The 204413-nt window shown below is 40.9% G+C and overlaps 1 protein-coding gene across 1 annotated transcript; it reads left to right on the forward strand.

Moving 5' to 3' along the window:
- Positions 1-262: 262 nt before the first annotated feature.
- MYO3A (myosin IIIA) lies at positions 263-159765 on the forward strand. The gene is made up of 34 exons (XM_089693783.1): positions 263-441; positions 7471-7608; positions 11692-11796; positions 15825-15924; positions 22103-22179; positions 25906-26051; positions 30917-30982; positions 40050-40205; positions 43569-43668; positions 45068-45184; positions 52469-52573; positions 62112-62195; positions 65620-65822; positions 67889-67987; positions 68090-68204; positions 70545-70671; positions 76603-76813; positions 80589-80736; positions 85347-85500; positions 87183-87271; positions 91517-91646; positions 92970-93049; positions 96125-96199; positions 97953-98158; positions 99460-99571; positions 104388-104550; positions 110062-110139; positions 110222-110345; positions 113164-114061; positions 116940-117084; positions 133719-133822; positions 143575-143615; positions 147779-147910; positions 159342-159765. The coding sequence occupies exons 1-34, from the start codon at positions 274-276 to the stop codon at positions 159454-159456; spliced, it is 4911 nt and encodes a 1636-aa protein (XP_089549909.1). The 5' UTR covers positions 263-273; the 3' UTR covers positions 159457-159765.
- The last annotated feature ends 44648 nt before the right edge of the window (positions 159766-204413 follow it).

Genomic DNA, 204413 nt, shown 5'->3' on the forward strand with positions numbered 1-204413 from the left:
GTAAATACTCTCCTTGACTCATATTGTGTATGTTGTTATGTATGTTAACAAACCCTTTGAATAAAAACTTATTGAAACGGAAAAAAAATGAATTTTGCTTTGCACATGACTGTATGATAGAAGTGAACCTAGCTCAATCTTATTCTGTACTTTCTTAGTAAGTCAAAGCCAATGAGTCATAAATCATAGACACCAATTGACCTGATGACAACAGAACCTTAGTCAGCCTGTGAGTTTACAGCATATTCTCTTTTTCAGGGTGATGCGCCAAAAATGTTTTCATTACGCGGAAAGACATTTGCATTTGATGGATTTCCTGACCCATCTGACACTTGGGAAATTGTAGAAACTATTGGAAAGGGAACATATGGTAAAGTGTTTAAAGTGATGAACAAGAAAAATGGGAGCAAGGCTGCTGTGAAAATTCTGGATCCATTTCATGTAAGTTATCACTTTTATACATGTAGTATACTACTTGTTACTTCCAGAACATATTGGTATACAATAATATAATTCACTAGCAACAAACCAGAATTCAGCTTTTTATCGTTTAGTTATCTAGACATAGAAAAACGCATTTGTTGTTTAATATATTTAGGTTGTTTGAGTTCATAAGTAGGTTCTTTCAAAAATGTATTTTAGACAACTACATCACTATTTATCCCACATTGACGTGGAGGTCATCAGCTATACCATTTTACTGAATCAGTTAATTCTTTTTAAGAGCAAAACGTTATTTTTTTTCCCCATTTTATTTACCACCATATAAAGCAAAAAAGCAAAAAGTAAGTACAGTCATCGCCTATTGCTCGATGTAGCGGTGGCAGGCAAAAGAATGCAAGAACAATACATATAATCACATTCAACAATATGACACCAAATGAATGTCAGGTATATGACATAATATGGAATATGTCAACTGGGTCTGTGTAAAGATAAGATGATGCCACATAATGCACTTCAAATTTTCTGTCAGGGGTAAATAGGGATAAATAGCGAATCTGAGTAGAACAGTTGGGATAAAATAAATTAGGAAAAGTCAACAAAGATAAAAAAACAAGGTAAAAAAGTTTCATGGGCACCCCAGTATTCATAAGGGATCTGAGGCCAAAAGACACAGGGGGCCAACCCCACTGGAACTGGAGTGCTCTGGTAGCAATCAGGAAGGGGCCCCCCACAGTAGCTGGGACTTTCAGGCTATCTGGCTCTGAACCCTCTTCCTGCCCACTGGTTCTGAAAGTGGAGGGCCTTTCACCTGGCTGCAGATTACTTGCCTTTCATCTTCTGCCTCATCAAGTGTGGCCTCTCTGTGGTGAAAAATACATTTTCCCTTTCCAATTATTGACTGTATCCTTCAGGTATATCTTTATTTGGGAAGAAGTAGAAAGTGCAATAATGTATAAAGCTCACAATAACCAATCAGATTTCAGTTTGTTGGGGTCAACTTAATGAAATAAAAAACATAAGCTTCTATGGATTTTTAGATTTCATTTATTTTTTATTTGTGCATAAACTCACCGGACTGAACTGAGCTTCTCATACCTTTGTGGAGTTTATGGAGTTCTTCACATTCTGGATTAATGCACCATGTAAAACGTATTTTTAAAGATTGTTCTGTCAGCAGTAAATGTTTGAAAAATGTCAGTTTAATTGTGCAAAATACAGTGTGCTCTCAGAACAGGCAACGTCCAAGAGAGCCAAGCAGACCTTTATGTATCTGGGACATTTCCAGCAGATAAAACTGGAACATATTGATCTCGGCAATGAAAAGCATTTACTGACAAAGTATTTTTCATTGTGAAAGGTAATTGAAAAATTCATTTTATTTATTTATGTTTTCCTGCCATATTCGGAACACAAGCCCCAAAAGAGTGAAGCCTAACAAAAGGGAGAATTTGATGGACATTTGCCCTTTAAACTTCATCTAACGGTTTGCTAGTTCAAGCGGTACACAAATATTAGCTGATTCGTAGCCTCAGGGGAAACTGGGATTGGTTGTAAAATATTCTGCCATTCATTGTATTGTAATTAGGTTGAAATTGTATGAAATGTTTTGGGAATATGATTTAGCTGCTGAGAGGAGAGGTTGGTGTTTATTGAATGAATATGTAGATTAAAAATTAACCCATTTCAGAGATTAGGAGGCCTCTCTGCCTATCCCAATGCCGTTAGGTACAGGGAGCCGAGTGCTTTTTACCGGAGGTAAAGTCTACCGCTTTTTTTTAAAGTGCAGTCTTATGCCGTAATCTGCTAGTATGCTAGTAGTACATTATGGCAGACTTACCTTTAACATGAAGCCCACCAGCTTCATTTTTTTATTTTTTTGCTAAACAAACTATAAAAGACTGAAATTTTTGAAAAAAAAAAGCTTTTTCTTAGTTTCTGTAATAAAAGTTTGTAAATAAGTAATTTTTCTACATCACTGATGTGTGCTAACGGGGCTGCAGTGATGGGCATTGATAGGCTGCACTGATGGGCACTGATAGGCGGCACTGATGAGGAGGCATTGATGGGCATTGACAGGCATCACTTGTGGGCATTGACAGGCATCACTGGTGGGCACTGAAAGGAAGCACTCATATATGGCACTGATGGGCACTGATAGGTGGCACTGAATGGAACTGTTAGGCGGCACGGATGGGCACTGATAGGTGGCACTGATGAACACTGATAGGTGGCACTGACTAGCACTAATTGGTGGCACTGATGGGCACTGATAGCCGGCACTGATAGGTGGAACTGACTGGCACTGATAGGCAGCACTGACTGGCATGGATAGTTGGCACTGAAAGGCAGCTCTGATGGGCACTGATATGTGGCATTGATGTGCACTGATATGTGGCATTGATGTGCACTGATGGGCACTGATACGTGGCATTGATGAGCACTGACAGGTGGAAAATATGGGCACTGACAGGTGGCACTGATGGGGCTACACTGATCATCAGGGCACTGATGATCAGTGCGCTGATGATCAGTGTACATGTCCCCTCTGAGGAATGCTGATTACCGGCTCTCCTCTCCTCACGTGCTGTCAGCATGAGGAGAGGTCTGCTGATAATGGGCATTTCTTATTTACATGCGATCAGCTGTGATTGGACGCAGCTGATCACACGATAGAGCCTACGTCATCGACTCTTTACTGCGATCGGTGATCTGCTGTGTCCCAGGGACTTTTTTTGGTGCTAAGCAATTTGTATGAATTTTGTTAGTTAATAACAAGAAACGCAGTAAATTAGATCCCCCGCAGTCAAAGGCCCTCCCCAGCAACAGCAGACCCCCCTCCCCAGCAACAATGGACCCCTGGCAGCAACAACAGATTTCCCAGCAGCCAGCATCAATAGACTCTTCAGCAGCCAGCAACAGTAGACCCCTCCCTCAACAGTGGATCCCTTTCAGCAACAATTGACCCCCCCCCACACCTATATAAGCCCTACAGCAACATTAGACCCCCCACCAGCAACAATAAACCCCCCTAACAACAATAGACTGCCATGCAAGAATAGTTGCCCTCCAGCAACAATAGATCTCACAACAGCCAGCAACAATAGACCCCCCTCTCATCAGTAGATCCCATTCAGCAACAATTGACCCCACAGCAACATAACACCCCACAGCAAACAATAAACCTCCCCAGCAACAATAGAAAACCATGCAAGAATAGACCCCCTCTAACAACAATAGCTCCCCCAGCAGCAGGCACCAATATACCCTCCAGCACATGCCAGCAATCCTTGCCATCACATACATTCAGTACTGGAATTGCATTTCCACCTGTTCACCTCTACCCCTCCTCAAACTCACATACAATGCAGCCACCCACCCCCTCCTTCAAGTACACCTACCCTGTCCTCTTCACACACTCATGTCAAATGCAGCTTCCCTGCCCCCTGAAAAATGCATAAAATGCAGCCCCATCTCCCCACACATTTATATTGTGCAGCCCTCCCTTCCCGGTCTTAAAGGGAAAACTGCTTGCTATTTAGCTTTGGCCCTACTTCCCGCATATCAGTTCAGACAGTGGAGGGCTGTTTACCTGGCCGCAGATCACTTGCCCATCTACTTCTGCCTCATCAGGTGTAGCCTTTCTGAATTGCTAAGGGAAGCAGAGAAAAGTTTCTTCCCTGGGTGTGTCCAGGAACCCAGAGCTTTTTGGGAAATTTAAAGGGACCTGTGCCTGGACTTCAGCACCCTGGATACAAGCCTGAGCACCGCAGTTCTTTTTTCCATAAGGGATGTGTGCCATGATGGTTTAGTTATAACGCAGACCTGGACTGTTTTTAATTCATGAGCAACCCTCCAATTGAACTGAATCATACATAAGGGTCAGTGTACACAAACATTTGTATGTTGATTCTGACATGGATTTTCAAAGCATTTCTGCAGGATTTTGGATTTTCTGTTTGAATTTCATCTTATGCACCAGTGTACTGTTTGAAAATTGTTCATTGTAATGCATGGTACTTATATATCGTTGACAATTTATGCTGTTTACATATATTTTGGTCATTCACATCAGTCCCTGCACTCAAGGAGCTTAGAATCCAAGGTCCCTAAATGCACATTTATACATACACATACTAGGGCCAAATTAGACAGGAGCCAATTAACCTACCAGCATGTCTTTAGAGTGTGAGAGGAAACTGGAGTAGCCGGAGGAAAGCCATACAGGCACACGGAGAACATGTAGGTAGTATCGGTATTTGGATTTGAAACAACAACTCTAGTATTGTCAGGCAGAGGTGCTGACCACTAAGCTATAGTGCTGTGCACAACATGAGGGCAGATATTACTGAACAATTCTTCCAGGTACAGAGTGTGCCATATTGCACATAACCTATATAAAGAGTAATACAAAGTTTATGTTTGCTGAACACCTTCTAAAAAAAAGTCTTTCATATGATCTTACTATGAAGAACATTGAAGTATAGAACATTTTTAACATCCTAATGGGCCCTCCATGAGTCAGGGGACCCAAGTAACTTTGCATTTTCCCCCTAAAGTAGCTGTCTGTGCCCCCATTTGGGAGATTCTCCCTGTCTATTTGTCCTGTTTACAAATATTGTTGAAAGTAAAAGAAAATCCCAAATTTTGGGTTGTCCCTAGAAAAGTAATAGAGGGAAAATATTCCTTTCGGAACACTAGTTGTGGCGGCCTGTGGAGCCCCAAGAGCTTCCCTTCATTTGCAGGGATTTCCTTTCGCTTTCTGTTTTGGCTATGGGGCAGGAAGTGAAAGGAAATCTCTCCAAAAGGACACAGATGGCAAAAAAAACTGACGGGCTATAATCTTCCCTTACTCTATCCCAAATGAAAAAAAAAGTTTTGCTTATAGTTCTACTTTAATATAATGCTTAACTGTATGTGTGTATCATAAGGCAGAATTGCATCATCATTAAGGGCTCATTCACACCAGAAAGTGGACATGTTCAAAATGCACTGGGTGTGCGATCTGCTGCGTGTGTCAATGTATTCCTAATGTAGCACTACCCCTTTAGGAGTCGCTAAGTTTTTGGGTCCCCCTACAGTCCTGCACAGCCAGGCAACACGCATCTTCTTCTTCCATGCTTGCTAACTGAGACAGTAACTAGTCCTTAGGCTTGTTTTTGTGATTTCATTAAAGGGTATTGAACTTGGATGGAGTTGAGGGATGCATGAGATGTCCAAGGAACTGTGAAGTCTATGGACAAGAAGCAAAAAATTGGTCTCTTCTTTGAGAGTACTCCTGCTCTAAAATGTACCTCTTAAGACCTCAGATGAATCCTCTTCTTTACCTAGCAGTACTAAGGGTATTCCCTGGGCAAGGGGATCCAGAAGCTGCCAAAGATTAAACAGTTCTGGCCAAGGAACTAGTTGGGTTCTCCACCTGACTGCCCTCTCCCCTTATTCGGCCCAGGCTGTATAAGGTTACTCACATTGTCTTACCTGATAGACTTTATGCGTTGGTGGCTGCCTTCAGGCCTTCCACTGGGCTGGCTCCTTCCCTGCTGCCCAGGCTGTCCTTCCTAATAGATGGTGGCACAATGGAGGTCCCCTCTTCCAGCACCTGCCTGTAGGTAGGCCTCATCCCCAAGTCCACTCCCAGGCTCCACACTCAAGCCTCCCATTCTATCTTCCACCTGACACACACCACCCACTTCCTGCTGATCAGGCTCTATCATATCTGAGGACTGTCTTGACCCCATGCCAAGCCTCCTGCTTGGGGATTGGTTAAGATCCCTCAAACATGCAGATCAGTTCTCCTCACCCCCACCCACTGCCTTCTAGAAATGTCTCAAGCTTCTAGAGTAGGGGGAGGTATCAGTGAACTGACCTGCAGGGTCCTCAGCCCTGACTTAGAGTAATCTAGCTGACGCACACCCAGGCTGACTAAGCCCAGGCTGCTATTCAGCTTTTCTCACTAAAAAAAACTAGCTTTCTACCTAGAGGGGCACTAAACTAATGACACTAATGCAGATTGCAAGAGCACTGCACTGCATGGTTCCGCAGTGCAATCCAGTACAGTGTGTTTTTGAAAAGTAGTATATGCACTACTAGTATGTGATCCAGTGCAATTTCAGCATATTCAAATGAGAAATTGCTCAGGATCACGGTCCGTGTTTCTGTGCGATTCAGGTGTGAACCAGCCCTAAGAGAAGATAAAAGCAGTAATCTATCTAGGGGGGCAGGAGTTGTATTCTTTGTACATGATGTGCCCTTCCCTCCAACCAATACTTTGAATACATATTGTCTGTAGTTCCACCTTCTTTGAATCCTATTTTTTTTTGCTTTCATAACCGTAATTTCAGAATACAATTTCTGCTGTGAAATTATAATTTAAGTTCAAAGTGCTTGGATATTTGGTTTTATTTTTTTTTTTTGCTTCATAATATGTATTTTTAATTTGTAGTTAGAGAGACATAACGCTTTAGCTAAACCCAAGACATGTACTATATTGCCAGCGCTTAGATGTGGTGGTTGAATTAGTTTGCTTTCTTTTTCAGGCTTTACTCTCACCTGGTGATCCTGCCAGTAATACTTTTCCTGTCCTAGGGTGACAACACTTCATCATTCTACTCTATCTGTAAAGAAGCAGCATTGTCATCTTAGGAAAGAAAGTGTGTTAGGAATACAGAACATCTCTTCCTCTCCTCGTTTCCTTGTGGTAAAAGGGGTATATATTCCAGAGAGGTGTACAGGAAGGCAGGAGGAATAGACTTTTTGTGTTAAATTGAGTGCACAGGACAGCCCTTAATTTATGGATCAACAGGGATTTTTTACAAGTATCAAACTATTATAACAAAACACTTTCAATGCTATATTTAACAGATTGCAGGGTAGAAAATAAGAGAACATTACTATGGTTCACATACCTTTAAAAAAGGTCACTCTTATTACATGGAATTATCCAATAAAATGATTTTAGACATGTTAGGAAGTAAAATATTGAAAATCAGGTTAAAAATTTTGATTGTTTTTCATTTGCGTTCACAGGAAGATATTGACGAAGAAATTGAAGCAGAATATAACATACTAAAGGCTCTGTCTGATCATCCAAATGTTGTCAAGTTCTTTGGAATGTATTTCAAGAAAGATGTAAAAACGGGAGATCAGTTGTGGCTAGTTTTGGAGGTTTGTATCACCCACATTTTTTCTTTTTTTGCTGTAAATTTGTTATAACATGAAGCCCAAACTCCAGTGCCATCTGAGGGACAGTTATTATTATTTATTATTATTACATCGAGTTTATAAAGCGCCAAAGGGTTTGCTCAGCGCTGTACAATAGAGGGGGGGACAATACATGAAACATTACAGCAACTACAAACAGCACACGAGGGGTTATAGGGCCCTACTCTTTCGAGCTTACAATCTAGGAGGGAGGGGGTAGTGGTACAGGAGGAAGTGGCTGTGGGGGAAGGAGTGGTAGAAGGAATGAAGAAGAGCAGCAGTTAGGTGAGGGTGGGGTAGGCTTCCCTGAAGAGGTGGGTTTTCAGGGAGCGCCTGAAGGTGAGGAGGGAAGGTGACAGTCTGATGGATTGGGGTAGTGAGTTCCAGAGGATGGGGGAGGACCTGGAGAAGTCTTGCAGACGTGCGTGTGAGGAGGAGACCAGGGAGCAAGATAGGAGGTCCTGTGAAGAGCGAAGGGTACGGGTAGGGTAGTACTTGGGAATCAGGTTGGTGAGGTGGTTAGGGGCAGTGTTGTGAACGGCTTTGTAGGTCAGAGTGAGTAGTTTGAATTTGATGCGTTGGGCGATAGGGAGCCAGTGGAGGGATAGGCAGAGGGGGGTGGCAGAGGTGGAGCGGGTGGTGAGGTGGATGAGTCTAGCCGCTGAGTTCAGGATGGTCTGAAGCGGGGAGAGCCTGCACTGGGGTAGGCCGGTGAGGAGGGAGTTGCAGTAGTCAAGGCATGAGATGATGAGGGAGTGTACGAGTAGTTTAGTGGTGTCTGGGGTAAGGAAGGTGCGTATTTTGGCGATATTGCGGAGGTGGAGCCTGCATGTGTTTGTAAGTGATTTGACATGAGGATGGAAGGAGAGGTTAGAGTCCAAAATGACTCCAAGGACTTTGGCTTGCGGAGCGGGATTGATGGTGGTGATGTTAGTAGTGATGGATAGGATGGGGGGGGGGGCGCGGGCAGGAGGGAAGACGAGAAGCTCGGTTTTGGAGAGGTTAAGCTTGAGGAAATGGAGCGACATCCAGTCAGAGATGTCGTTTAGGAGGTGAGTGATGCGGGCGGGGAATGTGGGGGTGAGGTGGGGGGTGGAGAGGTAAATTTGAGTGTCATCAGCGTAGAGGTGGTAGTTGAAGCCGTGGGAGTGTATGAGTTTGCCAAGGGAGGAGGTGTAGATGGAGAAGAGAAGGGGTCCAAGGACAGAGCCCTGGGGGACCCCAACAGAGAGGGGGAGGGAAGGGGAGGTGGCACCATTGTAGGAAACGCTGAAGGAGCGTCGGGATAGGTAAGAGGAGAACCAGGAGAGAGCGGTGTCTCTGATGCCAAGGGAGAGTAGTTTATTAAGGAGGAGGGGGTGGTCAACTGTGTCGAAGGCCGCGGAGAGGTCCAGGAGGAGGAGGACAGAGTAGTCGCCTTTGGCTTTGGCGGTTAGTAGGTCGTTGGTGATTTTGAGGAGGGCGGTTTCGGTGGAGTGTAGGGGACGGAAGCCGGACTGTAGTGGATCAAGGAGGTTGTTGTCAGTTAGGTGGGCGCTTAGGCGGTCTAGACTAAGCGCTCCAGGAGTTTGGAAGTGAGTGGCAACAGGGAGATGGGTCTGAGGTTGTTTGGGTCAGAGGGGTCCAGGGATGGCTTTTTGAGTATGGGGGTGATGTGCGCATGCTTTAGGGGGGAGGGGAATACGCCGGTAGAGAGGGAGAGATTGAAGATGTGGGTGAGGGAGCAGATGAGGGAACAGGGGGGTGACTGGAGGAGTCGAGAAGGGATAGGGTCCAGGGGGCAGGTAGTGAGGCGGGCTTCTGAGAAGACCCTGGTGACTTCCTCAGTGGTAGCGGGGCTGAAGGAGTGCAGAGCTGGGGGGGTTACGGTAAGCGGGGTCTTGGGTGTGGAGGGCAGTGAGGTTGCGAGGTCAGAGGAGGGAAGAGATGAGGGGGAGATAGGGGGGGGGGGGGGCTAGGTGGGGAGGTAGATTGCGAGTTGACTATGTCCTGACGGATTGCATCAATCTTGTTGTGGAAATGAGTGGCAATTTCGTGGCGGTGAGTGAGGTACTGAGTGGAGGAGGGGGGGAGAGAGTAGGGAGTTGAAGGTGGAGAAGAGTCGGTGAGGGCAGGAGGAGAGGGTGTTGATCAGGTTTACGAAGTAAGCCTGCTTGGCGGCGTGGAGGGAGGAGGTGTAAGTGAGGAAGGCAGATTTGTAGAGGGAGAATGAACGGGGGGACCTGGTTTTGCGCCATAGTCTCTCCAGTTTGGCTCCCTCATGCACTTGGCATCATAAATTTTCAAGCCTTCACCCAAATACAACCTCCAATATGCATGTAACTTTCTCTTCCCTCTGTTCAGGTGTTCATACTCCTGCCTTCATAAAACCTTGCAAACTTCTACACTCTGGAAATCTCCTTCCCAAAACATCTCAGGACACTTCAGTCCATCAAACCTTCAAATGTCTCCTCTAAGAACAACAACTTTATTTTAACTTAATCCCAACAGTCTTGCTCACCCTTCCTACGCTACCTATAATTCCAGCTGCAGACCTAAGGTCAGTCGTTGATATAGACAGGGAGCAGATACCGTGGTACTGGGCATTCATAGATCCTAACGAAGAAGTCTTCTACTTGTAAGTCTGGAGGGAAATTACTTTTCATTATGGCCTGTGAAGAAAATAATATCCATGAGTAGAACTGCTGGCCAGAAGCATTGCCCGGCATAGGCTCCCTGTTTGGCACCTCCTATACTGATCTAAGGTCTGTTATGGGGTATACGTAGCATGGAGGAGGGTTGGGGACCATGAGAATTTAAGTATATCTAAGCAAAAACTTTTTTTTAGTTATGGAAAGGGTAGAGAATTGTTAAAACCTATCATGTGAAGATTTCCACTGCTTCCTTTTCCAGCTGCAACTGAAAATATTGAATTTTTCCTCACTTTTAGCCTTGGTGATATTGGCGTCCAGAACAAATAGAGTAGGTGAATCTTTCCTGGGGACAGGAGCAGCATTAAAAACGTGACAAGAGTTCTAACCTTTCCCTACATTATGCAAACTGCAAACAAAGCTATGACTTTAGATATACTTCAAAGCTGAAATTTAGTGATTTTTTTTAAAAACAGCACCAGGGATGGAACTGTGTCTTCTGTGGTGGTAGCTGTCGTGCAACCAACCCAAAATCCCACAGCACATGGAACACTTTCATTTGTTGTAAGTACTGTTCCTGCTGCTGTTAAAAAATCGATAAACTTTAGCTTTAATTCAGATAACGGTATTGTTATCATTTAAAACATCTCTGCACATAAGAATTTGGGACCTAATAATGTAATATATTCTGCACAATTATCCATTTACCGTGGCTTCCTAAACCACTATAGTTTCCATTATCTCTTCGTTTCCACCCTTATTTCTCTAAAAGTGGTTATAAAGGCTGAAGGTTTTTTACCTTGATGTATCCTATGCATCCAGGTAAAAAAAACTTCTGTGCACAAGATTCCCTCCCCCTACCCAGCACCCATTATACTTACCTGAGCCCAATCACAATTCACCAATGTGCACGAGAGCTGCCATTGGCTCCCATGGCTGTCAGTCATAGCCAGTGAGGAGGGAGTGTGGGGGGGGGGGAGGAGGGCCGAACGGTGCTCTGTGTGGTTTATGGACACACAGGGGTGGCACAGGAGCGAGCATGCATGAGTACCCCCAGAGCAAGCAGCTTGCTCTGGGGGCACTCAACAGGGGGAGGAGCCAGGCAGGGGACCCGAGAAAAGGGGCTTCTCTGTGCAAAACCATTACACAGAGCAGGTAAGTATATTATGTTTATTATTAAAAAAAACAAAAACAAAAAACTGAACCTTTAGTATCCCCAAAACTGACCCTTTTATTTAGGAGGGAGTGCTGTTGACTGGTGTGCTTTTGGACACGTATATACATCTCTGTTCAATAATATGTACTTGTGTTTTTTATGCGTGATGTTTCTGTATTATTTACCTTTATTTGTCCAGTGCCGCAGGAGGTCATATTGGTGTTACAGAAATCAATAATACTATTTAAATGATCTTTGCAGTTGTGCAATGGCGGCTCTGTCACTGATTTAGCAAAAGGGCTCCTGAAAAGAGGTGAACGAATGAATGAAACCATCATTGCATACATCCTACATGAAGCTCTTATGGTGAGACTCTTCTCTTGGGATAACTTTCCTCCCCTTTTATGCCTCTTTCCACAACTACTTACTGCTGTGATTTTGTTACACTTTCTATGGTTCCAATCAGGGGCGGACTGACAACTCATGGGGCCCCCGGGCAATAGGGGATCATGGGGCCCCTGTGTCCTTGCCCAAACTCAAAAAAGCCTATGGAAAAGGTACCAGGGGCATCTCATATGGCCCCCTACTGACCCGGGGCCCTCAGGCAGTGCCCGCATTTCCAAATGGTCAGTCCGCCCCTGGTTCCCATTGTGACATCCTAAATATGCATACTTATTGTCAAATACTTTTTCACCAGAAGCCATAATGAAATCAGCTTAATTGCTAACATGTTTAATTACACACTGGCTTCATCTCATATCTCTTGGTGGTGAGATGTGTTTGTTAGAATATCCAACTCTGCCTACATGCCATGGCACACACCATTCTTTATTCAAAATAAACAAATTGTTGATGAGCAACCTTATTACACACATTGTAGACCATGTTTAATGAAGCTTTTGTACAGAAATCTCAATACTGGATTTCCTAAGAAGTATGAAAAGTCACCAGGTAGTTTAACCCAACACTGCCCACTTGCCTGCTAGGCAGGGAAATAAGACCATCTTTCCTTGCTTTTTCTGTTGGTGTTCTATAAAGTTGAAAAGTAGATCTACATATAAAGTAGATGGTACATTGCCTCAAAAACTACATCCTAGCATTCATTTCTTTCCTGCATGTGCTTGTTTCCCTTCTCTTGCATTCCTTTACAGCAAGGTGTGTGAGCTATGCATTACATAGATGCCTCACTGAGAATTATTTCCCCGAACATGGACTAGGACTTTGAAGTCAACCTATGCTAGGCTACAGGGCAGTAACTATAGGTAATAGTGACACATAGCAAAACCAGATGCCTCCTACTTAAGTTCCATCTCAAAGCAATTCTTCTAGTGTTTTAGAATACTAATTGTTTTCATAACAACTGTGTAGAGCAGCTATTCTCAGCCAGGGTTCCATGGAACCATAGGGTTCCTCCAGAGGTTGCTTGAGGTTCCTTGAACTGTGGCTATTTGATCTAGCTTCTGATGGTGTTTTTTAGTTCCAGGGACAACATCACTTGCCAGAGCCAGCATGATGAAACCAATGATATTTTAAGCTGGCTATAAGGGTGGTATTGTGATCACCACTGTAAGAGGGGAGTTCTTCCCACTGGCCACTATTGTAAGGGGCCTTTTTCCAATGACCCCTGGTGGACAAATCTTTGCAGGGTTACTCTGAGACCTGAGAGTTATTTCAAACGTTCCTCTGGGGTAAAAAAGTTGAAAAAGGCTGGTATAGAGATTCTCAAAGTGTATTTACATATATTTCATCCAAATGTATCTGCCATGTTCTATTGCTATCTGCATAAATCACTGTGCAGCCAGACAGCTCTGAACCCTATAGTAGTAACATGGTTTGCTATGGCAATAGTTGCTTGCTAGGCTACAAAATTACTTCTCTCATATGTCAGCTCCATGTTCTAAAAAGTGAACTTACTTACAGTACGTGGCTAGTAATAGTTCCTTACATTCAATAGAACTTGTTGAGTAATGTTGAAGACATTTTGTTGCTTGTTCGCTGTTTCCTAAACTCTAATGAATTTCAGGAACATGCCCCATAATTTATATCCACATGAGTAACTCAGTCACCCTAAAGTATAAGTTCAGTCAAAAAAGTTTTGAAAAAAAAAACAGCACAAGGGACATTATGTATAGTCATTATGATGTGTCTCTTGTGCTGATGGCTGCAGAATTAGTTGAAATCTTGCATTCTTCAATCCCCCTGCCTCCTCCATTCATAGAGTGCTTATGCTAATTTTTAAAAAACCTTATTTAACTAAACTTAGGCTTTAATCCAGATGCCATGACATGTGTAAAGGTAGTTGTCGATTGTCAAAGAGCAGGATGGGGGTGTGTGAAAGTTTGGCAAACCACCCTGTTTTTTTATTTCCCTCACTTCACAACAAGTCCAGTTGAATGTGACTAACCATCCATACCTTGAGTTTAATAAGTGAGAACCTTCAAAGGCACTCACTGTACTTATTTACTGTACATTCAGATAAAAATCCCTTATATTTAATAGCATACACTATTCTGGTCTCCGAATCAAAGAAATAGTTCCCTGAATTTAAAAGTAAACATCATGTGATCTCAAGTGCTGCACTTATTCAGGGCTGTCTTAAGGATAAGTGCACATTAGGTAAGACCCCTCAAATGCCCTTTGCCTGACATCAACAACACTAATCTCCAAGTGATCTTATTTGCTGGACTTACTCTATGAATTCTTACAGTGTATTCCCACTTTTGCAGCCAAATTGGAATAACACCTGCTTTGTTTTTTTCCCATCCACTTATCATTATTTAAAAATTGCTAAAAAAAATTTTATTTTCTGAAAAATCTTATAAAATTCTACTTAGCTTTCCCCCTCTTTGGGGTTGATTTACTAAAGGCAAGTAGACTTTGCAAGTGCAGTTGTGCCAAAGCTTAGTAAATGAAAGGACGCTCTGCTGACTTCCAGTATCCAATTATGTGCAAGCAACAATGCTGTGTTTTATTTTCGCTTCATGTGATTGGGTATTCTTTTACAAAGTGAAGCTTTATCTCATTTACTAAGCTCTGGCGCTATTGCACTTGCACTTGCTTATTTGCCTTTAGTGAATCAGCCCCTAAGCATTTTGCAAGTGCAGTTGTATGCTGCAAGGGCATTTGCTCCAGAGCTTAGTAAATGAGGGAAAGCTCTGCTGACTTCTATCATCCAATTATGTGCAAGAAAAAATGCAATTTTTTTATTTTCCTTGTATGTGATTGGATATTCTTTGCAAATTTAAGCTTCACCTCATTTACTAAGCAATACATTTACTAAACATTATTATTTAAAAGTGGTTGCAACAGGGGTGGACTGACCATTCGGGCACTCGGGCACTCGGGCACTGCCCGAGGGCCCGGGGTCAGTTGGGGGCCCCATGAGATGCCCCTGATACCTTTCATAGGCTTTTTTGGGTGTGATGTGAGTGTGGGCAAGGACATAGGGGCCCCATGATACCCTATTGCCCGGAGGCCCCATGAGCTCTCAGTCCACCCCTGGGTTGTAAAGGCAGCTGCTCTTGTAGCCCTGCCTAAATACATACCTGAGCCCAATCCCAATTGAGTGATGTTTACAAGAGACGAGGCTCTCTTGCTCCTCATTGGCTCAGATGCAACAGCGGAATCAGGGATGAGAAACTAAGAGATCATTAGTAAAAAGCAGCACAATTTACACATAGTGAGCATTGTTGGGCACACATTTAACCCCTTGATTACCCTAGATGTTAACCCCTTTCCAGCCAGTGTCATTAGTACAGTGACAGTGTATAATATTATCACTGATCACTGTATTAATGTCACTGGTCATGTCAGTGGCAGTTAGTCATCTCCCCCCAGCGTTAATCAGTGTCAGATTGCTAACCGCACTATCACAGTCCCATTATAAGTCGCTGATCACTGCCATTAGTATTATTTAAAAAAAATCCAGTATATATACCATAGTTTGTAGGTGCTATAACGTTCGTGAAAACCAATAAATATACACTTATTACACATATTTTTTTTAATCAAAGGTATGTAACAGAATACATTCTGGCCAAAATTTATGAAGAATTTAGATTTTTTTACATTTTTTCATTGGATATGTTTTGTAGCAGAAAGTAAAAAATATTGTTTTATTTTTTAATTTTTCGGTCTTTTTTTGTTTATATTGCAAAAAAATTAAAAAAACCCAGTGGTGATCAAATACCAGGAAAAAGAAGCTCTATTTGTGTGAAAAAAGTTTTTTGTTTGGGTACAACGTTGCATGACCAGACAAAGTAAGTTAGTGCTAAGTCGCAAAAAATGGCCTGGTCATGTAGGGGGTAAAATTCCGGAGCTTAAGTGGTTACGCATAAAAAAAAAAAAATCATAAAAAATATATTTTCTCTTCTAATAAAGTGAATGTTCTGCAGGGACTACAACACTTACACAGCCATAAGACCATTCACCGTGATGTTAAGGGAAACAATATTCTACTGACTACAGATGGAGGTGTCAAACTGGTGGACTTTGGTATGACAATTTTTTTTTTATACAATAGTCTTAAAATTAGTAATAAAGAGTGGGTTTTTAATAGTAAAAAAAAGAAAAAACAGTTTCAGCATTTATATACAATGAGATACAACAATGAATTTTGAAGATGGAAAACACATAAGGCTCCATGCACACTAGCGTTTCTTTTAAGCTCCTAGAAGCTATTATCAGCATATGTGTTCTGCTCCTAGAAGCTATAGTGTTATCCTATGTGTCCATGCACACTACTTTAGGCTATTAGCATTTTCTGAGCTTCAGCTTCTAGGAGCAGAAAAAATAAATTTGAGTTTTTTGGAGAATTTTCCCAGCAGAATAAAAAATACTAAACACTCCTAAACGCTGCTAAACACTACTAAAGTGCTCATAACAGCTTTTTTGCTAGCTTTTTTTTTTTTTTGCTCTACACGGAAAAACACAAAATGCTAAATGCTCCTAAACACTCCTAAAAGCTCCTAAAACGCTACTAAAAACCGCTATTACCAGCATTTTTTTATCCAGTGTTTATGTATCTTAACCCCTTCACACCTAAGGGTAAAACAAATCTTAACGCCTAAGTACAATTTTGCAACTTTGACGCGTGTTAGTATAACCCAGTGGTCGGCAACCCGCGGCTCGCGAGCCACATGCGGCTCTTTACACGCTTTAATGCGGCTCTTGTGTGCCGGGCGCCCGCTCCCCTCCCTCCTCTCGGGCGGCAGGGACTCTGCAGCGTGATCAAAAAAAAAACAGCCAGGGAAGCGCGCTCAAATGCAATGATTGGCCAGTCTTGCTGCCACTCACATCCTGATAGCCAGTGATTGGCTGTCAGGATGTGTGTAGGCGGGGCAGCATGACGAACGTGAGAGGAGCTAGGCTCCTCTCACAGTCCGCCCTGAAGACCGGAACGGCGCGGGAACACAGCGAGAGGAACGCGCGGAGCAAAGGTAAGTGAATTGACACAGGGGGGACTTGGCTTACTACTTGCTACTTACTTACTACTACTATATGGGGGATGAATTACTATAGGGGGGATGAATTACTATAGGGGGGATGAATTACTATGGGGGATGAATTACTATATGGGGGATGAATTACTATATGGGGGATGAATTACTATGGGGAATGAATTACTATATGGGGGATGAATTACTATGGGGGATGAATTACTATATGGGGGATGAATTACTATAGGGGGGATGAATTACTATAGGGGGGATGAATTACTATGGGGGATGAATTACTATATGGGGGATGAATTACTATATGGGGGATGAATTACTATCGGGGATGAATTACTATATGGGGGATGAATTACTATATGGGGGATGAATTACTATGGGGGATGAATTACTATATGGGGGATGAATTACTATGGGGGATGAATTACTATATGGGGGATGAATTACTATAGGGGGGATGAATTACTATGGGGGATGAATTACTATATGGGGGATGAATTACTATAGGGGGGAAGAATTACTATAGGGGGGATGAATTACTATGGGGGATGAATTACTATATGGGGGATGAATTACTATATGGGGGATGAATTACTATCGGGGATGAATTACTATATGGGGGATGAATTACTATGGGGGATGAATTACTATGGGGGATGAATTACTATGGAGGATGAATTACTATATGGGGGATGAATTACTATATGGGGGATGAATTACTATGGGGGATGAATTACTATATGGGGGATGAATTACTATGGGGGATGAATTACTATGGGGGATGAATTACTATGGGGGATGAATTACTATATGGGGGATGAATTACTATGGGGGATGAATTACTATATGGGGGATGAATTACTATGGGGGATGAATTACTATGGGGGATGAATTACTATATGGGGGATGAATTACTAAAGGGGGATGAATTACTATGGGGGATGAATTACTATATGGGGGATGAATTACTATGGGGGATGAATTACTATGGGGGATGAATTACTATATGGGGGATGAATTACTATGGGGGATGAATTACTATATGGGGGATGAATTACTATGGGGGATGAATTACTATATGGGGGATGAATTACTATGGGGGATGAATTACTATGGGGGATGAATTACTATATGGGGGATGAATTACTATGGGGGATGAATTACTATGGGGGATGAATTACTATATGGGGGATGAATTACTATGGGGGATGAATTACTATATGGGGGATGAATTACTATGGGGGATGAATTACTATATGGGGGATGAATTACTATGGGGGATGAATTACTATGGGGGATGAATTACTATATGGGGGATGAATTACTATGGGGGATGAATTACTATATGGAGGATGAATTACTATGGGGGATGAATTACTATGGGGGATGAATTACTATATGGGGGATGAATTACTATGGGGGATGAATTACTATGGGGGATGAATTACTATATGGGGGATGAATTACTATGGGGGATGAATTACTATATGGAGGATGAATTACTATGGGGGATGAATTACTATGGGGGATGAATTACTATATGGGGGATGAATTACTATGGGGGATGAATTACTATATGGGGGATGAATTACTATGGGGGATGAATTACTATGGGGGATGAATTACTATGGGGGATGAATTACTATATGGGGGATGAATTACTATGGGGGATGAATTACTATGGGGGATGAATTACTATATGGGGGATGAATTACTATGGGGGATGAATTACTATATGGAGGATGAATTACTATGGGGGATGAATTACTATGGGGGATGAATTACTATGGGGGATGAATTACTATATGGGGGATGAATTACTATGGGGGATGAATTACTATATGGGGGATGAATTACTATGGGGGATGAATTACTATGGGGGATGAATTACTATATGGGGGATGAATTACTATATGGGGGATGAATTACTATGGGGGATGAATTACTATATGGGGGATGAATTACTATATGGGGGATGAATTACTATATGGGGGATGAATTACTATGGGGGATGAATTACTATGGGGGATGAATTACTATATGGGGGATGAATTACTATATAGGGGATGAATTACTATGGGGGATGAATTACTATATGGGGGATGAATTACTATATGGGGGATGAATTACTATATGGGGGATGAATTACTATGGGGATGAATTACTATATGGGGGATTAATTACTATGGGGGATGAATTACTATGGGGGATGAATTACTATGGGGGATGAATTACTATATGGGGGATGAATTACTATGGGGGATGAATTACTATATGGGGGATGAATTACTATGGGGGATTAATTACTATATGGGGGATTAATTACTATATGGGGGATTAATTACTATATGGGGGATGAATTACTATGGGGGATGAATTACTATAGGGGGGATGAATTACTATAGGGGGGATGAATTACTATGGGGGATGAATTACTATATGGGGGATGAATTACTATGGGGGATGAATTACTATATGGGGGATGAATTACTATGGGGGATGAATTACTATATGGGGGATGAATTACTATATGGGGGATGAATTACTATGGGGGATGAATTACTATGGGGGATGAATTACTATGGGGGATTAATTACTATATGGGGGATGAATTACTATGGGGGATGAATTACTATGGGGGATGAATTACTATATGGGGGATTAATTACTATGGGGGATGAATTACTAAGGGGGATGAATTACTATGGGGGATGAATTACTATATGGGGGATGAATTACTATGGGGGATGAATTACTATATGGGGGATGAATTACTATATGGGGGATGAATTACTATGGGGGATGAATTACTATATGGGGGATGAATTACTATGGGGGATGAACTACTATAGGGGGGATGAATTACTATAGGGGGGATGAATTACTATGGGGGATGAATTACTATATGGGGGATGAATTACTATGGGGGGATGAATTACTATATGGGGGATGAATTACTATAGGGGGGATGAATTATTATAAAAACTTATTGAAACTAAAAACAGTGTACCATCCTATGTATTTTCAGTTTTAAAAATGTGGCTCTCAAAATAAATTTCAATCGTGGTTTTGGCGAGATTTGGCTCAGTTGAAAAAAAAGGGTGCCCACCACTGGTATAACCGTACATATCATCACAACCACTTTGTACATCCAGGTGAATTATGCCTTGTTTTATATAGAACAAATTGGGCTTTCATTTGGTGGTAAAAGGTAATGGATATCTTCTGATTTTTTTTTAAAAACTGGCGCAAAATAGTAAAAAAAAAAATATTTTTTTAAATTTAGTTGTGTGTTTCTTGTTACAACCATAACCTACCACCAAAGAACAACCCAAAATAAATGTGGCTCTTGATGATCACAGCAATACCATATATGTGTATGTTATTTGTTGTTTGTACCCACAGTACAGCCCAGAAACAACAGTGCGCATTTTTTTTTTTTTTTTTTTTTTTTTACCTAAAACACACTGACACTGATACAAATAAAAAAAATCCTGACCTTGACCTTTGACCCTGACCTTGACCCAAACACTAACCCTGGTGCTGAACTAGATAAAACCTTGATCTAGGTATTATTTCTTTCTTTCTTTCTTTATATTTTGAAATATTTATTTATTCTTTTGTTGTTGATTTTTGGTTGTTGTTTTTTTCTCTGTGCAAGGAGAGAGAGAGAAACAATGTATCTCTCCCCTCCATTCAGAGAGAAAAAAAACCAAGGGGGGTGGGCTGTACAGTGACTGATCACTGTGATTGCCAATCAGAGGCTATCACAGCGATCATGTGACCCGGAATCGGGAGTCCCAGGTCCCAATCGTTACAATGGGACATGGGGCTCTCAGTGACACCCTAATTTTTGTGCTGGGAGCGCGCTGTGCGGCGTGCTCCCAGCACAAAGACAGGTATGCAAATATGCGGCCCCATGGAAAAAAGCCCAGTTCTGTGAGGCCCAATATTTGTGTTACATCGGCGTGAAGAGTTTAAGGTGTTTTAAGCTTTTAGAAGGTGTTAGAAGCTATTATCAGCATATTTTTTTCTGTTCCTAGAAGCTAAATAGTGTTATCCTATGTGTCCATGCACACTATTTTAGGCTAATAGCATTTTCTGAGCTTCAGCTTATAAGAACAGGATAAAAAAAAAATTGTTTGGAACATTTTTCCAGCAGAAGAAAATGCTAAACGCTCCTAAACGCTGCTAAATGCTACTAAAACCCTACAAAAATGCTACTAACAGCTTTTTTTCCCCAACATGTACTGTAAAAAAGCTGATAAAACGTTAACACTCCTATACGCTTCTGAACTCTACTAAAACTTGACTAAAATGCTAGTAAGACTCTACTATTACCAGCGGTTTTTGTTTTTTTGAGCTTAAAAAAATAGTTATCGTGCTTGGAGCCTAAGATGTATTTTACATGCTCAAAGGCTGATAAATGCTGTTGTTACAGTAATAAAGGTTCAGCAGTATAGCCTCTTGTTTGCTGAAAGCAAATCTGTCTGGAAATCAAGATTAGAGTGTTGCATAGTAAACCCAGATAATGTGGAAATCACATTTGCTTTTAAATGTACACACTGTGATCTGCAGTGGAAAATTGGTAGTTTTGGTACCTTGTATTTTAATCTCAAAAGAAAGCTGCATGGGGCTCCTGATGCTTCTTTGTGCCTAAGATCTGTAGATGTACTGACAACAAAAAAGTTTCTTTATGTAATTAGAGAACTGCTGCACGTCCAAGTATTTTCTTGGGGACAGACTCTCTGTGAGAACATATTGTTGTATGTATATTAAAGATTAATATTATAGATTAATAAAGATTGGCATTAATTATATTCCTTTGATATGTCTGCCTAAAGATAATGGTCAAAATGTACCTTTAGCTGCACATACAGAATTTTCTCTATGAATGTATCTTTATTTACATATATAGAATATTTCTTTAAATGTAAATATATTTGCGCATTCTCAATAAAAACGAGTTTTAAAAAAAAAAGATAATGGTCCAGATACATTACATTGTGATGCCAAGGCCAAAAGGAAAGAAAATCTGCTGTAAGGCAGAGCTATATAATCTCAGCATTTTGCCTAAAGTTTAGCTTTAAATCAATGGAACATTATGAAGAATATCAAGTTAACCTCTTACATACCCATTGATACACTGCAGTATGACAGTTTTTGTGTTTAAACCATTCAAAACTGATCCTAATATGAATATGCTTTAAATAATACAGGTGTATCAGCCCAACTGACAAACACTCGTCTCCATCGGAACACGTCTGTAGGAACTCCATTCTGGATGGCACCAGAGGTTGGCCTTTTTGTTGTGTTTCAGACTGAACCAAAATATTATAGTTTGTTGTTGTTTTATAATTTGAAGGGAAACTCTAGAGTATTTTAATGAGAACACATATTTTTGCACCAAAGACCTGAAAGTAATTTGTAACTGTTTTACTCAATTGCTGTTTAATAATTGACCTACTCACTTGCATAGACATAATGACTTGAATGCAAGTAGGGTGTATTTGGGACATTATGTCTGTGCGCATGTGCTACTCTAAGCAAGTAGCATAGTTGTGGACAGCCGTCTTCACCCATTCATGTCTATGGGAGTCTGTACATAGCTCCAGGACATATAATGGACCTTTAAAGCTCTATATAATATTGAAGATTCTCATTTGCAGTGGAGCTGTGCCCATTGTAGCCCTACAGTGGAGGTGATCACACCAAGGGACAGTCCACTGCTAGAGCATGGGGGAGCACCATCTTGAGGATTGGAAAGGTAAAAGTGCTTTCACTCTGCCGGAGAATACCTGAGCAGTTAAAATTGTTCTAAAGGCAGAAGGCATTCTCTGCATTAAGGTAAAAAAGAAAACTTTCTGTGCACAGGATCCCCCTCAGGCCCCCTTATACATACCTGAGCCCAATCTTGATCGAGCTGTGCCCAAGAGCAGAGGCTCTCTCCACTCTCTTCCTCCTCACTTGGCATGGAGGTTGCAGGGGAAGCCATTAGTTCCTGCTGCTGTCAATCACAGCTTGTGAGGAAGGAGTGGGGAGATGGGGCCGAGCCAAGCTGTGTGTTTAGGTGGACACACACAGTGCAGCATGGGATGGAGCCGTATGAGTGCCCCCATAGCAGGCAACTTGCTGTGGGGCACTCAGAAAGGGGGAGAAGCCTGAAGTGCTGCCGGGGGATCTGAGAAGAGGAAGATCAGGGCTGCTTGTGTACAAAGCAGGTAAGTATACCACATTTGCACATTTGTGTGTGGGGCAGCTCCACTTCAAGGGAAATTTTTCAAATTTCCCAGAGATGGGATTTTTATTTATTTATTTAATTATTTTGTTTGTTTGTTTTTTTTAAACAAATTTTTTATTTAGTTAAATGTCAGTACAAGAATGGCAAGAATGGTAAAGCTACATACACTGCTCAAAAAAATTAAAGTTAAGTAGCAGAGGGGGTTGTTAACCAGTTTCAGCTGCTTTGGTGTTAATGAAATTAACAACAGGTGCGCTAGATAGGCAACAATGAGATGAATGGAGGCCACTGACCTTTTTTTCCCTACTAATCTTTCCTGAGTTTTTTTCACTAGTTTTGCATTTGGCTAGGGTCAGTGTCACTACTGGTAGCATGAGGCGATATATGGACCCTACAGAGGTTGCACAGGCAATCCAATTCCTCCAGGATGGCACATCAATACGTGCCATTGCCAGAAGGTTTGCTGTGTCTCCCAGCACAGTCTCAAAAGCATGGAAGAGATTCCAGGAGACAGGCAGTTTCTCTAGGAGAGCTGGACATGGCCATAGAACATCCTTAACCCATCAACAGGACCTGTATCTGCTCCTTTGTGCAAGAAGGAACAGGATGAGCACTGATAAAGCCCTAAAAAATTACCTCAAGCAAGCCACTGGTCTGAATGTCTCTGACCAAACAATAAGAAACAGACTTCATGAGGGTTACCGATGTGCTCTAGTGGCCCTGTGCTCACTGCCCGGCACCATAGAGCTTGACTGGCATTTGCCATTGAACACCAGAATTGGCAGGTCCGCCACTGGTACCCTGTGCTTTTCACAGATAAGAGCAGGTTAATCCTGAGCACATGTGACAGACGTGAAAGGGTCTGGAAAAACCGCGGAGAACGTTATGCTGCCTGCAACATTGTTCAGCATGACCGTTTGGGGGTTGGTCAGTGATAGTCTGGGGAGGCATATTTATGGCGGGATGCACAGACCTATACAGGCTAGACAATGGCACCCTGACTGCCACTAGGCATCGGGATGAAATCCTTGGACCCATTGTCAGACCCTACGCTCGTGCAGTGGGTCCTAGGTTCCTCCTGGTGCACGACAATGCCGGCCTCATGTTGCGAGAGTATGCAGGCAGTTCCTGGAGGATGAAGAAATTGATACCAATGAATGGTCCCCACGCTCGCCTGACCAAAATCCACTAGAACACCTCTGGGATGTCATGTTTTGGTGCATCCAACACCGCCAGGTTGCACCTCAGACTGTCCAGGAGCTCATTGATGCCCTGGTCCAGATTTGGTAGGAAATACCCTAGGATACCATTCGTCATCTCATTAGGAGCATGCCATGCATGCCAGTTATGCATTCAAGCACGTGGGGGCCATACAAACTACTGAGGACCATTTTGAGTTGCAGCAATGAAATTTCAGCAAAATGGACTAGCCTGCTGCATCATTTTTTCACTTTGATTTTCGGGGTGTCTTTGAATTCAGTCCTCTATAGGTTGATAATTTTCATTTACATCAAACGATGGGGTATCCTTACATTCCCAACACATTACCCAGTCCATATCAGTATAGATATCCAGCATGATATTTTTCACCATTAAGATCTGGTGTGTTTTCAAAGTGTTCCTTTCATTTTTTTGAGCAGTGTATTATCATGAAGTACCAATTGTATTAAGCACACATATAGTATAGTAGTCTCGAAGCAAGTAAACCGCTGGGGCTGGTAAAGTGGTTCTAAATCTAAAACGTATTTTACCATAATGTATTCCCTGCATTAAGGCAAAAAAACATTTTACAACTTGCTATGCTCCTCTACCTCCCTAAATACTTACCTCAGTCGATCAAGTGCTGTATCTCTTCTCCCTCTACTCGCAGGGACCAAGGCAGCAGCAGGAGCCATTGGCTCTTGCTACTGTCAATCAAATGCTGTGAGAAGGGAGCAGGGACAGGGTCAAGCTGCACTCTATGTGTTTATGGACACACACAGCCTGGCTCGGGATCGAGTCCACACATCTGCCCTCTTAACAATCCATTTGCTATGGGAGCAGACACAGAACAAGAGGCATAGAGAGTGCCAGTGGGAGATCCAAAAAAGGAGGTTCGGAGCAAGTAAGCATAACACTTTGTTATTTTAATTTTGAAAGTTGCCTTTAGAAATGCTTGAATGCTTAAAGTACGTATTTCAGAAATATGAAACCTGGTCATGGTAACTTCAGTCACTGAAATAAAAAAACAGTGACCATCGCTTCTCAGATACCTTTTTATGTTTATTGTTAAATCTACAAACCAGGTGGAGACCAGAGTTGGGCTTTAAGGTCCTTTTCAGACAAGGTAGACCTGTCAGTGGATCTGCTTGCTCAGTGGGGAATCTCTCTGCTGATCTCCACTGAGCAAGTGGATGACAGATCTGTGCCTTCCACTGCAGAGCAGACACAGACACAGCCCACTGTTTTCTATGTGGTGGCTGGATGCAAACTGACCACCTGTCCGGACCACCTGTCCGTTTCCACCCAAATGTCATTTGATCCACCGGATGGATGAAGAACAGGTCACCATCCGTCTGTTTTTAGCATACAGGATCAGATTGGATTCCGGCTGATGTCAGCGGACACATGTCCGCTGGCACCCACCTCTCCATAGAGCGCTATGGATGGTCTGATTGGGTCCACCTGAAAAACTGACCCAATCAGACCATCAGTGTGAACCTAAGTGTTAATTGTAAGGCATTCACTAATGTGTCCAAAAGACCCCACATAATACTTTCCATTTTTGTCTTGTTTCGCTAGGTGATTGCATGTGAGCAGCAAGTAGATACAACATATGATGCACGCTGTGATGTCTGGTCTTTAGGTATCACAGCCATTGAGCTCAGTGATGGTGATCCTCCATTGGCTGACTTACATCCAATGAGAGCCCTTTTTAAAATTCCTAGGTATGTTTTATTTATTATTTGTTTTTAAAAGTATTTTAACACCTGTTAGAGAACAGTACTAAGAGCAGATGCATTAAAGGAGCCTTGTAATGACAGAATACGGAGGCGGCAGTTTCTGAGCTCTTGCTGAAAATGCTAATTGTCTGGCTTTAATACTTTGAGTTACTGAGCTGGAATGACCCTGCAGCTTCTACATTTAGACTGAGTACTCAAAGTATTAAAGGGTCAGCCAGGCATCTAACACTTAGAGGTCAGCAAAGGCAGCCTCTATATTTCCTCCTTTAAAAGTGGATTTCCGTTTACTTGCATTGAATTACTTCCCTTTGCATATCATTGTTGCATTTTTACTGCTTTCTTTAACATTTTCATGTCCTGCGTTATGAAAACCTTTGTGACCAGACCAAATTCTGAAGTTTTGGTATGCAGTAATTTATATAACAATTACTTTTTTATTGCTTTTCATACAAAATTATTTTTACGCAATTATTTAAGAGTTTAACTATTTTTAATTTGTTCATTTGTTTTTATATACCCTGAATATACACTGATCAGCCATAACATTATGATGACCCACCTAATATTAAATAGGTCCCCCTTTTGCTGCCAATACAGCCTTGACCCTTCAAGGCATTGACACCACTAGATCTTTGAAGGTATCTGGCACCCAGACGTCAGTAGCAGATCCTTTAGGACCTGTAAGTTGTGAGGTGGGGCATCCATGGATCATATTTGATTTTCCAGAACTTCCCACAAATGCTCATTTGGATTGAGATCTGGAGAATTTGGCAGCCAAGCAGGGGCGGATTGACAACTCATGGGGCCCTTGGGCAATAGGGGATCATGGGGCCCCTGTGTCCTTGCCCAAACTCAAAAAAAAGCCTATGAAAAAGGTACCAGGGGCATCTCATGGGGCCCCCTACTGACCCTGGGCCCTCGGGCAGTGCCCGAGTTTCCAAATGGTCAGTCCGCCCCTGCAGCCAAGTCAACACCTCAAACTCATTGTTGTGTTCCTCAAACCATTCTTGATCCATTTTTGCAGTGTGGCAGGGAATTATCCTGCTGAAAGAGGCCACTGCCATGAGGTAATACCATTTCCATGAAGGGGTGTACTTGGTCAGCAATGATGGTTAGATAGGTGGTACGTATCAAGTAACACCCACATAAATGGCAGTTCCCAAGCAGGACATTGTCCAAAACATTACAATGCCTCTGCTGGCTTGCCTTGTTCCCATCCTTCATCTTGGTGCTATCTCTTCCCCCGGCAATCAACGTACATGGAGCTGTGTTGTGTCTGTATGTTTCATCTTTAAATAAAGATTTCAAGATTTTTTACTGCTGAGTAGGAATGCCACTATTTCTTCTCATTCAAGCTACATATATGCACCAGTCCATTCACATGATGTAAAGGAAAATGTGATTCATCAGGTCCGGCCACTCTTTTATTGGTCTGTGGTCCAGTTCTGATGCTCACGTGTCCATTGTAGGCATTTTTGGCTTCGGACACAGGTCAACATGAGCACCCTGACCGGTCTGCAGCTGTGCAGCCCCATGCACTGCGGTGCCCATTTTTTTACACAGTTATCATTTATACAGTATACCACTGAATTTCAGATGCCATTGTAACAAGATAATCATATTTATTGACTTTACCTGTTACTGACTTTAGTGCTTTAGTGTTATGGCTGATTGGTGTATTTTTATCATAAGCAGGGAAATGGACTTAGGGCCGGTTCACACCACAAAAATTCACTCCAGATCCATTCCGGATAGATTTCTGCATGTGTGCTTTTAATGCATTTTTGATGCCTTCTGGTACATTTTTTTCACTGTTCTGGGGACTGGTGTGATTTTGATGTGTGTAGGTGCATTTCGGTGCGTTTTTGCATTTTACCCCGTTCCAGTACAGTTCTCTGTAGGAAAAATGCAGCATGTTCTACTTTTTTTTCTGGTACTGGAATGCACTGGAACTGCAAGAACTAGTGTGAACTATACCATTAAAAACCATGTAACCTACATGCATTATGGATGCCGAAAAAAACACTGGAATGCATGTAGTGTAAACTAGCCCTAAATGCGAAACTAATGCCATTCTAATTTAATGTCTAATCTATTCTGTATAAATAATACTATTCCAAAGATGCTTACTAAATTATTTCCTTTTATCTACGCTGAATACAGGGGCCTCAGATTTGTGTAGGTCTTAATACATATGTCAGTGCTGTATGGTCCATAAACAAGTGTGTTTATATTAGATTTATAGATATTAGGCATTTTCCAGTACCGTGTTTTGAGTTCAGTGGCTGTAATTCACCTTTTATTAAAAAAAATTATAATTAATTGACCTAACACTAATAAACTTATTATTATCCCTCAATTAAAATACTAACCCATTACCTAGCCATTTAGCTAACTAACTGATTAACTAACTAACTAGTTAACTAACCAACTAACATTATTATAATTTGAATACATTTATTATTTTACATTTTCTTTTTTTGAATACTTTTTTTTATTCTGATAGTTTGTCACACAGATCTAATTCTGTTCTCACAGCTGTGTAATGTGGAACAAGATACAGTTGCAAGAAAAAGTATGTGAACCCCTTGGGATTACGTGGAGTTTTGCATGAATTGGGCATAAAATGTGCTCTGAACGTCATCTAAGTCACAACAATAGAAGAACACAGTCTGCTGAACATAATACTACACAAACATTAGATGTTGCCATGGTTTAATTGCACATAGCATGTAAACATTCACAGTGCAGGGAGGAAAAAGTATGTGAACCTTTGGACTTAATAACTGGTTGACCCTCCTTTGGCAGCAATAACCTCAACCAAACGTTTCCTGTAGTTGCAGATCAGACCTGCACAACGATCTGGAGTAATTTTGGACCACTCCTCTTCACAAAACTGTTTCAGTGTAGCAATATTCTTGGAATGTCTGGTGTGAATCGCTCTCTTAAGGTCATGCCACAGCATTTCAATGGGGTTGAGGTCAGGACTCTGACTGGGCCACTCCAGAAGGCGTATTCTGTGCTGTTGCAGCCATTATTTTGTTGAATTACTTGTATGCTTTGGGTCATTGTCCTGTTGCATCACCCATCCTCTGCAGAGCTTCAGTTGGCGGACAGATGGTCGTACGTTTTCCTGCAAAATGTCTTGATAAACTCTGGAATTCATTTTCCCATCAATGACAACAATCCGTCCAGGCCCTGAGGCAGCAAAGCAGCCCCAAACCATGATGCTCCCTCTGCCATGTTTTACAGTGGGGATGAGGTTTTGATGTTGGTGTGCTGTGTCTTTTTTTCTCCACACATAGTGTTGTGTGTTCTTCCCAAACAACTCAATCCTGGTTTCATCTGTCCACAGTATATTTTGCCAGTAGTGCTGTGGAACACCCAGGTGCTCTTTTGCAAACTTCAAACGTGCTGCAATATTCTTTTTGGACAGCAATGGCTTCCTCCGTGGTTGGTCTCATGTACTCCATTCTTGTTTAATGTTTTCTTTATTGCAGATGTGTCAACAAAAATGTTAGCATGTGCCAGAGATTTCTGTAGGTCTTTAGCTGACACTCTGGGATTCTTCTTTACCTCATGCAGCATTCTTGCAGTCATTTTTACAGGACGACCACGTCTAGGGAGAGTAGCAACAGTGCTAAACTTTCTCCATCTGTAGACAGTCTGTCTTACCGTGGACACATGAACATCAAGGCTTTTGGAGATACTTTTGTAACCCTTTCCAGCTTCATGCGAGTCAACAATTCTTGATCATAGGTCTTCTGAGAGCTCTTTTCTGCGAGGCATGGTTCACATCAGACAGTGCTTCTTAAAACCAGTAAACCCAAAACAGGTGTGTGTTTTTTAAGGGCAGGACAGCTGTCAGCAACACATCCAATATCATCACACTGATTGGAGTCAAGGTTGGCTCACTCCTGGCTCCAATTAGCTCTGGGAGAAGTCATTAAGCTAGGGCCTCACATACTTTTTCCTCCCTGCACTGTGAATGTTTACGTGTTATGTGCAATTAAGCCAAGGCAACATCTAATGTTTGTGTAGTATTATGTTCAGCAGACTGTGTTCTTCTATTGTGACTTAGATGACGTTCAGAGCACATTTTATGCCCAATTCATGCAAAACTCCACGTAATCCCAAGGGGTTCACATACTTTTTCTTGTAACTGTACAACGTAGAAATCAGCCAAAAAGATGTATTTTTTACATTATCCCTGTTCTCTGTGAGCACCTTGATTGGTTAATCATGAATGGTTACCGATCAAGCCTTTGGGTTCCCAAGCAGAACAAGAGTTATCTTCCAAACATGCAGCACCTAGGGGGAAAAGGACTTTAAGTTTTGTTCTCCAAGCAGGGGAAGCTGGTTATCAAGATGGTAAGTTCTAACTGAAGGGTTGGTAAGGAGCAAAAAACCTCTTAGCAATGTCTTATTACATGAAATGAAAATCAATTCTCCATTTGTGATGTTGTAGGACATTTGGATTTTTACCACAGCAGAAGATCTCCCACAACTTTAGGCATGTCAGGGAAATGCTGAACTTTCCTTCCCAGACAAGCGTCTGGTCTCCCATCCCTGGTGTGCCTCTGAAAAACAGTCTAGGGGATTCAAGCTTTGAAATGCTGTACCAGGTGCCCTGTACCTGATTACAAATGTATGGGGTACTGACTTATGTTAGTGACAGTGGTAAATCAGCTGAAAAGTCAGCGTTGTCATGAAGCTGGGGAGCTTTTTGATGGAGTTGCTTTATAAAATACAACACAAACAATTATTCTTTTTTTTTGGAAGTGTGAATTCAATTTTATTTACAAGAGATATCCAGCTTCTATGATAATAATTTTTATATGTTTTTGTAGGAACCCACCACCAACCCTACGTCAGCCAGAACTGTGGTCAGCAGAACTTAATGACTTTATCAAAATGTGAGTAGAATCTTTCCTTACTAGATTTACATGCAGAGATCCTCCTCTGGCAATATTCTTAGGCAGTCTTGGAGATCAAAAGGTAGGAGGTATTGTGGCCCGATTACCTTATACAGACAAATGCCTTTTTCCTGACTTGCAGAGGAAATTTTCTGGATTCTGGGAAGTGTAGTAAAAAGCCATTCATACATGTCAGGTGCCTACATTGTATTTAAACAGTCTCTTGGACTGTCAAGGTAGCAGAAAACCTTTACCACTGTATTAAACTAGCTATGACTTTTATTCCATTGACTATGCAAGGACACCCACATGTGACAACTGGGTGGCCAGACCTCATTTGGTTTTGATGCATTGAGAAGGGAATCTGGATCAGTTTTTTTGAATTGCACCAGGGACTAGGGATGATCAGAGTGGTTTTGCCAAAAATGACTTCACAGTGAAATGTATTCAAAATTAGCATCAAATTTAATTAGGCTTGGGCAAAACATGCATTAACAAGCTTGCAAATCTTTCACTGGCAACTGAATCACTATGCATGACATGGCAGGGCAGAAAAATACTGACAAAGTCTGCGGTGATTGGTGGATGAAATGCGTCAATGTAGTGACACCATTGCATCTGGATGCGATGTCTGCAAGCATCACTACATGTGATTGAATATGCAAGGCCGGCTTGGAACTATGTGTGTAACACCCGGAGCACTGGAAAACTTGGTCAGTCCTTTCCATGCAAGAGGCAAACCATGAGCGGTGATTTGACCACATTTATGAGGGTGAATCAGTAGCTCTATGCATGCAGTGTTTAAAGAAGGACTTTCGAGAGATTGATCATTGTCCTGAGTTCCCATGAAGTGGCAGTAAGTGTGTGGTATACTCCTGGTGAGTGATCTACATGTGACCTTTCTCATCGACAACACAATTTCTCTCTCCCTCTATCGTTGGACTTGCTCTAAGTACCACCTTAATGCTGAGCTGCTAAACTTCTTGTTCTGTGCTTATTATTTTGCAAACAGGACTTATACTAGCTTCACATAGCCTGGTCACTAAATCGCAAGTTTTCTAACTTCCACTGTAGGATATGATGTGGACACCTCTTGGAAGTTACCTGCTAGAACTAGGATGGTGACCATTTCCATGCACATGACCATGCTTCTTGGCTTAAGCTTGTGAATGATATTGCTACCTATGCCTGTTCCATACTTTATCCCACAGTTATGCACACTTGTTTCTTCATTGCCTGATGGATTGACCTATTGATTCTACCATTGGAACTGTTGGAGTCTTTTTACTATCTGTTAATTAATTACATTGAGCTTAACCATGTTACCTTCTGGTCAAGTCGAACACCTTCATTCATCCATTTATTGCATGAGGCAGCTTTAAATTGAATCAAAAGGGGTAGCTACATTATAATGACTGTTGATTTGGAGACTCATACTTTTAGTATGTGCATGCCTAAGTTCTTTGGTCTTATGGGATGCCGGAGTCCTCATTCTGTGGCATTTATTTGAGCACCTTTTGGTCCTCAGCTGCTATAATTGATGTCACTGATTATCGTATGTACTCTCCAGCGCCTCAGGATATGCACAGCCAAAAGAGAAGCCAAGGGTATCAGGACAGCAAAAACCAAAGGAAATGCTTCAGGGGTGCAGCCCTCCTCAGACGGGGAAATCAGCCACTGGATAAAGAGAAAACAGGTGGCGCACACACCTAGTGCATTATCCAAGGTTTGTTGTAAAGAGTAAAAAATAATAAAAACATACTCACAAACGAAGCATGTATCTAAAAAGCATAGAAAAATGACGATGGCCACAACGGCAGGCAAGGTGTCCTCACTGTCAGTGCGGTCAAAAAACTGACGCGTTTCGGGGATGAATCCCTTTCCTCAGAGCTAATGACCAGCCTCTGATGCAGATGTGTAATGGATGAAAAGTGGGAGCCTTGCTGGTGATGCCCTAGCAAAGGCTCCCACTTTTCATCCATTACACATCTGCATCAGAGGCTGGTCATTAGCTCTGATGAAATGGATTAGTCCCCGAAACGCGTCAGACATTTCACCGCACTGACAGTGAGGACACCTTGCCTGCCGTTGTGACCATCGTCATTTTTCTATGCTTTTTAGATACATGCTTTGTTTGTGAGTATGTTTTTATTATTTTTTACTCTTTACAATAAACCTTGGATAATGCACTAGGTGTGTGCGCCACCTGTTTTCGCTTGATGTCACCGATTGCTTGCTGACGTTGCAGTCCCGACTGCTTATTTTTATGACTATTGTGTTTGTGTCTGTCCACCTTTGAAAGGTTCCCTTTAAATATTTTTGATTAAGTTTTGTAATAAAGTTTTGTACTCATTTCCTTAAACACTGCTCTGGCTTAGCACAGTCTGTTCTTTGCAGCTGTTTTTTGTTTTTGCCTTATGTTTGGTCATAACCCACACCCATACATGTGATGAGACAGAGAGTGGCTATTTAGGCTTTCCTGTCTAATTTTGTGGCTTTATATTTTTGTATGCGGAAAATACTCGCCTGTTTGTATAGGTTGCTTTTTCACTGCAAAGTGCCATTTTCTTGCTGGCTAGTGACATTCTGCATCATATCCATCAGGGTGGGAAAGACCTGTGGAAACAGGTAAGACTGCTTTTACACTGATCCATTTTTTCCACTTTTGCGATAAAAAAAGTGGAAGAAAAATGTGTGACCATGTAATCCTCATGAAAGTCTTCAAACTGCTCCATTGCGGGTCCGCTGCATTTTTCAAGACTCTGCTTGCTGCATTTTAAGTACAGGTTTGATGCGCACTTCCACATTGAAATGAATGGAGAGCATGGCTAAAACACCTACAGTGGGGATCGAAAGTTTGGGCACCCCAGCTAAAAATTTGTATTAATGTGCATAAAGAAGCCAAGGAAAGATGGAAAAATCTCCAAAAGCCATCAAATTACAGATTAGACGTTTTTATAATATGTCAACAAAAGTTAGATTTTATTTCCATCATTTACACTTTCAAAATAACAGAAAACAAAACAATGGCGTCTGCAAAAGTTTGGGCACCCTGCAGACTTTATAGCATGCACTGCCCCCTTTGCAAAGCTGAGACCTGCCAGTGTCATGGATTGTTCTCAATCATCGTCTGGGAAAACCAGGTGATGTCAATCTTAAAGGTTTTAAATGCCCAGACTCATCTGACCTTGCCCCAACAATCAGCACCATGGGTTCTTCTAAGCAGTTGTCTAGAAAACTGAAACTGAAAATAGTTGACGGTCACAAAGCTGGAGAAGGCTATAAGAAGATAGCAAAGCGTTTTCAGATGTCAATATCCTCTGTTCGGAATGTAATTAAGAAATGGCAGTCATAAGGAACAGTGGAAGTAAAAGCAAGATCTGGAAGACCAAGAAAAATATCAGACAGAACAGCTTGCAGGATTGTGAGAAAACCAATTCAAAACCCACGTTTGACTGCACGATCCCTCCAGAAAGATCTGGCAGACACTGGAGTTGTGGTACACTATTCCACTATAAAGAGATACTTGTACAAATATGGTTTTCATGGAAGAGTCATCAGAAGAAAACCTCTTCTACGTCCTCACCACAAAAATCATCGTTTGAACTTTGCAAATGAACATATAGACAAGCCTGATGCATTTTGGAAACAAGTTCTGTGGACCGATGAGGTTAAAATTGAACTTTTTGGCCGAAATGAGCAAAGGTACGTTTGGAGAAGAAGGGGCACAGAATTTAATGAAAAGAACCTCTGTCCAACTGTTAAGCATGGGGTTGGATCAATCATGCTTTGGAGTTGTGTTGCAGCCAGTGGCACAGGGAACATCTCACGAGTAGAAGGAAAAATGGATTCAATAAAATTTCAGCAAATTTTGGATGGTAACTTGATGCCATCTGTGAAAAAGCTGAAGTTAAAGAGAGGATGGCTTCTACAAATGGATAATGATCCTAAACACACCTCGAAATCCACGGGGGATTACATCAAGAGGCGTAAACTGAAGGTTTTGCCATGGCCTTTACAATCTCCTGACCTCAACATAATTGAAAATCTATGGATAGACCTTAAAAGAGCAGTGCGTGACAGACAGCCCAGAAATCTCAAAGAACTGGAAGACTTTTGTAAGGAAGAATGGGCAAAGATACCTCAAACAAGAATTGAAAGACTCTTGGCTGTCTGTGATACTTGCCAAAGGGGGCAGTACAAGATATTAACTCTGCAGGGTGCCCAAACTTTTGCAGACGCCATTTTTTGTTTTCTGTTATTTTGAAAGTGTAAATGATGGCTTCTTGGCTTCTTTATGCACACTAATACAAATTTTTAGCTGGGGTGCCCAAACTTTCGATCCCCACTGTATAAAATGCATCACAAATGAACCCGCATTGCATGTTTAGTGTGGTTTTTGAATCACATGTCCTATAAAAAATGTACTGCGAACTAGGTAAAAATCCTGCAAAAACGTGATATGCTACAGATCAGTGTGAAAGTAGCTGAAGTATTTTCACAGTACTTTTTAATTATCCTGCTGCTGATGAGTTATCACCAGCAATAAGATCATGGGTGTGACATTGTCCTAATGCTAACCCAGTCTTAACTTTAATTTTCACCTCAACGTTTTGTTTATAAACAATGTCATGTGATTATGATGTCAGCACTGAAATGGTGATCACATGTGTTTGTCAAAACTTTTAGTGTTAGCATTAAGCTGTTTTAGCATTAGAATTAGCAATGTGCATAAAAAATGTGTTTCGTTTCCTTTAGGATTCATTCGATAAGTTAATATTTTCATTTCATCATATTAGTTATGTTAGAATGATTAGTTTTCAGAATTTTTGTATATATAGATTCATTTCTTATGTGTATTTGTTATTTTAGAATTGATTCCAAATTCTAATTTCAGAAGAGGGCTATATTCGTTCTATTTTATTCTATTCCATTCCTTTCCATTCAGTTCTATTCTATTCACTTCTATTTTATTCTATTATTTTATTTTCTATTCTATTCTGTTCTATTCTATTTCTTTATTTTTTATTCTATTTTGTTTTATTCTGTTCTAGTCTATTCTTTTCTATTCTTTCTTATTCTGTTTATTCTATTCTTTTCTTCTATTTTCTATTCTTTTCTGTTCTGTTCTATTCTATTCTATAAAGAAGCCTATCTAGGAATCATCATCTTATTTCACTTTTATACCTTACTGTATTTATTGCAATATGTTGCCATATATTTTCAAATTCAAATTAATTTTCAAATTTGGATATTTTGTTTCTTTATCATTTATTTTGTATTCATTGAAATTTGTTTCTATTGTGATTCAGAAATTCGGATACAACCGAATCTCCAAATAACAAAAATTTTGAATGAATTTCAATTCGTAACAACAAATTGCACACATTTACTTAGAATTATTAGGGTTCCTCAGTGTCAAATGTATCAGCTAATGATGCTGCTATTGTGGTTCAAGAAAAAAGATTCAGAATAATTTAAAAGAGTCTCATTGACCCTTTAGAAGCCATATAAGGCCCATTATACACTTACAAACCACAGAAGACCATCTTCTTTTAGCCTTCCTTATTTACTTCAGGGCATTTTACCAAAAAAAGCTAAATTATGCCCAAATCACCTGATTTATACCAAAGTGCAGTGAAAACTCTTGATTTCACTCTTCTCTACTAATAACAAAAGAAAAAACTATGCTGTTACATGGGCAATGTAGCCATCATATGATTGAATTCACTCTCCAGGCAATTGATATCCCAGGGAATATCTGTTGGTTTCAGAAATAATCTGCTTTCTGTACATGGCCTGATTATTGGCATATACGGTTTAAAATGGTTTATAAGTCAATATGTGGGCACCTTACTCTTTACTATGATTGGTAATTTGAATGTAGTTATTGTGTATGTATAGGCAAAACTTTTTTTTTTTAGTTTTTTTTTTAGTTTTTGGTAGAGTAGGGAAAAATTAACCCCCTGCCAGTTTTTTCTTTTGCTGTCTGTGTCATATTGGAGAGATTTCCCTTCACTTCCTGTACCATAGACACAATAGGTACTTACAGAAAATATCCCAAAGTAATGGGAATCCCTTCTTAGCTGTCCACTTACCTATTTTTCTGGGACAACTTAGTAGCAACCCTAAGTGGGGTTTAATATCAGTTTATTATCAGCTTGGAGAGAATTCAATGCCCCATGTACTGTTTGGTTCTAGAATCCAAGGGACACCACAGGGTGAAAAGTAGTAATATGAGGATCCATTCAGACACTTACAGAACCACAACGTATCTGCATTTCAGAATTTTTGTTTTAGGCTACATTTTTTTTACTTTAAGATGAACTAGAAGGTGAAGATCAACTAAATCCTATTTCTAGACATATTACAAAGCATAGTTTCCTCATATGAAAACATGAATGAAGACTGAATGCATAGTATACAATGTAATAGAAAGTGGCAAAGTATCCTAATAATGTATAGCTGTTAATCCCATTTGGTATTTCTCACAATTATGAGAGGAGTTGTTAACCCAATTATCAATGAAGTTCTCATTTAAAAGATAAACTATGCAGCTTATAGCTAGAGTTACAGAAAAATGTGACATCAAAAGTTTGAAGCATGACATAACACAGCCTTTCTAAACATGTAGAAAACCTGTATAAGCAAGAGACTAGCATTGTGGCCGCTGTGGCAGTTGGCATTCTGAGTCCTGGAAACGAGAGGTCATGATCCGCAGAGCTTCAGAAGGCCAAACTGAAGAAGCAGAACGAGGACCCATAGTATGGTTCAGAGAAAAACAGAATAACACACCCCTAGTGAGGTTGTGGTCACCCCATGGGGTAAGGCACACATCACAGGTAGAGAAAACCCTTGTCCTCATGCTGAGTATAAAAGGTCACTATTGTTGCCTCAGGGATCAAATCCTGAATCCTCCAGGTGGCTGTCAGGTGGGTCATTGTGTATGATGACATAAAACTTCATGTTCTGAGTTCTGTTCCCATCAAGGCACTCTTTCAATAGAACTTATGTTCTCCCCTTGTTTGCTTCTTCCAGGTGCTTTTTCTCACAGCTAAGAACATATTGCATATATAATTGTCAAATTATGCAAAAAACATATGTATGTTTGCATTGCTACTCATAAAAAAGCCAATTTGAAAATATCAGCTATGAATCACCAAAATGACCAAATAGATTAAGATAATCTACTACCAAGATTCTTGACTGTGAAAAGTAAAAGTGGAGTAGGTCTTGAGTACCCTATGTATTCTGTAAAGACTAAGAATATTATTTATGAAGGCAAATGGATATCAAAATCAGCTCTCCATTATACTACACTTCTCTGTGCATACCATGACCCACCCATTCATAAACATTTTCCTGCAATGTGTAGCTGGTGAAATCCAACATCATTAGGCAAATGAGCTCCATGATTGAAGCAGAGCCGGTCATGTAGTTTGACAGGTCGCATGACTGGGCTCTTCTGGCTTTTTTTTCTTTTGAATACTCATTTATTTTTATTGCCTTCAGAGTCCTGAAACTGGCAAACCACAGAACTCATATTACAAAACACATTGCTTTACTTTATAAATGTGTAACACTCTGCTATTATTTGGACTGCAGGATGTTAAAAGACATACAAGGTGTTCTGCAACTCAGTGGTACAAACTCTGGTGAAAAGCTTTATGGATTTTGTAGGTTGAACCGCCAGACTTTTTTAGAAGGCTGGGAATTGGGGGACTACATTTCCCAAAGGAGCTGACATGTGGGGCCGAGGCATATAAATGGAGAAGCCCAGGAACAGGGGCAGGAAGTGAGGCAGGAGAGAGTTGGAAGGAAAATGTGAGGAGAAAGCTGTGCAGAACGCTGGAGGACCAGACCAGGCCACATACAGAGAGAGAGTGGAGAAAGAGGGAAGAACAGCCAACCACTGATATTGTCAATGAATTTGGAGAACTACCCAGTCAGCCGGTGACCTGGAGTGCTGCACATTAGTGAACTCTACAGAGGGAACCGCAGGACCGCTGGGGGCCCCCATCTACAGCGAGACCACCAGTGATGAGCCGATGCCACAGATCATGTGAGAGAGTCTCAATTTCCAGCCAATTAAGTTGTCACTGACATTCTACTGAATCAGCCATCCTCTGTCTAGGTACTGACATTGTTCACAAGTTGCACAAGCTGAGGCCTAGTTCTTCTGGCCTATTTGTAAACACTTTTTGTTTTGAATAAATAATGAATTAGTTGAAATTCAATCCTTAACTATTATTGAGGGCTCCAGCAACCTACCTAAGAAGTTCCGTTTATTTTTACTTCTAGAAGCAATAGTTAGTCATGGGACTATAGCAGTGATGATCATGCTGGGTATACTCAGTCCCTGTACAGTTAGCATGATACACATTGTTTTTCCAGTGGAAATACTTTCATCTCGTATAAACATATTTACACATTGTCACAATATGGTAAGCCAAGTTAGGACCAGTTAAACAAGAAAATATTATGTGTATAAGAGATGATTCTATCAGTGGGTTGCTGCTTTGGGTGCCACAAATACAGCCCAAGTGATGGAAATATGGCCCTGGATGCAGATTTTTAGTATGAGGATGCAAATGTTTCAATGCAAATTCTAGGAAAAAAGTGGTGTTTCCATGCAAGCAAAATAACAGGTGCAGATTCAGGCAAAATGATGCAAATCAGAACCTTGTGGATGGCTAAAACCTATATTTAGGTCACCTTTGTGGAGTGATTTCAACTTGTAAATGAATGATTGATATCTCTAATATTATCATTAAATGCTAAGTCTATCCAAAATTGTTTTGTAACCTATGGGTGCCTTTTCTTTCTAGTTATATTTCCAGGAAATAATCAAATTATGGAAGAAATCAACGTTTTTTCTTGTTACCTGCATTGTTTACCCTTCTGTCTATATATACTGATAGTTGTAACCTATGTTCCCCTATGTAAAAGTCTTGCCAGGTCACCTGATGGTGGCCCAGAATTTAGATCTTCATATCATGTAAAGGTGTCAGGAGAAAAGCGAACTGAATTTTTTATTCTGATTTTTCCCATTTCTTTGATCATTCAGGTGCCTCATAAAAGACTTTGAGAAACGCCCCACAGTGTGTGATCTTTTGGAACATGCATTTATTAGGCAAATTAGACATAATGAAAGAGTGCTTCAAAAGCAGCTAATGGAATTCATAGACATCCACCAGCAAATGGGGATAATGGAGAAAAAGAGGTAAAAAACAGTTTTTATTGTGACTGCCGAATTACAAAGACATTATAAAGAGTATTGTCTAAAGAAGAGAACATATTTAATTAAAACATACAAATATATATAGGAAATAAATTTCACCTGTCTGGGGCCCTTCCCCACTCAAAGGGCCCAATTACACTTTCCTTAGGTCATGGGTTAATGTTTGTTGTGTTAAGGCAGCCCTTTTATTATAAATGGGTTATCAACACACCTTAATGGAACAGATAAAACACATGTTCCTGAGTTTTTGATGCACCACGCATACCACATTTGATGGCATATGCATTGTGTTGCACTGTTCTGTTGTAAATTGACTAGATTTGGGTTTAAAGCTGACTTTAAATTAAAACACTGTAAAAACATTGAAGTGGTTCTAAAGGCAGAAGGTATTTTTTACCTTCATGTATTCTATACATGAAGGTAAAAAACCTTCTGGGTACAGCTTCCCCCCAGCTCCCCACTATACTTACCTGAGCCTGATCCCAATCCAGCGATGTGCATGAGAACCGAATCTCTCCCAGGTCTCTCTCTCCTCATTGGCCCACACAGCTGCAGGAGCCATTGGCTCCTGTTGCTGTCAATCACAGTCAGTGAGCCAATAAGGAGAAAATGGGGGGCAAGGCTGAACCACATGAATGGACAATGTCCATTCACAGGAGCATGGCTCAGGGGTGAGCCTACATGAATGCCCCCCATAGCAAGAGGCTTGCTACTGGGGGCACTCAGCAAGGGGGAGCAGCCAGAACCGCTGGGGGGGTACTCAAATAGAAGAGAATCACAGAGCAGGTAAGTATAACATGTTTGTTATTTTTTTTCAACCTATTTTAATATAAAAAAATAAAGTTTTAATTCAAAATGTTTCTGTACAGAGCTTTAGTTAATTTACTTACCTGAAATGAAGATGAAGTAAGTCCTGGCAGGCTGCTAGACTTTATAGAATTCTACTCTGTAGGGCTGACATGGTCTCTTCCTGCTGCTGAACATATTGCTGTGTGGGTGTTACTAGCTTCGGGTCTCTGGACTAAGCTGCACTAAGGATGAACCAATGGGGACATGCCCCTCCTGCTCAGTGGTGTATTTAAGTTTTGTGCTGCCCTAGGCAACACAAAAATTGGCCGCCCAACCCCCCTGCAGAGAGAGCCTGACACCAACCAACACCCCCCCCTCCACCCCGTCCCCCGACCAACCCACCACCCCCACCCGAGAAAGCCTTCCACTACCACCACCCTCCATACACTGGTCACCCCCCCGCCCAGTGAGAAAGGGAAAGACACTCATCTTTACAGCTCCAGAAATCCCCTGGAATGAGAGTCAGGTTCTGCATACACTGTCAAGCAGCCCGTAAACTCTCTCAGAGCCCACCTGGTCAGCAACTCAGCCATGAAGTGGTAGGCCAGAGTAAAATGACAGAGTGGGGTCAGCACATGCTGAAGCGCACAGTGCGCAGAAGTCGCCAACTGTATGCAGAGTCGATAGCTAAATACCTCCAAACTTCGTGTGGCCTTCAGATTAGCACAACAATAGTGTGTAGAGAGCTTCATGGAATGGGTTTCCATGACCGAGCAGCTGCATCCAAGCCTTACATCACCAAGTGCAATGCAAAGTATCGGATGCCATGGTGTAAAGCACTCTGCCACTAGACTCTAGAGCAGTGGAGAGGTGTTCTCTGGAGTGACCTATCACGCTTCTCTGTCTGGCAATCTGATGGACGTGTCTGGCTTTGGCATTTGCCAGAGAGCGGTACTTGCCTGACTGCATTGTGCCAAGTGTAAAGTTTGGAGGGGGGACTTTGGCGTTTGTTTTTCAGGAGTTGGGCTGGGAACTCTTAAAGGGAACTCTTAAAGCAGAGTTCCAGTTTAAAAAAAAAGTCAGCAGCTACAAAAACTGTAGCTGCTGACTTTTAAACTACAGATACTTACCTGTTCCTCGATGTTCAGCGGTGTCATCACCATGGCTGTTTTCACCGGCTGTCTTCCCTCCCTGGCGCTAGCAACTTCAGTGTGGGCACCTGGCTGTGACAGCTTGCAGCTTCACAACCAAGTGCCCACTGTGTATGCGCGAGAAGCAGTGGGCTTTGTGAATGGCCCCGTAATCTTCTGGGACCTGTCACGTGTCCCAGAAGACTATGGGAGGGAGGACAACTTCCACTTCTGATCACCTTAGGTGATCGAAGCAGAAGAGGGAGCGGGTACCTGTCAGATTCGGCTACCGGCTCCCTCCCAAAGGTGCTAATCCTTAATGGGGAGCGGGGGGAAAAGCCTTAAAGTAGAACTTCCCCTTTTGGGTGGATCTCTGTTTTAAGGTGTCAGCCTACCAAAACATTTTGGACAGTTGCATGTTCCAACATGACTGCGCACCAGTGCACAAAGCAAGGTCCATAACGACATGGATGATCATGTTTGGGGTGGAGGAACTTGACTGGCCTGCACAGAGTCCTGACCTTAAGCAGATAGAACACCTCTGAGATGAATTAGTGCCTGACCTCACAAATGTGCTTCTGAAAGAATGGTCAAACATTCCCATAGACACACTCCTACAACTTGTGGACAGCCTTCCCAGAAGCTGTTTTTCTTGCAAATGGTGGGCCAACTCAATATTGAACCCTACAGACTAGAACTGGGATGCCAGTTCATGTGCGTGTAAAGGCAGACGTCCCAATACATCTGGCAATATAGTGTGTATATATACTATATATATATATATATATATATATATATATGTTATATATATAATTTTTTTTAATGGAGCAGACTCAATTGACCACTTTTTACTGCTGTCACTTGTCTATGGTTTTCTATTTCACATAATTTGCTAGATTGTTTTTCGGTGCTTTATAAGTAGCAGATGAGTCAAATTATTTGACTTCAACTTTTCTTGATGAACAGGCTCCGAAATTTTATATCCCATTCCCGTAAAGGTTTTTCCATTCACGAATGACATTTTATGGGATGGAACAGTAAGAGTTTCTGACTGATGTTAGCCATGACTGAGGTTTATTGCACATTGAAGCCTGATATGTTTCAATACAATTTGTATTTATTCAAAACATATTCTGTTACCAGGACTCAAGCACCTGAGCTATATTCTGCTAAGTATATTATTTGACTGTAAATGAGCCTCTTTTACGTAGAGCCTCACAGGATGTTCTAGATGAGAAAACAGACTGGGTTTGTGCAAAGAATTCCTCTGAAAATTGAATTCCCACATTTATTTGTCTCCTAATGCGGAATCAATTTTTTCTGAGTGTCACAACGGAGTATTTATCCCTTTTTTCCCCTGTTGTCTGAAGTTGATTCCTGTTCTATTTCTTGAATCCCTGAGGAAAGTTTATTGCTTGCTCTTTAGGCATGAGCGGATTCATACGAAAAAGGGGGTTTTCAGAGAGTCTATGACACCCAACCAGAATGATGTGGATGATCTGGCAGCCTTGGAAGTTTTAGATGAGGTAGGATTGCATTTCATTTAATATGTTATCAAATGTCATAGGCGTAAGAGTTTTTTTTAATGTGCGTTGTGGAGATTTACGTTCTCTGTTTGTCCTAGTGACCTTTATCACTTTATCACAAAGGTGATGGTAAATCCAAAAGTTAAAAGTAGTCACTAGAAAAAGAGGTGACTCTAAGCATGGATCTGGTAAATGGACCTTTCATTATACTGCAAGGTCTGATTTTACCAATACAGGGTCAAGAGTGTTTTACACTAATAGTTCTCATTTTGAGCCCTGATAAAAGGGATATGTAACTAAACCCCAAAACACCCTAGCTATGATTGCAATAATCAAATAAAGCATCTATTAAGAAAAAACATTCTTTGTATCTGGATTCCTTTCTTTTTCTACTCTAACACCGAAATCCTGAGAGAGCTTCAAGCACTTCTAACTTTTTGGTTGGAGTCCCAACCAAATATCTGTTTTTGTCAGATTATAGATGACTGGTAATTTACAGCACACAATGCTGTGCTTGAAAAGATTATACAGTATCATTATATCATGTTCAAAATTAGTTTGTAGAATGACTTCACGTTTAGTGAAGTTGTTCTTTAAAGCTTTTCGAACTCCCTGAATGTAGATTGAATGTAGATATAGTGGAGAACCCATGATAAAATGTCCCATAGTCTCATTCTTTTTATTGACTGGGCCTACCTGCATGATGCACTTCACTTTGAACTCCTTTGAATGACTATGTCCACCATTAATAAAGCCAGCCATGCACAGTTAGTTGGCTGAATGAAAAAAATAAATTTTTTCTACCCATACAGACAAGGTGGATGGAGGAATCCTGCCCAGTGGGAATTTGTATTCTGACAGCGGCACCTGGCTGCAGCTATTAATCGATGGAAAGTTTTCCAACTTTTCTCTTCAACAGAAGTCAATTAAACAATCGACTTCTGTCAAGCCCACACACTGATCAAAATTTGCCTGGCCCCTGCTGAACTGGCACATTTTTGATTATTTTGTGACCAACTTAAGGACCAGATATAGGAATGAATGAGGCTGTAAAATTGTTCTTTAAGAATTTATTTTTTTCATAGCTTTGTGCCTTGTTTTCTTAAAGTAGTGCTGATGTAAATTTGCATTAAAGATGGAAGAAATGCTTTCAAAATTCAGAGGTTTAATATTTTTTAACATAACCCCCCTTCTTCACTGTTGCACTCCTGATTTTGACAGACTGAAATCAAGGGGCACAAAGCTGGCTATCTGAAATAATGAGGTCAATTCCTTTTTGTATTTAGACAATTGCAAATAGCGCTGCGTGTTGGGAAAGCGTCTGACTGTATTTAACTCATTGAAATGTTTGCTCCTCTTAACATTGGATTTAAATATTGCTATTTATTTTGTATCATAGAATTCTGTGACAGACCAGCTACAAAACCGCTACAACAGGGATCAGATATATACTTATGTTGGGGACATTCTTGTCGCCGTTAACCCATTCCGAAGTTTAGATCTGTATTCATCCCAGGTATGATCTTGTTTTTGATTTACAAAAGAAAAAGGTTTAACAAAAGAATTTCCAGCTGGGGAGCTTTAGAAGGATTAGAATTTTTAAGAATTTAGAAGAATTAAGATTTTAATACATTTCAGTTTCCTACTACTTCGCAGTAAAGACTTTTCACTACGGTGATTTTATATAGGACATTCCTACAAGTGCCTAAAAAGTGGATTTGCGTGTAGGACAAGGATCAATTAATTTTTTTACTGACTGATTTTAGTTACATGCATCCATTTATAATGATAAGTAATTATGCAAGACTTTTATTTAACCTTTTTGCCTCTCGCACTTGTTTATCCCCTATGGACCAGAGCAATTTTTATAATTCTGCTGTGGACCTGGTTATTTGGCAATAATTTTGTCATTACTTAAGATAACAAGGTAATACATATATTTTTTTAAAGAAAAAACAAGGCTTTTTTTCATAATCATTCTTTTGCAACAATTTTTTTTTTAATCCTTAGACAATTAAACGTAACAAAACTAAGCAAAACACACTTTTTTTTACCAGTGTTAGTGTAAAAATAAATAGTGTTGCTGCAATAAAAAAGTGTGCATTTTATTCTGTAATGTGTCCTGTTTAAATAAAATTATGATTCTGGTACAAAGTATTACAAAGTTATTTACAAATGAAATAAAGTGTTTGTTTTTATAATTTTGCACTTATTAAAATGTGGAATGTCTAAATATATGTTAAAAGTGTAAAAATAAATAACAGACAAAACAAACAGAAAAAGTTTAAATATCAATGGATAATAAAATAGAAATAAACAAAAAAATCATAAGGAAAATAATAATTGAATTGATAAGAAGAATGAGTTAATTGGGGTAGAGTAAAGTAAGGGTTAATAAGGGGTTAAACAGAGAAACATTTTATTAAAAAAAATATTTTTTTACTTGTCAGATTGCTTTAGGCTCCATGAACACTGGCTTGAAAAAAAAAACAACGCTGCTCCTAGAGGAGTTTAGCATTTTGCCTGTAGAAGCAACTAATGTTATCCTATGTGTTCATGCACATTAGGTAGTCTAGAGGTGTTTTTTAAGCTCAGCGTTTAGAGGCAGAAAAAAAAACCCTTCTGTTTTGCGTTTTTGTTACAATACAATGTTACATTGTATCTTTCTGTAGCATCTGAGCTAGTGTTATTTATATACATTTATATACATTACTGCCTTTTTAACAGCCAAAGCAGGACACAGCAACGTGGCTTTCATTATTCACAGATGAATTGCTATGTACTGGGAGAGGGGAGCAAGCAGGGGCAGACTGAAAACTCATGGGGCCACCGGGCAATAGGGGATCATGGGGCCCCTGTGTTCTTCGCCCACACTCAAACCACATCCAAAAAAGCCTATGAAAGGTACCAGGGGCATCTCATGGGGCCCCCTACTGACCACGGGCCCTCAGGCAGTGCCCGAATTTCCAAATGATCAGTCCGCCCCTGGGAGCAAGGCAGAAGAACTGGGCGTGCTGCACACGTCATGTGTGCAATGATGAAGTTTTCTTTGGGTATGTGTAGCATACCCAAAGTCTGGAACTACTTGGCCACTTCAAGTCCGGACACTTTTACCCCCTTCCTGTCCAGGCCAATTTTCAGCTTTCAGTGCTATCACACTTTGAATGACAATTGTGCGGTCATACAACACTGTAGCCATATGAATTCTTTAGCATTTTTTGAGACAGATAAAACTTTATTTTGGTGGCATTTATTCACCACTGGGATTTTTATTATTTTTTTGCTATATAAATGTGTTTTTCTTTTTAGTAAAAAAAATAACCCAAATTAGTTTATAACCAAAATGTATAATTTTTCAAAAAAAAATTTTACATTATTTTATTTTCTTTATATTATCATTTATGTTTTTCTTTTACATACTGTCACCCTAGCAAAATAAAAAACAAATCTTCATCACCCCCCACAAGTAGTATAGTGTCACTATGGTGACACTGTACTACTTGTGGGGGGTGATGAAGATTTGTTTTTTATTTTTTTACACTGATTGCTTTTACACCCATAAAGTCTGTAAAAGCAACAATTTCTCCTTCTCTCTGGCTGCATTCTTGCAGCCATTGAGAAATACTTTGTGAGCTGTGATTGATCACAGGTTGTCACATGGTAGAAGGCTGTTGTGAATAGCCTTGTACCATGTGATCTCTGTGATCATTCACCAATTTCACACGTAGTAAGCAATGATGTCAGAAGTGACATTTTGCTTACTACTCTTCATGTGATCACTGATTGGCCAATCAGTGATCACATGATCGGGACCTCACACAGAGGTCCCGTATAACGATCGGTTTCCTCTGTGTCCGGAGGACACAGCGGGCACCGGAACGCATTGCTGCGCGCTCCCAGGGGGCGCGCACAAGCAGGGAGTGGGGAGGCTGTTTATAAACGGCCACCCGGCCCTGCACTGCTCCCGTCTGGCCATTTATATACATGGGCCAGACGGGAAGTGGTTAAAGTATATCTATGGTCAAAACGTAAAATCATATATTTATTTCCATATTATATTGACTTATTTCTACTCTGCTCCTATTAATCTGAAAACTTTGTGAAGATCATCACACATCTACTTCCTTGAGGTTAAGATACGGTTTATCTATCCCTTCTTCCCAAGATAGCATTTGCTTATGTCTAAAGCAGCTATAGCAATATAGAGTTTATATATTTTATTGCTATTGGAGCCATGCAAATCAGAAGAATAGTATGTAAAAACCGGTGTAGTCTAGTTTATTGATAAAAGACTATATTGTTCTGTAAAGGCTAGGCAACACCCATGTATCATATCCATTATTTTCTAAGTGGGAACCACAATGTGATATTTATGACCCCCTAACCAAATAAGCCCTAGATAGTACAAGACAGGGTGAACATTCACTATTACTCTGTACACAAATATTGCACAAGCACGTGAGCTGTTTGATGAAAAAGATGCTCACTGTTTATGGTCCACCACCACACCAGCTATCTATAAAACTAGCAACAGGCAAGTGGCCTTTTTTTTATGGCCTTTGATCCCTTAAAAAAGAAATTCATGCATGGTATATTTTTTAAGTATTACATTGGTCCATCTTGAAAAGTGAAATTTTATACACAGAAACACTTCTATATGCACAGATAGAGAAAGAAACACGGGTTGCAGTGATTTTTTTGTATTGCTCAAACATCACAAACAACAGCAACACCTTTGGGCATCCCTGGTCTTGCTCAAGCTAAACATTATCATGTATCAACATACAATAAATTACCCTGAGCCCTGGTTCACACAGCTGCGACTTGTCATGTAACTTGCAACACATAAAGTCGCACGACAAGTCAGTACACATTTTTTTCAATTACAGCTGTTCCAATCAATGCAACTAAAGTTTCAGCAACTTCAAAGAAGGTTCCTGCACTGCTTTAATGCAACTTCAATACAACTTAAATGAAAATGTAATTGGCGCAAGAGAAATTGTGGTGGATATAAAATTCACTCAGAAAATCTTAAGCATCATAAAAATAGTCCAGTTTTAGAATGAACAAAACACGGAAAATGAGGTATATAATTATATATGGTAGTAATGGGAGTACAAGAAGTAAATAATGCAGCTTCAGTGATAAGGAAGGGGGGGGGAGGGGGGGGGGAAGAGGGGGAGAAAAAAAAACTTGTAGTGCAAACAGTACTGGATTGGGATGGATGGTGTATGTATATATATATACATATATATATATATATATATATATACAAAGCTGCAATGTAGACACCGTCGTGAGGCTTGAGGCTTGCACTCTCTAGAGTAAACCAGACTCTGTAGTAGAAAAATAGAGAAGAGAGAGAGGTGCGCCAGACTAAGTGCAGTAGGATTATAACAATTTATTGCACACAAGATATTAAAAACTCACAAACGTGGGTAGATATCAGGCATCAAGAGGTCTGAAGAAAAGGCTGGTTGCCTTGAAACGCATCACCGCCCCCTTGGACGATTCCCAGCAACATCTTGACGTCACTTCCGCTCGGACGTGCCTCAAGCTGGCTCCGTTACTCACGCTGATTTGAGAGATCAGCAGCGCCCGCCCTGGATCTCGGTTCCTCTCTGTGCCGCGACTCCCGGTTACTGCGCTTGCCGTCCTCGCTTCCTCCTGTGGGACCTGCCTAGAGCGCCAGCCATTTAATACCCTGGCACAGCAGCCATCCACCTGTGAGGTGCAGCACAGATGACGTCCTTCTCCTCCTTATATTTGATGCCTGATATCTACCCACGTTTGTGAGTTTTTAATATCTTGTGTGCAATAAATTGTTATAATCCTACTGCACTTAGTCTGGCGCACCTCTCTCTCTTCTCTATTCAATACAACTTAGCATCCCATGAACTCTAATGTTGCACTGCAAAGTCGCATGACAATGGGGTCCCTGCAGTGTAAACGGAGTCTGAAGTAACCATAAGAAGCGCTAATAGTAACACTATAATAATAGAAAAATACTGTACATGCCTCAGCAAATATGAAGATGGAACAAAGGTCCCTCCTAGTCGGTGTGACTATATAAAGGTAAAATATTGCAAAAGTAGCTATAGATCAAAATCAAGATTCACGCCTTGTGAATGCAGTTTACCTAGTTGTAAAATCCTAAACGCATATTTTGTACTTTAAAACCATGATCTCCAGTCCTTTTAGATTTGGAGATGTGGCTAATTTCCGCTCTGAGTCTCCAAGTGACCAGCTTCTATACAATATCTTACCACAAGGAGTTACTTATGGTTGGAATTCAGAGTCCCTGTGTTGTGACACCCATTTTTTACATTTCTGAGTAGTTTCACGCATGTAGAACAAGCCAGATGGGAACCTCAACAAATACACACCATAAATACACCAGCAGCTGAAATATTGGCGTATCATGTATTAATCAGTACATCTCAAAAGGAGTCAATGTTGATGATACGACAGGATTCAAAATATGATAGGCATGGACAAGATAGCCAATATGTCTGCTCAACCAGAGGAAGCTATACATTCACCATCCTCAGTTCTGCTTGTGTGATCTTATTCCAAAAAAGATTGCAGCAAAGCACCTGTAACGGTACATTTCTAAAATTCATAAAAGCAGGTTGTTGATGGCGCAATAGTAAAACCATGATACAGCATTGGTAAAGAAATGGAGTCTCTTCCCCTTTCACTCTTCCTCCTCCATTGCTCCCCTCCCACGGGTATAAACCTTTGCTTCTGAGTCCTATGGTCAGGATGATGTTTTTCTCTGTGACTGGTGTGCCTTCAAATAATTGAACAATGTGGAAAAGTCCTTGATAATAAATGTTGTGGCTGAATTTGTCACCTTCAAATTATCTATTGAATCATTTGCGGTCCATTTACTGTGTGATGAACATATTGGTATTGAACAACAATAAAGAAATTCATTGTCTAAAGAAGCCTTTGTCAACCAGGGTTCCATCATTCCAGGGGTTGCCAGTGGTTCCTTGAACATTGAGCGATTTCTGACTCTCAGATAGGTAACCAGAGACTGCATTTATCGTTTTTACTTTTTTAGCTACTGTATCTGTAAGGGGGACATTCTCCCACTGGCCACCAACGTAAAGGCACATTTTGCCCACTGACCAGTGTCTCACTGACTAACTATTTTTATGATTTTTTTTGTTGAAAAATCACCCCCCGAGCATTTCTGGCCATGGCCACCTTGAGTAAGGGCAGATGATTCATGCAGTATTTGCTTCCTGGAATCCATTGCCCTTAGCTCAGGCAGAAGGGGTGCTTAGCTGAGAAAGCCCTCTTCCCCTCCTCCAGATAAAAGTAAAAAAAAAAAGGCCCATGATGACTCCCGGGATGTTGCCTAGGCCAAAAACCAGGAAGCAACTAATTCTAACAGCAGAAGGATTAAAAATAGTTCATGTTGCCTGAGAAAGATTAGTGCCGTTTTAAAAGGTCCCTCCTTTCACTGACCTCCAGTGTAAGCTAACTCTTTTCCTAATGACCATAAATCTAAGGAGACCATTTTCCACTGGTCACCAATGTAAGGAGGCAATTTTATGTTCACCTATTTTTAATGTATTCATTTCTTTTCATCCGACTACTAAAGTATAACTAAAATAAAAAAACTTCTTTCTAGTTTTGGATAGAGTGTAGAGGGATTAGGACCTAGGCCAGATAAAAGTTGGTGCTAGGGTGGGCTATGCCCCCCAGATTTTAGTTGCGCCCCCCAAAGCCAATCCTAACCCTCCACTATACTACCATAATCTGCCACTATACTGCCCTAACCTGCCACTATACCACCCTAATCTGATACTTTCCTACCCTAGTTTGACACTTTACTGCCCTAGCCTGACACTATACTGTCCTTGACTGACACTATACTGATCTCAGTTATGCGTTGTGTGGGGAGGAAAAGCTCTGCTGACTGTGCCCAGGCTGTGTGCAGTGCAGGGATGGGAGAAGGACCACTGCCCCTGTCCTCTGCCCTGCCAGCAGTGACCCCTATCTTCTGCCCTACCAGCATTGACCCCTGTCCTCTGCCCTGCTGACCTCCGATCCTCTGCCCCGTCATATTTGTGTACTGCAACCCCACATCAGACAAACTAGATCTGCCCCTGATTAGAACACCTGTCAGATTTTAATTTCCGTCTGTGCCTCGCATTAGGAAGATTCAGCCTTTCTATTTGTCCTGTTTACTAATATCATCAAAAGTTAAACACTTTATAAATTTTGGGTTGTCACCAGAACAGGAATACAGGTGAAAACTTCCAATAGGGGCAATAGTTCTGGTGATTCTGGGTACAATAAGGGATTCCCTCACTTTGGAGGAATTTTCCTTTATTTCCTTTTGTGGCTATGGGACAGGAATTAAAGCGAAATCTTCCAATAGGAGGCAACTGAAAAAGAAACTGACAGGGGTTATAACCCTCTCTTACGCTATCCTAAAGGAAAAAATTGCCTTTAGTTCTGCTTTAATTGTTTCATTTCATTATATCTGAAAATAATTTTGTCATATAGTGCATCCTTGGGTGTCAAATACACTCAGTATTCTGCGGTCCTTATTCTTTTATCTATTCTTACATCTTACCCTACTGTTCATGCTAATGTCCTGAGATCTCTAGATATAGCAATTATAGGCAGAGGTCCTCTGAGATTTGAAAGTTATTTCCACATTTAAAACGTTGAAAAAGGCTGGTGAAGAGATACCATAATAATCCAATGCTGTAATATACATAATATGCAATCCTGTGATTGTTACCAACACCAGATAATGTCACTTGTCTTCTTGCAGCATGAACAGACATACATAGCAGGAAAGAGGACAGCCAACCCTCCACACATATATGCTGTAGCTGATGTAGCTTATCAATCTATGGTCACTTATAATTCAGATCAGGTAAGTTATTTCTTGTCTAGATTTTATTGACTACAAATGTCTGTTCTACATGTTTCCTATATTCCAGACATCTTGTACATTAAATGGAAAGAACTGACAAGTTTCTGTATATATTCAAACCAGTGGCTAAGGAATTTAAATACAGATAGAATTATGATTTTATTATGATTATATACCTGTCTAGGTCCAGAGCAGCCTTTTTCAACCAGGGTGCCTTGAGGTTTCTTCAGGGGTCCCTTGGCAAAATGACAAAAAATTGCCCAAAACCTGTATATAAGCCAGCGGGTGGAAGAAGCCTGCCTTTTAGTTACACAATGCCACAGATTTTCATTGTGCACCATTGTGACCATCTAGCCGCCGGGGTCCTGACAACCAATGACTAGTGAGGGGCCGAACACCCCCCTGTTCAGTTCGTGTTTGAACATTCAAACATAACTAAAGTTTGACTGCGAACTTCAAACAGAGGGGACAATTCACTAAGCAGTACCTTAAGGCATCTGAGTGTAAAAAGAGTTGCCAGCAAATATTTTTAAAAAGCGCGTGGGGTCCCCCTCCCCATCCATACCAAGCCCTTCGGGTCGGGACCCGGGAACCTCCACACACCCCCTCCTGAACCATACCAAACCACATGCCCTGAACATGGGGGGGTGCTTTGGGGCAGGAGGGCTTCCCCCACCAAAGCACCTTAACAAGGTACCGCATGGTACCACTACTCATTCACAAAATAAAAGTGTTGTGTAAAAAATGACAGTAGACAGTCTTTGACAAGTCCTTTATTAAAAACAAAAATTTAAAAAATGTCCCCCAAAGTAGATCCAACATCAGTCACAATGCCCCCACCACTGCCGACCCACAAAAAGAAAAAAAAACAAAACCTCTCCGCTCTTGACGCTGGCTCCCACCATCTGACAGCTGCGCTGAGATGACAGTTCCTAAATACTGTGATGATGTCACAAGGGGGCGGGGTTGCCCCAAAACACTGGTCGAGAGAATAAATCCCTCCAATGGGACAGAGATGACAATAGAAATAGGGACTTCAGCACTTCCAAATGCTTTTACCTGAAGCACTTTTTGACTTTCAGGGGGGGCTAATGTCAGTAGGAACTGCAACCCTGGTGATTAAGTCACAATGAGGATCAAAGTAAAAAAAAAAAAAAAAATTCTAGAGAGAGAGAGAGAGGTTTGTGATTACATTTGGATATTGCATGGACATACTTTTTTATATTTGTGTCAGGCTTTTATATTTAACATGCTTCTTATTTTTGTCTATGTCCTTGTTGGAGAGATTTCCCATTATTTCTAGTTCAGATAGAAATAAAGAGGAAATCTGACCAGTTGGGTGACACTATTAAAAACCTGACAGTGGCTCTAACCCTTCCCTGCTCTCTTTAAAACAAAAATAAAAATGTATTTCTGGTTTGGATTGAGCTTTAAAGGATTTATTCAGTCCAAAGGTAACAGTTCAATTTAAGTGAATTCTTTTACTCCTCTGTCACATTAACAAATACTACACCGCGTTCCAAATTATTATGCAAATTCTATTTAAGTGTCACAAAGATGAAATATTTTGTTTTTCAGTTTAACTCATGGATAGCATTGTGTGTCAGGGTTCTTTTGATCACTGAAAACAATCTCGGACACCTGTGATAATTAGATTGGCCAGTGAGCCCAATTTAAGGAGAAACTACTAAAGGAGGGTGTTCCACATTATTAAGCAGAGCACCATTTTCAAGCAATATGGGGAAGAAAAAGGATCTCTCTGCTGCAGAAAAGAGTGAAATAGTTCAATGCCTTGGACGAGGTATGAAAACATTAGATATTTCACGAAAACTTAAGCGTGATCATCGCACTATTAAGAGATTTGCAGCTGATTCAGAGCACAGACGGGTTCGTGCAGATAAAGGCACATTGAGGAAGATTTCTGCCAGATCCATGCATCGGATCAAGAGAGCAGCTGCTAAAATACCATTACATAGCAGCAAACAGATATTTGAAGCTGCTGGTGCCTCTGGAGTCCCACGGACATCAAGGTGTAGAGTCCTCCAGAGTCTTGCAACTGTGCATAAACCTTCTATTCGGCCACCACTAACCAATGCTCACAAGCAGAAACGGCTGCATTGGGCAGAAAAATGAAGACTAATTTTCAAACAGTCTTGTTCACTGATGAGTGCCGTGCAACCCTGGATGGTCCAGATGAATAGAGTAGTGGATGGTTGGTGGACAGCCACCCTGTTCCAACAAGGCTGCGACATCAGCAAGGCGGTGGTGGAGTCATGTTTTGGGCCGGAATCATGGGAACAGAGTGGGTCGGCCCCTTTAGAGCCCCCGAAGGTGTAAAGATGACCTCTGCAAAGTATGTGGAGTTTATGACTGACCACTTTCTTCCCTGGTACAGAAGGAAGAACTATGCTTTCCATAATAAAATCATCTTCATGCATGACAATGCACCATCTCATGCTGCAAAGAATACCTCTGCATCAATGGCTGCTATGGGGATAAAAGGAGAGAAAGTCATGGTGTGGCCTCCATCCTCCCCTGACCTCAATCTTATTGAGAACCTTTGGAGCATCTGCAAGCAAAAGATCTATGAGGGTGGGAGGTAGTTTACATCCAAACAGCAGCTCTGGGAGGCTATTCTGACATCTTGCAAACAAATTCAAGCAGAAACTGTCCAAAAACTCACAAGTTCAATGGATGCAAGACTTGTGAAGTTGCTATCAAATAAGGGGTCAGGTTACAATGTAACCTGACCTGTTAAAATGTTTAAAAAGTTAAAATGTTGTTAAAAGTTTGATTGAAATAGCTTTTGATTTCAGTAAATATGCTGCAAACACAACAAATTACAATTTTCAGTTCTTTACAACCTATAAAGTGTTTTGAAACTTCCTGTGCGGAATAATTTGGAACAGTGCATTGGAAGTGTTTTATGTTTAACAAAAATACTGTTATCATTAGGAGGTTTGTTCAATAAAATTTGAATTGTACTCTTAATAGTTGATAACATGAGAATTATGCTGACTGTTATTTACATCAATTATTTAGGTAAATGAGAAAAATATCATTTGCATAATAATTTGGAACACGGTGTATATACAGTATATCTGATGCCAGGATTGTGTGGATGAGCACCAAATCCCTAGGATCAATAGATATCTTCTAGTTATGGGACCTTAAAATGGAACTATGGGCAAAACTTTTTTTTACATTTTGGATAGAGTAAGGGAGGGTTATAACCTGTCAGATTTTTTTTTTCTTTCGCCATCTGTGGCCCATTGCAGAGATTTCCCCTCATTTCCCGCCCCATAGTTAAACAGGAAGTGAGAGGACATCCCTGCAAATTAAGAGAATTCCTTGGGGACCCCAGGTCACCAGAACTAGTGTCCCCATTGGAAGATTTCCCCTCTATTACTTTTCTAGGGACAACCTAAAATTTGGGATTTTCTTTTACTTTCAGGGCAAATAGAGAGGGTGAATCTCCTTAACGGAGGCAATAAAACTGACAGGTGTTCTAATCTCTCTGCACTCTATCCAAAATTTTTTAAAAAGTTTTGCCTTTAGTTGTACTTTAACCACTTGACCTGGCATTTTTTTTGCTTTTCAGCACTGTGCTACTTTAACTGGCAATTGTTTGGTCAAAACTGTACATAAATTAAATTTTTATCATTTTTTTCACACAAATAGAGCTTTCTTTTGGTAGTATTTAATCACCACTGAGTTTTTTTTTTAATGTAAACAAAAAAAACAAACGTTTTGAAAGAAAATACATTTTCTACTTTCTGTTATGAAACCTATAAAAAAATAAATAAATAAAAACATTATATTTCTTTATAAATTTAGACCAAAATGTATTCTGCTACACGTCTTTGGTAAATAAAAAAAAAAAGGATATTAATTTGTTTGCGTGAAAGTTATAGTGTCTACAACAATGGGCTGAAATTTATGCAGCTATGAGCCTATACTGGTAGAGGCAGTGATCAGTGACTTATAGTGGGACTGTGATAGTGTTGCAATCTGACACTAACTGATGATGGCTGAGAAGGACACTAACTGACACTGACGTTGCCCTGAAACTAATACAGTGACCAGTGATAATACTGTACACTGTATAGCTGGGTGATAAGGTGATCAGAAAGGCAACAAATTGAATGTGTGTAATGTGTGCTGCTTTTACTAACAGATCTTGTTGTTTTTTTCTCCCTGAACTCAGGGAGAAAAAACAGCCAGATCACGTTCTATGTACAGAGTCCAGTGTGTTTGTAAACACAGGACCCTGTTCTGTGATTGGCTACAGACGATCAGCTGCTATAAAACCCAAATCATTGGCTGTAACCTGTTAATCAACTTGTGCTGTGGCCAGTCACAGCACAGAGCAGCAGGGGGCACGGGTGCACATCCCCCAACCTGGAAGAAGCCCACCAACGAACATGTATGTTTCTATAACAAGTACCAAAAACCAGCGCTCAAATCTTCATGCTGCACAGAATACATGGAATCTAGCACTCACTGGGGTGCCACCCTTGGTAGAACGGGGAATCTTGACACTGGCAAAAAAGAATAAAACAGGGCTAACTCTCCTCGTGCATTACCATGATATAAACTAAATTTATTGTAAAATTACAAATGCATACTCACAAACCAAAACAGGTCATAAACACAGAGAAAAGGAGCCAAAGATGACAATCGCAGACAGTGAAGGTCCTTGAGTGAAAAGTGCTGACGCATTTCGGGAGTTGAACTCCCTCCTCAGTGCCTGCACTTGCTGCCCACTCGCAGTAGATTTACTGTGAGCGGATCGGCAAGTGAACCCTAATTTCCATCTAGAGCCTCACTGTTTAATGAAGGGGAATACATAGCAGTTGACTATGAAAGACATGGAAATACATTTTATGTATCCATATTATAGGATATACCTGTAAAATGTATGGTACTAAGCTCCAATAGGACTTATTTTAACTTTTTTGTAATAAAAGTTGAATCCTTACAGTAGAACATATTTTGATACAGTATTTGGCACCAATCTTATAACCTGAAGAAACTGCTTATATTAAAAATAATAATTATCATGTAAAAAGCCTAGAACCCCCTGAAGTATCTGAGTGAAGGAGCAGGGAGCAGAGTAGTGTAAGGAGCTGGGGGTGATTCCTAATGCTTGCTTCTACATCCCTCTCTGACGTTTCCATTGTGGCCAGGCTGACCTTGTCATGCTGTTAGTACATACTGGGAATGTTGCCCTTCAAATGGGGCTTCCAGAACTTTGTGCTTATTTGCATGTTAATGAAATATTACTGATGCGTTTTGTGAGGCTATGTTTTTTTTCCTTATGACTCAGCGCGTCCCTCAGTGACTCAGTTAATCCTTCCTCTAATCTGTGTCAGCTCAGTCCCAAGAATTATGATAATGGTGACGTGACTGAAGCCATAGGCAATAAGACAGAAGCTGGGGCTGCGTTCTCAATCCTCTTTTTGCAGTGGATATGGTACAACTGTCGTCTTAAAAGGGAACTGTAAGGGTGTTTTGTCAATTTTTTTAAATTTGACTTTAAAGCGGCGCTCAAGTCACCATAATCAGTTTTTTTTCTAAAAGCACCCTCATGATTGGTACAGATTGTAAGAGAGGCCATTCAAGTCAAACCGAGACTGTTGAGTTTTTATAATAAAAGAACAAATTTTAAGGAGTGGAAACTGCATTTATTTTTCTACATACTCCCCTGCTACATTTATACACTTATCCCAGCGTTTAACTAATTCTTGGAAAACTTCATTATAGAAAGATTCCAACCGCTCCGTTTCCGCCACCCCCCTCTTCCAATCCCTCCACTGGCTTCCGATTGCGCAACGGATCAAATTCAAAATCCTAACACTGACGTACAAAGCTGTCCACCATACTGCCCCGAACTACATCATTGACCTAATATCCAAGTACCGCCCAGCACGCACACTCCGCTCCTCACAAGACCTCCTTCTCTCTAGTTCCCTGGTCTCCTCCTCCCATGCCCGCCTCCAGGACTTCTCCAGGGTGTCACCCATCCTCTGGAACTCCCTGCCCCAACCCATCAGATTATCACCTACTCTCCTCTCCTTTAGGTGCACCCTGAAAACCCATCTCTTCAGGGAAGCCTACCCCACCCCCTGCTAACCTGCCGACCTCCTCCACTCTTCCTACCACTCCATCCCCCACAGCTATCTCCTCCTGTGCCACCATCCCCTCTCTCCTAGATTGTAAGCTCGAAAGAGCAGGGCCCTCAATCCCCTCATGTTTTGCATTGTATTGGTATTGTTCTGTCACATGTTCTGTCCCTCTTTGTAATGTACAGCGCTGAGCGAACTATTGGTGCTTTATAAATACTGTATAATAATAATAATTACATCAGAACCATGCTAGGACAGCCTGCTTTACTTTGTCATCATTGTGTTCACCATTCCCATAGGAAGATTCATCGACAGGTTATGTGCCAATTATCCAGGATCAGCTGTTCCACAGGCTGACTGCTGTAGGCTGGGAACCAGCATGGCCAGGATCTTCACTGATGGACGTACGGCCATCTTTGAAACGTTAACACCATTCAAATGTCTTATGGCGGCTGAGCGTCTCACCACCGTACTGTGCTTGAAGTCTTCTGTAGATATCTGCGGGTTTTACATCTTCGTTCACAAGAAACTTAATCACCACACTTCATCATCATGCATGCACTAACAATGTTATCTACCATCTTAATTAACAGTCTCTGGACTGGCCCACAACATGTGCACCGCCTCCCAGTAATAGTAGAAATTCTGAAAGGCCCTCTGCACACTGGTATATTCCCTTTCCGGCAAACTTTGCAATAAAAAATGGAGATATTTGGTTCATACATATTGCAATACATGTTTAAGTTGGCCAACTGTGGCAAAGTAATCCCTCTCTGGCCAGTCCTACTCTGCTTTGCCTACACAAATGCTACCGTGGACACAATGCCAATATAGGGGAAAACAGACAAAGTGGGGGAGAGCTACTAGGTTTAGGTCTGGCTACTGACCCACAATACAGCAAACAAGATATACCTGCGCTCAAATCCCAATAGCTTGTACATGAATTTATCTATCAGGTGCTAAAGGGGTGTAACTTCTCAGTAATAGGACACACTTGCCACTTTCTACTGCATGTAGTACCGCCAGGCTAGCATCCCTTTTTATACCTGTAAAATGAGTAGTCATGGTTTGACTTGAACGCCCCTCGTGCATTACTATTAGGATACTGCCCCAACTGTAATTATGTGTCTTTTTTTAATCTGTAAAAAAATTACTTGATCTTAGAGGTAGGCAGTAACCATTGTGGTTCTTGGTATCTGAAGTCTGCTCATGTATATTTCCAGGATTAGGTGCAGCTGGCTACCCAGCATGCACTTCCCGATCTCCCGCCTGAACAGTAATAGCACTGCGCGGCGCAGTTTGTTGATTGCAAGTTGCCATAGCAATGGCGGCGGCGTTGGAAGTTCAAGCCCCATTATTATGGAAACCTGTCAATCAAAAGAGAATCAGACGATGCCATTGGACTCCTGGGATAGATGAGGCCAATATTCCAGGAGTCCAAAGGAATCGGCTGATGACAACATCCCCCAGGCAGCCGGGACTGGCAGTGCTGCCGACACATTTAACATTAGGTTATTCAGACATCATTTAAAAAAGTAATATCCATTCAGGACTGCACTGCAGGTGGGCATGCGCATGAAAGCAACTTTCAAAAAATGAGTGGATCTCCCCTTTAAATTGACTTTTTAGGTTATGTTTTCATTACTTGTATAAAATATATATTTCATAAATGTACCAATACAGAGCAATATGACAGGGTGTTCATGTCTGCTGATTGGTCGTTTAGGTCAGAGTACTGTATTCTGGGAGGTTTTCACATGTTCCTTCATAGCTGTAAGGACCAGGCATCGAGAGAGGGTACCGAAAGGGGAATCGGAGCACAGGGGGAGCTTGGCAAATGTGAATGGGGGTTGTTTTTTAATTAATTGTTTTCAAATTAATTTTTAAGGCTGCATTCACATTTAGCATTTTCAGAATGCATGACAAAATATACAGAAGCCATGCATTTTGCAATTGTGCTGCAAAGACACATTGCGCTTGTAGTACCATTAATTGTTAATGGCACACCAAGCAAGGTTAGCAGATATGCTTTTTGCCGCATGGCAAACATACTACAAACATGTCAAAACTGGCGCTGAAGCTTTTTTGGCATGTCTGTCATGCATAGGGCAGCCTTTGCAAGTGAATGGGATGTCCTATGCGTGACGCATGGAAACGCGTGAAAAACATGAGTACAAACGCACGTTCCTGCCACACAAAGTGTGAATAGGGCTTTAATACCCAGTAAATGCTTGACATTATGTGTTTGCTCACCGACTGCCTCAATGTAACTAAAACTCCAACCAGCTCTATATAAACTGGCAGACGAAGGGGATGTCTTACATCTCATGTGTGCACATCTCATTCAGCTGTGTGTGTATAGTGGATTGAACCGCATAGTTGGATATCAAATTAACAGGCTATTCACAGCATAGTAATTAAATACTCATGGGATGTGGTAGAAAATTGCCCTGAGGGCACCACCTGCTGTCTGTGAGCACTGCATATTAAATACTTATATACAATATTTTAAATGTAAAGAGTATCTCTCCTTTCTAGGTGATCAATGAACATTGGAAGGATTTAAAAAAAAACTTTGTTGCAGATTCCTACCTGTTTCTGTTCTGAAAAAAAAGCTGTTTGTTTTGTTTTGTCAACGTGCAGAGTGAATCTGAAGGGGAGTGACATTGCTATTATTAATCAGATGATGCACTTGCAAGTGAAGTAATGAGGAACGTTGCAGGGTCTTTAGAAGTAATTAAGCCTTTGGGAGTATTTCACCAAAAATGATGTTTTTGTTGCAGAGGATGCCTAAAATATGTCGTGTACCTTAATGCATACTCCTGGGAAAATCAGTGAGCAAATCACACAAGCAGGGAATTACATATTTGGGGGCATTCTGTACATCAACTGTGTACAGAACGCCTTCAGGTTGCCATATTGCATTGAATTTTACAGAAAATTACAGTGCTGCAGAACGGTAATGTTTATTAACATTCATTTATAATATGGCTTGTGTAGCAAGTGTATATGCTATATTATTTTTTATTTGCTATTTTTCCCCATGAAAGTGGAATTGCCATTTAATCAATTAAAAAAAAATTGCAAAAAAAGTTGGTATTTTTATTTTTAGTTCGGAACATGACAAAGAAAATACAATCGAATCATATATTCACTGTAAATCAGAAGTCCTTTGAAACAAATGTTCATTTTGTGCTTGCTAAGGGGTAATATAGTATTCTTTGAATATTGGTAGTCACTTATATATACATATTTTTTTTTATATATTGTTTGTACTTTTCAGCCTAATAAACTCTCTTCCGTTTAACAAACGGAGAACTGGAACAGTTGAATATTTCTAACATTGATGTATTTCATTTTGAATTCCTTGATAGAAAAATACACTTTAATTTGTTTTCTTTTGATAACAGTGCATAGTTATTTCTGGAGAAAGCGGGGCTGGAAAGACAGAAGGGGCTCATCTCTTAGTCCAGCAACTCACTGTGCTTGGAAGGGTAAACTACTTTTTTACATGTTTTTATCTTTGTTCTCTGTTTGCTTGTAATTTTTTAGACTCAACTACAGGAATCTAGCCACTTTGCAATATGGGTATACATACTATGAGTTAAGTCCAAAGAGGTGCCTGCCATCTCTTTAATTTACATCTGACACTTTTTTGGAGCTCTGGGAAATAATATTGCCACATTTCTGGAGCACCAACGCTGGGCCTCCTGGTCTGAGCTCTTTCAGCTGCAGCTTCAGAGTCGTATTCAGCTGCTGAGCCCGCCCCTCGCCTCCTGCTACTCATTCAAAGAGGGCTGTGTATTTTGTAAACTCATCACAAAATACAAAGCCTTTTGTGAATGGACAGCAGAATGGAGGGGCAAGCAGAGCTGCTGTGTGTGAGCAGACATCATCTCTCCTCTCAGAGACCTGGAGTGTAGACAGCTAGCTTTTTGGCATACTAATATAACAATCTTTTTATAAAACATTTATTTGACAATCAAATTGCAGCTCCAATTCTGACCACCGACTAATGTCTGTCATATGTTTTATGTATAAGGCCTCATTCTCATGGGCGCTAAGACCCTCAGAGCATGAATGGGCTGTGTGTTTATGAGGCATGACCCACCAGGTGACCCATATTTAATAAGCTTGGAGCACCTCTCCAAGTACTGCAAATCTTGCCTGTAGTCCAAAGCGCAGATCGGGTGCTGATATTCAAACAAGCTCATCCAGGCTAGAAGAAACAGATCAGAAAAGAGAAGGTGGAAACCCTCTCATCTCTATGATTAAGCCCTTAGGTGAGGCGAAACACACCAGAGTAGCATAGTCAAGAGGAGTTCAGACTGAATCTGCCTCTACCTCTCTATATAGTGGCTGGGTTCTTTTGTGCATCGTTTGCACCTTCTGTTTTCCACTCTGTTTGAGCCACCAGGTTCTGCATGCAGGCAGCCTACGCAACTTACATAGTTACATAGTTAGTCTGGCTGAAAAAAGACAAACGTCCATCCAGTTCAACCATAGAAAAAAAAAAGTTATAATCCTATACCCACAGTTGATCCAGAGGACGACAAAAAAAAAACCCCATCAAAGCATGATCCAATTTGCTCCTGCTGGGGAAAAAATTCCTTCCTGATCCCCCGAGAGGCAATCAGATATTCCCTGGATCAACTTTACCTATAAATGTTAGTATCCAGTTATATTCTGTGTATCTAAGAAGCAATCCAGACCTTTTTTGAAGCAATCCACTGAGCTGGCCAGAACCAACTCCGACGGAGTCTATTCCACATTTTCACAGCTCTCACTGTGAAGAAACTTTTGTGTGTTTGGAGATTACATTTCTTTTCCTCCAAATGTAAAGAGTGCCCCCTTGTCCTCTGTGATGACCTCAGGGTGAGTAACTCTACATCGAGTTCACTATATGAAATACTGATGTATTTATACATGTTGCTCATATCCCCCCTTAATCTCCTCTTCTCAAGAGAGAATAAATTTAATTTCTCAAATCTTTCCTCAAAGCTGAGCTCCTCCATGCCTCTTATCAGTTTAGTTGCCCTTCTCTGTACTTTCTCCAGTTCCCCAATGTTCTTTTTGTGAATTGGTGCCCAAAACTGAACTGCATATTCCAGACGAGGTCTTATTAATGATTTGTAGCGGGGTAATATGATATCTCTCAATCTGGAGTCTATACCTCTGTTAATACAAGAGAGGATTTTGCTTGCTTTAGAAACCGCAGCTTGGCATTGCATGCTATTATTAAGCTTGTGATCTACCAGAACTCCCAGATCCTTCTCCCCCACTGTCAGTGGACTCAGTGACTGCATGGCCACTTGTCCTAATTTGACAGGTGTGCGAGTGCAGATGAGCAGCCCCCAGTGCACATTGTCCACTGCATCCCTATACAGTTACATGGGCTGCCTGTATGCAGCACCTGGAAGCTCAAGCTGGCCCATTCACAGTCTACAGGAATCAGTGCCCATGTGAAGGAGGCCTAATAACTGCAATAGCATGTAAGCAAGTATTATTAACTGGCACTATTGTATTATTGAAAGTCTAGCTAAGTGTGTCTGCTGTAATTAACAAGGATACTGTGAGCCATTGTGTAAATAAGGTTTCTCCCTAGAGAAGTTAGTACAGAGCTTCTAAAACTAAAGGCATCTTTTCAGGCCTGAAATTTACACAGTAATGCTGTGGGAATTTCCATTGCAATCAGGAGTCTAGTCAACTTGACTAGAAATGATATTTGCTTTCCAATAAGGAGAACAATGATATTTACTTAAAGTAGCAAATAGTGTAATGCAATTAAATATTGGAATTCTGTTAGAAATCTTTGGAAATATCTCTACATCTGATGATTTTTTTTTGTCGATATCAAATGCTTACTACCAAATATTGGTTAAAGAAAAGTCCAATTGCAGTGAAGAAAATAATAATCACAGGTTCATTTTTAATTAGATGATGTCCTGATCCAGGTATTAAATTTAACTCTATTGTATGTAATGGTTGCTTTGTTCAGTGACTCAATACTTTGGAGCCAGACTGTCATTAAGACAGCCAGGCAACTAGCACTTTCAGAAGAAGCAGTCAGCAATGGCAGCCCTTGTGTTTCATATATGATAGGTTTACTGTAAGTTAAAGTAGATTTATGGCTGTCCTCCACAGGTCCAAAATTCAGATGGCTCTGTGCATAAACCAAAAGATATGTGCACTGTTACTTCTCTGGTGCAAAATGATGCCCTCTGCAGTGTGGTAAACTGGCATTTCAATTATATGGACTAGTTCATGGTGTATGGTGGGGTGGAATATTAGTTGAGTGTCAGTCACTTCAATCTTGTTACCTTCTATTACTGAACCTAGTTGTAGGAGAGAGGGTTTAGGGGTGCAGAATACCCCAGAATAGCATAAAAAATACGACAGGTATTTTGAAGTAGCAGTAGGCCTTTAAGAGCAGCCTCTTGTAATTGCTGGCCTTGTAACCCTGTAAGACCGATCACAATCTTTTTCATGTTGCTAAGGTTCTCTCTCTAATCAAGATGACCCTTGGCCCTTTGATAGCAATTAGAGATACCTTGATTTGTGGTTTGTCAATCCTTCTCACAATGCCAAGATGATAGCTATTACTCATCTTCTCTGAGGCATTCTTCAACAAGAAAATCTTTTTCCTGCCCAACTATTTCACTCTTGGGCCTCCAGCACATGCCCTGGGCTTGTGGACAAGTGAAGACACTATAAACACGCATGCTTTCTAGGCAGGAGGGGAGAGCAATTTGGAATGGTGATCTAAACATTTATCATCTCCCAAAACCATACCTCCGAACAAGGACCTCAGGGATTGGTTAGGTCATGGATGTGCAGATGAACAAAGCTTGGTCTAAATGATCCTAATTAATCCATGTAGTGGTTCTCATGTTAGTTACTGTTGCTTCTAATTTTTAGGCAAACAACAGAACATTACAGGAGAAGATCTTACAGGTGAATAACTTGGTGGAAGCCTTTGGAAATGCTTGCACTATCATTAATGAGAATTCAAGTCGCTTTGGGAAATACTTAGAAATGAAATTTACTAAGAATGGCACAGTGGTAGCGGCACAGATTTCAGAGTACCTGCTGGAGAAGTCCAGGGTTGTCCACCAAGCTATGTAAGTGCTGTCCATTATATTGTGGAATTGAGTCAAGACCACTTGTTTTACCATGGAATGTTAAGGAAGTGTATTACCTAATGCTCTTCTATAGCTGGAGAGTCCTGAATACACATAATTGTTAGGATAGTTTTTCAGCACATTTAAATTAAAAAAAATTAGCAAAGGAGTAATGCGTAATGAGCATGTTTGCTTCCATTTACATGATATAAAGTGAAACATGGTTGGTTTGGTTGTATAGTGTTTATGAGATTATGAGATGAAATGAGAAGTCACCCTGGCAAAGACATTAAGAATATAGAAGTTTTAACTCTTCTCCACTCTATCCAAAACAATGAAACAAATGTGGTTGGATTTGGCTGTGGGAACATTTTGTTGAGTTTGTGTAGTTGGGGAGGACTGAGTTGTACTGTGTTGGGTTTTTGGGTGAGCTGTAGGTGGGGCATATTTAACGCCTCCCTATGGAGGGAATTAAGCGTTATACACATTTATTATTCATTTCTATAAGGTATACTGTACCTAAATTAAATTTATTTATTTACATTAAGGAATTCAATATAGTTGTGTTCACCCTATGGAGTTATCTCAAGAGTTGTAAAATACTGCAGTTATAATTTACAGCTAACACAGCTGCAGTTCCACACAGATTTGAAAACCACCAATAAATGCAGTTATTTGTTCATTAAAAAATATTATATTATATATTAGCTTATATATTTTAAATGCAGCTAGGGTACATTTCTAGTGATGATTTGGTATTAGCTCCCTAGTAGTCCCATGTACAAAAAAACTTAAACTGAATGAAATGGGGGCAGCATTGATGGGGGGGGGGATGAGGTGTACTGCAGTCAATACAAGCTAGCAAGGAACATTCTGACAGGAGGAAAGAGTAAACTCATCATGTGCTGCAGCTGCCAATCACAGACTGAGGGCGCGGAGGGGGTGTTAACCAGTCTTTGCTGCTTAACTGCGTTAGAGAAAAGTTGCTGTCCGCTGCCTTGTATGGGAGAGTATACCTTAGGACTGGTTGGAGAGAAATACAAATCCAGTTGCAAGTAAAGCAGCTCTCATATTTCAATATATTTAGTGATTTGCTTGAAGGTCTGATTTACATTTCTTAATAGGAAATCTCCAGCTAAAAAGCAGGGTATTGTTTTTAAAGTTAGGAGCCAATGAACAGACATGTGCATGCCAGAAATTTTTGTTTAATTTTGGATGCATTTGTTAATTGAAGAATTTCATTTAGTTATATTCGTTATGTTGAACCAATTTGTTTTCAGAATTTGTTTTTTGTATCTTCAGCATTTGTTTCGTATATTTGTTGGTCCGAGAGGATTCGAAAAATTTAGCTTTTTTTTTTTTTGATAATGTTTATATATTAGTTTTCGCTTCCAATATTTTGGGTGGATTCATTATTCATATGTCAAGACTATTTGGAAAGATTTGATATTTTCAGACGCAAACCCAACCCACCAAGAGAAATCGTCATGTGACATCATAGGGATAAAACGAATGAAACAAATTCATTTGTTGATTTCGTTATAACTTTTTTCGTATTCATTGACATTCTTTACAGCGTCTGTTCAGAGATTCGCATACATCCAAATCTCTGAAAATCGATTCATTACAAAATTAAATGCACATCTAACAATGCATGCACAGAATAACAAGTTGAACATTTACCTGGAGGAGAATTAAATATGTGACACCCTCAAAAACCATGTTCCTGCGCCCATCCCTTCCATATATAATAGAAGGAAGAGACTCCTCTGTATCATGGTACCTTATAATTTCCCAAGTAAGGCTTTGGAAAGTCTGTAGTAGGCATGGCCAGCAACAGGATCAACAAAAATGTAAAATTTTTTCACGTGCACTGGAATCTTGGAGGTGTCTCAGCACCCTTTTTATGTTGTTGCCACACAAATAGCTCCACACTTTCTAAAAGACTGATGAAGACATTACCTATATATTGTATTTAACAAATATTATTTACTTTTATTTTTATTTCATTAATAAAGCACAGCACTGGTGTCATTGCTCTTCATGTTTGTTTTTTTTCCCAACAGAGGAGAGAAGAATTTTCACATTTTTTATTATATTTATGCGGGCTTGTCAGAGAAGAAAAAACTCGCCCATTATAAATTGCCAGAAAATAAACCTCCCAGGTAACGCCATCAATTATAGGGAGCATGTTGCCAAACGAAGGCAAGTTATTGCTTTATCCTGACTCTGAATTAAGTGCTAATCATTTATCTCTCCACTTTCAGGTACCTGCAAAACGAGCATATTAAAATGGTACAAGATTTTATGAATAACACATTCTATAAAACTCAGTTTGATTTAATTGAGCAATGTTTCAAGGTAATAGGTTTTACAATGGAGGTGAGTGATATGGTCTCTTTTCCTTGCTATTTAAAAATGGCAGCTAACTTAATCAGTGTGTATGTACATTGAGGAAAGGAATATGTGTTTTATTTTTTCACGAAATACAAAATGTTGAAAGAAAACAAAATATATTATGAGGATATCATTTATGGATCCATCAGCCAGTTTAAACTTTTGAAGCGAGCCTAATTCCTCTGCTTAGAGAGAGGCATCTAATCAACACCTCTGTATCACATACAGTCATGGCTAAAAAATATTGGCACCCCTGCATTTCTGTCAGATAATGCACCACTTCGCCCAGAAGATTGTTGCAATTACAAATATTTAGGCATTCTCATGTTTATTTCTTTTGTTTGTACTGCTATGAAACTAAAAAGTGGGGAAACAAAAAGCCAAATCTGACGCATTTCACCTAAAACCCCAAAAATGGACTAGACAAAATTATTTGCACCCTCTATTTAATATTTGGTAGCACACCCCTTGGAAAACTTAACTGAAATCAATCGCTTCCTCTAACCATCAATGAGTTTCTTACACCTCTCTACTGGAATTTTGGACCACTCTTCTTTTGCCAACTGTTCCAGGTCTCTCAGATTGGAAAGATTCCTTTCCCAACTGCTGTTTTGAGATCTCTTCACAGGTGCTCTATGGGATTGAGATCTGGTCTCATTGCTGGCCAGTTCAGTACTCTCCAGCGCTTTGTCTGAAAAAATTTCTGGGTGCTTTTTGATGTGTGCTTTAGGTCATTGTCCTGCTGTAAGACCCATGGCCTCTGATGGAGACCCACATTTCTGACACTGGGCCCTACATTGCACCCAGAATTCTTTGGTAGTTTTCAGATTTCATAATGCCATGCACACGATCAAGACATCCAGTGCCTGAAGCAGCAAAGCAACCTCAAAACATCAGTGAACCTCCACCATGTTTGATTGTAGGGGCTGTATTCTTTTCTTTAAATGTCTCATTTCTTTTTCTGAAAACAGTACAATGATGGGCTTTACCAAAAAACTGTAATTTTGTTTCGTCTGTCCACAGTACATTCTTCCATAAGGATTTTGGCTTCCTCAGTTACATTTTGGCAAACTCCAATTTTGCTTATTTATGTTTCTGCATCAGCAGTGGGGTCCTCCTGGGTCTCTTACCATAGTTTCCCTTTTCATTCAGATGGCGACGTTTAGTGTGAGCTGACACAGTTGTAACCTGTTCCTGAAGGTCAGCTTGAATTTGTCTGAAAGTTGGGTGAGGTTCTTTATCCACCATTTGAACAATCCTTCGTTGCAATCTTTGATTAATTTTTCTCTTTTGTCCTTGTCCGGGGAGATTAGCTACAGGGCCATGGGCTTTAAACTTTTTGACAATGTTGTGCACAGTGGACACAGGAACATTAGGATCTCTGGAGATGGACTTGTAATTTTGAGATTGTCCATACTTTCCACAATGTTTGTTCTCAAATCCCCAGACAATTCTTTGCTTCTCCTTCTCTTCTCCATGTTCCATGTGGCACAAAGAGACACACAACAGAAAATTTGAGCCAACTTTTCACCATTTTAACTGGTTGCCAGTGTGAGTTATATATTATCAGCACCTGTTATTTGATACAGGTGAGTATAATTACAAATTACAGAAGCATCACAAACTTAGAATGCAATTATTTCTTAGAATATTGAGAAGGTGCCAATAATTATGTCCAAGTCATTTTTGGGATTTTGCATTGAATGTGTCAGATTTGGCTTTTTGTTTCTCCACTTTTTGTGTCATACCAATACAAACAACAGAAATAAACATGAGAATGCCTAAACATTTGTAATTGCATGACTGTAGTTCCCATCCTGCTCTACAGCCGTTGGAGTAGTGGATTTTGTGGAGAGGAATTAGAACAGCTGTCAGGTTTTTTTATTGCTGACTGGGGTCCTTATGTACAGTATGCTGGCAGGGGACATGATTTTCTACTGTGGCTGCTTTCTAAAAGAAATGAACAGTGAAATTTTGTTTTGATGTACCTGGAATGCATTTAGCTTACAGTTTAAATGGGTTTTAATACTGAGAGCAGACAGCAGGCAAACCCTCGCTACTAGAATATTAACACAAATGTAAACTGAAAGCTACAAAGTGAAACATCTCTAAATAACATGATCATGTCTTGTTATAAATTGACCACTCTGCACATTTATCCTTGTATGCCATTTAAATATTTCTAATTCTACATCCTGTTTCGTAACCAATGTTTCATTGTGCTGCTTGAAGTTGTGGCGTAAAGAGATGGTCAGCTTACGGAATGCAATAATAATTATAGACCTTCCGATAAACGTGTTGTGATTGTGATCTATTTGGTTACAGGAGCTGGGAAGTGTGTACAGCATTCTTGCCGCTATTCTAAATGTGGGGAACATTGACTTTACCTCCGTGGCTTCAGAGCACCAGATAGACAAGAGCAACATTGCCAACCCATCAGTACTTGAAAACTGTGAGATTCTTTTTTCTCCTCTATCATAATTGCATTTATTATGTACTTGAAATAGTTGCCAAAAATGCTTAAATTTGTCCTGGACTTGATAAGCAGCATGGTTGTGTAGCTGGGTAGTCACGGTGCTCCAAAGAATTGTCACCCAACTAAGATGCCCTCAGGCAGTTAGCTGTAGATTGAACCTTATTGGTTCCCTCTCTACGTTCCCTGTTTTGCTTCCTGGTGTTGTCCCGTGGCACTGCCATTGTTTGTTACTCCTGCATTCCCATTTCACCTCTTGTGCCCAGGTGCATGCATCAGCATTCTCTTTATGCCATCATGCAGGAGGATGGGAAGGAACACACCTTGATCAGCAGGTCAACACTGATTCTGATTGTTCCAGTTTCCTTAAAGTTTTTTCAACTCTCAAGCTGCTTGTTGTAGAGTTTGTGCATGTAATTGTTTGTCCTCCTAATGGAGGTCCAACACCTTCAACATCAGGCCTCTGAATAGCTCTGTGACCTCGTCAGTAAAATACAGCAGCTGTGTCTCCACAACTGAAATGCACACCTTAGCCTCTACTCCAGCATAAATATATATTAGGCATAAAAAAAGGAGAACCCTCATGGTGCAGTACTATAAAAGCCTCTTTAATAGATGGTAATTGCACTTACACTTTGAAGAAATATACATGCAATATACACAAGCAAAAGAACAGCCATATGAACATCCAGCACGCATGTGCGTAATTCATATTTAGATTTAGAACACTTTATTAACCCTGGAGGAAGTTATTAAATCAGACTCCAAAGACGTTCTGGTAGGTTGATTGGCGCCAGTCTAAAGCAGCCCTAATATGTGTGAAGTAGGGACCTTGGATTGTAAGCTTTTGAAGGCAGGGACTGATGTGAATGTACAGTTTGAAAACTGATGCATAAGTTGTCTATGTTATATAAATATCTATAAGACATAAATTGCTACTAACATGTTCTGAGTGTAGGTCATCAAAGGGAATTTAAGGCCAAACATTTTTGTCTTTATTTTGGATAAAGCCAGGAAGGTTTGGAACATCAATCTGGTGGTCAATGTTGACTGGATTTTCTTCAATTTCTTTCCTAGTGAAAGTGGTCACTTGGACAGAAAGGAACAGGAAATCTAGTACTTCTACTTTCGGCCGACTGGCGGTAGCCTCTAGCAGCCCACTGGCCGGAATCCCCCAGGGCGCGGAGTCTAAGCTTCAGTCTGCTGGTTCACCAGAGCCCCTGATGGTGGGGATGGACTTGAAGCAGCCTGAGACCAGGCCACGACCCCCGAGGAACACCAGCTGGGGTAGAGGCGGAAGCCAATGGCGTAGAGCAGGTGAGAGCCAGACATGAAGAGGTATGCGTGGTCAGACGGGCCAGGTCAGTAACAGCGGAGCAGACAGTGCAGAGTGGCAGGCAGAAGAATAACAGGTCACAAGCCAGGTTCAGTAACGGGAGATCAGGCAATCAGGAACAGGTAGAGAATAGTCAGGACGTAGCCAGGGGTCAGAGCAGGAGAAGGCAGCAGTATCAGGGCAGGCTTGGGTCGGCAACAAGGTATCAGGAACACAGGATTAATCAGGAACACAGGAACAGGACAAGACCAGAAGGCGATTTGGAGATGCACAGGGCAGGTTTAAATAGGCCGCCCTGTGCTCTCATTGGTGCGGCCGCGATCGCTAGTGCGCATGCGCGGCCGCCGCCGCGATCGCCTGGGATTCAGTGTTCGCTGGATCGGACGAGTCGGCGCACTGCGCATGCGCGCACCGCCAAGGCGCCGGGATCCCTGACATCTACACTCTGTCAAACACTAAAAATGTGGTCGCTGGGATAAGGAATAGTAAAAAAAAAAAAGGCTTAACCAAAATGCTAACCCAATCTGTCTCCAACATTTTACTGCAGAGGAACCTTGGAAATAATTTTCAGGTCTCAGGGAACCATTGGGAAAATCAATTAATTGGTATTCAGTGGGAAAAATGCTAGAGGGAAGAATGTCCCTCTTACAGTAGAGGTCAGAATGTCACCCTTACAGACAGCCAAAAAGATTATTGGGTTTTTTAACCTGTTTCTGACAAGTGATGTTGGCTCCTGTCTGCCACAGCTCAAGGAACCCCTAGCACCCTCTGGAGGAACCCTAGAGTTCCATGGAACTCTGGTTGAGAATGACTGTTCTAACCCTTCTACACACTATCCAAAGCAATAAAACAGTTTCAATTATAGCTACTGCTTTACATTTCCTGATATGTATATTTGTGTTGATGCCAATGGGGCAGAATAACAGTAAATGGCAGTCTCTGTATATACAAGTTTACTTCAACCAAATCTTCATCGCACACAGGTATCAGAAAGTGTCAAAGAAATAGAGCACATCTGATTTTCTTCCCATTTTAAACATTCGGTATATTGTTTTAGCCAACAGCAGCAAGTCAGTCTTGAAACAGCAGCTGTGCTTCAGCTCCTGAGGTTTGATACATATTAACATAATGGATTCTGATGGAACAACAAAAGAAACGTCACATTTAAAGAGCGCTCCTAAAATACTGCTGACACCTCATCATACAGTTTATATTTCTATAATACTATTTCTGGATGGAAGAAGCTTTTTTTAATAGACAGTGTAAGTCAGCAGGAGTGCATGCTAAAATGCACAATAAGTATTGCGTGAGCAAAAAAAAACACAAAATCCACAAACTCTTCATACATTGCAGCAGACCAGACCCAGGGTGCTAAAGCTAAATAATATTTCTAAAGGGGTTTTAGATGGAAGGGTGTAAATAAAACCCGCTCTGTCTAATTATTTTAAGAAATATTGGGCTCCATTCACAAAGCAGTATCTTTTCGCATCCTTTGGGTCTGGTATATATTTTAAAGGGAACCCCACACCAAATTGTTTTGTAAAAATGGAGTCGGGGGCCCCTCAAAAACCATACCCTTATCTGAGCATGCAGCCCAGCACATCAGGAATGGGGGAGGACTAGTTAGCGCCCCCCCTCTTGAACCATACCAGGTCACATGTCCTCAGCATGAAAGGGTGCTTTGAGGCAGGGGGGCTCCCCCCAAAGAATTTTGTCCCCATGTTGATGAGGATAAGAACGTCTTCCCCACAGGAAGGTTGTGTTGCCAGTGGTTGTGTTGGTCTGTTGTGTTGGTCTATCAGAATCTGAAAGCCCCCTTTAATAAGGGGGGCCCCAGATCCCGATCCCCCCTTGTGAATGAGTATGGGGTACATAGCCCTACTCATTCACCAAAAAGTGGTCAAAAAAAGTAAAAACGCAAAATCTTTAAAAAATGTATTAAAAAAAAATTGTCCCCCAGTGTAGATCCAACGTGGCTCGCGTTCATCATGATTTTTTAATAATGGACTGGTCAAAAACCGTTGTTACCTTTTTACTTCTTTTTAACCACTTTTTTGGTGGATGAGCAGGGGTACTATGTACCCCATACTCATTCATATGTGGGGGACCAGGATCTGGAGGACCCTTGTTAAAGGGAGCTTCCAGATTCCGATAAGCTCCCTACCAGTAGACCCCCACAACCACTGTCCAGGTTTGTGGGGAAGAGGCCATTGTTTTCATCAACATGGGGACAAGGTACTTTAGGGGGGAGCCCCCCTGCCCCAAAGCACTTCCCTCATGTTGAGGGCATGTGGACTGGTATGGTTCAGAAGGGGGGGCACACAGCCCCTGCCAGGCTGCATGCTTGGAAAGGCATCTGATAAGGATTTTGGGGAGACCCTGATGCCATTTTTTAATTTTGGTGTGGGATTGCCCTCAAAATCCATACCAGCCCTAAGTGTCTGATTTGGATTTAGGGAGGGCCCAAGTAATTTTTTTTGGCATGTTGGCATGGGGTTCCCCTTAAAATCTATACCAGACCCAGAGGGCCTGGTATGGATGGGGGGATCCCAGTGCTATTTTTTTCTGTAATTTTTAATTGCTGTCAATTGTTTTGTTTAAATTCAGCTGTCAGCAGGAAACCTTGCTGACAGCTGATAACTCACCGGTTTTTAAGAACAAGGTGGCCGCCCGCTCCTTAACAATCATGTTGTTTACTGATCATTAAGGATGCTGGCCGCTGCTGGCTCTTTAACTATTGCATGCCTGGACCACTTCTTATTTACCGTATGCATTTATTTATTTCTTTTTGTGAACTGACTTTAGCTCCTATTTGCGGTATTTACCAAACGGTTTTGCTTCATGCGGTAAATATCACACAAAGCACTATTAGATTGACATTTACAGGATCGCATAGGGTATTTGGGAAAATATCTAAATACTGCATGTGATCTGTTTTTGTGACTAGAGCCCATTTTGGTGTACGTATGGCAGAAAAAATTGTACTAACTGTGTAGGAAACCTTTATAACAATCTCAACCCCCTAGGGTTATGTTTGAGAGGTTTGGTTCATTGGAAAGTTATACTTCGTATATGGTCCTGTTTTGTATGATGTACTTTATAAAAGTGCCTTTCTAAATTCAGTCCTAATGTCTGAAGATCTGTTTGGTATACCCTATTTTATAAAAAGCAGCTTGCATTGCATCAGCCTTAGTTCCTTGTTGTGTGAGAGGAAGTATGCAATGGTTGACTTGATTTAGAGAGGTGCAGACCCAGAAAGAATGTTTCAGACTTCACTGGCTGCATGTCTGTTCTATGTGAGTGTTTCTCTAGTGTACAGCAGCACCATCCTAGATAGGTGCTATGTTAGGTAAATTTAGATCTTGCTTCACTGCAATCAGTGGAGCTGCATGTGATTAGTTCTATTTTGTGTTTCACTAGCTGCAGGGTTGACTGTTTCCCCCTGTCTGACTGGAAATGTTCTGGAAGATAGAGGGCTGGGAAAGTCAAATAGGCAGATGAATGTCAATGCAGCCCTGGGCAATTCCTGGGGAGAGGTAGATGGTGGCTGGGAGTGTGTATAAATACTCTGAGACCTGGAACAGAGGTGTATTGTCCCTAGGGAGGACATCACAGCCTCGAGGGGCTGTTTGCCCCCTAGGCAAGCGTGCCATGTGTCTGAGATTCATCAAGGTCCCAGCTGGGCTAGCTGGGGGCCTACTTTGTTTAAAGTTGCCTGAGCTGACTAAGGCGCTTTTCTTCTGATGATGTAGTCTGGAATCAATTGGAGAAAGTGTCTGAAAGATATTGGAAGGAGGCCACCAATTATCCAAGGGCATTAGTTAGTGCAGGCTGGTGAGAGATCCTTGAGACTGTGCTGTTGCCAATGCTCTGCTGCTATAGAGTCAGCTGTGTTTATTGTGTCTGGTATCCTGAAGAGCTCAGTCTATTAATTCCTGGTGAGAGGACTCCTGATGAGAATAATATCCTTAAGTTGCAATTACAAAGCTCAGTCCACCTTTTGCTTGTGCAAGGGCTTTGCTCATATCTTTAAAGAAGCGAGTTTAGTTTCCTCAAAATTGCTACTAAGAGTTCATGGAGAATCCCATAGTTACCCAAAATCTATCCAAGTTCTACAATAAAGCATCAGAAAAACATACCCCTAGACTGTTCATTGAACCAAAGACCTGTCTGTGTGCCTGGCTGTGGGGCAACTATGGGAAAAAACCTAAGGGACCTTAGTACCACTGCTACGAGGGTAACCCTACACTTGGTAGGGAAGCCAAGATTGGGATGACATCCCTAGATCCTCAAAAGCAAGCCATTCATTCACACAGGTTTCCTGTAAGCTCCATCTCAGTAGATATGTTTTTATTGCCAAAATAGTTGCTTTGAAAAGATCTGTAAAGATGACCTGGTCTATAGTGTATCATTACCTTGTTGTGTGATGGGAACATAAACATCTCTGAAACTGATGTTTTTACAGATAGAAGGTAAGATTGCATTTAATTTTGTGCTCCCAGCTGTGGCCAGGCTGGTTTCTAGACTAGCTATGAAGATCCCCCATAAGACAATATTCTTTGTTTCATTTTCAGCTGCCTCTTTGCTTTGTATCCAAGCTGATGAACTACGAGATGCTCTAACGTCTCACTGCGTGGTGACAAGGGGGGAAACCATAATCCGCCAGAACACGGTGGAAAAAGCATCTGACGTCAGAGATGCCATGTCTAAAGCTCTGTATGGGCGTCTCTTCAGCTGGATAGTGAACCGAATCAATACTTTACTGAAGCCAAATACAGAATTCAGGTAACATAGAGCAGGAAGTAACTCACTCCATATCAGCCAATATACAGGACTCTTGTAATATTTTTTTGTGTGTTGCTGTTCATAACCAAAAAACCAAGATCAGCCTGTTTTAAGTCTACTGAATTGTTTTGACATCAATATGTTTAATATTGCTGCTGATAGATGCCAGACCTCCCAATAGAGCAACACCTAACAAATACAAATTGGAATTAAATTTTGGGTCAGTTTTACTTTATTTATTTAAATCCCAACTCCAGGAAACCCAAAAAACTCTCCTTTGCAGTGGGACTGTACAAGAGTTAATAGCATGCTTTTGTGTAGGGGCTGTGAAAAGCACTTTTCCTTACCTGATCCTCCACTCCTCTGGCGTAAAGTGCCTCCCTACATTCCAGCAATGGACTGTCCCCTGAGATCTTTACGTCCAGTACAGGGCTATGGGCCCTGCATCAGTCTTAATTACGTCAGAGGACCTTAGAATGGCAGATCATAGGAGAGAAGGGGCTGGGGGACCGGCAGAGGCAGAGATGCCTGCAGGAGCAGAGAACTGAATAAGTAAAACAGCTTTACCAAGTCCCTTAGACTTAAACAAGCAGTTAAACCTTGCAGAGTGGGTGCAGCCCCACTGCAAGTGAAGATTTTTAGGTTTCCTGGAGTTCAGAATTAAATTTATGTTTTTTACACTGCTATTTTACATAAATTTTAATACTAATTTAAAGTCCTAACTAATACATTTAATACAGGGTTCACCCATGATACAGAATTTACAGAGCCTGTGACGGGAGTGACTTTTGGGGGTGGGGAGACCCCTGTCTCAGCTCCCTAAATTACTCATATGTTTAACCCACCCTGTGCCTGTTAAGGGGTACAGGGTGGGAATGTCCTAGTATTGTGTATTGGTGTGGGGATTGTTCTTTGTTCTCTGCCATGTGGTTGTCCATTGTTTACTGCCATGTGCTGCATCCCATTGTTCTATTGTGTCTTGCTGGCCAGCAAAAACATGGGTTGGTATACTGCAGTGCAATTCATTGTGTGTGGAACCATACAGCCTGCACTATTTTTATGTGCATTGATGTGTATTGCAGCCCATTCATATTAAAAGCATCACATCACAACATGTCACAACACATGAAAATGCATGCATTATGGCACAAGGCACTTTAGTGTGAATAGCCCCTTAAAGCCAAAGCGTGAGTATTTTGTAAATGTTTTCTTTATTTGTTATACTCAGGATTTTTGCACAAGGTCATTTGTATTTTTTGTATCTTTGAAGCAGGTGGCGCTATAATTTTCATGTTTATCAGACTACTCCTAACCACTTTGTTTAAAAAAAAACAAAACCTGCTGTTTACAGAACTTAATAGCTCAAGCTCTGATTATACAGTTAGCTGAACGAGAGTTAGAGAATGTAGAGTCTCATTTTCTCCAACATTTTGCCTGTTCTGTAACAGAATTTCACTCTAAGGGGGAGATCTGTGGACTCTAATGTAAAGGGGATCTCTGATGTAAGAGGTACTCTGGAAACCCTGATTTAAGGGGTGGACTCTGATGTAAGGGGGAACATTGTGGACTCTAGTGTAAAGGGGAACTCTGATGTAAGGGGTCTTTGCTCACCAAAGCCCCCACTTACATCAGAGTCCACTGAGCAATCCTTACATCTGAGTCCCCCTAACATTAGTGTACTCAGAGGCAGGAGAGAGAAGGGAGGGAGAGGGAACACTTCAGTCACCTTGGAAGGTGAGCTCACTCACCCCAAGCAGGAGTCTCAGGCAGTCTCCACTTTGCATAGTTCCTTCACCATGTACAGTAGTTGCCAGCTGCTGGGCTTTCCCAACCACTCATCCCCTTTCTGAGCACAGTGATGCCAGGAATTGGAGTGTGGTCAGGGCCAGAAGCATACATATGAGGAGAGGGGTGGGAGGAGGAGGAACAGGTCCAGCTTTCTCTCTCCCCACCCCATCTGTGCAAGGGGGGGGGGGAGCTGTCAGTCCTGGAACTGGGCAGTGTGAGAGAACCCTGCCATGGAGCCACAGTCTAGGCTCTTGGGTTCACTTCACGATGACATAACTCCAAAGCCTGGTCGCAAGTGCGACCTTTGCGACCCTGGTAGTTCTGCCACTGGTTCTGTTCAAACAGAATTTCAGCTAGAAAAAAGTCTGAAAGCTAACAGCCAGTGCTGTGCTCTCTCTTTGGAAAACACATTGGGCTCTGTGATGGGAGTGACTTTTGGGGTTGGGGAGACTCTCAGCTCCCTAAATTACTCGTATGTTTTACCCACCCTGTGCCTGTTAAGGGGTACAGGGTGGGAATGTCCTAGTATTGTGTATTGGTGTGGGGATTGTTCATTGTTCTCTGCCATGTGGTTGTCCATTGTTCACTGCCATGTGGTTGTCCATTGTTCACTGCCATGTGCTGCATCCCATTGTTCTATTGTGTCTTGCTGGCCAGCAAACTATTATGGGATGCATGTGTTCCCCTATTGTCTACTGCCACTTGGTGTATCCTTTTGTTCTATTATGTGTCTTGGTTTGGTGGGGGGTGTTTTTGGCAGCCCTTCCCTCCTGATGGGATGGCCTGTGATGTGTTTCCTGTTCCTGGTTGTATTTCCCCACCCTGTGTATATATCTTGTGTTTGTGTTAAAATAAAGCAGTTGTCTTCCTGTCTTAAGAAGAGTCTGGTGATGTCTATTTCCTGCATGATCAGCGGGTGTGGTCTGTGGATGGTGTTCGGACAGGGAAGCGAGAGTCTAACGGAAATAGTGCGGTCTGGGTCCGGTTCCTTTACATGCATGAAGCATTATCATACCATGGGTGGTGTGAGTGGACCCTTAACCGCTTCCTGCCATTAGGACATATCCATACATCCTTGGGTGAAAGTGGTTATACCAAGATCATAACTGCAGCTGCAACCATGATAATGGTATCAAAATTTCTTGATGAGCTTTCCTGTAGAAGTGATTCTAGTGGCTCTTCAGCTACCTGATCAGTTTTACAGCAGAAGGGAGCCCCGTTACCAGGCTCCTCAACTACCATTTTATTCTTCAGGGCCTCTGCTTTCAGAAAATATATAATTTTGGGGGGTTCTAAGTAATTTTGTAGTGCATGGCAGGTATGTTGAGGACGTGCAATTAAAAAATGAGTGCGTGGCGCACCAACACACATATGGTACATTATCATCAAGTGCATGTGTGAATGGGCCCTAAGCCCTATCTCTGTCCTTCTTGGGAAAAGGGAGGGGGAGGGGAATTTTACTTTCCAATCCCCTGTAGCTACAAGAACAGGTCATGAGTAGGTTCTCACAAACAAGGGCATAGAAAGCAATAAAAACACTGCTTTAGTAGAGTGGGAAAGAGTTAGTACTGGTCTCATAATTTAATTGCTATCTGTGTCCCTTTTCTCTTCATTTTTTGTGTTAAGACAGGAGAAAACACCTAAGTGGGGAGACCTAAACTTGAACAATATTCTAACCCTACCCACTCTACTCAATTTTGGTTGAGTTCCATTTTAAATATGATTATCTCCTGCTGGATTGCCATACATCTAAAGTCTTTGGTTCCGTAACAACACAGCATCTTTGACAAGTTAATCTAGTCAATAACCACAAGTTCTCCTATCTCTTTCCTGTAATTACTGAAGCACAGTTCCTCTTGCTTAGTTTATAATCTTGTGTGAGATAATTTAGGCATTGATGTGAATATAATACACAAAATCCACATCTCCTGAAAAGACACTGCTGCCATAAATGAACACAATTAAACAGTTTGTTTCATCTTTACAGCGAGGATGATACAGGATACAGCATTGGGATTCTTGATATCTTTGGTTTTGAGAATTTCAAAAAGAATTCATTTGAACAACTCTGCATTAACATTGCAAATGAACAAATACAGTTTTACTTCAATCAACACATATTTGCCTGGGAGCAGGTAAGGACATGTGTTAATTATACAACTGAAATTATTATTGCATTTTACGTGTTGTGCATTTTCCAATTATAAGGAAAAAAGCAAAGTGCACTTATATTAAACAAACGTCATACTTGTCTTATGACACTCCCCTGCTTTTAACAAGATGGACAAATAATGAAAAAATGCACTCAATGGTGGTGATCCTGTAACATGGACCAAATTGTTTACTCTACTGCGAATTATTATGGAACTGATAAAAAATGATATCAGAGACTGCATAGGAACTCTTCCTTAGCAACAAAAAAGAGATCACATGCTCTCTGCCTCTTTTGATGACCTCTAGTCACCCAGCAGGACCAAAAGCAGGTTAAGCAGAGCTAAAGGCCACAATACTCACCTCCTGTCCAGCGATGCATAGTCCAAAAGGTCCTTCGCTGGCTCCAACATCTTCACTCAGTCTTCTTCTGGGTTTGCCCATTATGAGTGGCCGATCAAGGATAATATAATTCCCATACATATATAACCAGCTGCTTGCTTAGAGACAGAGAATAATTTAGGACACTGTGCTGCAGTGCTTTCTGCGTTTCCACTGGACTTCAGCTGAATGGGTTAACACCAATGCAAGCCTGGTATAAAGAGAAATAACTACATTTTCACAGGCTGAGTACCGTGGGATTTTTTTTTTTTGCTGCGAGGAGACTGAGATGTACACATCGCTGCTCCTGTGTGCACATCAACCTGTTACAAGCCTGTCGTCATGTACTGAGGAACGTAGTAGCTCCAGGCAGATCCAGAAGTTTGCTGACATCTGAACAGCAGGACCCCTGTTGTATCACTAAGACTGGTGAGAAGACACTGCTGCTATTAACCTGTTGATGCTAGCAGAGACCGAGCACATAGGGACTGCCCATCTAACTAGAAGCATTATTCACTGCTTGTAGGTTTTACTGGGACTGTACTTATGTGCACCACCATAAAGAATTGGCCCCAGTGCTAGGTGGCTGAAGAACTAGGGTTAAAGACTGCTCACACAGATAGGATATAACCTACTGTTTACAGAGGAGTTATCACTATATTGATTATCATTGATGTTACTGTTTTCTAATGCCATTTTGTGGATTACCAGGTTAAATCTAATTTAGCTAGAACTCTAGACTAGTGAACATATTGTTCTCAGTGAACTGTGATTGACCTATTCTTTTACTTACTCATTTACTGCAACCTTTGACAATATATTGGGTTCATTTACCACTAACCAGTATTATGTTTGCTTTTTGATACTGAACCTTAGTTGTGTGCCGGGTATGTATATTTGTGCTCCCAGTAGCTGTGCAGTATCCATTCACTTAATTTGGTGTGTCATTGGGATTGAGGATGTTCTCAGAGTCAAGGCAGAAGAGGAGAGAACCCAATCTACCAATCGTCTCCTGTGGGGGTAGCGCTAAACATGCACACAAGTTTTTTCCTAGTCAATGTTCTGCTTTTTGGGGCCCCTCCTGTGTGACATTACTATGCTAATGAGTAAGTTCTAAGCTTAGCATCTTATAACAAAGCATTCTACTCCCTTGTTAAGCAACTTACATCACAGGGCATAGGAATTCTTACCCCATTACCCCTTGCAGCCTTAGAAGTGGGATCCCAATAGGACACTGTTTGGTGACTGTGTTACACAATGGGGGAAATCTCTCCCTTATTCCTCTTTTGGGGCCCACTGGCCACTATACAGAGTAAATAGCAAGGACTGTTTGAGTTTGAGTACTTTTTACCAGTTCACCAATACCACTAGGTGAAATAAATGTTTAGCTGCTGCAACAAATTATTGGGTTCACTGGAGCTACCCAGCAAAGTGAGTCAGCACTGAACCATTTTGACTATAGAGCTCTCATCCCTATACTCTAACCAATAACTACACATATTTCATCTATTCATAGAAATATATACATCGATCAGCCATGTTGTCTCTGAAGTTGATGTGTTGAAAGCAAAAAACTGGGTATCGCAGTTTGTTGTGTATGGGGCTGTGTAGCAGCAGACTGGTCAGGGTGCCCATGCTAACCCATATCCACAGCCAAAAGTGCCTACAATGGGAATGTGAACATCAGAACTGGACCACGGATCAATGGAAGAAGGTGGCTTGGTCTGATAAAACACATTTTCTTTGACATTATGTGGATGGCCGAGTACGTGTGCATCACTTACCTGGGGTAGAAATGGTACCAAAATGCACTATGGAAAGAAAGTAAGCTGGGAAAGCCAGTGTGATGTTTTGGGCAATGTCCTGCTGGAAAACACTGGGTCCTGCCATTCATGCAGATGCTACTTGACACAAACCACCTTGCTACACATTGTTGCTGACAAAGTATACCCCATCATGGTAACAGATTCCCAGAAGGCAGTGGCCTCTTTCAGTAGGATAATGCACCCTGCCAAGCTGCAAAAATGGATCAAGAATGGTTTGAGGAACACAACAGTTCAAGGTGTTGACTTTGCCTCCAAATTCTCCAGATCTCAATCCAATGAGCATCTGTGGGATATGCTGTAAAAACAAATCTGATCCATGGAGGTCCCATCTTGCAACTTACAGAATTAAAAGGATCTGAACAAAGGAGAATACATTGCTCCATGTCCACCAGCCACACACTGCAGCAACAGCACTGAACAGATGCTGGCCCAGCTCACAGCTGATAATGAAGGAAAAAGGAAGTCAAGACAGCCATACTACTATAGAAATCACCTGTATTTAGAAAATTGGCAAACAGAGTAAAAGCAGCAAGGAGATAGCAGCAGAGGAGCAGGGTGACCCACTGACATGTTTCGTGCTACACTAGTGCTTACTCATAGCAGTCTGTGTAGCACAAAATATGTCAGTGGGTCACCCTGCTCCTCCCCTGCTATTTCCTTGATGCTTTTAACCTATTCGGCGATTTTCGAAATTAAGGTGATTTCTTGTACTTTTCCTTCATTAAAAGGATCTGCTACGGACGTCTTAGTGCCAGATACCACACCATATCTTCAGAGACCTAGATCCATGGCGTGATGGATCAGGGCTGTTTTGGTGGTAAAGGGGAATATACTCAATATTAGGTGGGTGGTCATAATGTTATGGCTGATCGGTAGATATTATTATTATTACAAACAATCATTAACTATATGATGATGATAATAATAATAATTGTATTATGTAACAAAATTCAACTATTATTACTATTGCTGATTTTAAATGAAAATACTTACTTGCTGGGATTTATCCACATATATGTGATAAATATGTGATATGTTTTTGAAGTAATTCTTTTGTTCTCAACCCCAACTGCTTGCAAATGAGCTCCACCAAAGTGGGATATAAACGGTTTCATAGCTAATGTAGTGTGACGCTGTTCTCCTCCTAACTCAGATGTACAGTATCTGGACAACCACATTGCTGTGTGCTGCTTACATTAAACACTGCTAGGCATGCAGGGGAAGGCATTTACAATGCAAATCATTCTGATTGTATTTGCATTTGCATTGCACGCAACTATGTGTAATTGATGTGACCTTAGCAATTTTTTCTGATGGGTCAATTAGAGAAATATGTTTGCCTCTTGTACGTGCAAATTGTGTATGAATCATTGATGTAATTATAGTATTTCTAGCCTTTTGATAAATAATTTTATGACATTCATGTTTAAATCAGATTCATAACCTTCTTGGTGGTGCTATACTATTTCAGATCTCAGAGAGATTCATGTATGAAAGGCATCCCAATAGAATGATTATTTATTAATAAAAGAAACTTGGGCTATTCATAGGATCCAGTGAAATTGTTCCTTCCATTTTGGCTGTATTTTTAAGTGACAATGACAGGAGGAGCTTAGTAGCTGTGGCACCCAGAACACAGTATTAAAGGGAAGCTGCTGCTGCAGTTTTTAAAGTAAATTTAAACTCAGTTGTTACGATCTCCCATAATTTTTGACTTTACCTCAGAAGTTATTTCAATACATTAGACCCTGTTTCAAATTATTATGCCATTATTCTTTTTTTTTAAAAGAAACATTTTTATTTTGCAGTAAAAAGAACATTACAGCCACATTGCAAAAAACAGTGAAACACACAATGTGATAGTAAACCAAAGAATAGGTCCATGAGCAGAGATAGCAAAAAAACATGTTCGGCAGCACATAACCCAAAGAGTGTACCAGAGATCAATATATAGCACAATAAACATCCAGAGTTATAATAACCATACATTTTGACAACCCACCAACAGAAGGAATTTGACTCCATCATAGTACGGTAGTAAGGTGTGATCAATTCCACCCGCTGATGGTGTCGCATTAAAATCTAAGATCATGAGTGGGAACTCTCATTCCTGCTTCACAATAAGTGAACAGGGCCTTGAAAAGGAATTCCAGGTATGGATATTTTTACATTGTTGCATTGGTCCACCTATGTGTGTATAGCTGCATATGGCATTTTTTTTGCAAAGCATGTCTATGGGCAAAAATACACTGCAGTTGTGGTGCCCAGGTGGCACAATAACAGCTGTAATTTAGTCTGTATGCCCATGCACCTTAAATACGGCCATGCACAAGAGCCCTAAATGAGCTTGTCAATATGAACATCATTCATTTCTATCTTTTTTTAAGAATGAATATTTAAATGAAGATGTTGATGCAAGAGTAATTGAGTATGACGACAACAGGCCCCTCCTGGACATGTTCTTACAGAAGCCAATGGGGCTACTTTCTCTTCTGGATGAAGAGATTAGATTTCCCAGAGCAACTGATCAGACACTTGTAGGTAGGTATTTACTGACAGTGGTAGCCCTTCTCATATGAGAGGAAAAGATGTTTTCCCACAGTATATGATGTAATCTGTATTTTAAAATACTTTATTAAATATCTAATTGTTTTTCAGAATAAACAACAAATGACAGGACAAAGCTATCTATTTTTCATTTGTTATACATTAAAAAAAAACACAAAATGTCATGATAGTCACCTTTGGTCATCTTAATGACCCACATTTCCCCCAGCAGTCAAGAGAGTAAGCCGATGAGAAATTAGATCATTTATATGGTATTATTTGGAGTAGCTTCCAGTGGCTGGTATATTGGTAGACTTTACCGGACATTTGGGTCAACTTTTTTTTCCATTGGTCCTCTTGGAAGAATGTTCCTTTTCTGTTTTTTTTCTATTTAACAGTCGTGGGTGTTTTGTATTGTTTTGTTTTGTGTATTGAAATATGTTTTGTTGTCCATCTCTTCATAAAATAAATTCCTTTACATGTATAGGGTGGATTTTCTGAGAGTTGCAAGATTGTCAAGTCTTTATAGAAGTCACTAGAAATAGGACATTTTTAACAAAGAAAATGGGTTAGAGAATGGATATTCCCTTATTGGGATATTGAATTTTTGGGATATCAGAATAAATTGGATAAGGCTATTTTGCAATTGTTGCTCATAGATTTAGTAATCACAAACTCCTTGCATGTTGAAATGTTAATGCCTGAAGTTGTCCAAATTTCTTAATGGGTTTTTCATTTGTTATGTAGTAGGGTAATGGTAGTGATATAGTCATATTTGTTACAGGCATTTATAGTAGCATAAATAGTGTGTTATTTAGTAGTGTAGGGGATCCACTTAGTTTGAATGCAAGCAGTACATTTTGGAGATGATGACCATGTAGATTGTGTTTAATTGCTGCCCATAGTTTATCTAGGGGATGGTCTTGACCAATACCAGATTTGGTAAAGTAAGGATAATAATGTTTAATATCAGGGAGGGCCATAGTGTTGACAATTTTAAGTTTGGTAAATAAATTAAAACTGCATCTGAGTTTTTTTTTGTGCCAGATTATTTGGTAACGTGCTTTTGTAGATTTTGGTGCTAATGCAAAACACATGTAACACTTTTGGGAGTATCAACATTTTAAATGGTGCCAGCCTACCTGCTGTAGATATTTAAAATAACATTTTTTTAAGTTCCAAGAGTAGATTTATTATGACATTTTTACAGTTGAGATAATTTAGCTTGGATATTTTGGCAGATATTTGGATGCCCATATAAATTATTTGACAAACAAATGTATGGGAAGTGTGTTTAGAGTAGATGATTTAGAATGTGAAAACTAAAACTGAAGAGTTCAAACCTGGTGCAACTCTGTGTAGAAACCAGTCAGTTTCCATGTTTTATTGCCAAGGCTTAATTGAACAAGCTAAAGTTAGAAGCTGACTGGTTATCATGCACAGCTGCCCCAGATTCTGAGTGTAGTAGTTTTAGTAAATCTACCCCTATGCATAGTCCTAAGATCTGGGGTTCCGCTCTAAACTTACAATTGGTAAATATGTTGCTCCAGTTGGTTTCATTGCCTAAATATTGCAAACAATTGTACAATACAGTAAAAATAATAGGCAAAGTTTAAATTACTACACTAACTATGAATTCAAAAATCTAAGTATGACTTAGGTTACATGTTTTTTAGAAAAGTTTGAAGATAACCTCAAATCAAAGTATTTCTGGAGACCAAAGAGAGTTGACCTAACATTTGGGATTCATCACTATGCAGGGAAGGTAAGAGGTTATTACTAATTATTTTATAAAGGCAGCATATTTATAAATCTCAACATAAATTTTGTAAATCTACAATAAACCTGAAGTAGTGTACACTGTATGTATACCCTGACAGTGAACTTTTCCTATGTGGCCCTTTTTCCTCTGTTAAATATACCATTGAACGTGTTTTAGTGAGAAAGGGCCGCAATTCTCCTGGTTTTAAAGATTCTGAGATACCGTGTATTTTGATGTTGTTACGCCTGGAACGGTCTTCAAGGTCAGCTAATTTAGCTGTAATGCAGTCTACCTCATCTTCTTTGTCATTGTGTGAATCTACCAGTTCATTGAAAGTGGTGGCAAATTCCCCCATCTTATGTTCAATGTGGCTGACTCTATCACCCATCTCTTGTATATCAGATCTAAACTGCTTCATATATGTCACCATATCAGATTGCATGGAGCTTCTCAAAGACACAAGCATGTCTTTAAGTGTTCTATCCAACACAGGTTGATCAGCAGTGGGGAACATGAGTATTGAGTCAGGAAGTTCTCTTGTGTCATTGAGAGAATGATCAGAGACACTCACCTTTTTGGCTGCAGCATGTGTATGTGACAGTCTCTGATTGGATTTTACTGGGCTGCCTATCATAGAGGGAGATCGAGCCTGTGATCTCTGCAGCTGGGGTTGGGATCGCTGTCTTGTTAAACACAGACCTCCTTCAGAGCCTTCATGGGAAGAATAACTTCTAGAAGAGGAAGGAGAGCCTCCTCTGCTGCCACCGCCATCTTGGTCATGCTGCTTGTTAGAGAGAGGAAATAAATTGGCAAGTTTGCCTGGTTTCGCATGATTTTTTCTTTTTTTATTTGCTCTCATAATGTTTTGGGGGTGAGTGGGAAGGAATTTTCCCGTTTTGGAGGTTGTGTGCCACTTGTAGAAGCTCCGGTGGGTCTCTTTTGTGAGGAGCTGTTCTCTTATGCAGCCATCTTGCTCATCATATGGCCAAGCCCCCCCCCCCCATTGAATGTGTTTTGTTCTATCTGTTCAAAAAGTACCATAATACCCAATGACACTCCCAGAAATGTAATGATCTCATAAGATCCTGTACATTTTTCTGGGTTGCACTTAGAGGCTCAAACAATGTTATTACATATGAAATACTGTACCTAGATTAAGTTCAAAAAGAGGCTACCTGAAATGTTATTACCCCTGTCTAGTTTACCTCCCAACAATGTGATTATTATTAAATTATTATTATTCAGAACTTATATAGCAGCAACTGTTAAGGCATTTCAGTTACATTGTACAATATAATCCAATACAGCAGTATCCAGAGGGCTTTGCTCATGAGAGCTTACAATCTAAACATGGAGGAAAAGGATAAAAGAGGTAACAACTCTGAAGAAAGTCAAATTTCAGTTGTAAAGTAGAGTGATAGACTCTCCCTACAGAGATACGTTTTCAAGGATCGCCTGAAAATGGATTGAGTAGGAGAAAGCCAGATGGACTGGGGTAGGGATTTCCAGAGGATTGGCGAGGCTCTGGAGAATTCCTGAATATGAGCATGAGAGGAGATCACAAAGAGACTAGACAGCAGGAGATTTTAGGAGGAGCAAAGAAAATGATTTAAGTGATTTTTTGGATATGGAAAAAAGGACAGTGGGAGATATTATTCGGTCCTAACATGCAACCCCTCCTAGTTTGACAATAAATAAAGAAAAGTTAGGAGGGGATTTTCACCCTAGGACAGAAAGCATGTTACTGACAGAATCATCAAGGGAAAAAAACATGAAATTAAATTAAACCAAGTCCAACCACCACAATTTAGGATTGATAAGCAATACAGTGTATGCTACATTTTTGTTCTTGGATTGAGATGTACTTTAACTGGTTACAAAGCAAGTTAGCTGTGAAAAACCCCATAGTTCTGTCTAGGCATATGCACTTTAAGGCATGTGTAAAGTCTTTAAAAGGTTATAACATCTCTTCATGAATATATTCTAATAACATTTATGGTATATTGTGCTTTAGGTTCAGTGTCTCTTTAGTCATTTAGAATTTGTGTTACAGCTTCACTTTATGACATAGTCCCTACTGCCTAGAAAGAAACAACTGTTTAGAAACTACTCTGTAGAACCTAATTATTCAAATCAGTTTATTTTTAAGTACTGCAACAGGGACAAATAAAAACCCTGTCTGTGCATTTGCCAACATTCAGTTGGAGATTTCATTTAAGTGTTTGAAGATGAGTGCAGCTTATTTTAGATATTTGTTAAAATGTGAGTTCTTGATATCATTAAAAAATATTTTATGCAAAACTGTATAGCTGATCAGATGAAAAAATACAAATGAAAGTTGTCTTGTCCTGTATAAATCTACAAAGAGCATACTCTTGTGTGATTTACTACTTGAGGTAATGAATGCATAACTGATAAAATCTTTTAAAGTGTTTGGGCTTTATTTTGGTGAATATTGATTGCTTCATTTTATATCAAGATTAAAAAGGTAACAACATGCTCATTTTTTTAATTAACTTTTGTAGTCTATTTTGTTTTAATATATGACTTAAAATTGCAAATAGAAATTAGAAATAAAATGGATGACTTCTTTGAATTTAAGTAGTAAAAAGGGGCAAAGAGCAGCGGGGAAGTGCATACTGATACCAGCCATTTCGGAATCTGATAAGAATAAAGAAACTCAATTCTAGTGATTGTTTCTATGGGTTATTGATGTTGCACATCATCATTGCTCTTTACACTTTATAGTTGGTAAAATTTATGGCCTATCAATAGCGAAGAGCAGATAGCATTATCTTCTTTCACCAATAAATATGTCCCTAATTCTTTACCAATATTACTCAGCAGTTATTCTCCACATCATGACCTACATTATAAAGCGTATTCATAAATGGGAATAGAATAGGCTTGTCCAACCTGTGACCCATGGACCTCACGCTGCCCAAGACTGCCATGAATGCGGTCCAACAAAAAATCATAAACTTACCTAAACATTTTAATGTAAATATGCATTTACACTTAGTCAACACATGTAGCCAAAAACATTTGACAGTGTCTCTTTACTGGACATTTATACGTTTTATCTTCCCAAAGAAAGATCTCCCACTCTTCACAATCACTCCTTATTCGTGTCATCAGTTTATGGCAGCACCTATATTTGTGAGAAACTATTTTCGAGGATGAAGCACACGAAAGGCAATGAAATCATTGAGAATTGCTACTACATCCATGGAACAAGATATTTATGTGTTAATTTACCAAAAACAATGTCAAATATTACACTAGTTTTATGTTGCCCTCTTTTACTGTCAGTATAAAACATATTACGAAAAAATGACGTTTTATTACACAGATGTGGCCCAGAAAAGTTAAAAGGTTGGACACCCCTGCTATAGAGCCTATATCATGGATTTCTCTCTACTTGCTGTGTAATTAGTAGAGAGGTCAGTCACATGACTGTTATAGCTCACGGAACTAAGCTCTCCTTACCCTTTTTTTCTGCCCCCCCAGCAAGGAGCTGCATAGTCGCCACTGCAGAAGTCTCCCAGCTGGACTTTTTTTCTTCTGTGTATACACAAAAGGATCTTTTATCATTCCTTTAGATAGAAGGTCTATTATGTGTATCAGTGGTGGATAATCTATCGCTATAAATGAATAAAGTTCACCGAAGTTTGTGTGGAAGAAAAGATTTTGAAGAGTAAAAGAGAATCGCCTGTATTTAGTATATTTTGCCACTTTAAATAAAAAACTAAAAATCCTTACCCTTGAAACTAATTGTAATAGAATACCATTAAAAATGCCGTAGTGTGTTTTCCTTGACTGATATTCCACACTCTTTAAATTAATTTATTACAAAATATTAAATAAAATGATGTGCAGCCAAAGACATTGGCCAGACTTAAGTCAAACCTTAAATTTTATTTAAATAATAATGACTCCTAACTCTGCCATCTAAAGATTTCCAATATGGAACTCCAGACACTTTCATAACAATAAAAAGTAGTCAGAGAGCATAGTGGCCACAGTGGGAGATATAACTGTCATTCTCCATTGAATTTGGTGTCAAACATTTTTAATTTGACTACATTTTCAGATATAAATCAGAGCTAGAGAAAAGTGATAATAAAGCCTTCCTCACAGTGAATGACTCTTCATTGATGCAGCAAATTGCTTAAGGAACTGAAATATCTTCTGTTGCTTTAATCAGCTGTTCTGTTCTTGCTTTAAAACAATGTATTTTACGTAAAGGTTCTCTACAATGCCGGCGGCTTTCTGGAAAAAAACCGAGACACTTTACCTGCAGATATTGTGCTTCTTCTGAGGTCATCTGAGAACAACCTTATCCGTATATTGGTAACTAATCCACTAACAAAAACAGGTATGGCTCCTGCCTTACTGCTGCATTTCACTGTGCTGGAAGTTCATTTTTTATCTTTGACTTTTTATTTCTTGCTTGCTGGTGTGACCACCTGTTCATAGTCCATGGGATAAAAAGTATTTGTAATAATGACCCTGTTCTGAGCAGCACATAATATGTCAGCAGATCACTATATGATATTAGAGAAGATGCATTAGGCCTTCTGAAATCTTTAGCTTTTGACAAAATGGTAATGACTTCAGTCAATGTAGGAATGCTCTTGCTTGTAATGTCTGTTGTTTTAAAGCTGTCTATTTTTTCCGCAATGTCTGTGTACAGGTGGCCTCACATTGAACATGTCACTCCTTAGAAAAATCTTTATTTCAGGTCTGTAGTCTGGCAGTCCATGCTAATAGTGGAACCCCCTGTGATGCATTTCGCTCTGATTCGGCTTAATCGTAGAGTTTATTTTTTTGTTTTTGTTTTAGTTTTGGGAGGGTGGGGGGTAATGGGGACATATTTATGTAAAATAATACACAATTTTTCACCCTTTGTCTAGATTCAGTATTGGTAAAAACTGATTTACTAATCAGGTGAAAAGACAAATTGATGTTTCTGTTGTCCCAAAAATATATTGTTTGACGTGACCAATCTGTAGGAAATTGTACAATTCCTCAATCATGATCACTTGGATTCCTAAATCATGTGATTCTTTACAACTCAGATTAATTCACAGGCAAATATTTACAGATTCCCCTAAATCAATCATCAGTATCCAGCAACAAGGTTCCTCTAGTGATCTTCTCATCTCGCTGCTTTCATTGTTGTTTCCTGTCAAATTCTAAGGCTGTATTCACACTTGAGCTTTGGTTGTTTTGCAAGATTTTGTTGGCATTTTAAAAGGCTTTTTGTGCATTTTTGCAGGTGTCTAAGGCTTGAGCATTTTTCTTTTAAATTATTTTTAACCAAAAGAAAATTAGTCACTAGGGAAAAACATGTGATATGTGTGTTTTTGCACATTTTTTCATTCATGAGTACTTGCTTTTCAGGCACTCCTATTCAAGTCTATTGGGGTCAAAAAAGCTTGATGATTCTAGGCCAAAAGAAACTCATGGGTTTTTTTTATCTACAAGCTTCAAGCGACACTCAAGTGTGAACAGCTACAACTGAAAACCATGAGATTTTGAACATTAAGCTTTTTGGAGCTTTGAGCTACAAATGCTCAGGTGTGAATGTAAAAGTTGGAAGGTGAAAGAAGGAAATAACCATGCAAGTATCTGAAAATCAGAAGGTTGCAGATGGCTAATATGAAGATATAAGAGGTGTTTTATTTTTATCTCACAGGTAATCTTGCACATACCAAAACAAAGTCAAAAATGAATTCACAGTCATGGTCCAAGAGGAAAACGTCCAGTCGTAGTAAGGTAGAGAAAAAATACAAACATTAAGTTCTTGGCTAGAAATATAGTACACTGATGTTGTCATGAAAGTACATCTTCACATGTGTGTTTTTGTTTTATCAAGCTGGATATCTTAATGTTGTACAATACTTATTACTTCAGTGAGGTAATCACATACATTCATGTGTGTCTGTCAGCTTGGCTTTGCTATATAGATTAACCGATCACATGGAATTAAATATTATATATTGCTGTTATGGGATTGGAGATTAAAATGCAAATATTAGACAAGTTCACAAAAGAAGATTTCACTGCAATGTAAAGCTGGTTGTAGACATTAGAGGGCAATCAGACATGGAGACATCAATATGAGCACCTACAGGCTAAACTGACCTCAGAAGGCAACCAAGCTTACAGTTAAATTCCATAGGGAGGGGATGGGGTAGATCTGGAAGCAAATATAGGCATGGGCCTATTGTTAATAAAAAGGGGAAAAGCCTCCTGCGCTCAAGTCTAATAAACTAAAATAGGCTGCTGCACCTGCACCTTATTACCTAAAGTGGAAAAGCTTAAAATAAACAACCAATAAGTGTAGCGCTCTGTGACAACAAACTAAAATACTCAACGTAGGGTATTAATGTGACAAATGGTGAAACAAACAGTGAAAACTTCTCAATAAAAGTAAGTAATAAATATATATGTTGCAGCAGTGCAATAACACATTAATATATATATAGTGAAAAAATGATATTGAGCCCCCAATGGGAGATATAACCTACATAAACAGTGACAACGTGGTGCTCTGTGTCAACACACTCAAATCAATACAAATGTATGAACCACTAAAACCATGATAAATACAAAAAAGTGAATAAAATGAGTGAATGCCTCACTCAGAAATATATTATATATATAACAATACGTGCCACCAGTGTCCACAACAATAAATTATAAACATGCAGGTGAATCTTGTGCGTTGTAGGCTCTGGTGATGACTCCACACACAGCTAGATTGGCTCCTCACCTCCTTACTGTGCCTAAAAGGGCCTATGGGCCTTTTGGATCACCCCTGGATCCTCCTGCATTAAAGTGTATCCTCCAGAAAATATCCTTAAATGGCTCTTATTCAGTAGTATTATCAGCTCCCACGTAATCCACAAAGGGAAAAACCTCCATAGTGTATTACCATTTATTTATTCAGTAGTTTAAAATGTAATCAGAACACTCACATGGTGGGTCATCTTGTACACAGCATTAGAACCTCATGTATAGGTGTACTTGCAGGGGTTCTTTTGAGAGTCCAAAGATGGCGTCCGCGCTGGAAATGACGTCACCTATGCGTTGCGTCACTGCTCACGTGATGAAGTCAAACTTTCACTTTTTAATACTTGGTTGCAAATCCTTTGCAGTCAATTACAGCCTGAAGTCTGGAACGCATTGACATCACCAGATGCTGGGTTTCATCCCTGGTGATGCTCTGCCAGGCCTCTACTGCAACTGTCTTCAGTTCCTGCTTGTTCTTGGGGCATTTTCCCTTCAGTTTTGTCTTCAGCAAGTGAAATGCATGCTCAATCGGATTCAGGTCAGGTGATTGACTTGGCCATTGCATAACATTCCACTTCTTTCCCTTAAAAAACTCTTTGGTTGCTTTTGTAGTATGCTTTGGGTCATTGTCCATCTGCACTGTGAAACGGCGTCCAATGAGTTCTGAAGCATTTGGCTGAAAATGAGCAGATAATATTGCCCGAAACACTTCAGAATTCATCCTGCTGCTTTTGTCAGCAGTCACATCATCAATAAATACAAGAGAACCAGTTCCATTGGCAGCCATACATGCCCACGCCATGACACTACCACCACCATGCTTCACAGATGAGGTGGTATGCTTAGGATCATGAGCAGTTCCTTTCCTTCTCCATACCCTTCTCTTCCCATCACTCTGGTACAAGTTGATCTTGGTCTCATCTGTCCATAGGATGTTGTTCCAGAACTGTGAGGGCTTTTTTAGATGTCGTTTGGCAAACTCTACTCTGGCCTTCCTGTTTTTGAGGCTCACCAATGGTTTACATCTTGTGGTGAACCCTCTGTATTCACTCTGGTGAAGTCTCTTGATTGTTGACTTTGACACACATACACCTACCTCCTGGAGAGTGTTCTTGATCTGGCCAACTGTTGTGAAGGGTGTTTTCTTCACTAGGGAAAGAATTCTTCGGTCATCCACCAGAGTTGTTTTCCGTGGTCTTCCGGGTCTTTTGGTGTTGCTGATCTCACCGGTGCGTTCCTTCTTTTTAAGAATGTTCCAAACAGTTGTTTTGGCCACGCCTAATGTTTTTGCTATCTCTCTGATGGGTTTGTTTTGTTTTTTCAGCCTAATGATGGCTTGCTTCACTGATAGTGACAGCTCTTTGGATCTCATCTTGAGAGTTGACAGCAACAGATTCCAAATGTAAATAGCACACTTGAAATGAACTCTGGACCTTTTATCTGCTCATTGTAATTGGGATAATGAGGGAATAACACACACCTGGCCATGGAACAGCTGAGAAGCCAAATGTTCCATTACTTTTGGTCCCTTAACAAGTGGGAGGCACAAATGTTGTAATTCCTACACCGTTCACCTGATTTGGATGTAAATACCCTCAAATTAAAGCTGACAGTCTGCAGTTAAAGCACATCTTGTTCGTTTCATTTCAAATCCATTGTGGTGGTGTATAGAGCCAAAAATGTTAGAATTGTGTCAATGTCCCAATATTTATGGACCTGACTGTATTTATTATTTACTTTTATTGAGAAGTTTTCACTGTTTGTTTCACCATTTGTCACATTAATACCCTACATTGAGTATGTTAGTTTGTTGTCACAGAGCGCTACACTTATTGGTTGTTTATTTTATGGGCCTATTGCTTTAGTTATTGGAGCAGTTTTTCTCGCTGGCTTAATGAACTGTTCCTCTCCTCCTATAGACAAGAGATTGTGTAAGTGTATAGGTGTAAGTGTAAGTCTTAAGTGTATAGGTAGCTTAAGTTAGTATAGACTGCCATGGTAATGTTTCATATACATGTACATACTGATTGTAATATGCGTATGTGTATTCAATAGGGAGATGTTGGAGATTCTCATCATCCTAGAGAGACTACAAACATGAAAACACAGACAGTGGCTTCATATTTCAGGGTATGGTATTCTGATATTTCTTAGTTATATGTTTTTTTCTTCCTACAGGCAGGGCTAATCTTATCATATGTGAATAATGGAATGGAATATGTGAATAATGATACCCTTACTTACGGGCTCTGACCCCTTTTTCATCAACAATGAAAAATGGCAAACATTAAGGGGTTGATCTACTAAAACTAGTGGAGCTCTGCATAGAAACCAGCTTCCAGTTTTTTTTTGGGTCAAAACTTAATTGAACAAGGTAAAGTTAGAAGCTGTTTGGCTAAGATGCACAGCTGCACCAGATTTTGCACTCTCCTATTTTAGTTATCAACCCCTAAATGTAGATTTGGTACAGGAGCAAGAGCCAGTATAGTAGATAGATGGTACATGTTATTTGAGCTACAAAGAGTCTTTTGACTTTTATATACAGCCCATTAGATTTGCTGCTGGATTTACAAACAAATCTCCAAAGATGGAAAAGGTACAAATAAAAGAAAATTGTTAACACAAACTAAAAATGCTGTGTTTGTTGCTGATTACTATTATTGTTTCTATATGTGCTATAGTTGCCTAGCCAATGAGTGCCTAAATAAATATTGCCCTGCTTATGAGTCCTGTTTAGTCCCTCATGGAGTCCTGAATTTGTGTGCTCCTTCCAGCTCTAAGGCGGTGGAAGTGACATAAGTATATTATAACATTGTACATGTGACAAAACTAAGGCTTCCTAATTAGTGTGCGCCATGCATGACAGGCTTGGGAGGCTATGGACTATGGAAACTCTGATATTCACACTATTAGAAGCTTACAGAAGACAACTAAAAGTGGCAACTCATTATATATACTGTATATATACACACATCTCGAGGTCAGCATTTGGTTTGATCATATGGATTTCCTTCAAATCAAGATGTGTCATGGTTAATTTTAGAGGTTAAGTATATTGTTCAGAAACTCAAAGCAATGAATTCAAATAAGCCATTGCATATATGTGCGGAAAAAAGGCTAGCCATAGATATTCAATTAAATATTATTATACATTGGGTATAATAAATAGGTATGTTCAAATAAATGTAGACAACTCCAACCCCCAAGACACAGCAACTCTCCCCTTAGCAAAGTCTTCTTTAACAAAATAAAACGCTACTCACAGTGTTACAGAAGCTGATGGCCACCAAAGCTTTTTTATTAAAACAAATAAAAAAAGAGTACAAAAACAAGACATAAAAATATACAATTCAACAAAATATAAACCATGAACTGACTTGCACCAGGGTCTCTGAAGATGCAAATACTTTAGCAACAAATCTGCTACCCACTAGTAATAATAACTGGAGATCTCTACATCACACCACCTTGGGGACTTTGAGTGACTCACCACCAACATCATTGTGAGCCACATGAAAAAATACTCAACTTGAGAAGGATATGTAATTTGGGGGATCTATATCTGATATGAGGCCCACCTACTCAGTACCAAATAGAATGCAACTTTTCTGTGAAGGACCCTACAGCAAACCTAGTACTAGAGTAAAAAGAGTAAAATAAAGCTATTTTGAAGGTAAGTTAGGTACATTAAACATTTACTTTTTGCTCAGAGTGATCACAACTATTCTAATAGAGCAAGATTAGGTCTATGAATGATTTTTTTCAGGTGAACATTTAAAGAAAAATATGTTAGAAACTGTATCAAAATGACTAATAAATATTCCTTTTTTAAAAAAAACAACTTGTACATATTGACATGACTAATTATAGCTTCCTGTTTTAGTATTCCTTGATGGATTTACTATCAAAAATGGTGGCTGGCCAGCCTCACTTTGTGCGTTGCATCAAACCAAATAATGATCGTCTGCCAAACAAGTTTGATCGGGAGAAAGTGTTGGTGCAGCTTCGGTATACAGGGATTTTAGAGACTGCGAGAATCCGGCGGCTGGGCTATTCACATCGCATTCTCTTTGCTAACTTTATCAAGAGGTATGGAATAATCTGTTACTCACTGTTAACACCAGAACACAGATAGACATTGTAAAATAGGTTAGCTTAACCCCTGTCTCCCCTGAAACAGAGTGGAGACTTGCTTGGGTTACTGATCTTCACTCAGTCTTCGAAAGCTTTGGTTAGAATATTGTACACCTTCTGGTCCAGGTATAGACATTCAGTAAGAAAGGAAATTTCATATGGCTGAGATTTTGACAGTCATGTACATAAGTGTCATGTCACAAAAGGATAACATATGGGGGATTTTCATTGCCAAATGCAATCTAACTTTAACTTTTATTCACTAAAGGAATTTATTGCCTGGTGCTGCTGAATTTTCAGCATGTTGCTATTTCATGCATATTTGCAGTGTGTTGTACGTAAAAGTTGATTTACAAAGACCAGTGTACAGGTTTTTGCTTCTACAAATAATTTTATTTTCTAGCTGGCATTAACAGAGAGTTTTTATGATGTATCTATCAAGGTAAGCAGAAAGAGAAGCCATTAAAGGACAGGTTTACTTTAGACTTCAAACTCCTTAGCTACCTAAACTATTCTAAGATAATACCTCTTCAGCCCAGATGCCTATTTACATCTTTCTGATGGTGGCAAGCTTACTAGGTGTTTGCAGCCTTGGTGCTGAGATATTGTTCAATGCTTCCCACATCTGTACAGTAAGTTTGGTAGACTTGAATGGTTTGTAGGTATACTGCTTGCGCAAGGTCCCATGCTAGTCTATGGTAAGTTATTGCACAGGTGTAAACAGTACTAGACAAGATTACTGCACCAGAAAGAGGCAAGTAGGTATGTGTGTATGTGTGTTGGGGGGGGAGATTAGTATAGGCTATGGACTGGGAAGTGTTTTGCTAAAGTTCTTCTTTTCAGAAGAGCTTTTCGGAAGTTTTTGATCATTAAATGTTAATCTGGGGAAGGGTATGAACCTCTATCAGTGTTTTATAGCCATGTGTGCTTCCTTAGTGATACATACCCTTGTGACCAGAAGAGTGAACAAGGCCACCTGTTCTGTAACTAGGTCACAGGTGGGATTTTCACTTATTCTTGGGAAGATTTAATATGGAGGAATGAGGAAAAAGACAACAGTGGAAGTCAGACAGAGGTTCTAACCATTCCCCATAGTGTCCGGAAATGTAAAAAAAGATTTCCTGCAAGTTTATTTAGACCTTGGGGATGGATAGTTCCTCCTAATGATTTGAGTCTACACTTTGCAAGATCAAATGAGTTTCTTTCATTATTATGTCTTTCACATGCTTAAAGGGTATATTTCTTTGTCTTTGCAGATATTATCTGATTTGCTTTAAGTCTCATGAAGATCCTCCAGTCAGTCCAGAAAGTTGTTCATCCATACTAGAAAAGGCAAATCTAGACCATTGGGTATTAGGAAAGACAAAGGTAACTGATGGTGAATTATTAGCACCTGTTCATATGTGAAGCAATTTAGCAATAATTAATATATAGAAACACTAATTGTATGAGTTGACATTATAGTTGTCAATACAAACAGTGTAACATGAATTTCTTGAGATAATAGATGGCATGACATTGAAGTAAATTGTAAAAGAAGAAAGTATTTGGGTTATATGTTTTACATAAAAAAATCATCACACAAAACACGGGTCCCCCTTCCTTTACACCACCCTAGGAAGAAACATTCTTATTGTGACTGCCTTATCGAATAAGTCTGATAGAAGTCTATTATTTCCACACAGTCAGCATGCAATATCAGGATTAAGTTACAGGGGGCACTGTAGGCACCTGACCATCATCCAAAGCTGGTCTGACACTTGCATACCCAATACCTATAACCTGTGGAAGGAAGACTGTTGAAAATTCTCCTGCAATCTGGTGTTGCCCTATACTTTGGGGTCAGATGTAGTCCTGGGATTATAATCATCATGGGAATCTGTTGTAACACCCAAAGCTGATTTTTTTTTTTTTAAAGAAACACTTTTACAGATATACCACAAAATATAAGCTGAGGTTTTATCTAGTCTAATACATCTGTCAAAATGCAACAACAGCAGAGGCTGATTGCTTTCAGACTTTCTGTCTCTGACTGAAACTCCATATAGTCAGTCACAACAGAGCAGGCAATTTGGGGGAAAGGACCAGGTATGTCATTCTTCCAAAACCAATGGGCTGTAAACAGGCTTTGAATGACTAAAGAACATTTTTTTTTTATTTATTTATTAACTGCTGGTCATAATGAAAAAAGAAACTATACGCTGTTTATATCCTTTTATTTCTTACTTTACATTGATTTGACTTGCTTTTCACAGCTTGAAGCTGTCATAGCAAACCCCCTCTTGTGCCTTCTTGTCATTTATCTTCTTTATCAAATGCAATACTTTGCTGACTGGCATTCCGGGTTATTGGTTGCTAAATTGGGTGATCACTACAAACGCCACTGCTTGACATGAACCTGGCCTTGCAGATTGTGTACGTCATCCTTATTGTAATATGCCATTGTAAGACTCAGTCTACAGATGCCTTACATTTGGTAACTTTTCACTATGCCAGTTCTGAGATGTAATATTAAAGGAACTTTACTTTAATTTGATGAAAACACATCAGATCTCAGTGGGGAAAAATATTATGCTGGATATCTAAACTGATATGGACTGGGTAATGTGTTAGGAACGTAAGGATGCCCCATTGTTTAATGGAAATTAAAATGATCTACCTACAGAGGACTGAATTCAAAGACACCCTGAAAATCAAAGTGAAAAAATTATGCAGCAGGCTAGTCCATTTTGCTGAAATTTCATTGCAGCAACTCAAAATGGCACAGAGTAGTTTGTACGGCCCCATGTGCTTGTATGCATGCCTGACAACGCATGCTCCTAATGACATAACGGATAGTGTACTTGGAAATTTCCTCCCAGATCTGGACCATTGCATCACTGAGCTCCTGGACAGTCTGAAATGCAACCTGGCGGTGGTGGATGGACCGAAATATGATATCCCAGAGGTGTTCCATTGGATTTAGGTCAAGCAAGTGTGAGGCCCATTCGATGGTATCTATTCCTTCATCCTCCAGGAACTGTCTGCATACTCTCGCCACATAAGGCCAGACATTGTTGTGCACCAGGAGGAACCCAGGACCCACTGCGCCAGTGTAGGGTCTGACAATGGGTTTAAGGATTTCATCCTGATACCTAATGGCAGTCAGGGTACCATTGTCTAGCCTGTAGAGTTCTGTGTGTCCCTCCATGGATATGCCTCCCCAGACCATCACTTACCCACCACCAAAACAGTCATGCTGAACGATGTTGCAGGCAGCATAACGTTCTCCACGGCTTCTCCAGACCCCTTCACATCTGAATTATGACGTCTACATGTAACATAAAAAGACATCCATAAAAAGACACATACAGACATTCACAAGGAAGGCATGAATATAAGTATTCATGCCTAAGTACACTTAGTTACATACTGACAAGCTTTAACAGGTGCATTCTCTTAGAGACCTAAGATCCTGTCCCTTACTGCTTCTTCCTCAGACTCATGCTGCATTGAACAGACAAGAAGCACATGGCAGGACAGCAATGACTCTAAGCTTGGCACATCTTTATAACTTCTGTTTTATTTTTTTTTTTACTTACACTAAACTGTTATTTATTATACCTTTTACATTGTATTTTTAAGCCATTGTGTGATACAATAAAATCACACTTTATTTTTACTTTGCCAGCTATTTAATTGTCTGAAATTAAATTAAAGACACTATAAATTATTATATGTGTCACAGAATATTCTAAAGAAACTTTAACAGGCTTATGGTGTATATTCCATGAAGAAATCAAGTGTTGAATGGCATAGGCAGTTTAAGAAGGGGTGGAAAGATGTCCATGATAATTTAAGAAGCGAGTAACCAAAAACACAAAGGATGGATGCAAATGTGGACAGAGTGCAAATCCTCATTTGCTCAGATCAAAGATTGAGTGTGTGAATGTTAGCAGAAGAATTGAACATGAACAGGGAAAGAGTGAGACAGATTCCAACAGAGGATTTGGAATTAGAAAGATTTCCACAAAGATGGTGCCTCGAATCTAGACTGAAGATCAGAAAGAACTTTGTCCTCAAATTTCATTCAATCTTTTAAAAAAATGCCGAGGTGATTCATAGGGTTCTGGGAATTTAATTCTAAGAATTAAATTGCCACTATATATACTGTATATACAGTATATATATATATATATATATATATATATATATAGGCAAAATCTAACATTTACAGAGCACTAAATTGCACACAGCGGATGGATTGGTTTTAAGAATGTGGAGGCAAAAGGTGCTATATTTTGCAAATAGGTGAACATATTAGCTTGTGCTTTTAAGCTCTGTGAACAATAAGAGAACTTGTGAACTTGGGGGGAGACTCACCTTCTAAACATAGTGAAGCATCTTCTTTTATCTATTTGTGGTGGTTATGTAAGTCACGTATCTTATATGGCTGGTTTACCATTGCATTATTATAAAGAAATGTATCAATAATTGATTATTGACAATAATTATTGTTATAGAGTGGTATCCTTTCCCTGAAGAAGAATCTATGCTAATGTTTTCTAAACGCTTTGGATCCCAGGCTGAATATATGTGCAGTCAAACCTTGAGGTTGCAAGATGGAAATCAGCTTTGGGGGATACCACTGGATACATATTGCAATAACTACAATTTTGCGAAATGAATGAGTTGTCTAAAACTGTTGTATTTTATTTTGGCTAATATGCGTTGTTTATCCGATATGTGCTGATTTGCCAAACAAAAGAAATCTGTTCAAATAAAATGAAGATTTTTTTTCTATATATACTCCAAGGTTGCCTTAAAAATCCCATAAAATGTAAGGTGGAATTTTCTGTACTTCTGCAGATACTTACCTTCTCCTGTATTAGGCTGCCCCACACCTTTAAAGGAGAAGTACAGACAAAGCTCTTTTGGCTGTACTTATCCTGTGGATCACAGGAGTGCAGTTTGTTCTGCATTTCTGTGACCCATTTTCAGCTGACAGCGGGCTGAAGCCAGCTGTCAGCTGACGCAACTCAGCCAGTCCAGGCTGGGAAAAGATCCCGACTTTAAATTCAGGATCCAGCCCAGAGTCTAGAGTGGCACCTGGCTCAGCCTCTCAGAGAGCTTCCTGAAGACGTCCAATTACAGACAAAACTAGTTGAAGCAGTGTGCCCCAGCTGATACATCACATCCCATCCCATCCCTCTCCAGCTTCTGATTTTGGAGCAGTGGCAGCCATCTTAACAACAAGCGCTGTATGCACTCGGTGCGGGTCACTAGCCACACATACATGTGAGTGCGGTGTAATTGTTAAGTTTACATGACTAATTAAAGTCGGCTGCTTTGTGCAATGAACCTTTTCCCTGACACTGTTTTTTGAGTGGCAGTGTATTGCATGGAAAGAAATTGCATACCTGGTACATGTGAATGATTAAGTTGGTGACAAGACACACAGTTGCTCCAACCAAAAAATAACGCAGTGAGTCCTATCTAGTAATAGCAGGTCCATCCATTGTGGTGAGTGCAAATCCATGTGGGGTCACCTGGCGCACCTGGAAGTGGTCACCTGTTTTTTCTGTTACTAATGGCACCAGCACCTGTTCACCTATCTTTTGGCTTTCAAGCAACTATCATTTGGATGGGACTTATTGATTCATTGGACATTATTTGTATTTTCTTGTGTTGTCCATTTATAAATTTTTTTTCATTTCATATGTGGCATATTGTTAAGTAATTTTGGTTCACATTTTTGGCAGCGCAGTCTATATACACATTTATAGGCCTCCCCCTCCACAACCCAGTGCTTCAGTGAGTGCTGGGGGGGTCAGAGCAGACAGTCATCGCTCTCTACTCAGAGCAGTTGTGAGGACTCAGCAATCAGTGGTCATGTGATCACTGAGTTCTCACACTTAGAGCTGGCAGGGGACAGATGCAGCATCCTCCTACATAAGTATAATTGGGGGAAAAAACAAACCCCATACTTTTCTTTTAATAACTGATTCATGCTTCTATTGGCAAATATATAAAATGATTAAAACACTGATAGGATAGTTAACGTATGACTGTCCAGTAGGTTCCAACCTGTTTCCACAGTTTTGGTCCCATGGAAAGAACCAATTAATGTTCTGTCAATAAGAGCTTTTTCTTTATCAATTTAAGTATCATGTAAACTAATAAAAATACTCTTTACTGTCCTCAGGTATTCCTTAAATACTACCATGTTGAACAGTTGAACCGTATGACAAAGAGCATAGTGAACAGAATTGTAGTTCTTCAGGCCTGTGTCAAAGGGTGGCTGGGAGCCAAAAGATACCAAAAACTGAAGCAGAAGAGAGAGGAAAGTGCTGTGAAAATACAATCAGGTAATCATGAGTTCTTTCTCATTCCAAATAATAACTCCAGTATATATCATTTGCTTATTTTTCTTTCAAATGTCATGGTAAAATGTTTCAGTTCAGCCACCGTGGTTACCTGAGACTTGTCTTGAGTGGTTGGGTACCTCAGGAGAGTTGGAATCAGGCTTTCAGTGGAGGTGCCTATACTGCAAGCTAATGGGTGGAAGGTACCAAGATGGAGAATCAAATTAGACTCAGTTAACCTGACTGTGTATCATAGGCAGCCCATAGAGGAGTCTTTTTTTTTCTCATTTAACCAGTGGGTTGGGAAAAAAAAAAATGACTTGATTCCCCCATCCACACATTTGAGGTGGATGGGGGAATCTTCTCCACTGTTTCTTTGTACTTTGACAGTGGGGAGAGTTTCCTGTTGTCAGAATACAATGATCAGCCATGCTAGTTTTAGCTGGTGGCATTGATTGAGTGGGGAAAATCCAACAGGGCGGTTGTACAGAATTCAATGGGCAGACATGCCCATACATGTATCAAAATTCCGGCGGTCCCTGCTAAACCAGCCACATTTCAATTCATGGGATCTGAATGTTAGATTGTGAATTTTTTTTCAGAGGCATGAAGTAATGCAAATAATTCAGGCCAGATTCACATATTTGAGGAGTTGGGCTGCCAACGCACCACAACAGACCTAAATACACACCTCCACCATTTATCATTTCACCACAAATCACAAAATCACATCTGTACACTGTGGTGCGCTGAAAAGGAAATCTATTGCGGTATGTAATGTAATTATGTGATCCCAGCCTCAATATTCTTTGTAAACTACTTCAGAAAAAAAGGTTTTCCATTTGCCCTATGTTGAGATCAGAAGAGCTTATAAGATATTTTCTTTCCAAGTATATCATTGTCCATGTGTTTCAGTGGCTACTCAAGTCTGTAGAATATATATCTGTTCAGGGCAAAGCTGGCCATACATGGATCGAAATTCGGCTGCTTCAGTCTCCTCACTGTCAGAACACAATAGCTCAGTGGGGAGAATACCACCTTGAATGTGTAGAAGGGGAAATCAGGTCAGTTTTTTTCATTTAACCCACTGGGTTGCTTAAAATGTATACACAACATAAAGCCAACATAGATTTAGGATGGCTGTCTGTTGTACAAGTTCAATTCAATCACCCTACGAAAAAAGCTAAAGAGATTTGCATTGACCTGCAAGCTAAACTCAGCCAAGCATTTAGTTAAAGTGGTTGTAAACGGCTGAAATTAAAAATTAACAAAGCATATCCTTCTATGCTGTGGACTTGCCTCAGTCCAAAGCATAGAACGTGATTTCTGTTTGCAGTCTCTTCCCTTTGCTATCTGCATGAGCCACTCCCAACTGGCTGTGCTCACTTCAAGCAATAACAGGTAATAGGGAGGAGAGCTCCAGCATACAGCCTGTTTTGACAGCCTCAGCTTTGCATGTTTGCCTATGAGACTGTGTAGGGGGGTTGTATCCATTACCTCCAATCAGGTCTCAGAATACGCTTAGCTTACTGCTCTATGCTGTGCAGTTTTTATTATCAGATCCTGGCCTCCTGCCTTCTGATGATCAGAAAAGCTGTGTAAACTGTACACTTTGAACAGCTCTAGAGAACTGAGTGCTGCAGATAAAAGGGTACAACGTATGTAGTATGATTTGTTTATTTTCTGTGTATCACCTAAGGCCAGTCATTCCACTGGGTATCTTTTTACAGCTACTTTAATGAGGAACGTAACTTAAGAAAATATTCTGGTGGATGGAGTTTTTTTGTTGGAAGAAACTGTATAAAAACTGCCAAAAAAATGCTCTACATCTCTGCTAGCAAATGTTTTGTTTGTGTATACTACTGGTGGCACATGCACAGAGCAGGGTATATTCCCAGCCCACAAGAGTTTGCACATGTGCAGTAGTTCTATCATCAGTGTGCCAAATATTGAAGAAAACTGATATGGAAGACCAGCAAATGTTGCAGCAATGAAGCAACAAAGGGGAGTGTAGCCCTTGCTTTGGTGGAAGAGGCCAAACTAGGGGGAAAGTCTGCTATAATGGTCACATATGTTTTGTATACACACCCAGTATGGCAAATTGCTCTGGGGACCCTCAGCAGCTTTAGTTCCATTTTTAAGTCTAGTGAACAAAGGGGGCTGCAGAATGGCAGCAGGTGGAACAGAAGTACCTGCACCAATCAACTGTTGGGGGCAATTGGCTGGAATGGGGAGCCCCAAAGAAATGAGATCTTCACATGATGAGCAGAAATTAGTCAGATCATGAAACTGTCACCTTTGGTGCACTAAGAATGTTACGGAACAAACCTTGCACATGTTAAAGCTTAATTATGGACCATTTCTTATGGATTGGAAAGAATAAAAATGTGTCAGATTTTACTTCTGCAGTGAAATATGTTTTTGTTTGTGTCTCTGGTGGGGAGATTTCCCAACATTTCCTGTCCTGACAGGAAGTGAGGGTAGAACTCCATAATAGGTATGAAGACAACATTAATAATCTGGAACAGGCGCTAGCCCTTTAACATTCTATCTGAAATTGAAAAAATGGATGCAGCTTAACTTCACCATTAGCTACTCTGTCTGTAGTAAGTAACAATCATGATCTAAAAGCCCCAAACACAGAACATTCATAGATGTTTCAGAAGAATAATAGCGGGTGAGCATCCTTCCAGCAAAATATTATCTGTGCTGAGTTTCCATTAACTGCTAGGGCATGGGAATCAATCATTTTGTCAATGATATAAGAGATATCTTTTGTTATTGTGCTTTTATAAAGGCTGGGTAATGTGTTGTACAGCACATAACAATAATCCTATAGGGGTTATTTATAGACCTCTAACAATACAGTGTTGCCTATTTCTTATATGTATTTTCCTGGTTTCCTGTAGTAACGTCAATTCGCATCTCAGTTCCATAGCAGTTGAATTATGTACATCAGGCTAGGTTCACACATGAGCTGAAGCTTTTCCAAGCATTTTTGGAGCTTTTTTATGCATGTTCGTACACGTTTTTCAGTCTTCAGCATTTTTATTTTAGCCAATGGAAAGCTAGTTACTATGAGAAGGAAAGGCAAGAATTTACATGTTTTCAGATGCTCTCATTGATATGTATAGGGAGAAAAAACACTCAACACTGCCCCAGAGAAGGTTATGGACTTTTTCAATCTTTAATTAACAAGCTTTGGTACAATCATGACAATTTAAAGCAGTAGTGAAGTCTTAAAAAAAATGGCAAGTTAATGGCATAATGTGATAAAATGCATTGTATACTAGCCATTTATATGTACCTATAAAAGGGATCCTTCCAACGATGTGCTCCCAATGCTGACAGTGCCTCCATCTTCACCTGGTCTTCCTTCCAGTTTGGAGGCTCCAACCATCTTTACCTGGTCTTCCTTCCAGTTTGGAGGCTCCAACCATCTTTACCTGGTCTTCCTTCTGGTTTGGAGGCTCCAACCATCTTCTTCACCTGGTCTTCCTTCCAGTTTGGAGGCTCCAACCATCTTCTTCACCTGGTCTTCCTTCTGGTTTGGAGGCTCCAACCATCTTCTTCACCTGGTCTTCCTTCCGGTTTGGAGGCTCCAACCATCTTCTTCACCTGGTCTTCCTTCCGGTTTGGAGGCTCCAACCATCTTCACCTGGTCTTCCTTCCGGTTTGGAGGCTCCAACCATCTTTACCTGGTCTTTCTTCCGGGTTTGCGGGCTCCAGCTGATTGAATGGCTGAGCTGTGATGACGTCACAATCGCTGCACAGCACTAGATATTCTATGTGCCCTCAATTCAGAGTACAGTGCGCATGGCATTACCAATTGCAGAAATTGTGTAGGAGGTATTCATTGTGCCTACAGGTAAGCTTTATTATAAACTAACCTGTAAGTACAAGCAGCCAAGCGGTGTTTATTATCGCTTTAATGGAAATCTTGAGCTTTGAAACGCTTTGGGAAACGCACTTCAAACACCTTCCCCTTATGTTATGGGGTTAAGGAAAGGGGAAGGCCTGGGCAGCCTGGGAAAGGCAGACAACACAGCTCGGGATTTCAGCACAACATAGGCAGCGTTCTCAACTGATATAATTTCTGAGCTGAGCTGGGTACATTTCTTGCAGGGTTAACAGGTATTGTTTCTGTATCTGCAGCCTTTGTAAAGAGAAAATATGTATGTATTGCAGAGATGTACTGTGTACACACCGATCAGGCATACCATTATGATCACTGAAGGTAAAGTGAATAACACTGACTATCTCTTTACAATGGCATGTGGAAGTGTGTTAGAAAGTGTGTTGGATATATTACTTGAGGTGATTGTAGCCGTATTAGTGCATTTGTGACAGAAACAATTGAGTACTGTCCGTGATACTTTTTTTATTTGCACTAACATACAATTTTGAGGACAAGCTTTCAGGGAGTGTCCCCTTCTTCAAGGTCCAAGCAGTACTCCATATATTATATTATAATATTATTATATTGGATATGTTAGGCAGCAATTGACCATGTTGTTCCTGAAGCTGATGTGTTGAATGCAGAAAAAATGGGCAAGCCTAAAGATATGAGTGACTTTTACAAGGCACGAATTGTGATGGCTACACAACTGGGTCAGAGCAACTCCTAAGCTGCAGCTCTTGGGGATGTTCCTGGTCTGAAGTGGTCAGGACCTACCAAAAGTGGTCCAAGGAAAGAAATCTGGTGAGCCGGTGACAGGCTCATATGCGGCCAAAGCTCATTGATGCACGTGGGGAGCAAAGGCTAGCCCGTGTAGTCTGGTTCAATAGAAAAGCTACTGTAGCTCAAATTGCTGAAAAAGTTGATGCCGGTTCCAATAGAAAAGAAAAACACAGGGCATTGCAGTTTGTTGATTATGTGGCTGCATAGCTGCAGACTGGTCAGGGTGCCCATGCTGACCCATGTCCACAGCCAAAAGTGCCTACAATGTGCACTGAGCAGAAATAGATCACAGAGCCATGAAAGAAGATGGCCACGGTCTGATCATGTTTTCTTTTACATTATGTGGATGGACAGTTTTCTCTGTATTACTTATCTGAGGAGAAGATGGCACGAGGATGCACTATGGGAAGAAGACAAGCCAGCGGAGGCAGTGATCTGCTACTGATGGCTTGGTGTCAGATACCACAACATACCCTCAGAGGTCTAGTGGAGATCTTGACAGGTCTTGACAGGTCAGGGCTGTTTTTCAGCAAAAGGGGTACCCACTTAATATTAGGTGGGTGGTCATATTGTTATGGCTGATCGGTGTATATTTTTCTTATATTGCCCATACACTTTAGGATGCCTATTTTGCTAAATAATAAAATGTTATATATTAGAGCTGATTGCTTTAAAATTGATTACATTACAAATGCCCATAAACAAAACAAATAGTAGGCACCTGTGGTGATGTATGCATTAATGCTGTAATGTATCAATTACATTGTGCTCCTGTTCTCTCTAGTACGGAAGATCTTGGTGTATATCTTATATCTGTTTATTTCTTGGTAAAGTTTACAGGGGTCATGCTGTCCGCAAGGAGCTACACAGCAAAACAGAAATGCAAAACTTAATCGCAAAGTTTCAAGCACGTATGTATACATTTTCCTCCCAGCATAAGATCGGATTACTAGGATAACATTACATTCTTCATTGACCTGTTATGTGTTCCAGGTGCCAGGGGATACCTAGTGAGGAAGAAAGTGAAGGACATGCGTAAAAAGGAGAGTGATGCTGCAGTTACAATCCAATCTCATTACCGCGGGTTTAAAGACAGAAGGAGCTTTGAAAGGAAAAAGTATGACACTTACACATTTCAGAGGAAACGTGCTTTTTTTTCAGATTGTGACAGCGAGCGGGGGGAGAAGATTCCTCTCTCGCTGTCAAAATGGGGTCTCATGGGAGGCGGGGGAAGGTGCATCTGTAACATGTTATGTGTTACACCCAGGGGCAAACTGACCATTTGGAAACTCGGGCACTGTCCGAGGGCCTGGGGTCAGTAGGGGGCCCCATGAGATGCCCCTGGTACCTTTTTCATAGGCATTTTTGAGTTTGCGCAAGGACACAGGGGCCCCATGATCCCCTATTGCCCGGGGGCCCCAGGAGTTGTCAGTCCACCCCTGGTTACACCCTGAATATAGGTGTAACATGTTATAAAGGGTGAACTTATTGCTTAACTCCAGGTAGATTTGAAAAACGCAACTTAATGGAGTTATGCCATAACTAAAAAAAAAAAAAAAATATATATTTTGATTAACTATAGGATTATACATTTTTTTGGTAATCCATTGTACAGCATCACTCAGATTGGAAAAGTGGCAGCAACAGGAGCCAATCAGTGCACTTGTGTTGACAAGGGACATGAGGGGTTATTTGCTAAAACTAGAAAGTGCAAAATCTGGTGCAACTCTGCATAGCAAACCAAGTTTTATTGCCAAAGCTTAATTGAACAAGCTGAAGTTAGAATCTGAAGGCTGCCATGCACAGCTGCACCAGTTATAGTAAATCTACCCCATGGGGACAGCAGGAGAGAGGAAAGCAGAAACGCCTTAAGGCCGATTTCATATATGAGGACTGTTTGTCCATTTTTCACCCATACATTGATGGATGAAAAATGGGCATCAATGCATCTCTATGAATAAATGGATGTAAAAAAATGATCATCCGTTTACATCTGTTTACATCCATCAATATGCGTTTTTAGAAACAAATCAAAGCCCTGTTTTTGTTCCATTGAAAAAACAAAACAAACGAAAAAAGGATATTCACATGCGTTTTTTAGTGCTTTTTGCATTTTGAAGTCCATTTAACATGGGTTCCTATGGGACACATTCACATCTATGCATTTTCAGCCACTGCTTTCTTGGAAAGGGTCAGGGACTTTTTTTCTCACAGCAGATTGCAACAGGCATAGGTGTGAACCAAGCCTAAGTCCCTGTTCACATTGATGCGACTTGTAATTAAATTTGACAGTTCAAATCACATGAGAAGTCACACCAAACATTCTGAAATGGAGCCGATCTAATCGTCGGAGTAGCACCAATTTGAAAAGTAGTTCTTGCACAGATGTCTTATAAGTCACACCTAAAGTCACATTGACATCTGACTTTGAAAATGTGTGACGAAGTGAAGTTGCACGATTTCATTGTGAAACCAGGCTTCCAAGACACACAGTTTGTTTTTGCATCCATTTTTGCATTTGTAGTGGATGTAAAAACTGATGTAAAACTGATATAAACTTCATCTGTTTTTTCTTTGAAAATAGTTGACTGAACTGATGAAACCTACGGTCCCCATGTGTGAAAGGGGCCTAAAACTGCTGCTGATCCTTCATAGCTCAGTCACAGGCGGGAGGCAAGAAAATGACCAAGCTGTTTTGCTTAGGCTGCTCTCAAACTGAAAAAAAAATACACTAAAAACGCACTTCCCACAGTAAAACGTGGCAAAAAGGCATATGCCTTTTGATGCAGATTGGTTTTAAATTAGCCTTAATTGCAATTGAGAAAGGTGAGATCGGCAACCTATCTGGGCTGTAAATAGCTGATTGAAATTTTAAATCTGATGGCAAAAAAAAGTTTTCATATTGGTATTTCAGATGTTTATGAAGGTGGACATTAAACACCCCCCCCCCCATTAATAAACATGAGTATATTCACGTAAATTATCTAGGAAAATAAATAAAGTAAGTAGTACTTACCTGCCTCCTTCTTGCTATGTTTCCCAGTCTCAGCAATCTGTATCTTCTGTGGGTTGTAAACCCACATTTTAAGAAAAGGTGTCATTGGTGGCCAGCTTCTTCTTCCATCCTCTTTACCAAGTCATCAATGGCATTTGCGCCTCAACTTGCACATGCGCCGCAACATATTAGACTCATCTGCTGAAAAAAAATAAAGCAAAATCTAAGGGGGAAAGGCTATCTTTTTTCAACAGAAGAGTGTAATATTGTATGCTACATGTACGAGATGAGGTACAAACGTCTTGTGCCAGATCTTGCGCATGCGCCATACTACATAACATTGATCTGTTGAAAAAAAATGTTCTTATCCCCTGAGATCTCATAGTTTAGAAACAAGATATCTCTGGAAGGCACTCGTTACGAAGCCTTCTCAGGGTGATACCTTTGAGGTCATGGCTACGTTACCAGTGCTTCACCTTACTAAGAAATGAAAATCAGTTCAGGGTAATTAAACAAAAAAGCTTTGTTTTTCTATGTGACTTAAGGTTGTTTATGGTAGGTGCATACCTTTGGGGTTTTAGCTTTTTGGGGGAAAGATCCATTTCAACTGTTTGCCTAAAGTTCACCTTTAAATAGCTGTTACATGTTCCATTGGGTTAATCAAAATATTACTTGATTATGCATGCCTAACTTCTAATTCTTTGTTCTGAGTGAAGTATTAGCTATATTGAACTGCTAACTACTGTGGAACTATGTAATAGTCACGTGCATAACTTATCATATATTGTGCAATCACCTTATTCATCAGCACTTTCTTCATGCATGCTGTGACTTTCTCCTCCCTCACCTGGGAGAACCTAGTTTAGAAAGTCCCTCCAAGCCTTTTTTGTCATGATTGTTATTGTCATTACACTTGCCTAATATTTAGATTTTTTGGTAGGGAATCCCTGAAGAGAAAGCAATATAAGGACACAAATGATGTTCCACAAATTGAGCATCCAGAAGAGAAAGCAGAGATCAAGGATCCTACCAATGAAAAAAATGAAGAGGATGCAGCTGTTGTCATCCAAAGCCATTTTAGAGGCCACCAACAGAGGAAGAAAATAAAAGCTGAACGTCAAACAATTCAAGAACAGAGCAATTCAAATTTAGAAATAGGCAATTCAGTTCTTCCCAAAGAAGAAACTAATGAGCAGGAAAGTAAACACAATGATGTTGAGAAAAGTAATGGAGAAGAAGATAAAGCTGCCTTAGTCATCCAGAGCAACTACCGAGGCCATCGAGACAGAAAGAAATTTCAAGAAGAGAGACAGAAAAATGCAGTCCAAAAAACAACCCCACCATCCAATGGTCAACCCCAAAACCATTCTGTAGATGTGAAAGTGCAAAATGTAGATGTAGAGAAATTTAATGAGGAAGAAGATAAAGCTGCCTTAGTCATCCAGAGCAACTACCGTGGCCACAGAGACAGAAAGAAATTTCAAGAAGAGAGACAGAAAAATACAACCCAAAAAACAACCCAATTATCCAACAGCCAACACCAGAACCATTCTGTAGATATAAAAGTACAAAATAATAACCACTCAGAGGCTGGCCATAAAATATCTCAGAGCAATGGAAAGCCCAATGGAAACAATAAAAAACAAATGGAAACCCAAGATGATGAAGCAAAGGCGGCACTGGTAATACAAAGTAACTACCGAGGGTGCAAAGAGCGGGAGAGACTGAAGAAAGAAGGAAAAATACAAAACAAAAACAACAAAGAGCCCAATCAAGGAAACAACAAAAATCAGAATGTATTAAAGGATATTGAAGATCTTGCATTCTTCACAAAGCAGGTAGGAACACATTAAAAGTATCATGGAAATAGAGTAGGAGTAGACAAAATATTCCCAATGCACATGTTCCTGAGAAATGGCTGTGGATGTCAGTAGGTGTTTCAGCGACTACCAGCTGGAAAAAGTCGACATTCAAAGCAAAAGGTATGTTGCCAGCACACCAAGAATCTCCAAACGGGTCCATAATTTTATTCAACTATTACACCATATTTACAGAAGCAATGTGTCAGAGCCACGCAGGTCCCCTTCATCAGGCATATACATACCTGATGAAGGGACCCTGTGTGGCTCCAAAATGTTGCTTCTGTAAATATGGTGTGATCACTGAATAAAGCTTTGGATCCGTATGAAGATTCCTGATGAAGATTCCCGCTATGGAAATATAGGCAAGTAGGTAATACAATTCTTTATGAACCCAAAACCCATTTCCATGTGCTTGAATTGCAATGAGAGTGTTCTATCATTATGAAACTCTCAAATCTAAAGTATGACCCATCTTCTTGGCTATGCCCTGCATGCCATTTTTCTACACTATCCAATGACAGCATTGTTAATGGCAATTGAGGAGTTCTTACTGGGTGATAAGTGACAATTCCTGGGCATGCTCCATCTTGAACATTAGAAAACAGTGGGCACAGAAAAGGGTTTTCAGGTTAGGTGAACTTTGTAGTGCCTATCCTAAACCAACCACTAGAATTACCATATGGACGTAGTGGTGATGCTATAAAAAAATCACAGATTTGCCCACTGGTAAGAAAACCTGCAGTTAGTAGGTATTGCTAACCATGATGCATCTTCTTACAATGGACCATTCTGTGACATATTACTCTGCATTCTTGGCATGTTACAATTCACAGAAACGGAACAACTTTTAATTAAAGGAGAAGTATATCTCTTGTGGGTCACAAGAGTGCACTTAGTTCTGCATTCCTGTGACCCATACTAAGCCAACAGTGGGCTAAAGTTTGCTGTCAGCTGATGCCACTTGGCCACTCCAGACTCTCTGGACGGATCCTGACTTTAATGTTAATTATTTTTGAGCAGGACTTTGCTTGTTCTTGAACCTGCCCTGATAGCGCTGATGTTCTTTTCTTAGATTTCTATTCATGGCATCTGTCAAGGATGTGTTACTTTCAACTCATTCCTTCATTACCTGCAGGGCTTTTTTCAGCTGGAACTTGGTGGAACTCAGCACCCTCACCTCTGGCCCAGGCCCTCTGCTCGCTGCTCACCACTATCACTTGTAAACACAGAAGTCTGGCTTCTGTGTTTACAAGTGACAGCTTGTCTCCCAACGGTTCCCACAGATCTGACCTCCTGAGTGGCTCCCGCTGAGTGCAGGATGAGGGGTGAAAGTGAGATGTGGAGGTAAGCAGCTGTGGAAGAAGGTTGAACTCTGCATCCTGCATGTAGCACACCCCTGAACTCTGCATGTAGCACCCCCCCCCCAACTCTGCACTCTGTAGTACATAATGCACTACTGGTATTTCATACCCCTTTAAGACCTTCTTACTGTTAGTGAAATTTACCCACACCCACTATTTAATGTGGTTTAGAGCGTGTGTGTGGTTGGGGGGGGGGGGGGGGGGTTAGGGGTCGTGGTTGAGTTCCTGCACATATTTCTGAGAAAAAAAATCTCTGATTATCTCACTAGTATTCCCCCACTGCACCTTGCTCTCCTGTCCTATCTCTCTACCATTTTGTATGTCTCCTTACCTTAGTTTCCTAAAATGATGCTGCCATGAAAGAAATGACTCAGAATAGTCCTGCCTCATAACTTTCAAATCATGTATTTCTAAGAAAAAAATTTGTTCTCATGAGATTCTCTTATATGACAATATGAGATATAAATTGTGGTTCATCAAGCTCCACATTTTGGGATGTTTTGCATATTGAAGTGCATGATAATACAGCTAAAGGCTCCTGTATGACAGTCTAAACAAGTCCAAAACCCAGTTACTATATGATGGGCATGCCTTAAAGAGTAAACTAAAAACTTGCTTTACCCTCCCAGACTAAACCAAAACCTCCTTCATTTGTGTCTCACACACTCCAGCTCCCAGACAGTTACAGTATATTACAGAAACAGAGGCAATGCTGTCAATCCAGAAAGCAGTCTGTAGGACTAGAGTAGAGTAGGTATAGAAAAGAATAACCCTCTTTAAAATAATCACATTATGTTGCTTTGCAGCCTGAAATGAAGACAGACACAGTTTTTGTTTTATCCAGCTGTATTTATTCCTCAATTTACATTGAAGTGAAAGATATAACACCAACTTTCACTTGGATGTTATAAGTTGCACTGAGTAAAGACAGCTGGATAGAACAAAAACAGTGTCTGTCTTCATTTCAGGATGCAAAGCAACAAAATGTGATTATTTTAAAGGGGGTAATTCTTTTCTATACCCACTGTACTGTAGATGTGGCCAGATGACATGGTATAGACTTGCAAATCAGCAGTGACTGCCAATAGCCATGCAACAATTTTTCATCCCACTATTGCAAGCAAGCATAGCCTACATGAGGGTGACAACTCTGCTCCTGTTCAGGAGTAGTGCAGCATTGTTCCCACACCATAACAGGAAGCTGCTTAGGTGGACTTCACTAACAGATATTTGTAGGACTTTGCAGGGGGACTAAGAGAAATCTCTTAGTGCATATACACTTATAATTAAGTGCCGGAGCACATTTTTTTTGTTATTATTGGGAGGACATGTTCATGGAGCATGTCATGGTAATATCTGCTAATTAAATATCATGAAAGTATGCTCTGGATATGACATTAAGGTCTCGTTTACATATTGTGTATCATTGGCAGTGGATATAAATGTATCAGTACTCAGCCAATGGCTGTCTTTATATTCCCACTGTTTTCTAGATCTCCATATTGTCTGAGAGCTATTTAACGTTACAGCAAACGCTGAATGATATTATTCTGACCACTGAGCTGAACCCTGCAAGTACTGCTGACTTTTTGAGAGGAAAGACCATCAGGGAGAATGTTCTACATCAAAATGGAAAGGGTAAGTTTTGCTGATGATTTATTCTTTTAGAAAACATAGGTAATAGAATTTGGGATGGTGAAGGAGGTTAATTAAATTTAAACTCTTGGCACAGAGCTACATAAATACAATATATATATATATATATATATACACCTTTATATATATCTACAGTATGTATACAGTGCAAAGATTTCAAAACAAACTTCTTTCACGTTGTCATTATGGGGTATTATTTGTAGAATGTTGAGGAAAATAATTAATTTAATCAATTTTGGAATAAGGCTGTAACATAACAAAATGTGGCAAAAGTTAAGCGCTGCGCATACTTTCTGGATGCACTGCATATATACATATACTGTATGTGTATATATATATATATATATATATATATATATATATATATATATACACACACACACACTTTATTGCCATAATTATTGAGACGCCTTCCTTTACACGCACATGAACCTTAATGGCATCCCAGTCTTAGTCTGTAGGGTTCAATATTGAGTTGGCCCTCCCTTTGCAGCTATAACAGCTTCAACTCTTCTGGGAAGGCTGTCCACAAGGTTTAGGAGTGTGTCTATGGGAATGTTTGACCATTCTTCCAGAAGCACATTTGTGAGGTGAGGCACTGATGTTGGACGAGAAGGCCTGGCTCTCAGTCTCCTCTCTAATTCATCCCAAAGGTGTTCTTTCAGTTGAGATCAAGACAGTCAAGTTCCTCCACCCCAAACTCACTCGTCCATGTCTTTATGGACCTTGCTTTGCGCATTGGTGCGCAGTCATGTTGGAACAAGAAGGGGCCATCCCCAAACCGTTCCCACAAAGTTGGGAGCATGAAATCGTCCAAAATGTCTTGGTATGCTGACGCCTTAAGAGTTCCCTTCACTGAAACTAAGGAGCCAAGCCCAATCCCTGAGAAACAACCCCACACCATAATCCCCCCTCCACCAAACTTTACATTTGGCACAATGCAGTCAGGAAAGTACCGTTCTCCTGGCAACTGCCAAACCCAGACACGTCCATTGGATTGCCAGACAGAGAAGCGTGATTCTTCACTCCAGAGAACATGTCTCCACTGCTCATAGTCCAGTGGCGGCATACTTTATGCCACTGTGTCCGACTCTTTACATTGCACTTGGTGATGTAAGACTTGGATGCAGCTTCTCGGCAATGTAAACCCATTCCATGAAGCTCTCTACGCACTGTTGTGGTGCTAATCTGAAGGCCACAAGGAGTTTGTAGGTCTTTAGCTATTGACTCTGCAGACAGTTGGCATGAGTTGACCCCGTTCTGTCATTTTACGTGGCCTACCACTTTGTGGCTGAGTTGCTCTTGTTCCCAGTTGCTTCCACTTTGTTATAATACCACTAACAGTTGACGGTGGAATATTTAGTAGCCAGGAAATATCACAGATGGACTTATTGCACAGGTGGCAACCTATCACAGTACCTTGCTTGAATTCACTGAGCTCCTGAGAGTGACCCATTCTTTCACAAATGTTTTTAGATGCAGTCTGCATGCCTAGGTGCTTGATTTTATACACCTGTGGCCATGGAGGTGATTGAAAAACCAGAATCCAATGATTTGGGTGTCCCAGTACTTTTGACAATATAGTGTATAGTGCAGAATAATTTAATGCATGTTCCATGTTTCATTTGGATGTATCCGACCTCTCTCAACAAGTCAACATAAGGCACTTTTCTTACCAAATCATCAGACATTCATTAATTTGTTATGCTGAACCCTGTATCTCAGGTAGAGCCCTGTAAGCTCCTCTAGATTTGTGCTTTTATTTCAGTATTGTTATCCTTCAGTGCCCCCAGGCACATATTAGAGCATTGGGGTTGATTTGCTAAATGCAAATAGATTGTGCACTTTGCAAAGTGCAGTTGCTCCAGAGCTCAGTAAATGAACAGAAGCTCTGCTAACTTCTATTATTCAATCAGGTGCAAGCAAAAATGCAGATTTTTTTATTTTCCTTTCACATGATTGGGTATTCTTTGCAAAGTGAATCTTTACCTCATTTACTAAGCTCTGGAGCAGCTGCACTTTGAAGTGAAGTGCACAGTCTTTTTGCCTTTAATAAATCAAGCTCACTGCAGATAGAGACTAATGCCCTGCTTATACAGTATAAATCCAGATATCCCTGAAATCCATGACCCCCACTGTATTAGACTTGGTTGCTTGGTCCAGAACACTCCCCATCCTGCTAACTGGACAGTGAAATGCTATTTGAGATTCTGTATATAGCCCTACAGAACAGACAGTGCACAATCCACATTTGATTTTCTGCAAGAAGGAAACAGGAAACATTATTCAGAGGAAAGACATAGAGTTTTCCATAGATGGAGCTACAAATTTATAAACTCTACCATCTACTGGCTGAAGAATATATCTCTTCTGAATACTGACGTAGTTGTTGAACACTGCATTCCAAGAAAGGTAGTAATGCAATTATCACCACTGTTCTGCCTTTAGCAAGCCACCAGGCATAGATTAATAGCATTTTTCAATGGAGTAAAGTAAGATCACAGATTTTTTAATCCAACACAGTCATTTTAAAGGGTCATAGCACCCAAGAAGTGTAATTAGGGATTTTTATATTCCCTCGAATAAGCACTAAATCTGTAATGATACACAGGGTTTTTTTTCAGTACAGAATGCATGTAATGGCAAGGGTTGTTGGGGTGTCATGGAAGGTATATTGATGCTTTCTGCAGGGGGAACACTGGGGGGATCTATTTTTGTGTGGCAGTCTATTGTTGCTGGGGTGGTCTATTGTTGCTGGTGGGGGATCTATTGTTGCTGGCAGGGTTCTACTTTTTTAGGGAATGGTCTATTGTTGCTTGCTTATGGAGCTCCAATTGATGCTGGCTGCTGGGAGATCTGTTGTTGCTGCTGGGGGTCTGTTGTTGCTGGGGTGGTATTTTGTTGTGGGGAGTCTATTGTTTCTGGGGGAATATATTGTTGTGGGGGCGAGGCCTATTGTTGGTGTGGTCCTATTGCTACTGATTGTGGGAGATCCATTTTACTGTTTTTCTTGTTATCATTAACAAATCCCATACAAATTAGCACCACAAAATGATACTTGGCTCTGCATTGTCTAAAAGGAGAGGTACTGGCAAGAGACGGTGCTCGGAGGTGGATAGGGGGGAGGAGAGGAGAAGTAACTCAAAAGGGGGGAGTTCCTGCACCTATTAAAGTTGATCCAGGGAATATCGTATTGCCTCTCAGGGGATCAGGAAGGAATTTTTTCCCCTGCAGGAGCAAATTGGATTATGCTTTGCTGGGTTTTTTTTGCCTTCCTCTGGATCAACTGTGGGTATAGGATTATAACTTTTTTTTTTTCATTTGAACTGGATGGATTTATGTCTTTTTTCAGCCAGACTAACTATGTGACTATGTAACTATGTGACTATTGTCTGAGAAAAAAGCCTTGATGACACATAATGAGCGATATTTACTAAAACTGGAGCACACAGAGTCTAATGCAGCTGTGCGTAGTAACCAATCACCTTCTAACTTCAGTTTGTTCAATTCAGCTTTGACAATAAAACCTGGAAGCTGATTGGTTACTATGCACAGTTGGACCAGATTCTGTGTGCTCCAGTTTTAGTAAATCCCCCCATTGCAATGTTTGTCCGTGCATTAATTTCAGATGAGCACGTTTTTTGGATCAGTGACAATATTTATTTTACTGCTAATATTCTTAGAGGCACCTTTTCTCTTTTTTATCTGTATACATCCTCCATAGAACTGTGAGGTTTGGATGAAGGCAGCCTTGGAGGTCAATACATATTTTACCCAATAAATAAGGGGCATTACTGTGGAATTTTATAATTTGTATTAATAATACTTTGGGAATTCCTATCCATGTTTCTACTATATAGTACTGTAGTATTAAATTGTTAGTCAGTACTACAATAAACAACTGCAAGGTTAGTTACGAATGAAAAGCTGTCCGTCTGAATGCACCATCTTCACCAACTGAGATGTTTGTAATTTTCTGCTGCTTATGGTCATCCGATGATTACAATCTGCAAAGGAGAGCTTGGAAGCCACAATAGAAATGCATTCTGTAAAGGGGGACTTGGATTTGCTGCCTGTGTACAATCGTCATGCTGTGTTTTTTCCGCATAATTAAATGCAAAATATCTTGTACTGGTTTGAATATATCACCTGCTCAGTTTCTGAAAACAAATTAACATTTTCAGAAAGCTTTTGCACAGTCTTTGTCCCAGCCTTCTCCCTGTGCCCCATTGCTGTGTCAAAACGATATCTAAAGGTATTTACAGGTTCATTTAGTTCCTTTTGCTTCTTTTCTGCCAGATTCCATTATTGGAAATGTTTTGAGGCAGAAATCTCTGTATTCTGACAACTCTTCAGCTGATGAAATTCAGCATTTTTTTTGTCTTTTTTGTCATTGGTATTTCGGGCTTGTACAGAAAGCAAATGATGATTTTTTTTTCTCTTCTTGTAAAGCAGAACATGGCGTGTTCACTGATCCATACTGAAATGACTTTTTTTTTCTGCAGATTGAAGTGAGAGATCATTTAAGGGAAAGGAATAATTGAATTAATGATGGTTTTATTATTGTCACACTGGGTGACGTATAGAGGACATCGTATGTAGAGGGTTTCATGTACAGACCTGTCATGTCACAATGGCATTTTCCCAACAGCTCCCCCTTTCTCTGCATGGGTTTGCTTGCATACTGTATATTTCTCACTAAGCACTGCTGTCAAAGTCCAGTTGCATGTTGTTGGGAGCTATACTGGAGGTCTTTACTTGGAGTTCTTTGGTTTACCTGTGTTGGAAAGTTGTTGGACAGAATTCCACACTTCTTGCTGCTCTATCAACTTTAGTTGATTTTTTAAAGTTTTACTTTTATGTGGGGATAGGATGATCAAGCACTGGTAAGCACCCTCTTCACACAGGATAAAAAAGAGAATGTGCACATACCAAGACATGAAAACTCAGGGGAAGCAGCTGAATCAGCATCAAAAGTTGTACAAGAGAACATTGGGAGACAGCAGAACAAACAGCAGGTGAACAGGATGATATGGAGTGATAGCAGAACAAGTAACAGCAGGTGGACATGGGAAGACAGAAGAACAAGCAATAGCAGGTGGACAGTAGGACATGGGGAGACACCAGAACAACAACAGCAGGTACAGTAGGACATGTATGAGAAAAGTAAATGGCGCTGGAGTGACAGATGGGGGTTTATTTACTAAAGCTGGAGAGTCCAAAATCAGACTCCCTTCTGCATAGAAACCAATCAGCTTCCAGGTTTCATTGCCAAAGCTTCATTGAACAAGCTGAGGTTAGAAGCTGATTGGTTTCTATGCAGAAGGGAGTCTGATTTTGGACTCTCCAGCTTTAGTAAATAAACCCCATGGTGTCTTATAGGTATCAAAGGTCCACTTAAAAGTCCATAAAGTTCATATATAATAAGAGTTCACCAGAAGATATATATGACACTAGTGGCAGCTCCCCATAGAGTGAAGCAGACTCTATAGAACATAAAAAGAGACACAAAGGGGTGCCAGACTAAGTGCAGTATTAAATGGTAATGGGTTTATCAAAACAGCCAACTGGCATCTTACATGAAGAAGAACTAAAAAGACATATCTGTATAAAACCAGCCATGATAGTTAGTAGTTCTGATGATAGTAGTCCCGATGTCATCTGCTGAATCTCAGGATAGTATGGGACTCCTAGGGCTGATGTTGCATGAAAATGGTGAGAGGGGCACTGGTGGTGACCATCGGTAACCAGGTTGGTCTTTCATTGACCAACCTTTCCCTATATGGACAGTCACAAATGACTGGCTACATGAATCCACTGTGTCTAAGTTTTAACAGTAAGTAATAGGATAACCTACAGGCAAATCAGACAATCATAAATCACCAAGACACAGAACTATTACATTACCATGGAAACTACTGTTATCTGATTCAGTAGATGTGATACCTGGGAGGGAGACACATCTATGCCTGAATACAGAAACCCCTGAAATGTGAGGTACAGTAGTAATATTAACAAAGAGAAATGGACATTCCCACTGTTTACACTTTTGCTGCTACACAGAAATCCTAAAGAGCTGAAATGTTGGGTATTGAGGAGACAGGTGATCAGGATAGAGAAGACTCAACCTGCTGCTGATCATTTTCTAATGAAGAATACACCAATCAAAGAAACCGCAGTATGTAAAGGCTGTGGTATGGTACTGGGCCTATTTATTGCAATTTTGTTGCACGAAAAGGTCATTGAAGGCACAGCTTGAACAAACACATTGGAGAATGATGAAATGTGTAAGGGAACAGAGGTGAGTTGAGTAGAGGCAGCTTACTATTGGTGCCCTAAAGGACCTTAACCCCCCTGGCAGTATTCCCGATTGTAGCTCGGGGTAAAGTTTCAGTACCAAAAGCGGTAACCCCGAGCTACACTCGGGCTTACCATGCGGCGCTGCTCTGGGATCTGTTCTTCTCTTACCTTGTCCTGCGCTCCCGCGATGTCCCTCCTGCAGTGTCCCCAGCAATGTCCTCCAGCGGATGCCTGCATCTGTCATCTGGGTTCTGTCCCCTGTGAACGCCAGGACGTATGGGGGACAGAACGGCGGGAAATTATTCACTAAATACACTAAAATCACATAGTATAACATTACTGTATCAAACCATTTCACATACATTTTGTCCCGAGTGCTTTGTCCTGTGTCCTGCCTGCATTTTTACTGTTCTTTCTGCCTGGAAACTCAGAAATGTCCATGGCGTCCAAAAAGCGTCCCTTTAGGTCAAAAGCGGTTTTAGACCAGATAGAGAACAGCGATAGTAAATTAGAACCACTTGCAGAATTGAATGATAATGATTCGTGGGGAAATTCGTCATCAGACACTGAAAACGATTTTGCGACTTTGCTCAGTGATGTGCGAACATGACTATATATTTCAAATTTCAGTGTTTTTGGTTTGATTTTATTATTGAATTACATTTATTATTATTATATTATTATTTTTTATGATTATTTATTAAACTATAATTTATGATTTCGTGTTTCAGATTGTAACATACCCGGAATTTTTACTAGACTCTTGTTTAGACAGATTTCAGTGAGTTATTCCTAAAAATTACAGGCCTACAATAACTAACAATGACATTTGTTAGTTAACAGTAATGACTAATTTTCCTATCAAAATATTCTTACATTTTTTTTAAGAACACGTAAGGTTTTTATTTGGTGTAACAGTTGCTAAGGGCTTTGGAAGACAAATTGACTTTGATGCTTTTTTTATTACTGCAGGTGTATCTTACAATTACATTAGTAAACAGATGAACATTGCCATCTTCATTGGCATTTGCAGGCAGTCTGGAGAGATTAGTTTGATTGGTAGGCATGGTGATCACGGGATCAAGAACTGTGTTGATGTTCTTCTTGATCACTATGGGAAGACCTGGAGCTGTCACAGAGGGAAAAGTCAATGAACTAGGAATGCACACAGATGCACATTCCTCCTTTTTGGCTGGAGTAATCACTCAAGTTTTCACAGCATGGGACCTGTGCTTGAAAACAATAGCTAGAAGACATCAGACCCTAAACATGCAAATAGAAATATTATTAGGAATCAAAGTGAGTGAAGTTTTCTTTGTGCAAAGTGAAGTGATTTTGTACAAAGTACAGCAACCCACAGCAACCAACTGTTACATAATAAGTCTGACTTTCTATTACAGAAAAATGCTTTTTTCTTGTATGGTTTGCCTCTACCAGCCATTTATGTTGTACAATCATGAGTAAAGGGTCTCTGCACTCAAATAAATAACATTTCCCTTTAAAAGCTTTCAAATCATCCGCTATATTTAAGCCATAATGATTTCATATTTATGAATCAAAGAGTTTTCTATATGGCTGTAACTAAATGTTCCCTGCTCTATCTACAATGTGCTTTCTCTGTGACTGTAGATCCTGGCAGGGAAAGGATGGCCATTATACACCAATTTGGAGTGATTGGGCACAGTGGGAGTAGAGCCAAGCCTTTAATATATGGATAATTTTTGCTTACTATATATGAATCACCGGTTCCATCTTGTCTGTCTGTCTGTCATATTTGTATGTGGTAAATACAGTGTTGAGAGCTGAGTGGATGTATTGTATGTGCTCTTTACTAATAATGTGTTAGTTCTGATTGAATGGCTATAGTTTTATATTGTTATTTTTGTATATAGATTCATCCATATATGCATCTGTCAAGCTGTGTACTGTATATACTTGGTATTTGTGTGGAATGACCGTGCACAGATGCTGCATGGGGAGAACTTCTCCTGGGCCCATTGGTTAAGGTTTTTTTGTACTGTATATTTTAGAGGTGTATGTTTACACAAGGATTTTGCTGCCCTGTCTGACTTTACATTGTAATACAAGCTGAGAGACAGTTTTTGAGATTGGGCAGTTGACTTTACAGTGTTACTAAACCCAGAGCCCCGCATTTACTATATCTGGTCTCCCACAGTACACAGAACATGGAGTTGCAATTATTTTAGTAAATATAAACTGCTAAATACCTTTTCTCATCAGCAGTATATAGCCATTTTAAGACTACTATCATTTTCCAGCCAAGCACTGGTTAATCCTGTAAGAGGAGTTTTCATTCTCCTCTGACTGTCCTATGAGGCTGCATAACCCCTGACTATCTGTCTGGGCAGTGCCGAATGACCCTGTGCCAATCACATACAGCCTCCCAAAAAAGAAACTCACTAGCAATACACACCAAACTGAGCATGTGCAGAGTGACTTCTACTATCAGCAGGTGGATTGGTGACATCAAAAGAATGGGAAGATCAGAGAAGACAAGATCTAACAGCCTTTTTACACAATGCAGAAGATTAACCCCTTAGGTTCCACAGTGAATATAACAGACATGCTTTACTGCATATACAGACTGATTTTGCTGTTGTGGGCTTAGTAACACTTTAACATCTGAAAGGTCAATCAGTGAAGCTTGGGGTGTGATTGCCATTATCCCTATTTTCTTATAAAGAAAATTTTTGTCTTACATTTTTGTTGGATTTTTAAGGCAACCTTGAAACATATACAGAGAAGCCACTTGTTAAAAAGATCAACATTTTATTTTAGCAAAAAATGGATTTTGTTTTGGCACATTGAAGTATATCAGATAGGTAGTGCATACTTGACCAATATCAAAAGCAATGGTTTATACCAAAGTATTTACTACACTGATTTGTGGTTTATGCAGTATGTATCCAGTGGTGTCCCTCAAAAGCTGATTTCCATCTTGCAACCTCAAGTTTGAGTGCAGATATATATTCAGCTTGGAATCCAACACGTTTCAAGTACATTAGTACAGATTCTTCTTCAAGGAATGGATACCACTCTATACCAATAATTGTTATCAATGAATCAAGAATTGATGCACATTCTTACAATTAAACAGCAATAAATTAACCATACGGAATACATAACCACCAAAAATAGTTAAAAGGAAATCCTTCATTGTGTTTAGACAAATTTCTTCCATAGCCCAGGGTTCCATGGATCCCTGTCTAAGAAAGTCTGCTCAGGGTAGAAAGATAATGCAGCTAAGGGACCCTTGAAGAAAGCAACATGTTAGTCTTATCACCATATCTATGTTTGGTCTCTGGCCACTTTTCTTTTATTCTTTTCTTTGATTCCTTATTTTCAAAGATGCCCACAAGAAAGAGTGCCAAGTTTACGACCACCTTTACTTCATTCCATTCACATGGCATCATGGGTCACTCTCTTCTTTCAGTGGTGAACAGGTCCAGAATGCTACGGTTAACACTTATTTGCAGCATTATCCTGTGAGCCCAGGACTTCTTGATGATGTTTCCCCTGGTGACGTAATTGCCACCTCTGTTCAATGTAATTGGGTTGAATGAGGTTTGGTTTCACTCTGCCTGAAAGAGGACCATTGCTGGACCTTGTGGCTGTGAGTCTTCGGAGGACAGCTCGAGAGAAGGTGGGAAGTGTGGGTAGTGCTGCTCTTATACTGTATGTTAGCAAGACATTTAAAAAAAAAAAGAGTGCTAGTTTCCTCAAACATCTCAGTTTACAGCATATTATTTGCCACAAAACATTAGGTGCACTTTAAAAAGGCCCTTATATTTACTTTACATGTATAAGCAGAAGGCTCTGGAATAGAAAAATGTGAACTGTATTAGAGGAAAGACCTTGCAATGTTATCACATAAATTGGGTTCCCCACTGACCATCTCCTCTGGCTGGGTCTCCAGCTCCAGGATATTTCCACTGCTGATCTCAACTGACTAGCCAAGCATTTGCCGGCAAGTGAACTGTAAGAGGATTAGATGAAATTGCTGTAATGCCATCTAAGCGAGTTGAGAAAAGCAGCAAGTTCCACTAATTGCAGCTTGTGGGGGATGGCTGACCCTGCTTAGTAATCATAGATGGTATTAGTCATCGCACTTTGTATGACTTGTGAAGCTGTGAATCACCACTACTTAAACTGAAATTATTCACAAATGTCAATATTTCTTACTTCTTGTTTTTTTCATAAAGTAAGCTACTAATAGATTAGTTTGCTGTGTACTTGTTACGTATTAGTACTTATATGTATAAAGTAATAGTATAAAGTATTTCTATTCTAATTCTAACATGCTTTTCATATGTTACTGCCTCTGTTGTGAATTGAGTGCTACTGTTATCTAAGGGCTTGTTTACACCAGCCCGTGCATTAACCACTTCATGTCCGGACACTTTCACCCCCTTCCAGTCCAGGCCAATTTTCAGCTTTCAGTGCTATCACACTTCGAATGACAATTACGCGGTCATGCAACACTGTACCCATATGAATTTTTTAGCATTTTTTTGAGACAGATAAAGCTTTATTTTGGTGGTATTTATTCACCACTGAGATTTTTATATTTTTTGCTATGTAAATGAAAATGTCCAAAAATTTTGAAAAAACTTGTTTTTCTTATAAAATTTTGCAAATAAATAATATTTCATCATAAATCTTGGCCAAAATTTATTCCATTAACTTTTTAGTAAAAAAAATAACCCAGATTAGTTCATAACCAAAAATTATAATTTTTAAACATTTTTTTTCTACATTTTTATATTATTATTTGTTTTTGTTTTTTTTTTACATACTGTCATCCTAGCAGTACAGTGTCACCATGGTGACACTGTACTACTTGTGGGGGTGATGAAGATTTTTTTTTTTTTTTTTTACACCAATTGCTTTTACACCCATAAAGGCTGTAAAAGCAATAATTTCTCCTTCTCTCTGGCTGCATTCTTGCAGCCATTGAGAACTACTGTGTGAGCTGTGATTGGCCACCGCTTGCCACATGGTACAAGGCTGTCTGTGATCATTCACAGATTTCACACGTAGTAAGCAATGATGTCAGAAGTGACATCTTGCTTACTACACTGCATGTGATCACTGACTGGCCAATCAGTGATCACATGATCAGGACCTTACACACAGGTCCTGTCCGACGATCGGTGTTCCACTGTGTGCATTGTTACTATGTAGTTTATGAAGTGACATATTAATATCGATGTCGCACCACTTCCTCCAACTCAATCTTTCTAAAACTGAGCAACTATCAGTCCCTCCCCTCATGCCAGGGTGTTAGGTGTAATCCTAGACTCTGACCTGTCCTTTCAGTCCCAAATCCAATCACTGTCAAAATCTTTTAGACTTTGTCTCTGTAACATCTCCAAAATACGCCCCCTTTTTACCAATGAGACCACCAAGCAAACCATTCACTCCCCTGTTGTCTCTCACCTTGACTATTTCAATGCTATCCTCATAGGCCTACCTCTATACAGGCTATAGCCCCTTCAGTCTATCATGACTCATCCACCTTTCCAACTGTTCAGTGTCCGCTACCCCTCTCTGCCAATCCCTTCACTCGCTTTCAATTGCTGAACAAATTAAATTCAAAATACTAACAACAACATGCAAAGCCATCCACAACTCTGCCGCAGGCTACATCACCAATCTTCTCTCAATATATCACCCAAACTGTCCTCTCCACTCCACTCTAGCTCTCTTATGTCCTCCTCCCATGCTCGTCTTCAGACCTTCTCCAGAGCCTCTCCCATCTTCTGGAACTCTCTACCCCAATCTGTCTGACGACCACCTACTCTGTCCACTTTTCGGCAATCCTTGAAAACCCAACCTATCCTGCCTTTAGTTAACAACTGAATCTTTTAATTCTCCCATCAGCTTATCCATCACAATTATTACTTTTTGTGCTACTTGCCCCTCAAAATCAGAGTAAAATCAAAACTCCCGAGAGACATACAGTTTTGCTAATATGTTGTCTTACAGAATGGGTCTTCAAACTACAGCCTGCAGGCCAAATCTGTCCTGCTGCTAGATTCTATCTGACTTTCTGATGTAAGAGGGCACTCTAATGGGGACCCTGGTGTAAGAGGGGATTCTAATGAGGCACTCTCATGTAAGGGGGAACTCTCCTTTAGGGGACGATCTAATGTAGGAGCACCTTTGATGTATAGGGGACTTTGATGGGAACCCTGATGTAAGAGGGCTGTGATGGGTACTCTTATGTAAGAGGTGACTATGATGGAACGACTTTTTTGTAAGGGGAAATCTGTCGTAACGGCAAGTGTGATGTAAGTGGTCTCTGATGTAATGGATCTATGATGGGAACGTTCATGTAAGGGGGCTCTGATGAAGACTCTAATGTAAGGGGAATCTTTGACAGGCTCAAGTTAATTTGGAATGTCTTTGCTTTGTGTTTCTGACATTTTTGCCGATTACAAAAACGCCAAGTAAAACTTCTTCTGTAGTGATGTGATAATTTCTTTGCTAATTTTCCAGTGTATACTTCTGTTATGCAGTGTTTGTTTTACCCTTTTCCAATATGTTTGCTATGCTCTTTGGGCACTGAGGATGAGGTCATCAGAGAGAGAGCACTTGTGGAAAAGAGAGGGGTGTAGATTTCCTGCAGAGAGAGCACTTGTGCAAAAAAGAGGGGTAGGGATTTCCTGCAGAGAGAGAGCTGAGACTGTAAGTGTTGCAGCCTCCCCTCACTGAGACATGCAAAAAAGACTGTTAATGCTTTAATGTTCCTGTTTGGAAGATACTTTATGTTGGATGGTTCACTGAATGTTATTTCTTCAATACATGGATTTCATATACAATGATGTGTGGATTACTGTCTATGTGGATGATACATTTCTCAGTTGGGATTTCACTTGTTATCCACAAGCCCCAACTGAGTGGAGGCACTAGCGCTTGTTAGAGATCTTGTCCTGATCACACAGATTATAAGGACTCTGCTCCTAAATACTATACAGGTGGCACCATCATACCCCAGTAGCCGCAAAGAGTGTAACAATAGCATTACAATTCATTTAAATTTGATTTGTTCATTTATAACACTGATTTTTTTTGGCCTGCAAATATTTCTAAACTATACAATGTGGCCCTCATACTGAAAAATTTGAAGACCCCTGTCTTACAATATAAAGCATCATATGCTGCTCTGCCTGGGGTAAAATTCTAATCTATCAACTACTAATGTGTACTAAAGCTTAATTGTATTCACCAAGCAGCATCCAATCAAAATCCATATTGCAATGGCCTGACTTCTGCAGAGTGACATGTGACTGGTTGCTGTGGTTTAGTTAAGTCTGCCATACGTGGCTTGATTTTCTCTCATTCAGGCTGTGGACTAAACAGGAAATCCATCAATTCCTCCCACCACACTAACAGCATGGATAGAGGAATCTCCACTGCTGGCTATTGTATTCAGGAAACCATAGCAGCCTGGGCTGCCAGAATACACTGGCACTGCTTCACAGTGATTGCATCTGATAGGAATCAGTAACTGTTTGGGCGATAGTTTTTCACCCACTGCAGTTGATCTCTAAATGCTTGCAGGGTGGCCCATGGCTTGAATTTCAGCCAATTCAACAGGTAATTGTCTAGGAATTCGAGCCATCTATGGCTAGCTTTAACTTAAGAGGTTAGCTCACCTTTACAATAAACTCTTCTTTAATAAAAACTGTAGGTATAACGTGGCTTATCCCAAACTTGTCCTGACAAACTCCCTTGTAGACGACACACCCCTTCTTGCCTAAATGGCAAGACATTCTGGGCATTGGGCACAGTTGAGCTTCACAGGAATGCTCTGGCATGTTCAAAACCTGCGAATGCACAGCTTGATCTCTCTCCCTCTCCCTCTCCCTCTCCCTCTCTCAGGCACTTTGACAGAGAGTGCACTGCACATGCAGTGCTCTTTTCTGCAAAGCTTAGATGCATCCTGCCATCTGGACAGGATGAAGGGTCACCTACCTGAGAGTTTTTTTAGACAAGCTGCAGGTGGTCTACAGATCGGGAATAATACATGTTTGGGTTTTTTTTTTTTCAAAACCTGAGCAATGTTATTTTACTGTATGGAAACTCAGGGATGCATGCAAAATTTTATTCTAAAGGTAAAGTAACCTTTTAAGAATTAGAACTCTTTACAGAAAAAGTATTTATTCAGTAACTGTTACATTTGTTTATGGTTAGTGTACATAAAAGTAGGTAGAAGAGACCTGATCATATGCTGTAGTTTACAGACCACAAAAAGCAAATTATAAAAATGGAATCCCATTTGACAATGAACAGAAGAAACATGATTAGAGGTAGATAATAAATGACAAATAGTAGCACTGGTAAATGCTGTTTCTATGGAACCATTCTAAGGACATCTATAGATAACTGTAGTGCTGTATATATACTAGAGCTTTAATGGTTGATCACTTTCTCTTACTGAAGAAGGGGAACACTACAGGAACAAAGCTAGCAGAGCAAGGGTCACACATCACATGTAACTTTTCCTAGCAATCCCCTTCACTTCATTATTGTAGCACCCTCTAGTGCACATGGTTAGGCAAATTAATTGGCTGACAAGTAGCTAAAGTGAGAATGTCTGTGCGATTCAAGCTCAGGTCAGGCTGGAGGGCTCCGCAGGTCAGGCCTTGGACCTGGTTCTGGAAGTTTACAGACATTTCTAGAAGCTAGAGGACAGAGGTACAAGGGCAGGGATTTCAATATTCATGGGAGTTTAAACAATCCCCAGGCAGGAGGCCTGACAAGGTGCCAAAATGTGCCGAGTCAAGAATCATGAGGCCTGGAGGGGACCTTGGGGATGGGGGCTCTGCCTCCAGGCAGGAGCTGAGGAAGGAAGGAAAGGAGCAGTTTGATCAGAGATATCTTCACCAGCTTTCATTCCCATCCAGAAGACACCCTGTATTGCAAGGAGGTCCGAACAGCAGTCTTTACCGAGCAGCAGGATTTCAAGGGACAGTGTAAGTACCTCTACTTTCACCACCCAAAGCCTATAGGGGAGAGGAAGCCAACTAGCCATCTGGGAGGGACAGCTTCTGGAAGTGCTTTACCAGTTTGTTGAAATAAATTTTCCCCCAGGAAACACAGTCTGGAGCTTTTCCTAAGAAGACAGTGTAGCCACAGTGGTCCTCAAAGTTTTTCTACACTTATCACCCTGAAAGCCTACAAGGGAGATTGCAGCCGAGGGCAGTAATCAGCTAGATTTCAGAGTGACAGCATGTTGTTATCCTCCAACCTTGCTCGGAGAGTTCTCAGTTGAAGCCAGATGCGCTGGCATTTTTTACTAAGGGGACATAGAGCCTCCTGCATACAGTTGGGACTTTGCTATTTCTATTAAGGAGACAAAGAGCTCCTAAAAGCTGATGGGATATTCACTACTGATACATTAAGGACTGACATTATTCTGCAATCTAGAATCTAGTCTAGAATCTATTTTTGCTGCAAATTGTACATAGAAAAGTTGTCCTCTAAGTCGTTGTTGAATTCAGTTTGGGCATCCCATAACGCCTTATCCCCATTAAGTGCATTGCACTTGTTGATGTAAGGCTTGGATGCAGCTGCTCCGTCATGGAAACCCATTCCGTGAAGCTGTGCTAATCTGAAGGCCATATGAAGTTTGGAGGTCTTTAGCTATTAACTCTGCAGACAGTTGGCGACTTCTGCGCACTGTGCAATTTAGCATGCGCTGACCCCACTCTGTTATTTTACGTGGCCTACCACTTTGTGGCTGAGTTGCTGTTGTTCTAAGTTGCTTCCACTTTTTTATAATACCACTAAGAGTTGAGCGTGGAATTGATTTTATACACCTGTGCCCATAGAGGTGATTGGAACACCTGAATCCACTGATTTGGAGTGGTGTCCCAATACGTTTGGCAATATAATGTATATACAGTTTAGCTTCCGAATTGGGTTGTAACTTCATCTCTGAAAAAACTCAAAGTGTATTAAGCTTTGTGTTAGTGCTTAAGTGCTAAAAATCTTAGTGCTGAAGCCACTTGATTAGCCAGGTGACTGTCATTTTCATAAGCAGAGATCATCACTGGTGGCTTAACTCAGTACAGGTGATCTTTAACTGTAAGATTTTAAATTAACTTTATTTTATTGATTGTGATGTCCCTGTACAAATGTCAACAAATAAGATACCTTATAATATTTATAGTATTATTTTGCTTGATTTTACTTGATATGGATGTTTCTGCAAATTACATGGATATTGACATGGATGTTATTGCAAGTGATCTATTGAATAATGTGTATATGTTTATTTTAATTAGTAGGGTCACACTTAGATGATATCAAGCCACAAAGAACTCCGAGGAGGCAGAGACCGAAGACACTAAACAGCCCTGATGATTCCACCTACTACAGTATGTTGCATGTGAGTGTTCTTTTAAAGGAAACTCCAGTTTTGTTGATTAAACAAAAAAGAAAAAAAAGCCTTCAGGTCAACCATGGAAATTCCAAGGATTTTAACAACTTTATTCATTACTTACTGGTTTTGATGTAGTTCTTGCTAGGAACCAGGGGCGGACTGACCATTTGGAAACTCGGGCACTGCCCGAGGGCCCGGGGTCAGTAGGGGGCCCCATGAGATGCCCCTGGTACCTTTTTTATAGGCTTTTTTGAGTTTGGGCAAGGACACAGGGGCCCCATGATCCCCTATTGCCCAGGGGCCCCATGAGTTGTCAGTCCGCCCCTGCTAGGAACTGACAGCTAAGTAGTAGAGACTAGAGTTTTTACTAGGTACATGACCTGTCTCAGTGCAAGAACAACAAAAACTGCAGTAAAAGCATCCATTAGATTTCCAAGATGGATTTTGCTCTCTTGCTTGCTCACAATGCCGTAGAAGGACCAGTCACAGAGTGACATCTCTGTCTAGTCAGCTAAGGGAGCCCTGTCAGAAGGGAAAGGAAAACTGGTCTCTTAGAACTCATATGACGTGACCCTAAGCCTCTGGTGCCCAACTTGTGTCTAGAAGCTGCCTGTGGTTCTTTGGTACTTGTTGTTGTTTCCTTTGGCCCTAACAGACAATAGTTAGTGTTTTGCCTGACTACATGTGTACTCTTGGTTAGAGAATGTAAAATATCCAATGGATATCCAATTGCTTCAGCTAGTTAAACAGGTTAATTTCTTTTACACTATATACTTTTTTGTATTGAACATTCCCCTTTCTCTTTTTGTATTTTTTTTTCTCTGATCATTTTTAATGGGTCATATTTGGAAGAATATCAGATGTTCTTCCAGCAATGTATAAGGGAACTATATGAAGTAAAAAATCTGGGATTACTGATTTGTAAGGGACTGTAATTTGAGTCATGTCTAGCAGTCTTTTGTTACTTTTCTCCAGCCTTTGACTGTCTCCCTCCAACCATGCCTGAATGATGTCTGCAGTCTCCAACCTTCTCCTGTAGCATGGCTGTAGTCTCTATGTGTTTCTGTAGCATTACAGACAGTAAATACTATGGAGTTGATTTACTAAAGGCAAATATACAGTGCTCTGCAAGTTCACTTCAAAGTGCACTTGCTGCAGAGCTTAATAAATGAGGTAAAGCTTCACTTTGCAAAGACTACCCAACTACATGCAAGGAAAAAAAATAGCATTTTTGCTCGCACATGATTGGATGATAGAAATCAGCAGAGCTCCCCCTCATTTTAGAGCTTCCCCTCAGATCTAGAGCAACTGCACTTGCAATGCACAGTATATTTGACTTTAGTAAATCAACCCCCCTGTATAGCCCTTTGGTGAGATAAAGTGGTACACTATTGGCACCATATCTAAGGCTAGGTTCACACCTATGCAGTTTGCGCTTGATCCATTTCTGCAGTGTGTTTTGAGGTGCGCTTTGCGTTTTTGCACATGCTTTTTTGATGCGTTTTGCCTTTTTAATTTTTTATTTATCTTGTTGCTAGGCAGATTTAAAATGCATCAAAACATGGCAAAACACAGCAAAAATGCACTACATGCTTTTCTGCAGTGTTTCCATTGAAGTCTATAGAACCAAAAATGCAACTTTTTACATTTAAAAAGGTCCCTGACCCTTTCGAAAAAACACAGATGTGAACGTGTCCGATAGGAAATCATGTTAAATGGACTGCAGTGCATTTCTGCAAAACCCTTACCCTAGGTGTGAACCTAGAGTAGGGTAAATTAGCAACCATTACCCTGAGCTAGCGTAAACCTGAATTAGTCACAGATGCATCCCAAAGTCATATTCTGAAAAGTCACCGCTTAGCCAATGTCATGTAAAGGGCATATCTGATATATTCATTTGTCTATTGGTTTTACTTGCAGTATGGCTGTATGATTTCTAGTCATTTTTTAATAAAGTACATTTCTGCCAATACATCTAAAGCTTTTAGAACATTGTTTTATATTACAGGTAAGGTAAATGTACTTCCATTTCTAACAAGCTGAAATACTATAGACAGCAGTCAGTTTTTCCAATGACCAAGTACGCTGCTTCTGAGATCACTGCAGGTGCTGTTGACCTGCTTCGGATGCTTTTGCATTCCCAGAATGTATGCGGAGAAACGTTTATTTCCCCTTTTTGTAGTCAAATTTGAGAAAACCTCAGTAGAATTTTGTTATGTGTTTCTATTCACAATGCATACCTAAAAAAAACTGATTTTTAGTATTAGGATGCTCCTGAGGAGGTGTCATGACTGACTTCTTGTTAGCATACAATGGAGAGGTCCAACACTGAAACATTTAACCTTTTGTTAAGACAGACAGTGTTCAAATATAGTACAACTGGTGAGATATATGCCTCCAGACAGGATTAATTATGATACACACAGCTTCACAGCCCCCAAAGAGAACTAACTAGATGTTTTCCTTGCTGGAATTTCCAAAAAAGAACATCCAAAAAGGTAAGTTGCTATGTATATTTTTGTTTTTACGCTTTTCTTTGTGAATCGGGATATGTAACAAATATAAAGTAGGTATCATCCAAATTTGGTTGCAGCAGTGGAAATGCTCTTTAAGCAAACAAAAGCCTGTTAGGCAGGCCATACACTATACAATTTTCTGTCCAATTTCTGCCCAATTTCCTTTAGATTTCCCTTCAATTATGTAGTGCAAGAGCCTGCCTAACTGTATACAATTGAAAGTGTTGTTAGGATTGACCTCCTATTATATGGTTTTTGGTAAATCTAAACAAACATCTCAAGAAAATTGTATAATGTATGGCCAGCCTTAACCCTACCCTTAAAACTGCATTACCATGAACTCCACAACCCTGCATGACAAATAAGTGTGAAGGTGGACAAATTCTTTAAGGGCCCTTTCACACTTTTTTAGTCTATTGATGTGTTTTACTGCATTTGCAATAACATTAATTTTCATTTTGAATGGAAGGCCAATGCACCACAATGTACTTGAGTGTTGGGTGGCATTAAAATAGGGAGGCCATGGAAATAACTAGGTCTTCCTACCTGTCCTGTGGCTACCTGCTTTGGATCCAACAGCCTACCAACAAACTCCTGACAGTAATCAGCTCCAGTAACTGTTTTTTTTTTACCATTTAGTTCAACTCCAAAACTGGAAAGATGGTTTAGGGATGTAGGATACCCAAAATGGAAAATAGGAAGACAGAGAACTGAAACAGCCACATATCTTATGAAGAGGACAGCGGTTTAGACATTAATGGCTGTGTGTTGAGTTATTTTGAGGGGACAGCAAATTTACACTGTTATACAAGCTGTACACTCACTACTTTACATCGTAGCAAAGTGTCATTTCTTCAGTGTTGTCACATGAAAAGAAATAATAAAATATTTACAAAAATGTGAGGGGTGTACTCACTTCTGTGAGATACTGTATATGTGTGTATATATATATATATATATATATATATACTATATTACCAAAAGTATTGGGACGCCTGCCTTTAGACGCACATGAACTTTAATAGCATCCCAGTCTTAGTCTGTAGGGTTCAATATTGAGTTGGCCCTCCCTTTGCAGCTATAACAGCTTCACCTCTTCTGGGAAGGCTGTCCACAAGGTTTAGGAGTGTGTCTATGAGAAGGTTTGACCATTCTTCCAGAAGCGCATTTGTGTGGTCAGGCACTGATGTTGGACGAGAAGGCCTGGCTCACAGTCTCCTCTCTAACTCATCCCAAAGGTGTTCTATCGGGTTAAGGTCAGGACTCTGTGCAGGCCAGTCAAGTTCCTAAACCCCAAATTCACTCATCCATGTCTTTATGGACCTTGCTTTGTGCACTGGTGCGCAGTAATGTTGGAACAGGAAGGGGCCATCCCCAAACTGTTCCCACAAAGTTGGGAGCATGAAATTGTCCAAAATGTCTTGGCATGCTGATGCCTTAATAGTTTCCTTCACTGGAACTAAGGGGAAAAACCCAACCCCGCCACACCATAATCCCTCCTCCACCAAACTTTATACTTGGCACAATGCAGTCAGGCAAATACTGTTCTCCTGGCAATTGCCAATCCCAGACACGTCCATCGGATTGCTAGACAGAGAAGCATGATTCATTACTCCAGAGAACATGTCTCCACTGCTCTAGAGTCCAGTGGAGGCGTGCTTTACACCACTGCATCTGCCGCTTTGCATTGCACTTAGTGATGTAGGGCTTGGATGCAGCTGCTCAGCCATGGAAACCCATTCCATGAAGCTCTCTATGCACTGTTGTTGTGCTAATCTGAAAGCCACATGAATTTTGGAAGTCTTTAGCTATTGACTTTGCAGACAATTGGTGACTTATGCGCACTGTGCACTTCAGCATGCGCTGACCCCACTCTGTCATTCTATGTGGCCTAGCATTTTGTGGCTGAATTGCTGTGGTTCCCAGTTGCTTCCACTTTGTTATAATACCACTAACAGTTGACGGTGGAATATTTAGTAGCAAGGAAATTTCACAGATGGACTTATTGCACAGGTGGCAACCTATCACGATACCACGCTTGAATTCACTGAGCTCCTGAGAGTGACCCATTCTTTCACAAATGTTTGTAGAAGCAGTCTGCTTGCCTAGGTGCTTGATTTTATACACCTGTGGCCATGGAGGTGATTGGAAAACCTGAATCCAATGATTTGGAGAGGTGTCCCAATACTTTTGGCAACATAATGTATATATACAGGGCTCTTTCCCCTTAAATGTTCCACCCTAACACAAATCCCATATATATATATATATATATATATATATATATATATATATATATACACATATACACCATAGTTTGTGAACTCTATAACTTTCTTTTCTACAGACTAAATAGTATGTACTGATTTGGGTTATTTTCACCAAAGAAATATCGCAGAATACATTTTAGTCTTAATTTATGAATATAAATGATATATTTGCAAAATTTTATAACAGAAGCAACGAAAAAAACATGTTTCTTTTCTGAATTTTCAGGCTTTTTTCATTTATTTACCAAAAAATAAAAACCCCAGTTGTGATTAAATACCACCAAAAGAAAGTTCTAATTGTGTGAACAAAATGATAAAAATCTAGTTATGGTACAGTGTTGCATGTCCACGCGATGGTCAATCAGTGCGGAAAGCTGAAAATTGGCCTGGGCAGGAAGGGGCTAAAAGTGCCCAGTATTGAAGTGGTTAAATCAAATTTTGGGTGGTTACTTTTACCCTAGTAGAAATTTTGTGAAATCAATCGGAAGAACTAAAGCAGCTTTACAGTGAGACAAAAATGTCAGAATCAAATTTACCCACGAGCAAAATAGAAAATATTAATTCTGACTTTTTATAGATAAACCCTTTAGCATTATATTTTTAAAGATGTTTATATAGCAGCAGTTCAATAATGGTTGATATAGCTGCCATATGACCATTTATTATGCTGGGCACTCTTGAACAATATCTGCTTCCTGTTTCCATATATACTGAATATGTCTAGACAAACTGATATGTCTGAGACTTTATGAGCTGTTATTAGATTATCCCTTTCCTTTTTCTTATAATAGCCATTCTATTTGTTCTTACATCATCACTCTTAAATACAAGTGCATCTGTCCACTGACTTGTATTTGTAGACTTTATTGTCGCTTCACTTTTCTCAAAGTGCTTTAAAATACCAGTCTGTAAAATCTTAATCTAAGAGGATACAGAAAGACCCATTTTAGGATGCTATTTGGATCATCGCTTTGAGGGAGTCAAACAGTGAATCATTTTTCAGGTGAAGGAGCATTCCTATGCATTATGTTCCCTAAAGCAGCACTGAAAGGCTATGTCTTGGCTCATCTGCCATCATGTATTCATGTATTCCTGCTCATATACGATGAACTCCACCCACCATAATCTTGGCTATTCCTGCACTCCAAGAAATGGAAACGTTGCATCCATTCACTGTTTCTTCAGTTCCCATTACAGCACATAATGACTATAAAAACGGGAAGGACAGCTGGTCTTGTGTCTTCTCAGATCTCGCTGTCTAAGATGAAATTCACATATTGTCTAGAGGTATTAGCAGTCTTGGAGTATTAAAGGGTTAGCCTTATTACTTAAAAGTTCCTATGTTTAACCTTTCAGATATGCTGATATGGTACAATAATATCAGTCAACTCGGGAGTATAATAATGAAAGGAATTTACTTAGCTTGGTTTAAAGATGTATTACAGATGATAAAAAAATAGATAAATACGGCATATTCATTCCAGTGGGAGTTTGCAACATCTTCATTTGAAGTTCCTGGAGGCGATAGTCCTTGATTCATATTTCTCTTCTGAATCCAACTCCAATGGCTCTTTGTCTTCCAAGAATATATATAGCAACCCCAAAACTCAAACCAAAACTGGTTTGAGCCACCATAGAATGGAAAGGTCATAGTTTCCCAACTTCCCACATAATAATGAGACCATATGTCTCAGTATACATGAGACTATATTTTTCAGTATACATTAAATAGTATACATGAGACCATATGTTTCAGTATATGCATATTATGTTGATGTATATAGATAGAAGTGATTACTTGTACACAGGGGCGGACTGACCATTTGGAAACTCGCACTGCCCGAGGGCCCGGGGTCAGTAGGGGGCCCCATGACATGCCCCAGGTACCTTTTTCATAGGCTTTTTTGAGTTTGGGCAAGGACACAGGGGCCCCATGATCCCCTATTGCCCGGGGGCCCCATGAGTTGTCAGTCTGCCCCTGCTTGTACACTAACATAATTGATAACATTAAACTATTACTAAGTTTCTTGTTAATCAATAACTATTAGAAACCTATACTACACTTGGTAACATAACACCTTCTTAGGAGTGGCAGGAATAATAATAATTTGGCAGGTAAAACAGCTTCCATATATGTTCACTTTTGCCTGGAGTGCAATTTTAAATGTACCAGTGAAACACAGTAGAGACAGAAAATACGTTTTTTTTTGTTTTTGTTTTTTTTGGAATTACACCCAAGGCTGCCAAGGGCAGCTTTTTGGTATAATGCCTGAAAACATAACTATCATCATGTCTAAAGGAAATTCTGTGACCAGCATTGTTTTTTATTGTTTAAACTGCTGATACTTTTGAAGTGATCGTTATGACATATGAACACAACATTTGTGTGCATCAAAATATCTCCGCAAGAAAGGTATAAAACATGACTGAAATTCAAAAAAGGGCATGGGAAAGTTATAACTGTGTAGTTTGCAAATGCTTTAGCCATCCAGCATCAAGATTGTGGTAGGTGAAAAATGGGGTGAAGTTGGTAATTATGAACAGGGTATCTCATCACCATGATGGTAATCACCACTCATTACCGTGGATGATATTTAAAAAATTTGGATGATATTTAAAAAAGGGGCAGGTTATTCAAACAACTCCTGTCACATTATTCCATTAATTTAATGTCCCTTAATTGTTGGACTTCCACAATTCCTTTTGTTCAAGCCATACTGCACATCAACATTGATTAGACTAGGTAACTTCTTGAAAAGATGTAATTATCCTAAAGGTTCTACTTTTTCCACCAGGGCTATGACAGTGTTAGAATGTTCTGTGTATTCTTTGTTAATTAAGGCTGCCTTTATTAATACTATTTATATAAGGATCAGCTCACACTGTAGGAACAAGTTATAGGGATGCATAAAATACCTAAAGGAAATCTGTCACGATAAAAAAACGTATGTTGCTATTATTACCTTCTGAAAAAACTAGTAGTCTGATTGTCAGACTGATACAATGGCATCAATATTTTTCATTGGTTTTCAGATAATATGGAGGTAAGGAACATTTTTTTCCAACTTTTGTTTGCTCCGTACTTGTTCTGCATCTGTGATTTAGGAGTATAGAAATCAGTCACAGCCAGGCATAAAATAAGAACAGAGCATAGGGCACACAAACCTAGTGCATTAAACATAGATAGAATTTAATACCATAATAAAAAAACATTGCACTCAAAATTGTCAGCCAAAATGGTGCAAATAGAGACTTGGAGAAGAGATCCAAACTACTCCTCTGTGGCCTGGTGATAGGGCCACCTGCCAGAGAATAGTATCACTACACTCTCCAATGTAGCACAGAGGACCCGTCTCAAGCTGGTAAACACCAGCATTTTACTTCTCAGCAGCAAATACCAATGATTGCCTGGCAGTTGCTAGGCAATGTGTTCTGGGGTAGCCTCCTCGTTTGTCAAGCCTGTTGATCTAAGGAGATATACAAATTATAAATCTATTGGCAAAGTGGGAGTTCTGAATGGGAAGTTGCTGCTTATGATGTGTAAAATTGGCTGTGCCCAGAGGTGAAAATTTATAAACTTATGGGGTCAAGTACATGTAGGGACAACACCAAGCCTAGTAAGACATAATAAGCCATAACATCATACTGTATATGTTATTCCAAAAACAACATACAACTTTTGTTAGTTCACAAGGTCTGTGCTTCCTGTATTTTGTTTTTATGTTATACATAGTTATGGACCAGGGCCTCCGACAACGGGGTAGGAATGGCCCTCCTGTATGGTTCCTGGGCCTCATTAGTCCAAAAGGGGGCAGCTTACTTCCCCCTGCACCACCATTCCAAATCACCCTGTAACCCCCTCCAGTGTGCAGTCTTCTTTCACACTGCTTCTGGATGGCTTCTCCTTCAAGCCCACTGGCTGTCAGCTGTGGCGGGCACACTGAAGGATCGGTTTCAGGATGGAGAGTAGAGGGACTGGGAAACATTTCATGTTCACTGGCTCTTCCTTTCCTGAATGAACATAGTGGGTGATCGGTACCAAACACTCCTGTGTTCATACATAACTGAGGTATAGTAAACTGTGTTTATGATGCTTCAGTCTATGAATGAACATGGAGCCTCTGTATGGAAGACTTCCTTTTCATTTATTCTGCAGTGCAGTGTCAGGTAGGCTGTACAGGGCCCTATGGTTTCTAACAGAAGCCCTGTTGTGGACCAATCCTGCCTTTTGCCTATGATGCTGCAAGGCTTGTCATTAGTCCAGCCATACATGAATTGAAATTCGGCCAGTTCAGCAGGAATTTACCAATCAACTTCTGTCCAACCGGCCTGTTTGAAAATTTGGCTATATCCGGCAGCACTGTTCAATGTACTCTGACATTGGAGAAGTCTCCCTACTGTCAGAATAGAATAGCTCAGCTGGAAGATTCCCTCATCCAGATTGAGTTGTGGGAAAGTGTGTAATTTTTTTTTTCAACCCGCTGAATGAAAACAAAAATGAATCATGTATGGGCTGCTTTTGAGTAATTTAAATGCAATCATTGTTTGACGTGATTTTTTTTTTTTATATGATAGCAACCTTTTCATCTGGAAGTTATCATTTTGGCAGCTGACTAAATATCCTTCATATGGTCAACATCAAATTGGCCAGATACTAGGCTCAAACACTGTCGCATCATGAAGGACTGAAGTCACCATTCCCCCTGAGCTCTGACACCAGCCAACACAGGGTATTGTGGTGGTGGTTTCAATTAAGTACCTATAAGGGTGTGCTGGAGAAGTAAATGTAAAATGGTTGGGGGGTGAACCTAAATACACTGTCACTTTGCTGTATTTTGTTAAACAATGTTCCCCCTTACAACTGGTTGCTGCTGCTGGCTTTCCTTAAAGTGCTAAACAAGAAAAAATATATTTTCTGATAATATTCTAACTTTACATATTACATAACTATGCATATTTATTATTTTTGCAGTTGCCCTATGTAGATGAAAAAAGAAAACCAAGAAAAGAAAGGTGAGTTAATGCTTCCAGTTAATCTCAAGAAAATGTCCCATTTCTTTAATTTTTTGGCATTTGTTTCACAATGCTGAATCATGGACTTTCACATTTTAATTATACACTTCAGTGTTTCTTTCTGTAATAAATTTTCCCAGGTTATCTCTAATTATAGCTCATATATTAGCCACAGTTTGTGTTTTTGAAAATAATTACACATGATTGAAGGGTTTAACATGTAAATGTATATAATTCTTGTGTTTTGAACCTTTTTATTTTTTAAAGCTGGATGTAGATTAATTTATTATATTTATTCCACCCACATATTTGATAATCAATTTCTGGTCAGGCAATACTGTTACTGCTGGAATGTGTTTATATTCTTTCCCATAGCGGTCACCTGCTGTGATGGATAGAAGGAACCTACATCTCCTTGTAAGCAACAGCTGAGTGTTTTTTCCTGAGTGACACATAGTTCTCATTGTCTTAATATTGGTGCATTTGTTTTAGATCATATATAGAAAAATATTTAGTATCTTAAAATTTAAAAACTTTTTTGATATTTCAAATAAACTAAGGAGCAGTTAAAACTAGACATGAGCTTGGGTTCAGTCTGAACCTAGGTTCAGCTGAACCGGGAAGAACGTTGTCAGCACAGGCCAAATCAGGAGCAGCCAGGTAATTCACTGTTGTGGCTACAGTCACAAAAGGTGGGGATGCTAGTGACATTGTTGAATAATTTGACCACACTGCCATGTAAGATCAATGTCATTGACTTAAAGTATAACTACAAGAAAACAGTTTTTTGCAATTTGGATAGAGAACCCAAGCTCACCCTTTATTAAAACCCCTACTGGGTTTTTTTCAATCTGTGTCCCACTGGGGAGATCTCCCTTCACTTTCTATCCTGGTGACACAACAGGCGAAATAACTAAATCTAAAGTAAAGAAATGTCCTCTTAGACATTTTTCACAAAAACCAGTGTCCCCACTGGAAGATATTCACACTTTAACTGTTCTGGTGGTAACTCAAAATTTTTGATGTTCTCTCACTTTCAGTCCTAGTAACAATGGTCACAGGATGAATAGAGAGAGTGAATCTCCCTAGCATGGGCACACAGCAGTGAAAACCTGCCGGGTTTTAACTTCCCCCATATTAACCTCAGCCTAAAAACACCAAAGAGAACTGGAAAAAAGTGGAGTAGTTGCCCAGGCAGGCCAATCATTTTGCAGTCCTATTTGTGCTCCATTCTTCTTTGCAGCATTTTTGGGCTTATTAAGACCAGAAATAATAATTGAAATATTCCAAATGTGGAAATGCATGCAAGTCAGTCAAATTTAATAGCAATTAAAATTGATAATGGTTTCTACCCTTTGTACCTTCCAATAAGTCTGCCTGTCATTTACATGGATCATTTGACCTTAAAGAGGTAAAAATTCAGGTCATCCACATCGTCTACTGCCACTACTGCCAAACCTAACTGCCAAAAAGTTTGGATTTTTGTTCAACCAGTCTTGTGATTCACACAGCCACATAATATAGCCAGGTCAGTGACCATACCTTTCTCCACTACATCTAAACAATACAGCTTGGTCACCCAACCCATCTTCAGCCTGCCGATCAGACAATAAAGATCCTCATTTTGCTTCCATTTCTGGCCAGGACCCAGTTTTAGCCCCACTGTTCAAGGGAATATAAGAAGAAAATATAAGGACAGATTCAGGTACTTACACTGGCTAATATTTTGAGAAAAAAATAAATATTGCATGAATAATATATATAGCGCTACCCCTGGAGGTGCAACTAAAAAATATGCCCATGTCTCCCTTGCCAGTATAGAGGCAGTTCCATGCACACCGACAGCACAGGATCAGTCTATAGGATGTCTTTTTGTGGATTTTATTTGCAGTAACAGGAGAGGATTTAAGGGTTCGTGAAACTTCAAAATAATATCAGAAACCAACAAGAGGATACATTTTCACAAAAGCTTCCTGATATAGTTTTGGGAATAAGGGATCAAAGTAAAAGGGAATAACCAGGAATTCTAGGACTCTATTTCCTGGGAGACTCTAAACAAGATCTTACTCACAATTTCCCAGGAGCTGTTGGCCACCCAGCTTCCACTTACCACTCTTCAGTGAGGGAGACAAAAAATTATTCTCCAGACAAGACTCCAAGATGATTGCGTCCAGCAAATAATCCTTTTAGGATGTTTTCTTTAGGTCCTCAGCCCAGCACCTGCTGAGGCCCAAACTGCAACAGTGTAACTCTTGTCTCACACTAGCTTACTTCCCGGGGCAGCAGCTACAGTTAAAAATGTAACCCTCCTGGCAGAGGAAGACCACTCTGCCAGGCCCCCAAAACATTTATCGCCTCTCCAGCCACCTTCTGGGCACCTCCTTCCCAAGAATTGGCCGGGGTCTGAAAATATTCATAACTTAGTGGTTAATCCTCTCATTCTATGTTCTGGAAGCATCTTTCAGAGGCAGATAGAAGCACTCAACCACCTTGACCAGACCTAGAAAACCGATCACCACTCCACTGTGTACAGATAAGCCAAAAACTAAATTTAACCCAACTTTAGGTAGGGCGCTACATGTATAAAATGTGATCTTTTATATCTACCAAGATTTTAACTTTTATTATAGTGTACATGTGTGAATTTAAAGCTGAAGTAATAAAAAAACACAATTTTATTGCAGACATATAGTAGTTAAAGAAGTATATTTACTCATAAGAAGGAATAAAATCCTAATCATTCTTCTGCTGCTCCTTCACTGTCTTATCATAGGCTAAGGCAGGGAAATGACCAAGTTATTTTTCTGGCATTGTGGATTAGGATTGTAAAGGAGGAGGCTCAAATCTCAGTAGAGGTTGGACTAATTTGTAAATTGTTTAGAAGGTAAAACAGCTTTTATATATATACAGTATACTGTATATATGTATATATATATATATATATATATATATATATATGTATTTCAAATGTGCATCTATTTGTTTGAATGGATTTTGTATTAAGGCTGGGTTCACACTGTTGCGCTGTTAGCACGTGTGTGTTAGGGCATTTTATGCCATGAGTCATTGTGCATTTATTTATTGGAATGGGCTGCCTAGTGCATGGCAACGCACCAAAACAGGTGCATTCAGCATGTTCAGTAGTATAAAGCACGTTAGCTTTAAGTAGGTGCATTGGGTTGCGTTATTGCAGCTCAGCAATGTGAACAGGTCCTAATTACCAGTGTACATTTCTGTTGTGTTTATCTCCAAACACATAGTTTGTGTAGAATAGTGCTCATATGTATGTATCATGGACACTGGCTGCATCATGTTGTATGTGTTTTCAAGGTAACCTACAATATTATTTCTCAAAATCAGCAGAACACTGTCGGACTATGTTACAGCATTGTGCAATTGATGAAAGGGAAGCACTTACCCAAAACAGTTGCTATACTTATACTGCCTGTTTTCTAAAATATGCTTTGCTGACACTGCTGCTTATTCATGTCTTCTAGACCAGGCTAAATAGTGGACTGCTGAATGTTCTTAGCTTCCACTTTGTCAGTTAAAATATCACACTGAAAGTATTTAAGGGAACTTGTCACATCAGCTGTCTCATCTGCGATCCCTAATCAGTGCCAGAGGCTATCATTCTCGGACTTCCAGATGTGGAGCTATTTTCAGGGCAGGCACTTCACTGTGCTTTGATCTGAATCCCTCCCGCTGACTGCTGACCAGCAGAAATCTATCTGTAGTCAGTCAGTAGGTAGGGCACCAATCCTTGGGAACTATAATCTCTCAATGATTGTATCAAGTCCGTCGCACCCAAAGTGTTAAAGAGAAATGAGTTAACAGAACAGTTTCAACTGAGCATAAAAGCCATCGTTTACTTGTGTTGCGCAGCCAATCCTTGGTTCTGTTAATGTCTGTAGCAGCTTTAGCCTAAAGAATATGAAACTTATGAAGAACATCAAATCTTATGAGGATGCAGATATTTCTCTGTCTTCTTTGTTCATGACTGAACATTCTCCATCTACCTTACCTCTCCCACCAACCAGTCAAGGGTTTTTCCATTGCCAGGAGCTCTTTAATCTACATTTCTGATCATTCTTTGAAGTGTTTAGCTGATTTCTAGAGCTCTCTTGGTAAAAGGACAAAAGGCAATTTTCTTTTCTTCACAGTCAAGGCAAAGTACTGGAAACAGAAGATTATTATAATGAAATTTATTCCAACCACTCAGTGTCAATAAATAAGCCCAAAACATATGATGGGTTTTCTGCTATGGAGTTTTCCATCCTAGCTCCAAATGAAAGGTAATGAATGCTTTCCTTTCACAAAGATTGACAGTGGATGCCACTGTGACTACATTCTGATCAGACACAAAAGTGTGGGAACATAAACAGGATTAAGGATCAGAATGTATGAATGTTGGTGGTAGTATCGTGTTATTAACAAGGCAGATTTCTAGCCAGGTGGGAGCAGTATGATGGCACTGGGAGCACATACTGTGGAGACCAACCAAACATGACATCATTACTGAACATATATTTTATGAAATATATACATTTTTGATATGTTTCCTTATATTTTTTTAAAAACGTTAAATATATTTTTTGTTATTTCATTAAGAATCCAAAAAAAATGTGTTCATATATTCAAAAGGGAAAGGGTACTGGATTCTTTATAAATTTTATTTTAACTTTTAACATTTACATTTTTCTTAATCAATTTTTTTAAATGTAACCATGGCCAAAATTAAAAAGAAAAAAAATGACAAATATGTTGTTGTTTGTCACCAACATTAACACAGCAGTTTTTATTTTTCGCCCTGTTACATAGTTTTATTGTCTGTTGATTCTACCAGTGGATCTAATATATTTCCACTTCCTGTAATAGACTGATAACACTGAATTTTCCACAGTGAAAAGATGTAGCTGAATTATCACTCTATGCACAGGATGGTCTTAGATGAACATATTGTTTTACATGACCTTTCATAAGAAACTAACAAATTAAAGTGGAGCCAAAGCTTCCCATACTCCAAGGGTGGTGCCATCTTGGCCTTTATTTAGTTGCCATGGTGCTACACATGTGGTCAGCTATGACACCAGCCATTTGAGAGCTTGAATGAAGCATACAATGTGCATGCCCCATTAGGCAGAATGTAAATGAAGATGCTGCAGAAAACAACATTGGTATGTTTAGTTACGGATTTAAAAATAGTTATTGAACATTTCTAACGTGTGCTTTCTTTTGGGAATTAGTTAAATCTGTGAGTTTAGTTCCATATTAAATGTCCGAATCCCTTAAAGAGGAGTTCCAGTCATTTTTGTGTTTAATAAAAGTCAGCAGCTACAAAAACTGTAGCTGCTGACTTTTAATAAGTACACACTCACCTGTCCCAGGATCCAGTGATGTGCTCACCTCAGCCATCCCGTCTCTCACTGGCACCAGCATCTCAACTATGGGCACCGGCTGCGACAGCTTGCGGCTTCACAGCCGGGTGCCCACTGCGCATGTGCCAGGGAAAGAGTACTTAAAGTGGCACTTCCCATTTTGGGTGGAGCTCCGCTTTAAACTGCCACTTTTTCTGGATAGCTTGGCCTTTTAAAAGAAGTAGTAACCTACAAGCATATGCAATAGGAAATAAAATGGTTACAAAGGGATTTAGGAAAAACTACTGTGTTAATGCTAGTGCCTAACCCATAGTTCCACTTGAAACAGTTAATTTTAGCACCTAGCCCATAGTTCCACTTGAAACAGTTCATTTTAGCGCCTAGCCCATAGTTCCACTTGAAACAGTTCATTTTAGCGCCTAGCCCATAGTTCCACTTGAAACAGTTCATTTTAGCACCTAGCAAATAGTTCCACTTGAAACAGTTCATTTTAGCACCTAGCCTATAGTTCCACTTGAAACAGTTCATTTTAGCGCCTAGCCCATAGTTCCACTTGAAACAGTTCATTTTAGCGCCTAACCCATAGTTCCACTTGAAACAGTTCATTTTAGCGCCTAGCCCATAGTTCCACTTGAAACAGTTCATTTTAGCGCCTAGCCCATAGTTCCACTTGAAACAGTTCATTTTAGCGCCTAACCCATAGTTCCACTTGAAACAGTTAATTTTAGCACCTAACCCATAGTTCCACTTGAAACAGTTAATTTTAGCGCCTAGCCCATAGTTCCACTTGAAACAGTTTATTTTAGCACCTAGCCCATAGTTCCACTTGAAACAGTATTTATACTATCTATAAGCAGTCTTTGGGGGAATTAACAAAGAGTGGTGCAGGCTCTATTCCTGCAACACTCTTCTAAGCTGGTGATAAGGAGCAGATCCTGCTCCTAATTAATAAAAGCAGGCCTTTGTTAATTAGGACTGATCTGATCCCTCTTGTATGCTGTGTCTGGGCAAAACATAGCACAGAACAGTACAGCTGGAGCTGCTTGCTCTGATCTCTCTACCCTACCTGCCCCAATTCCCTTCACTGCTCAGATGCTACTGAAAACTGACAATATTTCTTGGTTAATTAGGAACAGAACTCACACCAGTTTCTATTGCACTCTTAAACAGAAACTGGCATGGGTGGCAGAGATAGACCTGTACCATTGATAATGGAGCAGGAAGCCTAGTTAATTCCCAAGTTTATCTTTTCACTACAGCACATGCATTAGTGTGAACATAACACACATGCACCGGCATATTTTTTTAACTTATACTGTGATGAGCTGCAATGTACTTTTTGGTCTTTACTACCTCTTTTTCTAACTGATTACTAGCCCTTGGTGATGTGTTACAGCACATCAAAATCACTGTTCAAAATTACAATATCTCCTAATTTTTTTGCAGTGCACACTTTTGCAATACATAATGAAATCATATCACATTGGGCAATTTGCCTTTTCCAATTGGGTCTACTTGGGCAAACACAGCCAATTAAGCCCAATGCTGCTGATGTGATACATTACAAATTACTCACAGATGGGTATGAGTTAGCTAAAGAGACAAAGCTTGCTTTACAGCTCCGTTTGTTTAAGGTGATACTAAAGATTTTTTTTAACAACAAACATGTCATACTTACCTGCTCTGTGTAATGGTTTTGCACAGAGCAGCCCCAATCCTCCTCTTCTCAGATCACCCGGTTGAAGCTCCTGGGTGCTCCCCCCTGCTGAGTGCCCCCAGAGCAAGCTGCTTGCTCTGAGGGCACTCATGCATGCTTGCTCCTAAGCTGCTTCTGTATGTCTACAAGACACACAGAACACGACTAGCCTGCCCCCCCTCCGCCACTGGCTGTGATTGACAGCAGCAGAAGCCAATTGCTCCTGCTGCTGAGGGGGGGGGGGAGCTGCACACTGAAGGTTTTTCACCTTCCTGCATAAAATGCAAAAAAAACTTCAGCTTTTAGAACCACTTTAAGAGTAACTCAGAATTATTCTTCTGTTAAGGGAGGAGTCACTGTTCTCACATCTCAGTGACTTTCTTCAGCAACCAAAAACCCTCTGACCAATGAAGGACGATATAATATATTCAAAACCATGATGTATTTCCTTTTAAAAACGTGAAGCTATACAATTATATACTTACATCACTGTTTTATTAAAAGACACAGTGTTCAAATTGTTTACATGAACGTTGTACTATTTAGCAAGGTCATTGCCTCAGTGATTATGCTGGTGCCGTGAGGCCTAGAAGCTGCCTTGTTTCTAACATTTTGATTCTCTATTAAAATAAATAAAAATGCCCAACTTACCTCCATAGGTGGCACATTCCATAAATCTCAGTGGGTTCATAGCCTTTCTTAGCAATGAACTTGTCTTGTAGTGGTTGGAGTATATGGTCAGAACCTCACATAATCTGTCATCTCTGCATGCATCCAACAGCCAAGGACTTTATAAAAAGACCTGCATCCCTACAAGGGTAATTTGGGGCATTTTTTTATGAATAGCATCCTAAAGCTTATAATCTTCTTTAAAGATATAAAGTATCTAATAGTGCAGGGCAGAGCCGGATTGGAAAACTAGTTGCATCTAGGCAACCCAGTTGTGGTATCAAGGCCAGACCTAAAATTCAGTTCAAAAATGCTTGGCACTCCAGATTCATTGGGTTAGCGTTTCTTGTAATTTAATTCTTCATCTTGTAAAGAGAAATTATTCATGCAATTTTAGTATTAAAACAAAATAAAACAAAAGGTAATAACAGTATTAGTGGAACCTGTGATGAAATTATTAGAACAAGTTGACCATACTACCATGTCTAAAGTGCAACTAACTGTGAATCCGGCCCTGCTAAAGCTGAACAGCTACAGATTGAAGTTCTCAACTTCTGTCAGCTCATGATTCATTCTGACAAGGGTCAGCAAGCCACAGTAAAAGCTTGTATCAGTATTTTCTTCAGTTTCCAAATTATTTTTTCCAGGGCAGGTCTAACTATTGACTGGGGGAAAATGAACAGTTCTTAGGGCCATGTCACACAAGCGACTTGCCACCAGTGGCAGAGTTACCAAGGAGAGTCTTCCAAATATCTCTGTGGAATCACTTTTCTCATTGGCCTTGTTTAGATATTGCTGAATCTCGCTAGATTAAGGGGCTGTCAGAGAGTGGGATCTTGTTGGCCCAGCTAGTTAGGGAGTGATTCCACAGAAACAGGTAAGTGGTTTCTTAGCGATCTTGATGCAGGCCCTAAGTACTGACAATCCAATATATAAAGGATTCATTTTGCCTCATACTTTCTGTAGGCATTTTCCAGGGGAAGAGATGAATTTCTGCCCAGTTGCATTTATGAAAATGCATGTACAGTATTCATGAGAATATTAAATGCAGTACCTATTGCAACCTGTGTTTTACCAAAATTCAAAGTAAATTAAAAAATGATATATTTGAAAAAATGCTTTAATCTAAGACTCAAAAATATAAACTCTACCATTACAAATAAGGGTACAGAACTATTCTTGTGTTTTTTGTGCAGTGCATAATTAGACTCTAAGTTTTGAAAATACTGTGAATGGGAATGTAAATGTTTACTTGCACTGAGAGAATATGGACACTGCCAGTTGCTATCCCATTCAGCTGAAAAAGCTAGCTGTACGACTGTCATCCTGGTCCCTTGGCTTTAACACTAGGCACTAACTAGGTACAAGAATGCTTTAAGTATGTATATGGCCAGGTAACTAGAATTTTTAAGAGATCAGCAATGGCAACCTGCTCTATTTCTCTCAGTACAGATTCTTTTATTTCTTGGTCATTTTTAAGCTGAATGCCAGGCAGATGCAAAGGGCACAGAAAACACAGCAGTGTATTCATTAACACATTGTTTCTAAATACAAGTGGTGTAAGTAGATGAATGTAATCTGGGATCAGTCTTTTACAGAAGACCTCAGACGTAGAAAGAGAGCTATCAACACCTGTTGAGCTGCAGTGCATGGAGCATGTTGACAGCAGGAGAGTAGAACCATGTAAATCTCAGAACTGAATGGTCTGAAATACAAATCCTTCGACAAGTAAAAGAGCTCCTGTATATGTATTTCATCTGTGCTTCCCTGTTTGCCTGGCGTTTACCTTGAATTAAATTATATAAACTACCTCTGATATAAGTAACCTCTGTTTAACCTCATGCATATATGAAGAATATAATGGAACAGGTATTCATACAGTCAGACAGCTGATAGTCATGAGGCTTACAATGCAATAAAATATAGCAGATAATCATTTTAGAATGATTTAAAACAGTAGTGCTTTGCTTGTTAGTTTTCCATATTCTGTGCATTAGAAGCTTTTATTCATATAAATGTAGAATGTTGTATACCTAGGATATACAGCATTTAAATAAAAATAATTCATAGGCCTAATCTCCCTCTGAGTACTTATGTTATATCTAACCTTTTTAATTGTCTTTCCTTTCATTCTGCTAATTTGAAATACACAATTTAGGTTTAAAGGAATATATCCCCATCTACTGCTATCAAACATACTATGTTAAAGCATATGTCAAGCTTCCTGTATGATAAACCATTCAGCAGGAGAGAAAGTGAGGATAAACCTCTGCAACGGAGCCCTACCCTGACAGGCCTTCTAATTCTTCCCCTCTATAAAAAACTAAGAAAAACATTTTGGCTGGACATACACGTTAATGCTATTTTCACCTTAGTGCTCATAAGAGTAATGGGTGTGAATGTTATAAATAGGAACAATTCTAAATCCTTGTTGAGTTCTTGGAGCACAGTATCTGAGGTTGGGTAGATAGGCTTTTTTTTTATTTGTATCTGAATGCAGCTCTACTCAAATGCATGCATTCAAACACAAAGTGCAGGACTTGTTGCGCCCAAGGAAAAGCAGAAGGAAGCAGGTCAAACACAGCTTGAAAATCCACACTGCACAATAAAGCTTGCCCCACCCATATGGAAGAAAAATATATTTTAAAAATATTCTTCCCAAATATATTGACATATATTTGAAATGCTACAATGTTGGCCATATATATCTGAAGAATATATTTAAAAAATATATATTTAAAAAAATATATTTTTAAAATATATTCTTCAGTTTTTTTTAACATAGAAAAAAGTAATTTTAACATATATTTTTACATTTATTTGTAAATGCATTCCAAAAATGTAGATTTCTATTTTTTTAAAGACATACAGTATATTTGAAATGTATTTTTAAAAATATTTTTTATATATTTTGTAATAAAAACGCATTTCAACATACAGTGTGTGTGTGTGTGTATATATATATATATATATATATATAATTTATTGAAATATATTTTGAAATATATTGAATATGGCCCACATTTTAGCATTTCAAATATAAGTCAATATATTTGGGAATAATATTTTTAAAATATATTTCAAATATATTTTTCTTCCATGTGGGCATGCACTGATCAAAAATTGACTTGTCCAGCAGGGATGTCTTAAATGGATATATGTTGATTTGCAATTAAAGTGCACATTAGAATAAAAAAGACTGAAAAGACTAATACCCGACTTAGGTTAGGGGTTAGGTTAATATTATGTGCAAGGGTTATGGAGTTGAAGTCAAGGGTTGAGGAAAAGTTAGGTGTTGGGAGATTTAAAAAAGGACTCATCTCAGGCATATGGGGACCTGTAAGACTTGTTTTGAACACTGAGAGCTCCACCTCAAAAAGATACCAGTACTGAGCTGTCAACATTAGGAACATACCCTTTATTTGGGGTGTTCCTGTAAAGTAAAAATCCAGTTCTGCTATGAAAAAAACAAATCTTTACTGGTCAGTTATATATCCTGCCACAATTTTACCAAGCAGTATTGCAGCTTTTACCTCTCTTTGTGCAGATACTGAAATTAAGGAAACTACTACAATTACAGTGGGGATCGAAAGTTTGGGCACCCCAGCTAAAAATTTGTATTAATGTGCATAAAGAAGCCAAGGAAAGATGGAAAAATCTCCAAAAGGCATCACATTACAGATTAGACATTCTTATAATACGTCAACAAAAGTTAGATTTTATTTACATCATTTACACTTTTAAAATAACAGAAAACAAAAAAATGGCATCTGCAAAAGTTTGGGCACCCTGCAGAATTTATAGCATGCACTGCCCCCTTTGCAAAGCTGAGACCTGCCAGTGTCATGGATTGTTCTCAATCATCGTCTGGGAAGACCAGGTTATGTCAATCTCAAAGGTTTTAAATGCCCAGACTCATCTGACCTTGCCCCAACAATCAGCACCATGGGTTCTTCTAAGCAGCTGTCTAGAAAACTGAAACTGAAAATAGTTGACGCTCACAAAGCTGGAGAAGGCTATAAGAAGATAGCAAAGCGTTTTCAGATGTCAATATCCTCTGTTCGGAATGGAATTAAGAAATGGCAGTCATCAGGAACAGTGGAAGTTAAAGCAAGATCTGGAAGACCAAGAAAAATATCAGACAGAACAGCTCGCAGGATTGTGAGAAAAACAATTCAAAACCCACGTTTGACTGCACGATCCCTCCAGAAAGATCTGGCAGACACTGGAGTTGTGGTACACTATTCCATTATAAAGAGATACTTGTACAAATATGGTCTTCATGGAAGAGTCATCAGAAGAAAACCTCTTCTACGTCCTCACCACAAAAATCATCGTTTGAACTTTGCAAATGAACATATAGACAAGCCTGATACATTTTGGAAACAAGTTCTGTGGGCCGATGAGGTTAAAATTGAACTTTTTGGCCGGAATGAGCAAAGGTACGTTTGGAGAAGAAGGGGCACAGAATTTAATGAAAAGAACCTCTGTCCAACTGTTAAGCATGGGGTTGGATCAATCATGCTTTGGGATTGTGTTGCAGCCAGTGGCACAGGGAACATCTCATGAGTAGAAGGAAAAATGGATTCAATAAAATTTCAGCAAATTTTGGATGGTAACTTGATGCCATCTGTGAAAAAGCTGAAGTTAAAGAGAGGATGGCTTCTACAAATGGATAATGATCCTAAACACACCTCGAAATCCACGGGGGATTACATCAAGAGGCGTAAACTGAAGGTTTTGCCATGGCCTTCACAATCTCCTGACCTCAACATAATTGAAAATCTATGAATAGACCTTAAAAGAGCAGTGCGTGACAGACAGCCCAGAAATCTCAAAGAACTGGAAGACTTTTGTAAGGAAGAAGGGGCAAAGATACCTCAAACAAGAATTGAAAGACTCTTGGCTGGCTACAAAAAGCGTTTACAAGCTGTGATACTTGCCAAAGGGGGCAGTACAAGATATTAACTCTGCAGGGTGCCCAAACTTTTGCAGACGCCATTTTTTTGTTTTCTGTTATTTTGAAAGTGTAAATGATGGAAATAAAATCTAACTTTTGTTGACATATTATAAGAATGTTTAATCTGTAATTTGATGCCTTTTGGAGATTTTTCCATCTTTCCTTGGCTTCTTTATGCACATTAATACAAATTTTTAGTTGGGGTGCCCAAACTTTCGATCCCCACTGCACATGATCAGTCCCAGTGTAAAAAAAAACTGGTATAGAGAGCTACAAGCCTATCTAAACTGCAGAAAAAAGGGGCTTTCTGTACACTGTGGCTTGGCTACGAAGATGTAACAAATACATTTTTTGCCAATTATTGAAAATCGTACCTGGCTGCAAATCACAATAAAAATACCAATAAAACTGAGCTGAGCTCTCAGCATTCATAAAAGTATTAAAATATACCCTACCACCCCATGCTGGTAAAGGGTTTAGTGCTTTTCTCTTTGTAGGGCAAGAGATAACAGATACTTATCCTAATCCAGGGTCTCACTGTAACCGGCCATCATGTTCTCTCCAATGCAATGTGAACAGGCACAAATCAGAACCACCGATGGCTTGTAGTCCTGCATTGTCCATAATTAATTCTGTAGGGGGGGAGGCCAGTCAGGGACGTGAAAAAACAAAGGCTGGTAGTAGCCAGGGACATTTTGAGGAACATATAGTTCTAAAAAGAATACTGCTGTATATACGCATAACTTTTATTGGAACATTTGATAAAAAAGCAGACACAAATCAACTATAAAATACTGCGTACGGGGTTCAGTTATTGTTTAGATCCAATACATTCCACATGCAGATTCGACACGATTTCAATGAATAGATCTTCTTCAGGAATACATGTGAGTGATCATCATGATGAAACCCATGATTCTCATTATGATGAAGCCATAAATTCACTGAAATTGCAAAAATCTCTTTCCCATGTAGGAGGAGAGAAGTGTTAGGATGCTCTCATAAAGTCACGACTGTTCGATGGAACTCTGGATAGGAAAGGAAGGATATCCTGGAAATTAGTCTGTACCCTTTTGGATCTCTGCTAATATTTGGCTGTGCATCTCCCAGACACTTGGAATGCTTGGATTATGGGACATAAACCTTAAGCCCTCTTTGCTCTGCTTGAAATATGGATGATGATATGCTTTATTTTTCATTTGATGTGTTCATCTAATTATGGATAACCATTGAGAACCTCTTGTACATTTTGCATACAAGCTACCGTGTGAGAGCTTCCTACCCCTTCTCTCCCCCTACCATTTGAAAGAAGTGACACACATTTTTGGAATTCCAATGAACATACGATTGCTTGCACAGGAGTGAGTAAAATGCTACCATGTTTCAGTAAAAAGCCTTGTTCACAGCTGATGTGTTGTTATCATAATGAGAATCATGGGTTTCATTGTGCTGATTGCTCACATGTCAATATATTAGAGTTGGTTTGTATCTTGTTTTTTATCGAATGTTCCAATAAAAGTTTTTATATATGTAGTGTTCTCTTTATATCTATATGTTCCTCAAAATGTCCCTGGCTCCTACCACCTTTTGTTTGTGCATGTTTTACTTAAAGATGAGGACATTTAGTACTCAGTATACTGTATAACCGTAGTTTTTGGGACCTGTGAAAAGGGCATCTTTGATGGACTGGTCATATAACAACCAACACCATCTTAGAAGAAAACCACCCTCGATTAAAGTGGAACTTTAGTCAGAAAATTAAGTCTTGCTAGATCACTTCATAAAGCTAGCTCCTTTTGCAAGTATAGCTATCTAAAACTTCAAGAATAAGTGCCTATACTGTTTAAAATCCAGTAATACACCATCTCACCCTGCTCTGCACATGCTCAGTAGCTCTCTATTTTTGGCACTGTGCCAAAAATGTAAAGGCCGATCTGCTGATAGCCTAAATATTTAATGCTGCTGAGGGGCTCTGGGCTTCAGCAAAATGGCAGCATCAGGCAAGAAAAAACAGGAGCAATGCAGGAGGCAATTTACAGAACACACTAATTTTGGTAGCATAATTATTCATGCATGTTCCTTGCTAAAGAACTTGCTTATTTTTTTATCAAGTTGGTATGGGTAAAGTTTTGCTTTAAGGCAAATAATCTTGTTATCTCATTCTCTAGAAAAATAAGCATTTTTTTTTCCTAGCTGGAAGGGGGCATATAAATAATTGTGTGAATGCATAGAGTTAGGTTTTAAAATGTACTTAAGACATTATTATTTTTTAGTTTTGCAAAGTGTAGTGAAGAATTTAACCCTTTATCAAATTCTTATTGTTGTCTGAGTTTCTGCAGGAGAGATTTACCCCTATATTTGTCCTGGTGACCATTGTCACTGAGAACGAAAGTATAAGGGAAAGCCAAAAATTTATAGTTGCCATCAATTCCTTTGATGGAGAGCACAGTATCAATACCAACTCCATTCACTTTGGAAACATTTAATTTTCTGTTCTGCCATCAGATTTGGAAGTGAAGGGAAATCTTTCCAAATGGACACCACTTACATACCATAACTTAATAGAGTTTACCTAAAGCCTTAAAAAAAATCACCAAATGGCTCGTGTAGCAATTATCAATGTTAAATCATTTTTTTTAACACAGGAAACGTTTTTTTTTTCCTTTAATACATAGAATACATTCTGATCAACTGACATAATCTATCTTTCTCTATCATTTAATCCATCTTTCTCTATCATTTCTGTAAAACGTAATATAGTCTCCAGCATTTCACCTCTGAACCCTTTCTGGAGATAGGCAGGCACTACATTTCATAAGAGTGGTGTAATTGGTGTACAATTAATCAAAGTGTTTCACGCTTCACATTAGAGATATAGGAGAAATAAATGTTAGATTTCACAGGAAATAGAAGCTTTCTGCTGTGTTATTTTTATCTTAGAAATCTTTTCACGGTAAGTAAAGCTTTGTTGCTTCCTGCTGACCTCTCTAAATAAATAAAAAATTACATATATTTTTCCCTAGACCTTCCATTACAGATGGATCCCAGCAAGAGAATAAAATGGATGATAACCCATATGACTACAGAAAACTGCTTCGGAAAACATCTCAGCGTGAACGCCTTATCCATAATTTTTAAGAGAGCTTTTTTTTTTTATTGATTGTAATTGCTAAAATAATGTAACATTTATAGCACATATTCAATTTTCTTTCACTATAGATAACTTTTTGTTAAATAGAAATAAATTAATTTAGCTTTAGCTATGCAATATTACATTTATATACTGTGCGTTTTTCTTTTTTTTATAAAAGGGTAGTTTTCTACAGATTTTTTTTTTCCATACCATTGCTGTATAATATTTTGTAAGAATTGTGCTATGATTATTTATGCTATCAATTTTTCCTGTCAGTTGTCTACAATGTACCCATTAAAGTTAAAATAATTTAAGCCAAACTCTGCTTTTGTGTCATTTGACATATTCAAAATGAAAGTGATTTTAAAGGATACATAAAAAAAACCCACAAAAATGTTATACAGTACTCATCTGCTCTGTGCAATGGTTTTGCACAAGGCAACCCGGATCCTCTTCTTCTGGGGTCCACCGCTGGCTCCTCTCCTCTGCCGAGTGCCCCCATAGTAATCTGTTTGCTATGGGGGCAAGCATTCATTAGGCAGGCTTGATTCCTGGCTGTGCTCTGTGTCCATTGACACAGAGAGTGCAGCTTGCCCCCTCCCCCCCTCCCCTGCTCTCTTCTCACTGCTTTGATTGACAGCAGCAGATGACTGGATCAAGATCGGGCTCAGGTAAGTATAAAGAGGGCAGGAGGGGAGCTGCATGCAGAAGGTTTTTTTTACCTTAATGCATAGAATGCTTTCAGGTAAAAAAACCCTCTGTCTTTAGAACCACTTTAAGGCGGCACTCAAGGCCTTACTACAGGGACCATAATAGTTACCAACATTTTGTAATACTATGAAGGTAGTCATGTGATCCAGACATCCCTATCAGATCTGTTGTTAGATCCTTGACCTCCATTGCAACAGCACAAGAGCATGGTCAAGAGCACTGGCCAAAACTCTCCTAGAGTACTCATTAACCAATGAAGGGGAGGCAGCTCATTAATGAGATTATTACCCTGTTCACTTTGCTCCCTCCTACTGTCACTATGTATACTATCAGCACATTTGCACTACAGCAGAATCTGATTGGCTCCTTGGAGTGCTACTTCTCCCCTTTCCTGTCTCAGTGCTGTTAAACAGGTGATTACAGAAGGTTGCTATCAAGAATCAAGATTTATTACATGCAAAATACATTTAAAGCAGGAGTAAAGGAACCAGAATAAATTCAGTAGCAAAATCTTTGGTTCAGCGATGTGAAAAGTATTTGGTCCCATTCTGATTTTTTTTTTTTTATATTTGTCACACTTAAATGATTCAGATCATCAAACAAATTTTAATATTACACAAAGATAGCCCGAGTAAATACAAATTACAGTTTTTAAATAATGATATAATTTATTAAGGGAAACAAAGCTGCCCCCCCCTTGCTAAATCATAAACCAACTGTGATTAACCACATTTTTTGGAAAATTAAGTTAAATTTCACTTGCCATACCCAGGCCTGATTACTGCAAGACACGATGAATCAAGAAATCACTTAAAATGGAACTTCACTCTCTCAATCATCATGAGTTATCTGTAATCCTTATGCTGCTAGCATTAGTAAATAGATAGCAACATATATTATATTTACTTGTTTTAAACTTTTTTTTACATTTCTTAAGTTACTTCCTGATTTTTGTGCCTAGGCAAATGATGTCATACATCCCTGGAGTCTTCATGAGGGAAGGGAGGGTGCTCAGCTCAGCCTATGTCTGAGCTAAGGGCTAAATGGATTCCAGGAAGTAAATGATACATGAATCCTCTACTAGAGATGAGCGAATCGAACATGGCGAAGTGGAATTCGTTTTGAAGATTGGGAAATATTCGATTCGCGCCGAATCCGAAAATTAGCCAACTTCGGATGCACGAATCGAATTTTCCCAAAAATGGCGGCGACATGTGTGGCGACGGAGCGGGGATCTCTGGGAAGGCGCGCAGACAAGGCGCGCTGACCCATAATGCATTCATTCATGACATGTGATCGCATTAGCCAATCAGCAGCCAGCCAGCCAGCACTGTGTAATGGTGGAGCTATAAATCGCGGCCATCTTAGAATTCTCCATTAGCCTCCGGTCATTCAAGAGAGACAGACCTCTCTGTATTAGGGACAGAGTTAGGGCCTCAGAGACTTTAGGGCCACAGAATCGTTACTTAGGGACACAGAATCGTTACTTAGGGACACAGAATCGTTACTCAGGGACACAGAATTGTTACTCAGGGACACAGAATTGTTACTCAGGGACACAGAATCGTTACTCAGGGACAGACACAGAATTGTTACTCAGGGACACAGAATTGTTACTGAGGGACACAGAATCGTTACTCAGGGACACAGAATTGTTACTCAGGGACACAGAATCGTTACTCAGGGACACAGAATTGTTACTCAGGGACACAGAATTGTTACTCAGGGACAGACACAGAATTGTTACTCAGGGACACAGAATTGTTACTGAGGGACACAGAATCGTTACTCAGGGACACACAATCGTTACTCAGGGACACAGAATTGTTACTCAGGGACACATAATTGTTACTGAGGGACACAGAATTGTTACTCAGGGACACAGAATTGTTACTCAGGGACACAGAATTGTTACTCAGGGACAGACACAGAATTGTTACTCAGGGACACAGAATCGTTACTCAGGGACACAGAATCGTTACTCAGGGACACAGAATTGTTACTCAGGGACAGAGAATTGTTACTCAGGGACACAGAATCGTTACTCAGGGACACAGAATCGTTACTCAGGGACACAGAATCGTTACTGAGGGACACAGAATCGTTACTGAGGGACACAGAATCGTTACTGAGGGACACAGAATCGTTACTCAGGGACACAGAATCGTTACTCAGGGACACAGAATCGTTACTCAGGGACACAGAATCGTTACTGAGGGACACAGAATTGTTACTCAGGGACACAGAATTGTTACTCAGGGACACAGAATCGTTACTGAGGGACACAGAATCGTTACTGAGGGACACAGAATCGTTACTCAGGGACACAGAATTGTTACTCAGGGACACAGAATCATTACTCAGGGACACAGAATCGTTACTGAGGGACACAGAATCGTTACTCAGGGACACAGAATCGTTACTCAGGGACACAGAATTGTTACTGAGGGACACAGAATCGTTACTCAGGGACACAGAATCGTTACTCAGGGACACAGAATCGTTACTCAGGGACACAGAATCGTTACTGAGGGACACAAAATTGTTACTGAGGGACACAGAATCGTTACTGAGGGACACAGAATCGTTACTCAGGGACACAGAATCGTTACTCAGGGACACAGAATCGTTATTCAGGGACACAGAATCGTTACTCAGGGACACAGAATTGTTACTGAGGGACACAGAATCGTTACTAAGGGACACAGAATCGTTACTCAGGGACACAGAATCGTTACTGAGGGACACAGAATCGTTACTAAGGGACACAGAATTGTTACTCAGGGACACAGAATTGTTACTCAGGGACACAGAATCGTTACTCAGGGACACAGAATCGTTACTGAGGGACACAGAATCGTTACTCAGGGACACAGAATTGTTACTCAGGGACACAGAATCGTTACTCAGGGACACAGAATCGTTACTGAGGGACACAGAATCGTTACTGAGGGACACAGAATTGTTACTCAGGGACACAGAATCGTTACTCAGGGACACAGAATCGTTACTCAGGGACACAGAATTGTTACTCAGGGACACAGAATTGTTACTCAGGGACACAGAATCGTTGAATTAAAGAGTATGTCAGACAACACGCAGAGGAGTGGCAGAGGAGGCAATGTTTCAGGAGCGAGCAGACGTGGCAGCAGAGGAAGGGGTCGAGGCAGCACTAGTCGCAGCCAGAGGCCAGTGCTCCCGGTGTCATCCAGCGGTCGTGTCTCCACCGACAACCCTGCCGTCATCGATTGGTTGGCTTGGTCGTCTTCCTCTTCCCAGGTCACCTCTGACACCTACAGCCAACGGTCGGTGGGTACGTCAGACACAACCGTTAGTTGGCATGGCCCGGGAGCAAGCCCACTGAAATCACGTGTCATCTACCTGCCCCTGTCCTTTGGTGTTCCCTCACCAAGCGAAGTATCGCATGCTGTGGGCTCAGCCCCACTGTACAGTGAGGAAGAGCTAACAGAGGGCGGTCAGGAACGGGGGAGACATCGGCCTCTTCAGCAGCCAGGCGAAGAAGTACTGGCAAGGAGAGTGGCTCGGTAGCCGGTCTAGAGACAGGTCTGTCTCCTGACCCACACGCAGCCGAGGGGGCTAATAGTGAGGCGGAGACCCTAATTGATGATGATGAGGCTGATCGCACTTGGCAGCCTTGTCGTCATCAGGCTATTGCTTCCGCATCATCAGGAGAAGAGGGTGCCAGCTTGGCAGCGAGCAAAACAGTCGGTGGGTTGCCCAGGAGGCAGCAGGGTCGCAGCAGTGTCAGTGGAGGCAAACGGCCATGGAGTAGAGCACCAGCTCCACTGCAGCCTACCACCACGGCCAGTAGTGGTGCCGGTGTGCACGGAGGAAGTAGCAGTCAGCCAGTGAGGAGTAGCGGGGGCAAAGTTTCCTACTCGGCGGTGTTGCAATTTTTCGTCAAGCCGCCCGAGGAAGTAAACGTAGCCGTATGTCGACTATGTGGCCAGAAAGTCAAGCGTGGCCAGGGGGCCCATGTTGGGACTACAGCGTTGCGTCAGCATATGCAGCGTCGCCATTCGGTGGCCTGGGAAAACCGTGATAAAGATACGGCGGTTCTGCCTGCCCCAGCCCCCGCTCCATCACCCGCTCCGTTACTTGCTCCGTCACCCGACGTCAATCGCCCTCTATCAGCCAGTCAAGGCTCCAACACCTCTGCTGAGGGGAATTGTCGCTCGTTGGCATCTTCCGCTCGTTCAGATGCTCCTTCTCCTGCTACTCCTCTTCACGGATTCCGTCAGCAGTCTTTCTTGGAATCCGTTTCCAAGAGACAACAGTTTGCGAGCACGCACCCGACGGTGCAGAAGCTGAACGTCCTCCTGTCCAAGTTGCTGGTGCTGCAGTCCCTCCCTTTCCAAGTGGTGGACTCAGCACCTTTCTGAGAAATGATGGCTTGTGCCGAGCCGCGGTGGAGAGTGCCAAGCCGGCATTTCTTCGCCAAAAAGGCAGTGCCAGCCCTGCATTCACATGTAGAAGAGATGGTGGGCCAGTCTTTGAGCATGTCGGTCTCTGCCAAAGTGCATGGCAGCGCCGACGTGTGGAGCTGTAACTACGGTCAGGGACAGTACATGTCATTTACGGCCCACTGGGTGAACGTGGTGCCGGCACAGCCGCACCAGCAACTTGGACAGGTCACGCCGCTTTTGCCTCCACGTTTGCACATCCTTGGTCCAGCAAAGATGTCCGCCTCTACCACCTCTTCTTCCGCCGTGTCCCCAGCCGCCACCCCCGTGCCAAGTCCCATTACCCGACCGGCATATCACATGTGCAGGGCGCAACGGTGTCACGCTGTGCTGCACCTGGTATGCCTTGGCGAACGTAGTCACACAGGGGAGGAACTTCTGAGTGTAATGAACAGAGAAATCGACAGATGGCTGTCTCCGCGCAAACTGAAAATCGGAACCATGTTGACCGACAACGGAAAGAACATGGTGTCTGCTCTGCGTCAAGGAAGGTTGTGCCATGCGCCATGCATGGCTCACGTGTTCAATCTGGTTGTCAAGCGGTTCCTAAAATCCACCATCCCACTGCAAGACATCCTTAAAATGTCACGTAAACTTTGCATGCATTTCAGCCATTCCTACACCGCAAAGCACACCCTCCTTGAGCTGCAGCGGCAGAACGGAATTCCACAGCATCGCCTGATCTGCGACGTTGCAACAAGGTGGAATTCAACCCTACATATGTTAGACCGCCTTTACGAACAGCGAAAGGCCATCACCGATTTCCTGATGTTACAAGCGGATAAAGGTACTCCCCTGTGTAACTTCGATGTCAGCCATTGGCAGCTCATGCGTGACACCTGCCGCTTGCTCAGGCCCTTTGAGGAGGCCACGCTATTCGTGAATCGGCAGGACTATGGGATGAACGACGTCATTCCTCTGTTGCACGTCCTGGAACAAATGCTGTTAACAATGGCTGGTCAGGGTGCGGTAGACGTGGCGCACAGATCTCAATGCCACATGACCCCTGTGGGGGCAGGACAGGAAGAAGAGGAGGAGGTAGAGGAGGACATTGGTGCTCAGGAATTATTGAGTGAAATGGGTGGTTTTTCCACTCAGCGGACAGGAGTGGAGGAGCAGGAGCATCTAGTAGAGGAGGAGGAGGAGACAGAGGACCCAGACGCACCGTGGCAGTATGCTGTGGAGATGGAGGCAGGGAGTCCCTCGCATTCCTTGGCACAAATGGCCCATAGCATGCTCGGTTGCTTGCATAGCGACAGCCGAATAATAACCATCAGACAGAGGCTGTCCACCTTGTTGGACCCTCGCTACCGTTCAAAAATGGTGGCCTTTTTCACACCTGCTGAGAGGGAGGCCAAAATAACGTACTATAAAAACCACCTATGTAGTCAGTTGGTCTCTGCCTTTCTGCGCCAACGTCCATCCTCAGACACTGTGGGCCCTGTGCGCTCGCGTTCCGCTGCCATGGCAGCAGGGGAGGGGTGGGGTGGTAGGAGCAGTGGCAGCTCCACCAGCAGCGGCTGCCTCAGTCTGCAGTCGATGATGAGTAGCTTTCTTCACCAGCGCAGTGAGGAAACTACTAACCAGCCGCAGCAGCAGCAGCATCAGGTGGACCTGGAGCAGGACCTCAAACAACAGGCTTGGGCCTACTTGGACAGCACCCTGCCAACCGAGGTAGACAATCCCCTTGACTACTGGGCAACGAAACTTGACCTTTGGCCCCAACTAGCTGAATTTGCCCTTGAAAGGCTGTCATGCCCGGCCAGTAGCGTGGCATCGGAGCGCGTGTTTAGTGCGGCAGGAGGTATTGTAACTCCGCGGAGGACACGACTGTCCACCCAAAGTGTGGAGAGACTCACGTTTGTGAAAATGAATCAGGCGTGGATTAGTCTGGATTTCAAACCACCAGTTCCTGACACAACTGACTAAATCCGCCATGAATCATGCCCCAAACATGTTATTATTTTTAACATAGGCCTCTGTATGGCCTTCAATTTAAGCTGCTTACGCTTCGCCACTCTGCCATGGGCCCCTGTACCGCCTCCTCTTGCTGCTGCCAGGTCCAGAGTGTGTCATGGGTCCCTGTACGGCCTCCCATTGCTGCTGTCTCCATCGCCACACTCTGCCATGTGCCACTTTCAGGTCTCCTCACACTGCTGGTGGGTTCCATTTTGTCATAGGGTGCTGGCAGATTACGGGCCTCCCATTGCTGCTGCCAGGCCCGTAATCTGCCATGGGCCCCCGTACCGACTCCTCATGCTGCTGCCAGGCCCGTAATCTGTCATGGGCCCCTGTACCGCCTCCTCATGCTGCTGCCAGGTCCAGAGTGTGTCATGGGTCCCTGTACGGCCTCCCATTGCTGCTGTCTCCATCGCCACACTCTGCCATGTGCCACTTTCAGGTCTCCTCACACTGCTGGTGGGTTCCATTTTGTCATAGGGTGCTGGCAGATTACGGGCCTCCCATTGCTGCTGCCAGGCCCGTAATCTGCCATGGGCCCCCGTACCGACTCCTCATGCTGCTGCCAGGCCCGTAATCTGTCATGGGCCCCTGTACCGCCTCCTCATGCTGCTGCCAGGTCCAGAGTGTGTCATGGGTCGCTGTACGGCCTCCCATTGCTGCTGCCAGGCCCGTAATCTGCCATGGGCCCCCGTACCGACTCCTCATGCTGCTGCCAGGCCCGTAACCTATCATGGGCCCCTGTACCGCCTCCTCATGCTGCTGCCAGGTCCAGAGTGTGTCATGGGTCCCTGTACGGCCTCCCATTGCTGCTGTCTCCATCGCCACACTCTGCCATGTGCCACTTTCAGGTCTCCTTACACTGCTGGTGGGTTCCATTTTGTCATAGGGTGCTGGCAGATTACGGGCCTCCCATTGCTGCTGCCATGCCCGTAATCTGCCATGGGCCCCCGTACCGACTCCTCATGCTGCTGCCAGGCCCGTAATCTGTCATGGGCCCCTGTACCGCCTCCTCATGCTGCTGCCAGGTCCAGAGTGTGTCATGGGTCCCTGTACGGCCTCCCATTGCTGCTGTCTCCATCGCCACACTCTGCCATGTGCCACTTTCAGGTCTCCTCACACTGCTGGTGGGTTCCATTTTGTCATAGGGTGCTGGCAGATTACGGGCCTCCCATTGCTGCTGCCAGGCCCGTAATGTGCCATGGGCCCCCGTACCGACTCCTCATGCTGCTGCCAGGCCCGTAATCTGTCATGGGCCCCTGTACCGCCTCCTCATGCTGCTGCCAGGTCCAGAGTGTGTCATGGGTCCCTGTACGGCCTCCCATTGCTGCTGTCTCCATCGCCACACTCTGTCATGTGCCACTTTCAGGTCTCCTCACACTGCTGGTGGGTTCCATTTTGTCATAGGGTGCTGGCAGATTACGGGCCTCCCATTGCTGCTGCCAGGCCCGTAATCTGCCATGGGCCCCCGTACCGACTCCTCATGCTGCTGCCAGGCCCGTAATCTGTCATGGGCCCCTGTACCGCCTCCTCATGCTGCTGCCAGGTCCAGAGTGTGTCATGGGTCCCTGTACGGCCTCCCATTGCTGCTGTCTCCATCGCCACACTCTGCCATGTGCCACTTTCAGGTCTCCTCACACTGCTGGTGGGTTCCATTTTGTCATAGGGTGCTGGCAGATTACAGGCCTCCCATTGCTGCTGCCAGGCCCGTAATCTGCCATGGGCCCCCGTACCGACTCCTCATGCTGCTGCCAGGCCCGTAATCTGTCATGGGCCCCTGTACCGCCTCCTCATGCTGCTGCCAGGTCCAGAGTGTGTCATGGGTCCCTGTACGGCCTCCCATTGCTGCTGTCTCCATCGCCACACTCTGCCATGTGCCACTTTCAGGTCTCCTCACACTGCTGGTGGGTTCCATTTTGTCATAGGGTGCTGGCAGATTACGGGCCTCCCATTGCTGCTGCCTGGCCCGTAATCTGCCATGGGCCCCCATACCGACTCCTCATGCTGCTGCCAGGCCCGTAATCTGTCATGGGCCCCTGTACCGCCTCCTCATGCTGCTGCCAGGTCCAGAGTGTGTCATGGGTCCCTGTACGGCCTCCCATTGCTGCTGCCAGGCCCGTAATCTGTCATGGGCCCCCGTACCGACTCCTCATGCTGCTGCCAGGCCCGTAATCTGTCATGGGCCCCTGTACCGCCTCCTCATGCTGCTGCCAGGTCCAGAGTGTGTCATGGGTCCCTGTACGGCCTCCCATTGCTGCTGTCTCCATCGCCACACTCTGCCATGTGCCACTTTCAGGTCTCCTTACACTGCTGGTGGATTCCATTTTGTCATAGGGTGCTGGCAGATTACGGGCCTCCCATTGCTGCTGCCAGGCCCGTAATCTGCCATGGGCCCCCGTACCGCCTCCTCATGCTGCTGCCAGGTCCAGAGTGTGTCATGGGTCCCTGTACGGCCTCCCATTGCTGCTGCCAGGCCCGTAATCTGCCATGGGCCCCCGTACCGACTCCTCATGCTGCTGCCAGGCCCGTAATCTGTCATGGGCCCCTGTACCGCCTCCTCATGCTGCTGCCAGGTCCAGAGTGTGTCATGGGTCCCTGTACGGCCTCCCATTGCTGCTGTCTCTATCGCCACACTCTGCCATGTGCCACTTTCCGGTCTCCTCACACTGCTGGTGGGTTCCATTTTTTCATAGGGTGCTGTATGGCCTCCCATTGCTGCTGCCCCCACCGCCACACTGTGGCTCCACACTCTGGTTTTGGCCCCGTGCCTGCCCAAATGAGTGAAGTGTGCGGTGATTCTAAGATCGACTGCACTCATCTGCATGTCATACTGACTGACAGTATTATTTCTCTTCCCCAGCAGACTCCAAGGGCATTTAAATTAAAGGTACAGTGTTCTGCACTAATATAAAGGCTCTCTGAAGCCTAGAAACACCCTTTTTATAAGTTAAATTCGCAGCGAATATATTCGACTCAAATCAAATTTATTCCGCGAATTCGCCGAATCAGCCGAATCGAATTTTTGAATACTTCGCTCATCTCTATCCTCTACCCTTACTCAAGATGGCCATTGCCATAAATGCCAGGGGGTGTTTTTCAAAGTGATTTCTTAGCAAAATAAAGCAAGAGACACATAGATGGATGGGTGAGTTTGCTTTGATTACCAAAAATTAATTAAATAACAATTTTGGTTTATGGTGTTCAGATGCACTTCCACTTTAAATAGAAGTCATCTGACAAAGTGAACCATGCTAAAAGATCTAAAAAAGCAACACATCATGCCACGACCTAAAGAAAATCAAGAACAAATAAGAAACAAAGTAATTGACATATATCAGTCAGGAAAGGGTTACAAAGCCATTTCTAAGGCTTTGGGACTACAGCAAACCAGGGTGAGAGCTATTATCCACAAATTAATAAAACTTGGAACAGTGGGGAAACAAGGGTGGCCAGCTTACCAAACTTACTCCAAGAACACAATGATGACTCATCCAGGAGGTCATACAAGAACCCATAACAACTTCTAAAGAACTGTCTTAATTGCCTTAGGGTCAGTGTTCATGATTCACAATAAGAAAGAGACTAGGCAAAAATGGCATCCATGGGAGAGTTCCAAGGCGAAAGCTTCTGCTAACTAAAAAGAACACAAGGGCTCATCTCAAACTTGCCAATAAACACCTTGATTATTCCTAATACTTTTGGGCAAATATTTTCTGGACTGATGAAACAAAAGTTGAACTTTTTGGAAGATTTGCATCCCATTACAACTAGCATACAACTAACACAGCATTTCATAAAAGAACATCATACCAACAGTCAAATATTGTGGTGGTGGTGGTAGTGTGATAGTCTGGGGCTGCTTTGCAGCATCAGGACCTGGACAAAGTGCCATAATTGATGAAACCATGAATTCTGCGCTCTACCATAAAATCCTGAAGAAGAATGTCAGACCATCAGTCGTGACCTCAAGCTCAAACACAGTTGGATTATGCAGCAGGACAATGATCCAAAATATGCCAGCAAGTTCAACTCTGAATGGCTCAAAAAAAAAAACTAATTAAGGTTTTGGAGTGGCCTAGTCAAAGTTCGGACTTAAATCCGAATAAGATGCTGTGACATTACCCTAAACAGGCTGTTCATGCTTGAAAACCCTCCAATGTGGCTAAATTAAAACAATTCTGCAAAGAGTGGTCCCAAATTCCTCAACAGTGATATGAAAGACTCATTCCCAGTTATCACAAACGCTTGATTGTAGTTGTTGCCGCCAAGGGTGGCACAACCAGTTATTAGGATTAGGGGGCAATTACTTTTTCACATAGGGCCGACAGGTGTGGACAGCATTTTTTCCTTAATAAATGATATCGTCATTAAAAACTGCATTTTGTGTTTACTCGGTTTATCTTTGTGTAATATTAAAATGTGTTTGATGATCTGAATAATTTAAGTGTGACAAATCTGCAAAAAAAAAAAGGTAGGGGCAAATATGTTTTCACAGAACTGTACGTTAACTACCTTAATTTATAAAAATGTGTTGGGAAAGTAAAAATAGTCTTCAAAAATCAGGTCATATGATCCTGCTGTCCTGATTTTTGTTTAAATGATACAGCCTAGGATAAGAAATTAGTTGGTAGCATGTCATGCACAAGAAAAAGAGGAGGTTTACTCTGCGATCTACTTAATGGGCATGACAAAAGAGCTTACTCTGATGTCAATCACAATCTATGGGTTGAGAGAAAGGATAAGAGGAGCTGTTGACTCTGGAGGTTTCTGCCTCATGTACACACACATGATGGCTCCAGAAATGGCAGAATTGCCACCATTTTCTTGTGCCACCACGTCAGCCCCCAGGGAATGTTACCTAGCTCAGAACTGCGATTAAGGGCTCAATCACCCCGCTCATGTCCATTGCAGTGTGCTTAATGCATAAATGACATTGTGTGTTGCGGTTTGCTACAATGCAGGTATAGTATGGCGGTGCATTGGGGTGCTATTTAAAATGAATGGAACACCATAGCACACCAATGTATATATTCTGCGTTACTGCATGGAACCTTAGTGCCTGATATTGTGCAGAGCAAAAAAAGTAAAGGTAAAGCACATTGATTACGGGCAACGAGGGTTTTGGATTGGACGTTCTAAGCAAAGTAAGCATCATGCTCTTACTGAATTACTACCAGACTATCAAGAAAATCATTGTCATTGGGAGGGATATCCTTGTACCTATCATCATCTCTAAATTGCTCTTCATTTATAGACAGTTAAATTTAGTTGTGTGATATATATTCAGAATGAAGAACTACATGAAATTGACATTTCCATCTGTGTTATTTTCTGAAATAATTACTAGTTGTCAAGCAATATGAAGCTGGCAGGCAGGGAACAAGAAAAAAGCTTGCGGGGGGGATTAAAGACAGATAATGAGTAGAATCGTGGTACAACCAACTTTCTCTTCAGACATGTAAAGCATCTAGAGTATTGTAAAAAACTTTACCAAGATTTAATGCATAAACTTTATGGATATAAAACACTACTATACTGCATGGTACTAATGTGACTGGACTAGAGTATATTGTGCCGCACTATAATATATGTACTATACTATAATCCCATTTTATTAAAGTCTAGCCAAACCAATTTTTTTATACAAAGGCCGGCCATACATGGGTCGAAATTCAATCACTTTTTGGCCAAAAATCAGACCTAAGAATAATCAGCCGATTTTCGCTCTGTTAGTGGGTCAATGGCACCGGTCGTGGTTCCTCCCCTTTTCAGTGATTGGGCATGTTGGAAAATTCGTGGAAAATGACCGATTTTCGACTCAATGATGGTCAAATCGTATGATCGTTTTTCCGAAAAGAATATGCGCATGAGCCGTGACCTGGAAGGAACCAAAGTTTCGCCTGTTATATGGGGTAAACTGTATGACTTGATCGGCCGATTTTCAAAATCATTGATGGCACTATCGGATTACAGAGCGAACGAAGTTTTCGAGTTTCGGACAAAAAATAGTTTGGAATTCAAACCATGCATTCGTTTTTGATTGATAGTTCATCCGAAGTGAATCTAAACTCAATAACAACATTGTTTATCACTGCCACCTACCTTATAGGCCTTATAGGTATGTTGTAACTGCATTATTTTCAATGTCTTGGCTTTTCTTCCTTTATTTTCACTTGGTGGCCCTGCCAGTTACTTCCTGGGGCATAATGCTTACTTACTGTACTGTATCAGAGTAGGGATAGGGTTCAGGTTTGGCATTATCGTGGGTTTGGAGAGAATTTTGTGGGTTTGAAATCTGTGGTCCCAGAGAAGGGCTGGGCCAGCACTATAAAAGGTATGGGGGGGGGGCAGAGCAGCCATGCTGTCAGTAATTTAGAAGCTGTTGTAGGGAAAGCTGACATAGGAGAGATCAGAGTCACTTAGGAAACTGTACTTTAATTCTGAATACTAGCTCTTTGGGCAATCAAACCCTTTGATGCCTTTTTGTTGTTATTTGTTTGTTCAAAGTCAGTGCCTCACCAAGAAGATAAAGGAAGGATCTGGATGTCAGATATAAAGCATGCAAAAAAAAAAGTTAGCAGTTGCAGAGCCCATATTTCTGTTCCTACATGCTCCTTTTAAGGCACATCTCCAGACAAAAGTAGCACCCCTTCTTCTTCTCTCCCTCCCTACCACCCATTGTAAAGTTGTTGGTTTTAAATAAAATTTAAAATCCCCTAAATCCTTCTTTTTCTCAACTAAGGCTGCCATCATATTGCATTTACCCATGCCTCTTCTAGGAATGGAGACCAGCTATCCAGCACTGCAATCTCTGCCTACATTGACTTCCCTGTCCCCTCATCATGAGGTCTTCATGGCACACCAACCCTCAAGACCTGAAAGGACCCTGCCATTGCACAGCCAATAGAAAGTGTGTAGGCACCCAAAGAAGGACCCTTCCACTTGCACTGAAGAAGATAGAAGTTAATTTACTAAAGGCAAATAGACTCCACTTCACAAGGCAAGTTGTACTATGCATGAAATTTTTCCACAGAGCTTGGTGAATGAGGTGAACCTCTTCTGACCTCCATCATCCATTCATGTGCAAGCAAAAATGCTGTTTTTTATTTTCCTTGCACATGATTGTGTATTCTTTGAAAAGAGAAACAACTGCATTTACTAAGATCAGGGGAAAATTCCCTTTCAAAGTTCAACTTCCTTCGTAAATTGAACAGCCTATTTGCCTTTTGTAAATCAATCCTGATGCCTCATGTGACAGAAGATTCGGATGAGTAAACGGGGTTTTAAGATTGGGTTTAAAAAAACAACTAACTTGGTGCTTAGGTGTGTAGATGTGGTGTGGTGGGAAAGCTTATTGCCCAGAGATCAGTTTTAAATTATTGACTTGGAAGGAAAAAGAGTTTTTCCTGTTGTAGGCCCCAAACAAAATAGAGTACCCTAGATATAAAAACAATTAAAAACAAACCAACATGTATATAATAATGGTATGCCCACAGTAATCAGTAACCTGCCTTTTGTAATTCACACACCAATGAAAAAATGTTTTCACCAGTTGTCCATAGAAGACTCAGTACTTCATGCAAAGCAATATTTTTTAGAATGTAAGCTCCAATGAGCAGGATCCTCTGATTCTTCTTGTATTGAATTGTACTGTAATTGTACTGTGTGCCATTTTGTAAAGCTCTGCGCAAACTGCTGGCGCTATATAAATCTTGTATGATAATATAAAATTAATAAACAAGCTAGTATTCACTTTCAGGCTCAGTAATGTGCAATAGTAAACATGTAGATAGTAAAGGAATGCCAGAGCCAGAGAAAAGATACACTATATTGCCAAACGTATTGGGACATCCCTCCAAATAATTGGATTCAGGTGTTCCAATCATCTCCATGGCCACAGGTGTAAAAAATCAAGCACCTAGGCATGCAGACTGCTTCTACAAACATTTGTGAAAGAATGGGTCGCTCTCAGGAGCTCACCTGTGCAATAGGTCCATCAGTGAAATTTCCTTACTACTAAATATTCCACGGTCAACAGTTAGCGGTATTATAATAAAGTGAAAGCAACCTGGAACAAGAGCAACTCAACCACGAAGTGGTAGGCCGCATAAAATGACAGAGCGGGGTCAAGGCATACTGAGGTGCACGGAAGTCGCCAATGGTCTAGAGAGTCAATAGCTAAAGACCTGCAAAACCAACCCGATAGAATACCTTTGGGATGAATTAGAGCGGAGACTGCGTGCCTGGCCTTCTAGTCCAACATCAGTGCCTAACCTCACAAATGCGCTTCTTGAAAAATGGTCAAACATTCCCATAGACACTCTCTGAAACCTTGTAGACAGCCTTGCCAGAAGAGTTGAAGCTGTTATAGCTGCAAAGGGTGGGCCGACTCAGTATTGAACCCTACGGACTAAGACTGGCATGCCATTAAAGTTCATATGTGTCTAAAGGTGGGCATCCCAATACTTTTGGCAATATAGTATATGCATTGCAGAGGGTAGAAATGAATGCAAATGCTTGGTTGCTGAAAGATGTGTTAGCCAGTCAAAAAGGTAGGTAATCCAACAAACTAATGCTCTATGCATATTGTGCACAGCCAAGTCATCAAGCTCCTGACAAAGTGGCTTTACCGTGAGATGCGTGGTGCAAGCGTTTTTTGTAATTGTATAAATAAACTTTTGCTAATTATTGTGCCGCAACTTGTTCTAGGAGTGCTTTACCCCAGGGGTTACTACACTTTACATGTCCCCACTGCGCTGCACATCTTCGATGAATAAGCAGCCTGCATTAAAATTACCATCAGTGCTAACACACTGCAATAGAAAACACATAACAAAAGACTGATATTGTAGTCAAAGATTGTCTTTTCTCAGTCTGAATGCTGCAGTATATAATTGTACTAAACCACTCTTCTTGTGTACAGGTAAACGTATTGAAGCTAATATAAAAGCACTTAGTGTGATCACAAAAAAAAAACCACTTGGGTTTTTGGAACAGGCCACTTGAATGTGTAAATTGATGGAGAATAAAATTAACCATTTGCTAGCTGTGCTTTTTTTTATTACATAACAATGAATGATTTTAAGGAAGCACTCTGAGTTTATTGAACAAAAATGCTACTTACAATACTTAATAAATCATTTCTCTGTATGAAACATACCGACCTTGGTGCAGGTAACCTTTATTCGGTCTGCTGCATCAATCATGGCAGTGAAATAGGCAGGGGTTAAACCGAGTACATTAGCATTCTGTGAGAAAACTGCATTTGGCTGGAAAAATAATGGAGTGATATCTGCTGAACGATTTGACACAGCCTCACTCTGAACCCCTTACCATCTGCAGAGAATCCATTATGAATTAATTCCTATAATTACCTCCTTGGGGCTGCTTTGTTGCGTGGCTCCCTCCATGCCAGAGACGTAACTGTCTAAAAATCAACACTTTCATTTAAATACACTCGAAGGAGGGGGGAAGTACTGTACAATCAAAGCCACCAATTTTCATAGAAAAGTAAGCTTGCTTTTTCAATATCTCATCGGACTGAAATAAAAGATGGTAAGGTTTTAAACCTATCCATTGTAGATAAATGTTTTCTTGCCTTAATAAGGCAAACAGTAAAGAATAGACTGCAGTAACTCATAAAAATCAATCAAAATGTATCTTTCAGTTACATGTGGGCAGTAAACAGATCTGATTGGTGGTTTGATTTAACAGCTTTAACCTATCATACAGTCAGGTCCATAAATATTGGGACATCGACACAATTCTAACATTTTTGGCTCTATACACCACCACAATGGATTTGAAATGAAACAAACAAGATGTGCTTTCACTGCAGACTGTCAGCTTTAATTTGAGGCTATTTACATCCAAATCAGGTGAACGGTGTAGGAATTACAACAGTTTGCATATGTGCCTCCCACTTGTTAAGGGACCAAAAGTAATGGGACAGAATAATAATCATAAATCAAAATTTCACTTTTTAATACTTGGTTGCAAATCCTTTGCAATCAATTACAGCCTGAAGTCTGGAACGCATAGACATCACCAGACGCTGGGTTTCATCCCTGGTGATGCTCTGCCAGGCCTCTACTGCAACTGTCTTCAGTTCCTGCTTGTTCTTGGGGCATTTTCCCTTCAGTTTTGTCTTCAGCAAGTGAAATGCATGCTCAATCGGATTCAGGTCAGGTGATTGACTTGGCCATTGCATAACATTCCACTTCTTTCCCTTAAAAAACTCTTTGGTTGCTTTTGCAGTCTTCTTTGGGTCATTGTCCATCTGCACTGTGAAGCAGCGTCCAATGAGTTGTGAAGCATTTGGCTGAATATGAGCAGATAATATTGCCCGAAACACTTCAGAATTCATCCTGCTGCTTTTGTCAGCAGTCACATCATCAATAAATACAAGAGAACCAGTTCCATTGGCAGCCATACATGCCCACGCCATGACAACAACCACCATGCTTCACTGATGAGGTGGTATGCTTAGGATCATGAGCAGTTCCTTTCCTTCTCCATACTCTTCTCTTCCATCACTCTGGTACAAGTTGATCTTGGTCTCATCTGTTCATAGGATGTTGTTCCAGAACTGTGAAGGCTTTTTTAGATGTCGTTTGGCAAACTCTAATCTGGCCTTCCTGTTTTTGAGGCTCACTAATGGTTTACATCTTGTGGTGAACCCTCTGTATTCACTCTGGTGAAGTCTTCTCTTGATTGTTGACTTTGACCCACATACACCTACCTCCTGGAGAGTGTTCTTGATCTGGCCAACTGTTGTGAAGGGTGTTTTCTTCACCAGGGAAAGAATTCTTCGGTCATCCACCACAGTTGTTTTCCGTGGTCGTCCGGGTTTTTTGGTGTTGCTGAGCTCACCGGTGCGTTCCTTCTTTTTAAGAATGTTCCAAACAGTTGTTTTGGCCACGCCTAATGTTTTTGCTATCTCTCTGATGGGTTTGTTTTGTTTTTTCAGCCTAATGATGGCTTGCTTCACTGATAGTGACAGCTCTTTGGATCTCATCTTGAGAGTTGACAGCAACAGATTCCAAATGCAAATAGCACACATGAAATGAACTCTGGATTTTTATCTGCTCATTGTAATTGGGATAATGAGGGAATAACACACACCTGGCCATGGAACAGCTGAGAAGCCAATTGTCCCATTACTTTTGGTCCCTTAACAAGTGGGAGGCACATATGCAAACTGTTGTAATTCCTACACCGTTCACCTGATTTGGATGTAAATACCCTCAAATTAAAGCTGACAGTCTGCAGTTAAAGCACATCTTGTTCGTTTCATTTCAAATCCATTGTGGTGGTGTATAGAGCCAAAAATGTTAGAAATGTGTCAATGTCCCAATATTTATGGACCTGACTGTAGTTTGTGATCCTTGTACAATTCCAATTAAAGTGATATTAAGTGCCTTATTTCCTAAATAATTTTACACCTGCTAAGGTGGAGACTTACCTGACATAGGGTCTCTTGTTCAGAAGTGCTTTCCTGCTGCTTCAGTGGATCCCCCTAGTGCTGGCTGCAGTATTCAGTTTAAGGGTGGCATCTTTCTCTTGAAGGATTCTATAGAGTGCACCTTGCGTATGCGAACTGGATGGAAGTAGTGGTAAATGGACAAATGTGGGGGACTGAGGAATCCGAGGAAAGCTTAGGTCCCCTACAGAGGGCACTACAAGTACTAGCATAGCAGGCTGTCAATTCTCAGTCACCTACAGAGTCATATAGATATCATTCAATATCATCATTATTCTCTCAGCCTCCCTCCCCACTCTGTCCTCTCTCTTCCCCCTCTCTCTCTCACCCCCTCTCTCTCTTACCCCCCTCTCTCTCTCTTAGCCCCCTCTCTCTCTCTCACCTCCCACCCTCTCACCCCCCCCCCTTACCCTCTATTTAATTTAATTTGATTTAATATTTAATTTGTTTTAACAAAAATTGTTTGCACTCTCATTGTATTTATTTCCATAAAAGGCCCACCAAAATCCTTAGCACCGGGCCCATGATGCTCTGACTGGGGTGAAGAGGAGAGGCAGTTTCTTGCTGTTTTCCCAGGCTGAGAGGAGACATGTGGAGGCTAATCTGAGAGGAATGTATGCACATTTGACTGCTGCCAGACTGCACATCGATGTATCTGTGAGGGAGAGAGATACAATAACAGATATCTGGAGACACTGCAGAGAGCTACAGATGTTGGTGGAGCCCACTGCCTGACTGGGGGAGGAAGGACATTACAGACACAGACCAGCTGTGAACTTCTCTATGCCAGAGAAGAGGCCCTGGCCCCTTCCCCACTGTTTGCCCTTCAGACTTCCATCTGACCCATAACAGGAAGTGGCCCACCTGACCAAGAGAGAGAATCCCCTGTGACAGGATCCGAATGAAGACTGGAAGTGTTGTCAGTGTGGTCATTTTGGGAACCTGGCCAAGAGACAGAATCCCCTACAACGGGATCCGGATGAAGACTTATAGTGTTGGCAGTGTGGTCATTTTGGGCACTTGACCAAGAGAGAGAGAATCCCCTGCAACAGGATCCGGATGAAGACTGAAGGTGGCAGTGTGGTCATTTTGGGCACCTGGCCAAGAGCTGTGGCCACTCAGACAATAAGGGAATCCCTCGCCAGTTGTTAAACTAGAGGCTCCTGGGGCAGAGGCAGGGGTGTATTTACCACAAGGCAAACAAGGCACCTGCCTAGGGTGGCATTTTTCAGGGGGGCAGCACCTCCCGCCAGAAGAAAGGATGAAAGAAGGGACAGGCGTGCCATGGGAACCAGGTAGGATTGGAGAGAGGCTGCGGGCTACTTGATGGTGTATGTAGAGTCTTACTCTTGTTCCAGGAGATGTCAGGAACTGTGAAGATGAGTATCTTTTCATCGCCAGGGGTGGGGGGGAGGTGGACGGCTGTCCCGGGTGGGGGACAGGGGTGTTGTTGGTCAAGGTCAGCAATGTCAGGCTCTCTCTGCGGGAGGGGGAAGGGTTGGTGGTGTTGATCGGTGTCTGTGGGGGCAGACAATTTTTGTGTTGCCTAGGGCAGCACAAAACCTAAATACACTTCTGGGCAGAGAGATGACTTCCCAGGCATTGCACACCAAAGTCCCACAAGAAAGGAGACTATGGTAGGCCCAAGCCCAGTAGTGACTGCTTTAGTAAATAGAAAATTGGTTCCTTTCTTGATCGACATTGGATCAGAAGTCACCCTCATAAAATATGACTTTTACATCCAGCATTTTGGGACCCAAAACCACCTGCTGGTGGAAGCAGAGAAGCTCAGGGAACCCAAACCAGGCTTGCAGGTAATGTGGCTCAATATAGTGCAGGCTATGAAGCACAATATTGATCAGCGCAACAGTCGCTGGAATGGGTAGGTGTCATCCACACGCCCCCCAGGCAAAAGCTGCATCTGGCTCCCCTCTAAGAAGTCATCTGGTCCTTGTCCATTGGGGCCCACAAGAAGCTACTAGGTGCCAGGGTCACAGTAGAGCCTCGCAGAGATCTTGAGATGTTGGGGGAATAGCTGATAGCGTGCACCCTGTCCAAGGTCCACCTGGGCCAGGCACTGGTCCAGCTCATCAACCTGCGGATGGCCCCTGTTCAGCTGCCAGGCTACAGAATCTTTGCAGATCTTTAACACTTAAACACTGTCTTATAGGGTCCCAACTAGCGGTGGAAGGTATCTGTGCCCAGCTGCAAGCTGCCATGATCCCTTTGGATGTTAATTAGTATCAGAAGTTGCTGGACCAACTTTTGGGTGCACTGAGGCCATTGGCCACCCCATCCACATGGGCAGTACCCCCCCATTCAGGAGAGGTACCAGCACATACCCACTGCTCTATGTCAGGACCGTCGCCGTGGTCATGGTGTATTAGAAGGACAGTAGTTTACATTTCTGTGTGAACTATAGCAAACTCAGTGCCTGTATCCACAGGGATGCCTACCCACTGCCTGGGTAGAAGAATCATTCATGGTGCTTGGTCAGGCCCCTTATTTTTCCTCCTTGGCTCTGGCTAGTGGATATTGGCAATCCCAATGAGAGCAGGACAGGGAAAAGAGCTTTCATCACTGCTCTGGGGCTGTTTGAGTTCAATTCCATGCCATTCAGATTGAGTAACGCCCCAGCACTTTTAAAGACTGATGGAATGATGTATGGGAGACTAAGTTTGAAACGGTGCTGAGCTACCTGGATGACATTATCATCTTTTCCAAAACCTTTGAAAACAATATTCATCACCAGGACCGTGTGCTAGTGAAAAACCCAAAGTTCAGAAAGGGGGCAAACTGGAACCACAATGGAAAACCACCCCATTCTGGGTAAAAATACAGCCATTCCCACTGCTCCTGGTATACAACATAGTGTCTGAGTCCCCTGAAGTCAACAGGAAACGTTTCCATCTGAATCTATTAAGGCCCTGCATGTTGGGTGGAGACTCTCCCTTAAGACCTCTGCAGACTCACAGGATCCTAATCCTGTGGCTATTCCCCCTGTTCAGGAAGTTCAGTCGGGTGGTGTGTGCCACCCCTCGAAGTGATCCCCACTGATTCCCCAGGTTTGAAGATGAAACTGCTGCTGATTCTTCGGAAGATCATTCAGCAGAGGACTGGAAGAGTACTAGGAGTTATGAGGAACATGTGAACTCCTGTGAGAATATGAATGATAGCCCAGGTGAGATAGCCCAGGTGAGGGTGTTATGCCTACACATGATACACACTTGAGGCTCCTTAGCATGCTGCAGTAAATATAAATCTTTGTGATGACACAGCCATCACAAATTTTGAGGCACCCTTACACAGCTTTAGGCCTGGCCCTCCCCTGGGTCTGACCACCAACATTCCCCAGGGCCCACCCACTGGCCATCCCACTGAATCTGCCCACTGGCCATCCCACCGAGTCCTTCAGTGCGCCCACTTTTATTTTAACACTCTAGGGTAAAACTTTCCTTAGTTAGGATTGCCCAGTATAGAGTTTAGGAGGGGTTGTGCTTTATACCAATTATTGCTTCTGCAGTACGTCTTCTACTGTTTATCCATTTGCAGTTCATTGCTCTTACGGTTTACCTTATTGAAGTACATTTCTTGCTATTGCTTAACCATTTTCTGTGTCATTATTGGTGTCTATATACATTAAGCCATCTGAGCATATATACTTATATCTGCAATAAACATTCCCCACCCAGCCAGGTGTGTCAGAGTGTGTGGTGCTATTTGCAGAGTCATTGGCACATTCAGTGGTACCTTCAGTAATAAGACGTCTGAAAAAAAAACACAAAGTGACTGGAGCCCAGTGTTTTCTCAGTGCCCCAACTATCAACCATGAACTTTGTCCTGGGAAAATGCTAGCCCTCCTTGGCCCTTCTGTACCTGGTCCCATCAGTGCAAAAGGAAGGCCTGGGCACCTGCCAAGCAGAAGGGCCTTTTTGCAGGCACCAATCCTCTTGTGGCTGCAGGTTTCTCCTTTTCTCCCTCTGGCTGCACTGCAAGGGGATCAGATCTAGTGTCTGCACCCCCCCCCCCACTTCTCTGACCAACCCACCCCCCTGCTTCCGGGGTCCCCCCTGTTTGCCCTTTCTCTCTCAGAGCTGCTGGCTTTTCATTTCAGAATGGAGAGCGGGGGGTTGTCATATATGTATTTAACAGCACTTCCATTCCTAAATCAACATAGTTCAGCAAGTGATCGGAGCCGAATGCTTCAGTGTTCATTCATCACTGAAGCTTAGTAAATTGTGGAAGGAGGCTTCTGAGTGCTGCCCCAAAGGTGAGACCCCCCCCCCCCAAAAAAAATGTAAGAAACAGAAATAATGACATACTATAAAATAATAAAAAAAAAAATGAAGGGCTCCTTTACACATACTTTGCTCTCTGAATAGTAATCAGCATTTGGATTGTTCTTCAGAGAGTATTTGACAGGCAGAAAGGAGGCATATCACCTCCTCACCACCTGCTATAACCACGTGTATGCAAGAGGTTGCGGGGTACTTGCAGAACACGCTGTTCATTTGAATGGGTCTTGTTCGATGGGGTATATACACTGCCTTGGCTGCAAAGCATAGCATCATGGCCATGGCATATGTACACCCCTATCTACTGTCCCTGTTGCTAAAGGAGTAGGACTTGGAGGACAATAAAAGTGCAGCTCAACCACGGGGTTTAACTGTCCACATGTTTAAACAACATACATAATCAAATGCATCATACAATGTAAAGTACAAAATTGACAAAAAATTAGATCATCCAAACATCAGAGATGCACCAACAAAAGGTAATAAAAAATATTTGAACCACTTGCCACCCCACCACTGTACATCTACTACAGGCGACACAGGTAGGTTCAGTCACGTACAGTAAACACTCACTGGCCACTTTATTAGGTACTCCGTGCTAGTACCGGGCTGGACCCCATTTTGCCTTCAGAACTGCTTTAATTCTTCATGGCATAGATTCAACAAGGTGTTGGAAACATTCCTCAGGAATTTTGGTCCATATTGATATGATAGCATCACGCAGTTGCTGCAGATTTGTCAACTGCACATCCATGATGTAAATCTCCTGTTCCCAAAGGTGCTCTATTGGATGGAGATCTGGTGACTGTGGAGGCCACTGGAGTACAGTGAACTCATTGTCATGTTCAAGAAACCAGTGTGAGATGATTTGAGCTTTGTGAGATGGTGCATTACCCTGCTGGAAGTAGCCATCAGAAGATGGGTACATCGTAATCATAAAGGGATGGACATGGTCAGCAACAATACTCAGGTAGGCCGTGGCATTTAAACGATGCTCAATTTGTACTAAGGGGCCCAAAGTGTGCCAAGAAATTATCCAAGACACCATTATGTCTTGGATAATTTGGATTACCAAAACTGTTGTAATTCCTACACCGTTCACCTGATTTGGATGCAAATACCCTCAAATTAAAGCTGACAGTCTGCAGTTAAAGCACATCTTGTTCGTTTCATTTCAAATCCATTGTGGTGGTGTATAGAGCCAAAAATGTTAGAATTGTGTCGATGTCCCAATATTTATGGACCTGACTGTATATGACTAGCTTTTTCCAGGACTGTGGGCGTGTGCATGCACACCCCCTTCCAAACTCTGCTGTGATTGGATACAACATGATTTTGTCAGCAGGTTTCAGCCTATGATTTGGGCTGAAACTTGCTGACCGGGTGTGTCCAATCACAGCCCAGAGTCCTATGTGGACAAACACTCAGGACTCCGTGTAAACCAGTGTTTCTCAACTCCAGTCCTCATGGACCCCCAACAGGTCATGTTTTCAGGATTTCCCTCAGATGAAACAGCTGTGGTAATTACTAAGGCAGTGAAACTGATCAAATCACCTGTGCAAAATAATGGAAATCCTGAAAACATGACCTGTTGGGGGCCATTGAGGACTGGAGTTGAGAAACACTGCTGTAAACAGAGGAGCAATCTCCTAAATAACAGGGATAAAAAAACAGCAAGATCTGCAAGCAAAAAGCAGCACATGTTACACACATTACACTTGTTAGACACACAATTAATTCCTTGATTGCTCCTAGATGTTAACCCCTTCCCAGCAAGCGTCATTAGTGAAAGTGTACGGTATTAGCACTGATCACTGTCTTAGTGTCACTATTGATGTCAGTGTCAGTTAGTACGTGTTCCTCCCACGGTAAGTTTGCCCACCACATTATCACAGTCACACTGTAAGTCGCTGATCACCGTCATTACTAGTATAGCATCATAGCTGCTTAAATTCCAGTACATATACCATCGTTTGTAGACACTATATTTTTCACACAAACCAATTAATATACACTCATTGGGATTGTTTTTACTAAAGAAATCTAGCAGAATATATTTTGGCCTAAATTTATGGAAAAAAAAAACTATTTTTAATTTTTTTTATTGGATATGTTTGAAAACTGAAAGTAGAATTTTTTTTTTTTTAATTTTTGGTCTTTTTTCATTTAAGTATAAAAAAAAATCAAAAGTGGTGATCAAACACCAACATAAGAAAGCTCTATTTGTGTGAAGAAAGTAATATAAATTCCATTTGAGTACTGTGTTGCATGACCGTGCAATTGCCAGTTAAAGCAGAGCAGTGCCAAATAGCAGAAAAACATCCATAATAAATAAATGAATGATAACCCGCACTGCATACAGTATGTCAGGTGTGCAGTGTTATGAGTAAGCGGTTTGTGTGTGAAGCGCATTAACCACCCTGAAAATGTTATGAGTAACATATAGTTTTTAAGTCTTTCTCTTGTGTGGGTGTTTTATTTCCCCGTCTGTTTTACTTTTTCATTGCTTCTTGGTCTGCCCTTCTGTCCTTTGCACCTTTGATGTTTGCTTTTTAAGTGTAATTAGGATAATAGGTATGCAATGTGGGTTATCATTCATTTATTAATTATGGTTGTTTTTAAAATATATTTATTATCTCCTGTCGGTGCATCTCTGATGTTTGGATAATTTGATGTTTTTCTTAATTTTGTATTTTACATTGTATGATGCTTTTGATTATGTATGTTGTTTACATTCCTATGCATTTGTTTTTTAGTTTGTTGGGGGTTTTTGACCACCAATTGAATTTCGCTGTGTATGGGTACACAGGTATTTTGAGGTGTGCAGTGTTATGGGTACGCACTTTATGTGTGAAACTTGTTAACCACCCCCTGCCCTTTGTGTATGATATGATGTTTTTACTATTAGAAATTGAATAAAGTACCAACTTTTCTAACACATTTGTGTGTGGTCATCGAACAATATTTGTATATTTACACAGAGGTGAACTGGACCAGCCCTTGGTGTGTGGTATGGAGGTTAGAAAGAGGCAGACCAACCTTAAGCAGTGATTACAGAGCTTTGATATTACCTGCAGATGTAGCAGTTACAGAATTATTTATTTATTTCAGGTACTTATATAGCACTGTCAATTTATGCAGCACTTTACATATATATTGTACATTCACATCAGTCCCTAACCCTCAAGGGGTGTACAATCTAAGGTCCCTAACTTACATTCATACATACACATATTAGGGCCAATTTAGACAGGAGCCAATTAACCTACCAGCAAGTCTTTGGAGTGTGGGAGGAAACCAGAGCACCCGAAGGAAACCCACACAGGCACAGGGAGAACATGCAAACTCCAGGCAGGTGGTGCCATGGCTGGGAGTTGAACCAACGACCCTAGTACTGCCAGGCAGAAGTGCTAACCATTTAGCCACTGTGCTGCCCAAGATTGAGATAAACCATTTACCACTGACGGGGGTGCTTACAATGATCAGCTTTTATTTACTTAGTAAAAATGCTATCCCAAAACAAACAAAAATTGCAGTAATGGCTTAAAAAGTGTTAGCTGGAGTTTGGCTTCAATTTGTTAGTCAAGTCCATCTAAATCTGCAAATCTAATGCTATCATACCCCAGGACTGAGGCTAGGCTGCTGTCAAAAGGTGTCTCTGTTGCTTCTTCATCCAGAAGTAGGCACTCTGATACAGAAGATGTGTTACTGGCCAGATCACCAGGTGAAAACAGAGGGGAAAAAGTTTAAAAAAGAAAACTAATTCATCTACCACATTTAAGGATCGTAAGCTGCAATATATTACATTTTTGGATTTGGGTTTAATGCAGCTTTAAAATATAAAGAGAAAGTGTAAGAAACATTAAAAAAGCACCAGTGGTCACTATAAGGAGGAATAGTACCCACTAATTAGTATTAGTGGAAGGAATAGTGCCCCATCTTTGGTGTCAGTAGAAGGAGTAGTGCCCCATCAATGGTGTCGTTGGAAGGAATAGTGCTCCATCACTTGAGCCAGTGGTAGGAATACTGCCCCAATGTTGGTATCAATGGGAGGAAAGTGTCCCATCATTGGTATCAGTGGAAGGAATAGTGCCCCATCATTGGTGTCAGTAGAAGGAGTAGTGCCCCATCATTGGTGTCATTGGAAGGAATAGTGCTCTATCACTGGAGCCAGTGGTAGGAATACTGCCCCAATGTTGGTATCAATGGGAGGAAAGTGTCCCATCATTGGTATCAGTGGAAGGAATAGTGCCCCATCTTTGGTGCCAGTGAAAGAAAAGAGCCGCAATGTTGGTATCAGTCTGAGGAATAGTACTCCATCTTTGGTGTCAGTGGGAGGAATATTGTTCCATCGTTTATACCAGTGGAAAGAATGGTGCCCTATTGTTGGTGTCAGGGGAAGGAATAGTACTCCATTTCTGGTGCCTGTGGGAGGAATATTCTTCCATAGTTTATATCAGTGGGAGGAATGATGCCCTATTGTTGGTATCAGTGGAAGGAATATTGTTCCATCATTGGTGTGCTGTGATGGAATAATGCCCCTCTGTTGGTGTCAGTGGAAGGATTGCTGCCTCATCATTGGTGTCAGTGGAAGATAGAGTGTCAGTGGGAGGAACAGTGCCTTGTACCAGTGGGAGAAATTGTGCCCCAAGGACCACAGATAAAGGCAAGCAAAGGGTAGCAGCTGGCGAATGGGTCACAGTTGGTGTCAGTGGAAGGATTGCTGCCTCATCATTGGTGTCAGTGGAAGATAGAATGTCAGTGGGAGGAATAGTGCCTTGTATCACTGGGAGCAATTGTGCCTCAAGGACCACAGATAAAGGCAGGCAAAGGGTAGCAGCTGGCGAACGGGTCACAGTTCGAAGACCACTATGTTAAAGAATGAAAAGGCACTCCTGCTGCAATTCTCAGCTCCTCTTTGGCGTTGTTCCCAACAGAAAGTCCTCTCTGAGGCCCAATGTCACTTGTGTTCCAAGCTAAATGATAGTCAGCAGCTTTCAACCCACCTCCTGTGAACCCAGGCTGTCATGAACACACCCCATGGGGGTTTATTACTACACTGTCTAAATCCCTATTCAATCAGCACAACACACCCTTAAATAATTCCATAGTGCTCTGAATAGTTAGTGACTTCACAACACCTGTGCCAAAATGAATAACAATAACGTGTAGCAGAACAAATTAATATCTCATATAAAAATCAATAAAAAACAATAATAAAGTCCCATGAAAAAGTCTCCTATAACACCACTGTGCAATGTGTATAAAATAAATCTCTCTTCTTCAGTGCCAACCGTGCCATCCCCATTGGTCATCCGGGACAGCGGGGTGGTGAGACATGTAAAGAAATATACATTATATGCTGGCTTGTTTCTTCCATTTTGTAATTGTTTTTATTCTGGTTGCTAATAATTTGTTTTATAGAAAGCACTATGGTTCCACTTTTCTGTTTTCCATAATACACATTATATGAGAGCATCAGCTCACGGAGTATATACTGTGGTGGTGCCAGGAGAGGAGCTGGAGGAAGACCACAGAGGGTGTACACAAGTCTGTCCATATGTTGAGTGTATAATGACCGATTGATGAGATCTTACAATGAGGTGAGCAGGTTTTTCACCTAATGGTGGTGGCACGGTTGGCACTGAAAAAGAGATTTATTTTATACACATTGCACAGTGGTGTTATAAGAGACTTTATTGTGGGACTTTAATTATTGTTTTTTATTTGAGATATTAGTTTGTCGCGCTACACTTCATTGTTATTCATTTTATTACTACATTGGCCTAGGCTCAAAGTACTGCTCTGTGCAGCTTTCTGGACTCTCCCACCTACAGATGAGGGAGAGGACCTGAGATGTTAGGTGGGTGGACAAAACACTGCTGGAGAATGTAGATATTTTATTTTATTTCAGGCACTTGTATAGTGCCGTCAATTTATGCAGCTTTACATATATTGTACATTCACATCAGTCCCTAACCCTCAAGGAGTGTACAATCTAAGGTTCCTAACTTGCATTCATACATACACATACTAGGGCTAATTTAGACAGGATCCAATTAACCTACCAGCATGTTTTTAGAGTGCGGGAGGAAACTGGAGTACCTGGAGGAAACTTACATAGGCACAGGGAGAACATGCAAACTCCAGGCAGGTGGTGCTGTGGTTGGGATTTGAACCAACGACACTAGTACTGCCAGGTGGAAGTGCTAACCATTTAGCCACTGTGCTGCCCCATATATGTACAATGTATATCTTTTTTTGTAAAATATAAATGGTGTGGGGTGTTCAAGGTGGATCAGCTTTAAAGTGGTTCTAAAGGTACAAGGTTTTTTAAGCTTAATGCACTCTCTACATTAAGGCAAAAAACCTTCTGCAAGCAGCTCCCCCCCCCGTATATTTACCTGAGCCTGACCTTGGACCAGCAAAGTGGATGAGAGCAGCCGCTCTCCCAGCTCTCTCTCTCATCAATGGACAAAGCAGCAGTAGCAGGAGCCATTGGCAGCTACTATCGTCAATCACAGCCAGTGGGAAGGGAGCGGGGAGTGGGGCCAAGCTGCACTCTGTGTGTCAATGGACACACAGAGTTGGCTCAGGAGCAAGTACACACAAGTGCCCCCAGAGCAAGGGGCTTGCTATGGGCACACTTGGCAGGGGGGAGGAGCCAGGAGCTCCGTTGGGGGAAGAGGATCGAGGCTACACTGTGCAAAACCATTACAGAAAGCAGGTAAGTATGACTTTTTTTTAATTATTATTTTTACTTTTAGAATCACTTTAACCCATAGTTCATGCTAAAAGCTGCAAATAAGTTGACCTCATTCTCTGTGCCAACTTCTAGGATAAATAATATGATACATTGGGATGAGATTTTGGGAAATTCCAACTACAGATAACAGTTGCCATGCTTGGTTTGCGGCTACTTGAATATCATATTAGGCTGCCAAGTAAAATGGAAAGTATATTTTAACAACCTCACATTACAAATGTCATGCGTAGCAATTATATAATTTATCCCTATTTAAAGAAATTTCCTTTAAACATCCTTGAAATCTAAGACAGGGAAATGAAAGCAATAGTTGGAAAAATAAGTAGGGGGCTTTGTGGTTTGACTGGACATACGTGACACATGGAAGGCTCATCAAGTGTAAATGATGGCATCTCTCAGGAGGAAGATTGCAGTGGCTTCACCTCTGATATGTTTCATGATGAGCTGGAAATGGTTCTGGAGGGAGCTGTCCCTCACTGAATGGAAGAGAGCATTCACCCCATGCTGCCAACACAGATTACACATTGGTGTCATTCCCTGTGCTTCTGCATCTCTCAGTATACTAAAATGGACAAGATGTAGAACTAACTCAGGCCAGTCATAAATATGTATTCTACAATGCCATTAAAGTGGCTGTAAACCTCAGACATGAAATATGAACAAAGCACATCCCTCTATAGTGTGCACTTGTCTCAGATAAGAGCAATCATTTCTGGCTGCTGTCTCATTCCTTTGCTATCTTCTGACAAATTTTCCTGATACCAAGTGGTAAAAAGATGACAGGAGAAAGCTCCAGCACACAGCCTGTGATTGACAGCCTCTCACTGAGCTCTGCAGAGTGTAATTTCAGCTCCCCTCATCATGCTTGCTGGAAGCTCAGACAAGCTGTATAAATACTGCACTCTGAACTGATGTAGGGAAGTGAAGAGTGCAGATAAACAGGTACATCTCATAGGAAGGGTAGAAGTAAGAAGCTTTCTTTTATCTCTGTGTATCACCTGAGGCTAGTACCTTCACTGGGTATATGTAAGGGTTTACAACCACTTAAATATAATTTCTTATACTGTAACTTGAAAGTGAAACCTGAACTAAATGCAGATATTTTAAAAAAAGTTCACAGCCATGTTACAGCATGTATTAGCCTGTACGTATGTTGATATTGACATCCTGCAATATTTAATATGGTTGTAAACCTCTGAAATGAAAAATGAACAAAACATATCCCTCTATAGTGGGTACTGACCTCAATCTAAAGCATTGAGTATGATTTCTCTCCCTCTCTTCTCTTTGCAATCTGTATAAGTCACTTGACTGGCTATGTCAACTTCACAGAATTATGGGGGACTCCCTGCTCCTCCTCCAGCACACACAGGGTGATTGACAGCTTTAATGTGTATGCTAAACTAAGTGGCTTTTTGAGGGGGGGGGGTCCTTTCCCTCCTCTTGGGTCTCACTGTTACACTGTACTCTGATACACTGGACTCCGCAATGTACTGTACTCTGATACACTGGACACCGCAATGTACTGTACTCTGATACACTGGACACCGCAATGTACTGTACTCTGATACACTGGACTCCGCAATGTACTGTACTCTGATACACTGGACTCCGCAATGTACTGTACTCTGGTACACTGGACACCGCAATGTACTGTACTCTGATACACTGGACACCGCAATGTACTGTACTCTGATACACTGGACACCGCAATGTACTGTACTCTGATACACTGGACTCCGCCATGTACTGTACTCTGATACACTGGACTCCGCAATGTACTGTACTCTGATACACTGGACACCGCAATGTACTGTACTCTGATACACTGGACTCCGCAATGTACTGTACTCTGATACACTGGACACCACAATGTACTGTACTCTGATACACTGGACTCCGCAATATACTGTACTCTGATACACTGGACACCGCAATGTACTGTACTCTGATACACTGGACACCGCAATGTACTGTACTCTGATACACTGGACACCACAATGTACTGTACTCTGATACACTGGACTCCGCAATGTACTGTACTCTGATACACTGGACACCGCCATGTACTGTACTCTGGTACACTGGACACCACAATGTACTGTACTCTGATACACTGGACTCCGCAATGTACTGTGCTCTGACACACTGGACTCCGCAATGTACTGTACTCTGATACACTGGACTCCACAATGTACTCTACTCTGATACACTGGACACCGCAATGTACTGTGCTCTGACACACTGGACTCCGCAATGTACTGTACTCTGACACACTGGACTCCGCAATGTACTCTACTCTGATACACTGGACACCGCAATGTACTGTACTCTGACACACTGGACTTCGCAATGTACTCTACTCTGACACACTGGACTCCGCAATGTAATGTACTCTGTCACACTGGACTCCGCAATGTACTGTACTCTGACACACTGGACTCCGCAATGTACTCTACTCTGACACACTGGACTCCGCAATGTACTGTACTCTGACACACTGGACTCCGCAATGTAATGTACTCTGACACACTGGACACCGCAATGTACTGTACTCTGACACACTGGACTCCGCAATGTACTGTACTCTGACACACTGGACACCACAATGTACTGTACTCTGATACACTGGACTCCGCAATGTACTGTACTCTGATACACTGGACACCGCCATGTACTGTACTCTGGTACACTGGACACCACAATGTACTGTACTCTGATACACTGGACTCCGCAATGTACTGTACTCTGATACACTGGACACCGCAATGTACTGTACTCTGATACACTGGACACCGCAATGTACTGTATTCTGATACACTGGACACCGCAATGTACTGTACTCTGATACACTGGACACCACAATGTACTGTACTCTGATACACTGGACTCCGCAATGTACTGTACTCTGATACAGTGGACACCGCCATGTACTGTACTCTGATACACTGGACACCACAATGTACTGTACTCTGATACACTGGACTTCGCAATGTACTGTACTCTGATACACTGGACACCGCCATGTACTGTACTCTGATACACTGGACACCGCCATGTACTGTACTCTGGTACACTGGACACCGCAATGTACTGTACTCTGGTACACTGTACACCACAATGTACTGTACTCTGATACACTGGACACCACAATGTACTGTACTCTGATACACTGGACTCCACAATGTACTGTACTCTGATACACTGGACACCGCCATGTACTGTACTCTGGTACACTGGACATCACAATGTACTGTACTCTGATACACTGGACTCCGCAATGTACTGTACTCTGATACACTGGACACCGCAATGTACTGTACTCTGATACACTGGACTCCGCAGTGTACTGTACTCTGATACACTGGACTCCGCAATGTACTGTACTCTGATACACTGGACTCCGCAATGTACTCTACTCTGATACACTGGACTCCGCAATGTACTGTGCTCTGACACACTGGACTCCGCAATGTACTGTACTCTGATACACTGGACACCGCAATGTACTGTACTCTGACACACTGGACTCCGCAATGTAATGTACTCTGACACACTGGACACCACAATGTACTGTACTCTGACACACTGGACTCCGCAATGTACTGTACTCTGACACACTGGACTCCGCAATGTAATGTACTCTGACACACTGGACACCGCAATGTACTGTACTCTGACACACTGGACTCCGCAATGTACTGTACTCTGACACACTGGACACCGCAATGTACTGTACTCTGACACACTGGACTCCGCAATGTACTCTACTCTGACACACTGGACTCCGCAATGTACTGTACTCTGACACACTGGACTCCGCAATGTACTCTACTCTGATACACTGGACTCCGCAATGTACTTTACTCTGACACACTGGACTCCGCAATGTACTCTACTCTGATACACTGGACTCCGCAATGTACTTTACTCTGACACACTGGACTCCGCAATGTACTGTACTCTGACACACTGGACACCGCAATGTACTGTACTCTGATACACTGGACACCGCAATGTACTGTACTCTGATACACTGGACTCCGCAATGTACTGTACACTGATACACTGGACTCCGCAATGTACTGTACTCTGACACACTGGACACCGCAATGTACTGTACTCTGACACACTGGACTCCGCAATGTACTCTACTCTGACACACTGGACTCCGCAATGTACTGTACTCTGACACACTGGACTCCGCAATGTACTCTACTCTGATACACTGGACTCCGCAATGTACTTTACTCTGACACACTGGACTCCGCAATGTACTCTACTCTGATACACTGGACTCCGCAATGTACTTTACTCTGACACACTGGACTCCGCAATGTACTGTACTCTGACACACTGGACACCGCAATGTACTGTACTCTGATACACTGGACACCGCAATGTACTGTACTCTGATACACTGGACTCCGCAATGTACTGTACTCTGATACACTGGACTCCGCAATGTACTGTACTCTGATACACTGGACACCGCAATGTACTGTACTCTGACACACTGGACTCCGCAATGTAATGTACTCTGACACACTGGACTCCGCAATGTACTCTACTCTGACACACTGGACTCCGCAATGTACTGTACTCTGACACACTGGACTCCGCAATGTAATGTACTCTGACACACTGGACACCGCAATGTACTGTACTCTGACACACTGGACTCCGCAATGTACTGTACTCTGACACACTGGACACCGCAATGTACTGTACTCTGACACACTGGACTCCGCAATGTACTGTACTCTGACACACTGGACTCCGCAATGTACTGTACTCTGACACACTGGACTCCGCAATGTACTCTACTCTGATACACTGGACTCCGCAATGTACTTTACTCTGACACACTGGACTCCGCAATGTACTGTACTCTGACACACTGGACACCGCAATGTACTGTACTCTGATACACTGGACACCGCAATGTACTGTACTCTGATACACTGGACTCCGCAATGTACTGTACTCTGATACACTGGACACCGCAATGTACTGTACTCTGATACACTGGACTCCGCAATGTACTGTACTCTGATACACTGGACACCGTAATGCATGGTGCCTGGTGTGCTATCCACCTTTCCTGTCCTGTTGCTCCTTTGGCTGCAGCAAGTGAAATCCAGGGCTTGCAGGCTGCCACTCATTGGGTCCTCGCAGCTGAGGACCCAGCGAGCAGCCTAGCTATTTGTCTGCTGGTGCCATTTTTTTTTTCTGATTTTTTTTTCCGGCGGCGGGCTGGATAAATGTCTTTCTGGGTGGGGGGGGGGGGGGTTGGGTTGGTAAATCCTCTGGAGGGCAAGTTACAGTTTCACTTTAAGTTTGTCAAGACAGGAGCAGCACTTTGAGGCACACAGGTTCACCTTCAGACTACCTGAGCTAACAGGAGGGAGTACAGTTGACAAAGGGATGACTTTTCAGTGTAGTGTTCCTTCTTCAGTGTCCAATCAGCAGGCTGTGAGTGTGCTGTTGACCAAGCTCTGCTGCTGCACGGGGATACATGGACCTGGCTGTGGTGTCTGGTGAGGGTGCCTGAAAAAATTACAACTATAAAAATAAAAAAATGCTGCAAGGTAGGGAGTTTTGGCAGAAGAGACATGCAAAGTCTCTTCCACCAAAAAACTGGCTACCATGCACAGCTGCACCAGATTTGCACTCTAAACTTTGAGTAAATCAACCTCAATATCTCAGACTTGTTTTAAGTGTCATCTGTTGGATGCAAGTGGTAAATATGAAATATTCATATGCAGTATTTCATATATAGCTAATTGAAAATAACATTTAATATTGCTATCTCTCAATAAAAATACTTTTGGAAAAGCAAGGTAAGTAGGACTTGTAAACCTGTGTTTCCTTAACAAATTCTGTCCTCCCTATAGCAGTTGTACTGCTACAGGGTCAGCCGCTCTGCACAAAATCATGTAAATGTACATGATTTTGAATCTCCGGGTAGCACACGCTGCCCTACCCACGCTGTCATTGGCTCCCGAAGATGTCAATCACTGGGTCCAGGCTAGCGATTCATGGCCAGTGCTTGGTGATCGGTGGAGCAGCTGACAGGGGAAAGATCTGAGTGTACATAACACAGATCTCTCTCCTGTCAGTCTGCAAAGCAGAGAGATAGAAAGCAGCATGTCTCCTAGAAAAACAGAACACAGTACGCACAAAAAAGTACACAGTTAACCCTTCGATCTCCCCAGATGTTAACCCCTTCCTGCTCCGTGTCATTCCAGTACAGTGTCAGTGCTTTTTATTAGCACTGATCACTGTATTAGTGTCACTGGGGATGTCAGTAGCAGTTAGTCAATTCCCTCTCAGTGTCAGAATGGCCGCCTCAGTCCCACTATAAGTCGCTAATTGCCATCATTACTAGTATTAAACAAATAAATAAAAATTCCAGTATATATACTGCCAACTGTAGACGCTATAACTTTCACACAAACCAAATAATATACACTTATTGGGATTTATTTTTACCAAGCACATGTAGCAGAACACATTTTGGCCTAAATTTATGAAGAAATTTTTTTTTCTATGGGGTATGTTTTATTGCAAAAAGTTAAAAATAAAGTTTTTTTTTAAATTTTCATTCTTTTTTTATTTATAGTGCAAAAAATAAAAAAAAATGATCAAATACCACCAAAAGAAAGCTCTATTTGTGTGAAAAAAATAATATAAATTTAATTTGTGTACAGTGTTGCATGACCGTGCAATTGTCAGTTAAAGTAGTGCAGTGCCGCATAGCAAAAAATGGCCTGGTCATGAAGGGGGGTAAATCTTTCAGAGGGCAAGTGGTTAAAGGCATGATGAACATTCCTGCTTTTATGTTTTTCACCTGCAAAGCATGTGCATTGATCATTAAGCTTCGTGGTATCATTTGATGCCCTGCATGCATAGACTAAAGTACAGTGAATCTTCACATTCCAGTGTCAGCAGTTTCAGTTTGTGTTGAAACATAATGCATACAGCATTGCTTTGCACAAGTTAATGTATGACTTCTATCTGTAATGTAAGAACTGGCACTTCCTGTGAAGAAACAACATATCCCATAATCCCTGGGCCTCCCAGTTGAGTTCTCATGTAGGTGGTAGCTACACAGTAATTAGATCTGACAGGTCAGTGGCAATGATAGTGTTAAGCTCCTCTAAAATCTCTTTCTTTACAGTATTGTACCCCCCACATGTTACTATTTTTGCTTGGAAATGCCTTAAAATGCCACTAAAATGCTGTCTTCGCACTCAACTGTTCTGTGCTGGCAGAGCTGAGTAATAGCCACACCCTACAGCAAGTATCCCCACACATTGGGGTGTGTTGGACCAGTTCTGTTCTTAGAAGGTGATTACTAAAGGCATAAGGTTTAAATCTGCTGCCTTTTGACTGCACAGTTACATTTAGTCCTCATGCACACTGCGTGTTTTTACAGAGGCTGTTTTTGGCTTCCGGCGTTTTTTTCTACAGCCAGTAAACTCCCCCACATGTTATACTATGTGTCCATGCACATATAGGCTTTAATCAGCATTTTTTGGCAGGGGCGTTTTCTGGCTAGACAAATAAAAACAGAACTAGCGGGTTTCAAGAGGGGTTTTTAGCTGTGAAAATGCTCTAATGCTGAAAAAGGCTGAAAAAGGCTAAAAAATGTGGCTATCTGGCATTTTTGAGCCCCAAGCTTTTATGGGAGAATAGTTTTGCCAAAAAAAATGCTAAAATGCGCAAATGCTGGAAAAAACAACATAACGCTGAAAAACACTAATGCAAAAACACAAAAAAATGCTGCAAAACCACCATTTTTAACACGGCATTCTACAGCTAGCGCTACTGGTGTTTTTTTAATGTCCAGTGTGCGTGACTCCTAACCCCTGGTTCACATATCCGCATCTCTGCGGTCCACGTTTTGCGCAGGCACGAGAGCCAATTCATTTGAATGGACTCCCATGCCACGTGACATGCAAGAAAGAAGTTCCTGCACTTCTTCGGAAAACACAGCCATCACGGGAACCTCGGTTCCCAGTACGGTTGCGATGTCCAGTGCAGATTTTTGTGTGGATCTGCAGCGGCACCACCCGCACAGATGTGAACCTAACCTTAGACTCCCTGCAGAACTGCTGTAATAGAACAGTGGAGGTAATGAAAAAAAAAAGTCATTGTATATCCGTTATCCCCTGGAATAAACATAATACCATCTAACAGTTTCAATTTTACAACCCTCCTGATTATTACTTTCAAACCAGCATTACTGGCACACAGATTAATGAACAATACAACAACTATGGTTGAATACATTGATTAAACATTAGATAGGCAGTCTTATATTTTCATGATATATTTGTCTAAATGTACATGATAAGGTAACTAGTAAAATGTAGAGATAATTAAATAGTATTATCACAATAATAAATAGTGTAGAAATATAGTTTCAGTATAATTGGCTATCATAACATAGTTTATGCTTTAAGAGGTCCAATCCCCTGTGTAATACACTCAGTATATATTTTCTTTATGAGAAGTCGTTAGAACTTGGTGTAATCCTATAAATTTCTAGCAGAGGGAAACTTTAGTTAAAGCTTAATGTATAGACCAATGTTTCTTTTTTAGTTTTGGAGTAGAGAAAGTTTCCATACCCTGTCTAGATTTTACTGCTGGGGAGATTCACCCTCTGTATGACCATTATCACCAGAGCAGAAAGTTAAGGAAAACCAAAAGTTTATAGGTGCCACCAGAAAAGATGGTGAGGAAAAATTTTCCAATGAGGAAAAATTTTACTGGCAAGGGTTTATTAATCCTCTAGTCCAGGGGTGTCAAACTGGTGGCCCTCCAGGTGTTGTGCAACTACAAGTCCCATTATGCCTCTGCCTTTGGGAGTCATGCTTGTAACTGTCAATCTTCCAATGCCTTCATGGGACTTGTAGTTTTGCAACAGCTGGAGGACCACCAGTTTGACACCCGTGCTCTAGTCTGTCCAGATTTTCACCACAGCACTTTTACCACTAGATGCATTCAGTCTGATGGGCAACATCATTCAACCCAGTTCTTCTGAGCCCCGGTTACCCTGGACCCATCCCCAGCCTGAGAAAAGGTCAATGAAGAGCTCCTCTCTTTCACTCTGCTTTCTCCTTATATCAGCATACGTCTTGTCAGCACCTGAACGGATTGGCTCCTTGTGCTGCTTCTTCCTCTTACATTCCAGCCCTTCTCATACCAGTTAAATTAAGGTTTTTACCTTGCATGCATTTAAAAAAATACATTTAATGATAAATTAATGACAGAGCTGTATTAACTTGTGTCTTTTAAATCTTCCTTGGGATCAGCTTTTAAGGAAACCTACTAACTTACAATAATATTAATTTAAAAAAATTGAGATCCCCCAAGGATATGGTAGGTATAAGGTGTCAGGTGGTACCATCAATTTTACTCTTCTGACAGCAATTTCTAGAATGAAAGACTATAGGGCATATAGGAATGCTCTCTCTACCATCCCCACATGACAGCACTCAGTTTGTGTGGGACTTATTTCCAGGGCTGGGAGCTGTCACATAGGAGGTCGGAGAGTTTGACAAGCTTTCAAAAAGCCTGTCTTTAAAATGTAAGTTCCCCTTTAGCAAGTTTTTACAGAAAGCTCCCTGTGCAATTTCAGATCCCGTGAATAGTACATACCACCACTCCTCATTTTCAAATACTGATCCTGATTTCCATTACATTTGCATCTCTGGGGGCCCTTTCTGCAGAAACTGCTAGACCCTCAGTCCCTCTGTAACCTGCCATTTGCAGGATGGGTTGAGAGGAAATCCTTCCAAATTCAGGGACATCCTTGGTAGTCACCAGAACTAGTGTCCAAATTGGGAGTTTTCCCCTCTATTTCTGTTTTGGTGATCAAAACCAAACTTTGAGATTTTCTTTCTTTTCACTGATAACTAGAGATGAGCTTAACTGATCAAGCTTGATTCAAGCAGGGTTCAAAAAAGTTTGCATGCTGAATTCAAATCCCATTGATATCAATAGAAGCTGAATCTGTCAAATTAAAAATGATATTATTATATTAATAATATTTTTTATAATATAATAATATTATTATATGTTATATAAAATTTTATATACTTGTAATATTTTCTGTGCTAATAGGCAAGGCAGTGTAGAAAAAATTAGCATGGAGAAGTGGGTACTGCACTAGGGAACATGTACCAATGCAAACAATTTTTTTCAATTCAGCCAGAAGCCAACCTTTGGTTCTGATATGGATTTTGAGGGGTATTTCCAACCATAAAAACAAAAAACTACATAAGATCCCTCTAAAAATCCACATCAGAGACTTTTTCCCAGGCCTAGCACATAGCTTGGCTGGTCAGGAAACCATACCAGGCCACATGCTCTCAACATGGGTAGGTCCCCCTTTGATAAAGCAATTGTTGACATATTAAAGAGAACAAAGGCCTCTTCACCAAAACCCTAGCCAGTGGTTATAGGAGTGTGCAGGTGGGGGGCTTATTGGAATCTGGAACCCCTTTATTAAAAAGTGGGCCCCCTGATACCACCCTCCCATGTAAATGAGAAAGGGGTACACAGTACCACTACTCATTCACAAAAGAAAGGAGATGTAACCTAGAAATAAAGATACTCAAACATTTGTCAAGTCCTTTATTAACCAGCTGACGCTGACAGTACGCAAGTATGCGGCCTCTCAGCAACTGGGCCTAGATGCCGAGTGGCTGCATATTTGCGCACAAAAAGTAAATAAACATGTGCCCTGCATGCTCCCGCCACTTTAACTGGTGTCTCATGGAAAAGTCCCTATCACTACTTGTGATTGGGACCTGTCCGACCATGTGACCACTGTGACAGCCGATCACGGCGGCCACATGACCCCAAACCCCACCCCTGCTCACCAGCATCACAAAGCCCTTAAAGGGCCAGGAGGTGCTGGTGTCAAGGGGTTATAAAAATTGCCAATAAAAGTCCCTTGCTGGAAATCTACCATCAATCATGACACCCACCATCCGTCAAAAAAACCCCAGCAAATCTTTTTTTTTTTTATTCAAAGGCTATAATGGAACTATGGGAAAAAGTGAAAATGATATATACTGTATGCTGTTGTATCTAAATAGTATAAACATGGGTTTTTTTGTAACTCAATGCCACTACACCAATGGGCACAACCTACCTTGCTGCCGCTGCCCTGATGGGCACTTATTCACTTACCTCTAATGCACTCACATGCACTTATTAACCTGCCACCTCTGCATTGCCACACATTCACATGCTGCCATTACACCAATGCACACCTATCAACAAACTGTCATTACACCAATGTGCAGATCCCTCCTTGCTTTCACTGCACCCATGCTTATTTATTACTTATTACTACTGCATTGATGCACGATTCATCCTGTTCAACTAACAGGCACACTTTGTTTGAATAAATAAAGGCCCACAAAATAAAAAAGGAATTCATATATTGAACACTATCCTTGCAGGTACTATCCCTATTTAGTTACCAGAATGCAATATTTATGCTACAGTGGTACTTTAAGCTCATCACAAACAGCAATATGAGCAATGATATAATTAACCTCAATGGGGTAGAGATTTTCAAAATGATACAGGAATTTCCCAGCCTCTGCCAAAAGACAAAGACACTCACATATATTTATGTGCAAGTGTTCCAAAATGCCTTTTACTATCACAGAAACCTGTATTGTAACTGTAATCTGCACCTAATAGACCATTGTGTTCAAGGACAGGTGCCATAATCCTCCCTGTCTTTGTAGTTGAACATCAAGGCAAAGTGTGTTACTGTGAGAGCCCAGTCTTTCCAGCATATTTTTCTTTTCCAGCTCTCATTCCCTATAAGCCTCATATCTTTGTATCTCTGTTCAGTCGTGTGGAGCCAGTGGGGCAGGGAAATGGCAGCACTGCCTGCAGGGTCCCGTCGAGAAGTGAGGGTATAAATCTGTTTTAGCCTTGACTTCCACGCTCCATTGGTCACCTAGCTGGAATTAGCACAAAGGATCCCTATGTGACAATTCTAATGATGACTAAGCTCAGCTTTGGCATTTTCAGCTTCTAGGCTCAAGATAATGGGTAAGGGGTGCTATTTTTTGTAAAATTCTTCTGGGTTTTTACAATGCTTAATCATAAATACATACAGACATACATGCACTCACCGATATGTGTATTAATCTTCTGGCGACAATTAATAAGCACTGTGCCAAGCTTGATCTTCAGTACCTACATGTACTAGACATTTTTTTGTGAACAAGTAACACATGATACATAAAATATTATTGCAGAATAGCTGGTGGAGAAACAAGACCAGCAAAGGTGCAACAGTTCTTTCAATAGACAGCATGCTTATGGTCAAAGGAAAAATGCACATAATGCAGTTCGTCAAAAGTAGTGATGCATTTTATTTTTCATATGTTCCTCCCTCTCTGTAACATATTTTGACTAAGCTGTAGTCCTAAAAAAGCAAGAATATCCCACGCTGCAATGTCACTACACAATCTATAATATACCATAATCAAAGCAATCACCAAATACAAGACAGCAGCACTCACTGTATCTACACATACCAATACAAAAATAATCTAACAAATATATATGTGTTGCGCTGTCAAAAAGTACTATAATTACTATATCCTAAATGACAATTAATTTAAGAATTGTGAATAAATAATAAAATAAATAAAACCCCAAAAATATGACATTATTATTTTTATTACTATTATTATTATACAGGATTTATATAGCGCCAACAGTTTGCACAGCACTGACATTGCCCCAGTGATGATGTCCGTTCGGATGAAACGCGTTGGATGGAGTTTTAGCAGTGATGTCATCATGCCCCCCCGGGTGCTTGATGCTGTTTGTATGATATGTCTTAACATTTATCCCAATTGTAAGTAGATGTCTTAATTTTAATAAACTTGTTTTTACTACTACACGATGAGTGATCACCTTCCTTTTGCCTGTGTTTATCTGGATTGGACTTTGTTAGGAGCTTGATGACTCTTCTTTTGATGCAAGCTGCTGTCCTGAGGTTTGCTAGATGGCGATGCCTGTAGCCATTTGCAGGGCTGGCTGTTCCCTAACTGAAGTTGAGTGGTGACCCATCCATCAAGTGAGGGTTCTCTCCCTTAAGCGCAATTAGACCTTCTGTTTAGAGATCTAAACTTTTGGTAAGAGGCTTCAATGTTCCTCTTGGTGGAGCACACAGTGGTGAAAACTGGAGGGACAGGGTACATATGAAAGTTTCTAGGTGCACAAGCGGAGCACCTTGATTTTTCATTGACTTTATTGTGATTGTTCATTAATTCACTCTCTTCATAAATGTTTACGTTTTTTGGGACTTTTTATCTGTTTATTTACCTAATTAATTACTCATATATTTATTAATTCATTGTCACGTCATATTATTGGGGTTTTATTTATTTAATTAATTATTTTTTCCACTATTCATCAATTTATTGTTGTTCATTATTTAGTAATTTATGCACATTTGTTTTATGTATTTTTTTACAGCATAACACATATATTTTTGTTAGGATGTGGACCTGCCAGTGGACCTGTTGACTTTCAACTTTCTCCAGCAGTGTGGCAACGCTGCTCTTCCTGCACTGAGATAACTGTAGCTTTGTCACCCTGTGGACATGTAGTGGTAGACAGACTTTAAGGTGGCTCTGTCACCAAACCAAAAGCTCTAAAGAAAAGAAACGTAACTCTACTACCACCAGCACTGCTTAAAACCACACTATTAAAGAGCAAGGTTTCCTAGAAACTGATACTTCCAAGAATGTTGACCTCCTGGGCCCCAACTGCACTCAGAAGTTCCTCAGAAGGCATAGTTATGACATAGGCAGGATTGGCGAGAGAAACCACTGAGAAGTAATTGGTTTCAAACAAAATGTTTTATTAGTTTTAAAACAGAGTAGGGAAAGCATAGTGGCAAAAATACATTTGGTCTAGGCATCCAAGCATCAATGACTTTTGACTATGAAAGAGTTAAACCTACATGACTGTCTTCTAAAAAGCTCTTGCTTATCATTGGGAAAGAAGGCCTACTGAATGTATGGATTTATGGATGTCCACATTGTCTCTAGTTATAGGAGGACACTGATGATTGTCAGGATGTGTAGATACTTCTCATCCATGTCACCTACTAATGGCTAGGTTCCAAGCCTACTGACAAAGACAAATTTCATCTAGGCATTCACACATCAATGACGTTTGACTATTAAAAGGTTAAAGCTACGCCACTGTAAATACTTCATTTTTCTAAAAAGCACTTGCTGGTCATTGATGGAAGATGTGTAGCTACTACTCATCCATGTCACCTACTAATGGCTAGGTATCAGGATCTATTTATGGAGTAGAAGAATAGAACAGATAAATTATTGTAAGACAGAAAAGAGCCCTGGGAAAGCCAAAAAACTAAAGTCGCTTAAAAAAATATTATTTCTGTCTTGGTGAGGGTGGTGGAGAAATGTCTTAGATGAGGAGGACACATGCAACAATAAAAACACACAACCTTTTCTTGAAGTACCATTGGGTTGACTTTACAAAAAAAACAAATTAAAAACTATCTCTAGCTTAAAAGCAGAAACAGCAGCCATTTTCTTTTTTGGAAACAAAAGGTTTAAACCATATAAAAAAAAATATCTATGGACAAAGTGACACCGTTGCTTTACAGTTCATCTAATAGAAATTGTCAACAGGGTGACAATGCCACAGTGATTTCCCTTCAAAAAGAACAGCGGTGTCACCCTGCTGAAGGAACATAATCTAAAACCTAGTAGAAATATTTTACCGTCTAAGGTGGGTCTATATTAACAATACATTATGTGTTATTACTATTGACAGACTACATCACATATTTTATTTTTTGCTTTGAGTTATTACTAATGACAGGTACATCATACTTTATGCTATTTTTTTTCCTTTGTCTAAAGTTCAATAATAATATTGATTATCAATTACTAAAAGCATAGCTGATTTCTCTTCTATGAATGTGCACATAAACGGTATACTGATAGCAGCCTAATGCAAATAAGAGATTGTGCCAGTAAAAGCAAAGCATATGAAGTTCTTTTAGCACAATGGTGTACAATCCCTGATAGCAATTTATAATATATGTTAAATATTTTTCTAGGCATAATTTATGTTCTGGTATATCTCGTTTGATGACACTCAGGATGATGCAAAAAAATATTCTATCTATGCATTATTCTCTGTAATGATAGAGCGTGAAATCACAGGG

This window comes from Staurois parvus, unplaced genomic scaffold (genome assembly GCF_062004578.1).
Source record: "Staurois parvus isolate SC_StPar_1 unplaced genomic scaffold, SC_StPar_1.0 ptg000636l, whole genome shotgun sequence".
NCBI lineage: Eukaryota > Metazoa > Chordata > Amphibia > Anura > Ranidae > Staurois > Staurois parvus.

Bases quoted from the DNA above. Each gene is read 5' to 3' on its own strand.
- MYO3A (XM_089693783.1), top strand. From the start codon at position 274: ATGTTTTCATTACGCGGAAAGACATTTGCATTTGATGGATTTCCTGAC. The intron at 43,669-45,067 runs GTAGGATTGCAT...TTTGTATCATAG, and splicing joins CCTTGGAAGTTTTAGATGAG to AATTCTGTGACAGACCAGCT. The intron at 147,911-159,341 runs GTAATGAATGCT...ATTTTTCCCTAG, and splicing joins ATCCTAGCTCCAAATGAAAG to ACCTTCCATTACAGATGGAT.